Below are 267,505 nucleotides of genomic sequence, written 5' to 3'. Positions count from 1 at the left end.
TTCTGTCATCAATTTCTGGAAATTGATGACTAGGCCCAGTGAGAGGAAAGTCCTTGTAGTGATGTCTATCATGTGAGGACATCTGCCTTTGAGACCCCTTTCAGGAGGCAGTCGTCCAGATATGGAAAAATGAACATGCCCTGTCAGTGTAGGTAAGCTGATACTACCACAAGCATTTTGGTGAAGACTCTGGGTGCTGAAGAAAGACCGAATGGGAGGGCCCTGTATTGGAAGTGCTCCATGCCCACTTTGAAGCGAAGAAAGCGCCTGTGTGCCGGGTGGATTGTTATATGGAAATACGCATCTTGTAAGTTGAGGGCTGCAAACCAATCTCCATTGTCCAGTGCAGTGACTACGGAGGCAACTGTAGTCATCTTGAAGCGCTGTTTGCGCAAGTACCAGTTGACAGCCCGTAAGTCCAGGATTGGCCTCCAGCCTCCTGTTTTTTCCTCTGTCAGAAAGTATCAGGAGTAGAACCTTTTCCCTTGGAATTCTTCCGAGACTCTCTCCACTGCCCCTATAAATGTGAGGTGGTCTACCTCTTGCTTCAACCTTGTCTCATGAGACGGGTCCCTGGGAAGGGACTGGGTAGGAAGTTTTGGTGGTGTTAGGGATCGGAAGAGCATGGTGTATCCCTTGTCTATAATTTCCAGCACCCATTTGTCTGTCATGATGGTTTGCCATTGAGGATAAAACGGTTTGAGTCGGTGGTGGAACATATGCTGTGATTGGCAGTGAGGGATGGTCTTGGTACTGCAGTCCTCGACATGACCATCAAACTTGCTGTCTTGGGGCTTGCCACAATGGTGTATGCCCTTGTTGGGGACGCCACCTGGATGCCCTATGCTGCTGTTGGTGGCGCCCCTGATTGCAACCTCACTGATACTGCAAGCGCTGGGGTTGGTAAGCATAATGCCTTTGTTGAGGGTAGAAATTCTTTCTCCTGCACGGAGGGGTGTACATCCCCAGTGTTCTGAGTGTGGTCCTCGAATCCTTACTGGAATGTAGGACCGAATCAGTTGAGTCAGCGAATAGTTTTTCCTTATCAAATGGGAGATCTACGATTTTCGTTTGCAGATCTTTGGGGATGCTGACGTCTGGAGCCACAACTCTCTACGCATCACCACTGCTGTAGCTGTGGAGTGTGCCACTGTATCCACTATGTCCAGGGCGATCTGGACTCCTGTTTGTGAAGCTGCATAGCCCTCCTGGACTATTGCTTTCAAGACCGGTTTCTTATCATCCAGGAGGAAGTCCATAAGGGAGGTAAGTCTAGTGTAGTTGTCGAAGTTATGATTTGACAAGTGGGCAGCGTAGTTAGCCATTCGCAGTAATAACGTGGAGGAGGAATAAACCTTCCTCCCAAATAAGTCTAGTTTCCTTGCATCCTTGTCGGACCCCACAGATTTGTACTGTGGTGCCTTAGATCTGTGTTGTGAGGATTCGACTACTAGTGAATTTGGTTGGGGGTGGTTAAACAGAAATTCCATACCTTTGGATGGTACAAAGTACTTCTTATCTGCCCTTTTGTTTGTAGGTGGAATGGAGGCAGGGTTCTGCCATTCATGGCTGCTTCCATAATGGCTTCGTCTCGTGGGATGGCTATCTTAGATAATGCGGGGGGTCTTAGGTTTTTCAGGAGTTTGTGATGTTTCTCCTGCACTTCCGCAATGTGTATGTCCTGAGTGTGTGCCACTCTCCTGAAAAGCTCTTGGAACTGTTTGAGGTCACCTGGGGGAGAGATATCCCCATGGACAACCGCCTCATCTGGGAAGGATGAAGAGGTGTTACTGTGATAAACCTCCTCTGGTTTCTCGGACACCTTATGCACCCTTTCCCTTGAGGATTCTAGGTGGAGGTCCAACGACTCTGGACCCGTCCCCACTGGAGAGGCCTGTGTTCTTTTTGAAGGGAGAGGAAGGATGTAGGCATGCACTGAAGGTTGAGGCGGGGATCTGCCACTCGATCTTGAGCCCCAGTGCCGATAATGTTCACCATGATATGAGCAGCCATAACAGCAGGGGCAGGGTCCTGGTGATGGAGAACTAGGTCATGACCGGTGTCTATGTGTATAGTGCCGAGAGGAGCGTGATCACCTTGATGATGTTGAAATAGGCGTGGATGGTCTATAGAAGTGCTCATGTGGTTCCGTTATGGAGACCGGTGAAGGATGTCTGAGCCAGGGAGATGGTGGTTGAAGAAATGGAGAGGGAGGTCTCAGGAAAGCTGTTGGTGTTGCAGCCTGCTCTGGCCTACCCATCTCAGGAGGAGAGCTAGGAGACAGTGGTACCCCAAGAATGTCAGGGGATGGACTATGGTGCCGGGTCTTGGAACTTGCCTTGCCCCGCCTGTACATTTGAAAGGCGGGTGCCATCATCTCCAGTTCTGGGGACCTCAGTGCGGTTGTTGGTGCCGTGCCCGGTGCCGCTGCACGCGGTTCCATGTGAGTAGGTACCTCTGGCACCGTCAAGTCCCATGCCGGGGACTACGGTTCCAGCACTGTCAGTGCTGCAAGGCTCGGTGCCGTAGCCTCCAGTGTCTGCCATGTCAGCGCCTGCAGGATTCTCGGTGCTGACTGTTTACTGGTTGGGGCCTCAGGCACTGCTCCACATTGTGCGACCTTTCTGCTGCTTTGAGCAGCCAGCAGTTCACGGCCTTGTGCCTTGCTCGTTCTGCCTACAGGTATCACCAGCAAGGATTGAGCCAAGACTGGTATTCTTGTGGTATAGTCTGTGATTGTGGGTGAGAATCCTCAGAAGGTTGGGAGGTTGTCTGTAGAAGAGAACAGGCCTGTCACCTAGGGCCTTCTGGAGTGTGGCATCCTGATTAAGGAAAGGTTGTAGGTCTTTAACAATGCATTGCAGTAGTTTGAGTTGGGGGCTGTAGGCAATGACCAATGGTGTTCTATTATTGGCTTTTTGGGCCTATCTTGGAGTAGCTGGTCTCTGGGTATTCATCTGGCCCTGTCGACTTGTTTTTTTATTTCTCCTCGTGGGTTAATTCAGGTTTATGAATATTTGGTAGAGATTTTGTAGTTTTTGGTCTCTGTCAGTAGGATCAGAGCAAATGCAATTGTACCTAAGGGCTTATCCTACTGACAGAGAGAGCATAGTAGTCTACTGGCTAGAGCACGCTCTTGGTATACCCAGGCGCCACTCCCTGCTCCACTAATTGTATAAGTATTCCACACAAAGGGGAATAGGTTTAACAAGAGACTGACAGTGACCCCTCCTGCCCACTCCAGAATACCCAATAATGCTTAACACATTCACTTGGGAGTTAAGACACCCTAGTTCAACTGTCTGGTTCTAACCAGGCAGAGTCAGAATATGAACCTGGGTCTCCCAACCTCTTGGGTGACTATCACTGGGTGATATTGTACTGCCATCCTGCCTTCCCACTGCTGACCCACCCCCAGGTCCTACCTCCTAGGCAGGCTATTAGGAAGCCTTAGAGCACATCTAGGCTATATCTCTACTACAGAGATCTTTCAAAAGAAGCCCTTCTGGAAAAAATAAAATAAGAAGAAAGGTTCTTTCAAAGATGGGATTTACATTCAAAAGAACCATGTCTACACAGCTTTTCTTTGTTTGAAAGAAACTCTTTTGAAAGAATATGCAAATGAGGTGTCAGATATGTAAATCTATACCTTATTTGCATTTTGGATTTCCTTCATTTGCACCACTCTTTCAAAAGAGGAATACTAATATAGATGTAGACAAGGACTTTCAAAAAACAGCAAAAGCCACAGTCCTAAAACAAAGAAGGAGATGCCTTTCTGATTTGCCTCGGGGAGCTGTTAAATTGATCTTTAATGTTCAAATCTTCCCTGCAATAATTTACTGCTGCACACACAGCAGCCATCGGATGTAGTCAGTTTGTCAGTTAAATCCATTCAGGTACCTAGCCACTAACTGGCAGAACCAAGAGTAATAACAAACTCCATTTGGCATAATAAGATAGTGAGACTTCCAAGCAGAAGAAGTAGCCTTGCTAAAGCATGGACAAAAAGGTGAAAAACTAATAAAGAAATCTTAGCAAAACAATACTAGCTAAACACAAATTCTCCAAAACTAAAGAAAAAACTGTGGGATCTAGCACAGTGTAGATAATTAATTGTGAAGGTTACTGATTTGTCATATCAAATATTTGGAAATGTCATGTGTGTTTGGCCCCCAAACTTCTCTCAAGTGATGGCAGAAATTCTCAGGTTTCACAGACGCATCATATTGCTACCAAACCACAGAATCAGGCCTTTAAATGTTTATTTTTTCACTACGTGATTTTGTTTCCATATTACTATATGTTGTGTACCTAGCCACTGTCTCTTAACGAATACTGTAACTCTGTGTGTAGCCACATATATAGTCTTTGTAGATCTAAAGAGATTATTAAAGCTGTCTTACTGTCAGCTTTACTTTTCCCCTTAATCTTCTTGTGCTGTACAGCTCTATTATTCTTGTGTTTCTGTCTAGATCAGTGGTGGGCAATTTGTGGACCACAGGTGGCCCATTGGGTTTCTATTTGTGGCCTGTAAGACATTTTGTTTACCACTGCCCATGTGCAGGGTTGCCAGATTTCACTGGTTTATAGCCACATGGTAGGTAGTTTATTTTTTTTTCCCTACCAGTATTACTAAAGTGACCCTCCCATAAAGCAAGGGCATCTGACATGAGGTATAGGCTGATTGCACACAACAATCACCATGGGCTTTGGAAGCTTATTAATGAAGTGCTGCAGTGCACATGCAGCACTTCATTAAGCAAATTCCCCCCTGCAGCAACTTCGAAGTGTTAAACTTGGAGGTGCCAGCTCAAGTCTAGCTGCGGCTCACCTGCTGGTATATCGAAGTGCTCAAGGTGCTTTGAAGTCCCTTTACTCCTCAAAAATTTTGGCCTCTTCAATGTTTATTGACATTTAATAATAGCTGTTGTCCTGAGCATATTGCTGAAGATGCTCAGTACGTTGCATAATTAGGTCCCATTAGACAACCATTTAATCTTAGTGGCTGTTCTCTCAAAGGGGCAGATTTGGCTACTCTTACCTTAAGTAGTACCTTATTTCATGAGTAGTTCATTGAAGTCACTGGGATTGTTCTATAAAGTAAGATATTTATGAACTGCAGTAACAGTGGCAAAATATGGCCCAAAGTTCGTACTGTTACTATTTTTTCTTGTTCATCATCATCATCATCATCATCATCTAAAAATCCCACAATGACAAAAGTTATGGACGTACAAAACAAATCAAACATGAAAATCAAGTGATTCACAAAAGGCAAAACATTCAGCTTTACTATGCAACTTTCAACTGAGTAAGCAAATGTAGTATTTACAACAGGGTCTGGCAAATAGGTTCTATTCACTACACTTCCACTGACTTGCCCTGTCTTTGGCAAATCACTTGCTCTCTCCATGCTTTGATTTTCCCCCATCTTTAAAACAGGAATGACAATTAATCTTTGTAAAACATCTTGAGATCAGCAAATGAAAACTACACTATAAATGTAAAATATCATGCTCCAATAATTATATTTGTTTCCAATGTTAAATTACAAAAACCTGCTCATTCAAGTGTTTGCTAATGGAATATACAGCATATACCTCCATATTCCTTTTATAGCCAAAATTCTGATAAACAATATTGGAGACTTGAAGAGTGCAGGGAAAGCAGAATCAAAGCAGACTGCAAGCAAATCTGGTGTCAAAACTACACAGTATATCAGATGAAAAGGTGCAATATCTTCACATTAAAAAGCTGTATTATTGTAAAGGTACATCTATATGACCAAAAGTAAAATATCTTGGGTAAAATCTGCACTGTGAAGCCTGCATGCTTTGGCACATTGTTTACAAGAGAACACAGAAAAACTAATTATTTAAAATCTTTTTAACTATAAAGAGTAAATCTTCAAAGCAGTCCATGGGAGCCTTGCACACAAATCTCATTATATTCAAAGCTGCTTAAAAACTCTAGCCTTCAGAGTCAAAATACCACAATACATTCTGAAGTATGATTTTGGAGACCTACAAATACTTCTAACAATTACTTAAGTTTTTAAAAGGGGGAAAAAATAGAAGGATTTAGACAGCTTTGGGAGGAAAGAATTACTGAGCGTTATATTTTAAGAAGGAGGTAACTGAAAACAATTCAGGGGGGTACAGTAGGATGTGGGTGTGGTTAAGGAAGCTGGGAGATTAGCTGGAGTGAAGGCTGGTAAAACTAACAATGTAAGAGAGCCAGAATCTAGTATCAATCAAAGGTAGCTGCTTTGGCTTTATTGGTGTGACTCAATCTACACTAGCTGAGCTCAAGATGGTTAAGTCTGAACAGCTAAAAACAGAAAGTGGAGAAGGCTTATTAAAAAAATAGAAAAGATACTGTTCAGTGTTTCATGTGCCAAAAGTACTTGCATTTTTGATCCTGAAACTCTATATCAACAGTACTAAGCAGTTGCACATATTCAGTTCTCAGGGCTCTTGGAGAATTCGGTGAGTTAATAGTAACGGGAGCTAGAAATAGTTTGCTATGAAGGCTGGCTTATCAAAGGCACAAATTAATTGTCACAAGAATTGTGCAGTACTTGAAAGACAGATGATGGTTACTGAATGAAGATTTCCAAAGAAATGGACTGCGGTATGAATGTTAATACAGTAATTTACTCATGAAAAAAAATCAGTGAGGGAAGATCCTGCAAATCAAGAGATAGTTCTCCACTTACTCAGGCTAAATTCTTCTTAATAAATGGCATGGTTGCTCTTTTATTCACCACTCCTGGCTTTTGACAATGTATTAGTTTTAAATATACTTATTTTCAAACATAATATTTTAAATATGCAGGTGTTGAGCATTTATTGATAGCATTTCCTGTCTTTATAATCACATATATGGAATTAAGTACTATGTAAAATTATTTGCAACTAATTTACAATTCTAATATTATTCAGTTAAATAAGTTATTGGCTGAAGCTATTTAAAAGTTCTGACAATTTGTGTTGTATAAAAATGCAACAACAATCTTTGATATATGACTAGGAGAACCTGAGATTTCAAGGACATACATTTCAAAACTAAGGGTGGAGTGAAAAAATTAAAACCTTCGTTAGCTAGTCTTTAAAACCAATACATTGTCAAAAGCTAGGAGTGATGGATAAAAGAGCAACCATACCATTTATTATGAAGCATTTAGCCTAAGTGGAGAACTCTCTCTGGATTTGCAGGATCTTCCCTCACTGATTTTTTTCATGAGTAAATTACTGTATTAACATTCATACCTCAGTCAATTTCTTTGGAAATCTTCATTCAGTAACCATCATTCATCTTTCAAGGTTAGCTAGCTTGTTTTTGCATTCTGTATGGAATAGGTTTTTAGTAAATGTTAAAAACAGGTATTTTCTGTTCTTCCTAGGTTAAAAATGTGGTATATCTTTAAACAGAGTACTTCAGTGACTTGTGTATGTACAGTACTTCACATGACTGAGTTGATAAATCAAAGATTGAGAGAAAGTTTGTTACAATTGTACTTTTGGACACTATCTAGAGAGCTGCTTTGTGGAGACATGGCACTGTTCAGAGCAAAACCTATTTCTGCTGCTTTTAGTGTTATGATTTCAAGAATATATATGGACTGTGGTAATTGATTATTGATACTATCTTCCTAGTCCAAGCCCATTCTAAAACATGCTGGGTCACTTTTAATTTGGGGACAATGCTTACTTTTTTGCATCTCTACTAATCTTTTGTGTATCCACTGTTTTAAAGCAGCTGTAGAAAGTTGTGTGCTTGATTCAGGCACATCTCAAAACACAACAGATCAAAGCGGGTCTCTGCCCACGAAAGTTTATGCTCCAAAATGCCTGTTAGTCTATAAGGTACCACAGGACTTCTTGTTGTTTCAGATCAGCTTAGTCCCTAACACAGAACATTTACATAATTCTAGTAAATGGACACAGAAAACTATTGGGTAGATTCTCAGACACAGATGGGATTTCGGCTCCCAATGCCAATTGATTCTCAACAGGAATTAGATGACTAAATATCCCATGTATATTTGGAAATATACCATCTTCTGAACTATATTTTTGATTATACACTTTATCCTGTATACCAGTTCTATTTATTTAAAAAAAAAATTTCACCTTCTAAACAGAAACACCTTTATGATTTATCCAAACGCTATGCTTGAGCAGGCGTCATGTTCTATCCCCACCTCCCTTGGACTATTTCCAGGGATTATATGTCCTGCCCTGAACGAGGGTGGAGAACGTATGACCCACAGACTGGATCCTGCGTCTGGCTTAATTTGATCCACCCTGCAGCAAGTCTCTGTGCTGCAGTTTGGAAGTCCTGAGCCCCACCCCACACTGGGAGGCTGATGCACCAACAATGGCTTGTTCTGTTGTGGGGCGGGAAGGGGGAGAAATGGGAGGAGCTCAGAGCATGAGTGCAAGTGAGAGGTGGGGTTTTTGTTTGGTTTGGGTTTGTTTGTTTATTCACGTATGGCTTCTGTGTGGCCTCACCTGATTTTTTCGGTGGATCAGCGGGCCTGGCTGAAAAAGGTTGCCACCCTGGTTTTAAATTGTCCATTACCCCATAAACTCACTATCCACAGTTATGCATCACCTGTGATGTAATCCATCCTAATAACACATGAGGTAAAATCATGACTCCATTAAAAATCAATGGAAAAATTCCCATTGACTTGAGTGGGTCAGGATTTTACACTTCATAGCAAGTGGGTTGTGTGGGATTTAAAGCAGCTGTATTCCTATCACATACGCCAAAGCTGCAACAAGCAGACCAAATCTTTCAGATTCCAGTCAGCATGCATTTTCAAGTGCTCTCAGTGATCTTAACCATGATCAAGAAACCTTGGACTTTGTTCCAAGCCTGTAAATTCTTCAGCTAACCGCTGAAAGTTTTTCAGATGCTAAACACTTCATTGTTCAGTTCTGATCCTCCAAACAGAACATGGGCATGCTCTGTCTTCAGGAAACAGATGCGAACTCCCTTTCTGTCAGCTGTCTTAGCATAAAAGGTGACTTGTGAGTTACTCTCCACATTCAGACACGACGGACTACCTACAGTAAATAATTTGGCTGTGATACCTATTTTAGAGTACATCTTAGTGACACAGAACCACACCCATCTAACTCAGCCCTCTGTGATAATCCCGACCTCACCAGAACCACCATCGCCAAAGACCATTATCTGCTTCAAGCTAAAAACTGTGTACTGAAAATCTTCCCAACATTGTCCCAACTTTACTTAAGTTGAAGTAACTCTACCTATTGTGCAGAGGTTATGCATGGGGAAGTCACATTCACCCCTCTCAGCATTGCCACTCCCCACTCACCTATCAGTGCAGTGCTGCTTCCAGTAAGTACAGGAGTAAGCCTACCTCTCACCTACAGCAGTGCAACCCAAGAGCAGTGTGAGCTTCCTAGTCTCCTAGGGGAGGGGGTGGCAAACAGCAAAGTTATGTGGCTGGTGCCCCTCCACCCCCACCCATGGAAGTTTGTACACCAGTCACCTCTGTTATTGTGAGTAGTAATAAAACCCTCAGTGGATCCACAGGAAAGCAAATTAGCACAGTTTTACACAATTCAATGGGGACTACATTACTGTATCCCATATATCTCTGTGGGAGAAGTTTATATACAATTCACAATATAGCCATTTATAAAGCTGCCACTAAGTCAGTTCTAAGAGGTTGTCATCAGAGCTGTATTCCCAGCCTACATGAGGCCCATGCAGAACTGCTCAAGCAATATTAAATGTGTGGTGATCTCGACAGTGCCATGTCTCTTTTTGTCAGCTTGAATGCTTTTAGAAGAGCAAGATGGGAGCAGGCCACAGTGGAAATAAAGGCATGAGGATACAGCCACAAGGCCTGGGCACTAATCAGAAAACTGTGCTGTTCAGAAGCCGCCAGCACACCACCATTATTTATTCTCTCCAAACAATGTTTCTACCCACCTAATAAATGTCACAAAGGCAGACTAGGACAAAAAGTTTGAAGGACAGCTGAAGAAGAAATGGAGCAATATAAAAAGTGCATACCTGAAACCAAAGATCTCTAGCTTTTCACTGCAGATGAAACAGAAAGGTCAGGCAAAACAAAAGAAAACAGGTAAAGCCTGTGGACTTGATAAAACTACTCATGAATTCCTGAAGAACCTTGAAATAACTAGAAGAAAAAGATTAGCTATTTTTAACTAGCTATCCAGGGAAATAAAATAAGCTGTATGACTGAGGCATGAAGGAACCACTTGATGTGGAATACCTAAAATCTGGCAGAGTCAAAATAATATGCTTGCCAAAACCTGAGAGAGATCATGAACTTGCAATAATTTGCCTCCCCATCACTCTGCTAAACTGAACGTATTACTTACGTGAAAGGCTTATCCTTCAGAGCCGCAACACTGATGGTGACCAGAGTCTAGAACATCAAGCAGATTTCAGCCAAACCACAGTATCTCTGATCAAATACTGCCAAGTCAGCATCTACACTGAAAATGACCTCCATGCCTAGGCAGAACACAGGTCTGCTGTTTCTATATCTTACTGCTGCACATGACATTGTCCAACATACAGACCCACATACAACAATTCCACCAAGGTGGGTTATCCTGCTGCATAGTGGTTACTAAGAAACCATGCTCACAGTTTCTGAGTAACTGTATTTATATTTCTCTTATGTGGTCCTGGTCCCTTGAGGACACATGCTTAAAGGTTTCCAGCTCTCAGCTATCACTCCTCTTGCTGAAAGACCTATGTCTTAGTCCTTGCTCACTGGGCTCTTTGAGGCTGTGATATCCCCAGCACACCAGACTGACTATGTGGATGTCTACACTGCATGTTTGTTTTGGCATCATGCAGCGTACATTCCCGCTTAACCCCTGTTCTCCTATGAATAGCATCAATGAAGCAGAGCTTCGGCAAGTAAAAACATGCCTCAATGTTTCCAGATGCTTCCGTCTATATCACACAAAGGCCAGCAAACAGCTCAACATCCTTCTCAATGGACACAGGCTAGATTGCACCCAAAGCTGTGTATCTAGATGTCACACAGGAATGCATCTTGATTTTCAAGGAGCATCGTACCAAGACCTGGCTGAAAATAAAAGACAAGAATCAACATGATTAACAAATGAGTAGTCTCTATCTGGGAAGTCTGTGTGCAGACACTGTGGATATGCCAACATAAGCCCAGATTTAGTAGAACTCAGGTTAACGCACCCCAGGTTTTTTGTCTTAGGGCTTGAGTGTCCATGCTCATTTGTAAACCGAGCTTGTTGAACCTTGGGTCCCAACCTGTGTTTCCAGCATCTACTTTGCATTATACGTATCCTGAGTTACAGAGAGAAAGAAGGAAACATATGGGGCAAGTAACTGAAGGAGGAGCTGTCAAACTGGCTGAAACTAATCCCCAGATAATTACAGGAGACTCCCCAGCCATGAGTAGTGCTAATTTGTCACAAAGACAGACTAATACGTTCGACTTGCCTGTTCGTTTAGTCATAATCACATTATATACATACATACCCATACACACGCCTTATCATAAAGGGGGAGCTGTGAAACTTATTGGGGTTCTGTCAGGACCAAAAATTTCATTCCAGAAGCATTTCTGTCCTGTTGCTAGGAGATCCTCCCTTAAGTGAAGAGGAGGCTGAGTGAGAAAACAAAAGCAGCAGCCTCAGATTTTCCCAAAGAGGGAACCTCTGATTGGTTCTTTACCCACACAGATCAGATTCCCCACCTTGAAACAACCTGAACCAATGTTCCCTGTAAGATGAGCACTTGGCTGGCCACTCAGGAGAAATTCAGGTGCCATCCAGCTCAGTAGCAGAGCACCCACAGCAATCCACTGTGGTCAGCCTATGTTTCTATCGGTGGCACACGTGCACATTCCTCAGTGCACATAAAATTTATTCTGCCCATGGATGGAAAAGTTAGAGGGAACTCTGGTACTCATCACCAACCATACACCCCACAACAAAAATAATAACCCAGGATCCCTGCAAGAAAGCCCATTGCCATCTCTGCCCGCCCATCTACCCTAGTGACACCATCATGTGATCTAACCACATCAATGGTTTGTTCACCTGTATATCTACTAATGTACTATATACCATCATATGCCAGCAATGTACCTCTGCCATATACGTTAGACAAACCGGATTGTCTCTGCACAACAGAATATATGGATATAAATCAGACATCAAGAACGGTAACATTCAAAAAAATCAGTGGGAGAACATTTAAACCTCCCTGGACACACAGTTACAGACCTGTAAGTTGCCATTCTCAAGCAAAAAAAAAAAAAAATCTTCAAAACTAAACTGCAATGTGAAACTGCTGAGCTGGAATTCATATGCAAATTTGACACCATCAGAATGGGTCTGAATAGGTACCAGGAATGGCTCTCTCATTACAATAAATAATTTTCCCCACTTTCTCACCACCTTATCCACATCCACCCCGGTTACATCAGAGCAAATTCAATGCTCCCATTTCTGTAGACCAACCATCTGTTTCCTTCCACTTCATCATGCTCTGATGAAGCGAGTTGCACTTCACATAAGCTTATGCCACAATACAATTTTTAGTTCTTTAAGGTGCCACAGGATTCCTTGTTGCCTTTTTTTTTTGTATTAAAGATTGAAGTAGCTCAGCTGATGGAGAGACTGCAGAGGAGACAGCTTTCTCTCGGTGACAGAAGATTAAGGTTAAGGAAAATGACAGCATCCTGTGGCTCCTGAAAAGGAAGCTCTGAGATAAGATTTCTCAAAAAGAAGAAGACCACAGTGAAGACTTATTTAAATAGATCTGGGAATGCTTCCAATATGAGGGAAGAGATTTGAATTTTGTGTGGGTCAGAGGGATTAGCTAAAGAAGACCTGGAGCCAGAGGTGAAGGAGCCAAGGATCTCTGTGAAATTATGGCTAAATGGAAAGAGGCTCCTCCTAAGCTATTGTGTGCCCCATTCCCCTTCAGCACTTCAGAGGTGCCAGATAGATTACATATGGCTGGTCTGAAGAGTTATATTAACACTACACAGAATAAAGAAAAGAATGTTCCCTTAGATAAATATCTCTGCTGCCTGCCCAAAATGAATGTAGGTGTTCCTGTAGGTCAGGCTGACACAGGTAAACCAGCAATCTTCTGGAATTTTCTGGGATTAAAGACACAGCCCAGCTATACTTAGGGAGAGTATCTGAGCTGGCCTAAATATTGGGAGAGAGAGAGCTTCTTTCTCCTTCTTTCTAATCAACTCTGACACCCAAATCTCAGTCCTGTGAGTCAGAAGAAAGGGGACTTTTGGGTGTAAGTCTGAGAGAAAGGCAATTTATTAAACTCCTGCTTGTTTGCTGGCCTAAAAATAAGACAAAAAAACTCATTTAAGTTGAATTTTATTTTGATATATTTTATTAGATGATACAGAACCAACCAATGTTGCTACCTGGTTTGGCTGTGAATCTCACAGTGGTTCAGAACGCATCTCCACGGGAGGCTGTTTAATATTATGCAAGTTTTCTGTGGCCCCCAGTTTGCTGTTAGTCCTCTTCTTTACTACCAGGGGCCTAACTATCAAGCAAAAATGTTTCTTCCAATTCTGTGTCTATGGTCTACAAACAATTAGACATTTTCTGTTATGTTGTTGAAAAAGTTGAAATTAAAAACAGTAAAGGAATTGGTTTTGCCCCCCAGGTTATACTGTGGAAGTTCCCATTTAACAGCCTTTTGAGTATTCAGGACAGAACTACAAATGAATGTCTAATTCCTATTGTTCTTACATGAAGTCATGCTAATGTAAGTAACTTCCTTCCTAGTTTTTTTTTTTTTAAACAAATAGATGAAAAATTAAACTGACTTCAAGAGCAAGGATTATATGAAGTGGGAAAAATTCATTAAGCTATAGCTTAATGTTTGCTAAACTTCCCGTAAATCCCCTTTTTCTAAAGGAAGATCCCTCAGTTGTTTGGTAAACTCAATAAAGCAAAATACTTAAGCTATACCAGGCTGTATTTATATTAGTACAATAAAAAGATTTGCTCCTCTCCTCGTGCCTGTACATGGGCATTTCTGGGGGAAAAAAATTAGGTTTGGCCCCACTGTGAAAACTACTTCTGTAAGAAGTCTCAAAGTTATAAGTAAAGGTATGCACCACAACTAAGCTTTGAGAGATTGTGCCATCATCAATATTACTGACTTCATGAGCTCACACACTGTCTGGCCCCTGCCCCAAAAATCATGAGATTAAAAAACTTTATTTGCCTGGTATGTTTTGTGCCTTTAAGATTCATGTTTTCAGTTGTTCTCCCAGATTCATGAAGGCTGCAAAGAGAGTTAGCTTTTGGAAAAACAAATACAAAATTTGTTGTAAAGTGGTGAGAGCTGGGATCATTTTGTGTCCTCAAAACATTTTTAATTCTTATCTGGACAACTTTTTTTTCTGTTCAAACTTCAGAATAGTTAAAAAGGGGAGGTTTTAAGCACTTTACAGATTTGGTACTTTAATAAGTAAAAATCTTATACATCGAAGGCTATGTCTACAGTAGGGAAAGTAAGTCTACTGCAGATATGCAATTCTAGCTATGGCAATTGTGTAGCTAGAATCGATGTATCTGCAAACAACTTACCTGGCCATCCTCACTGAAGAAGGTTGAGGGGAGAGTTTCTCCTGCTGACCTCCCTTACTCCTCACAATATGCAAGGAGTATGGGCGTCAACTGCCACCCTCTGACAGGCATAGCCTAAATCTGATAGCAGAGAGCCTGATCATGTAAGATGCTGTGATCTCTCAGCTGCTGCTGCTTGGAGTTACATAGTTGCATCTCCCATTGAAGTGCTGCACCTCTGAAGTGCTGTCATAGTATAACCTGAGTGAAAATCTAATCAGATTTCTGATGTGAAATCATACTAATGGGAATAACGACATCTTCCACCTTTTAAGCATTCTTTTCATGTAGTTGCAGAACAAGAGTGGAAGGCACTCGTATCCAGTAGCAGGTACTCAGATACATTCTGGAACCAACACAGATATACAGATGTTAAGACATTGTCTAGGAGCATATTTTAAGGACTAGTATGTATTTATGTAAAGCTTCTGATTTTTAATAATAAATGTCACATTATATGGGTTGGGGGAGGATTCCTGTTTTGCTTCCATCAAATATATTTGGCATTAAAAATAATCATCCTACTCCCATATGTTTCATTTTACTTCGAGAAAAAAACTCTTACTTTTTTCCAAAGCAGTATTGAGAAATTTTAAAAAGATATAAACTAGCAATGTACTTGACTATATATTTTTAATATTGCATTTGTTTTGCAAATTGCTCACCTCTGGGTTACCAAAACATGCATAATTTTAACTGTTTTATACCACTACCGGGGCTTAAATTCAGGAAAACATTCTTGTTCAGGACAACCCATAGTGAATAGAACAGAAACTGACATGCTTAAGTGCTTTCCTGAATCAACCATGAAACAACTGAACAGCAGGGAATTTTTGTATCCAGAACGTGTGGTGTGATTGCAACGATTTAGAATGCATGCCAAGCCAGAGAGGTTAAAAGGTATGCAACATCAGCATTGGATTCAGTTTCCCCACCAGAACATAACTGAACAAGTAGTTTAGCTATGAAAGCTAAAACAAAGAAGTTGAAAGATAGTTTTATCAGCTGGTGTAGATCCAGAACTTGTTAAAAAAGAAACAAAATTATTTTTTAAATTCCAATTAAATCTGTCAAGATTTTCACATTCCTAGAGTGTTTGCAACCCAGTAATTACTGATAATTGGTTTGACAAGTTTTACTATTCATTAGCCTATCAGCAACTTATCAGTTATATCATGGCAACAAATGTTTTAACTTTTTTCCTTTAAAATCCATTGTTATCTAAAACTAAATGAATTAATTAATTTTAGGCAACATTTTGGCTTGGATCTATTCATAAACTCAACGACAACACATTGGGATTATATACTGGTTTTCAAGGACATTACCTTTTTGTGAACCTCTGTCCTGGCAGATTTTTCAAACAGCAGGAAATGTCCTGGATTTTTTGCAAATCAAGTGCTGTGGCTCAGAAAGACCCCGATTGGTCTGCTTCATGACTGATTCCACTCCCGCACTCTCAGCTGGTTGGGTCATCCCTCACCACTAACAGATTCCCTACCTCCCTCTTCCCCCCTCCCACAAGGCCTGGGCTCCCAGGCTTGGGGAGCGGGTTTGTATATCCTAAAGATCATACTATATTATAAAGCATGGCACTACATAGTGTATTCCACTCACTCCTTGTTGCAAAAGAGTGAAATATAAAGTTGTTAGCGGTGATGCTGCAGAATGGAAATTATGATTTAAGCATGGCAGGAGTATGTTGGGCTAAATTTCATGACAAGTGTTAGTGAAACACATTTTATAGAATGACAAATGAAGCAAGATTATATGTCAAGAACATTCATATAAGTAGCAAAATACTCTTGGTAGGAGTTGCAATGCCAATCCCATTGATTAGAATGAGAGAATAGTAAATGAGAATTGTTAGTGTCCGCTACAGACTATTAAACCCATAAGACAGCAAAGGTAAGAATAAGTGCTTTCAAATTAGATAACATATCAAGACCTGATATTGCCAAGGTATCTTCCAGAAAACCACCTCCCATTCAAAATAATAAAAAATTAAATGCCTTTTTATTAAACTCCTTTTTATTATTATTTTTACAGACACAGACATTTTTCCACCTGTTCTTCATCATTCCATATGCCAACATGAAGTCTGCTGAATTATTCCAAACCATGAATTGCTTTATTAATCTGGAATGCCTCTGCAAAACTCAAGAACCTAGCATGTACTGCTACAAGGAACTCTCAGCACATTTCTCAAAGAAAAATGACGTGTAAGAAGGACTCTCTGCACAGCAAGAATTGTGAAACAAAGGTAGGCCTGATAACATGAGACTTTCTGAACTCAAGCCATTTACACTACAGAAAGTCCAAGAAGCACTGCAGAGAAACCAAGTCTCAACTTTGAACAATCTATTCTTCCCTTCACCAGCAAAAGGGAATGGAGCACAACTGAGATTATGAATCCTTAGGGGAATTCACCACTCTCCCAAAAGCAAATTGTAATCTGGCCAATATTTAAGAAACTGCTCCTTGATACAGCCACTCTCTCCACCTATTGCTCTAGCAGCTAACTTGGCAATCTTGTGTAATTGAGAAATTAACTATAGGTTTGCTCCACTTCTATATCAATTTAGCAAGGTCCTGGAATCCTCTGTGGTGTTAGTGGTACCGACAGCTCTCCTCTAGGACAGGTAAATCTTCTATATTCACTGGTAGATCTGGAGTGTAGTGATGTAGTATATGTACAACTTTGAAGAGGTGTCTCACAGACAATAATTAAAATTGCAAATAGTTCTCATCACAGAAATAGCTTTATTCCCAGACTCTAGTCAATGGAAAACTGACAGCAACACATAATAAAACTCACTAAGGTGAACTAAGGTTACCAAAAAAGACAAATTGTTTTCATGGTTGATGACTGATTTGTAATCAGATTCAAAACATAATCATAGGCAGGCATAATGAATTACATACCACTGGGAATAGGAGATACATATATATTTGTTTCTCTCTTCCCCATTTGTAAAATGAGGATAACCACATTACCCTTCTACATAGGAGATTTAATTCATACAGAATACTTTGAACTCCTCAGTTAGAAATTGCTATTGAAGTGTAAATTATGTTATTTCAACAAAAGATATGAGCATTGACATCAGCGTTAAAATGTAACTAGACAAACTTTCAGTTCACTTACTAAAGTGCTAAATGATTAATCTTATTTCAGGAAACAAAATAATGAAGAATGAACATTAATCAGTATGTGATAGTTAAATAAATAAAATTGTTGATATTTGCCAACTTTTCTTTTTAAAAGACATCAATGTCAAGGCTGAAGCCCAAGTACCTCACATATTGAAATAAGAGACTAAAATTTCAAAAAATCCTAGGCATATTGTGCTCAAGGTAAATTATTCTGATGAATTCTTACAATTTACTGCTGTTTTGAAGTAATGTGCTTGGGAGGTGATCACTTGTTTTTGACCTGCACTGAATTGAAAGTGTAGCTTTAACAAAATTAAGGAAACAAACAAAAACCCAAAACAGGCCTAAACTACTAGGAGATTATGCAAGTCCTGATACAACAATAAGCACTGGCCAACCATGAAAAGCTGTAAATTAACAAACAAACAAAAACAACCCACCAATCCCTCTGAAAAGGGGAACAGAATTTGGTACTTTTGAAATTTTGTACTGGAAATCTTCTATTGCACCTTATGTCACATCTTAGTAGTAGACTCAGTCTTTTTTTTATGGTCATAAAACTTCAATTACAGCTTCTTTAAGTACTTGTGGTAATGTAAATGAAAACTGTTTTACTGCAGGGGAAGTATTTATTCAGGACAAGAGTTAACAAGTGTTTCCAAATATTAGTTTGTCAGATGCTAGCAAAATTCACGTGACTAATTTTCTAGAAACCCTGGTGTAGATACCATCGCTCAAATGAGTATAAAGAGGGTAACAGAGTGGCTTAAAGGATTGGTAATAGGATACTTCACCTTCAGGTCACAGTAGGTCAAGGGCTCACGTCCAGCACAGGAGAGTAATGACTAAAACTAATACCATCTGACAGCTCTTTGGAAACCTCCGTGAAATGCGTTTGTGGTCTTAATGCAATGCTAGTAGACATGTATCCATGCTCAAAAGAGAAAATAAAGATGTCTGGCAGCTTCTTACAAATGTTTGCATAGGGATACCTCTTCCTAGTGAAGCCACATTCAGTATGTTAACAAGCAAGTTAGTTTCCTAACTAAACTCACATGGACCCATGCTCCCTGTAGACCAAGTGATTGGACAGCTGCCCAGGAGAGATTCGGTGCCACCCAGCTGATTAGCAGAGTACCCACAGTAAACAGCACGTGTTTCTATTGGCTTTGCACATCTGCACGTGGATGGAAAAAAAAGTAGAGGAAACACTGACTAGGACTCTTATCTGAACAAGGACAGTGGAAATAAGCCCTTGATATTTGTGCAATATATGGAGATGGGCAAATCACTATTTCTAACTTTTAATATTGTCACGACTTTTTTCCACCTGTGAAGCTATCCTTTGACAATATGGAAAAAATACAATTAAAAATACCTGAAATCACTTCTAAGCTCATTACTATTCAGAGTCCAAAGAGACCCAATCAAGATAAAGACCCTATTTTATTGGGCACTAATAAACAGTAGTTGATGTTCCTTGGCCCAAAGAGCTTACACTTCAAATAAACAAAACAGAAGCAAAAAGAACTGAAGTGAAATGCAGTAGGTCAGTAGCAATGCAAGACAGAACCCAGGGCTCTTGACTCCTACACTACTCACCCAGTCCACTGGGCCACACTACTTTGTCACAGCCTAATGAAGCCATGATTTCTTTGTGAAGAAAAAAAGCATCATTTTACCTGCCAAATTGGTGACATTAGGACTACGGCTCTCAGGCAATTTGTAGGCTAGCTAATCAAGTGCAGGGCCTGAAAAATCTATTTGCCTGGGGCAGGCATGAAAATTTCCCTGATAAATGTGGAGACCACATTCATATGTTATTGCAGAATTTAAACTTTCATTAAAAACCAATTGTTTCTAACAATGGCCTTGAAAATGTGAAATTACATTGCATTGTCTTCCTCAGTCTGCTCACAGACAGCTCCGATGATTCTCATACTGAGCAAGCAGCAACAGAATGAGATTACAAGACTCTACTATGACAGCGCCCGGTGGTTTCCCCCCCACGACGTGGTGGCCAACTGACGTGTGGGCGAGCCGGGGCCAGAACCCAGGGTCCTCGAGGAAGGGGGAGTCCCACCACCCACCGGCAGGAGGAGTAACGCAGTCACTAAAGGGCAATGGAACTCCACCTAAGGTCCACCCACCTCCTAGCAGGCAGGCACCCAATCAGGGAGAGAAGGAACCAACACAGGTATAAAAGGGAACCAATAACAAATTTATTAACAAACAAAACACAATAACAACATAAACATATAAACTAGTTCAACAGCTCTATTTTTGACTACACTCTGACTTACAAAAATGGATGCGTGATCCATCCTGGGACCTGTGGTGGTATATTTATTTCTCTGCAAAGGAAAACGGATTAATTAAAAGGGAAGAAATGGAAAGAGGGAAGGGAGACCTGGGCCGGGGCGCTACTCCCGGCCCAAATGGGTAGTGGCGGAGGCAACCGGGTCTTTTTGCCCTTGAATAACCTCCAAACCCCACCCTTTTTCCCGGGACCTTTAGCCCACTCGGGATGAATAAAAATAGACAGGGAAAGGGAGAGGAAAGGGATTATAGGTATTTCCTTATGGAAGTTTTCATAACCTTGTTAGAACTTCTCTTTGTTTACTATTTAAGTTATTAATACCTTAAATTGATATATCTATATATATATATAGCTCTCTCTATATATATAGCTCTGGTCCCAATGCTGCAGGGGTCTTGATTGCAGTCGTCTTAGGACAAGCATCCAGTCCGGGAAGGCGAGGCAGAATGACCCCGAATGGGCTGAGAGCCCTGGATTTATAGGGAGTTTACATGATTATTCAGAAGGTAATTTCCATATTCATGATTTGTGTTATGGTTTTCAATCAGGTCCTCTCTCTCAGCCGAAGTTTCTGGAAGCTGGCAGAAGCCTGCTCCCTTCGGCCAATCAGAGGGCTCTGTCTGGATCCTAGCTTCATGGATTCAAGTTACCGGGAGAGCTAACTGCCCCAAAATGGCCATAGGTTGGGCCACAAAATGGCAGCCTATAAGCTTTTAGTTTGTCCATGTCCCTGTATAGATTTTACCTCAGCCAGAGGCTTGTTTCCCCTGACACATGGGGGCGATTATGTCCTAGAGATAAAAATCCCTGACATACTATAGTTTTACAATCACATTGTGGGCAAAGGTATGACAATTCTTTCTTTCTTTGGTTTCTCCTTCAGAAACTTATGAGTTCCAATAAAGGGAGGCAGCAGAGCTGGTCACAGGAGAGGAGGTCCCAAAAAATGGAGGCTGGGGGAAGAGACAGCAGAGGAGACTTATTTTTATTTTTAGCATTAGTCACCATCTGGCTCTGAAAGGCAAAGAAATATATCCTTTTTTCAATCCGCCCAAGAGCTAGAACAGGGATCACCAACCCAAGAGTGGCATACAAGCAGATTTTCATTAGCACATGAGATGGGAGCTCAGCCACGTCCCTCCTCCCCACATGCAGCAGGGAGCTTGCTCAAGGCCATAATGCCTGTGGATTAGCGAAAGACCAGCTAATTCTACCAACTACCATCTAAACGGTGAAGTTCTACATCTTAATTATTAAGCAAGCTGTTGTAAGTAGGACTATTAGTGACTTTAAAAAGCATCACCAGCACTCAGACTGTACAAAGCTCAAAAGGTCAAATTTCATCTTTTAGCCTCAGAAATGTTGATGACCACTGAGCTAAAACTACACATTTACAATAAACTCATTGGTGGGGAAAGAAGGGGTGGGAGAATCTCCACTCCTGTCTTTTATACATCTCTCTGATTAGTAGGCGTATGGTAAATATCTCAAATTCTAAATACAGTTCTTACTGGAAAAAAAAACAACACACAACGTTAAGCACCTGTGCAAGTGACTGCCAGATTGGAATCTCAGCATTAAACTTGTTTAGTTTTTTTGCATCAAGCTTATTAGAATGGGGAAAATGTTAATACCAATAATAGTGCTACCCTAGTTTTGTGCATTCACAAGAAGTCAGTTTCCAACTGTGCAAAGTATTATTTACTTTAAAAAAAAAATCTTCCAAGGGAAATCCTATTCATATGCAATAGCCTGTTCTACAGTAACTTATAACTGAAAGGCAATGTTCAGGATTGTTGGATCTAGGAGATTTCTGCAGTGTGAACAGGAATTTAAAAAAGAAGTCAGTAAACTGGTTATGACCAAATTAAGAAAAGCCTAGAACTGTTAAAACTCTGCCATGAAGCCTGTTGGGGTTCCATGCCAGTCCCAAGTCTGGACAAAGGAGGAGGGTTGACCAGATGGGTAACCATGCACTGACCATGAAACAACAGTAAGAATGAAATCTGATGCCAGCATGACTAAAAATGATCAAAAATGCTAGCTCGGATGTTGCCCAGTTAAACAAAGTCCGTTACACCAAATCAAGCAATTGGGGTTGGGTTGATAAGCTGGCTACCGAAAGAAAATTATGACAAACACATATGCTGTCAATTGGAATATAGAACGTCCAAACACTATGTGCAACTGGAAAATAAGAGCTGCTTTGGAAAGAGATGGAGAGATACCAACATAGCATACTTGGACTGGTGAAGATGCCTTGGACAGCACTGGGAGAGATTAGCAGTTGCAAAGTCATTTGGTCAGGGAACGAAATGAAGCATGAGGCAGGAGTCAGATTCCTTCTTTGCAAAAGAGCTAGAGGAGCATTATTAGGATACAAACCAGTGAGCGCAAGAGTGATGGCAGTGAGATTTGAAGCAAAACCATTCAATGTCTCGGTCACGCAGGTATGTGCACCCACCTCAGAGAGAACGAAGGAAGAGGAGATTGAGCTAGTCTATAAATACTTGACAAAGACACTGGAGGAGATACCGAAGAGAGACGTGTTGATCATCAGAGGAGATTGGAATGGGAAGGTTGGAACAGATAAAGGTTGGGAGAGAGTCATGGGGAGGTTTGGATATGGAGAAAGAAATGAACGAGGTGAGAAACTACTAGAGTTTGCTATGTAGCACAAGGTGATCTGCAACACAGGATTCCAACAAAAAGACTGTAGGAAGTAGACATGGCAATGGAATGACAGGAAGTCCAAGAACATGATAGATGTGATTTTGATAAGACGACGGGCAACATCAGTACAACAGTGCCGAACTTTCCAAGGAGCAGGATATAGACTCGGACCACAGTCTAGTGATCACAAACATCAAGGCAAAACTCAAGAAAAAGTGTGAGACACAGTTTAAGGAGAGAAGAGACGTGGCAAGGCTAGGCGAGGAAAAAACAGGGAATGCGTACAGAGGAGCGCTCGAAGAGAGGGTTAGGAATGTAGCCACAGAGAAAGACCTAGATAAGAGAGTCGAAAGGATGGACACAGTGATAAAAGAGGCAATTGAGGAGACTGTTCCAGAAGGAGAGAAAATACATAAGAAGTGGATTACACAGGAGACACTGAAGCGGTCCAAGAGATGAGAGCGCTGAAGACCAGAAGCAATGTTTCCAAGACAGCTGAAAAGCAATATAGATGAAATGCAATGAGGTAAGGAAAACAGCCAGAAAGGATAAGGCAAAATGGTTAGAGGAGCAGTGTGAAGATAGAGAGAGGTATTACGGCAAACGTAAGACCATAGAGGGGTATAAAATGATTAGGAATATTAATAGGAAGTGGCAGCTGAAGCAGATGGCGATCAAAGGTGAGAACGAAGAGGTGCTCATGAACAAGAAGACTGCACAGCGATGGATGAGATATTGCACAGATCTATACAAAGCACAGTTGGATCAGAGTGTCTCAGAGACACTGATCGAAGACCTGAAAGAGATATCTCCACTGAGCATTGAGAGCCAGACTGATATTTTGAAGGAGGAAGTAGAAAGAGCAGTGAAACAATTAAAGAACAACAAGAGCCCTGGAAATGATAAAAATCACAGGAGAGTTGATTAAATATGGGACAAAGTATGATTCAGGAAATACACCAACTATGTAATATAGCATGGAAAAAAGGGAAGGCATCTAAAGAATGGACAAGATCCATGCTAGTGACAATACACAAGAAATGACGTGCATTGGAGTGCAAGAACTACAGAACAATTGCCCTAATGAGTCATCTAGGCAAGGTGCGGCTGCTGATACCAATGGAGAGACTAAGATTGCAGAAAGAAGAACATCTAGCGGACGACCAAGCAGGGCTCAGGAAAGATAAAAGTACCATACAGCAGATAGTGGCATTAATATTGATAGCAGAGAAAGCTCAAGGAAAGAACAACAACTTACACACTTGCTTCGTCGATTTTCAGGTGGTATTTGACAGTATAGATCAGAAAGTGACTTGGACGGTATTGGAGCTGTACAGAGTGGATAGCAGACTGGTATGGTTGTTGAAGAATATCAATGACAATGCAAAGGCAGCAGCGAGAACTTGTGGGGCGTTGGGAAGTTGATTTAGAACAACTAGAGGTATGAGATAAGGAGATCCAATATTGCCAGGCATCTTCTTCACGCACCTAGAGAGAGCAATGAACAAGATCCTAGAAGAGGTAGACCAGATACCTGTGCTGGGAAAAGAATTAAGAACTTTAGGTTTGCAGATGATATCGTTATCATTGAGGAAGATGAGGAGAAGCTAGCTAAAATGGTGTGGGTGCTAACTGAGGAAAGAAAGCAGTACAGACCGATTATGAACATTGATAAAACAAAAGCCATGGTATTTGGAGATAAGGAAATAGGAAGGAAAATCAGCGTAGATGGGATTGAACTAGAGAATGTAGAGAAATTCACATATCTGCGGAGCAACGTAACATGATCTAGACTGTACGAAGGAAATAGTGACTAGAATAGCGAAAGCAAAAGTGAGTTTGAAGGCAATGGGTAAGACCTTGAAGAGCAAAGCGATTAGCTTAGAACCCGTTAAATACAACATATGACATACTACTGTAAAGTGGGTGCATAACTGGTCAGATAACCATTCTCAGAGAATAGTTATCAATGGTTCACAGTTGTATTAGAAGGGCATAACAAGTGACGTGCCACAGAGACCAGTTCTGGGATCAGTTCTCTTCAATATCTTCATCAACAATTTAGATACTGGCATACAGAATATGCTCCTAAAGTTTGTGGATGATACTAAGATGGGAGGGCTTGCCAGTACTTTGGAGGATAAGTTTATCGTTAAAAATGATTATATATTCAAAACTGGAGAAATTGTCTGCGATAAATAAGATGAAATTCAATAAGGACAAATGTGAAGTACTCCACTTAGAAAAGAATAATTACTTTCACACATACAAAATGGAAAGTGATTGTTTACAAAGAACCATGACTTTCACGCATACAAAATACGAAGTGGTTGCTCACAAAGCAGTGCTGCAGAAAGGGATCTAGAGATCATAGTGGACCACAAGCTAAATATGAGTCAACAGCGTGACACTTGCAGAAAAAGCAAACATTGTTGTGGGATGCATGAACATGCGTGTTGTAAGCAAGACACAAGAAGTAATTCCTCCTTCTATTCTGTGTTGATTAGGCCTCAACTGGAGTACTGTCCCCAGTTCTAGTCATCACATTTCTGGAAAGACATGGACTGTCTCCAAATATGGTTAAAGGTCTTAGAAGACATGACCAATAAGGGGAGACTGAAATAATTAGGTTTGTTTAATTTGGAAAAGAGAAGACTGCAAGGAGACATGACAATAGTTTTCTTGTACCTAGAAGGGTGTTAGAAGAAGAAGGGAGTAGAATTATTTTCCGTAACCTTTGATAATAGGATAAGAAGCAGTTCCTGCAAGGGAGGTTTCGGTTGGCCATTAGGGAAAAGCTTCCTGTCGGGGTGATTAAGTTGTGGAATAAATTGCCTAAAGAAGATATGGAATCTCCATAATCGCAGATATTTAATAGCAGGTTAGATTAGCATCTATCAGTGATGCTCAATAGTGATTGGTCCTTCCCTGAGTGCAGAGGAATGGACTTAATGACTTCTTGTGGTCCCTTCCAATTCTAGCATTCTATAATGCTGTGAAATGTACCTACGAGGTATTCTCTCTTTTCAATATTTAAGTAATAAGATTTGATAGAGGGCCACACTTACGCTAAATCATTTTTAAGGCCCAACAATCTTGGCTCCATTCTTTGGGAGTTTTCACCTGTGATGAGGCAGGTGCACACATCAGATTTTGCAACCATCAAATTAACAGCATAAAGGAAAAATGAAGTGAAAGTAGGACTGTATGATAGAGATCCGGGACAATCACTAGCCAAGTCTGATAGGAGAGTAGTCTTTAAACAACTACAAGCAGTTATAAACCTTAACCCTCTTGGACTCTGTGTCTTTCCAAGGCAAGGGAAAGACAAACTCGGAACTGGTCCCTCCTTCCATCTCACCAAGCCAGAAGCTGCAGCTTGGTATTTGCACGCCTTGTCCCAGTTTCACTTGTGCAAATCCACCTCTTGACGAAAGCGGACGAGCAGGCAACCCACAGTCAATATGAAAAACCCTCCGAGCTATAAATCAGCCACGTGGAGCTGTCGTTGCTGCTGCACTGACTTCCTGCTTCGGATCATTTGAGCTGCTGGGCGCAGCTCAGCAGGGAAAAGAGGAGCCAAGCAGCAGGGGAGCGCGGGGAGGGGGCGGTGGGGAGTTTGCGCCTGCAGCACAGTGACGGGCTGAGCTGGGGGGCAGCAGCCGCCGAAGGAGGAACGGCAGCAGAGCAGCAGCCAAGCAGCGGGAGAGAGCGGAGAGGACCAGCCGCGACAAGGCGGCTGGAAGGAGCGGGGGGTGCACCAGCAGGCTTGGGCAGGGAGCCGGAGGGGCGGCAGCCGCGGGGTGGAGCCGAGCCGACTCCGGGCTGGGGAGGGGATAGCTCCGGAGGCGGCGACCCGGGGAACAGGAAGCGGTGTCAGGGTGTAGGGCTGGGGGTCGGAGGGGGAGGATGCGGCTGAAGCTGGGCTTTCTGCTGCGCGCCGTGCTGCTGGCGGGCAGCTTCCTGGGGCTGCTGCTGCTCTGGTCCTCGCTGGCCCCCCGCGCCGAGGAGCCGAGCCCTCAGGGCAGGATGCGGGTGAGTGACCGCTCCGGAGGGGCGGGGGAGGGGTCTCCCGGCCCGCCCACCCGCGGGCGGACAGGCGGCTGCTCCCGGCAGGTCCCCTTCTCCGGGCGGGGGGCGGCGGTCGGTGCCCAGGCTGCGGCCTGTGGCGCTTGCAGGCCCGAGCGGACAGCGCGGAGCTGCGGCCCCGGACTGAGGCTGCTGCGGCCGGACTGGGCAGCCGGGCTCCCCCCGGCGCGGCAGCTGTGCCCCGCCGTCCCCGCGGGTGGGGCGGGCACGCCAGGTCTCGGGCCTCGCTGGGCGCCCGGCGGCCCCGGGCCTGCCCTGACCCTGCGGCGCGGAGGTGAGGGAGTCCCGCCCCGCCCCGCGCAGGAGGCCCGCGGCCGAGACCCTAACGGGGGCCAGTGCAGCGGAGCCCTAGGAGGTGCAGTCTGCGGGGGGGGGAAGGGTAGCTCTCCCTGGCCTCTGGGCGGGGGCTTGCAGCGCCCGCTGCAACGTCTGAGGCAACGGGGGGGGGGGGTGTGTGTGCATCGCGGGGAGAAGCCGGGACGGAACTACAGCCGCTCGGGCTGTAGCCTGCACTCACCGGCTTCATTAGGGTAACACTGAGCTCCCCCCGCGGGGGAAGGGCCACGCAGTCACTCGCCTGCCTTCTTGGCAGGAGCCGCCCAGGTGCACGGGGCTGCCGCTCGTTAATTGGCTGCAAATTAGTCACGGCTGAGGCAGGAACAAGGCCCCTCCTTACCGTGCTGGTTCCGGACCCCGGGCTCGGCATAGGCTTCCTCTGCAGCGAGCAACACCTTGAACTCCTCGTTGTCAATCACCTGATACACGTCTCGGCCTCAGGGTCCTTCTGTTAGGCTGTGTGTACGCGGCAGGCGCTGTCTCGTTTTACTGCCTATCCCCAGATAAGCTGCCGTGCCTCTTGGCTCCCTGCTTCTCAGTTAGAGATATTGTTTGCAGTAAAGGGTACTCTGATTTCCACACCCCTCATCGCAGGAGCAGCACGGGATGCCGTCAAAGACATCGCTTTGTCCAGTTTGGATTGTCCCGTAGACATAGCTTGAGGCCTGGTCTGCACTAGGGATCAAAGTCGATACCAGATACGCAATTCTAGCCATGCCATTTGTGTAGCCAGAATGGAGGTGTCAGGATCAACTTTCTTCCTGGTATAGATAAGGGATCTTTGAGCTCAGGCTGAGGTCCCTTACTCTACACATCAGCCTGGAGGAGCAGGGTCGAGGGCAGAGCCCAGAGAGAGTGATTTTGCTGAATCTTCACGTGGGACAAAACTGATCCCTGGGAGATTGATTGTAGCTCACTGACCACCCCTTAAGTGTAGACATATCCCTAGAGGCCTTGCACCTCTGGATTCACTCCCTGCAAAATTGCACATATTGATCCTAGCCATTTTTAATAAAAGCTAACAATGACACCATTTTTGCCTAGGCTCGCCCTAATGATCTAATTCCAAGCTGGGTGGTTAAAGGAAAATTTTGTCACATTTAAGATAATTAATATCTCAGTTTAAACTGTGTAAGGTGTCCAGATATCCCATAATGCTTACATTTTACCGTTTATTAAAAATCAGTATATACATTTTCTTTTCCCCATTTTCACAAACTTTTTTCATTCCCCTCTGATGTGGTAGCTCTCATCTTAGCAGATCCCACTGTGCTCCACCTATTACAGACAGATGAGCATTTGTGATGGAAGCAGATCTGGTAGGGAGAATAACATGAAAAGCTCTTCGTGCTGGTGTGATATTAGTGGTTGGTGTGGGGCGGGGGGGGTGGCAGAACAGATTTGTTCAAGGCTGTAAGTCCCCACTGTGTCAAAGTAGTATGGCCTTTGATATCTAAAACTACTGACAGCTATTCTAACAAGAGGAGTAGTTGTGTTTATATGTAGCTTCACTAATAACAAGCAGTCCTGTACCACCTTGAAGACTAACACATTTATTTATTAGGTAATAAGCTTTCATGAGTAAGATGAAATCTGAGGAAGTGGGTCTTTCCCATGAAAGCTCATTACCTAATAAATAAATGTGTCTTTAAGGTGCTACAGAACTGCTTATTTGCTATTCTAACAGAATTTTGTTCTTAAAATATTTCTAATAGCATATAAAATTCCTATACTTCAAGAGGGCTGAGATGCACATTTGCATAATTTCTTACTGCATATGTTCGTACTACATTAACTGCAATTGAAAATAAACTGACAGACCCTTGACTTGATTTGCAGTAGGTATTTCTGTTTAGATTATATCTTGTAAGTGCAACTCAACATGCCGAGGTTCAAAAGCTAAGTTTAAAGTAATCTTGGAGATGTTACTTTATCCCACAAAAGCAATCAAGGACATATCATAGTTTAAAAATCTTGAGTTGACATTCTGGCTTTTGCTCATGCTGTGTCTGACATTTATAGCTGAACAGTTTGTATGATCACCAAGAGAAAGTTTAGTTGGTATAATTCTTGTGTAAATTAGTGGTCTCTTTCAAGAGATCATGTTGCTATCTTTTGAAACCCATACAGTTTGTTGGATCTTGGCAGATGTGGGTGAGATGACTAATGGCTCCTCTTGAGTTCTCACAGTTTATTAGAAAAGGAGGTCTTTAAAATTTATCTGCCTTTCTAGAAACCTGTTTTGTGCTGTACAATAAACCCATATTTAAAATAGTCAGAATTTTTACTTGAATATGCATTTTCTAAATTCTGTGACATTTCCATTTAAATTCACCAAAATTAATTTTATTTTTATTACCTGTGAAAGTTGTTAGTTTCCAGGGACTCAAACTAAAGTCTTCTAATAGAATAAGCAAATCATGGGTAATAGTTATTGAGAGGTAGTACAGAGTATATCTTCACAGCAAATTAAAATCTACAGCTGGCCTCTGTCCATTGACTTGGGCTTGTGTGCTTCAGGCTGCAGAACTGTTTCAATGGAGCCTGAACTTTGGGATCCCTTCTCTTTCAGAGGATCCTAGAGCTTGGGCTGAAGCCTGAGCACAGATGTCTACCCAGCAATGGAACAGCACTGCAGGCCAAGTCCAAGTCATCTGGCACAGGCCAGCTGCAAGTGTCTAATTGCTGTGTAGACATACCTGCAGTCTGCTATGTAGAGGCAGCTTCTACTAGTCACCATTGAGGTGCACTCTTGATGTGGAGTGCCTTGCGCTTCCTCATGTGTATGCATTGATTGAGAAAAGGACTGCAGAGTTATGAACCTTCCACTTTTCACAAGCACTGACTTCTCTCAGCTAAAAATTGCTTCTGAGGTGAAACCTTGTGGTCAACTCTCTGCCTCAAGTGAAAGCATATCCACCTTGTCTCCGTAATCTATCTTTGATTGGACCAGCTTTTCTTAGTGAAAGAAAGAAGGTTTTGAACTTAGAGGAGAGTTCTGGGCTATGTCTACATTATGAGAAATTCAAATTTATAAAATCCAGCATTACAAAATAGATATTAATACATTTTAATTTGACCATCCTCACCTCCCCAGTGTTCCTCACAAAGTCAACTTTTTGCCGCCACACTCAGTTAGCAAACATCAACTGTTGCAGTAGTGCATTGTGGGAACCTATTCCACAGTTCCCTGATCCCCATAGCATTCTGGGTATTTTCACTGGCATTTGACATCATCTTCCCCCATGGCATTGCCTTCATTCCCCTCCCTTGTTAAGCAAACATGCATTTTTCCAGGTGGAGGGAAGGAAAACTTAGTGCATCACAAAGATTGCCAAATGTAGAGAAATCTTTACTGAATTGATTTTTAAAACTATCTGTAACTGACTGATGAAAGATTTTATAAAAATCATCAGGTGTCTTTTCAACTGGCCCCCCCACCGACTGCTCCCCCGTCCCTTGATTACATCTGATCCCTGAAAATAATACAGGGACAATGAAAAGCATGAAGAAAGTGTAGATAGTAAAGATTTGGAAAAAGAGAATTGCTGAGGGGAGGGCTTTTGGGCTTCCAGTTCACTATACAGCTTCTGTGTATAGTCTGTATTCTCAGCTGGCCCTTCACCCACTCTTCCCTGCATGAAGGGGTCCAAAGTTAGAGGATAGAAAAGGCTAGGAAAAAAGAGTTTTGTCTTACCCCTTCACTATACTGACACTGCCAACACAAGGGATGGAGCTCACCAAATTTTATTGCCATTGTGGGGTGTTTGGTATTTGGGAGGTTGAATGGCCAGTTGACATGGTCCCCAAAAATCTTTTTTGGATGTAGGGTGTGGGCTTGAGGGCCACTTGGATCATTTCCCCCCTGCCAGCCCCACAATTCATAGCTTGCCCCAGGCAACAGCTAGCTCCCCAGGTCCTTGTTGGAGCGGGAGGCATGGAGGATTTTCAGTGGAGGGCCAGTTGAAGTAGTCCCTCTGGGCAGCTGCAAGCACCTGCAATTTGTATTTGCAGGGGGAGACTCCCTCTACCCCAGATGGCTTCAGGCCCCTGCAATTCGTAGCCACTGGAGGAGACTTCACACCGACAACAGAATAGCCCCAAAAATCTTAGCCTCTGGGGGAGACTTCCCTCCTGGTGGCAGCTAGCCCCCTGGCTCCTTGTTGGGGTGTGGGCATGGAGGTATTTCAGTGGGGGGACAGTTGAAAGTAGTCCCTGTGGCTGGCTGCAAGCCCCTGAAAATCTTAGGCACCAGGGGACTCTTCTAGCCCCCCTGGCAGCAGAAATGCCCCAAAAATATTTTTGTTGGGGGGCTAGTTGAAGCAGTCCTCCCCAGATGGTTACAAGCCCCCGAAAATGTTAGCTGCTGGGGGAAACTTCCCCTTGGACAGCTTCAAGCCCCTGAAAATGTTTTCGTCCCCTTGGAGCCCTAACTGTGCACAAATGAGGACATGGTGCTGCTGCCTGGTAGCATGGTCAGCACCAAATGGCAGGTACATCCCTTTATTGGGTTTGGGGCTAGCTATGTGATGTGGCTGAGCACGGGAAGGAGCACGACTATGTGGCATCTGCAAGGGGGCATGCACAAATGTAAACCGCTGAGAAGTTTCTCTGCCTCTTATGGAAGCACAACCCCCACAACAGCTTTGCTGTCATGTGGCGTGGTGGAGCAGCGGCTGGCGCTGGGCAGCACAGAAAAAAAATACCAAGAGTAGACACAGAACCACAGACTCCATGCTGGGGCTATTTGTAATGGGTAGATGTGCTCACAGCACTAATAGCAAAGAAAGCCGTTTCTCAGACCCTTATGCAAACATAACCCCACAGGCTTCTTGGTCCTGATTTGACGTTCACGATCTTCCTGTTATCTAATTCCTGGGCACCTGAAGAGCGGCAAACAGAGTGGAGCACTGAGGGGTGTTGTGGGTTACACACGGGACACCTCTGGAGGCTTATAAATTCGATTTTTAAGATGTGGCGCTTCCACACTGGCCTTTATTCTAACTTTTAAATTTGAACTTGATGCTACACCCAGCAGGTACCAATAATATTATGAAATCGATATTAGTGCTCCCTAAATCAAGCTAATGGTATTTACAGTGAAGACAGTCACACGATAATATCGTGCTAACTGCCTTAAATTTGAATTTATCTCATAGTTTAGACAGAGCCCTGTTGTGGGAAATGTATTCAGCATCACAGCTACATACGAGGAGGAACAAATAGTTCAACATAACTAGTTGATCTATATTTTAAGGGCCGTTCAAAGTGAAGGGGTCCATTAACATCTATACAGTCTAGGAGAGGTGTCAGGGGCTTGGTGTGTTTAGATTGCTGTAATAAGTCAGACATGAATGATTACTGCCATCTATAAAGCTCTGAAAACAAGAGTTTATAAACTTTGAAATGCTGCCAGACCCTTAACTTTAGTGCAAGCAGCTTCTCATTTGCTGCATGTGTCTTTCTTGAAACCCTGGCTCCATTCACAATTGCTGCTTGGCTCAAGGAGTTAGAGCTATCTCAGGTAACATAAGAAGACAGATTTGGAAACCATGTCCAGCTGAGGTATGTGTTTTAAACTAACAAGAGCAGTTCTGAAGTGTGTGAGTCTGGGGAAGAGGTTACCCAGGCTTGCTGACAGTTGCCCTGAGGCCTGGCCTTTCAAAGGGGTCTGGAGTTCTTGCTGCTGCTGCTACAGCTCTGGGCCACTTTGAAATGTTGTGGCTGCTATATAGCTCTGAGAGAAGGGAGTGCTCTCTGTTCCGCAGTCTGAGCAGCATTAAGGTCTGACTGCCCTAGCCCTCTCTCCCCTTAGGTTCTGCCCTTGACAGCACCCTTTCCAGGTCACAGAGTTGAGCCTACCTTGCCCCAGGGCCCATGGTGGCTGTCTGCCTTGTTGAGATTACAGATAGATGATATATGCAGGTTGAAGTACTCAGTTTTAATTTCCATTATATGCATTTAATTATACATTTTGGAAAACTGTACTTTATTTCTAATGACGACTTAGATTTGTTTCTCTGCGTTAAAGACACTAAGAAAAAAATCTAATCAGAGTGACTAGGTCTTAATTTATGAGTCAAGGGAATTGATTATTTTGTTCACAGTCACATTATGTATCTTGCAGTTTGTTTCCTGTATACATTAAAAAAAAAAAGCTCCATGAAGCTAAAGTAGAGCCAACATCAATAGCAGTAAGTGGGATTTCAGCTCTGTATTAGTGTATGTGTGTGCTCCATGTTCCAGGATGTGGAGAATGATTTGTGCTTTGTCTATACAGTACTTCTAAAATTAAAGTGCAGCCACAGCAGTGCTTTAATGTGCAAGTGTGGCCATGGCAAGAGGAAAGTGTAAACCACCTCCATGAGGGTAGTAACTAACAGCACCTGGAGTATGGCTGCCAGTGCTGGGAGCCTGCTTGCACAGGCTCTTTACAGTGCTATAACTTTCTCTGAGCCAGAAAGTTGCAGTACAGTAAAGTAGGCTTAAATAGCATGGTTAGTGAATCGTGACAAAGAACAAATTTGGCATTGGTTAAGGAGAGGTTTTTTTATTTGTACCTCTAAAGGCGTCCTTTTAAAAAAAATGCTAATGTTAGAAACAGTGGTAATGCTGCAAATCTTTCTGAGCATGATTTATCATTAAATATGGTAAGTCATTGGTCTATGGAACAGCTGATAGACTTTTAATGTGAATACATGTCATGTCCTGCATTTTGAATGTAAACATCAGGAAGCAATTTGTGCACTGATTGCTGAACTGAAAGTTCAAGACAGTGAAAATGATTGCATTCAGGTTGTAAGTTTAACTGAATGGAAGTTCATAAATAGTTCTTATTTGCTCAAAATATGCATCTCAGAAGATATTACAATAGCCTTTCAAAGGAATTATATGAATTGTGCAACAGCAGAAACACTAAAAGGGAGAGACAGGAAGAAAAACTTGGTCAAAGCATATAGAGGATTGTCAGTTTAAAAAAGCAGTCAACATTTGAAATTATTTGCTTCTAGAAATAATGGATGAAATTACATTACAAACATTCAAGGAAAAGAAATAATTGCTTTTCTTACCACTAGTATTTGGTGTATGGGGGGTTAAATGGGGCTGAAATCTTAACTAAGGCAAATTTCTCGTTTTTATACTTTGAAAACTGGAATTTACAAATGGGTATGTTACACAAGCCTCTAGGGCATATCAGTATAATAGCAGACATACTGAAATGTGATTGACAAGCTTGGAGGGAAGGCAAGACTTTTTCCTAGGGTATGTCAGCAGAGAGATTTACAAAGAAAAAGTGAAAGCTAAATATAAAAATAGAACAAAGTAATAGTTCGGGACAAGGAAGAGGAAGGAGAACAAAAGTCCACCAGTGACGGAATAGTGTTGACGTCTAAAATGGGAGAAGTCACTAGGGACTGAATTAAGGAATGTGAGAAGTGATAGAATGTAACTAAAAGAAGTAAAATGTTAAGTTAAATATCAGGAAGGTCAGATTATGACACTGGAATAATCTCCCAAGGAAGGTGTGGGGTGCTCTTATTTCTTCATGGGTTTAAAAACTAGTCTTGACAAAGCACTAGAAAATGTGGTGAGCTGAACAATCTTAGACAGGTAGTATGGTGGACTAGAAAAATCTACTCTCCAGGTCTTATTTTTCTGTGGTTGTTAGTGTTTGGGTTTGGAGCACTAATCAAGGATAATTTGTTTGGATAAAGAAAATGACATTATCCATCAAAACATTATTTTACAAATAGTTAACAATTCTTAACTCGTCACATCCTCTCTGTTTTAATGAACAGTGGTCAAACGACAGTCTAACCAGTTCAGAAGCTAGCATGCTTTTGACTAGCAGGTCTCAAACTACACTGCTGCAGATTTTTTTTCCCCTGAGGCTAAACAGAGGTTTGTGTTAGATATTTGTTGTAGCAACATATTATGAGAAAGTTTTATCCCCACCCAAAAAATTGCTCACGTATTTGTGTCGTGCAAAGCACATATTTAACAACTGCATTGCACACATTCTGTTTCTAATGATTGCTTTTGGTGGGTATTTATGGACTATCCATGTCTGAATTATGTTCCTAAATAGTGCAGCAAGGAATTTTGTAATTTAACTACTTTTCTGAAATGGCTTTGTCTGCAGTATGCTCAATGATATTGATAAGATTATATTTCTGTCACTATGTATCATTCTACACATTCTGCTTCTTGTATAGAACTCCAGCCTTATTGTTTGAATAGAAAAAAAATCTAGAACAGATTTGTTGAATGTATGTCTCAAACCATACAATCTAAAAATAGACTAGAATTTAATACTTTGCTGCCAAGACTAAATAATGCACTTGCCCACTCAGCATTAGAAACACGTAGGCACAGCAGGGAATAAAATTCCAATAAACCACATAGGCTTTCAAGAAACAAGTGTTTGGAGCACTTTTCAAGGTGCAGTCCAGATCCACGAGGGGCTATTTTAACCGCTTCACTGCAACTTCAGGTGCCTCACATTGCTTTGCTGAGGTAGGTTTCATTTGGATTACTCAAAAACAGCCATGAAGCAAGCAGGTGACATTCTGAGTACTATTTGTGCGTAGCTGTGCCTGAGAGGCTACATGTTAATCACACTCTGGCTTCCACCAGCTTTAGTTACCAGTGTGATCCCTTGTACACTCCTGACGCAAGATTCCCCCCAAAATGTATGTTCTGCACTCTTGAGCCCTCTCTCCTGGACATTCATATATATTCGGTTCATTGCTCCTCAAAAGGGATTTGAATACAACAGTTTGTTACCACAGATGAAGTTAGGAAAGCAGTTCAATTTAAAGACACTAATGTATTGGTTTAAGTGAAGAATTAAAACGAGTGTGTTTAAATACAAAGAGGGTGTTTAGAGAAGTACAAACACAAGACATTAAATAGTCACACGAGAAATAAAAATTAAATGCTTTCTAGTGCTAAAATTTAACAAACTAGATTTGGTTGAAGTAAAATTCGTAGCTCATATTCCATGCAACAGGGCAGATGAAGTTTCAGATCAGGATCTTTTCCCAAGTTCATACAAGTTGTTTTGTCTTAGATGAAAATGAAAGAGATGAATAGGGAGAGAGAACTTGTGGTGTTTTTGCCTCTTACTTTTTAGTTCTGTCTCTCTTTTGAAATGTGTTTATCTATCCCTAAATAAAGTTTGTTCTCACTGTGAAGTTGGAATCATGGAGTCTTGTGAGGAAAAGAGGTTTGCTAAGAGGCAGATCCATTTGTTCCTGCCCTCTTCCTCCTCTTCTTCTCCTTTCCCCCCTTTTGTCAAAGAATGGCCACTTGATAGGTGGTTACCCATTTACATTGACCCATTTACTTTACCTGGCTAGAGAGATCAGCTTGTCCTTTGTCTTTGAGAAACGTGGTCTACCCATTCCCCAGACGTGTTTGGTAAACATGCTTGCAGTTATTTATTTCTGCTTATATTTATAATTTTTCCTATAACATTACTACATGCATTTGAACAATATTTTTGATTATTGAGTTCTTAGTTTGCAGGTACGCCCTCATAAGGCATATTTTGTACAAAGAGTATTACAATAGTGTGTACATACGAATATGGTATTGCACAGTGTCACAGACCCCTTCAGCTTTGTATGTCTTCCACTCTTTACTCTCTGAACCAGCAGCCTGAAATGGGATGGTGAATTACAATGAAAATATTATAATGCCATTATACAAATGGTACACTCTTATGTGGAATACTGTGTTCATTTCTTCTTGCTCTCAGAAATGATTACTGAAATAGGTTTCAAAAACAGATGGAAAATGGTTAGTAGCATGAAGAAAAGGTGGGAGGAAAAATGAGGTTGTGTGTTTTAGAGAGGATGTGAATTAGAGGTGACATAAAGTACATGAAATAACAGCATAGAAGAGACAGAGATCGGGAGCTTGTTTCCCTCCCATAGTGAAGATGAAGGGGACATTCAAAGAGAATAAAAGGGAGCAAATTCAGAACTGAGAAAAGGAAACAATTTTTCAGATAATTTGCCTGTGGGATTTTCTTCTAAAAGATGTCATTGTGGCAAAAAGCTTCTCAGAATTAAAAAGGACATTTGTATTATTGTCACACCTAGAACACTCATTCAGGATCAAGGCATTGTTGTGCTAGGAGCTCAGGAAGACCAGAAAAGACAGTCTTTGTTCTGAAAAGTTTACAGGCATACAGTCTAAAATAAACATAATCAGAAATGTCTAGGCAAAATAAATATGTTCTCTCAGTTCACAGGGCATATTAAAAAAATGTCTCTTGTCATGGATAAGAAGAATAACCTGGACTCAGAATTTAAAAGCCATAAGTTTGGGTATGGATGTAAACATTTATGCTCAAGCCACTGTTACACTAATGAGCGGTTAGGAAGAAACTTTTCCCCTGGAGAACAGTCCTGTAGCACCTTAAAGACTAACAATATTATTTGTTGGGTGGTGACCTTTCATGGGACAAACTGACTTCTTCAGATCTGGAGAATCCTGATAACTGAGCCAAAGATAATTTAAAAGAAAGATTTAAAAAAATAAATAAAAATAAAAACTGAATAATCAGGTAGATAGGATGGGGGGAAGGGGAAGGAAAAAAGTTTCCGCAAGTGTCTATTAAGTTAAATTGGGTTGCCTGGAGTCACTGCGAATGTCAAAGGTGGGGAAATCGTCCTTGTAATGTGTAAGGCAATTGATATCTTTGAGTCTGAGATGACAAGTATCAAACTTGAAAGTAAAGTCCAATTCAGATGTCTCCCTTTGTAATCTGGTGTTAAAATCTCTTTGTTTTAGAATGCACACCATTAGGTGTTGAATGCTGTATTCTGCTAAATTGAAATGCTGGCTTGCCGGTTTACGTGCATTCAGATTCCTAATGTCTGATTTGTGTCCATTCATTATTTGGCAAAGTGATTGTCCAATTTGTCTAATATACATGGTGGCGGGGCATTGCTGGCGCATGATAGCATATAACACATTAGTGGAAGTTTAGGAATATGAACCCCTGATTGTGTAACTGATGCGATTAGGTCCAGCGATGGTGTGTCTAGTATAAATATGTGGACAGCGTTGGCAATGGGGTTTGTTGCAAGGAAATGTTCCAGGATTAGTATTTCTATGGTATGTCATGTGTTTGCTAGTGAGAATTTTCCTGAGATTGGGGCCGTCTATAAGAAAGAACAGGTCTGTCACCTATGGCCTGTGAGAGTGAAGCATGATGTTCCAGTATAGGTTGTAGATTGTCGATTATGCGCTGGAGGGGTTTGGGTTGTTGGCTGTAGGTGGTGACAAGTGGTGCTCCGTTCTTAACTTTCTTGGGCCTATCTGGAAGCAGCTGGTTTCTGGGTATTCTGGGTATTTGTCTGGCCCTGTCAATCAGTTTCTTTACTTCTCTTGGTGGGTAATTAAGCTTTACGAATGCCTGATAGAGCTTTTGGTCTGTGTCATCAGGACTGGAGCAGATGTGGTTGTATCTTAGGGCTTGACTATAAGGCTACGTTTACACTTAGTAAAAATTTCAAAATGGCCATGCTAATGAGGCACTGAACTGCATATTCAGCGCCTCATTAGCATGCTGGCAGCTGCAGCACTTCGAAAGTGGTGCAGTTCGCTGCCACTCAGCTTGTCTCTACTGGGGTCCTTTTTGAAAGGACCCCACCAACATGGAAATCCCCTTATTCCTATGACCTCATTTAGATGTTGGTGGGGTCCTTTCAAAAAGGACCCCAGTGTAGACAAGCCAGGCGGCCGCGAACTGCAGCACTTCCAGCATGCTAATGAGGGGCTGAATATGCATTTCAGCATCTCATTAGTATTCTTCGATTTGGCCATTAGCATGGTCATTTTGAAGTTCTTACTAAGTGTAAACACAGCCTAAATGATGAATAGTGTGGTGTGTCCTGGATGGAGGTTGGAGGCATATAGGTAAGAGTAGCTGTCAGTGGGTTTCCAGTGTAGAAGGGATTTGATCATCGGTGATTTCTGCTGTGGTGTCCAGGAAATGGATCTCTTGTGTGGAATGGTCAAGGCTGAGATTGGTGGTGGGGCGCAGGTTGTTGAAATCCCTGTGGAATTCTTCAAGGGTCTCTTTATCATGTCCAAATGATAAAGATATCATTGATGTAGCATAAGTGAAGGAGACAGGAGCTGAGCAAATGTTGTTTTAAGTCAGCCAGAAAAAAAGGTTAGCATTCTTTGGGGTCTTGTGTGTGCCCGTAGCATTGCTGCTGATCTGGAAGTATGAATTTTCCCCAAAAAGGAAATAGTTGTGGGTGAGGACAGAGTTACATAGCTGTGTGAAAGGCAGATCTGGACTCACTTTAAAATCAAGCTCAACCCAAACCCAAGCCAAGAACAACCAACTCAAAAGGATCTTTTTTTTTTTTTCCCCAGAACTGACCCTAATGCTTACCTGCCTGTGTAATCTGTGCCAGCACCACTGCCTTGCTTTGGGGTGTGGCCTTGGTGGGGGCTTAACTGTGCCCACAATCCATCTCTGGCTGTCTCCTGCCTGTGGTGATAGCAGGATGGCAATGGCTACATGCCTCACTCCAGTGTGTGATACGGAGTGAGAGGTGTTGCAGTGTGTCATCACACTCAGTCTTCATCACAAATCAGTAGAACCCTGCGCGGATAGAAATTTCTATCTGCAGATACAGATGTCCATGGATAGATATTGGGACCACAGAGCAGCAGGGCTCTACTCCCAGGAGCCACTGCAGCTAATGGAGAGGAGCATTACCCCATCATTCCCTGGCAGCTCCTCCAAGCAGTGTGGCTGCACCACTCTCAGTCTTGCCTCCAGCCGGGACCATTCCTGCTCTGGGTTTTGTGTTCTGGCTTGAATGCATTGCTTCCCAGCCAACCCCCATTCCCCATCGCCCCTGGCCCTCAGTGTCTCCCCAGATCCACTGTCCCGGGCTTAATTTGTCCCCATATTTGCCAGAGCAGAGTAAGTCTGTTGTGAACAGTGATATTTGTGTTTGTTAATACTGTATCACTTTTCAAAACAAACTTACAATAAATACATTTCAGTGATTTGGATGTGTACTTGTGCATATTCATTTGTTTTTCCTGACTTAGCAGCTAACAGCAAGAGTTGGCAACTGTATGACTAAAGCCACCAAATAATTTGTCCTTAAAACTCTTGGTGTAAAGGGAAGTTTAAAAGGGGGGAAAAGTGTCAAGCTTAACCTACAGTAATAGATCAGGGGAGGAGCTCAGTTGTAATGTGGTGGTAGTGCTGTTGTTGTTGTTGTCATCCAAAATAAAAAGGTTACAATTCTGAAAATATGTGCCTGCTTATTGGACAATACATATGATTATGTCTTTTCACTGGAGTGGATGGTTGGCTCTGGGGATTAGGGAAAATCACAGCTCTGTTTTGTGCAACTCTTTGGGAAAATTATGAGTTACTATTGCAATGCTCTTTTTTTGGATAAAGTCTCTTAAAACTGCTTATAATTATTTTGTACTAAGCATTTATTGCTTGTTACAGAAAATGTTTGTGATCCTAAACTTGAAATAGAATCAGTTTAAAAATTATTTAAAAGTAGTTTGTAATAATGTACTTGTCCACACATCCCTCTGCCAGTCTGAGTTTTCAATTCTGTTGTTCTGTGTAAGGCCAACCTTCTCACAGATTTTTGAATCTCCATTTTTTGGGAGTTCAGTCAGAGACACCCTAGACATTTTCAAAGAGGCCTAAGACTTGCCATTCCTAATGAGGGATTAAAGAAGAAAATCTGTTTTCAGTTACTTTGTACAGATTACACCAGGGGTCACTAACCTCTGGATTAGGCACCAGGAGTGGCATATGAGCAGATTTTCACTGGCATGTGAAGGGGGAGCTCAGCCCCGCCCCTTGAGCCTCAGGCAGCTGGGAGCTTGTTCAAAGCAGTGTTGTCTGTGAATTAACAAAAGACAAGCTATTGCTACCAACCACCACTTAAGTGGTAAAGCTCTACATCTTAATTCATTTATTAATGAAGCTGTTGTAAGTAGGACTGTTAGTGACTTTAAAAAGTACTACCAAGCACTTGGGCTGTACATAGAGGTCAAAAGGTTAAATTTCAGCACTCCACTTCAGGGAGGTTGCTGACCCCTGGTTTATAGTGTGCTGTTTATGGTCTTTTTTTACTGGTTCCCTGTACGCTCACATGAAATCTGATCCATTGTCCATTGAATGGGATGGCTTGTAGGTCAGATCCTCGGACCCTAAAGCTCCAGGCAGGCATTCAGATTGATTACTTGTCTGCGGGAACACTGGGCCCACAGCAGCCAGTCCTGGCTGGGCATGCCAGTTAACCAAATATGACATTTATCTCAGTATTGGATTATTGGGCTTTTGCTGTATTCACTACTTTTGCATGTCTTAAGCAAAGATGGACTGCCTATACATAAGAAACTTTGAGGTTACTATACCCAGAGTGCCGCCAAACATGGAAAGTAAATGTCACAATTTTTTCTCAAATCTTAGGTACAGTAATTTCTGGTGTTTGCTTGTTATAATAAGTTAAATATTTTTTCTCCCTCCTTCTCATAACAAACTTTCAAGTACTTGAAAGTTATGTCCCTCTGTCTTCTTTTTTCTAGATTAAACACACCCAATTCTTGGATATCCCTGATGAGTCATAATTTCTAGACTTTTAATCCTTTTTGTTTCTCTGCTCTGGACTTCTCCAATTTGTCCAAATCTTTCTGTTATAGAAGTCTGCCAACAGGAGCCAGATTACTCTTCACTATTACTACATTAATAGCTGCAGCCTATTGTGTGTACAAAAGGAGATCAGGTACTTTACTGTTCTGTGAAAGCAAACAATCAATCTGAAGAAAAGCTTCTGGACTAATAGGTTATTTTTAATCACCTTCACCCTTTCCTTCACTATTATAGAATACAAGCATCTGCCATGAGTGATTAGTTTAAAAATCTAAACATACTGCTTAAAGGTCTCTGCCTCCTCTCTGTTGGTTTTCCATAATCAAAGTGTGAATTAAAGATGACTAATGTGAAGGCTTGTCTTTATTTAGAAGTGTGTCTAATGCTTTAAGATACTAGGGTATGGGGAGAATTTATGTTTTTTGTTTATTGAAGCTATTTTGATAGAGATTACCCTCTCAGGCTATGTCTACACTAAGAGAAATCTTCGAAATAGCCATGCTAATGGTGCTATCTGCTGATAGCAATAAAGGGATTTCGGAGTTGGCGGGGTCTTTTCAGAAAGGACCCCCATCTGGGCGAGCCACGCAGCAGCGAAAAGCGGCAATTTCAAAGAGCCACAGCTGGCAGCATGTTAATGAAGTACTGAATATGCATTTCAGCGCCTCATTAGTAATCTTCAACATGGCCATTTGCATGGCCATGTTGAAGATTTGGGCTCGTGTAGACGTAGCCATAAAGTAAGCAATTGCCAGCATGGTTATCAAATATGAGCAGAGCTTCATCAGGTCCTTTCAACCTGTTTTGTATATGGGTTGGTGTCTCTCTTTCCCTCCTCCTGCCCCCAATTCTCTGACTAATATAGGTTTAGTAGAGGATTTTAAACTCATAAAGATCTGAAAACATTCTAAGCAGAGGCTAAGCCACTGCACATTAATTCAAAATTTGTAGGTCAGGGTTTATCAGTTTGTTGTAGCTTTCCTTAGCTAAGCAATAGAAATAATAATCCCACATCCTGAAATAGATGTTTTTTATAACAGTACAGCTGTTGGTGTGGGGGTAGCATATAAAAGTAAACTTTTCAGGTCAGCTCCCAATACTTTCATATGTAGGGTGGGTAATTGTTCTTTTTTTTCCCCCAAGCTGGTTTCTTCCTACCTGGGATTCAGCAAATGTAGAATTGTCTTTTGAATATGGATTGTGTGTATAGACATGATTTTGCTGAGTCCTAAGCAAAATTATTTTGTTCTAGAAAAGAGAGTTCTTATGTTCTCTGAGCTTGTACAAGTCTCCCTGGAAATAGGTTGATGCCTCCAAAAGCTAATCCAGGGAAACCTGCTGGGATTTTTACCAGATCTCTGGTCTCTCTCTGATCATCTTTCACATGGAAGGAATCTGATATCATATTGAAGACTCTTCCATTCCATGTGCTCACACGCTGACTGCTGGAATAAAGGAAAAACTATTTTTGTTCCCCTCAACATAGATAGTTATTACATGGATGGTTAGGGTTGTCTCCACTTAATATACCTTTCTAACTGTTTCTGAGTTATCCAGCCTGGTCAATAGCTCCTGTGGCACTGTGCATAGCTTTCCAAACTACAGCAGAGTGAAACTAACCTGACAGCTTGGTGGTTTCACTGCTGCCCACAGGCATATAAATAGCTGCAGTTACCGCTGCTGCTTGGAAAAGCCATAAGCACCAGCAAAAGTACTGGAGCTGCCTGATGACCTTTGAAGAGAGAGCACACCAGTTTACTGTTTATATTTGGAAAGTTTTCTTTGATATTCAAAAGGACTCAAAAACTTTTAAATAAAGTGTAAGGTAATAGCAATTTTAAAAAACAAAACGTATTTAATGTGTGTGGTTACGTGTACACCATAGAGATCTTTTGAAAGAAGCCCTGCCAGAAGATCTCTTCCGAAAGAAAGCGTCCACATAGCTCCCGCTCTTTCGAAAAACAGGCCAGGGACTGAAAAATCCAGCGCCATGGGGACTTCTCTTTTGAAAGACAGGCCCTGTGGAGCATCTTCACATGTGTTCTTTTGAAAGAAAACGTTCTTCCTGATGGGAGTAAAAGAGTGTTTTCAAAAGGAGTGCCACATTCTTTCAAGTTACTTTCAAAAGAATGCTTTTTGTGTATATGCTCTGCGGGATCTTTCAAAAGAGTCCCCTTCTTTTGAAAAATCTTTCAAAAGAACTTGCTAGTGTACATGCAGCTTGTGTGTTTTGGGCACTAGGACACTTTTGTCTACTGAAAATTGCCATTATTTAGCAAGAACTATTGTGATTTATTCAGTATAAAATGAAACAGGATTTTTTTTTTTTTTTAAATCATGGCTTTAAACACAGTATTCTGGGGTGATGTTAGTAAGACAAGAAGGAATTCATGTTACGAGAAATTAAAGAATATATTGATGGACTATATGGAAACAGTTTTCTAAGGAACTGAACGTTTTAGCTTTTCATATTTTAAAAATCAGTATTCTGGAAGGAAAATGATGCTTGTCTTCACTAGATGACCCTTATCACTGAGGTGATGTTTCAGCTCAGCCTGTAACACCAGGGATAACAGAAAATTGAAAAATAAAACTGAATCCTGTCTTTTTCAGGTTTGTGATGCTTGGCGATATTTCAGTTTGAGATACACAAGTTGGGTCTGTGTTTACTGAACTAAAATCATCAGAAATCATATTTTACTTTAATATGTAAATTGAATATGGAAAAGCTACTGGGAATAATAAAAGCCTTTAAAAGCTGCTGGGAAGATGGTGTAATGAATAATACATGTTCTATTAATCCTGTTGTGAAGGGATAACAAGAAGGGGTGATTGAGTTATATTTTTGGTTTGTTTTTTATTGTTTTTTTTTCAGGGTGAAAAAGGTGGTGTTTTCAGCCTCTTTCACTCTTGAAATACGTCATTCTACACTTATATTTAAATTGAAGTTGAAAATATTCAGATTAGACCTCAAAATTAAATTCTTCAGAGTGTGTGTTTGAGAGAATGTGAAATGCCACATATGTGGTGGTGATAGCCTTGTGATGAATTGCATTTATCACGTACCTTTCACTGCTTCACCTGCTCTCAGCCTCTCTATCCATGTCCCACCAGGATTATTCTAACATTCCAACCCTGTGAGAAAGTTCAAACAGATGCTGCTTTTTTAATGATTCTGATCAAAACTTTTTCCTATTTCTCCTAAATATGGAAAATCTCTTCTGAAAAGTACATTGATTCCTGGCTGAGGCTGGGCCAATGATTGATTTTAAAAAAAACAAAAACAAAAAAAAATCCTGTATTTTTCTGACAAGATAGATACAGAAACCTTGTACCATTATAAGGGTTGATGCTCAGCTTCACAACTGAGCATACAAAACTTAATTTCTTTCCTGCAGGTCCCCAGTTATTGGAGTTCAAAGTCTTGATGTTATATAGAAAAAGTGTTTAATGATGTACTTAAAATATTGATTCCTTCTAAGCCATGGACAGCCATAGTCATGGTTACATGGGAGTTTCTGTTAGGGGAAATTAAATATATTCAAAAATTAAAATTTGTTTTCTGTAGATACTGTATGCATATATTTATACAAACAAACAAACACATTCACAAAACTTTTGATGGTGCTGGGGAATATAAAGTTTTTTGATGCCTATGAATGCATAGGTGTGAATTTGCCATTTGATTGATTTCAGCCATCGCAAATTTGTGCCACTAAAACTTTTATTCCATTATAACTCATTTATTTTATGCAGTACTTAATTATAATTTTGTTAAAGAATTCTTTGCTGATATTTGTTGAAAGAAATTAAGTAAAATAATCACTTTCTCACCTGCTCAACTATTGATCTTTTTTTTTCTCTGAAGTTAAATACTTGAGGAGTAATCTCAGTACAGAATGAAAAAAACTGTAATGATGCAGACTGCTACTTTTTTTTATATTCGTTTACGAAATCTATTAGCCCAAAGATTGAAAAGCAATATATTTTATTTTTGTCTAAAGCTGTTGAATTTTTCTTCATATGTTTAGAAATTAAACAAAAAAGCTCAACTTTATGTACTGGGAAACCGGTAAGACAGAATTTACAGCCTTAAATACTGCACACAGGAGATCCAAGTGGTACTTGATTAATCTGTGTTGCAGCAAAGGAAGAATGATTTGACAGGTTTTGATAAGTTGATAATAATTATAGGAATTTAGTTTGCACAGAAACATCTGTATTACAGTATTAGGTTACTTTTTCAAAATAGGTCACCACTGTGAATGGTTGTGAGAAATGACAAAGAACTTTGACTGTTGTCCTGAATCTTACTGAATTGCTGTGTCAGCGCTGCTGTATGTGGCCGGTTTGGGGGCACCCAGCACCATGGACCCCAGGCCCCGCCCCTTCTGCCCTTGGCCTCACCTTTTCTGGAGCATCAAGCTGGGTTCATCTCCAACTTTGCCCCGTGGCCTGTGGCACTTGTCAGCACCACTGCTCGCACCACTGCTCGCACCTCTCATCAACTCCCAGTGAAGAGGAGATGGGCACAGCCAGCAGCAGTAGAGAGGGCAGCCAGGGATGGGGCTGGCTGCAGAACGTGATGCAGAGCCCCCGGCATGGTGGGGGTGGCAGCTGGGGGTGCCTAGAAGTCCCTTTCAGATTCTCCGTCCATCTCCTCATCCTCCCATTATTAAACCTGCATTTACAATTAAATTCTATGCATATATACACTACTTTTCTTTGCAAATATGCAGTATTTAAGCTACATTATGGGTTAAATAGGCTTTGATGGGCTAGCCTGGGACTCTAACTACCATTACAAACATTGTGTGAGAAAATGTTTCGATTTCCAATCAATCAACTTTTAGAACACAATCCATTTGTAAACTGGGGACTTCCTCTGTGTGTGTGTGTGTGTGTGTGTGTGTGTGTGTGTGTGAGAGAGAGAGAGAGAGAGAGAGAGTGAGTACTGTGGTAGCACTTGGGACCATTGGCCAACTGCTGTACAAAAATATGTGAAGAGACCTCTCTGGCCTGGAGAGCTTGCACTAAGAGATGGTATGTGAGATGTGAAGGATAGGGAGAGAAGGACACAATACAATGCAGTTTTCCTTTTAATTTTTTCCATTCATGGGCAGAATAAATTTTGATGTGCACCAAAGCATGGGTGGATGTGCACCACCAGTAAAAGCCCATAATGCCAATTGTGGATGGCTGTGGGCACTCTGCTAATCATCTGGGCAACATTTAAATCTCTCCTAGCCAGCTGCCCAACTGCTCAGCTTACACAAACAATGGCTACAAGTATACGGTAAGGTCTTCGAGTATGTGAGCTCAGAGTAGGTGATCCCACTTGTATGCATCTGACCCCGATTCCTATAGTAAACCCTGTAGAGTGATTTCAATTGCGCTTAACTCGCTCCCCCTGCCCTGGCTCAACCCCACTGGCTCTGCACAGCTGGGGCTCAGCCCCTCCCCCCCAGCTTCACTCACCACCCGCACATAGCTCCTGCTCACCCCCCACCCCTGCCTCTGGCACTAGCTCACCACCCCTCAGGTGCAACTCCGACTCAACCTCCCTGGTCCCCGTTCAACACCCCCTGCCGGCTCACCACCCACGCACAGCTCTGGTTCAACTGCCGCCACCACCTCTGGCTCTGGCTCACCACCCATCGCACGTGGCTCTGGTTCGCCCTCCACCCCCGGCCCTGGTTTAAACCCCCCGCATGTGGCTCCAATTCAGACTCCTCACATCTGGCTCCGTTTCCACACTCCTGCCCTGGTTTAAATCCCCTGCGCATGGCTCTGGTTCAGCTCCCCCAAACCCCCATGCACAGCCCCAGTTCAACCCCCCCCACCCCCAGTTCAATCCCCCTGCTGTCTCACTACCCGTGCCTGGCTCTGGCTCCAGTTCAACCTCCACCGCATCCTGGCTCACCGCCCAAGAAGGGCTCTGACTCACCACCTTGCACACAGCTCCAGCTTAACTCCACCCCTCTCTGCCCTGCAGCCCTAACGCACCCCAGCCTTATCCTCCCCACCCACCTCCCGAGGCTCCAACCCACTGACAGGCTTAACCCTCCCCAACTGCACCCCCACCCTAGGACCTACCTTTCTGCTGCTTCCCCAGCTGCAGAACATGTGTTCTGCCGGGGAAAAAGACGGACTGCCACTTACACAAAATCCCGGTTATGCGAGGGTGCATGGAATGGACCCCTCACGTAATCTGAGACCTTACTATATACAATTTTTTACTTTACAACTTTTTGCCCTAAAAATTACATTGTATACACTATACTGCTTTGGCTCAAAAGCCAGCTAATTGTCTGATTTTAAAAATATGTGTAATAGGCATTATGGCAGAAGTGGGCCATAAGAAAACTGGCTGTATGACTTTTTGGATCCTTTCAGAAAGCGACTTAATTGGATTTTAACCAAACCGTGAACCTTAGTTATCCAAGGGCAGCGTTTTGAACTTTAAAGATTTCGTTCTTAACAAACATTTTTCAAAGAGTAAACTATTAGTAAGATTACGTGTATTAAGAGAAGAAATTGTTGCCATGCTTGGGGGTAGAATTTGTATTTCCTACCATTAAACCTGTTGCTGAGAGCACTCAGTCTCATTCATTCCTTGAAGCTAAATTCTTGCATCTCCCTGTGTTCACTGAGGGAGGTGACGGGAGCATTTGCCCCGTCAAACTCCCTTGACAACAGCGAGGAGTACAGGGGTCAACTGCTGGCCCCAAACCAATCAATTTGCACATCTCTATCAGAAGCAAGAAATCAAACTCAGAAAGATCTACCCTGATCAGGTCGATCTTTCAATCTTTACAGAGAGTAGAAATGCCTTCAGTAACTTCTTGAGGTGACAAAGTGAATATCTATAAATACTCAGGTGACTGTCCCGGATTTGGTTTGCGTTCTGTAGTAAATCCATTGAAACAGTCTTCTGATTGTTGTAAGGTTTTTGTTGTCCAAAGCCAAGTTTCTCAAAATTTATTTCACTGCACTTCCATAATTTTAATGATGGTAAAGTCTTGAAATGAACCATAAGCATATGCATGGCAGCACTACATAAAAACCAAGAGTGGTGCATTTTAATTTATCTTCAGAAATGCCAGCAGGGTCCTTAAGTCTCCGAATAGTAATAAACATGGAAAAAGGCTCATCTAAAGAATATTGAAACATGTAAGGTGTAATTACACTTCCTTCCAGAAACCTGTTTGAGACCACTCTCAATGGATCCAATTAGTATATTCTTGCTACTAATTCCTCGCTCTAATTTCTCGTAGCTGGGGTACATAAAGCAGATGTATGATTTCAAGTAGCTTTGTATGTTTCAGATGATTGTGGAACTTTAGTTTCCTCCACTTTCCTCCAGTTATTTTTATCGATGGGAGGGCCAGAGCAGCTGCACCAGCTTCTCATGCAATTAAAAAGATTAGATTGGCTGACAGGAGAGTTTATTTCATCCTGAAAACTTCATGAGGTTTTTCTCAGAGAGATGCAGATGGATACTAGGATTTCAAGTGTTAGAATTTATTTTTGTGGGTTTTTTTGTTTATTTTCAATTGTATCTGACTTGTAGTTCCCTGTGTGGTTCCCTGCCACTCAGACATCTGTTAGTTTTTGACCTTTTACACCTCCAAAACTTAGCATGTATTTCAAACATTAACACTCTGTAGAAGAAATTTTCAGAGGATAATGCTGTTTTCTCAGTTTTCAAACTGCATGCATTCTTTCTCTAGTCCACATAAGGCCCTGATAAAGGTGTGGACAAAAGAGATAAAGTCCCACCCAAACAGCTTTACATAGAACTTGTATTTATGCAGCAGAACAACCAGTTTCCTGCCAAACCGGGGACTCGGAGACAGCTACCCATGCCTCCCTCTGCACCCCACTTTAAAAAAAAAAAAAAAAGGGAGGCATTTTCCCACTGCTGGCTCTTGCCAACAGATTTAAAAAAACAAAAAAGGTGGGATAGTTGGGACAAGGCTTAAAAAAAGGGACTGCCCCCTGCCGCCTCCCCCCCCCGCCCGCAAAAGCAGGATGTATTGTTCCCTGCTTTCTGATTAATTTTCATTGTCTGAACTCAGTCCATTTTCCTGTTTGTCAAAGATGGCTACCTACCCCACCCCACGTCATTTCATCCACATTTTTTTTTAATGTCAACCACATTTGTCCAGGTTATTGCACAGTTAAGACTAACACTTGAAAGTGTTTCTTGGTACCTCTGTGGTAGTTGCTGTATGAACTAACAAATACCTCTGCCTTCAGTTTGGCTTGTCAGTTTGACATAACTTGACATCATCTAAACTGAGAGCATTTTTATGACATTTTCTTCCAAGCATTTGTGTTTTCAAACGTTATGTTTAGTAGCTCTGTAAAGCTGAAAAATCATAGTGCGGAAGCAAGGAGAAAATCAATTCTGAAGGTCTTCTGTTGAGAGTATTGATCTGTGACAGTGTGTTGCGAGGGAGGAGTTCAGCACCAAGTTTTGTTTTTCTCCTGATCAGCTCAACTGTGTCGAAGTGCTCCATGGGCTGTCTGCCTTGATGCTTCAGGAAGCATCCAGGAATCTACTGACCATCCATTTTCCCAGATAAGGGTTAGATCTTCCCAGTAAATGGCCTTTTCCCTCCATCTCTCACTATTTGTAAAGTGACAAAATGAAAACTCTGAGGCATTCTTAATAAAAACATAATTAACAAAGCTAGAAAACACAGTCTAACCTTTTCAAAACAAAAAGCAGTCAAATAGCACTTTAAAGACTAGCAAAATAGTTTATTAGGTGAGCTTTTGTGGGACAGACCCACTTCTTCAGACCATAGCTAGACCAGAACAGACTCAATATTTAAGACACAGAGAACCAAAAACTGTAAGCAAGGAGGACAAATCAGAAAAAGATAATCAAGGTGAGCAAGTCAGAGAGTGGAGGGGTGGGGGGGAAGGTCAAGAATTAGACTGAGCCAAGAATGCAGACGAGCCCCTATAGTGACTCAGAAAGTTCCCATCACGATTTAAACCATGTGTTAATGTGCCGAATTTGAATATAAAAGTCAGCTCGTCCACTTCTCTTTCCAAAACGGTGCGATAATGTCTCTTCAGTAACACACATACCTTGAGGTCATTGACAGAATGCCCCATTTCATTAAAAAGTTGACTAACTGGTTTGTGCATCTGTAGTGTTTTGATGTCTGTTTTGTGCCTGTTGACCCTTTGTCTAAGGGAGTTAGAAGTCTGTCCAATATACAAAACATCCGGGCATTGTTGGCACATGATGGCATATATGATGTTAGTAGAGGAGCATGAGAAGGTGCCCGTGATTCTGTGAGTAACCTGGTTAGGTCCAGTGATGGTATTTCCAGAGAAGATATGTGGACAAAGCTGGCAGCGGGCTTTGTTGCAGGGAAAGGTTCCAGGACTGGTGTTCCTGGGGCGTAGACTGTGGCTGTTAGTGAGGATCCTTGTGAGGTTGGGAGGTTGTCTGTAGGAGAGAACAGGCATGTCACCCAGGGCCTTCTGGAGTGTAGCATCCTGATTAAGAATAGGTTGTAGGTCTTTAATAATTCGTTGCAGTGGTCTGAGTTGGGGGCTGTAGGTGATGACCAGTGGTGTTCTGTTCTTGGCTTTTTTGGGCCGATCTTGGAGTAGCTGGTCTCTGGGTATTCGTCTGGCCCTGTCAATTTCAATTTGTTTTTTTACTTCTCCTGGTGGGTAATTCAGGTTTATGAATATTTGGTAAAGTTCTTGTAGTCTTTGGTCTCTGTCAGTTGGATCAGAGCAAATGCGATTGTACCTAAGAAGAGCTTGACTGTAAACAATGGATCTCGTCACGTGTGCAGGATGGAAACTAGAAGGGTGTAGATAAGTATAGCGATCCGTAGGTTTTCGGTACAGTGTGGTACTGATCAGGCCATCCTTGATTAGTACTGTAGTGTCCAGGAAATGTATCTCTTGCATGTTGTAATCGAGGCATAAGTTGATGGTGGGATGTAGATTGTTAAAGTCTCTGTGGAATTCTTCTAGAGCCTCTGTACCATGGGTCCAAATCATGAAGATGTCATCAATGTATCTTAAGTAGAGGAGTGGTAATAGGGGACGAGAGCTGAGGAATCGTTGTTCCGGGTCAGCCATAAATATATTAGCATATTGTGGGGCCATGCGGGTGCCCATAGCAGTTCCACTAATCTGGAGGCATAAATTATCCCCAAAACGGAAATGATTGCGTGTGAGAACAAAGTTACAGAGATCAGACACCAGATTGGCTGTGGTGGCATCAGGGATGGTGTTCCTGATTGCTTGTAATCTGTCTTTATGTGGAATATTAGTGTACAGAGCCTCTACATCCATTGTGGCAAGGATGGCGTTATCAGGAACTTTTCCAATGTTTTGTAATTTCCTCAGGAAGTTGGTGGTATCTCAGATATGGCTGGGAGCGTTGGTGGCATAGGGTTTGAGGTGGGAGTCCACGTAACTGGATAGTCCGGTGGTAAGGGTGCCAGTACCTGAAATGATAGGGCGTCCAGGGTTTCCAGGTTTGTGGATTTTGGGAAGTAAATAGAATAATCCAGGCTGCGGCTCAGATGGTGTATCTGAGTTAATGAGGTCCCGAGTAGCAGCAGGGAGTTCCTTCAGTAGTTGTAATTTCCTTTGGAATTCCAAAGCGCGATCAGCGGAGAGAGGTCTGTAAAATGTGGTGTTGGAGAGTTGTCTGGCTGCCTCCTGTTCATAGTCTGACTTATTCAGGATGACAACAGCACCCCCTTTGTCAGCGGGTTTGATTATGATGTCGTGGTTATTTTTGAGACTCTGGACAGCATAGCATTCAGCATAGTTGAGATTGTGTCTCATTTGGCATTGTTTGTGTATAATGTCAGACTGAGCACGGTTGCGGAAGCACTGTACGTAGAAGTGTGGACTTTCACTACGACCCTCAGGGGGGAGTCCACATAGAGTTCTTCTTCTTTTGTTGTTGGTAGAGGGGGTCGAGAGAGTCAGACTGTTGTTCATAGGTGTGTTGGAAAAATTCCTTTAGATGGAGGCGGCAAAAGAAGGCTTCAAGGTCCCCACAGAATTGTATTAAGTTTGTGGGGGAAGTAGGGCAGAAGGAAAGACCCTGGGATAAGAGAGACTCCTCTGCTGGGCTGAGTTGGTAGTTTGAAGGGTTAACAATGTTGTTGGTAGAGCTACTGTTATTGTGGTTGAAGTATCCTGAGGAATGAGGTAATGAAGAAAATTTATTCTCTTTTCTTTTTTGTAGAAAGAGGAACTGGTACTGGTAAAGCCTTGTACTGTGGGGTCTTGTGTGGATGCCTGTTCGTTGATGATAATTTCAAGTTCAGAGAGTTCACTTTTGATCATCTTTTGTTTATTGTAAAGGATTTTGATCAAGTGATTCCTCAGTTTCTTAGAAAGTGTGTTGCATAGATGTTCACTGTAGTCAGTGTAGTATGTTGATTGTAATGGATTTTTCACTGCCAGTCCCTTGGGTATAATGTCCATTTTCTTGCATTTGGAGAGAAAGATGATGTCTGTCTGGATCTGGGCGAGTTTTTTCATGTAGTTGATGGATCTCCATTCCAAACAGCTAAATGTAGTGCCTTGCATGTTGAATACCAACAGAGAGGAAGCCGTGCTAGTCTATACACTATCAAAACAAAAAGCAGTCAAGTAGCACTTTAAAGACTAGCAAAATAGTTTATTAGGTGAGCTTTTATGGGACAGACCCACTTCTTCAGAACTTGATTGTCTTTTTCTGATTTGTCCTCCTTGCTTGCTGTTTTTGGTTCTCTGTGTCTTTAATATTGAGTCTGTTCTGGTCTGGCTATGGTCTGAAGAAGTGGGTCTGTCCCACGAAAGCTCACCTTTTGAGAGAGAGAGAGAGAGAGAGAGAGAGAGGTTATGCTATAAAATCATTCCCCACCCCAACCCCATTTTAAGAGAATGTAAACTTACCTGGCATTAAAATTAGTTTGTCATATCCCACATTTTGATAAATATATGGAGTCTTCATGTCTCCAGGTTGTGCTTTTCAGATGTTCATTTGCCCAGCCGTGATAATGGACAAGATTTATTTCCTAGCAGAGCATGTTTACATGTTTCAGTCCTGTGTGTGCCCCAATGATAGCAGCCTTAACAGGCTCACAGCAATTCTAGCTCTTCAGTCTGATCTGTATTGGAAGGTTATACTGATATGCTTCTTTCAGTTAAGGGAATGATTCTGTTTTATTTACTGGAACAGGTGTACCACTACAATTTCTAGGCCGTGTCTACACTTCCAAAAAACTTCGAAAGGGCATGCTAATGGCCAAATTGAATAATTCTAATGAGGAGCTGAAATGACTATTCAGTGCCTCATTAGCGTGCCACTGAAGTGCCGCGATTCACTCGCCTGCAGCTTGTCTACACAGGGGTCCTTTTTGAAAGGACCCTGGCAACATTGAAATCCCCTTATTCCTATCAGCTGATTTCGATCAGGGATTTCAGTGTTGGCAGGGTCCTTTCAAAAAGGACCCCCCGGTGTAGACGAGCCATGGGTGAGCAAACCATGGCACTTTGGAAGTGCTGTGGCTGGCGGCATGCTAATGAGGTGCTGAATATTCATTTCAGCGCCTTATTAGTATTCTTCAATTTGGCCATTAGCATGGCCATTTTGAAGTTTTTGTAAGTGTAGATGTAGCCCTAGTGACATACTTCACTTATATCTGTAAAAAGATGTCAGTAGAACTTATTCTCCTTCCCAGGCAGGAATGAACTGTGCTTGTAAAAGCACTTTAATATCTATATGACTGCATGTGTTCCAAGTGGTGAGTGAGTGTTTGTATAGTTTGGTTAAATTGGTGCAACTCTGATGGTCCTATATTCTTTTTTCCTCCTTTCCCCATTTCGCATTTCATCTTTTTTCCTGAGTGATGGCATTTAAAACCAGGTTATTATGGGACTGTAACATTTTGTCAAATGCTGTTGTGACGGAGGTAGGAGGAAAATCACAGAAATGCCTGGGCAGGTTGATGTTGCCTTCCTGTTAAATTATACTCAACACTGGCTCTCTCTTATGTTGTACTAGTCTGATTTAAACATGCCATTCAACTTGTCTTGTGGCACAAAAATCTAGAAAATAAGAAATTTGTGACTTTTACTGTGGCATACAAAATTAGTTGTTCCTGATTTAGGCAGAGCAATCTTATTCAGAACTTGCTTTGCAAGTGTGGTGCTTTCAAGAATTGACAGTTTGAACAGGTGGTAGTTGGCTGGTGTTAGGCATGAGTCACTTCAGTCTTATGGTTACCAATCGTTAGAGGGTTTTCCACAGTTGAAGCATTATGAATACGTTCTACTTACAAAGAAACTGAAGGCATGTCTACGGTACAAAATTAAATTGACTTGATTTGCATCTGCATACAGCTGCTACAGTAATTGCCTCGTTTGTGTCTGCACTTTGCTCTTTGTGTCAGAGGGGCATGTCTGCACCAGAAGTGCTTGCATTAGTTGAACTCTAGATGGAAGGGGGTTGGCGGGGGGCATTGTGGGACAGCTTCTGAAAGCCAAGAACAGGCTGTAAGGAATGCAGTGCCTGTGCTGATGCCGTCTTGACCGAACTTTGTCATCACTAACTCTATGCACCCTGTGGAGGTGACGTTATTAAGCTGGTGTAGCAGGCAATTTACATTGGCAGGAGCAAAATTGTAGTGTAGATGCTTATTTAGGTCGAAAGAACTGTCTTCCATCAACCTAGCTTTGTAATATCAGACAGGGATAAGGTTGCAAATTAATTTAGATGCTCTTTTGGCAGTGAGGGGGAGACAAGTGAGGAGGCATGATGATAGGGCATTTAATTCTCTTGCTTCACTGGTAATTGGACTGGATTGTTAAGTACCTCTCCACATGGCTTGTTCTCCCTCTGAGCATGGAAGACAGTTCAAGCTGCATGTTTGATTGTAAGGTAGGGGTGGGCAGTAAGTGGCTCATGGACCAGATACATTTCACCGGAGTTAGCACTTGCTGGATGTCAGATGCTTTATTTACCTGCACAAATACAGGTATGTCTGCTTGCAGCACCTGTTGGCCAGAGATTCCCATTCCCGGACAATGGGAGCTGCGGCAAATGGTGTCTCAAACTGGGGCTGTGGGGATCTTCAGTTTATGGCCAGTGGGAGCTGCAAGCAGCTGTACCTGCAAACCTGTAGGTAGATAAAGTGTCTGGTGACCCGCCAGGGGTTAACCCAGACAAACTGAATCCAGCCTCTGGGCTGCTTATTACCCACTCCTGCCCTACAGTCTGCTAAGGGAAGTATCTTCCAGTCCTGAGCACATAAGGTTCAGTAAAGTAATCGAAGACCTGAATCCATAGCTTCCTGGTTGTAGCTCAGCTGAAGTATATTTTATTTGAATTCTACTTAAATGTTGATTATCTTTAAACTTAAGTCTTGTACATCCTTAGAAAATGTATTCACTACTCTGAGTGTATGCTTGAGGTTTGCGGGGGGTGTCCTTCCTACATAAAAATAAGCTAAACGCCTGTAGCACAAAACTTACCCTGCAGTCCTCCATAGTATTCAGATATATAACAGCTTGCATACTGTTGTTCGAAAAGCATTGCTTAGAAAGCCAGAGTGAGTCTACTTGTTTGTCTTACACAGAAATTTAAATTGTACTTTGCTATATGATATTGCAGCCCTATAAGTCCCAAGATATTAGACAAGATTGGTGAGGTAATATTTTTATTGGATCAACTTCTGTTGGTAAGAGAGAGAAACTTCTGAGTTTACGTACAGCTCTTCTTCAGGTCTGTGCTATGATTAAATAAACATGCTTTTTAAATACTGCAAGCTGGTGGCTTTGCAACAGAGCACTGAAGAAGTGGGTCTTACCCGCAAAAGCTCATTACCCCATAAATGAACGTGTTGATTTTTGTGAAGCTACAGATAAAAAGTGATATAGATTATATGACCATAATACCAATTTTTTTTCTTGTATTTCTTTTATTTTTGTGACCTGTTGAATTTTATTCCTTTGTTAGTCAGCTATAGTGATTCTTATTACATGGCATGACATTGATAACTGCTGCTGTTAATACTGAGAAGAGCACTTTAGTCTTGACTCAGAATAGCGTCTGTGAAGCCAAAGTGAGCATGTGTGCCGAAGGGAACTATGGAGTAACTTAACTGGATGGTTTCCCAAGTTGCTGATACTTTTCATATGACAGAGGCAGATACTGGCAGGAGAGGGAGCGGGGTCTTCACTTCCATCCTTAACTGAAGATAAGTATTTTTCTAATTGCAAACTATAATGGCCGCAGCTCTAGAAATCCAGAAATCTTACTTGCCTGAGTCTACCAAATAAGCCCCAGCTGGAACTCTTAATTTAAAAAGCTGCTTACAGGACTCCAGAAGTCTGCCATCTGCATTGCTATAATTCTGGTTTCTTTGGTTCAGGTTCTGGCTTTCTGGTCCTTCCAGCTGTTCGTCATGTACTTTTAGATGGTCAGCAAGCCAGACTATCCAGCCCAGGGGTCGACAAACTGCAGGTCCGGAGCTGCATGCGGCTCTTTAAGTAGTCATTTGCGGCTCCAGATGCTGCTGCCACCAAAACAGTAGAACTAAATGTAATTGGTTTAATGGTCAGCAGAACTGCAGAAGGGATCTGGCCATTAAACCAACTGAATTTGGTTCCATTATTTCAGTGGAGATAGGGTAGGAAGCTGCAGAGAGCCCCTCACTTGCCTCTCTACCTGAGCAGCCACACTCCTTTGGTGGGCATGGCTTTGCTCACCCCCATCAAAGGAACATATCCATGCCAGCCTTCCTTCCCCTGGGCAAACATAGCCACCTGGTGTAGGCTTCCTAGCCAGCACCACAGATGGGTTAGTCAGGGGCTGGTTTTGGGCTGAGGTGGATTAATTCTGAGGATGTGGGGGCAGGTTTGAGGCTGAAAGGCGTTAAGACTGGGTATGGGGGCGGTTCGCTGGGTTAACTACTCAAGGGCCTTCAGAAGGGCGAGATGAAGATCAGACAGCTGGCAGAGAAGCAAGCCGGTGGAAAGGACAGCAAGGACTTGCCAGACACCCACTACATATGCAGCAGGCTGTCCATGGTGATTGCAGTACTATTTGTATATGGAAGTAGCTTCTGACCAAGTTGATTGCACTGGCCTATATAAAGTAGACTAGACTAATTAGATACTTTACGTTGAAACAGTAACAGGAAGCCAATTTACAGTTTGTTGGTTATTGTAACACGTCCAGAGACGCCCAGCCCCTTGGCCTAGGGCGGGCGGCAGCAAAAAGGGGTTAGAGCACCAGCCCGTACTCGGTTCAGGTGGTCAGCGGCTCACCGCTACAACACCATATGGGCCCCAGCCCTCAACCTAGGGCGGGGCTGCAGTTCACGGGTGATAGGACAGTTCTAGGCCCGGCCCTCAGTTCAGGGTAGGGCAGCAGTCCTCAAGTGCTAGCACAGTTCTGGGCCCAGCCCTCAGTTTGGGGCGGGGCAGAAACGCAAGGTTTAAACACAAGCCCAGCCCCCAGTTTGGGGCGGGGCAGCAATACAAGGTGCAACCACAGGCCCAGCCCTCAGTTTGGGCGGGGCAGCAACCCAAGGGTTTAAACACAGGCCCAGCCCTCCGTTTGGGGCGGGGCAACAACCCAAGGGTTTAAGTGCAGGCCCAGCACAGGCTGGCCCTGTCAAGGAAGGAGGGGGGTAGGGGGTCGCAGGCCCTCCCACTCCACTGCGACCCAGCCCGGGGCCCTGGGGGTCGCTCACACGCAACCCCGGCAGTGGGGATCCAGACCACAACACACTGCCATTGGTTCGTGAGCGTCGTTCCCCGGGCCACTTCCTACCTCACCCTCTGCTGGCGGAAGGTCCCAGTCCATCTGGTCGAGGGGTCCCCCTAGGTCGGTCTCCTCCGGGTCATCCACCTTCGGGGGCTTCGGCCAGTCGTCCATAACAATGTCGTTAGGGTAGTCGGGCGGCGGTAATGCAGGAGACGCAAGGCGATCCTGGGTCTGGGTGCTGTAAGGGTCCGTCGGGACTCTGGGGCAGCCCGCTCCTGGGGCCTCTTCCAAGGTGGGGGGTCTCCGCCGGCGGGAAGGTCCTGGTAGGTCTGGGAAGTCCAGGTAGTCCCCTTGGGGCATATGGACCCGGGATTGCTTGGAGCCTCTGGGGGCCTGCTCCTCTGGCCTGGCCGGGCGGCCGCAGGCCCTCTCCCTTTGGTGCCGAGGAGCTCGTGCAGGCACGTCCTCCCTGCCCGGAGGCCCAGGCCCAAATGGGTCCTGAGTCCCGCCTTTGGCTCTTCTAGCCCTTGGCCCCGCCCTCTGAGGGGCGGGCCTCTGGTCTCCTGGCTCCAGCTCCGCCCACCAGGGCCTCTGTATAGTCTCCCCTGCCTCCGGGTCTGCAGGAGGTCATACTGACTCACTACAGTTTTATATATATATCTGTGAGACTGAGGCCGGATCCATTCTATCGCCTAAAACTGTATTATTGTAAACCATGTGGAACACATTTGTAGGTGGACATGAGGCATGTTGCAACTAGTTTAGGAGGAACAAAAGATACTTTTGCACATTTCTGTAGAGCTATGTCTCTTGGTTCCACAATGGCAAATGCTTCATAACTAATTGTTTATAATTCTTTTAATTTAATGTAGAATTCGTGGGTTTGTTTTCTGATCATGTTCTGCTCTCTTACAACAGGAATCTCATTTATCTCCAACAGCAAAAGTTCTTGGGAAGAAATCAGTATTCACTGATTAATATTTTTAATTGCCATGTTTATTTTTGTATTTGTGAAGCATTTGTGAAGCATTTTTCCCCACAAAGGGATGATTAAAACATTCCTTAAGAACACACAAACATATGATTGAAACGTTCTTATGATCATAATGAATGGGTGTTATGCTAACGTTTCTCATTTTGGATAAGCATGGGGAGGTTTTCCTTTATGACTTAGGAGACTTTTAGATTCTGCTAAAACTCTGTCACTTATCATACTGATGTTTAATCCAGTGATCTGCAATCATACAAATTATCCACTTTCACCTTATCTAAGGATCTTATATTTTGTTTTATTTCTCTGAATTTAATAGGTGTTTACAATGAAATCTATCCCCAAATATCCTTATTTCGATATTCACAATGTTTAAGGTTCCACTGCGGTTTTTCCAAACTACATAATATAGCTCTGTACTAGTGAATAAAGACCAGAAAATAAAACTTAGAGAGACTGGTGTAATGTAACTCTGCAGACAGGCAAAAATTCAAAATGAGAACATGCTGCATGAATAATGAAATGTAAATATGTTAATAAAGAAGAAAATTGGTAAAATTTTTGAGGGTAGAACAATTTCCTAATGGGAACTTGGCTAAGAAATTAAGTTTAAAACAAAGTGCCTTTTGTAAGTATGACCACAGGCTATCATAGGTTTATTTTTAAGTATGTTAACTTACTTTATCCATTACTTTAGTCATCTGTTCTGGAAACAGAGTAAATCTCTGACCATTTCCTTAAATTAATCAAAATGCTAGACCTGACACTTTGCCTACCCAGTTTTTTAGATAATATGGTACTTTGTTCATGCAAAAAAAAAAGGAGCTTGACTATGTGGCATAGGCAAGCATAGGAAAACAAAACTTTGAATGTGTTAAATGCATGCTGAAGTGTGTGTTGATGTGTCCTGACTCATCAAGCTGTTATCGTGTAGTCAGGGATCTGCGTTCTGTGACTCTGGAGCTGTATACATCTCTTTAAGGAGTCATTTGCGGCTCCGGATGCTGCTGCCGCTGACTCCTCTGAGGCTTTCTACTGCGCTTCCCCCAATAAGAGACCCCCACCCCTCCGCACAAGACCTGGCCACAGAGCTCACCTCAGGTGGGCTCCCTGCTCCGCTAGCAGATTGCCAACCCAAGGACATGAGAGAAGTCTGGTGGGTACGCGCACCCAAGCTGCATGCATCTCTTTGAGCAATAAAATGCTTGGAACTGCTGGAGCGCTGTGTGCTGCTGTGCGCACATGTTCCTCCCCAGCACTTCAAGGGAGAAGCACGTGGCAGCAGTGACTGTGGTGGTGGCGGCAGCGATGACAGCGAGTTGCCGGCATTAGATAACAGCGGAGGGGAGGGAGCTGGGGGTGCCTGGCTCTGAGGAGGGGAGGAGGGCTTTGGTTAAAGTGGAGGGGGAGCTGATGGCGCCTGGCTCTGGGGGAGGGGGCATTGGGTTAAAGCTGGGGGCCTGGGAGTACTTATAATTTTTTTTAAAAGGTGTACTTGAGGGAAAAAAAAATTGACAAACACTGGTGTGGAGGGTTGATGCGATCATTTCTTCTTCCTGCTTCATTTGCTCCCAGGGTTTAAAGTAAATTAAAATTTCTAACTGGTACAAATCATTATGTGTGCACTGGTCTTAAAATAGAGGTTATGTTAGGCATTATTTATTAAGGACTGTCTCATATTCACATGCATCTTGTAACTGAATTTGCAAAAATGGCTTTTCTCGATATTTTGGTTGCACAGCCTTGTCCGAGGTGATTTCTACTGGCTCCTGTTTGTGACACCCCTAAAACTTAAACAAGCAGTGAGGTTTTTAAACATTGTAGTTGAAGAAGGAGAAGTGTGTGTTGGTCTTCGACAAGCTACTGTTTGCTTGTTTCATGCTTGGCTGTACTGTTACACCTCTCCATATGTGTCTTGTTCTATATATGGACTACAAGCTCAAGCAACATGTGTACAGTAAACCCTCCAGTTGCAAGAGGATTGCTTTCTTCCAACCCTTGCATAACTCAGATTTTCACGCAAGTCAAAGGCAGACAGGAACTGGGCTGCCACCTGGTTCCCAGCTCCCCTGGGCTTGGAGGAGCCAGGAAGCTAACCAGGACACCAGCCTGGGCTAGTTTCCTGGCTCCAGCCAGTGGAGGGGAGCCAGGAACCAGGGACAGCCTGGCTCCCAGCTCCCCTCCACTCCTTGGAGCCAGGAAACTGACCAAATCTGCTGCTCTGGTCAGTTTCCTAGCCCTGTAAGCGGAGGGAAGCTGGGAGTCTGGTTCCCAGCTCCCCACTGCTCTGGGAACCAAAAAACCACTCTGGTCAGGGACGGTAGCCAAGAATCAGGCTGCCAGCCCTGACAGGAGCAGTTTCCCCACTTCTGTCAGGGAAGGCAGCATTACTTGTGGCTCCTGTTCTTGTTGGGGTGTCAATTGCATTAACCCAAGACGCATAACTTGGTTGCAGGTATCTTAAGGGTTTACTGTACTGTCCTTTCATGCTCTGGGTTGGTGAAGCCTCAGCAGAGAATTAAGGGATTAGTGGCTGACAAAGATGGTACTTTTTGTTTTTCCTTGGTAAACTCCCTTGCTCCTCACTCTCTAAATCAGAAATAGATTCCACTGTACTAAGCTACAAAAAGCAGAGGCACCTCCAAAGATTTCACCAAGAAAAAAACCGAGTGTCTGCTAGATATGCCTCCAAGTCTGTCTTAACCAATTTGAGATAAATGACTGTGTGTTATTGGTGAATCTATTTTTATTCATTGTAAATTTGTATATTTGGATTTTGAGTATGGTGATTTCTTCCTCTCAATTTTCTCTTTCATTTTCAATTAACTTTGATTTATTTTCAATATTAAACTTTTCCTGTCTTGTTAAAGCCTTTTTGTTTAAGATCAAATTAGAACTTCAGCCATTGTTTCAGAATTCTCAAGAGAGTCTATATTCCCAGACTGATTTACGTAATCTGCTTGCTTAGTTAACATTTCAATTTGTGATATCATTTATTTGCAGCCATCATATAAAGCTGCATGCCATTGGGTGAAATTTTCAGCCTTGTGAAAGTCACTTTTTTTTTTTTTTTATTTTTTTAACCATGGATGATTATAAATGTACTTGCAAAAGTCGTCTGATAGTGAGTTAAACCACTTGTGATTGGCACAGGTTACTGTGGAATATAGGCAGCTCTGTATTGCATCTCAGGTCTCCTTTCCAATTAGGATATTGCACTGTTGTTTTTCCTAATTTTGAGTGAAAACAGTCTCCTTTTGTAGGGAAAAGTGTGATGGAGAAAAACTAAGTTTTATAAAAACCTCCTCAGTTTCAAATAGCTGGCATCTAGATGCATATTCCCTTTAGGATGGACGTAAGGAAAACCGCAGCCAAGAAGTGAGGGGCTTGCATTCGTCTGGAGCCAGAGGATTATCAGGAAATCCAGACTCAAAACTGTACACTTCTTTGGAGCATGTGATCTAACATTTTGGCTGTGCTTCTCTTTGACCACAACTCTGAGCTACTCTTCATCTGAGTGACTGTTGGATATGGAGATCTTGCAACACTTAACAATTGCTTTTGCTATTCACAGAAACTGTTCTAGTTTTTACCTGCTCTTATCAGTTCTGTGCAGTAGGGACAGAGGGTGCTGAAGAGGGGGAGCTTACAATACAGATTCCTCTCCATTTCAAGGCTTTTTCTTCAATTTGCTCTCCTTTGAAATTGAAGAGAAAAGAGGGTGTCTCTTAGTCTGAGACTTTCTTGTAGCTGTGCCTTCCAAGTTTGGGATGATCCTTTTTTAAAATGTTCTTGTGACTTTGATAGCACATTGCTCATTGGTTCAGGCAAGTTAGATTCTTTCATAAGATTAATTCAACTTTTTTTTTTTTTGGGTGTCATTCACTAAGAAATGAAAAGCGCTAGAGATTCCTAAGTTACATGCATTTCAAATGTCTTGTGTGATGGTGGTGGTGTTGCTCTTTTGGACTCATGCATAGCTGTTGCGTCAGGGAAGGCCTATAACTGCCTGATTTGGACTAGACATTAGATAACATTCTCTCTTTTTATATGAAGAAACATAAATACTTCCAGAAGTGTACTTGCTACATTGCAATCAGCCTGTATTAAATTGTACTCACTCCATGTATGCCCTCCTGTTCCATATTTTTTTCATGTGTGCATAAATCCTTGGAGAAAATGTTTTTTAAATAAAGTTGGATTTAAGTTATGCCTATTTACATTCTAAATAGTGTTTCCCCAATGCTACAAAAATATGTAGAATATTAGAAACAGCATCAAGGAAATGCATTACAACAGTATGTCTCACAAAAAATGCACCAATTACAATATGACTAAATAAAATGCAAGGTATGAAACAGACCACTACCACCTTGAGCTGAGTGTGCTCTCTCCTATGTATAGAAAAGTAGCTTTTTCTTGTCTACTGTAAATTCTAAATCAGTAACTCCTGTGTACTAACCCAGTGGCAGGGGTAATAGGGGTTAAGCTGGTGATGGGGAGGTGAGTTTGGAACTGATAGGGGTTATGGGGCTTAACTTGGGGGTTGCCACACAAGTGCAATAAAATATGGGGTCGTGGTTGAAAAAAGGTTGCACACCACTGTGCTAACCAAATACAGCTTTGTATGAGGGCCCTGATTCGTGAAAACATGTAAGCATGTGCTTACATCTCAAAGGCAGTGGGACTTAAGTGTGTGTGCTAAGCACATATTTCTTATTGTATTATGACCTAAATATTTGCATAGCCTACTGTACAAATGCTTTATAAACTACTAGATGACCTTTCAGTTTACAATGTAACAATTTTGCAACATACTGTTGTGGTATAACTTACCACAAAGGACTTTGATATTTTCTTGTGTAGAATACTACACAAGGTTCCTGATACAGTCTACCTAAAATTAGTGTACTTACTTGTGTATATCTCTGTAAAACAATTTCTTTTTCAATACCCCAAAGTGTGCACTCATATGCACACTATCTCTTGGTGTTTGGTAGTGTACCTTATTCATATCCCATTCAATCAACCATACTGCACTGACACCTGGAGGTTCATTTCAGCATCTGCATAACAAAATAAATTTTACCACTTAAATCCACACACTGTAAGGAAGAATTATGTCTGAAGCTGTGGATGTAATAATTGAATAACTTATAACTCAGATCATTCATAGTTTATACAAGCATTAAAATACCCTGGCTCAAGGGACTCTTGATCAAAATTTCTAGTTTGTTTACCAGATATGTTGGCTTAAATGGTTTCATGAGTGTTCTAGGAAATATTAAATTTTACAGTTATTCCTGGTGTCTACACAAATATCAAGAAATCTTTGCAATAGATCCTAAATAATAGCTTTTGTGTGATTTTTTTTTTTTTTTTTAAAGATATACTCAGCATTAGTTTAGCTGTACTCCCATTAAATTCAGTGGGAACAGATTTAGGTCAATCTTTGTTTCTAGGGTGAACATTGAGTCCCTTTTAAAAGATGCTTGATTTGTTAATCCTTGTTAAATAACAGCGTGTTCTTTACCAGACTGTTTTAGAAATGGGAGAAATTCAGCTAGAGAGAATAAGTGGGATTTGCAGAAGTGCCTGAGAGAATTAGGAGCAGACCCGTCAAACACGAAAGGGGTAAAGGGTGCAACTGCCTGGGAGCCTGACCATTCAAAAGAGTGTGGGACTCCTGGTGGCCACCCCTGCTACCACAGTAGCAGTGGCACCTGGAGCCCTGGCTCTTTTCAGTTGTTGCTGGAGTACCACAGAGCACACTGTGGGGAGTGCTGGTGGGAGATGGTGAGGACGCTGTGGTCCAGGTGGCACTGATAACTGACTGCCCCAGTCCTGGCCCTTTTGGAGGCCCCATCACTTCCAAGGCTGTGGGCTCTGCTGATTAGGGGTACTAGCCCTGTTAGAAATCCCCAGTGACTATCTTTCCAAGCATGTGGCTGTTGACAGGAGAACATGGAGTCTAATCTCTGAACAGTATTTGCTTGCTATCATTATTTAATTGCTACTTCAGTACTGAGTATCAGCATTTAAGGTTTAGGGTTAAAAAGTTGAGTTCTGTATTTATAATTACTTGTAATGGTTTCCAGCTGTGTGTGTGTGTTTTTTTTTTTTTTAAATGAACATATAGGAGGACAAAGAAGCAAAGAATCCCATGCCAGACAAAGGAAACCATGGACTAGCTCCAGGAAATGAGAAATTCAAACCTGTGGTACCCTGGCCTCATGTTGAAGGTGTGGAAGTGGACTTAGAATCCATTCGAAGAAAAAATAAGGCCAAAAGTGAACTAGAACATCATGTTGGTGATAACAATCAGCAAAACATCATGCAGAGGCAATATGTCACGTTTAAGCCTCAGGCATTTATATACCATGATCCTGTTTTACAACCTGGAACCCTGGGTAATTTTGAACCCAAAGAACCTGAGCCTCATGGAGTTACCGGTGGCCCTGGAGAGGAGGGAAAGCCATATGTATTAGGACCAGACTACAAAGAATCCATTCAAGCGAGCATTAAAGAGTTTGGGTTTAATATGGTGGCAAGTGACATGATCTCACTAGATCGGAGCATTAATGACTTGCGTCAAGAAGAGTAAGTAGACTTCTTGATTTTTGTGTTTCGTTTGTTGTTGTTGAAGGGTTGGGTAAAGTTTTTTACAAGAATTTTAACTGCATCTTTAAAACTGCAGTATAGATGAAGCCAAACAAGAGATCTTGAGTTAGCAGTCTGCCTGTTACATCATACCGAACATTTCCCTGTATTCTGTTTTACTTATTCTTTTATTGAATGTTAATCTTGATTGATTTTCCCTTTGAAGTAGTCCATTCTAAAGCCTAATCACTTTAAGATGTTTTGGCTCAGCCACTTCTTTAATTATCTTTTTTTTTTAATTTTTAATCACTCAAGTTTTTTTATTATTGTCTTTTTATGTCTATTTTTTGTCTTTTAAAGTTTACATGGAGGATTGCAACACTTTCTCTCCACATCATTCCCCAAGCCGTCTAAAAAGTGCTCTGTACAATAGAAAACCAAAACTAAGAAATATGTTCTTCCCCTTGAAGTATGTCCTGTAACTTTTGATTATCTTGTCTACATCCAGAAGTATTTATTTGCCATAGAGCTGTTTAGAACTCAAAGCTGATACCAGCATAATCCTCCTAATGACTTGGCTTCTTGCATATTGTAGTGAAAGAAACAGCACTAGGTATCTAATTTCTTTGGTTTAGTATGTGAGGGTTTTGGAGTATATTTTGATGGGGCCTTGGAGTTCTTAATTTCTTCCAGTTACTTTACTGTTTCTAGCAGTTTAAGAAGTCTGGATTATGTTCAGTCTTAACATTTTCGTTATTAAATGTGTGTTAAGAAAAGGTTCTCTGAGTTCAGTATATCAGTCACTGATGAATTATTTGCCACTATTATAAGGTGTGGGTTTTTTTTTGTTTGCGATGTAAAATAAGATATTTATCTACTCATTCACTTGTCACCCCAAGCTGTGCAGCTGTACCAACCACAGGACCTGAAGCCAAGCTGTGGATTGTATATCTCCAGCTATGGCATGTGAACCCTTACTTGAGTGATTGGTTACTGTAGCACCACCATTGTATTTTCTGATGAGTGTTTTCTGCTCCATGAGCTGGGGCACAATCAGCCATCTGCCAGCCTGGCTCACACATTTACATTTTCTGTAGTTTGAATTTCTTGCCAGCTGCACGCTTGTTCTATGAACAGCATAGATACTACAGCATTTTTCCTTCTTATTGTCTGGTGAGACCTACAGACTTATTACAATGGGTACTTCTGCCTGCTTGCAGGCTGGGGATGATTCGCGGCAATTTCTTCTGCCTCCATAGTGGTTGGCAGCTCAGCCAGACCTTCTTACTGCGTAGCTTTTCTAAGGAAACTTCCTAAGATCAGCTGAATAATATGTTTAATTCCCAGACATGTCCCAGGGCTGATTTTGATTTATGCGGAGATTGACCCATCTGCTTCACTTCACCTGAGGTGTCTGCAGCAGCTTCTACCCTGCAGGCTCCAGGGCAAGAGCTACACCAAGAACAGCCAGAGACAGAAGGAAGGCTGTGTATCTCCTCACTCTCCTGCACCCCATGCCATTAAGTTCCTTGCTGGGGAACTTGGCTGGCTTTGTAGGCAGAGTATATTTTCCCTTCACAGCCTTGTCTGGGTATGGTCATCTTAGGCTCACCTCTCTGGGTGGTAAAGGAGCCAGGAAGACTGGAAAAAAATGGCAACAGAGTAAGCAGCTCTGATCTCATGTGAGGTGAGTGAAGCCAGAAGGGCAGTGCACTTCAGTCCCAGTAAGCCCCACCAGTATTCACACCTCTGACTGTAGAGATTGGCTGGCACCCATCCACACTTCCCCTTTCCTATCACTTCTGTATCCTAAATCCCCTTGAATTGGGGATGGAGATGCTGGGTCCCACGCAGATGCCACCAACTCTTGAGTACCATAAAGGGCATTGGTTCAGCACTCCCTCCTCTGTGGCCAACTTCACTCCTCCCTCAGAAGTGGGATTATGGGGACAAAATCCCAAAAGGAGAAATAAAATGAGAAATAAAATCAGTGCTGGATTCTGCTGCTCACTTCACAGTGCAGCATTGTTTATCAGTGTAGAAAAGACAGGCTGTTGATGTACTGATTCTTCTAGGTATGCAATCCGACAAAGGCAGCTTTTCCTTCTAAGGGGAGGGAGCCCAACAGCCAAAATCAGAGTTTGAGAATCAAATAGTAAAATATATTTTAAAATATGAAAAAGGAAAGAATCGAACCTTTTTTTCAGGCAAGAGAATATTGAATATTGTGCAACTTAGACAAGCTATAGCTAGCTATCCCTCCTCTTGGGCCCTGTAATAGAAGGGTATGGGTTTCCTACTACATCCGTCACATGGGGAAAATATCAGGCTTGTATTCACACTGTTCTGCCTCCTATGCTGCAAGCAGACTTAAATATTCACCATCACAGAATTTCAGGTGAGCATGGGTTTTTTTTCCTAATACCTGTGTTAAGCAAACCCTTGTTTCGTCTTTCTTCACATGGTTGATTTTCTGTATGATGGTAGATGTTTCTAAAGCTACTTAGTATTCATTTATGTCTTGTGCAAAGCAAATGGATGAATTTTCTAGCATAAGGGCACATATTTTAATGTGCCTTAATTCCCAAGAAACAATTGAAATTGGAGTTGCATATTCTAGTTCAGGGTTCTCAGACTTCACTGCACCATGCTCCCCTTCTGACAACAAAAATTACTACACAACCCAAAGAGTGGGGGTAAGAAGAGGGAAGAGAAACAAAGCCTGAAACCTACCACTCCAGGTGGCGGGACAAAGTTGAAGACTTGGGCTTCAGCCCCAAAGCAGGGGGTCTGTAACCTGAATCCTGCCACCTAGGGCTGAGCACTTAGGCTTTGGCATTGAATGTGGGTCCCAGCAAGTCTAAGCCAGCCCTGGCAAGCTCATTAAAATGGGGTCCTGACCCACAATTTGAAATTACTTCTGTAGTTTTATTTCAAATTAGGCACACAATCCTACATTTAAAAACATGACTGGGCTTACAGAATCAAACACTTGGAAGTGAGGATGTACCGAAATTAAGATTGCCTGGTCTCAAGAGGGCATCCATCATTACTCAGTGGGGATGGCACATGCACAGGCTTGTCAGCATAGGTGCTGAAAGATGGTGAAGCATGGTCAGTGAGGGTGGATTTTCACAGATTAAAGCAGCAAAAATCTAACACAACTAAAAACTACTGAGTGGGTGTGAGCTGCAAATTATTTTCCAGAGGCTTATAACTTGGTCAGAAATAGGTGGCTTTTCACCCATGACAGCCTCAGGCTGACACAATGATTACATCCCCTGTGAAATTTCAAGTTTGTTCCTAAGCATTGGAGTGCTAGATTTCTTGAGAGAAATTTATCAGACTTGTTTAATACGGGCAAAGCAAAGTATTTCCCCCAGTCTCATTCTCTGAAATGGCTGAACCATTTTGGCTGAAATTTTCCAAAAATAAAATTTGAGAGAGAAATTTACCCAGCGTATAAAATTCCAGCAGAAACTGACAAAGTCTGTGAAACTTAAAAGCAGCTGACCACAGAATCTGATAATGGAAAGTGTCACGCAAATTTACCAATACATGGTGCTAACAGTCTTGCTTAATAAAACTGCACAGTCAAATGTATCCAAGACCACAACAGGACTTTGACGTTTCATGATGTTAAGAAAGCTGTGTGTACACTAATTATAAGATCAAGGGTACTGCTTGCAACATTTACTTTTGAGATTGTCAGTGAGATAAAAATATTCTCCTGTTACAAAGACAGACAGAGTAGTCTAAATCGGTCTATTTTTTAGTAGAGAGGATGCCAGTTCTAATACAGATACTCATTTTACATTGTTGCTTGTTTTAAATTTCACACCAAATATATTCTCTTTGGGTGTACTATGAATAAATAATGTTTGGAAACTCCCTGTCTGTCCTATTTACTTTTTTTTTTTTTTTTTTTTTAAATCTTATGTTGGAGTCCTCCTGAGGCTAGAGATGTTCATTCTGATGAATAGATTATATCTCAAGATAGTAAACTGGGATGATTAACTATGTTGGCCCAAGAAAAGGCTGAGTGTTCAAAATATTGTTTTTCTATTTATATAGCCCATAGAAATCTTGGTTACAAATCAGGTGGTTTTGTTAGGATTTTATTCCTCCCGCTCCCTCTATTTACCTATATATGACTGATCAGTTATAGGAAGGGAACTGCGTAGTTTGATGACTGGCTGAGTAAAGTATGTGTGAATGTTTGTAATATTAGGTGATGAATTAAACTAGTCACTGCTACATCATAATAGATCCAGTGCTTGTGTGTATAAGATGCACAACAACAATATCTCTGTCAGCTGCTGAGTAAGCTCTGCACTTCTTAAGATCTAACTTTTGGTCAGCAAGTTATCATTTTAAAACTACAAACTGAACTTTTGGAGGGTGAAGAGTTTTTTTTCTCATTATTCCCAGAGTGGTGTTCTCCTTGTCCTGTGATATTTTAGAAGGCTTACTTTCTTCAAGAATGTGATGATTTGCTTAATTACATTGTACTAATTACACACATAATACTCCTTTAATTAAATAAGCTTTGAATAATTACAGTTGGTGCCTCTGTCCTTAGAAACCAAGCATTAGGGACTTGCTTTCATTACATATGAAGCCTAGGGAAAAATCAGTTTTTGTAATATAGAGCACTGTAATAGTTCCATGAACTATCAAAAAAGTTTTATTATACAAACAGCTCTTTGTGTTTTATTGAGACTTAAGTTTATGAGGATCAAGTGAATTATAGCAATCCAACTTGGAAAAAGGCTATACTCTTGACCACGTCCTCAAACTTTGTGGTTGGCAAGAATCCAAAATAGGGGAAAATATAGCTATTTAAAAATATAATGGGCACCGTATTGACCGATCTCCATGTGATCAAACCTCCAGGGTCTTGTGTATAACGAGGCAAATGTGTAAGAATTTTGCTGTACCAGTGCCACTATCAGTAGAAGAGCGTATATAAGGCCAGTACACTTGAACACCATGTGCTGCTGCCGTTAGACATTTTCCCACTGTAGATACATTCTATGTGTGGGTTATTTCTCTGCTGAGGGAAAGATACTGGCATAGGCATAGGTATTTGCAAGTGAATTTGTACAAGTACTTCTAAAGCAGGGAGACTGAGCTGCAAATGGGAACATTAGGGGTGCGTCTACACTAGCCAGCTACTTCGAAGTAGCCAGCACAACGTCGACATAGCATGCGTTGCATCTACACGCGCCATGTGCTATTTTGACGTTGAAATTGCTATTCTCATCCAAAGCTGGGAATAGTGCCATACTTCGACGTTCAGCGTCGAAGTAGGGCGTGTGTAGATGATACATGTCCCACTACTTCGAAATAGTGGGGTCCTCCATGGCAGCCATCAGCTGAGGGGTTGAGAGATGCTCTGTCCAGCCCCTGCGGGGCTCTATGGTCACTGCATGCAGCAGCCCTTAGCCCAGGGCTTCTGGCTGCTGCTGCTGCAGCTGGCGGTCCATGCTGCATGCTCTGGGTCTGCAACCGGTTGTCGGCTCTGTGGATCTCATGCTGTGCAGGGCAAGTGTGTCTGGGAGCGGCCCTTTAAGGGAGTGGCTTGGGGCTTTGCTGGCCCCTTATTTCAATGGGGAGCACTTGTGTGTGTGGACGCTCCACATTTCCTTCCGGGGTGGCTCCTTTCAATATTCCCTGTCACTACTTCGACGTGGAATGTCGACAGCACCAGCCCTGGAGGACGTATAGACAATACACGTCGAAGTAGCCTATTTTGATGTCCTTACTTCGAAATAGGCTACTTCAACGTAGTATGCTAGTGTAGATGTAGCCTAGGTTCCCAAAAAATCACGTGAATAGCACAGCACTTTCAGAGCTCTGTATACAAGTTCTGCATCAGCCCTTATAGCTTTTGTCCATCTTCCCAGTCCTCCCCTGTCCACTCTCATCATATACTTTCTTTTGTTCTAAATGCTTTTGGCCAATGGATTATTACTCACCCATCTTCACTAGCACAAAAAGAAATCTAGTACAGGTTAAAATTCCCAAATACTGCCTTTTCTTGTCTGACAGCATCCATTATCTGGATGAAGACAAGCTGCAGCCATGGCTGTGAGAAAAGCCACAGGCGAGGGCTGCACACAAATCTATGATCCTGGGAAGCTGCTGCAAGGGCCGGGCAGGAAACTGCAGCCCAGGGAGGCTGGGGTGGGGTGAGTGGGGCCAGAAGCCAGCCAGGGAGAGAGGGAGTCGGGAAGTCTTGGCAGCGGTGGGGCGGGGAGTCCAGGACTAGGGGCTGAGGCATGTCGCAGGAGGGGAGGCAGAATTTACCACTTCAGGGCTGACAGAATTCCTGGTCTGGGACCGTTCATGTCCCGCAGGTGCCGGACCAGAGAGGATGAACCTGTACCTACATTGACTTTATATTTTCAGTATAATTGCCTCAGCAGGCTTGACATAAGAGAAAATACCATGTTAGAGCACAAGTTAGCATTGGTGTAGACAAAGACTCTCATGGCTAAGAAAATCAAATCAGCATTGAATAAAATGTATTAACATAGCCTCCTAACCTCAGATGATCAACTATATAAGGTAAATGAAGGTTAACAATTAACAATGCGTAATAGCAAAGTAACCATGGTTGAAATACATTGCTTCGTATAGGTCATAAGGAACTTCTTTCTCAAATGTTTTTCTCAGTTTTCTAGAAGACCAGGCTAATAAGGTGACAGCTTATATAATTAAGGCATTTTTCATTCAAAATCAACATTACCTCTCTTCCAGATAAGCAAACCAAACTAGCATGTAGCACTTTAAAGACTAACGAAATAACTTATTAGGTGATGAGCCTTCATGGAGCAGACCAGCTTCTTCAGATCAACAGCATTTCCAGTACAGACTGACAGTCATGTAGCACAGAGGTCCAAAAAACTGAAATAAAAACTGACAAATCAGATACATGGAATCAAGAGGGAGCAAGGGAGAGGTATGAATAATCTTGTCTGAGATCCTTATGAATACCAGAGAAAGGGAAACAGTTCTTTTAATGTGTGAGATAATTGCTATTTAACACTCGATTTAACAGAATGACCCGCTCCTTCGGCCTATCTTGAAGTAGCTGGTTTCTGAGTATTCGTCTGGCCCTGTCAATTTGTTTTTGAGACCAAAAACTTTCAGATCTCTCCCAAGCATTCATAAAAATTAATTACCCACTGTGAGAGGTGAAAAAACAAATTGGCAAGGCCAGACAAATACCCAGAAACCAGCTACTTCAAAATAGGCCCAAGAAGGTCAATAACAGAACGCCACTTGTCATTACCAATAGCCCCCAGCTCAAACCTTTGCAGCGCATCATCAGAAACCTACAACTTACACTAGAACATGATGCTACACTGCGGAATGCTCTAGGTAAGACACCTATTCTCTCCTATAGGCAACCTCCTAACCTAATGAAAATCTCACGAGCAAGCACAGGTCATACCACAGTAATACTAGAAATTTTCCTTGCAACAAACCCCATTGCCAGCTTTGTCCACATATTTATTCTGGAGATACCATCCCTGGACCTAACTACATTAATTACAACATTGGGGCTTGTTCTTCTGTACCTCAACCAATGTTAGATATGCTATCATGGGCCAGCAATTCCTCTCTACTATGTACTTTGGACAAACTGGGCAAACACTTTGCCAAAGAATGAATAGGCACAGAGCAGACATTAGGAATCTTAATAGACATGAACCCATGAGTGAGCTTTTCAGTGGCGTGGGCCATTCTGTTAAAGACCTGAGAATATGCATTCTTCAACAGGGATACTTTAACAGCAGATTACAAAGGGAGATGTGTGGACTGGAGTTCATGCTCAAATTTGATACATTAACATTTGGTTTCAATAGAGATATCAATTATCTTAAGCATCACAAGGACTGTTTACCTTTCTTTGGTATTCGTAATCATCTCAGGCAAGACTATCAGTATCTCTTTCCTTTGCTCCCCCTTGAGTTCCATGTATCTGATTTGTCAGTTTTTATTTCATTTTTTTTGGATGTCTCTGCTATATAACTGTCCAGTCTGTACTGGAAATGCTGTTGCTCTGAAGAAGTGGGTCTCTCCCACAAAAGCTCATCACCTAAGAAATTATTTTGTTAGTCTTTAAAGTGTTACATGACTCCTGGTTTGTTTTGTTGGAATACAGACTAACATGGTTACTTCTTCTTCGAGTGTCCCCGTGGGTGCTCCACATTAGGTGTCGGGCTCACCCAGCGCCGCAGATCGGATCTTCCAAGCAGTTTCTGCCGGACCGTGCATGTGCCGGTGCGCGCCGCTCCCTTGCGCACTCCTGGCCACGTGCGCGATCCGGTCCCTGCCAGTTCCTCTTAACCGCCGTCGGCTGCAGACGGAATCCGACTAGTCTATGGCCAAGTTAGCGTATTCAATGGTTTTAGCTGTTTTCTTTAAAGTTTTCAAGTTCTTAGTCTATTGTTAAGTTAGCCAGTTGTTACTTTCAAAAAAAAACCAAACAAACAAAAAAAAACCAAGAAACAACAAGCGGGACGGAATTCAGTCCAGTCCTAGTAACAAGCGGAGCACCGGAGGCCAGGAGCCTAGGGCCGTTAGCCCTCCTGCTGCAGCAGGCTATCCGAGAGGGGGAAAACAGCACAGAGAATGTGCTAAGTACCCCATTAACAACTAAAAGACTCACCAACAATGTCCTCTTCAGGATTCAAGAAATGTGAGTCTTGCCAAGAGGCAATGCCAGCATCTGATGGGCACAGTCACTGTATAAGGTGCCTTGGGCAGTCCCATGTCACGCAGAAATGCTCCTTCTGTGCAAAATTAACAGCCAGAGCAAGGAAGGACAGGGAGATGCGGCTTAAAATGCGGCTATTCGACAAGGCCCTCCAGCCAGACGTGCTGGAGCGGCCGCAGCAGGAGGGACCCTCCGGGGCCCATAAAAGGAAAGCCGCCTCCCTCACCCCATCAGCGCAAAAACGGAGGAAAGTCTCCCCAACCCGATCCCTGCCAGCAGCAACAGCGAGTGGGACGGGAGGAGCTCACAGCCCCCAGCCGCAGCAGCAGCTGATTGGCAGCGGCACGGAGAGCCACGTGGAGGCGGCTCAGCCTCCGATGATCAAACAGCCGCCCCGCACCGCAGGCAGGGCGGCAGCTAAACAAGCGCCGGTACCGGTGGCACCGCAGGCAGCGGCACCGACCCCCGGGGAACCGGCGGTGCAGAGCGCGCAGGCACGCAGCCTGCAGGCACCGGAGGACACCGCCCGTGCGGCACCGCCCATGAGCGTGCCCAGCGCAGCGCGGACGGGGCCAGGATCCCCTGCACGTCAGGGGGCGGAGCCACTCCCTCAAGGGAGGGGGAAGGCTGCACAGAAAACAAGGCACCGCAGCCCCTCTCCAGACAGGGCTGCAGAGTTGCTTTCTCTCAGCCCTCCGCTCATGCTGCAGACTCCAGCTAGAAGGCAGGGGTCCCCCCTAGCCTACCCGGAGCCCCCGTCTCCATGTTTACAACCAGCCTCGCCCTGGCTGGGACCACCTTCACCCTTCTTGGGGTTTGAGCCACTGGAGTACTATCACAAATCGCTCTCTCCAGTGTCCCAGGTCTCTCGACGATCTCGCTCCCCCAGATGCAGGGGGTATGCACCAAGGGAGTGGTCCAGGTCACCTTCCCAAGAACAGTACCCATGCTGCCATGGTCGTCCCTATCACGCGGGGCATAGACACCACCAGCAGTCTACCAGGGAAAGATCCCCACAGACGGTCACGTATCCCCGGGGGCAATCACGAACAGGAACAGAGACTCAAGCATCTCAGGGGGAACCGGTTATGGAACCCCGAGATTTTCCCTTGCAAGCTTCCAGCGAGCGGATGCACCATCACCAACAGGAACCGGAAGGGTCCAGAGAGGCGTATGCTAGTGGTTCCTCGCTCTCCTCCCTGGACGAGGCTACGGCCCCGTGGGACGTCCATCCTCTGGACAATCTCAAACAGTTTCAAGAGCTGTTTAAAAGGGTGGCCTTCACGCAAGGCATCCAGACAGCAGAGGTGCAAGAGAAACACCATAAGCTCCTCAAAAATCTGAGACCTCCGGCCTCCTCCAAAATAGCAATACCACTTGACGAAGCAATCTTGGAGTCCGCCACTATGATATGGCAGACCCCTGCGGCTATTCCGCCTGTCCACAAGAGAGCGGATAAGAAATACTTCGTGCCGGCGAAGGGCATGGAGTTCCTATTCAGCCACCCACAACCAAATTCCTTGGTGGTAGAGTCGTCGCAACAAAGATCAAAGACATCTCAATTCAAGACAGGGGGAACAGACAAAGATGCCAAGAAGCTAGAGCTGTTCGGCAGAAAGGTCTACTCCTCCTCCACACTACTGTTGCAAATGGCAAATTACGCAGCGCATCTAGCGACCCACAATTTCGACAACTACACTAGGTTAACCTCCCTCATGGACTCGCTTCCAGAGGACAAGAAACCGGTGCTCAAGGCCATCGTGCACGAAGGCTATGCGGCCTCGAGGACGGGAGTTCAGATCGCCGTGGATGTTAGCAGCACGCTCCACAGCCACGGCAGTGGTGATGCGAAGGGAGTCCTGGCTCCAGACTTCGGGTATACCGAGGGATCTGCAGGCAAAGATCGTCGATCTTCCCTTCGACTCGCAGAAGCTGTTTGCCGAATCAACTGACTCGGTCCTTCATTCCAGTAAAGATTCAAGAGCCACACTTAGGACCCTGGGGATTTACACCCCTCCATACAGAAAGAAAAAGTACTACCCTCAACAAAGACGGTACCAGTACCAGCAACAGCGTCCCCACTACCACAGGGGTTACGAGCAAGGGCGACATCAACAGCACCAGCAGTACAGAACTCCCAGGCGACGTTCCCAACAGAGCCGTGCGTCCTCGGGGCAGGGCCAAAGGCCACAAGTTTGACGCACAGATCCAGGGCTGCGCCATCACTACCATCACACAAGGTCATCCGAAGCGGTTATTCCACCATCGCCTCCGACCATTCTACGACCAGTGGCAAAGGATCACCACAGACAAATGGGTGCTGGAGATCATAGCCACGGGGTACGCCATCCCCTTCCAGTCGCTCCCACCGCCACGACCTCCACCCAGGCCCCACCTCCAGGAGGCCTCCCACGTAGCAAGGCTCAAGCAGGAGGTAGACCATCTCATGCTCATAGGGGCAGTGGAAAGAGTGCCGGAGCAACTGCAAGGGAAAGGGTTCTACTCGAGGTACTTCCTCATGGAGAAAAAGACAGGAGGCTGGAGGCCCATCTTAGATCTTCGAGGCCTCAACCGGTACCTGCGCAAGCAATGCTTTCGGATGATCACAATCGCCTCCATCCTTACGGCACTAGACGATGGAGATTGGTTCGCAGCCCTCGACTTACAAGACGCGTATTTTCACATAACTATCCATCCGGCTCACTGACGATTCCTCCGGTTCATGGTAGGCAAAGAACATTTTCAATACAAGGTCCTACCGTTTGGCCTCTCCTCGGCCCCCAGAGTCTTCACCAAGACCTTGGCAGTGGTGTCAGCCTACCTGCACAGACAGGGGGTATTTATGTTCCTGTATCTGGACAACTGCCTACTCAAAGGGGCCTCGAAGGAGGAGGTACTACGCATGATACGTGTCACAGCAGGCATGTTCTCTTCGCTCGGCCTGGTTATCAATCTGGCAAAATCAAAGATAGACCCCACACAGGACATAGAGTTCATAGGGGCACGCATAAATTCTATTACAGCGAGAGTGTATCTACCAGAGACACGCTTTCGGGCCATCGGCTCCCTCGTGCAAGTCATCACCTTCAGCCCTACGGTGCCAGTTCTGACGTGCTTACAGCTGCTGGGCCACATGGCAGCAGCGACGTTCGTAGTACAGAACGCCAGGTTAGACATGCGCAGCATGCAGCACTGGCTGGCGAGCGTATACAAACCAGCAGCACACACCGTTCACAGGGTGGTGTCGCCCACAACAGAGGTACGCAAATCCCTGCAATGGTGGGTAAACCCCAAGAACTTGATAACAGGGGTACCCTTCCACCAGCCACAAATATCGGTTTTTCTTACTACAGATGCCTCCCTCATAGGGTGGGGAGCACACATGGGCGAAGAGGTGACGCAAGGGCTGTGGTCCTCCACGGAGCAGTCACTGCACATAAATATACTGGAGCTCAGAGCAGTGTTCAACGCCTGCAGACGTTTTCGAGACCATATACAAGGCAAAGTAGTAGGGATCAGTACAGACAATACCTCCACTATGTTTTATATAAATCGGCAAGGAGGAGCTCGGTCCCGTGCCTTATGTGCGGAAGCAGTCCGGTTATGGAACTGGTGCATCGCCAACAATATAACCTTGAAAGCCTCGTACTTACCAGGCGCTCACAATGTGAAGGCAGACCAGCTGAGCAGGCGTTTCGCACTCACGCACGAGTGGCAGATCCGTCCTGATCTGCTAAGACCGATTTTTCACGCATGGGGTTTTCCCCAGATAGACCTGTTTGCTACTCAACACAACAAGAAGTGCCCACGATTCTGCTCCAGGGCAGGACTCGGACGGGGGTCCCTGGGGGACGCATTCGCGATCTCCTGAAGGGGCCCCCTGCTTTACGCTTTTCCTCCCACAGTGCTGATCCACAAAGTCTTGCAGAAAGCCAGGAGGGAAGGAGCCCGAACGATCCTGATAGTCCCAATGTGGGATCAACAGCAATGGTTCCCCCTACTCCTGCGCATGTCAGACCGTCCACCGATGCCCCTTCCGGTGGTGCCGGATCTGCTCACGCAAGCCCAGGGGTCCATAGTGCATCCGCACCCCCAAGGCCTGCGACTACAAGCGTGGTTAATCCATGGCTCAGCTCCCTAGAGAGCACATGTATGGAGGAAGTGCAAAAAGTCCTAGAAAGTAGCAGGAGGACTTCCACCAGGAAGACCTACAAGCAGAAATGGACTTGCTTCACGGCATGGTGTTCTACCAAACAGCTAGCCCCCCTTTCGGTGCTTATACCTGTAATATTAGAGTATTTACTGGACCTCAAGAGAGGAGGACTCTCACTATCCTCGTTAAAGGTCCACCTTGCCGCCATTTCGGCGTTCAGACACGAAGAGGAAGGGCACACGGTGTTCGCCCATCCCATGGTTACCAGGTTCCTCAAAGGGCTGGTAAACCTATACCCCCCTCGGAAACTGCTTCCACCTTCGTGGAACTGGGACCTGGTGCTTAATGCGCTAACGGGACCACCGTTCGAACCTTTGGCCACGGTTTCCCTCCGCCTCCTTACGATAAAGACGACCTTTCTTCTCGCAATCACGTCAGCTCGCAGGGTGAGTGAGCTTGTGGCAGTTATGGCAACGCCACCCTGCACTGTTTTTTCCAAGGAGGCGGTAACCATACGGCTGCATCCAGCCTTTGTTCCTAAAGTTTCTTCTGAGTTTCATATTAACGAACCTATTGTTTTACCCTCGTTTTATCCAAAGCCTCATAACTCTAACAAAGAGGTGCGCCTACACTTCCTGGACGCGAGGAGGGCACTAGCCTTCGATATAGACAGGACCAAGTCCTTCCGGAAAACGGATAGACTCCTAGTCTCTCTCGCTCCCAAATCGAAAGGAGAAGGTCTCTCTTCGCAGAGAATCTCGAAGCACATCGTATCCTGCATAAAAATGTGCTACGAACTCAAAAAGACTCCTTTACTGGCCACGCCCAGGGCTCATTCCACTAGGGCGGTGGCGGCATCAACAGCCTTTTTCAAGGGCGTTGCGCTAAAAGACATTTGCAGAGCAGCGACCTGGTCATCCTATGACACCTTCGCCAAACGTTACGCCCTTCACAGGGTATTCCAAGAGGATACCTGTCTCTCGACAGCGGTCCTCTCGGGGACGAGCTGCACATAATCTGATTACCCACCTCCTATCTTGGGTTACTTCTGGGTAGTCACCTTATGTGGAGCACCCACGGGGACGCTCGAAGAAGAAAGAAAGGTTACTCACCGTAGTAACGGTGGTTCTTCGAGATGTGTCCCCGTGGGTGCTCCACTACCCGCCCATCCTCCCCGCTTCGGATCTCTGTCTAGTGTTTTGAAGGAGCATCCGAGGCGGTTGGTCAAGGAACTGGCGGGGACCGGATCGCGCACGTGGCCAGGAGCGCGCAAGGGAGCGGCGCGCACCAGCGCATGTGCGGTCCGGCAGAAACTGCTTGGAAGATCCGATCTGAGGTGCCGGGCGAGCCCGACACCTAATGTGGAGCACCCACGGGGACACATCTCGAAGAACCACCATTACTACGGTGAGTAACCTTTCTTTCTCTGTTACTATCCAGATAAGCAATCAACAGAGTTTCAAAACAGCAAGTTGCCAGGGCTCTCCTTACCACATTATTGTTCAAAATATCCAAATATTTCCAATAACTGTGAATATTCTTAAAAAAAGAAAGCCAAGAAGACATACTTTTTGCACGGCTAAGTACCCTAGCTAGTTGTTTGTAATGTTTTGCTTTAAACTTGTGCTATGTCAATGTTACAATTAAAATCTATTTGGCTAGGGTCGATCTGGGGTTCGATTTTGTGTGCCTGGTAGAGCCACGCAGCATCAAACTATCTGGGGTGGGCCATTAACTCAATATTGCAAAGAGTAAGGCAGGTAGATAGGCGAGTTTCTCCTGTTTGCCTCCCTCTAGCTGTGTCTACACTTGCCCTGAACTTCGAAGGGGGCATAGTAATGGGAAATTACTAATGAATATGCAGCACTTCATTAGGCTAACTAGGGAGTAAAGGCACTTCGAAGTAGTGCAGGCACTTCATAAGTGCCCACGGCTACACGCATGCTGGCACTTCAAAGTTTGACGCTTCATAGTTACCACGGGGGAGAATTAGCCTTATGAAGTGCTGCATATTCACCGCAGCACTTCATTGCTTATCTCCCATCACCCTGATTAACTTTCCCCTTTCGAAGCGGGGGGCAAGTGTAGACAAACCCAACATGTTCCAGGTAGACTAGCAAAGAAAGCCTAAAAACAAAATGACCAGCAGCATGTTAGTTTCACTGTTAGGTCAGTGTGATTAAAATATTTCTGCTCCTTCACAAAGCAGATATGATCAGTACCACTTTATCTTGTCCCTTCCTTTCCCCCACCCCAGAAGGATTGCTCTTCCGGTGGGGCGAGGTGGGATATCTGTAATTTCATAAGAAATTTAAATTGCTACTGTTGTGCCCCAATCATCTTGTATTGTCTTAGTGTGAGCTTCGTACTTGGAATGTGACAGGTGCTGTGTATAAACAAATTCTAATTTTTTCTTTTGTGGGGGGGTTTTGGTGTTTTATTTTTTTTGTCTTGCCGGTCATGATTATTAAGTTGGAACTATTTTGAACAGTTTAAACTGTAGGGAAAACGTGCTCTGTGCTTTTACTTGGAATTAATTTGTACCTGATATTTATTTAGTCCACCACTGGATGTCACCACTGTTCCATATAAATGCAGTCAGGGAAAAGGTTCATCTAGTGTTGAGTGAGGAAGGAGGAAGAATCTATTTGGTGCTTAATTGAAAATTGTCTACTCTGATATGTCTCAGAAAAACTATCACATTACAGCTCATGCTGGAGATTCATAGGAGAAGCCTGAAACTATTAGATGAACACATCTTTTCAAATGCCCGGTTGGCAAATGCAGAATTGTGCGAATAGACTGATTATTATATCTGGAGTTATTTTAGCCAATCAGGAAGCCTGATTAGTTGTAGCTTAATTAAGGAATAATGATTGGGCACCCTTGGGACCTCACCAGTGCTGAGCAGTAGAATTTGCTGGACTCATTACCCGGACATCGGCTAACACCATGTGAGTCAATATTGTCTGGAAGCATTACCAACATTTGCACTGCTTACTCCACTTCTAGAAGGCATTTGGGAGGTAAATTACAGCTAAATAACAGCACAGAACACTCAGAAGCAGGGCTGGTGGCTGTAAAGAATCTATTTAGTACTTAATTTAAAATTGTCTACTTTAAGGCTTCTCAGAAAAATATATTGATATATTGATCATTGTAGTCTCTGAGGGCCACACATGAGTTTATTGATGATGAGTCACCACACCGATTATCCAGGAAGATAGATCAGGTCTATGGCAATGGTAATAAGATCTTACTAAGCATATAGATGCTGTCATATTATAGCTTATAAACAGCTAGAGTCAGAAATGACTTCAATCTATACATGCAATGTCTTCTAACTGTTAGATCTGCTGGGATTAGGTTGGATTTGTGGAATTTAAAAAAGTTGAGAGAAGGAGCGGACAGGGAGCTGCAGACAGGGGATTTTAAGAAGGAGAGCAAGTGATCCTGCCACGGCAGAAGCTACCAGGTGAGAGCACTGGCTTTTGGGGTGAGTGAGTGTGCTTAACTGTTTGAATCTGTTTGAATTTGAACTGCCATTTTGATTTCAGGTGGGTCAGTTTCAGTTTCAGTTTCAGTGGCAGCTGGGACTGCCTGCCTGACCTTTGTTCCCTTGATTGGCCTTCCCCTGTGTGACTCACAGGGGGAGGGTCTGACCCAGGCCAGGAGGCTTTAAAAGCCAGAGGTAAGGGTGACCAGGGGAGCAAAGCAGACAGGGAGCTGCAGACAGGGGAGTTTAAGAGGGAGTTTGACAGAGGGAGGCCTACGATGGTTAGGAAGACCCGCAACACCTGTGCCACCACTACTGATGTCTCTTCCACCTGTGCCTGTAGCCAGACAGACTGCCTGACCATGGATGCCTCTACCCAGATCCTGGTGTGGCTTTGCAGGGACTGTAGCTTGCAATTCCCACTCACTGATCTCCGGGCTGGGGGGACCATCCAGTGTGAAAGGTGCTTGCTGGTAGAATCTCTCAGGTGACAGGTGGAGGGGCTACAGGAGGAGGTGTCCAGGTTGAGGAGTATCTGACTCCATGAGCAGTTCCTGGATAGTATTCATGTGGAAACAGCTGAGCTAACTGTCCCAGTACACAGGACAGCTGATAAACCACTGGTGGTGGAGGAGATAGATCAGGGTGGACACGGGCAGCTTGTTACTTCTGGCAGTAGGCAGTGTTCCACCCCTGCTCAGAACCCTCCCACTGTCGTACAAGGAAACCGTTACACTGTACTTGATACAGGAGACAAAGAATCTCCCCGTACAGCACAGGAGAAGCCTCGTGCCTCCAAGGCTAGGAAGTCTGCTGCCACCACTGCGAGGAGGAAACGTAGAGTAGTGGTGGTCAGGGACTCTCTTCTGAGGGGGACGGAGGCGCCCATCTGTTGCCCTGACATTTCATCTCGAGAGGTATGCTGCCTGCCTGGGGCCTGTATCTGAGACATTACAGAGGCGTTGTCGAGGATTATCAGGCCCTCTGACTACTATCCCATGCTTCTCATCCATGTGGGCACTAATGATACTGTGAGGTATGATGCTGAGCAGGTCAAGAGTGACTTCAGGCTCTCGGGGCATGGGTGAAGGAGTTTGGGGCGCAGGTGGTATTCTCCTCAATCCTGCCTGTCAGTGGTAGGGGCCCAGACAGAGACAGGTGCATCCTAGAGGTGAATGCCTGGCTTCGAAGATGGTGTCACCAGGAAGGCTTTGGCTTCCTGGCGACGGGATGCTATTCCAGGAAGGACTGTTGGGCAGAGATGGTGTTCACCTTTTGAGGAGGGGAAAGACCGTATTTGGACACAGACTAGCTAACCTAGTGAGGAGGGCTTTAAACTAGGTTCGACAGGGGCAGGGGAGCAAAGCCCACAGGTAAGTGGAGAACATGGAAACCTGGGTGATGGGTCAGAAATGGGAGGCAGCATGGGCAACAATGTCAGAGTAAAAAGAGAGTCAGGGCAAAACAGGGAGGCAAAATCAAATCGATATCTTAGATGCCTATATACAAATGCAAGAAGTATGGGTAATAAGCAGGAAGAACTGGAAGTGCTAATAAATACATATAATTATGACATCATTGGCATCACAGAAACTTGGTGGGATAATACACGATTGGAATGTTGGTTGTGAAGGGTACAGCCTGCTTAGGAAGGATAGATAGGGAAGAAAGGGGGGAGGTGTTTCTTTATATATTAAAAATGTACACACTTGGACTGAGGTGGAGATTGATGTAGGAGATGGACGTGTTGAGAGTTTCTGGGTTAGACTAAGAGGGGTAAAAAACAAGGGTGATGTCCTGCTAGGCATCTACTACAGGACACCTAGACAGGTGGATGAGGCTTTTTTTAAACAACTAAAAAGTCAAGCAGGGCCCCAGATTTGGTGGTGATGGGGGACTTCAACTATCCAGATACATGTTGGGAAACTAATACAGCGGGGCACAGACTATCCAGTAAGTTCTTGGATTGTATTGGAGACAATTTTTTATTCCAAAAGGTTGAAAAAGCTACTGGGGGGAAGCTGTTTTAGATTTGATTTTAACAAATAGGGAGGAATTGGTAGAGAACTTGAAGGTGGAAGGCAGCTTGGGTGAAAGTGATCATGAAATCACAGAGTTCACAATCCTAAGGAAGGGTAGAACAGAAAACAGCAAAATAGAGATAATTGATTTCAGGAGGGCAGATTTTGGTAAACTCAAGCCATGTCTACACGTGCACGCTACTTCGAAGTAGCAGCACTAACTTCGAAATAGCGCCCGTCATGGCTACACGTGTTGGGCACTATTTCGATGTTAACATCGACGTTGGGCGGCGAGATGTCGAAGCCGCTAACCCCATGAGGGGATGGGAATAGCGCCCTACTTCGAAGTTGAACGTTGAAGTAGGGCACGTGTAGACGATCCGCGTCCTGCAACATCGAAATAGCGGGGTCCGCCATGGTGGCCATCAGCTGAGGGATTGAGAGACGCGCTCTCTCCAGCCCCTGCGGGGCTCTATGGTCACCGTGTGCAGCAGCCCTTAGCCCAGGGCTTCTGGCTGCTGCTGCGGCAGCTGGGGATCCATGCTGCATGCACAGGGTCTGCAACCAGTTGTCGGCTCTGTGGATCTTGTGTTGTTTAGTGCAACTGTGTCTGGGAGGGGCCCTTTAAGGGAGCGGCTTGCTGTTGAGTCTGCCCTGTGACCCTGTCTGCAGCTGTGCCTGGCACCCTTATTTCGATGTGTGCTACTTTGGTGTGTAAGACGTTCCCTCGCAGCGCCTATTTCGATGTGGTGCTGCCCAACATCGAAGTTGAACGTCGACGTTGCCAGCCCTGGAGGACATGTAGACGTTGTTCATCGAAATAGACTATTTTGATGTCGCTACATCGAAATAAGCTACTTTGAAGTAGGCTTCATGTGTACACGTAGCCTCAGAGGGCTGGTAGGTAAGGTCCCATGGGAAGCAAAACTGAGGGGAAAAACAGCTGAGGAGAGTTGGCAGTTTTTCAAAGGGACATTATTAAGGGCCCAAAAGCAAGCTGTCCCACTGCGTAGGAAAGATAGAAAATATGGAAAAAGACCGCCTTGGCTTAACCAGGAGATCTTGCATGATCTCAAAATAAAAAAGGAATTGTATAAAAAATGGAAACAAGGAAAAATTGCAAAGGATGAATATAGGCGAACAACACAAGAATGCAGGAGAAAGATTAGAAAGGCTAAGGCACAAAATGAGCTCAAACTAGCTACAGGCATAAAGGGAAACAAGAAGGCTTTTTATACATATATTAGAAACAAGAGGAAGACCAGGGACAGGGTAAGGCCATTGCTCGGTGAGAAGGGAGAAGCAGTACCAGGGAACTTGGAAATGGCAGAGATGCTTAGTGACTTCTTTGTTTCAGTCTTCACTGACAAGTGTGATGAAGGAATGCCCAACATAGTGAATGCTTGTGGGAAAGGGGTAGGGTTAGATGTTGAAATAAAAAAAGAACAGGTTAAAAATCAGCAATCAGATTTCTTAAGAATTTGATTTACTATTAGACTTTTTTTCCTCTTGAAGACTGTACAGACAAACAGAAAGGAAGAAAGTCAGAACATTTGTTTTTTAGCTTCAAACAAGGCTGTCACTCCCATTTTGGGGTGACAGCTTTTTAGGAGCAGGAATCGGTCTTTAAACCTTATTAATTATCAGTACTTTTCCCTATTTGAAGAACACCAGTTACATGACAACTGTGCTTACACTTTGTAAACACAAAAGTTTGTGGTACAGTCTTGATCAGATACCTCCATCTCTCATAAGGCAAATGTACAGGTATTTTTCATGACCTTTAAAATGAATTTTTAAATGGATTTCAGCTGCAATTATGTTTTTAGGACATAACACAGAATGCATAATAATTGTGTCATATGAATGCTTCCAAATAAGCACAACTAAAACTCCAAACTTGATCCATGTGTATATGTGTATATATATAAAACAGAACGCAGCTCAGAATCTAAACTTGCCTTCAGCAAATATGAAAGAGAAAAATCTTATTTCTGATATATAACTTTACAAGGACACAATAACTAAGCATTCAGCCTGAATGCTGTCGTACATATATATCCAACAGTTCATACCGTAGTGGTGGGACACCACATAGGTTTTTGTGATGCCGACTTTGGGTGAAAAACCAGTGGTCTGAAGGTGCAATTAATTGAAAGTCTTTCCACAGATACTTGCAGATACTTTGCTGTTAGTCAGATGTGATTCTTTTTGTTCGTTCAATTTCCTGCCATAATAATAGCAAGACTGAGGAAAAGCATGCAGTCTTTCTGCATTCTTACAGAGTTCTTCTTGTTTCAAAAGTGGTATTTCAGGCTCATTTGTGAAAGTAGAGGCATCATCAGGGACAATTTTAAAGATTTTGCAGTCAAATTATGAACTGGTTTCTGGAATATAGCCATGAGATTTCAACTTTTGCTTTGGTGATATATAGAATAGCTCTGAATCACACTTCTTTCTTACAACAGTTGAGTTAATTTTCAACTTGGCTATAGGTTAGCAGTAGGCTCTCCCAATTCCGTAGTTGGACTTCTGGTGCTGATATCACCAGGTAGGTTGTGAAAGCTCTCCACTGGAGGTTTTCAAAGAGAGGCTTCATAGCCATCTGTCTTGGGTGGCTTAGACCAAAGAAATGCTGCATCTTGGCAGACGGCTATATCAGTTGACACATGCAGTCCCTTCTAACCATATGATTCTGTGGTAGCTGGAAAAGGAGGGCTAGGATCAATTTGTGGGTAGCATACGTGTACGGACGAATTACAAATAGTAATAGGGTTAGAGGAGCCAGAAATCAGGATCAGGCACCAACTTGCAGGAGGATGTCAAATAGCACAGTCAGGTTCAATACCAAGGAGTCAGGATCAGGGACTGAGTTACAAACAGAAGGCAAGTAACAAACCTGGGCAAACCAGAAGCAGAAGCTAGAGTCTAGGTGGTGCACAATGAGGCAAGTTGTGGAGTGGAAGCAAGTGGATGCTTTGTGTCATTGCTCACACAGCTCACCATGGCTTCCTGATTTATACACCAGCATGAGACAATTAGTGGGCATTGTTTTGTGGGGGAGAGAGGGGGAGGTCATCACTCAGGTCCTGTTGGGTTGTGCATTTTGCAACGTCAAACTTCATGTGGTTCCTCAGCAGAAGTCCAGCTTACGCTTCCAGCATGGATGCAGACAGTAAGCCCACAACCCCTGCAATCTCTAACAGGGACTGAGCAGTAAAGTGATAAAATTTGCCCTTGACCCAACCTACCAAGATTGCTCGTGCCTAAAGCAGGCTAAGCAAATTCAGAGGGATCTAATACAATTAGGAAAATGGGTAGCACAATGGCAAATGAAATACACTGCTGAGAAATATGACATGTATTGGAAGGTCTATTTTGAACTGCTTATACATGTTGCTGGTTTCTGATGACTTGTCTATACCATGCACAGCAAGCTAGAGTGTGATTCTATAGCACTCTGACTGGCTATGTGGCTTCTATTACTGCACACTAAAAGTTCTGTAGTACCTTTTGATGTAATGCAACACCCTATCTCTCGTATGATCTAGTACAAATAGGAAAGCTTTAGAGACATGGACAGTCTGAAAAGATTGGAAATGTTTAGTTTGAGAGGACATAAGGCATAAAAAATAATAAAGGGCAAAGTTGTGGTAAATCCTGTTTTTTCTTTTGTCTTCTATGTTTAACAAAGGGGATGTTCAGTGAAGTTAAAAGACCGTGCATTGCAAGCCGATAAAAGAAAATACTTTCACACAGCATTCCACATCTGGGACTCATTGCCACAAGATGTTAGCGCCCCAAAGCTTAGTAGGATTTTCAAAATAGTTAAGCCTTTTATATGGATAATGAGAACATCCACTGTCACATTAGATGGGCTATAAACCCACATGCTGCCGAAAATTGGGAATTGGACAGTTTTTTCTGAAGTAATATAAATATGTCCACTAGAGGGTTCTTTGCATTTTGCACCACCTTGCGTGACCTGTGTCAGAAGTATGGATACCTGATGGGTATATTGTTGTCATTTGTGTGGTCCTGGCTGAAGTGCCCTTCATCTATGAGGGAATGGCAACAATTTGAAGGTTATTTGGAATTCTGAGTATTATTGTTTATTACTCTCACACCTGGTAGCAACATCATAGTAGTAGGTAGTCCATCGTGTCTGACGATGACGTCTTGAGCTTGTACAGGCTCATCGGTTGTGGACTCATATGTAGCTGAGGAGTCCAGGCTTTGAATGGCATGGGCGTTCACAGTGGGGGCAAGGGAATTGTCCTGGCTCTGTCAGTGCGGCTGCTGCTGTTGTATTTTTCCTCTCACGAGCATCAGTGAGGCATACACGTCGCTGCTCTTCAAAGTTGTCATACGTGTGTCGTACGAGAGCATGCCAGCCTGTTCGGTCTTTTGCATGCTGCTCTAGTCGATCTGGTTTTAAACCAGGATGAGCAGTGTTGGCCTTCATGCAATCTTTATACCTCTTGTGAGGCCTACCTTGATTCCTTTGCCCTGGGACAGTTCACCGTAGAGGAGTTGCTTAGGGGGTCTTGACTCCTCCATTCGTATGACGTGCCCTGTCCAGCGAAGCTGGGCTTTCGGAATCATGGCTTCAGTGCTCATGGTTCCTGCTTTGTCCAGGACTTCCAGGTTCGTAACTCTGTCCTGCCACTGAATGTGCAGTATTGACCTCAGGCTGCACGTGTAAGCGCTCCAGCAGTTTCATGTGTTTTATGTACAAGGTCCAGGTTTCACAGCCATACAGGAGACTGGTCGAGACTACAGCCTGGTACACTTTCAGTTTCGTGGACTGTCAGAGATTGTGCTGATTCAACACTCGCGCTCTCAGACGTCCTAGTGCCCGGCTGGCCTGGCAGATTCTGGCATTGATTTCTTTGTCAAGGGAAAATACAGACCTGATGGGTCACTTCTCGACCTTCATCCTCTGAATGCTAAAACCAAGATGCTTGAGAGGCTCATCCTTGAAGCCCTTTTTGCTGATGACTTGTGTGCACTTATGGCACACAAGGAATCTGATCTCCAGCTCATTGTCAACAAGTTTGCTGATGCCACTCGCCTCTTTGGTTTGACCATCAGCCTAGGAAAGACCGAGGTACTGTTTTAACCTGCTCCAGGATCTGCTGTTCTCCCTGCTTCAATTTGTATTGAAGGAACAGAGTTAAAAACAGTAGAGGAGTTCAAGTACCTTGGCAGTGTGATAGCCAATGATGGCTCCCTTGACAAATAAATCAATGCCAGAACATCATAGATATTTCTAAACTGGCTACCAGTTCGTGGGTTTTTCCCTAAAAGCATGAAATTTCATACTGCCCATTTTTATGCTCTTTGAATTTTCTTTATTGGCAGTCTGAGCTTCATTGTTGACTTAACTCTTTTTGTATCTACAGTAATATGACAAAAGGATGTATCCTTTGCAGATTGGATGCAATATGTGGTGCTTACTTGACGGGGGGATGTTAAGGAGGACATGGGGATTGATGTAGGAATAGTTTTAACTTTCATTCATTGTAGTTGGAAAAATGTATGTAGTACTGAATGCCAATTAATATAATCTTTGCTCTTGTAAAGATAAAATCTCCGTAAGCAGCTATGCTTTTCTGTCAGATTTTATATAGAGCAGAAAGTTTTATATGCAGCAGTGGCTAATGAGCATACGTGTGCAGCTTTTGTAATCTGTCACTTACGAATTGTGTGCTTAAAAATGCGTTCTATATGAAAGGACTGATAAACCAGGGCTTTGGAACACAGGAGGACACTGGCCAGATAATGATCATGACAGTGATTTGCAGGTTTTGTATCCTAAAAGCGTGACACAAATTAAAACATTTTACAGGTTATTGTTTTTACTTGTCAGAATGTGGTTTACAGGACCATTACAAACTGGTTGCTGCTGTTTATAAATCAGTGATATCAATGTGTTTATGTAGGAAGTCAAACATCATCGTGGTCTGCCCTGATCTCTCCTGACACAGTTGAAGCAACAGTAATGCTATATTTTGTTTTTGATCTCTTGTTTATCAGTAATTTGAAGCAGAGACATTTAAGTAAAACTTCATTCACATACACTGAGAGATACACCAGTAACTTTACAGTGATAAAATGAAATCTTTTACAGGTGCAAATATTGGCATTATGATGAGAACCTGCTCACCTCCAGTATTGTCATTGTCTTCCATAATGAAGGATGGTCCACACTGATGAGGACAATTCACAGTGTGATAAAAAGGACACCAAGGAAATATTTGGCAGAAATTGTGATGATTGATGATTTCAGTAATAAAGGTAATTCAGATGTTAATGCTAAATCTGTAGGAATGGAGGGTGTTTAAGTTTTTAAATTTAGCTTCTTGGACTTATTATTCTGTAATATGGATTGGACTTGAGTGTACAAGAAAAGTAAGATGGTATTCATAGTCATTTTCATGTTGCAGCAAAACACAAGCTGCATCTCAATGGATAGTAATGAAAAGGGAAACATTGGTCTGTATGCATACCAGGGTGACGTGGGGGTATGAGCAGTCATGTGCCCCCAAATGCTGTGGGTGGGAGAGGCAAGGGGCCAGCCAGCAGCTGGCAGAGGGACTAGAGGTGGGATCTGGCACCCACACTAGGGACCCGCACCCTCCTTTACCCATCACGCACCAACTTTAGCAGGGAAAGTGCAGCAACATGGCCCCAGCTCTGCTCCTCTGACTGAGTTGCTCAGGGGAGGGGATGGAATCACCCCTGCACTCACCAGTGGAAAGTTAGGGCCACAATGCTCTGCTTCTCCCACTGCTGCCAGTGAGTACAGGGGAGGGAAGGGTAGACCCCTGCTGCTGGTGCCATCGCCTCCGTTCCCAGGGCCACCTTGGCTGGGAGAGGAGGTGGCACTAGGCAGAGCAAGGACAGTGGAGAAGCTGGCGGAGGGTGGCATGGGTCAGAGGGAAATTCTCCTCACCCTTACCTGGTCTGGGGGTGGGGCCACATGACCAGCACCCCTATCTCTGCCCCCAAGTCTCCCTTCACTGGTCACTCGTATGTATACATTTCTGTTCTATGCATAGAATTTGTGGCAGGTTTTCACCACAGCTTGATTTTCACATTATTGTGGAGATCTGAATTAATTTTCACATTTTGTCATTAATTATTTTTAAAAAGATAATGCACTTAGAGGTAAGTAGAAATAGTGCCCGGCAATATGCCTTATCAGTAACTGTCAAACAGGTGAACATGAAATACTTACCTAATCTGGGCTATGTCTACACTATAAGCATCTGTCTACAGAAGTTACTGTCAGAAGAGGCGTTCCGACAAAACTTCTGTTGACACGTCGTATCTACTCATAAAAGCAGATCGATCTTTTGACCTGCTCTGTTGACAAAAGGTACCTCTGGAGCATCTACACAGCTTTTTGTTGACAGTTTCTGTCAACAAAATGCGTTTTGTCCTTAGGTGCTACGAGTTTTATCAACAAAACTCCAGTTTTGTCTATAAAACTCTCTAGTGTGGACATAGCCCTTGTGTTTTCACGGTTTCTCTTTCAATCGGGGCAGTAGTATTAAATTTGAAAGAAGTGTCTTTTATCTTGCCCTCACCAGGGAATCCTGCCTTAATTCTGAATACAGTCAAAACTGGACTAAAACTGTGCAGTAAATCATATTCATTTTTTCATTCTCAATGTTTTTTCGAGCCACCCATGATTCTTCAAAATACAGTACTGTCTTTATCAGTGCTTATATTTCCTTGAAAGGAAAACTAGAAATTTTTACCCACACATTTTTCCATGAAATATTTTCTTTATTTCATGTTGGCATATAGGCTCTAGCTGCATATCATCAAAGCTTCCAGGCGTTTGTAGTCTTTCCTGCCCAGGCTTGTCATCCCTGTTCGTTCTTGCCTTTCCTTAAAGGTGAACCAAGATGAGAATGTATATCTGCGTGTGTACATATGTAAGATTTCTCTGACTATTTTCCTAGTATTGGTGCCTTCAGGTCTAATGCTCAGTGGCAAAGTAAAGTGAAGCTTACTGAGAAGAGCAAAGGGTGGCAATTGAGATGTAAATGAGGTAATGAATAATATGAAGATCAGTCTGATGTCTGTTCTAAATTTAAAACTGGTCAAAGAAAACACTTCGTTTTGTGCTATGCAGGATTAATCTGCAGGACTCAATGCCACAAGAAGTTGTGGTGGTGGTAAAATTCCTAGTAAGAGTCTGAAAAAGATTAAACACTTTTGTGAATAAAAATATTTGTTTCATAGAAAGGGTATTTGTGATTCTGGCACTGGACTTGAATTTAGGAGCACTGGGTTCAGTTATGGGCTCTACGTTTTCCTGTCTGACTTCAGGCAAATTTAATCTTTTTGTACCTCAGTTCATCATCTGAAAATGGAGAAAACAATGCTTCCCTACCTCATGGGGTCATGCAGCTAAATCTAGAAATAGAGAGCAGGGAGGACAGCTTTCAGGTGCTAAAGTGGTGAGGGGCAAAATAAGTACTCAGGGAATTAGAATGAATTTTTCTGTATAGTCAAGTTTTATTGCATGCATGATTAACATGGGATCTTTGCATGTTCCTCTGAAGCAACTGATACTATCTGTGAGAGTCAAGATTACCTTTATTCAGCTTTTAGTATGGCAGTTCCTATGCATAGCTAGTATTGCCAAAGTCTGATACAAGAGCATTTCCATGCAGTCCATCCCTTTTATTGATTAAAAAAAAATGGACAAAGCATGTCTGATCACGGGAGAGTATAAGCTGCTCCTGGAGTCTGGGATCTGCTGTCCTGTACTCTTCTTTTCCTCTTTGAATAGTTGCATTTGAAGATATGGAGGGTATCTGGCTGTGTGGGGACCCAGCGCAGAAGTGGTTTTTCTTTTGTATTATTAAACAATATGGCACACAATAGACTTAGCTTCTACCTACCCCAGTCTCACGGGTACACTGGAAAAGAATGAATCCTGGAAATTAATTTGATGTTTTGCATGTACAGTATTATTCAAATGATGAATAAACATGGCTTTTTAACAGCCTCCATGAGTTAAGAAAATATTAAGCCCAGAACTGCACTGGAGCCAGGACTGACCCCTGCCATGGGACTTCCCTGGATATGCCCTCCCGGTTTGACAGCAAATAATTGATAATTAATGTTGTAGTATAGTCTTTCAACCAGCTGTGCATCCACTTTATGGTAATATCATCTAGCCCAAGTTCTCTAGCTTGCTTACAAGAATGCCATGTAGGCATGTGTCAGAAGGCTTATTAAAATCAGGATGTATCACAAATACTGCTTCCCGTATTCATTTGGCCAGAATGGGCCGCTCTTTTCCTGTTGACTCATAATGGAATGACACCATCGGAACAGCTAGTTTAGATTTGTGTGTAAATGTTTCCCTAAAGAATAAGGTTTATAATAATTTAGTCAGCAGCTATATACTAGATTTTTCAGCAGTCATCACAGCTGTGTTCACATATAATTTAAGGACTTGCTGAGCCAGTTAAATGAAGGCTAACATCATTGTAAAATCAGATGGCCTATTTAAATACCACAAACTTCTGATAAAATGACTTCACAGTGCTATTCGTGCTGTGTGAAGTATGACTGAGCACTTTATGTAGCTGATTTTCATACACTGTCTGGCATAATAGAAATAGTCCTGCAAAATATATTCAGTGTATAGTAGGGGTGGCCAAATTGTGGCTTGCAAGCTCACAGAGTCTCCCACCCTCACCTCCCAGACCTGTTCTCCGCACTGGATGAGTGAGAGGGAAAGAGTTCAAGGCCTGTGCCTTGCAGTGGTGGGTGGTGAGTTAGGTGCTTCTCTCCAGTAGTGATGGGGTCTCAGGGCTTTAGCCTCAAGGGATGTTCCTGCTGGGGCTCAGAGTTTGAGCACAAACAAGGCTGAAGACCCAAACCCCATAAAGAGCCTCCAATGGGGCTGAAGCCCTGTTTGCTGATGGTCAGGTGAGATGCCACTATGCCCTTGTATTAGTATGAGATTTCAACTGCCAGGGCAGAGCTCACTAGTGACTAGGCTGAGAGCCGCTGAAAAGCAACTAGGTTCTTTGTTTTGTGTTTGGTTTGCACAGTAACAGGAGGAGTCAGGTTACCACTTAATCAATTACTTTGTTTATTTATCTAACAAGTTAAGATCTTACTGTTACAATGTTGCTTTATTTGTTTACCTAGCGAGTTAAGATCTTGTGGTTACAATTGTTACAAGGTTTATACTTTGATTACAAATAGTTAGCATACACTCTAATTCATAGATCTATACTTGTTAAATGCGCGCAAAAAGAAATGAAAAGTAAAATGCCTAGCAGGCCTTATTTTTACCCCTGCATTACCAACGTGGCTTGGCCAGTTTCCTCTCAATCCCTTGGGAAGAAGTCCTTTGTCCCTTTTTTCCAGGAGTCGGGCGTCCCCGGGGACCTGGGGAGACCCCCACCCTCCTGTCCGGCAGGAAAGATGATTGGAGCTCAAATAGGGGGTCTGCTGGACACCTCTTTTATACCCATTGGGTCACGTAGGCTTCTTCCTCGGTTTAATTGAATTAAACTGTCTGATACTGGTTCTCACAGTGAGTTCAAGGGTGTAGTTCACACCTGTGAGGTAGACAATTGAGGGCATTTGTGTCTTAATGGGCTGGAGATTTTTCCTCGTGTCTGGGACCCTGTGGGCGAATCAACTGATGGTAATTAGCCAAGGGCAGTCCTAGGCCCGGCTGTTAATTAGCCCATTGTTCTTAGCTTTGCTCCTGAGCTTCAAAGACCATGGCTAAGATAAGCCCATCTGCGCTCTTGGGCATTCCAGGGCTGGGCTGTGCCTTTTAACCCTTTCGTGCTCTGAAGCACCTAGGTAAGGCAAGATGGAGTAGAGCAAAAGGGGGGGTTCTGTCTGGCTACAAGCCCCAAGACCTAGCAAGTGTTCCCCAGCTCCTTAACGTCTGAAGATCATTATATATACATCTCCCAAAGTCAGTCAGTTTGCTCACCACTGGTATACAAGTATCTAAGATTATAAGAGAAAATGTTAATTTTATTAACCGAGAAACAGTATGACAATATAATTAGCATTGTTGTATAAAATCTGCAGCATCTTAATTACAGGTTGAACATCTTTAGTCTGGCACCCTCAGGACCTGACTGGTGCCAAATGAGAGAATTTGCCAAACTACAGGAAGTCAATATTGTCTATTGTCTAGTATTGTCTATTAGAATGTATTGGGTGTGCCTACATTAGGAACTAACTTCGAAGTTAACTTTGAAGTCAGGCACTACATCAAAGTAGCCAGCACAGAGTTTACACACATTTTCCCTTACTTCGAAGTTAACTTTGAACTAGGGAGCCCAACTTCAAAGTCCTTACTCCATTCCCAGGAATGGAGTAATGTCCTACATCAAAGTTTAACTTCAAAGTAGTGTGTGTGTGTAGATGCTCTACTTCAAAGTTGCTTACTTTGAAGTAAGCAACTTCAAAGTTATTTTTGTAGTGTAGACACAGTCATTTAGGAGTAAATTAGAGCTAAATAAGAGCAGAGCACACTGATAGCCAGGTGGCACTAAACTAGCTTTATCAGCCCACAGAAGACTTGGCCACACCCATGACAAGTGGACATCCAGCTAACTAAAATAATGCCAGACTACAGGTTTTGCTGGACTAGAGAGATTCAGCCTGTACAGTTTCTTATTCTTACAAGTCACTTCATTTCTCTGTGCCTTATTTTCCCAGTCTGTGAAAAGAAGATGGCAGTATTATTAATTTTGTGAAGCACTTTGAGGTCTACAGCTGAAAATCATTATATAGAACTAGGTGGTATAATATTTCCTAATTCTCTTCAGAGTGTTTAACTCCTGAAGTCTGGGAATATTTTTTTACAACTTTAACATAGTGAGGTTTTGATGGCATCCCCTGTATTTTTTAGGGATGGGAGGAAACCAACTAACCAAAACATAATCTGACACCATTTGGCGAGATACCAGCAAAGCGTCATTTCCCAAGCATCTTATGAAGCCCATCTCTGTGAACCTGAGGAGCTGGAGAGCTCCTGCTTTAAGGCTGGCAGAGTGAGACTCCTCACAAAGTGCATGGGAGCTATTACACATTATATAAGCTTCTGAAGCCAGCACTTCTGACAGGCCCTGTCTTCAGCTCTTCAATATTTAGTAAACTGCACCTTATAAATCTGTCAGATGCATGTACAACTCTGCCATTCTTAGCTGCATGCGTCACACATGCCATCGTTGTTAGTGATTTCCTGCCTGTGCATACAGTACCATTTTCAGAGGCTCAGTTGAATCAAATTTTGTTTTGGGTTGAATTGAGAACAATAGCTAAAGATATTAACATTCAAATTTACTCCTTTTCCCGATGTGGAACTTGTTAAATGCAGGTATCAGACAATGTTGACTGAAAAACTTGAGTTTCAGCTGGGGTGGTTTGTGCCACATTAGTTCTGATTCCTCACCTGAGAGCACAGGGAATAGCTTAAGGTTAAGGTGATGATCTCGCTGTTGGCAGTGCTCCTAAATGCCAGGCCATTAAGGGTACCCATTAGTGAATAATTTTATTTATGAATAGTGTTATTCCCCTCTAGTTACCAGGGAGAAATGGCACGGCATCTGCCATGTTGTTTTCATATTTTCAAAACAATTCATCATTTACAATACTCGGTTGGAAGTAGTTTGCTTGTTGAATGGCACTGTTCTGTCTCTGATTGCACTCTTTCCTGTGCACAGTGCCTTTTAGTGGTAGAGCATTTCCGGACTAGGGATTTTTTTGTTTGTTTGTTTTATCAAAAACACATGAGAACAGCAGTGACACAAGTTCTTAAATTCATCACAGTTCTGATACCTTAAATGGAAATGCATTCATTAGTAGGTTGTTAAAATACAAAAATTAATTGGTTAATTATTCCAAAAGCAATGTCTGCTTGATGGCATTGTTTGCAGGTATAAAATATTTCTTTTCCCTTGTTTCTTACAGGGATAGTTTTTGTCCTTTTCTTTTTTTTAACCAAAAATCAGGCATAGAGGGGGGACAGATGGTGTTTCATATTGCTGCAGGAGCCTTATATTTTTTATATTTCTTGGATCCCTCTGTTTTAACTGAACACTATAAAGCTGCATTAACATTGTGTTTTACACATAGGCCTTGATTCAACAAAATGCTATGAAGTCAGAGAGTCTGCTTGTGCTTAAAGTTAGACTAATGCTTAAATACCTTGCCAGACTGAGGCCTTAGTGTACTTTGTAAAGAAAAGGGACCAGATCTTCAGATGTTATAAATTGGCATAGCTCTGTTTGAACCAAAGGAGTTATGCTGACTTGAATCAGCTAAGGGCTCCTGAGCTCAACTTGTTGTTAGTTCTCAGTTAGCAAAGGCTTTCTCTACACTGGCCACTTTTTTAAAAAAATCTTTGTTTTACTGCTACTGGTGCAGCTCCACCGGAGGTAGCAACAGAGAGAGAGCTAGTATAGGCTGGGAACCATTGTTTTTACCAATGTCTAACCCTGCTCAAAGCACATCCAGATGAAACAATGGTACAAATATCAGTTAATGTTGGTGCTTTGACTGTGTTTGTGCTCCTGTTGATGACACCAGTGGACCTGCATCACTGGTAGCAAAAAAGGGAGAGTTTACAGTGGTAGGAAACCCTGTGATAACTTGGGAATTTAAGAAACACTGGCATCAGTAATCAATCAAGGAAGCAAAATCTGAACAGATGAGAGACAAAGGAATATTTAATCAGGCTGTTTTATAATCTTTTATGGATGCTTGGGCTTGAATATTTTGATTAAGGGGATCTTCCTTAAGCATTGAGTTCACTATGTATCCCCTGCATTGACAGCCCTCAGTATTTGAAAATATGTAGGTGGTTCTTCAGCAAAGTCTACAGAAGCCAAGCTACCCAGTCCTGATATTTCTAAAGCTTTTTTTAAAAAAATAAAATCTTAATGTTTTAAAATGCTTATTTTAAAACAAGCATATCTTTACTTTAAACCTACTTTCATATTTTTAAAAAACAGACTATGTCAACTGGGTGGACAAAATTCAGCACTGGGCCAGTGGCAGATTTACTAGATACAAGATGTTAAATTCTGTAGTCTTGCAGCCCTGCAAAGCTAGACCTTGGATCTTTCTAATATTGGAAAGTAGGAAATTCACAGCTTCCCAATGGGAACAACCACTCACTTCTAGCCCTGGAAGGAATTGAGATAATGGACTTTAAAGACCTGAAATACTTACCATTGGAAAAAATATCATAATTAGTGTCTGAGATTTTTATAATTCACACTGGGCTCTGTATAGGTGAATTTATAATAATGAAATCACCTGTCTTTGTAGCCAGAATATGTTAGAAAAATATCAGTTTTAAAGAATGTTCATAGAGAGCTAAGTCTTCTGATAATTTAGGAAAAATATATATAATGATATGGTATAAAGTTTTTATTGACATTTTTGTGTGGTGACTTCATAACTTTCTTGTGGTTATGAATTCACACTGAACTTATTTTTAAAAGTTCTATCCTACATCTATTGTGTATCATCTATATAAAGCATGAGACTTACCTCATATATGTTTATATGTAATAAGTTATCTTTTTTGTAAGTGTGGTAGCTCTACCCAGCAAAGTTATTTTGAAATAACTATCCTAGCATCTACGCAATGCAACTGTTATTTTGAAATAATTTTGAAATAGTGGTTGGCTTATTTTGAAATTGGTAAACCTCTTTCTATGAGGAATAACGCCTCTTACGAATAGCTGTTTTGAAATAGGTGCCGTTAAGACAACGGTTGTGGCCACACTACCCCTCCCTTTCAGAAGGGGCATGTTCATGAAGTATATTGGAAGATTTTAATGAGGCACTGATATGAATTTGCAGCATCTCATTAGCATAATGGCAGCCACACACGATTTGAAAGTGCCACTTTTGAAACGCACACCGCCCATGTAGCCAGGGGCCTTTGAAAGGACCTTCTAATTTCGAAAACCCCTTCTTCATATTTGGTTTTAGGAAGAAGGGGCTTTTAAAATCAGGGGGTCCTTTCAAAACGCCCCCAGCTACGTTGGTGATGTGCATTTCAAAAGCAGTGCTTTCGAATCGCACGCAGCCACCATTATGCTAATGAGGTGCTGCATATTCATACCAGTGTCTCATTAGCATCTACATTAACATGTCCCTTCTGAAAGGGAGGGGTAGTGGGGTCACATCCTGGGAGTAGAGCCTGTTTCAAAATAAGCCATAATGCATCCAACAGCTCTGTTTTGAAATAAGGTCTATGTGTATAGATGCTGTACTTCAAAATAGCTAAGTGCTAGTAGCTAATTTTTACATTTTTGTGTGCAGCAACATTATTTCTAAATGCTTCGTTTTTTGTTTCATTTTTAATGGAGACTTCAATGGTATTTAGGTGTCTTAGGAAAACAACAGATTCAAAAATATTTCTGGTTTGTTTGTTTTGTTTTGTTTTGTTTTGAGGTACAATTCCTGAAGTAAATTTGGATCCATTTTGGATACTTAAAGAGACGTTTTTAGTTCAATTATTAATGTACAACCTGATTACTTACATTTTAAAGTTGGTTTGTGAGAAGTGAGATAAAATTAATAATTTATTAGACTAAATAAATTGGTGCAAACTAGTGTATGGATGCTTGTTTTGTTTTGAGTGACTTGTTTTGGTGTTGGTTAAACCTGTTTTTAATTCACTTGCGCTACATTGAAATATGTCAGTCTTAAATTTAAAAATAAAAACACAATGGGGTTTGCATTGGCTTAACAAAAGCTGTTTCAATTAACCCCTTTATTTAAATCAATAAATAAATAGAGCAAAAACTTACCTGGCTGGGTGCATGTTCAGACTCTTCTGGATTGACTGATTTGTGCAAAGTTGTTCTGCAAGGATAATTGTGTTGTAGGGATATGATTTCCAAACCAGAATATATTTGCACCTCATTTTTTGCCATATTGTAACCAAGAGCAATTTAAATTCTGGCCTCTCCCATCCCTGCTACCCAGCCTGTCTCCTACCATCTTTCCTGAACCTTTCTGTCTGCTTCAGAGGTTTTTCTGCCTACCACCAGTAATTTTAGATCACTTTGTATGTTTTTTAACATAATCAACTGATAGACCATAGTCCAGCCCCCTCAGTCGTCATCCTTCAGGAGCTCTTTTTTATTGCCTTGCTTTAGCTGTTCTGGTCTCAGAGTATGGGAGAGAGACAAGGGTAGGTGAGCTAATTTCTCATGTTGAACTAACTCCTGTTTAGTAGAAGGTACAATCTTTTAAGCCACACAGAGCAGTTGAAGCAGATTGTTCAATCAGAGGTAACACATGTTGACCGCGTCTACACGTGCACGCTACTTCGAAGTAGCAGCGCCAACTTTGAAATAGCGCCCGTCACAGCTACACGTGTTGGGCGCTATTTCGAAGTTGAAACCGACGTTAGGCGGCGAGACGTCAAAGTCGCTAACCCCATGAGGGGATGGGAATAGCACCCTACTTCGAAGTTGAACGTCGAAGTAGGGCACGTGTAGACGATCCACGTCCCGCAACATCGAAATAGCGGGGTCCGCCATGGCAGCCATCAGCTGAGGGGTTGAGAGACGCTCTCTCTCCAGCCCCTGCGGGGCTCTATGGTCACCGTGTGCAGCAGCCCTTAGCCCAGGGCTTCTGGCTGCTGCTGCTGCAGCTGGGGATCCATGCTGCATGCACAGGGTCTGCAACCAGTTGTCGGCTCTGTGGATCTTGTGTTGTTTAGTGCAACTGTGTCTGGGAGGGGCCCTTTAAGGGAGCGGCTTGCTGTTGACTCCGCCCTGTGACCCTGTCTGCAGATGTTCCTGGCAATCTTATTTCGATGTGTGCTACTGTGGCGTGTAGACGTTCCCTCGCAGCGCCTATTTCGATGTGGTGCTGCCCAACTTCGAAGTTGAACGTCGATGTTGCCAGCCCTGGAGGACGTGTAGACGTTATTCATCGGATGTCGCTACATTGAAATAAGCTATTTCGATGTAGCGTGCACGTGTAGACGTAGCCGTTGGAGGCAATCACTTGAAATGAAATGAACAATTGGTTACGTAGTTGTGCATAAAGGATTTGAAGTGGGCTATTAAGGATAGCAGGCAGTGTGATATATTGCAGATTGCAGTGAACCATAAAACCAATATTCCTGGAAGTCCAGGGATTTTTGTGTCCAGCAGAATTCTACATGTAAGTTTCCATGCTTGCTTTTCCAGAGTGTTGTGCAGACTTCCTTTTTAACTGCATCATAGGAAGGGCCATCTGAATACTCTGGGAGAACGTGCTTCAGTACAGGAAAAAGAAACAACTCTTATTTTCACCAAACTCATCAGAATCAACTCCGCACAATCACTATGATCTTTAATAAACTCTTACTGAAAAGTGATAAAGGTGTATCATCAAAAGACCAAAACCACTATATCACCTGTACGTCAACACTTTCCCAGTGTGATCACTCCGTCTTTGATATTTCAGTACTTATCCTCAAGGGAATCCTGCCAACATCTTCAAAAGAGGAGTTTGAGAACTCAAATTCATAACTCTGCTACACATCAGAAGCCATGGACTTTACAGGGATGCTGGTTTTATAGCTCATCACAACAATCTGTAGTACATTGCATTGCCTGCTCTCCTTAATTGGCTATTTCAAGCCCTTTATGCATAACACTCTAGCCCTATTTCATTTTCAATTGGCTGCCTGTAATATAATACCTTTTCTACTTGAGAATCTTTCCCAACTTGTAGTTAGCACTGCTTCCTTCCCGAGATCTGAAGAAGAGCTTGGTTTAGCTCAAGAGCATTTGTACCTTCCACCAACAGTTGCTCCAGTAAAAGAAATGACCTCACCTACCTTCTCTCCTTTTACTGAATACAGCTAACACTCGAAGGACATATTCATTGAGGAGGTTAATGGGAAGCATTGACTGACCCTGAGATGGAGGAGGTTGAAAGGAACTGGATGGGGAGAGGCAGGAGGGAAATCCAGTCTGGCAGAATTTTGCCTCTGTTTCCTGCAGCTTGTGGTGACAAAAACGCATAACTTGACAAAGACATCATACAGATTGCCAAAAATAATTTTATATCAAGTTGAAGTCATGGGGTACAGTAGGGAAGTGTCATAGACCATGGTCTCTGCTTAAAGAGGATTCAGAATCTACTTTTGCAGTCTCTTAATGTAGTGTAGTTGTTTATGTGCGAAAGCTGGAATTCCTGATATGAAATCAGAGAACTTCATAACTAGCTTTTATCACAAATCTTGTGTTTGAGACCTTTTTAACTAAACATATAGATTTCTTTAGTAGATCTGGTCAGTTTTATTTAGTGTACATTAAAAGTCTAAAGTTAAATATTATAATGCGGAAAAATTCTTTTTTTATTATTATTTGATAGCACATTTAAAAGAAAGACTAGACAAGTACATAAAGCAGTGGAATGGCCTTGTAAAGGTATTTCGAAATGAGAGGAGAGAAGGCTTAATTCAAGCTAGAAGCATTGGAGCCCAGAAGGCTAAACTTGGACAGGTAGAAAATGTTTGATAAATAAAATCATTTGTATTTTCTTTTAATTTAAATAGCTATTTTAAACACCTTAAAATTGTTTTGTTATGAATATTATTGAAATTCTTAAAACTTCAGTGAGGTATTACACAATAGTGTGATAAAACACTTGTGTGAATTTGTGTCAAAATTTATGATACATGATAATTAAATCTATGTGATTTGTGTACAGAAATCTCAAATATTATATCTCTCACTGCTTTTTTTTGTTTTTGTTTTTAAAGGTGTTGATTTACCTTGATGCCCATTGTGAGGTGGCAGTTAACTGGTATGCACCACTTGTAGCTCCTATAGCTAAGGACAGGTAACGCTATACTGTTTATCTATAACTCAGAAAGCCTTCTACGAAGAAAAATAGTCACAGTAACAATCTTCATGTTTTGAACCATGTTCAGTGTGTGGTTCATGTTACAACAATCGCATCATCTCCCAGAGTGGAAGATATTGTCATGTAACAAGTGAAATAGTTGTGCAAATGAATTTCTAATTTAGTTTATTTTAATGGCAGTACTGGAATGTGGATTGCATTTAAGAATCCAGTCTGTTGCAATGACTTTCTTATATGACCCCTGTTGTGGAAATGTCCTACTACAGATGAATGAGCAGATTGCTTAAACAAGACTATTGCTAACACCAACCAAAAAATGTGTTTATAGTGAAAACTGAGGAACGAGAAAGAGCTCACCTTTGATTTAGTGGGAATTTTTGGATTACTAAAACCCTATGTCTACATCTACACTAGAAGCATCTGTCTATGGAAGTTACTGTTGGAAGAGGTGTTCTGACAAAACTTCTGTCAACAGATCACTTCTACACACAAAAGCAGATTGATCTTTTGACCCACTCTGTCAACAAAAGGGCCCCCTGGAGCATCTACATGGCTTCTTTGTCAACAGTTTCTGTAGACAAATGCATTTTGTGTGTAGATGCTCTGCGAGAGTTGTCAACGAAATCCCAATTTTATCTACAAAACTCTCTGGTGTAAACATAGCCTGTGTTTTTAAGGTTGCAATAATTTGTTCTTTGTTTCTCTTAAATACAAAATTAGAGAATTGTTTCAAACAAATATTCACTTTTGGAATGTGCTTGCCTTGTCTGCAAGCCCAGATGTTTATAGTTTATTTGTGCAGCTCAGATGTAATAGTTTATTTGTGCGACTCCATTTGAGCTATAGAGCGGGTATGGATCTCAGCTAGCTCTGATCCTTTGAACAACCCGGCTGTTGCAGTTGCTCTGTGCTGTTTGTGTGTGTTGTTGGGTTGGCTTATTCAATAGCTGGGGGAGGGATGCTGGAGTGTGGCATACCTTTATTTTAAAGCTGTTGGCTCCCTCAGCCTCTTGTACCTCTCGACACCTAACCACAAATATGTCCAAGTCTTTAAAAATGTCAAGAAACAAGTCCTGCAGGGCCACTGCATGTACAGTTTAATGCTCCTTTACCTGAGCAATGAAAGACAGAGAAGGCAAGTTCAGGAGAACTTTGAAGAAACAATCTGAACAATACCTGGGGGGGGTGTTTGTGCTGAAGGCCACAGTAATGAGGGAAGCTGCTAGTGCGCAAGCTATGAAATTGAAATTTGCAGAGTTAGATGAAAGAGCTTGTTTTTCAGTCTCCTGGTTAGAGGTAAAATATTATTCTGACATTTTCCCTTGTTTTCCTTTTTTCCTCCTTATATGTAGTATTTGCCTCTAAAAGATGGAAGTATATAGGAAAACTTAAGCTTTCAATTCAGTCAATGAATCAGGGGATCATCTTGTGGAGAAAAAACAAGAGAATGTTTATCTTCATTGCATATGTGTGTCTGGTAGATCACAACAAAGTGTATTTTCAAAAACAAACATAGACTCTCCTAATGTTTGGCCGTTATGTTTAATAACCACTGCTGAGACATGTAATCCAAAAGCAGCTAAGTGTGGTTTGGTTTGGTGTTTCCCTGAAAGAATGGCTTTATAGGACAACAACACAAGCAAATGGTGCCTGCATGGGGGAGCAGACGGAGGGGGAGGTTTTGGGGAAGGAAGAGTAGGGAGGGCCAGCCAGAGGGGCAGGGAGGAACCTTATAGGGACCCCCCATTTCACAATTAAAATTTTGGCTGGGGCATAGGTGGGTGTGCTCCTGAGTGCTATCACAAGTCATCTATGGGCCACACTATAAACAGCAGCAATTATGGGAAAATTGTAAGAGCTTGTACTATCCTTTTACCCTCTTGGGTCTTCCATTTTTTTCCCCTCATTGCCCCAGGTGTTATTTTACCTGAAAGCTAATGTTAGGATTGGTGCGTCTCATCTGTCACCTGTTCTCACAGATTCTGAGGCCAGAAGAGACAGTTGCGATCATCACAGACCTCCTGTATAACACAACCTATAGAACTTCCTGATAATAATTCATACATTAGGTGTTTTAGAAATGCCAGTGACAGAGAATCCACCGTAACCCTTGATAAATTGTTCCAGTCATAAATTTTTAACTGTGAGAATCATTGACACCTTTTTTCCTGTCTGAATTTGGCTTGTGACCCTTGGATTGTGTAATTTAATGCCTGGCATCACCGTGTGGACTGCTGAAGTATACATATTCTTTCTCCGTTACCTTTCTGAGACAATACATATTTACATTTGACCTTTCATTTAAGTTACAGTTCAATAAAAACATAGACGTTAAAGGTAAGTGTAGAAGAATAGACAGCATATCTTTCTTAAATTATATTTTGCTCTCTTCTTCCCCTTCCAAAATGTTTCAGAACTACATGTACTGTGCCTCTAATAGATTACATAGATGGGAATGATTATTCCATTGAGCCTCAGCAAGGTGGGGATGAAGATGGTTTTGCCAGAGGGGCCTGGGACTGGAGTTTGCTGTGGAAACGAATTCCGTTAAGCCACAAGGAAAAGGCCAAAAGAAAGCATAAAACTGAGCCTTATCGGTAAAGCGTGCTGTTTTTATTCTGTGAATTGTTTTGAATGCTATCTAAATCATCTCATTTTTCCCCCTCTTTTCCTATGAACTACGATTTGTGTAAATGTGACATATGGGTCCTTCTACCTAACCACATCCTCACTGCCGCCATCCACAACCCTGCAGAACCACATGCACTGTGCCGCTCATAGATGTCATAGATGGCAACACTTATGCTATTGTACCCCAAGGGGGTGGTGACGAAGATGGGTTTGCTAGAGGAGCATGGGATTGGAGTATGCTATGGAAGAGGGTGCCTTTGACCAAGCGAGAGAAGGAGTTGAGAAAGACAAAAACTGAGCCGTATCGGTAATCACTAAATGACTTACCCTTTTCTCTTCTTAAGGAGATACTGATCTACTAATTATGTGAACCTATTTTTAATATTCTAACAAGTAAAGAAGTTTTGTACAAAAAAAAAATCTTACTATTACTGATTATTTTGGTCAAACACTGCTAATGTAGGTTCACTAACTCCTTGTGCCTGTCTATTTCTGTTATTATATACTTAACACTCCAAGCAAAATATAGGATGTATTTCAAAATAATAATTTTCATCTGGAGAAACTAAAAGCAAAATTTATGGAACTGTTAATGGGGGGCCCTTTTCAGGTATAGGTCTGGGAACAGTAATTGCTTATTTAACTATTTGCTCCATAATAAGCTTGCAACAGATGTTCAAAAAATCATAATGCCAAGATGTTTTCTCTATGGATGCATGTGTACAACTTCTTGTTAACAGGTTAATAAATGTGCATCTGACACACATAATTTGTGTCAGATTGTTTCCATTTGCTTTATGGAAGGTCACATCTGATAAGATTCAAAGTAGTGCACTTGTGTTTAGGAAGATAACCTGCTAACTCTAAGTTAGCCTTTTTTAGGTGAAGCACATCATGAGAATTCCAGTCTGTCTTGTGGCAGGGCTGTAATGAATTACATGTATTCCATCCTATTTTTTTTGCTTCATGAGTGGAACATTTTCTATCAAAACTACATGCAAAATTGCTTAAAAGTTAGCATTACTGAACTTCTTTTGAAACTTGGGAGGCTGTGGTTCTGCTCTGTATTTTCCCTTATGCTTCTGTAATCTTGTAACCGATTACTCTGGACTGCTTTTTTGTTCTATTTGAAAGCGCATTCATATATTTTGAAATGGTGTTTGTATCATTTTTTATTAGTGATTTAAACAAACCAGCAGGAACTGGTGTTATACTTCATTCAGCCGCGCACCTTATGATTCTTCTTTGCAAAAATGGCAAAACACGTTCAAGGAAATTACAAAGCTTTGGTCTGTTCAGTACTTTATGTAATATACACAATGTCTTTTCACAGAGAAGAAAGCTGTCCACATTGGAATTTTGCCATCACTAAACTAGTTAGTGCTAAGCTGTCTTAAAAGCTGTCCACATCTCTTTAATATCCTTAAACTGTTTTCAGAACAGATCTGAGGGTGAAATTTTTTAAAAAAATCAGGTGTCAAATGCAGTAGTATAATTATTGTTTATTTCTTTCTGAAACAATATCCCATTATATTCTGACTATACACACATTTTACTGCAGTAATATGAAACCAAGTGAAATCAGCTGAACAGTTTGCTGAAAATAATAGTGTAGACAGAATGAATTGGTTCTTAAACATAAAATAAAAAAAACCCTTAGTGCTCATCATTTCAGACCTTGTAAAATAAACTGCTGAGTTTGTGTGGATTTTACTGTATTCTTTAACATGCTTGGCAGTAGGTCAGAGGCCAAGAGTGGAAAGTCAGCATTTCAGGGCTGTGCTCTCTTAGTTTTGGGGTGCTGGAAAAAAAATCAAAAATGGAAAAAAAAAACCCAGGATGTTCTACATACACCACATGTACACACTCAGCATTCTGTAGCTCCTTGGTTTCTGAAAAAGGATCCATATTACACAGAAATTATGGAGAACAATAGGATGTCAAAAACAACTGCATTAAGCAGTATAGACAGAGGGAACAAGTGGAAAGAGCCCACCCTAGCTGTGATGAGAAATTTTCAGTTACAGATCCATGGTCTTTGTTGCTTTTGCTGGCCTACGTCTGTGTACCCTCATCGCTCTTGGGTTGCTCAGAGAATATGTACTAATTTGACAGCTTTGTTTTAATACTAAATTGTCCTCTTCCATTCATTTTTGAGCAGGATGGGATCATATTACCATTACTAAAAAAGGATACCATTAAGTTAACGATTTTACTTTTAATGTTATTATTGACACCTTCATGAAACAAAGCAAATTTAAAATCTGTTCACATTTTGTGTTACTAGTTGTTTGGATTTTACTTAGCTCAGCAAGGGTAGACTGTTTCTGCCATACATCATGTTGATGACTAGGAAGCACTGTAGTCCTGTTGCCTTATCTGTTGTTTTGTTTTGTTTTTTCAGTAAGTTGCCTGTCTCACAAAGTTTAGGTGAGCTTAATTCATTAATTTTTCTATGGTGCTTCATGATCCTCTGGTGAAAAGCACAGCTCAAGTCCAATAAAAATAGACTTGCTAGTTTGACTTGTTCACATGCTAGCACGTTGCTAAAGAATTTTGATGGCAGCTATTGCAATGTAATGTTTAAATCAGAACTTGAACATCTTTTCATTTAACAGTTTTTAATGTTATCAAAATCTTGGCATATGTAGAATGTTTTACATGACTGTTTTCTCAACCAAAACTTAAATTTGAAGCCTGTACACTGCCTGTCTTGAAAATTTCATGGAGAATAATTCCAAATATTTTATCCTCTGTGCCTGGCCCTCCTGCTGGTTTCACATTAATTTTAAAGCTGTATAACTAGAATATTGTACAATGGAATTTCAATGTGGCAGCTTTTTGGAAAACAGTTTGTGTACTATAGAGTCTAGTCTACATCACATGCTGTCATATGTATCAAGAGATGAATAGATCTTTGTCTCTTCATCACCACGGTGGTTCTTGTCACGGCAATAAATGGCATGTAATTTTAGATGCCTGAAAAACGTGGTGTGATACTCTATGTAATTCAGAATTATAGTGAGTGACTTATTTAAAACTAAAACGTGTCAAAATCAGAGAATCAGTGTAGACTTATCAGGAAGCTGAGTAATTTCTGAATGGATTGCCATCAGTCTCAATCTTCTACGGGCATTAATAGGAAATTGCTTCTTATATGAAGAGTAACCTTTTTTCCAGAGGACTGTCATGTTCTATTGGTGAAAGGAGTTACTTTGTTGGTTCTTTCTCTTAGGTCTCCTGCAATGGCTGGTGGATTATTTGCCATAGAACGTGACTACTTCTTTGAACTGGGTCTCTATGATCCCGGTCTTCAAATCTGGGGTGGTGAAAACTTTGAAATTTCTTACAAGGTAACAGCAGAATTGTTCAGCGTTTTAGAATGAAAAAATAACTTAGTTCTGGAAGTACTTATACTTTCTATATTTTCAAAGGAAAGAAAACACTGTAGAGCAGTTGTATTTATTACATAGGTGTAAGTATAGTACAAAGTGTTCTTTTTTTAATAAATAAATTTGTGGAAGCTAAGCTCCCATATCCCTCAGAACAGGTACATGTACAATGCGTGGACATGACTTTTAAGAATGCTCTCAAGAAAACTAACCTGTTGATGCTTTCCCCTTACCCCTCCAATCTTCTGGGTGAAGAATGACCCTATTGTTGTTCAAAATTATGGAAAATTATTTTAAAAATTAAAATGTTTCACAAAACACGGGCTAAAAAACAGAAAAATCTGAGCTAAGTTACTCATGATCAGCAAATCCAAGGCACAGGATTTTGTTTTGATTGTTAGATATGTGTATACTCTTCCATTTAGAAGGAAAATTTAAGATCATTTGTTTCTTTTGTCCTTTAGGTGATAGAAAAACAGAACAAAGAGCCCATAACACGAACATATGTTTTTGATGGAATTTCTGATCTCACATTCTTTATAATAACCCTTTAATGTGGGGTTGAATTTTATTAGAGTAACTGAGCACTTTTGTAATCATATTAGTGTGGCAATCAGGCCTCTCTTAATGAACCTCAGTCCTCATTTCCAACACCTTTTGTTTGCAGTCCTGCGTCTTGCTTGAGCAAGAACAGGTGTGGGGTCTAGACACTGAGTAATGTTATGCATAGTGGTTTTTTTAATGATGATGGAGTAATTACATAGACCTTTAATGAACATTTTAATGTGTGGGTGAAAACCAAATTTGAACACAACTCTTCAGAAGAACTGAAAGCCATGTTAACTAAAGTTATGCGTGAGTTAGCAAATATCATAGCATTATGGAATATCAGAATTTGTAAAGGAAACCTCTTTAGGTAAACGTTCTAAACAAAACTGCTAAAAGAAAACCAATAAGATAACAAGGGCATAGTGAAGAAAGTAAAAGATTTCTAATAATACAATCTGTTATAAATAGTCCGAAATCATACAGTCCTAATCTGGAATTAGAAGAGATTTGGGGCAGTCCTAGTGTTTTAATAGGTTCAGGTCAGATGCAACAGTTCAAAGCACCCTTTAATTATAAACATTTAAAATCAGCATTATTTAAACTACATGTAAGCTCTTTCTTTTTTCCTATATTTAATGACTGACACCAAAGTGGTATGTGTTATTGTGTCAGGCTTTTTCACTTTGGTATTTTTCACCTCTTGTTTTTTAAGTTGAATTTATATGCATATTATCAACTTTTCCATCACTCTTTTCTTGAACTTTTAGATCTGGCAATGTGGAGGGAAGTTGTTGTTTGTTCCTTGTTCGCGTGTTGGACATATCTATCGTCTCCAAGGTTGGCAAGGAAATCCACCCCCGGTGTACGTTGGGTCCTCTCCTACATTGAAGGTAAAGCTTTACTTACAACTACAGGGTGGTTTGAACTTCAATAATAATGCTTGTACATATCCTGCCTTTCTTTTTTATTACAAGTCTTCGAATATATGTCTCTTTGGGAGTGCTCTGCTGTAGCGTAAGCATGTACCCGTGCACTTTTGACTGGAGAATGCAAAGCAGTGTCTGCAGGCTTGTGCCCGCACAGAGCAGACTCTTGTGCCTTCAAACAAGAGCATATAAGAAGGCATAACCCTGCTGTCACTCAATTCCTTCTCAGCTTCTAGAGGCTTGAAAGAACGTGGTTGGGTGTCCCAAGTTTCAGCCTCTCTTTATATTCTATTTTTATCCTTATGGTTTTTTTTCTTTATTAATTTTTCCATTTAATTTTTACACAGTTCTTTAGAAGGGGGCTTAACTCCTTACAAACCTCAGTGCATTATACCTAAGACTCCCAAGCTTAAGCCCTGCCATACCTGACACATGTCTTTTCCCAGTAGTGATGATCATTTGAGAGTCCCCACGGCCTCGGAGACATCCATGTCTCATTGAAGTGCAAGGTTTGTATAGGATTTAAAGGTGGTCCTTGGAAAGAAGCGTGGGTAAACTGATATTCCTGCTAATGGAAGGTCCATTAGCCCAGACACGACTGCTCTTGCCACCACAGAATTTTGGCCTCCACATCTCAGGCTGCTCCCTCAGTGGTCATGCCCCTTCGAACCTGAGGATTTCTCAGAAGCTTCTTTCTCTTTCTAGAGAGCCTAACAAGAGGAGTGTGTTACCCTGTAAATCCTTCTCTGCAACAGGTACAGCTGAGCTTCTATCAGAGCCTGGTACCAAGCCACCAGTACCCCACAAGAAGCACTTTTTGGCTGAAGCTTCTAACAGATAGCACAGATAGCAATCTACCTCAGTAGCAGTTGACACTTCCTGGTACGAAAATATTCATGGCCCTCTTGAGCACAAATGGTACCATCACCTCCCTTATATCAGGGGTCTGAAGTTGGAGCATCATCAACACCGTGTTCATGTCTCACCAATGCCAGGCCCCAAAATTGGACACCATCTTGTGGATACCGTAGCCTCCCAGACTTTTTTGTCCCTGGTGAACCTGTTTGTGGCAGAGATTGCAGTCTTCACTAATGTGATCATCTATCATGGCCCCATCCCCAGTACTGCTCAGATGGCTTGAAATCTAGTTTTACCTCCATATTTTTGGAACACTGTCTTTGAGGGCCCAAGCTCTTCAGTCAGACATGGACTCTTCCAGCCACACTCTGAGGAACTCGAGAACTATCTTGTGGTCACTGGAAATTTATGCTCATGCAACTGAAAGATGATTTAGCAGGTCTCAAATGTCAGCAATATAAGACTGTGTTCCAGTGCGTCCTGCAACAAGTTTTTCCCAGAACTTCAGACTTTCCAAGGAGGAGGTAAAGGCCTCGAAACAGAGAACTCTCCCTTTCTACAGCAATGTCATCTGAACCTCCCTTTTAAGAAAACATTTTGACATCTTAGTCTAGGGTCTCAACCATCTACCTTCCATTTCTTCTCTGTCAGGCCATAAATTATCTTAGAAAGATGGATTTGGAGGAGACCAACATGAAATAGTATCTCACAGTCTAGAATGGTTTATGACCCTGAGTGTCTACGTCAGGGCATACTGTCAAAAGTGCCACAGATGCCCTAAACTGGGGGTGTGACCTAAAATTAGATTTCAGCAAACCGATAACATACATGAAGTCCTGAACCACAGTTTCACCATAAAGTAACAGATAGTCCCCTTGGACTCTCCAGTCTATCTTGCCACACAGGTAAGCTGGACTTAGTGGTAAATGATTCGTTACGCTAAAAATCACAACATATTCGGTTTGCTCCTGAACAACTGCAGGGTGACAGATGTAGTAATCTGTCAGCAGGGGTAACTGGTGAGGAAGGACACTGGGGGCATTGGCCACATGACCGCCCCTCCTCACATGACTTCTCCCTGTGCCACCTCTTGCACGCGGGGAGGACTGGGACAACTCCCACTCCGCCCAGGTCATGCCTCTGCTCCACTGTTTCTCTACCTCTTCCCCCAGCACCTCTGCCAGCGACACCGCTCAGGGGACTGGCAGGAGTCTAGCAACAGCAGCAGGGTTGGCCCCTCATGCATTCACCAGCAGCAATGGGGCCTGGGGAAGAGGAGTGACACAACACAGCCCACTTTGCTCCCCTAGCTGGCACCAATTTAGAGAATTGACTTCAGTAGAGCCATTTCCTAACTGCCATAGCCTATTTTTCTAAAGAGAGATTCTCCACCCTGTCCATTCTAATCTCAGTAATTCAAAACAGCTCATAAACAACTGCAAAAACTTGCTGTAAGTTGTTGGTGATATGTCAGTCTCCATGTCTCTAGTGCCTCATGCAAGACTGCACCTCAGGTGCCTTCAGATATAGCTACAGTCATGGTACACACTTTTCAAATGTATCAGAGTACCTCAAAGTTCTGGACTCAGGTAGGGGAAGGACCTTCTGACGGTCTGCTTGGAAACCCCATTCTCACATCAATCACCCTCAAAGATCCTCGCAACAGATACTTCTGACATAGAACGCTCACTTCCAAGGGGCCACAGGCAGGGCAAGTGACCTGCACAAGAGGTCACGCTCCCCATCAACATTCTGGAACTGACAGCAGTTGGTTCCACTTACCAATACTTCCTTCATCCCATACAGGGTCATGCCATTGATGTAATGCTGGACAAAAGGGCAACACTATACTATCGACTGATAGTCTGAAACCAGGTGTCAGTCCTTATGCTCAGATTCTTTAAGGCTGTAGAACACGTGCATTTCCCATCAGATAGAGATTCCACCCCCCACCCACCCCTCCGGCTTTCTTCTAGGCCTCCAGAACACAGTTGCAGACTTCCTGAGCTGGCATTTCCTTCAGGATCATTAACAGGAGCTCAATCATTCTGTCTTCTGACAGACAGACTTAGGGCTTCACAAAAGCTGACATCTTTGCCACCATAAATGACAAAAACTACCACCTTTTCTGCTCAGAGGAAGGATACAGCTGCCACTCATTGAGAGATTCCATTGTAACTCCATGGCCCCGTCCCCTCCTATGTGCTTGTCTACCTCTACCACAAATCATCAAGCCCTTACTCAAACTATGTAAATAAAGAGCATTACCCTGATACATTTCTGGCCAAGACAAGTGGTATTAAAACTTCCTTCACCTCCGTTAGAGTGCCTCTCTGTCTTCCTTTCAAAAAAGATTTCCTGATGCAGAACTCTGGGATCTTGATCCATCACAACCCTTCCTCCTTGAACCTGAGGGCATGATTCCCGGATGGTTCTTGAGCCTGGAACTAATCTCTTCAGATGAGATCCAGTCAGTCTCCTACCAAGCAGGAAACATAGTACTGGCAAAACTTTCTTTCAGAAGTTGAAAAGCTTCTGCTCCTGGTGTTCCAATTCACTCTTCCCAAGCCTCAGAGGTTCCATTCTCCAGAAGTTTGGACTGCCTGTTGGAATTAAGACAAAGTCTGTTACTGTGCCAGTCAGTGTGAATTTGGCCACTGTAACAAATGTACACTTGTCTGTTGAAGACTTATTATTCTTTGTCCGCTCTACTACAGCTAGATTCCTCTCCCACGGAATCTCTCACCCCCGTGGGACTTCAGTTTGGTTCAAAGTATCTTTAGGAGACCTCCATTTGAAACAATGGTGAGCTGGTTCCTTCCTCCACATCTTTAAGACTTTTTTCCTCACAGCCGTCACTTCAGGCAGATTAATCAGAAAGCTCAGTGCACTTATGCCTGACTATATAGCACCTTTCATCAAACTAAGGGTACACTACATCCCCCTCTTTGTCTCCTCCCACATTAAAAAGAGATTCACTTGGCTTGTGTTTTACGCAAAACCTCAGACCTCCAGAGAAGCAGACCAGCCAACTTAGACTAAATGTCAGAAGGAATCTTGTCTTGTACCTTGATAGGATTAAGACTGTCCTAAACTATGTGTATCATTTGTAGAAGATACGAAGGCCAACCTGTTTCCACTCAAAGACCTATGGGTTTTGGGTTGCATCTCTACCTGCTATGAATCTGCTTGAATTCAGCTTGCTCCCTCATCGAATGACACCATGTTCCACTGGAGCTCAGTTGACATCTGCATTCTGCTAAAGGATATTTCCATAATAGAAATGTGTAGTATCGAAACTTGGTATTTCATTTGTATGTTTGCCGAGCATTACATCATTTTATATGATTCCAGGGTGACTCAGTCCTCTGAACCATTTTGGAGTTGCTTTTTCAGCTCTGACTTTGTTGCTGAGTTACTGCTTGGGAGTCTTCTATGGTGAACATATACTTAAAAGGGGAAAGGTTACTTTTTTAATGGTAACATGAATCATTAGAGATGTTTTGTTCCTGTGGGTGCTCCATGTAAGTGTCTTCCTTCCTCTCAGCTCTGGAGGTTCTACCTCAGAGTCAGGAGGGAACTGAAGTGGCTGTAGAACCATGCTTCCTTATGTGCCGGGGTGGCCAAACTTACTGACCATCGGAGCCACATATGAAAATTTTCAGAATTTTGAGAGTCCAGGAACATCTGCTGTGGCTATGACGCTTCAGCCCTGCAGGAGGCTCCTGAAACCTGGGATCTGAACCTCTGCTAGCAGAAGCCCCGTGAACAATTGGGCAGGAGCCCTGAGATCTGAATTCCCCCTGAGCAGAAGGCCCTACCCCAAGCTCCTTGCCCCTAATCTGGGGTAGGTGGAAAATGAGGGGGAGCTCTGTGAGCCATTCTTTAATGGTGAAAGAGCCACATGTGGCTTGTGAATCACAGTTTGTCCATAACTATTACATGTTCTTGTCTGGACAGCACAGATGCTGCTATGAGCAGGTCTGTGCCCACAGGCATGGCTTTGCATTCTCTGGTCAAGAGGGCACAGGTGCAGGTACATCATATAGTAGAACATCGACAGGGACAAAATATTTCAGAGAACTCAAATTACTGTAAGTTACTATATATGCCTCATTTAAAGAACTCTAATTTTTCTTTAAAAATAGTCAGTCTACCTTTTATACCAGTTGCCTTAGACTGATACATCTGATTGAAGCACTTGTTATTTATGTAAGCATTCTTCATTGGGGCTCATTTTCTCCCTATTTAGTAAAATATACATTGCTACTAGCCTTGTCAATACCATATGCTATGCTCTTGGGCTATAATAAAAACAATGTTCTATTCTAATTTAAAATGCCATTCTGTTCTGAAAGTGACAATGTGAAACTGGCATCTTCTTACCAAACAGTTCTGCATTCTTGTATATGTAGTCATATCTACTTACGTGAATGACAAGAGTATAATTTGAACTGCGTATTTTTAACGTTACCTGTACCATGCTGAAAGAACCAGGGGTGCCTGATGCATTCAGACACTACCGTGATGAGGTCCGTGCATGAATCTGGGTAAAACTTTTGCAAGACCCCTCACATAGCAGTTAAAGATTATTGTAATGTATATCTCTCTATCTAAAAATCTTATAATTCCTGTTACTACTGCTGAATGAATGCAAACATGAGAAAGGAGGTAGAATCTCTCTGGTGTACCAACTGAATTGTTTAAGGGCTGGTCCACACTTAAAACTTCGTGTTGAAAAATTTATGCTCCTAAGAGACATCATTAAGTCAGCATATGCTGCAGTATAGACGCCACTAAGTCAGTAGAAGACTTCTTCTGCCACCCTAACTAATGCCAAAAACTGGGTTAATACAGTGACTGAAAAAATCTTTATTTGCTTTAGCAAATGTGTGCACTACAGCCCTGCAAGTGACACAGATGTGCTGCAGTATTATCTGTTGTGTAACCAAGATGAAGATCTACATCAGTTACACTTGAGGAACCCATATGGGGGTTATTAGATGTCACTCTGATTTAACACTAAGAAGCATAGAGGATGAAAATAAACTCCAGATGGCACACCACATTTTGTAGAGCATTACAGTCAAATGAACAGCACTGTTTTCATTCTACTCATAACTTAGGCATCTTTTTCTTCAAAAAGAGAATTCCCTAGACTTAGTTAAAATTACAGACTTCACTAAGCTTACTTAATTATGCTAAAAATATATAACAAGTTGCTTTTTGTGCTGTATCTTCTGTTAAAGATGGCAAGTTCCAAGTGCTGTGTAACACGTATTAACATGTTTAAAAGGAATTAAATCTGTGGAATTAAATTCTTTGTACAGCCAATGTCTTGTATATATTTTTAAATAGTGATGTGTTTTCCCCTCACAGAACTATGTCAGAGTTGTGGAAGTGTGGTGGGATGAGTACAAAGATTACTTCTATGCCAGCCGTCCAGAGACAAAAGCACTACCATATGGGGATATATCTGAGCTGAAAAAGTTCCGGGAAGATCACAACTGCAAAAGTTTCAAATGGTTTATGGAAGAAATAGCCTATGATATAACTTCACATTATCCCTTACCACCTAAAAACGTGGACTGGGGAGAGGTATGTATAGACAAAACTAGCCCACACAATAGTTTTTTTTAAGTTGGGAGCCCACAATGAAGCTACTGTAACGTTTTGTACCAAATAAATGGTTTAATATTTAAGAAGAAAACAAATAATTATTTTGGTTACTGTTTTTAGATGTGGAAAAAGAGGGAGATATGTGTATTACTTGTTTTTACAAGTATCAGATGCACCTCTGTTTGATACTATCCTGCCTGTCTGTCAAGAACTAAACCCAAAGAGGCTGTTAAATGGCTTGCAAACAAAATAAAACAATGGCAAAGATAAAGCTTCTTAGGGGAACAAAGATGCTGTAAATGACGATCTGAAATGGAGTTCCAAAGGGCAGGATCCATAGTCTACACAGACTGAAGGATGCCTAGAGGGGAACAATGAGTGGAGCTATTAATTGGGGGAATACCTCTGCCTGGCTCCCACCTGGTTGGCAGGTTTTACTCTTCCCAAGTCTAAAAGCTTAAGCTAATAGAGGATCCAAACCTTCCAGATGCTGACTTAGAGAAGGGGAGGAGGGGATGAGTGTGTTGTCAGCAGCTGTGGCTAAATGAGTCTGTAGCAGATAGACATGCAGAACTGAAGCGGGCAGGCTGGCTGGCTCTCCCAATCTGGAGATGGTAATAAACTGGGTCTAACAGAGCAATGGATGAGTAATCTTAGGCAAAGAAATGTATGAATGCAACATTTAGTTGTTCTAACCCATTTTTATGTGGTGTTCCTTTAGGCAAATAAATACAACTTTATTTTGAATAAGCTATTTTTGAGTCACTTTAGCTGCTGGTCACACCTCTCTGAAAATAAAGGGTTTACATGTGCTAAACCCACTGCAGCCTGTCAGGTTATCCCATTTGTTACACACGGAGGCTGCAGTCCAGATCCAGACTAAAAAGTGACAAAATCACAGGGTTCAACCAAGTGGAGAGGAAGGCAGCAAAGACATGTACTGTAAGGCACAATTTACCCAGTAACCATGGCATTAAATAGCAAATTTGGATAACACTTGACAGACAGGTATGAAAATACTGCATTTCTAGAGTAAGGACAGGGGATTAAATGCAATGGTAAGTAACCAAGCCATAATGGTTGAACATGTGTTCCTTATTAGTGCTACATTTTTGTTGAGAATTCTTGTCTGTGTGTACTCTTCTTCATTGATGTTTATGATCCTGCCTGAGTCCTCCTTTCAGAGTAAGAGTGTATCTTCAGAAGAAACATAGAATCACAATATGGTATACGTAAAGAAGGCACATCTGGAGAAGATTAGTCAAGATATTTGTTTTTGAATGTACCTTTGAAGACTGTTAAAATTAGTGGGACATCGCAGATTCAGCATTCTCATTTAGCTGCAAGAAAAGTGACTAGGCAAGATTTAAATTCAGTGTGTGATTGTAGGATTTGAATGCTCTCTCATAGCTGGGTCTTTTACGTGCTGGTTTGCAGGATTCCCTGTTCAGACAGAGAAATGCCTTGGCTTATGGAAAGTAGTCTTGGGTACGGGGAAGGGGTGGAAGGAGGTACCTGTGTTAATCTGTAGCTTAACAAATAACAACCACTTCTTCTTCGAGTGCTCCCCGTGGGTGCTCCACAATAGGTGTCGGGCTCGCCTGGCGCTGCAGATTGGAAATCTTCCAGCAGTTTCTCCTGGATCGCGCATGCACCGGTGTGCGCCGCCCCCCTGCGCGCCCCTGGCCGCGTGCACAATCCGGTCCCCGCCAGCTCCTTCTCAACCGCCATCGGCTGCAGACGGAATCCACTCAGGCTAAGGCCAGAGTCAGATTACTTAGTGGTTTTGTTCCACGTGCAATTTGTTGTTTTTGGTTATTTAAAAAAAAAAAAAAAAGAGAGAGAGAGAAGGCAAAGACAAAGAGAATATCAGCAAAAAAAAAAAAAGGGGGGGGGGGGGAAAAAGAGAGGAGCGGAGAAGAGAAGAGCGGACGTGAAGGCCATTTAGGTTGCCCGCTGCCGCAGGCTGGTGATCACTATTTGGGGTGGAAAGGCACGGATTAAGTGCTAAATACCCTATTAACAATAAAGGACTCGCCGCAATGGCCTCTTCAGGTTTTAAAAAGCGTGAGTTCTTCTTCGAGTGTCCCCGTGGGTGCTCCACATTAGGTGTCGGGCTCGCCCGGCGCCGCAGATCGGATCTTCCAAGCAGTTTCTGCCGGACCGCGCATGCGCCGGTGCGCGCCGCTCCCCCGCGCGCTCCCGGCCATGTGCGCGATCCGGTCCCCGCCAGTTCCTCTTAACCGCCGTCGGCTGCAGACGGAATCCAACTAGGCTAAGGCCAAGTAGTGTATTCAATGGCTTTATCTGTTTTTTCTTAAAGTTTTTTCAGGCACTTAGGCTACTATAAGCTAGCCGTTTGTTATTTTGTAAAAAAAAAAAAAAAAAAAAACAAACAACAACGAACAAGCTAGGAGAGGGACAGCTCAGCCAGTCCCAGTAACAAGCGCCGGAGGCCAGGAGCTAGGGCTATCAGCCCTCCGGCTAAGGCAGACCATCGGACGGGGAAAACGGCACAAAGAAGGTGCTAAGTACCCACTTAAAAACACAAAGACTCACCAACAATGTCCTCTTCAGGCTTTAAAAAAAAAAAAAAAAAAATGCTGCTTCTTGACAAGGCCCTCCAGCCAGAAGTGCCGGAGCGGCCGCAGCAGGAGGGACCCTCCGGGGCCCTTAAAAGGAAAGCTGCCTCCCTCACCCCATCAGCAACAGCGAGCGGGACGGGAGGAGCAAGCAGCCCCCAGCCGCAGCAACAGCTGATCGGCGGCGGCACGGAGAGCCACGTGGAAGCGGCTCAGCCTCCGATACTCAGCCAGCCGCCCCGCACCGCAGGCAGGGCGGCGGCTAAGCAAACGCCGGTACTGGCGGCACCGCAGGCAGCGGCACCGACCCCTGGGGAACCGGCGGTGCAGAGCGCGCAGGCACGTAGCCTGCCGGCACTGGAGGACACCGCACGTGCGGCACCGCCCTCGAGCGTGCCGAGCTCGGTGCAGACGGGGCCGGAATGCCCTGTATGCCCCCCAGCCCGATCCCTGCCGGCAGCAACAGCGAGCGGGACGGGAGGAGCGAGCAGCCCCCAGCCGCAGCAACAGCTGATCGGCGGCGGCACGGAGAGCCACGTGGAAGCGGCTCAGCCTCCGATAATCAGCCAGCCGCCCCGCACCGCAGGCAGGGCGGCGGCTAAACAAGCGCTGGTACCAGCGGCACCGCAGGCAGCGGCACCGACCCCTGGGGAACCGGCGGTGCAGAGCGCGCAGGCACGTAGCCTGCCGGCACTGGAGGACACCGCACGTGCGGCACCGCCCTTGAGCGTGCCGAGCTCGGTGCGGACGCCGGAATGCCCTGTATGCCCCCCAGCCCGATCCCTGCCGGCAGCAACAACGAGCGGGACGGGAGGAGCGAGCAGCCCCCAGCCGCAGCAACAGCTGATCGGCGGCGGCACGGAGAGCCACATGCAAGCGGCTCACCCTTCGATAATCAGCCAGCCGCCCCGCACCGCAGGCAGGGCGGCGGCTAAACAAGCGCCGGTACCACCTACCCCCGGAAAACCGGCGGTGCAGAGCGCGCAGGCACGCAGCCTGCCGGCACCGAAGGACACCGCACATGCGGCACCGACTTCGAGTGTGCCGAGCTCGGTGCGGACGTGGCCGGGATCCCCTGTATGTCAGGGGCGGAGTTACCTCCTCAAGGGAGGGGGAAGACTGCACACAAGAGGAGGCATTGCAGCCCCTCTCCGCACAGGGCTGTGTAGTTGCTTTCTCACAGCCCTCCGCTATGTTGCAGACTCCAACTAGAAGGCAGGGGTCCCCCCCCTCCTTGGCCTACCCAGAGCCCCCTTCTCCATTTCTGCAACCAGCCTCACCCTGGCTGGGACCACCTCCACCCTTCCTGGGATTTGAACCGCTGGACTATTAGGCAAAGTCGCTCTCTCCAGGGTCTCGACGGTCTCCCTCCCCCAGACGCAAAGGGTATGCACCAAGGGAGTGGTCTAGGTCACCTTCCCAAGACCAGTGCTTATACTGCCGTGGTCGCCCCTACCACGCAGGGCATAGACACCATCGGCAATCTACTAGGGAAAGATCCCTACGAACGATCTCGTACCCCCAAGGGCAATTGTGACCGGGGACAGAGACTTAAGCATCTCAGGGGGGACTGGTTATGGAACCCCGAGATTTTTCCTCGCACACCTCTAGTGAGAGGGTGTACCATCATCAGCAGGAACCGGAAGGGTCCAGAAAGACGTACCCCAGCGGTTCCTCGCTTTCCTCCCCGGATGAGGCTACGGCCCCGGGGGGCGTCCATCCTCCGGACGATCTCAAACAGTTCCAAGAGCTGTTTTACGAGGGTGGCCTTCACGCAAGGCTTCCAGACAGCAAAGGTGCAAGAGCAACACCATAAGCTCCTCAAAAATCTGAGACCTCCGGCCTCCTCCAAAATAGCAATACCGCTGATGACGCAATCTTGGAGCCTGCCACTATGATATGGCAGACTCCTGCGACTATTCCGCCTGTCCACAAAAGAGCGAAAAAAAAAAAAAAAAAAAATACTTCGTGCCCACGAAGGGCATGGAGTTCCTGTTCAGCCACCCACAACCAAATTCTTTGGTGGCGGAGTCGTCGCAACGTGGGGGAATAAACAAACATGCCAAAAAGCTAGAGCTGTTGGGCAGAAAGGTCTACTCCTTCTCCACGCTACTGTTGCCAATGGCAAATTACGCAGCGCATCTAGCGAACCATAATTTCAACAACCACATTAGGTTGACCTCCCTCATGGACTCGCTTCCAGAGGGCACGAAACCAGTGCTCAAGGCCATCATCCGACCATTTTATAACCAGTGGCAAAGGATCACCACAGACACATGGGTGCTGGAGATCATAGCCACGGGGTACGCCATCCCCTCCCAGTTGCTCCCACCGCCATGACCTCCACCCGGGGCCCCACCTCCAGGAGACCTCCCATGTAGCGAGGCTCAAGCAGGAGGTAGACCATCTCATGCTCGTAGGGGCAGTGGAAAGAGTGCCGGAGCAACTGCAAGGGAGAGGGTTCTACTCGAGGTACTTCCTCACGGGGAGGTCCATCTTAGATTTTCGAGGCCTCACCGGTACCTGCGCAAGCAACGTTTTCAGATGATCACAAACGCCTCCATCCTTACGGCACTAGACGATGGAGATTGGTTCGCAGCCCTCGACTTACAAGGTCCTACCGTTTGGGCTCTCCTCAGCCCCCAGAGTCTTCACCAAGACCTTGGCAGTGGTGTCAGCCTACCTGCACAGACAGGGGGTATTTATATTCCAGTATCTGAATGACTGCCTACTCAAAGGGGCCTCAAAGGAGGAGGTACTACGCATAATATGTGTCACAGCAGGCACGTTCTCTTCGCTCGGCCTGCTTATCAATCTGACAAAATCAAAGACAGACCCCACACAGGACATAGAGTTCGTAGGGGCACGCATAAATTCTATTACAGCGAGGGCGTATCTACCAGAGACTCGCTTTCGGGCCATCGGCTCCCTCGCGCAAGGCTTCACCTTCAGCCCTATGGTGCCGGTTCTGACGTGCTTACAGCCGCTGGGCCACATGGCAGCAGCAACGTTTCGTACAACAGAACGCCAGGTTACACATGCGCAGCATGCAGCATTGGCTGGCGAGCGTATACAAACCGGCAGCACACACTGTTCACAGGATGGCGTCGCCCACAACGGAGGTGCGCAAATCCCTGCAATGGTGGGTAAACCCAGAGAACCTGCTAACAAGGGTACCCTTCCACCTACCACACGTATTGGTTTTTTCTTACTACAGATGCCCCCCTCATAGGGTGGGGAGCACACATGGGCGAAGAGGTGACGCAAGGGCTGTGGTCCTCTATGGAGCAGTCACTGCACACAAATATACTGGAGCTCAAAGCAGTGTTCAACGCCTGCAGACACTTTCGAGACCAACTGAAAGGCAAGGTAGTCGGGATCAGTACAGACGATACCTCCACCATGTTTTATATAAATCGGCAAGGAGGAGCTCGGTCCCGTGCCTTATGTGTAGAAGCAGTCCGGTTGTGGAACTGCTGCATCGCCAACAATGTAACCTTGAAAGCCTCGTACTTACCAGGCGCTCGCAATGTGAAGGCAGACCAGCTGAGCAGGCGTTTCGCACTCACGCACGAGTGGCAGATCCGTCCCGATCTGCTGCAACCGATTTTTCCACGCATGGGGTTTTTCCCCAGATAGACCCTGTTTGCTACTCAGCACAACAAGAAGTGCCCACAATTCTGCTCCAGGGCAGGACTGGGACGGGGGTCCCTGAGGGATGCCTTCGCGATCTCATGGAGGGGCCCCCTGCTTTACGCTTTCCCTCCCACAGTGCTCATCCACAAAGTGTTGCAGAAAGCCAGGAGGGAAGGAACCTGAATGATCCCGATAGTCCCAACGTGGGATCGACAGCAATGGTTCCCCCTATTCCTGCGCATGTCGGACCGGCCACTGAGGTCCCCTCCGGTGGCGCGGGATCTGCTCACGCAAGCCCAGGGGTCCATAGGGCATCCGCACCCCCAAAGCCTGCGACTACAAACGTGGTTAATCCATGGCTCAGCTCCCTAGAGAGCACATGTACGGAGGAAGTGCAGCAAGTCCTAGAAAGTAGCAGGTGGACTTCCACCAGGAAGACCTTCAAGCAGAAATGGACTCGCTTTACGGCATGGTGTTCTACCAAACAGCTAGCCCCCTTTCGGTGCCTATGGCTGTGATATTAGAGTATTTACTGGACCTCAAGAGAGGAGGACTCTCGCTATCCTCGTTTCAGGTCCACCTGGCCGCCATTTTGGTGTTCAGACACGAAGAGGAAGGGCACACGGTGTTCGCCCATCCCATGGTTACCAGGTTCTTCAAAGGGCTGGTAAGCCTATACCCCCCTCAGAAACCGCTTCCACCTCTGTGGAACTCGGACCTGGTGCTTAATGCGAAAAGGGGACCACCGTTTGAGCCTTTGGCCACGGTTTCCCTCCGCCTCCTTATGATGAAGACGACCTTTCTTCTCGCAATCACGTCAGCTCGCAGGGTGAGCGAGCTTGAGGCAGTTATGGCAACGCCGCCCTGCGCTGTTTTTCCAAGGAGGCGGTAACCATACGGCTGCATCCAGCCTTTGTTCCTAAAGTTTCTTTCTGAGTTTCATACTAACGAACCTATTGTTTACCCTTGTTTATCCAAAGCCTCATAACTCTAACAAAGAGGTGCGCCTACACCTCCTGGACATGAGCAGGCGCTAGCTTTCTATATGGACAGGACCAAGTCCTTCCGGAGAACGGATAGGCTCCTAGTCTCTATCGCTCCCAAATCAAAAGGAGAATGTCTCTCTTCGCAGAGAATCTCTAAGCACATCGTATCTTGCATAAAAATGTGCTACAAACTCAAAAAGACTCCTTTACTGGCCACGCCCAGGGCTCATTCCACTAGGGCGGTGGCAGCATCAACAGTCTTTTTTCAAGGGCGTTGCGCTAAAAGACATTTGCAGAGTGGCGACCTGGTCATCCTGTGACACCTTCGCCAAACATTACGCCCTTCACAGGGTATTCCAAGAGGATACCCGTCTCTTGGCAGCGGTCCTCTCGGGGACAAGCTGCACATAATCCGATTACCCACCTCCTATCTTGGGTTACTGCTGGGTAGTCACCTAATGTGGAGCACCCACGGGGACACTCGAAGAAGAAAGAAAGGTTACTCACCGTAGTAACGGTGGTTCTTCGAGATGTGTCCCCGTGGGTGCTCCACTACCCGCCCATCCTCCCCGCTCCGGATCTCTGTTTAGTGTTTTGCAGGAGCATCCGAGGCGGTTGGTCAAGGAACTGGCGGGGACCGGATCGCGCACATGGCCGGGAGCGCGCGGGGGAGCGGCGCGCACCGGCGCATGCGCGGTCCGGCAGAAACTGCTTGGAAGATCCGATCTGCGGCGCCGGGCGAGCCCGACACCTAATGTGGAGCACCCACGGGGACACATCTCGAAGAACCACCGTTACTACGGTGAGTAACCTTTCTTCATGCTGTGAAGCTATGCTGGCCTCCGTGGAGCATAGTGAAGGCATCCGACGCCTGGGGGAATTACAGCTTACCCAGACGCGTTCTCACTGTGCTAGGCTCACAGCCAGGGCCAGGAAGGACAGAGCGATGAGGCGTAAAATGCTCTCTGACCCCCTCAGTGCAGAAACGGAGGAAACTCTCCCTGGCTCGATCCTTGCTGTGCATTTGCAACGAGCAGGACGAGCGGAGCACACAGCCACCAGCCGCATACTCGAGCAAGCGGCAGCGCACGTGGCAGAGGCCGAGCCTCCAGTAAAACAACAGCCAGCATGCGCGGCGCCTAGAGTGTGAGCCAGGCAAGCGCCGGAACCGGCGGCACAGACCCCCACGGCACCAGCGGTGCAGGGCTGCCAGGCACGGAGCCTGCAGGCACTGGAGGGGGATACCCATGCAGCACCGCAGCTGACGGTGCCGAGCACGGCGCTGACAGCGGGGCCGAGATCCCCAGCACGGGAGGGGGCGGTGCCGGCCCCGCAGCAGAGGGGCAAGGCAACATCAAAAACCCGGCACCACAGTCCATCTCTGGACAGGGCTGTGCTGCTGTTAGCACCAAGCCCTCCCCCTGAGATTCACACGCCGCACCGAAGGCCTGTCTCTCCACCGGCCCATCTGAAAAAAAAAACCCTCCTTCTCCGTTCCTCCAACCAATGTCACCATGGCTTGGGCCACCTTCACCATTTCTGGGATTGGATCCCCTGGCGTACTATCACAAGCCAGTTTCACCTCTATCTGTGTCGTCGCGGAGGTCTCGCTCTCCCAGACATCGGGGGTACACACCCTGCGAGTGGTCCAGGTCTCCATCCCCGGACCTTTGCCCATGCTGCCATGGCAAACCACAGGCCTACACCCAGGGGCAGGTCCCCCGACCGGCCGCTCAATACTCCTGCGGGCACTCCCGATCGGGGACGGAAACACAGTTGTCTCAAAGGGAGTTAATTTTAGAACCCCGAGACTTTCCTTCACAATCCTCCGGCGAGCAAGTGTATCATCGACCACAGGAACCCGAGGGTTCGAGGGAGGTTTACCTTAGTGGTTCCTCCTCATCCTCCCCAGATGAGGCCATGGCCCCCGGGGATGTCTCTCCCCCCGATGCCCTTAAACACTTTCAGGAGCCGTTTAGAAGGGTGGCTTTCACGCAAGACATTCAAATGGCAGAGGGGCAGGAGAAACATCACAAACTCCTGAAAAATTTGAGACCTCCGGCTTCATCCAAAATTGCTATTCCTCTGGACGAGGCCATTCTGGAGTCAGCCACTACTATATGGCAGACTCCGGCCTCTGTTCCGTCTGCGAACAAGAGCGCGGATAACAAATACTTCGTCCTGACTAAGGGCATGGAGTTCCTCTTCAGTCACCCACAACCAAATTCTTTGGTGGTCGGGTCGTCCCATCAGAGGTCAAAGGCTTCTCAGTACAAATCGGGGGATCGGACACAGATGCTAAGAAGCTAGAGCTGTTTGGCAGGAAGGTATATTCCTCTCCTATGGGCCTCTCTATTGAGAATGGCAAATTATGGGCACACCTAGCTAACCATAATTTTGATAATTACTCCGGGCTTACTCCCCTCATGGATTCACTCCCGGAAGACAAAAAGCCGGTGTTAAAGGCGATTGTTCAAGAGGGCTACGTAGCATCGCAGACGGGAGTCCAGATTGCCCTGGACATGGCGGACACGGCGGCACGTTCAACGGCTACAGCAGTGGTCATGCATAGAGAATCCTGGCCCTAGACGTCGGGTATATCGAGGGACCTACAGGCGAAGATCGTGGACCTTCCCTTTGATACACAAAAGCTGTTTTGCAGACTCAACCGACTCGGTCCCTCACTCCAGTAAGGACTCAAGAGCTACACTTAGAACCTCGGGCATTTATACTCCCCCATACAGGAGGGAAAAATTTTATCCTCAGCAAAGACGCTACGTTTACAACCACAGCGTGCTTAATATCAACGGGGCTACGGCCACGGGCGCTATCAATAGCGGCAACAGTACAGAACCCTAGGCGATGTTCTCAACAAAGCCGTACGCCCTCGGGTCAGGCCTCAAAGGCAACAAGTTTGATGGGTATGTCGGGGGCTGCACTATCTATACCCTCGCTCAATGCCACTCTCATCTCATGTTCCATCATCGCCTCAGACCATTCCACTCCCAATGGCAAAAGATCACCACAGACACATGGGTGCTGGAGATCATAGCCACGGTTACGCGATCCCCTCCCACCAGGCCTCACCTCAGGGGCGCTACCACGAGGTGAGGCTCAAGCAGAAGGTGACTCACCTTATGTTCACAAGGGCGGTGGAAAGAGTGCCGGAATAATTCCAGGGGAAGGTTTTTATTCATGCTACTTCCTATCGGAGAAGAAAACAGGAGACTGGAGGCCCATCTTAGATCTTCGGGGCCTCAACCGTTACTTGCACAAGCAACGTTATCAGATGATCACAGTTGCCTTGATACTCACGGCACTGGACGATGGAGACTGGGTTGCAGCACTCGACTTACGAGATGCTTACTTTCATACAACAATCCACCCGGCACACAGACGCTTCCTCCGCTTCACAGTCGGCCAGGAGCGCTTCCAGCACAGGGTTCTTCCGTTTGGCCTCTCCTCGGCCCCCAGAGTCTTTACCAAAACCCTGGCAGTGGTGTCAGCCTACCTGCACAGACAGGGGGTGTTTATTTCTCCCATATCTGGGCGACTGCCTGCTAAAAGGGACCTCGAAGGCAGAGGTCTCACGCATGATACGCGTCACAGCAGACACGTTTCTTCGCTGGGCCTAGTCATCAACCTCGCAAAGTCAAAGTCCGAAACCACACAACGTATAGAGTTCATAGGGGCACGCATAAACTCTATCACAGCAAGGGTGTACGTACCCAACGCCCACTTCCGCGCAATCAGTTCGCTGATGCAAGTCAATACATACAGCCCCACGGTGCCGATCTTACCTTGCCTACAGCTGCTGGGCCATATGGTGGCAGCGACGTTTGTGGTACAGAATGCCAGGTTGCACATGTCAAGCCTGTAGCATTGGCTGGCGAGCGTTTACAAACCGCCATCCCGCACTGTCCACAGGGTGGTGTCGCCCACAACAGAGGTGCACAGATCCCTGGCGTGGTGGGAAAACCCCGAGAATCTGCTAGTGGGGGTGCCTTTTCACCAACCACAAATTTCTATTTTTCTTACTACCGACGCCTCCCACATGGGATGGGGAGCGTACATCGGCGACAAGGTAGCGCAAGGGCTATGGTCCCCTGCGGAACAGACACTGCACATATCCATACTGGAGCTCAGAGCAGTGTTCAACGCCTGCAAACATTTTCGAGATTACCTACATGGCAAAGTAGCCAGGATTCAATACTGACAATACCTCCACTATGTTCTACATCAATCGATAAGGAGGAGCACGATCCCATGCCCTATGTGCGGAAGCACTCCGATTGTGGAATCGGTGCATCGCCAACAACATAACGTTGAAAGCCTCGTACTTGCCGGGCGCTCACAACGTGAATGCAGATCAGCTGAGCAGGCGCTTCACAATCACGCACGAATGGCAGATCCGCTCCGATCTGCTACAGCGCATTTTTCGTACATGGGGGTTCCCCAAGATTGATCTGTTTGCCACCCAGTACAACAAAAAAAAAAAAAAAATGTGTCCCCAGCACTGCTCCAGGGCAGGAGTGGGGCGGGGGTCCCTGGGGGACGCATTCATGTTTTCATGGAAGGGCTCCCTACTTTACGCGTTTCCCCTGCAGCGCTTATCCGCAAGGTCTTGCACAAAGCCAGAAGGAAGAGAGCTCGCATGATACTCATAGTCCCGCTTGGGATCGGCAGCCATGGTTTCCCTTGCTTCTGCACATGTCGGACCGCCCACCGCTCCCTCTACCGGTGGCGCCGGCCTTACTCCCGCGGGCTCAAGGGTCCATAGTGCACCCGCACCCTTAAGGTCTACACCCACAAGCATGGCTAATCCATGGCTCAGCTCCTTAAAGAGCACATGTACAGAGGGAGCACAAGAAGTCCTGGAATGTAGCCGAAGGACCTCCACCAGGAGGACTTACAAGCACAAATGGACTCGTTTGCTTGGCGGAACACCAGGCTGTGAGTTAGCTCCCCTTGACGTTCCTATACCTGTAATACTGGAATACTTATTGGACCTCAAGAGAGGCGGGCTTTCTCTATCCTCGCTAAAGGTCCACCTCGCTGCTATATCAGCCTTTTCGGCATACAGAGGAAGGGCCCACGGTATTCGCCCATCCTATCATTACCAGGTTCTTGAAGGGGTTGGTAAAGCTGTACCCCCCCTCGGAAACCGCTTCCACCATCGTGGAATTTGGACTTGGTGCTCAGCACACTATCGGGTCCACCTTTTCAACCATTAGCCACAGTTCCCATACGTCTCCTTACAATAAAAACAACCTTCCTCCTTGCAACTACGTCAGCCCGCAGGGTGAGTAAGCTCACGGCAGTGATGGCAACACCGCACTGCACAGTATTCTCAAAGGAGGCAGTAACCTTAAGGCTGCACCCAGCCTTTGTTCCAGAAGTCTCTCCGGAGTCCAATCTTAATGAGCCAATAGTTTTACCCTCGTTTTTACCCGAAGCCTCACAGCTCCGGCAAGGGGGCACGCCTGCATCTCCTAGATGTGAGGAGGGCGTTGGCCTTCTACACAGACAGAACTAAGTCCTTTTGGAAAACGGACAGGCTTCTAGTCTCTCTCGCTCCTGGGTCAAAAGGAGAAGGTCTCTCTTCCCGGAGAATCTCAAAGCACATTGTGTCCTGTATAACAATGTGCTTCGAACTTCGAAAGACTCCTTTGCTGGCCCCGCCCAGGGCTCACTCCACCAGGGCGGTGGCGGCGTCAACAGCCTTCTTCAAGGGCATTGCGTTAACAGACATCTGTAGAGCGGCGACCTGGTCATCCTATGACACCTTCACCAAGCATTATGCCCTGCCTTGGGTATTCTGAGAGGATACCTGTCTGTTGACAGCAGTCCTCTCGGGGGCAAGCTGCACATAAACTGATTACCCACCTCCTTACTTGGGTTACTGCTGGGTAGTCACCTATTGTGGAGCACCCACGGGGACCACTCGAAGAAGGAAGAGAAGTTACTCACCTGTAGTAACGATGGTTCTTCGAGGTGTGTCCCCATGGGTGCTCCACCACCCGCCCATCCTCCCCGCTTCGGATCTCTGTCTAGTGTTTTTCAGGAGCATCCGAGGCGGTTCGTCAAGGAACTGGCAGGGACCGGATCGCGCACGCGGCTGGGGGTGTGCAGGGGGGTGGCGCGCGCCAGCGCATGTGCAATCCAGGAGAAACTGCTGGGAGATTTCCGATCTGCGGCGCCGGGCGAGCCCGACACCTATTGTGGAGCACCCACGGGGACACACCTCAAAGAACCATCGTTACTACAGGTGAGTAACTTCTCTTTATGGCACCTTTAGAAATTAACAAATTACCTCACGCGCACACACACACACACACACACACACACACACACACACAAAACTTGGATTCTGTTTTTCCTCTCCATTTTGCATCTGGAGGAGTGGGTTTTACCCATAGAAGCTTGTGACCTAATAAATTTGTTAGTCTCTAAGGTTTCACACAACTGCTTGGCTTATGGACATAATTTATTCGTCCCCCAGAAACCTTACCTGGTTTCCCCCATGAGTATACTGAACTCACTTCTGCAGAACGTGGAGGCAGAGAGAGAGCCTGGCCTGCCAAGCATTCCTGCTGCACCTGTGCAGCAAGTGCATATGGATACTGACCAACAATACAACAGCAATCCTTTACATCAACAGACAGGTTGGTGCTCACTCCTCTCCCCTCTGGCAGGAAGCCCTCAGTCTCTGGGACTTTTGCATGCAGCAAGCTGTACTACCTCAGGCCTCGTACCTTCCAGGCATTCAGAACAGCCTCCCGGATCGCCTCTGTCACTCTTTTCAGTCATGCAATTGGTCCCTCAGCATGGATGTGACCTTCATCATTTTCCCCCATTGGGGTCATCTCCAGGTGGACCATTTCACAACCTGTCGCTACAGGAAGTGTGTCCACTTCTGTTTGTTCCGGAGACACAGTCAGGAATCCCTAGAAGGTGCTTTGAAACGGTCCTAGATAGAGCAGCTCCTCTATGCCTTTGGTCTCTTCCCACTTCTGCACAGGGTCCTTCTCAAGATTCGTCAGGATAGGGCATCAGTCAGAGGCGTAGCCCCAGCATGGCCCAGAGAGCAGTGGTTCAGCATGCTATTGTCCCTGAGGGCACACCAGCGATGCTCTGCTTGAGACCAGACCTGAACCACAGCACCTGAACCTCAAGTCACTTCACCTGACAGCCTGGAAGCTCAGTGGCTAAACCGCTTCAAGCTTCAGTGTCCAGACTCAGTTTAGAGACATTCTGCTTGGCAGCCATAAGCCTTCTGCTAGAGCCACTTATATCGCTTAGTGGAAACATTTTTCCTTGTGATGCCTCCAGAAAGACACAACCCTTAATCAAGCCACTGTGGCTCTCCTGCTATACTGCCTCTTGCAACTCAAATACTAAGGGCTGGCAATGGCATCCATCAAATTTCACCTGCCTGTGATCTCCATCTTTCACCCGGGAGTAGGAGCACAATCCTTATTTGGAGACCCTGTGGTGGGATGTTTCGTCAGGGCCTTGGACAGGCTCTAGCTACAGGTGCACAATCCCATTCTCTCCCACCTCATGGCTTCCCCGTTTGAACTGTTGGCTCCCTGCTTACTGTTCTACCCATCAAACAGGATAGCTTTCCTTGTCACTGTCACTTCAGCCAGACGTGTTGGAGCTGCAAATTCGTACTTCTGACACTTGTGCACAGTGTTCTATAATGACAAGGTGCAGTTGCATTCCCACCTCACTTTTCTTCCAAAGGTGGTGTTGACGTTTCATGTGAATCAAGATATTTTTCCCCCATTGTTCTTTCCTAAGTCACATGCCAGCTATTGGGATCAGGCATTACACTCACTGGACATGTGACAGGCCTTAGCCTTCTATGTAGAGTGGACTTGACCATTCTGTAAGTCGCCACAGATTTTCATCACAATTGTGTAACATATGAAGGGCCCCCTTGATCACATCTCAATGCCTTTTTTCTTGAATCTGCTACGACTTAGTTTCTGGCCCTGCTGCTCACAGCAGCATTCCACAAGGGTCCAGGCCTCCTCGGTAACTTACCTGGGCCAACTTACCATATCCAGGACATCTGCAGGGTGATATGGTCCTTTTATAGTGCATTAGGCTATTACCCAACACGTGTGGGACAACACTGCATTTGGCAGTGGTTCTGCAGTCTGGCACTGGATGAGATCTGATCCCTCTTCCACTCACACTGCTGGTAGTAAGTCACATATTGGAATGTGTGCACAGGAGCAAGCACTCACAGAAGAAAAAATGGTTATTTACCATTGCAACTGTTTTTCTTTGAGCTTCACCCACCCTCCTCTCTGTCAGAGGAACTGAGCAGGGCTTGAGTCAGCTGAGGAATACATGCAGGGGGGCGAGGAGGATGCTACAGCTTATCTGACAGGTTCCACTAGGGAAGAGCTTTCCCGCGACCATACATATTGGAATGCACAAGAGCAACACATCTTGAAAAGCAATGGTTACAAAGGTAACCGTTTTTTCTATGTGTATGAAGGATCTGCTTTTGTGACTTCAGCAAAGCAGTAGCGGAATACATAGTTTTGCAGTGCACAAAAGGCATACTGGCAATCTTTAAGGGTCTATTATGAGGCCGTTAGAACTGGTACCAAGTGCATGTGAGAAGGGATACGTCTGGAAGCCAGGAGAAGCAAGAACATCTCTAACAAGACAGGAGCTAACACAAAGCAGTAAATTAATGGATCAGCTTTAGAACTGTTGCAGAGTCAATTTATAGTGCGGGCGGGGGAGGGGTGGAAATGTGTCAGCATCTAGCTCCTGACTGAGCAGTGTAAGGCTCTGTTAGTGCCTGGGGAAAAGAAGGCAGTCAGGAACTCCTGAGACAGCATCCTTGAAAAACTGACTGATGCCAGCATCCTCTGGAACTTGGATGAAGTGACAGGAAAGCTTGACAAAATGTGACACCAGTCAGAATGCTCTGTGCTTGGGCTTCTCTGAAATATTTTTGGTCTCTCTTAATGCATAGCCAGCCGTCATCCCACACTGTGTGGATTGTAATGTTCCTTTGTTGCACTTCAAATAACATTGCCTGCCTCCAATGAATTTTGGATGTCCAAAGCTGTTTTTGACTCTGCTGCTTGGTATGTGGTTCTTTCCAGTCCTGTTTTTCTCATTTTTAAAGGTTTCCTTCACTATGTTGGTCGTCATCATCATCATCTATAGCCGTGGGTTCAGTGCCCGTTGGTGTCTGATGCCTCTCTCACTATTTCCTTCCATCTTTCCCTGTCCAGTGTGGAGTGTCTTAGTTCTTGTAGACTAACTTCACACCAATCTACTATATAATCTACCCATTCTCTGTGGGGTCTGCCTCTCCTGTTCGAACCATCCATTATGATGGCTAATCTTTATTGTAGGCTACTGGACAGTCCACTCAAACCAGGAAAGTGTGATCTGATTGAGGTGTTCTTCTCAGGGCTTCACTGTTGTTTTATTCCACATAACATAAAATCAACGTGGTTCATTGGTCATCCCTTTCCCCATAACCTGGGATCAGGGCTATCCATTGCAGGGGTGCAGAGCCTGGGATAGCCCCACTCCACACACACCCTCTTCCTGCCCCTGGTCACACTGTCTCATCCCCTGTCCTCATTGCACCCTTTCCCCCAAACCCCTCCCATCCCTGCTGCACCCCAGCAACATGACCCAGGGGATTAGCAGGGGCCTGGCGCTGGGCAGTAGGGGTCGACCTGCACACACTATGGCGGCAGGAAGGAGATTGACCTTGTCCAATCTCTCGGCCCCCGTGCTCTCCCAAGAATGGCTCCCAGCCATTTTGGGGGAGCAGAGCAGGCTGGGGACAGGTTCTTCTCCTTCCCACAGCTCCTGCCACCACTGGTGAGTGTGAGGGTGGTCCCAACCCCTGCTGTCAGCCCCAGGCCACCTCAGGAATCCCCCAGAATGCTGTAGGCTCTGCAGGGCCCCCCCCAAAGCATAGAGCCTAGAGCAGCCACATGAAACAAACATCCTGTGGACAGGATGGCTGTACCTGGGGTGTTCTGTAGGGATTTGTTGGTTCCCTACAGGTTCCCATTCTACCAGCTACTGTCTTACATTCTACCAGTGCCTGGTCCCTCTCGGTGTTAAATTACTTAAGATACCTCTGACTCTCCTTCAGCCTTCAAGATCTTGGCAGCTCTGTGACCCAGCTGAGACATTTACTTGCTTTTTTTAATCGCAAAATGTGTTATTCTTTGCTAATATGACTCAGATCAGCTACCTCCCAGCTATCACAGATGAAAAGCTGGGCCCATATCCTCTAAAAGTGTTTTTGGGGCCATCCATCTTCATGACAGTTAACTAGTCTAAACGTGTATGACAGACTCTTACACATCACTCAGTTACCTCTGCATTTAGCTCAGTCACTAAAGCAGGGGTCTAAAACCTATGGCTCTGGAGCCTACAATTCTTTATGGTTTTCTTTGTGGTTCCCAACACTATAGTTGCAAAGTTTAAAAAAAGAAAAGAAAAAAATCTCCTGATTGTTTTTGATAAACTGTGAATGTCAAAAAGCCCAAAAATGAACAACTCATATCTAAATAGCAAACAATATGTGATCTCAAAATGTTGAATGACTCACCATAGCATCCTCCAGAGAGAGGTTTGGGAGTGAAAGTCAGAAAGACAGTGGTACAAACGCATGTAAAGTGTGAGGAAATAGAAGATGTAAAAAGTTTTTGAACATCCTGCAGTAAATGTTTATCGCATTACCAATCATTGTGTGTGCGCTGTTCTTAAAATAGGGGGTTACAAAAAGTTTGGTTTGACATTATTTATTAAAGACCATCTTGTATTCAAATGCATCGCGGCTCCTGAAGTATTGAATTTTTTACCGAATTGAAGAAAATGGCTCTTCTTGATATTTTGGTTGCTGACCCCTGAACTAAAACATACTTTCCTGACTGGCATCCAGTCTTGATTCTGAAAATAGCAAAAGAGAGTCATTTTTTCCCAAAGGTTAATAGTCACTCTCACTGCTTTTTTTTCCACTTCATTGTCCATTTGTATACGTTCTCGTTTGCTTTTCTCTGCTACATTAGTCATTTAGTACTGCAACCAATATTTTCCCCCCACTGTTAGTACTTACGCACAGCATCAGATAAGCTTAGTTTTCTTTTATTGTGCTCTTTAAGTCTCTCAGTGTATAAGTATTTTCTTCATGCCCCAAATCATTTTTGCGGTTCTTTTCTGTACCCTCTACTTTCATTTTTAAAACGTGAACACAGAACTCTGCAGTGTTGAAGCTTTAACATTATAATTTGCTGGCATTTGGTCAAGCTCTATTTCATTTTGTCTAAACAAACCCACCGTTCTGATTCCTCGTATCCTCTCCTAGGTGGGAAACCTGATCAACCCTAATTACAAACACCTCTTGCACTCCACTGAGGAAGATATAAAACAGTGGTTCTTGGGCTGTGGGGCTAGGACCCCAAAATGGGTTGCAGCCCCCTTTTAGTTGGGTTCTTAGGGTTTGCATAGACTTAGGTCCTCAGCTTTGTATGATAGGGCTTAGGTTGAAGGCCCCGTGGTCAGCTCTGGAGGTTCCAGGAGGGTATGGGTGCAGAGAACAGAGGATCAGTGAGGCTGAGGCCTCAGTTCTCCTCCTTCCCTCCTTGCAATGAAGTAGTAATTTTTGTTGTCGGAAGGGAGTCGCAGTGAAATGAAGTTTGAGAACCCCTGATCTAAAGAATTGAAGATTTGGCGTATTCACAAGTGTATTTAAGTCTGTCGTCTCACAGTAACTCTTGAATTAATGTGGCCAGTTGGGATCATAGAACTTTCTCCTGTGAATTTAACAACCTTATCTCATTTGATTCAAATGTCTTAAAGTCTTGCTTCAAATATCTGTTTATACTAGTCATGAGGAGGACAACAAATAGGAAATCCCTTAACTTCTTTGCACTAGAAATCCTATTTTCCCCATGTCTAAACTAAAGTGCAAAACCTCTTTTCCTCCCCACAGATCAGAGGCTTTGAAACTGCTTACTGCATAGATAGCATGGGCCACACTAATGGTGGCTTTGTTGAACTTGGACCATGCCATAGAATGGGAGGCAATCAGGTAAGTATTCTTGAGGCAAGAAGTTGAAGAGAAAGTTGGTGCAATGAGTAATCATAAAACTTTTTCTCTGATAAAGTTGTCCCTAAAACTACTGTGTTCACCAAAAAGTAGATAAAATGGTGAAAAAAGTTGAGTGGCCTGTGCCAGCTTTTATGGGTGGAAACTTGGGATTTGTCAGCACTTAGAAAATATTCCCCTCAGCTACTGTGGTGTCTTACTTCTCAGAATTGTGATGGTTATAGGTGTGCAATGCATTGATGCACTAAATGGCTTTCCACGAACAGAGACAGGGAATCAAACAATTTGTAAGTGAAGTTGAATTAAATTGACTTAATAGGCTTAGTAGGTAAGCCTAATAGATAATTGTAGTAAGACTATTGCATAGTTTGTCCCAAGTCATCACAATTTTGTCATCTCACCACCACAGGGACAAATGCACAGCCTACTTCAGGCAGTCATGTAGCATAATCTTCTTGAATTGGATACTTTTAAATTTTGAAAATCTCTGTAAATTCAAAAATGGCTCAAAGCAAAATGGTAAGACAAGGTTAAAAAAATTCTCTTCTCTTCTTGTTTGTATGTAAAATGACTAAATCCTATGCAGTCAGGCTTTGTCAGTAGTGCTGTTACATACATAGTGATAGCTGTATTAGAAATCTTGTACTATAGTTAAAAATGCAGTGCAGTAGCCCATGAAAATACATTTATAATATACAGTACTCTAAAAGCCTGTGCAAAAAAATTTTTTTTTCAGTCCTAAAAATCTTACCTTAATAAAATGCCAGTCTAAGAAGTAGCAAAAATTATGTTTGTATTTCGATTTGGTAGTTCCACCTCTGGCCCAATGCTGTGTAGTTCTTAAATTTGTTATTACCTTGATTTGAAAATACTAGTGAGGAAATAAATCCACTGGTTACTGGCCCTTTTTAGATCGTGATTATATAGCCTTCAAACCACGGCTTGATTTATCCAGCTTTTCTGAGGAGCATCTTGAATAAAACCTTTTGCACTTATCCCCTTTTTTCTTAATTTGCTAGTCCTGTATATTTAGTTTTCTGATCTTTAGAAATAAGGTCACTTCATATGCTAAGACTCCGAAAGTGAAAAGTATCACTGTATCACCTACAATGAATCAGCCCTATTCAAGCAAAGGTAGGTGGAATAATCATTTAAAAAAAAAGTCCAAAGAATTTAAATTGTTTTAAGATTGCTTCTAAAATTTCAGTTACCTTATGAAGTTCACCCCCTCTGTTTACTATAATAAAAAGATGTCTTAATAATTTTCTTTTAGCTTTTCCGAATAAATGAAGCTAATCAACTTATGCAGTATGACCAGTGTTTGACTAAAGGACCTGATGGATCAAAAGTTATGATTACTCACTGTAATCTGAATGAATACAAGGAATGGCAATACTTCAAGGTATGTGGCAGCATATGGTTCAAGGGTAGGCAATTTGTTAGACTTCTTTTATCCCTTGTATTGTTAGTTGTTTTTTTTTTAATATTGTGAATACATCTGGAAGTAAACTAGATTCACTGAACTTGGTGTGGCAGAATGTAAATTTCCTGGACCAGGCTTTCTCCTTGCTTTATGAGAGGAATTCAGTCTGAGATAAAATGGATTTTCTTGCTATTACCTGCCTTCTCCTAGAGTTTTCTCTGCCGGAAGGCAGTTTTAAATTCTAACAGGATAGCTGCTGCCAAGGAGGAGGGAGCAGGGCCATCCTTATCAATACACAAAACACACAGCTGCATAAGGCACCATGAAATCTGGGGCACCAAATTGGCCCAGATTCCATGGTGCTCAAGGCAGCTGTGTGCTGCATAAGGGGCAGTGCTGGCTCTGGCAGCAAACCCCATTTGCCAGTTGGTCCCCTTCTGGGCTGCACCATCAGGGCCATCCATAGGTGGGTGCAGGGACTGGGACGCCCACCCCCACTCCACTCCTATCCCCAACCCCCATCACCTGAATGACACAGACTCTGGGATTAGAGGGGACCTGGTGCTGACAACTTGGGGTCAGGCCTGTCCCTGCACTCACTGGCAATGATGGGACACAGAGTCACCTAGCACCAGCCTGCTCCACTCTGCTGGCTCCTAGACACTCCTATGCCATTTCCTGCCACTGGTGAGTGGAGTGGGACTGTTCCACCACTTGCCCTGAGCAATGTGGCTGGGAGCCAGCAGAGTGGGCTGAGGCTGAGTGGCTCAGCTTCCTGATGCCGACAGTCAGTGTATGGGTAGTTCCAGCCTCTTCTACCTCTCTGCCCTGCTCCTCCCCTTGGAGCTCTAAACTTTCTACCCCACCCAGCATCTATCTCTCGCAGTGCAACTCCCCCCGCCTCCACCCCAGAGTGGCTGTCTCCCAGCCACAGAGTTGGGGTCCTTCCCTCTCCACCTCCAGTGAGGGGGAGGGCTGCATAAGGCACCAGAACTTGTAGGAACAGCTCTGGGAGAGAGGAAAAAATGTGCTCTTTAACTTCTGAGGATAGAAGCAGAAGTGGTGGGTTTATATTGCAGCAAGGGTAGTTTAGATTGGAGATTAGGAAAAACTTGCAGTCGGGATAGTTAAACACTGGGACAAATTGCATAGAGAAGCTGTAAAATGTTTGGCCTTGGAAATTTTTTAAATACATGTCAAGGATGGTCTAGATCAGTTCTCTAATTTCATTGCACTGTTACCCTCTTCCGACAACAAATATTTACTGCATGGCACCAGGAGGTGGGAGCCTAAGCCCACCCAAACCCCATTATGTCAGATGGAGGGGGAGGAGAGCAAAGCCAGAGGACTTCAGCCCAAAGTAGGAGGCCTGCAACCTGCGCCCCACCACACTGAGCAGCGCAGCTTGGGCTTTGGCCCTTGCCAGAGGGGCTTGGCCTTTGGCTGTAATCCTGGGCCCCAGCAAGTTTTAAGTCAGCCCTGGTGACCCCATTAAAACGGGGTCTCACAGTTTGAGAACCACTGATGTAGAGTAATATTTAGTCCTGCCACGAGTGCAGGAGACTGAAGTAAATGACCTCTTACAGTCCTTTCCAATGCTATAATTCCATGGGTAGATGCTGATCACTTTTGCTCACAGCATCTTCCCTGCTAATGCACTGCTCACCAAGAGAGTCCTCCACCACGTGTGTACTGCCAAAAGCTGGCATAGATCCTAGGGTGAATTTAGCAGATTGAATATAATTTGTAGTTTGATTGCCTGGCAAATCTCTGCAGAAATAGCAGTCCATTTAAATTACATTTGTCATCAGTGCTGAGCATGGTGAGTGGAAGTACGGCAACACTAGTACTATTTCTGCTAAATTTAATGAAGTACATGTGGTGTTCTTTGTTGTCTTCTGCATTTGGTTTTGTTCTTATAAGTTAGCTACCTGTTGACTCCTGTTTTCCAGATAAATGTGAGGTGTAGCTGTGTAATGCTATTGTGAAAGCTTTAATTTTTCAAAGTATTTACTTCGTAGCTTGTAATAGCTATCAAGTAAATATGTATTTTGGTGTGGGTATTAACATTGGAAACTTTTTTATCATACTCCTCTATTATGGTTAATGGTTATCATGGTTATACTGTTGTTCCAATAAAACGAGATAGAGTACACTTAGAGGAAAATCTGTCCTTTAAATATGTGCATGTTCATGCCTGGATTGTGTATTTGAGGGCATAATGGATTCGAAGAGGGTTGAATGCTGGGTTGATATTACCCAGTTGTTTTCTCAGTTTACCATCTAGCTTGTTATGTAATTATTTATTCACTAATTAGTGTGTTTGTATCTGGATTACATTTACCTGCAGCAGACAGATTATTTGTTAAGCATTATGTGTTGAAAGTCCATTTGCCTTCCACTGACATGTTAAGTTTTTCTGGTATTTGCATGCACCTGTGAAGTCCTGAATAACCAAAAGTGATTTAAAAAGCTGGGAAAATGGGATTTTTAAATTCCAGGAATTAAGATAAAAATCAATACATTGTTTTGGAGTCTACTTTCTTTTGTAGTGTGTATGTGCAACTGGTTTGCTGTTTGGCAATTCTGATGTGACCCAGTGTGTTGCTTGCCATTTCATTAGGCTTTGTTTTTACACAACTGAATCCCTTTCCACAGTAGGTGTACAGTTCTTTGCATCAATGCTTCTATTACTAGAAACTAAAAGAAAGTATGCCCAGTAGGGACAGTGCACCGTGTAGACCAAAACATTTCAAAGAAATATGAAAAAAAGAGCATCAAAGGTGGGTAAGCAAACAAATGCTGAAAACTTGGTGCACTTGTGAGGCAGATTTTCAGTGTTTAATTATCCTGCAACACATTTTTAAAATGTATTCTCACTGAGGGCGTTAATGGGAACAGAAGGATAGCAATTATTAATACAAGAAACATGATACCCCACTGCAGTTGTGAACTGCAACATTTTCAGGTGTGTGTTTCTCTGCCAGTCATTCAGACATCCTTGAAAAAGTATGGCCAGATGTGATCAGAATACACTCATCCTTAAACGAGTATTTTATTTAGTAGTACTCACTTAAACAAGGGACACATTTGAACGAGGGACACCATATGACACCCTACAGGTGAGCTCCCCCCGCCAATGCGACCCTTACCCTCCTCCCTGCAGCTCCAACCCCTGTAGTCTGAATGCCCCCTGCCACCAGCCTCACCGCCCCAACCTGCTGCAGCTAGACCCCCTGCCAGCCCCACAGCCTGACCCCACCCCACCCCACCCCACCGGCCCAGCAGCCCCACACCGCAGCAGCCTGATGCCCCTGCCAGCTCCACGGCCAGACCCCCACCCCCAGCCCTAAACTCTGGCAGACAGACTCCCTTACCATCCCTGCTGCCTAAACCCCCTGGTGCCTGTACCCTCTGCAGCCTGACCCCGCTGCCATCTGTAACTGCTGCAGCCCTGCTGCCTGATCCCCCTAATGCCCCTGCTGCTTGTAACCCCCATGGCCAGACCCCTCCACCACCTGTAAGCCCTGCTGCCTGAGCCTCCACCCCCCGCCTATAAGCCCTGTGGCCAGACTCTCCCGCCACCTGTACCTGCCACAGCCCCGCAGTCTGACTCACCCCCGTCAGCCCCAAACCACTGCATCCTGAACCCCGCCTCCACCCAACCTGCCACCAGATTTTAACCCTCTCTCCTGCTCACAGCCCCAAACTACTCCCAGCCTTTAATCTTCCCCAACCCAAGTTCACTTACCTTTCTAAAGCAGCACCACCTGCTGCCACTCCTTCCCCAAGTTAGGAGCACTAGGAACCTATCAGAGACTTTTACATGTCATTTAGGAAGAATTTAGTGTCCCTCTTAAGAGTTTCTGCCTACGAGCAGAAAGTTGGGAACCAATTGTGCTTGTATAGCAAGGGATGGGTACGTCTACACTAGCCCCAAACTTTGAAATAGCCACGCAAATGGCCATTTCGAAGTTTACTAATGAAGCGCTGAAATGCATATTCAGCGCTTCATTAGCATGCGGGTGGCTGCGGCACTTCGAAATTGACGCACCTCACCGCCGCACGTCTCATCCCGACGGGGCTCCTGAGCTCATGGGAATAAGGGGACTTCGAAGTAGGCGGGGTCCTTTCGAAAAGGAGCCCTGTCGGGACGAGACGCACGGCGGCGAGGCATGTCAATTTCAAAGTGCCGCAGCCGCCCGCATGCTAATGAAGCGCTGAATATGCATTTCAGCGCTTCATTAGTAAACTTCGAAATGGCCATTTGCGTGGCTATTTTGAAGTTTGGGGCTAGTGTAGACACGGCCGATGAGTGTATTCCCTTTGCCTTTTGCTGACTTTTTTGATTTGGGGGGCTGGGGCTACCTCATAACCCCACTTCTCCCTGCTACCATTGGAAAAAAGGAAACATGGGAGAAGAACTGGAGCAAATCATCGCAATCATGCCAAATATTTGCATTTCTATGGATGTTGGCATTATGGTTAAAACGTTAAGTGAAGCACAAACAGCACAATCAGATGGTAATACTAAGCAGTGAATGTCTTGATTTCAAGCATTTATGTTCAATAAAAAATGTGTATCCCAGGTTTTTTAGATCAAACGCTGAAAACATAGTTTTGAATCAGTTATGCGGAGGTAGCCTGTTTCCTGAGGAATATGTGTGGCTTTTTAAAGTGGACTAAGTGCATTTATTTCCCTTTTTGTAATGTAACATTTCAAGATATCAAAATATAGGTCTTAAAAAGTGATAAAATATTTATGTAAAATGAGACTTCCACAGGAACCCTGGATAATTTGTTTTTAAACAGCTATGTGTATTATATGGAGAAAATGTAAGTATATTTCTGATTGTTTGTTTTGTTTTCCAGAATCTGCATCGATTTACCCACATTCCTTCAGGGAAGTGCTTAGATCGCTCTGAAGTCCTACATCAAGTCTTTATCACTGAGTGTGACTCCAATAAAGCAACACAAAGATGGGAAATGAACAACATTCTTAGTGTATAGACAAGACAAACAAAAACCTGGCCTACTGAAACATTAATTTGTATAGGACTGAAAGTAACCTGAAAACTGCTGCAACTATTAACTTTGTACAGCTGTGAGCCTGAAATCTCCTGACTTGGATGAAGGACTTAGAACTGTGATACTACAATAACATTATCATCTGCAGTTAATGTTTACAAAACTGCTTTTACCTTAAACTTTGTAGATGTTTACATCTTTTTGTTTTAAGAAGTTGGGGATTTAATGTGCTCTTAGCTGTGTTTCATAGGAACAAAGTTAAAGGCACCGTGGTCTTCTTTGGGATTTCACTCAGGGGTCTGAAGGCAGTTTTTTTACACACACTTGAAAAGGTTGGAGTAACCAGACTTTCATATAACATGGTGATTATCAACCTGTTTGTATATTTTGTTTTAATTTTACATCCTACCAAGCACTGCCACGGGTTATTAGCCAGAGTGGCCTTCTCTCAGTCATGCTGCTTTTTTGGAAAAATAGATTTCAGCATACTTAGTGCCTCTTTCATTTTTCTGTATATTTTACAAGAATAGCATTTGATGGAATATGTATGGTTATGTGCAAATGTCATCTTGTTGGGGATTAACTGTACTACCCCTATAATTATCACACACAAGTTTGTGTTGCCAATGTGACTGCTGTATTTACTACACATTGTTATGGCAAATAAGGTACAGGCCACTTCAGAAGTGCTATAGGGATCCCAAAAATATTACAAAATGTCTCTTTTAAAGCTAGGAGCTGCATTTTCACTGAAAGTTTAAGTATGCTGAACCAGTTGCGCCCTGAGTAGCATTTAGATGCATGTGGTGTATTAGGCTTTGTCTATCCTAGCTTTTTTTGTCATTCAGAGTGGTGGGGGATAAACAATGACATGTTTCAACAACAAAAGCACCAGTGTGGACAGCACTATGTCACCAGGAGAACATCTCCTGCCAGTATAGCTACAACCATTCATTGGAGGTGGTTTAATTATTCTGACAGGAGAGGAGGTATATAAGAGACCTTACAAAGCAATGCAGCTACAATGGTACAGGTGTCCTGCTGTAAGATCCAAAGGATAAACAGTTTTAGACAGCATGAAAGCAATTAAACATTTATATTTTTGCAATATTTAAAAAAAAAAACCTGAAGGCACTACGTGATGCGTCTGAAGAGAGCATTCTGGATTACAGCTAAGAACTTACAAAGCACTAGCTTCTTTGTTGTATCATGCCTTACAAATCTCTATTTTAAAGCTAAAGCTACACAATGTATGAAATTAAGAATGATCCAGTATTTTGTGGCATTGTTAATATAAACTGAATTCACCTGGAGGTGAACTAAAACTTTTAAGTAAAAAGAAAAAAAAAATCCAACGGAGGAACACTGGCAACTAGTCTTAAATCCATGTTCATAACTATTAAGAGTTGATGACATCATGAGTGCCTTGACTTAATAGTGAGCCCTTTGCACAGCACAGGCTCAAACCCTGAAAAGTACATGTTTTAGAACCAAATTCTGCCCTCAAATGCCAATTAGCATTGCATGTGACTTCCACCAAAGTTATGCATCATATCTAAAGGTGGAGTGTGACCTTCATAAAGCTATCTATACATGTTTTAGCACTGATTTAGGATCTTTTCTGGCTTCTTTAGACTTCTCAGCTGTCCTCTTAAAAGGTGTGAAAAATCAAATTACAAAATAAAGCAGGAAGAAAGTGGTAAAAGGTGAATAAGGGGATAGGTAACTACTGTATGTGTGTATGAAAACTGACTCCATTTTTTTGTGTTGGGTAGCTTAATCATGTTACTATGCATTGGTGAAAGAAAGGTGGCGTATAAATAGTGCAGGTGTGTATTTTAAATGGGTATTTTGTGCAATTCATTAAACGATACTGTATGTGCATATGAATCTGTATCGGAAACTGCAGACTGTACAACACATGAGAACATCAGAAGCTGTGGCTGTAATGACTTTTCCTATTGTAGCCTGCTTTGGGGGAAAAATATCCCATATCTTGCTTTGTAAATTGATGATATCACTATGCATTTCTACATATTTTATAAATTTGATTTATGCAGATTTTGATACACTGTATGTTTCTGTAAAAATTGTATAATTCTTGAAGTTTTATTAGGGATAAATTTGGGAAGCCTAATGTGCATCTTAATTCTGGGTTGTTTTCTAGGTGAGGAAAATAAAATATTTTAACTTGTGGGTTTGCTAATATTTCTGCTGATAAACTATTATAAGGACCTTTCCCCAAATCTAAACTGACTAAAACATTTTCAACTGTTGTATATTTAAGTATTTAAAAGTAGAAGATGCTTTTTATTCAGGTGCCCGTTGTTCCTGAAGTCAATTCCAGGTCTTCTAGCTGCTACTGTATAGTGTAGCGAGGCATTAGATTTCCCAATAGTGAGCTGAGTAGACAAGTAGAAAGGGATACCAATTTAAAAACTGCTCCTTCTTGCTGCCTCTCTAAGGCCATGTTTAGCCTGCAGACATCTGTTGTCAGTTTTGTCAATAGGGCATGGATGCAGACTACAGTGCTCTTGGGAGAGATCTACCAATTGGGAACGTTCTGTCGACATCTCTGACACCTCACTCCATAAGGAAGAAGGAATGTCTTGACAGAGGGAGTTTTTACATTTGGCCATGCACAGACAGGTGAAATGCTGGAAAGCATCTCCTGCCACAACACTCAGAAAAGATAAGCAAATGCACAGTAAAATCTGCACATCCCTTGCTGCAGTTCTTGGCAAGCTAGACACAGCCTTTGACATCACCTTATTTTTCCAAGTTGGAAGACTGTGACTCTTAACCTCACAAAATACTTGCTCTGGCCCCTGAAGGCCACTGAAACAGTTCTGTAGGAGTCCCGACATCAACAGCCTTGAGTTCAAACTTCCTCTTTTCCTAGGAAGCCCCTGAAACCAGTAATTTATTGTACCAGCTGGCAGTAGGCTTCATTGGGACTAGTAGCCTCTGATATCAGATTGCTCCTTACACCAACCTACTTACAGGTAGACTTCGCACCCCTGAAATGTAAAACAAGTTCCAGAATCAACCCATTCCAACTCATTCTTTTCCCCAGTTCTAGTCACATTCCTGCAACTGCTGCCTATCTTTTCTATGGCTGTCTTCAGAACAAAGAACAGCAGCAGCTGAACTTCTGAAATACAAAAGCCTCAATTCCTATACCAATGTGGGTCTGAAATATAAACATACTACACAACACCTGTGTGACCCTTTGAAAGACAAAAAACCATGTGCAGCTTAATACAGTAATACAAAAGGAACACTTACAGTTCGGTTTTTTCTCAAGACTTTGCTATGTCAACCACTTTCATGCTCATCCAACTTCAAATTTAGACCACTCACCCCATCCTGAACTTGAAACTGTTTTACAAGACTATGGTCCTAGTTATACTAGCAAATTTTGTCAACAAAACTCCAGTTTTGAATAATACATTGATTCAATAAGCTTCCATACCATCACATTTGGAAAAAAATTCACTTTTGTAAAGGGATCAGATCATCACACCTAAGCACCTGCATAGATAGAATTAAATTAGGCAAGTGAAAATATAGTGATGAGTGAAAGGATTTTACATCACCTACAGAAAAAAACTTGGAAGACAAAGCTGGTATGTTTTCTTTACACCATCTGGGGCCTGCATCACCAACACAACTTCTAGCTTGCAAAAGTCACTATTAATGCTAGTTAACATTATTGTGAAAGGAGAACTATTTCAGAGTTTTTAAAGCAAGTAACACTACAAGAACATTAACGCGCCCAAAAAAAAAAAATTCATCTTTAGAAAAGCCCAGCTTTCAGAAACAAAGTATTTTCCCAACATCCGTTCAGGGATTTTACTTTGCTAATGCTGGTAAGTGATAATAGAATCAGAATGGGGTACCCACTTTCAAACAATTCTTTTAAGGGGAATACATAAGAACCTAAATTCCAGTCCTTCCAGCATCTCAGAAGTTCCCAGAAATGCTATTTAGAGTTGGGACACCATTATTTTAATGCATTCTAAGTTAGACCATCCTGACAACACAAGCTTAGAAGAAAGTTTGAAGTGTTAAATTATAAATATCTAAATGTATCTATTTATTGCTTTATGATCTGAAAAGAGTATTATAGAAGCTCCAAGGCAGTAACAGCAAAAACACAGTAATGTACATCATTTTATTACAAAATTGTTAAAAAAGTAATACAATGCAATATTCTACAAAATATAAGGTCAGCTATTATGCTACTTCCTATGACTTGCTTTGCTAAAAACATCAGACTATCCATCACTGAATTTCAAAAGAAACCATTAAATATGCAAACACATTCCACAACATCCGTTGTTTTGAAGAACCTAACTGTAGCGGCCTTTTGCTACTACTTACATTAAAAAATATAGGTCTCCCTACAAAGAATCACATTACCTATACACAATTCTGTACAGTTTTTTTATACTGAAGCTAACAATGAGCTGCACTTGAGTTCACATTCTTAGCAAAATATTGGACTTTGAGCACAAATCTTTACAGCAGGACATCCATTTACTCTTCATCTTCCTCTTCTTCCTCCTCATCTTCCTCCTCCTCTTCTTCATCTTCATCTTCCTCCTCTTCAGGTTCCGCCTTCTTCTTAGAACCTGTGGGCCTACCAGGACCTTTCTTTCCTGCATCACTCTTGCCCTTGGCACGGTATGCTGCAATATCCTGAAAGAGTGATGCCATTAAGTTTCAAGTAGTCATTTAGATCCCCTTAAATCCCAATACTATTGCTAATTTAACAATTGCTTGCATTATACTGAACTGCACAAGTTAAGACACTGGATCAGCCTGGCACTTACAACTCACCCCCTAAGGAATCCCTAGCCCAGATTGCAGGGACTTTCAACCTTCCCGAATTGCATGTCCTCTATTTTAAGATGGAATTTTGATATGGAACAGACTGAGGACTACTACAGTATCCAGTCTGAATATTTATACATTTATATGTTCCCTCCTACTGTCAGGTCTTGCATAGCCCATCTACATAGAAACTGAATATTCTTCAGTTTCCTATTGAGCCAGTGAGTGTTTTGTTTTGTGAAAAGCACAGGAGTTTACCTCTGCTATTTCATTCATAACCGCTCAAACTTTGGACTTCGTATATAATCTTAGAAGTTTTCATTGTACCTTTTCATATTTCTCCTTTAGTTTTGCTGCCTTCTGTTCAAACGGCTGTTTATCTTTGGCTGACTGCTCAGACCACATTTCACCTAGTTTTTTTGCAGTATCCCCAATAGACAAGCCAGGATGCTCACTTTTGATCTTTGGACGATGTTCAGAGCAGAAGAGAAAGAATGCAGACCTGACCAGAGGAAAAACAAAAGATAAAGGAGTCCTACTGACCAAAACTGAAAATACACTTTCCATCCCAAGATGAAGACACTTACGGGGGCCTTTTTGGAGCATTGGGATCCTTTTTCTTTCCCTTCTTCTCGCCTTTAGGAGGAATATAATTTTTCATCTCTCTGTCATAACGAGCCTTATCTCCTTTCGCCAGATCTTCAAACTTTGATTTTTCTTTTGCAGACATGGTCTGCAGACACATTGCAAAAAGAAGCATTAAATCAGCTAACAGGCCTGCTGACTCATTAACGGCTAAGCAGCAGCTGCACCCGGCAATCTTTTTCTTTCCCACAAACCCCCGTGAAACAGGCTGGGGAAGCGGTGGGGGAGGGGAGTTACGCTTCCCAGACACGAGACCCCGTGCCGGCCAATCTGCAGCGAGCCAACAAGGAAGCCCCGCCTGCCCCGCGGTGTTGCCTGGCCGGTGGGCGGGCCCCGACCCTCTCTCACCTTCCATCTCTCCGAGCACTTCCGGGAGAACTCGGCGAAGTTAACCGAGGAGTCCGGGTGTTTCTTCTTGTGCTCCTCGCGGCAGGTCTGCACGAAGTACGCGTACGAGGACATCTTGCCCCGCGGCTTGTTGGGGTCGCCTTTGCCCATGGCGGGAGCGGGTCACGGGGCCCTTGGGGAGGAGACGCGCAGTGAGGCAGGGACGGAGACCACTCCCGCCTAGCCCCTAGCGGCGGGTTCCCGCCTCGCCACCTCCTGGCACGCCCGGCCCCTCCCCCTCCCGAGACGCTCAGCGGCCTCCGACTCTTGAGTAAACTTCCACGGGGCGGGGCGGGGCGCCCCACCGGGACAATAGGCGCCTCCGCCTCATCCCACCCCCGCTGCCCCCTCCGGCGAAGCCCCCCGCCCGCTCTCTCCCCGCTTTATCGCGCGCGCCCGACTCGGGCTGCGCCCCAATCCGCAGCCGCTGCCCTGCCAACCCGGAGCATTGAGACGGTCCTCCGCAAACCAGCCCCCCACACACCACAAACTGGCCGAGCACCTACTGCGCCCTGCAACCGCCGCTGTCCCCGCACCCCTAGCCCGGCTGGTTCGGTCCTGTCCCGACCCCCGCTGGCCCCGTCACCGGCGCGGACGCTCCTCGGGGCAGGGTGCAGCTGAGGGGCCCTTGCCTGGTGGTGTGAGAGGCGGTGGCGGCGGGCGCTAGCGCTGGGATCTGTTCCGTCTGCCACAGCCAAATGGTTTCTCTCCGACGCACTTACAGTCTCTTGTTTTCCACAGTCCTACCCGGCACAGCAACTTGACCCACAGCACCGTCGGACCCGCCTACAGTGATCTCCCATTGGCTACCTTACCCGTTCGAACCGCACAAGGTCACGCCCAGAGGCCCGTGCATACAATGGATTGGTTCCTAGCACTCTTTACGTCATCCCTAGAGCAGCTCACAAGTTCGGTCGAGCCTCAGGGGTTCGTTGGCTCCCGTACTCGTTGGAACCGGTTAGGGAGAGGACGGGGGCGGGAATAAGAACTACAGCGCCGATTGGAGGAGAGTGGTAGTTTAAAAAACCGCGGGGATGTCTACGATTGGCTGCAATAGGATCCCTGGGGTGTGATTGGACGGAGCGGAGAGGGCTAGCGTGGTTTAAAACTACAAAGGGAGGGGTTGGGGGCGGGAGATGTTGTAATGAGAAAAACAAGAGGAGATGGTTGTGAAAGGTGCGGGCGGTGGGCAGGGCTGGGAGGCTGAACGGAGAGGCGGCTCTGACTGGAGGCGGCGTCGGCACTGGCACTACTAGGTGTAGAAGTGCTGTAGCAAGCCTGTTGCTTACAGCCTGCAAGTAGGATAAAAACAACTGGCAGTGAGCACGCACTGTGCTCGAGTGGCCATAGTCCGAGCTCGGGGGAGGCGTGGAGCCTGGTGCAGCTAGTGGAACTACGAGTCCCAATATGCCTTGTGCTAGCTAAGGCGGTAGATGAGCGTAAGGGGGAGCAGAGCATGCTGGGAGCTGTAGGCCTCTGATACCACTGAACACATTTGTACGGCGGCTTTGTGAAAAAGCGTTCGCGTTCTCTCAGGTGGTCGGGGCTTCCTACCCCGACCCCGCGCTCGGAGGCGCGAGAAACGGGCTTTGCCTTTTTGACCTTATAAAACCGAAGGCCCCTGGCCTCCCTGATGTTTCTCTTTGAGGCGCCTGCCTTGTTTCCTGGCGTTAAATGAGAAGCTCTTGTCTCAGTGAGCGGGCCCTGCTGTCCCCTCAGCATGTCGCTCTGCGCCAGGGAGCGGTGGGGGGATTTCAGTGGCACGCCCTCCCAGGGGGAGGGAAGATGAGATTGAAGAGTGGTGCTAGGGGCTGGGGGAGGGTGCAACTGGCGGGGAGGATCTGGGGATCCAGGACGCGCTGGCCCGAGGTCTGCCTGGGCTCGAGGAGCTGCAAGGCTGTTTGTTAAGCATGAGCCGTTTCATTCGGCTACCCACCAAAGTGCCCCTTGAAATGCAAACAGCCCCATCCTGAGAGTGAGAGTGCTTGTAAACACCGCCCTTAAACTGTTTCCGAGACCCAGCCCTCATCTCTCCAGCGTGGGCGTGGGAGCAGGCAGCAGGGCCAGAGGTGGCTATGTTGTGCTGATCCAGCTAACAACTGGTAGTAAATAGCAAAACTACGTTTTAACTTTCGCTTGTATGCAGCCTCCTCAAACCGTCAAAACAAGACCCCTTCCGTTATCTTCATTGCTAAGTGAAGCTGAAATGGGGACGCGTTTAGCTTTGTTCTGTGGTATAGGTTTGCTGACATAGTTACCAGATCCGGGGGAGGGTGCAGTTCCTGCTTTGGGTCCAGAGTAAGAGTTAACAGGTCTTGTTGGGTGGTAAAGATGTTTAAAACCCCGCTCCCCAGCTGTCCCCCAGTAACTGGTATTAATACCCAGGAGCTCTGGATCCCTAATTTTGGGTTCTCTGAGCTATATGGACTTGACTCTTTACAGTGATTGCACCATCAGCTCGTCAATAAAAAGTAGCATCAGTGATGTTCCTGCATGCTGCTGTCAAGTTTTGCTTTATGAAATGTTTTTTTTACTGTGCTTTCCTATTTCTTCTGTGACAACTGTATTTCTTCGTGGAACCTGAGCTTAGAACTTGAAAAGCTAGGAATTTGTAACCAGCCTAATTCTTCTCATTTGCAGCAAGCCTCCTTTCTCAGTAAGTAAGAGAGCTTTTGCAAGCCCTTCCTATTTTACAGTGCAGCATGTTTCAGTGAAGAATTTGAAGTCTTACTTTTTTTTTTTGTTTAAATTGTCATTCTCATAGAAAGTGTCCCAGTCTAAAACAGCAGTTCAGTCTATGATTGAAGAGGCTGGTAGGTTTCCTGTTTTGTTTTTGGCACAAGCATAAAAGGAGCCAATTTCAAGGAAAAGAGTTGCATCTGTTTTTTTTTTCTTCCCTGTGGAGAGACCCAGTTAAAAGCCTACTCACCACATTCTTTAATAGTAAATCTGCTCTTTGTACAAACTGTTTACTTTTACAGTTAATGTTTATTAGAGTAATACATTGCACCGGGGATGAACTTGGCCTTCAGATGAGGTGCTAAAACTTGTACTTGCTCTTACTACTTTATCCTTTTCCCCTGTAAATCTTAATTTCTCTTGATATTAGTTCAATATGTTTTGTTGTCACTAAGGCCGGCTCTGTGCTGCAAAGTAGGGTTGATGTAAACTATCTTGCATCAACCTGGTAACCAGCAGTCATGTTTCACATTAAAGACTAACAAAATAATTTATTAGGTAATGAGTTTGTGTGGGACATATCCACTTCTTCAGATCAATAGCATTTCTGGTACAGACTGACAGTTTAATAGCACAGAGGTCTCTTGAAGTAGTTGGTTTCTGGGTATTTGTCTGGCCCTGTCAATTTGTTCTTCAAGATAGGCCCAAGAAGGTCAATAACAGAACACCACTTGTTGTTACCTAAGCCCCCAGATCAAACCCCTGCAACCACATCATCAGAAACCTACAGTCTATATTAAAACATGATGAGACACTCCAGAAGGCCCTAGGTGAGAGGCGTGTTCTCTCCTATAGACAATCTCCTCTCCTAATGAAAATTCTCACTAGCAACCACAGGCCATACTACAGTCCTGGAACTCTTCTTTGCAACAAACCCCATTGCCGTCTTTGTTCACATATTTATTTTGGAGATGCCATCACTGGACCTAGCCCCATTAATTACAAGATTGGGACTCATTCTCTTGTACCTCAACCAATGTTATATATGCTATCATATGTGCCAGCAGTGCACATATGCATTGGACAAACTGGGCAAACACTCTGCCAAAGAATGAATGGGCACAGAGCAAACATTAGGAATTTCAATACACACCAATCTGTCAATGAGCATTTCAATGGAGTGGACTATTCTCTTGGAGATCTGAGAATATGCATCCTACAGCAAAGAGACTTTAACAGCATATTACAAGGGGAGATGTGTGAACTAGAGTTCATGCTCAAATTCAATACATTAACACTTGGTCTCTATAGAGAGAGCAATTATCTCATGCATTAAAAGGGCTGTTTTTTGCCTTTCTTTGGTATTCATAATGATCTTAGGCAAGATTATTAGTATCTCTCCCCCTCACCTCCCTGCTCCTTCAGTTCCATGTATCTGATTTGTCAGTTTTCATTTCATTTTTTGGACCTCTATGCTGTATAACTGTCAATCTGTATTAGAAATGCTATTGATCTGAAGGAGTGGGTCTGTCCCATGAAAGCTCATCATCTAATCAATTATTCTGTTCGTCTTTAAAGTGCTACGTGACTGCTGGTTTGTCTTTGCATCAACCTAGTTGTGTTCATGTCTACAGTTTGGTCTGGTACACAATACAGAATTTATGGTGATGTAAAGCATCTTATGTCAACATAATAATGTCCATGTTTTCTCCACAGTATTTCTCCCACCAGTATAGCTAAATCAACGTATGATAAGGCAGACCCTGAACTACTTACGTTGATGCAACAGGCCTCCGGGAGCTTTTCTCACAATGCCCACAGTGATCTCTCTGGTCATCATTTGGAACACCTACGGTGCAGTGCAGTCATTCTGCTGTAGAGCTCCAGATATTCCCTTTTACGAAGACCTGTGTGCTTTCCTCTTCAAATGTACCAACTGCTATCATCTGAGCATGTTATACCTTACCTTTTCCTTGTGCTTTGAACATTGCAACCCCTTCCCAAGGTACCCTGCACTAGAGTTTCACGGTAGGACAGCTACACACAGTGTGCTGATCTGTGCTGATCTAAGTGCTTCTACTTGGATATGTTCTGCCAACACATGTGTAGTATGTATATGCACAAGTTCAACTTAATTACTGTAGTGGGATTATGTTGACTTAAGTCAACTTAATTTTGTGCTGCAGACATGCGCATAGACTTGTTTCCTACCAATGTAAGTGTCCTGTTACAGTGGAGCAGTACTACTGCTTTCCCCAGTGGTATTCCTGTATTGAGGTTAACACAGTGCACAGGGAGACTGTTAATTTTATTGACCCTGATTGTCTCTTGTTACCTGATGCTGACTACTAGGGTGGGGTGGGTTAAGATGAGTGGAAGACCCCCACCTCTTTAGAGCTCTGAATTTTTGAAATTCCCTTCATTGTCCTGCTTTGAGAATTACTGCATGTGGTCAGCATTGTTATGTCCAACTGCCCAGCTAACCATGATGGCTATATATTTCAGATTCACTCCTGTCTGGAGTAGACAGGAGATTCTGAATCTCTTGGGACTGAAAGGAGAAGAGGCTGTACAGGCACAGTTGTGGAACAGCTATAGAAATATGTCGATTTGCATTCCTATATAATCTAGTTATAGAAGGCGCATGACAGGTGTCAGTAATGCACTGACGCATGAAACAGAAGGAACTGCAACAGATATGCTAAATGAGGGGGGCAACAGTCAATCCAGTGCTAAGCTGCAAGCCTGTTGCTTTTTAAAAAAAAAGCTGCATGCCATACTTGGAGACCCTCTGCCGCCCTATAGATCTCTGAAAGTCTTTGAGGAGCTTGAAACATAGAGCTTGGCTATGACAAATGAGAGAGGAGAAACATGCCTTTAGGAGTCCCTTTGTGTTGTGATCTAAGACCTGTCTGAGACTGCACTGCAATCCAATCACTCCTGGAAGCTGAGAACAGGCAAGCCCAATGGCAGGGAAAGAAACCTCAGGTAAACATGTATGTTCTTGTTACACAAATGGTGTAATAGGATCCTATTGTACTGATGGTGCCCACAATGTGGCAGGACACATCTACTGATTCATTAATTTACTTGTACAAGAAGTAGTAGTGGTACACCAGCACTCAACATAGTATTTCAGTTGCTAGTTCACTAGTCCCAAATACATGGGAAAATATAACTTCTCTACTCCTGCTTGATGTTCCCTTATTTACGCATCCAAGGATCTCATTAGGCCTTTTGACCATAGCGTCACACTAACTAACTTGAAGGGAATTAACTGCTATAGGGGAACAAAAAGCAGATATGGGAAACCTAGGCTAGTGAGTGAGCCACATGAGTGGTTCTCCATCTCCATGGCCTTAAGATTGTTATAAACAAGACCATCTTCTGGGATAGGATAGTTTTGCCTAACTGCACATGCATGCCTAGAATTTGTGGTATGGGCCAATTGAACTGTAGCAGCACATTGATTGGATGCAGAGGGAGTGCAGGGCTCTGACGATTGTTTTGTGCATCCAGCATGCACCTGATTTTGTGTGCCCCGTTCTACATGCATTTTGCTTAATTCATATCTGTGTGGGAAGGTGAAATTACACAGATGGAAACCAGCGCAACGTAGCAATGCTGTGTATGGGCACCAGTAAATAAAATGTCTTGCGGGCCACTCAGAAATCCAATGGACCACATCTGGCCCATGTGCTGCAGGTTGCCTGCTACTGCCCCACTGAGTTAGGTAGGAAGCCATATGGAGAAGTTGGTTTATGGGCTGAGAGGTCTTGATAAAACTTTCATGGAAGTACTCTGTGATCCTCTCCTGGAGGCTTCCAAGGATGGTAGCCCTTATTTCTTTCCATGGTAAGGCAGTTTCATATGCCATTTGGCAATAACTTTAACAGGCATCATTCCAGTAAACAAGCTAGCAGCCTATTAGCCATAGTGGCTCTGAGGTGGTAGTAGCAGCTGTGTCTGCTCTGCCTTTGCTACCCCCAGGAGTGAGATACCAGTTAAAATCACCAGCAGCTGTGGACAGTGGGGCTAATATTCACTGCTGTTGTCATATACTCAGTTTCATGCAACTGAGCAAGTACATCCTCATTTCCCTTGCATCTGGCAGGCCTTACTCAGCAGGAGTGCTGTGCACAAGTACTCCAAACCACAAGTGTCAATAAGCTTGTCTTGTTTAAAACTTTTAGGGAACAAAGGGAAGAAATTCTGAACCCTAACTTTCACTATGTCGTGTGACAGTACTAATGATGGCACTTCTATGTGTTTTATCTGTAGCTAGCCACCATTGCAGGAAAGAGACCAGGCATGAAAAGGAGGAGATGCACGAAGACATAATGATGCTGAAGATGCTCTTATCGGCCTACAAATTTAACACACATTTGCCTCTTTGTATTTTAGCACTTCTCTACATCCCTTCCCATCACATTTCATGTGATGTCAAGGACCGCATCCCCACACTATCTTCATTTTCTCCTGATGTGGAATAATGACAACTTGACATATGCACTGACCTTGAGAGCCACGGTGGCTGTTGTGTTGCCTAAATAGATGTTTCCCATTAAGTTCTGTTCCATGAATTTATTAACTTTAATATATTTCTCTTAAATGTTTTTGCAGTAGGTTTGTTAAAATTAGAATTTTGAGAAAATTCATATTTATTAATTTCCAAAATGTGTTGCAGAATACATAGCACTCCTGAAAGCACTCACTTGCCTTTTACTGTATAGTGACACCTCACAAGATCACTAATATAAACACCACAACATCAATAGTGCATTGATGATAGTATATTCACAGATGTACACCAAGCATATGCAATTCCCAACAGATCCCAAAACATCAAGACCAGGTAGAGCACAGTCCACCACAGCACATTAGTGTGGCTCACCTGTTGCTGTTTTTTAAGGTCTCAGCAGCATAACCGTGCATTGACCTCTTCTAATTACCCTTGGGTCTGGCTGTGGAGATGTCCATCTCATTTTAAGTGTATGCCTGTCCAGGTACACAGTTGTCAGTCAGTGTTTTCTGCTTTGGTGGTACCTGTAGAGCCGGTTCTGGTGCCCTGTACAGGGGCGTGCTCATGCAGTGTTAAATCAGGTGCTGCCAGCCTTCTGCCCTCTCAATTTTTTCCCAGCAACTCCCAACAGAGGTAGAATGGTGGGTAATGGAAAGGACATAAGTAACACCTCTTGAAGAACAAGAATTATGAAAAGGTAGGTAGCTGGTTTTTCTTTGAATGCTTGCTCACAGCCGTGCCAAGAGGTGCTGCAGGCTCTGTAGCAGGGTGGGAGGAGGGCCTGGCTCCACACTCCAGAAGGTGTGGGGCCTTGGGCATTTGGCCCTCAGCACTAGCCAGACTGTGGTGCTGCCCCACCCCTCCTGCTGCACACAGCAGTGCTGTTAAAACATTTCAAAGGGGCCCAGAGCCCCAGTTGCCACTGTTACTTTGGCAGCAGCAGCAGCTGGAGCAACAGGTCCCTTTGAAATGTTGGCTCTGGGGGCAACTGCTCCTTTTGCCCCCCACCAATTGGCAGGCCTGCTTGTTCTTATTGACTCCAATATAGGTAATTCACAAGCAGGATCTATGGAATATCCAGTCACAACCAGTCCACAGCCCAACGCTGGTGCCCTACACCCTGTGATGGGAACAGCCACTATGGGGTATGGCTGTAGGGTAGGGGTTGCTGTTTCTTCAGTGGCACAGGTAGCAAACACTGGCTATGTCTACACTAGAGATTTTTGTAGACAAAACTTGGGGAGCATCTATGTACAAAATGCATTTTGTTGACAAACTCAACAGAAAAAGCTGTGTAGGTGCTCCAGGGGGCCCTTTTGTCAACAGATTTGGTCAAAAGATCGATCTGCTTTATACATAGATGCGATCTGTCAACAGAAGTTTTGTTGGAACATCTCATCCAATGCTAACTTCTGGAGACATGCTTATAGTGTAGACGTAGCCAGTGTCTATGCCAAGAGCACAGGACCAGCCTCTCTATCAGGATCTGTCATCTGCAAATTAATTAGGTGTGCTGGAATAATTTAGAGTAAACTACAGAAAAGAGGGAGAAATAGGGGGTAACCTAATGCAGATATTACAAATAAAACCAGTGATAGTGACTGAGACAAATAGCCACAGAGACGTAGTTCTGTTAGTCTGTATCGGCACAAAACAAAACAGCACTTTAGCAAATTAATTTAGGTGATGAGCTTTTGTGGAGCAGACACACTTACTCAGAATTTTCCACCTTTGAAGAAGTGGGTCTTTCCCACGAAATGTTGATCACTTAATAAATTGTATTAGTCTTTCAAGTGCTTCAGGGCTATTTTTTTTGTTTTGAGAGAAATAGGGGTTAAAGCCTGGAGTTGCCTAAATCCATGGCTTTAGTCATTCAAAATGTCAAGGAAACCACTAATTACTAGTGACCTTTATTCTGTAGAATTTGGCAGTGGTGATAGTGGAGGTGCCCAGGACCCTCTACCCTCAGCTGATTTAGGTCCTTTAAAGGGGAGAACCACTGGGCAGTCTCATGATGTTTCAGTCCTGGACTAGTGATCAAAGAGGAGTTGTAGATTGGTGATGGTATGAGCAAGTCTGATGGTAAGGAGGGTAATCTTCCACTGCAGGTATTGCTGGATGGTCTCTTGTCCTCAGGTGGTACAAATGGATGTATCTGTACACTGCTACCATTACGGCAGAGAACCCTGAGGCTAAGGCAACACAGTCCTTATAAAGCCCCAAAGGTGAGAGAAGTCTGAGGAGAACAGAACCCTTTTGGCCATTTGGTGGGACAGTCTGGGTCAAGCCAGTCTTTGAGCCATGAGTGCCAGAGGGAATTCAACATGGGCTCCTTGGTCAAGAGTCACAGACTCCATCTGAGTTGCCCAATCAGTAATTTAAGCATCCTAACATTTGTCATACATAACAGAACATACACAGTAAACCCTCGAAATGTGATTTCAAGTTGTGCTTAACTTGAGTTCAGCACAATTCAAAATCTGGTTCCCCTAAGCCCTGGCTCGAGCCCCACGGTGCCCTGGGTTCTACTGACCCACATGTGGGTCCAGCTCACCACCACCACCCTGGGTCAGCCCCACCTCACCCTGGTTCAAACCCGCTTCTGCCACAGTTCAACCACCCTGGCTCTGGTTCCACCCCCGACTCCCCAGCCCCCGTGCAGAGCTCTGGCTCAACTCTACCTCCTGAAGCCCTAACCTCACCCCCCAGGCTTAACCTCCACCACCCTGGCCCCAACCCACTACCATGCTTATCCCTCCCCAACTGTCCTCAATCCCAGGATTTACGTTTCAAAAGGAGCTCCAGGTTCTCCCACTGCTTTCCCCGCTGCAGAACATGTTCCACTGGGGAAAAAGCCTCCCCCCACCCTCATGAAATTTGAGTTGTGGGAGGATGTGTGGGAATGCAACCCTCACATAACTGAAGGGACTACTGTATAACAAAACACCCTAACATTGCCAACTCTCCCAAAGCAGAAGAATTTGCTGCCATGCTGTCTGGTCCAGGAGAGTTGGAAATCCTGCAGGAGGTTAGATAAGGAGGCTCACCCGCAGGCTCAGGGCAGTTGGTACAAGGCCTGGGTGGAGGTGGGTGATGCGAGTGTAGGCCAGAGGTTGAAGGGGAAACCACTGCTTTTCTTCAGTCACTGGTTGCACAACTGCCCCCAGCTCTGCCTGAATACTCTGACCTGCACTCACACCATTTGCCACTGCCCGATGTGCAGGAATTGGGTACATCCTGCATTGGTGGGTAGGTATGGGCTGGCCAGGGGATGGCTGGGGTTTGCTGGAGCCCTGCTGCTTAGGCTGCAGGGTAAGTAGGTGGGACAATGTTCAAGGGATGTGGGGTGCCAGACCCTAAACGTATGGTACACCACACAGGTTCACTGCTGAAGAAGCAGAGTTTCTTTCTGGGCATGCAGCCAGCCATCTTGTGGCGGGGAGGGGGCTAGGGGGCTGGTTGGTTAGCCACTAGCCACCACCTTGCAGGGAAATTTACTGGAAGAACAATTGAGATGGTAAATAGGGCAAGACCTGATTTTTAGTCTTGTGTTTGTACAGCAGCTACCTTAACTAGATCCAAGACTAGTGCTCTTAGGTGCTAAATAAATCCAAAAAATAAGCCAGTCTCATTTTCTTTGTAAACACTCTTGGAAACTAGGTTGTCTTTTTTCAGTTCAATATGTATATGTTTGGGAATAGCTCACCCTAACAAAAAAAACTAAATCCCAAAAGCATCCATATGGAGAATTCACCATCTAGTTCTGCCAGTAGAATTCCCTGTATGGACAAGATCTTGGTACAGGGCTAAAGTGAAGCTGAAGGACTAAGTAGCATACTCCTTGATGGATATTTTTGTTTGCTTGGAAATGTCATGGGCAGGAGTGAATAGGAAGATTGTGGGAGATCGGGACTGTGGTACATTGAATGATCTGTGTGAAAACTTGGGAACACCTACCCATTTTATACATGTACCATTTGCCACTGACCACAGGCCTCATCTAGACTAGGAATAAACATAATATCTGAAGTCAATTGAAAACTGCAGACTAAAGAGTTTAAAACTTTGCCCATGTTATCACCTACCAGCCTGCCTATGCTGTAAGTTTGACCTGCTAAAATTAAGCTAAAGATATTCAACTGGCTGTATGGGTGGCATTTTCAACTTAGTTAAGATGGCTTAATTGTGCTAACTCAGTTGAAAAAAAAACCTTTTTTCTAGTCTATAAAATGCTATGAGACCATATTTATGCTACAAACTTTGGCCACTGCAAGTTATGTCAGCATAAATCCTCTACAGTTAACATACTGCTTGTATGTGTGCACATTTGGTCCTTGTGTTGGTGTTGTGTGTGGTCACTAGGATTGCTTCTGTCCATGCACAGAAGAATGCACCCTGGCTAGGTAACTATTTTCTCTGTCCTGCAAGCCTCATTTTTCTTCCCAAGTCCTACTGTTCACACCAGCTCATCTAATCAGGTTCTCCACCCCACACATCCACGTCTGAACACTACTCTTGATCAGTACTTGATAGTGTTTAAAAAGTGGGGGAAAAACAAGGAGTCACACAAATTCCTATGTAACAGATTTAAGATAGTTCTAGTGCAGTGGTTCTCAACCTGTTTATCACTGTAGGCTGTGTATACACAACGTTATGTGGGCCACAGGCTGAGAACTGAAGTAGCCAGACCCACACCCCGAAACACATGGCCGGGCAGCCAGACCCCAGATTCCCACCATGCAGGGCCAGGCAGCTGGACACACTCCTCCGTGCAGGGTCAGGTGGCCAGCAAGCGGTACCTCAGTCCTGCCAGGCAGTGCTTGGGACACACTCCCTGTGTAGGGTTAGGTGGCCAGCAGGAGGTAACCCCCCTGAAACCCCACTGCACAGGTCTGTAGAGTTTCACCTAAAACTTGGGGCTTCTGCAGGCCCATCGGCAGTGAGTTATATGGGCCATGGTGCCCTGGGCCAGGCTGCAGCAAAACTTGCTGCCTGTTGCCCCTTGCATCCCACAGTCCTCCTGCCACCCCATGTGTTCCTCCCATGCATCCCCTGGCCCCACCAGCTGCCTGCAGGCAACTTAAACGCTCTGGGGGGCCCCTGCCCCACCACTGGGAGCACAGTGCAGCTGAAGTACTTGCTCCCCATTGCTGCTGGCATGTGCATCTCTGTGGCAGTGGATGGGAGGGTGTCTCTGTGCGCTGCTTCAGCTGCACAGCATAGAGATTCCATCCCAGAGCCCAAATCCCCCCCACCCCTTCTTATCCGCCAATCAGCTGTTCCAACCCAGTCTGTGCCCAGCACCCAAACTCCTTACCAGAGCCCACCCCTCACCTATCTAATCTCCCCTCCAGTTCCTTAGTCAGTTGGTGGCAGCAGGGGGTGGGGAGTGGGTCAAGTGGGGGAAAGCATGTGGGCTGTGGGCATTCTGGGCACCACCAAAATTTCTCCAAACCTGCCACCAACACTTGGCTTCAGCACCCTGGCTAAACTCAGTTCCAGCGCTACTGCGTCCTCCTCCACCCACACACTAACCTGCTTAGGGCTCCTTCCTTCCTCTCTCTTGCACTCTCTTCCCCCCCCCCCCCCCGCCACCGCCACTCCCAGCCAGCCCTGCCCCCTGCCCGACCACCCCTGGCAAAATTGGAATATTTTTTAGCACACAGCTGGGTTGCAATTCTGTTAATTGGGCTACATGTGACCCACAGCTGCAGGTTGAGAACCACTGCTCTAGTGTATTTCCTTAGCAGCATAATCACTAAAAATTATAAAATCACCAGTTAGGCCACAATAGCATCCAAAACAACCTCAGGTCACCTCAACAACCATCCAAACATCCTCAATAGGAGGCATGGGTACTAACTCTGAGCACAAACTTTCTCATGTACATGTACACTCTCTCATGTACAAATATCACAGAGCAGGGTGAAATGCTGGCCCTGTGGGAGTAAATGTGACATTTACTTCAGTGGGACCAGCATATTACCCACACACTCTGCCATTATGCATTTACCAATTTAATGTAGCTATAGTTAGAGTTAACATTGTACATTTGAGTGTGATTGTGATTAATTCAGTGTGTATTGCAGTTGGTTATCCTTAAATTGAAAAATATTGCCTTAACTTGATTTTTGTTGATTGAATTGAAAGGTAATACATTTGAGAGAAAATTGAACTCTAACAACTATTTTTGTGTGGTAGATAAAAATTCAAGATTTGGAAGGTATTGAGAGCTGTCTCTCACTATTTCAGATATCACCTTATCAGAGTCTGATTTAAAAATTCCACAACAGAAAAGAAGCACCCTTATACAATCTTGACCTGTTTCATACCAGTAACTATGATATTCATTATGTCTGGGGCATAATTGTTTAAAAAAAATAGAGCTACCTTAACAGTTGACTCACTGAATTAAAAAAATAAATCATTTACTGTACCTTTGAGACTCCATGTACTTTCTCTGTATTTGAGTTTGATAAAATTAGATAATATAGTACAGCTGCCCATACATTTTAAAAACTCCCAATGTTAACAATTTTTTGTCAAACTTTTGAAGGAAGGAGGTTAAAATGTGAAAACTATTCTAGGCTTTGACCCACTCTATAAAAAAGAGTACCTCTCCACTTGTAAGGTATTATTCTGAAAAAAACAAAATAAATGTTCTCTCCTCTCAAAAAATTCGCATTACGCAAAGCCTGTATAACCAGTTAAACAGCTCTCATTATTGCCCTATCATAGTTGTCACACTACAAGCTCTAAAGTTCAGTGAGTTGTTTTGACTTTGTGCTGTGTACCAAATATGTGACATAAAGACAACCTATCCTAGAACTGTTAAGGACAGCTGCAGAGCAGAGTGAAATTGAAGTGGTCATATGACAGGAAATAAATACAACAAATCTATCTTAGTACTAACACGGATAATATTAGGAACACCAGCTGTTCTTGGTCACAATGATTATTCTACCTATATTTAACTGAACTTTTTCAAATTTCATTCAACAAGAAAATAGTTTTGCTAGTTACACCATATTTACAATTTTTCTTGATTTTTCTCTGTTGGGTCTGAATCTCATTTATTCTAATGGTGCTCTTTATTATTATAACACAAAACTTTTATATAATGCTTTTCATCTGTGCATATCAGAGTGCTTCACTGAGAAGGTCAGGATTATTATCATCACCATTTTGCAAATGGGGAACTGAGGCAGAGAGAAGCAGTGTGACTTGACCAGGTTTGTGCAGCAGGAAAATGGCAGATCCAGCAATAAGTCCCAGGTCTCCAGAATCATATTCCAGCACGCTATCCACTAGAACAGACTGTGGCTCCCACTCCACAGACTTTCCTTAAGTTCTATTATTCCCTCCCTGATTACAGGAGATGGTACGTTACTTTCAACATGAAAGATGCCTCATCGATCGCACTCAGGTGAGTTCCCACCCCCAAGATGGGACCCAGGTAAGGGATAGAGGGTTAAGAAACCACTAACATGTCCTGCAGCTGAGAACTCTCTCTGGTTCAGATTCCATTTTCAGATGGCATTAGTAGGTAAGGAATAGGTAGACGATGTGAGCTCTCCAACAATGGATTGGCTTGGTCTCCCTGCCTCTGTTGTCATGGTTGCATGTTTGTTCTAGGATAAGAGGGACAACAGTTGGTAACACACACCTTGTCTTTCGGGTACACTAACCCTTCCACGTGATGCTGATGTGCTCCTCTGAGTAGCTCCAAACTCTGACACTCAGAAGGGCATCCCTTTGCAACTGATGAAGCGGTGTTTAAATAGCCAGTTGTTAATGGCCAGAACTCAGGTCCCACGTCTGTCTGATTTCCCACCAAAAGATCAAAAGGTCAGGACAGTGTCCTCAGCGGAGGAAGGAGAAGTGCAGCCAAGATGGAAGCCCAGGTTTTCCACTTTCAAGATGGATTACCCATATTGTCAAGCACTGGAATTAATTTTTCCCCTACAGGTGGAGGCTCACATCTACCTTCACAGGAGCATTTTTCAGAGGTTGGGAATTCTCAATATGCAAAAGTCCATTCTGGTTCCAGACAGAGGAGAGACTTTATAGGGACGGTTATCAATTCCATGTCAGCAAGAACTCTCTATTGAACTTGAATCCGAGCCAAAGTCGGAATTATCCAGTTTCTGGTGTACTTTTCCAAAACCACAGGTAGGACCTGCCTGAGCCTTCTGAGACACATGGCCGTGTTCCAAACATGTACACATGCCAGGCTGAGAATGAAGCTGCTCCAGACATGGCTCTCATCCTACCATCCAGGCTGAAACAGCTTGGACCTGGTTCTGACATTCCTCAGGAGGTTCTACTGCTGGTATGGTGGATGAACCCATTGACCATATGTGCAGGTGTCCCTTTCCAGGCCCCTAGCTGGAGTGACGCCAGTCACAGACACATTGGATCTCAGCTGGGTGGGGCACACTTAGGGGATTTGCAGACCTATGGCAGGTGGTCAAGAAATGAGTTGCATCTTCACATCAAGGAGCTCAGAGGAGATAATTTGGCCTGTTAGCGCTTTCATACCACTATGAAAAATCACAGTGTGACAGTCATGACATAATATCACTGCCATGTTTTACATCAACAGGCAGGGTAGAGCAGTTGTGTTGGGAGGAGCACCTCATCTGGGAAATTCTACATAGCCTGCTCTGTACACCTGGAAACTTCTTATCTCCCAGGAGTCAGAAATGTCAGATGGACCATCTCTGTATTTGTTTCTCACCCACGAATAGTGAGAGCTGACATTCTCCAATCCATCTTCCCTCATTGGGAAGTTCCCCAAGTTGGTTATTTGCAATGGAGAGCAACAAGAAGTGCCTGCCTTTTTTTTAACTTCAGAGGTCAGGGTCCAGCATCCCTAGTGGACATGTTCAGGCTGTTCTGGAAAAACCAGTTTATGTACATATTACCTCCATTCCCTCTGACCCACTAAGTTATTCTCAAGATCCACAGGGATGGGGATCCTGTGGCACCAGCTTGGCCATGTCAGTGGACTTTACCCATAGAGCTTCCCCTTTACCCTGACTGGATCATGCAGGAAATGGGCACCTTCTACACTCAGACCAGTCCCTGCACCTCATGGCATGGAAGTCCCATGGCTGAGTACCTTGGAGCACCAAAGCTCTGCCCAGATCCAGCAGATGATTTGAAGGAAGTTGGAAACTGTCCACTAAGGCCACTTACCTTGCTAAGTAGAAAAGGTTCTCCTGCTGGTGCGTGGAGCACCAGGTAACTCCAACTCAGGCCTCTATTCCCCTTATCCTGAATTATCTGGTTCACTTAAAACAGCGAGGATTAGATCTGTCTTCCATCATAGTCTACCTAGCAGCCATTTAAGCATTTCACCCCAGAGAAGGTGCCCAGCAATCAATCTGGCTATGTCTAGACAAAAGGATTTTTGTCAGCGCTAAGATTCCATGGCACCGTTAGGTAAAGTATAATATATGAGTGGACTTCCAAAGAATGATCATTTCAGGACCTAAAGGGGTCTGAAAAGGTTAGGCTCCAATTGTTTAAAAGGATATTCTGGCAGGTTAAAAAAAGACGTTACTGACCTTCGTGCAGCAATGATGATTCTTTGAAGAGGGATGATATAACCCAAATACACTATTTCCAGCACCCAGCTGTCCATTGTTACTCAGGACCATTGATAGAGGTGTGATCGCAGGTGGTGATGGAGCAACTTTGGGGAAGGAGATGCAACTATTGCATAGATGCAGCTTTCAATGACACCATCAAACTTGCTGTCTCACTTGTTGTTGCTGTTGGCCACGAGGCTGGTTGTTCCTGTGCCTTGGTGGTCTCTGAGGAGGTCTGGATTGGCCATAATGCCTCGGTTGCTACTGCCTTTGAAACAGTTGGAAGTACGATCTTTAATACAAGCCGAACCGTCTGTGTTTAAATGGCAGTGTGTACATACCCAGAGTTTTGAGGGTTCCACAGAGTGGTCAGTAGTACAGGAGTCCTTGTTGGAGTGTAGCACTGTATCCGTAGATTTGACCAAAAGTTTTTGCTTGTCAAAGGGCAAGTCCTCCACTTTGCCCTGGAGTTCCTTGGGGATGTACAAAGTTTGAAGCCAAGGAACCCTCCTCATAACTATATCTGTGGCTGTAGATCAATACACTGTATCAGCCATGTCAAGGGCAATCTGGACATTGGTCCTGCAAACAGTATCGCCTTCCTGGACAATAGCTTTTAGCTATGGCTCCTTTGAGTAAGATAAGGACTCCATCAAGGATGTTAGCTTGGAATAATTATCAAAGTTGTGCTTGGACAAATGCACCACATAATTGGCCATTAGTAGCAGTAGTGTGGAAGAGGAATAAATCTTTCAACTGAAAAGGTCAGGACTCTTAGAGTCCTTGTCAGTGGACTTGTATTGTGGCACTTTAGCTCTCTGCTGAGAATACTCCACCACCTGCGAGTTTAGCTGGTGGGGGCGGGGGGGAATGAACAAGTACTTCATACCTGTGGAAGGGACAAAGTATTTCTCATCCGCCTTTTTGTTGGTAGCAGGAGCAGAGGCTGGCATTTGCCATATGTTGTCAGCTGCTTCCACAATAGCTTCACCCAAGGGGATGGCAATCTTTGAGGAAACCAGGGGCCTCAAGTTCTTTAACAGCCCTTGTGTCTTCTCTCGGATTTCCACCGGTTTAACACCTTGTGTACTGGCCATTCTGAGGAAGAAGTCCTGAAACTCCCTGAGATCTTCAGGGGAGATGTATCACCAGGAAGAACAGCCTCATCAGGTGAAGATGAAGAAAGATCATTTGGTGAAGGTGGCCTAGGAGGGGCATCAGTGTCAGAAAAGCAAGCCTCCTCCTCCCCTGACTGACGGAGAGGAGATAGAGGCTGAGGCTCCGATGGTGAAGGAGCTACTGGAGATGGGCTGGGAGACCAGGATCCCATGGAGTGTCTTTCTGGTGACTCCCATCACTCGTGCATGTCCTGTTCTCGACGACAACTTGTCTTATAGTCCCAGGATCTAGCACAACAAGGATGGTGATGATGCCTCGCAGGTGAGTAGCATCGATATGGAGAATGGTTCCTATAACCATGCCTGTGTGAGGAATAAGACTGTAAGCACCTAGACGAAGGAGGTGGTGATATGGAGGAACGGCTACTCCCATACCACTGTGATTTGACCTCATACAAAGAAGGAGACTATAGCTTTAAAAATGGTGAAGGTGCCCTTGATCTGTGGTAAAGTGACGAGGGACATAGGAACAGTGATGGAATCGTATACCGTCTTGGAGATAGCTGCGAGGTAATGAAGACAGGTGGTGACAACAAGCAGTGCAGTGAAGGCTCAGAAGTGCACCTTTCCTTTGATTTAGACTTAGCTTTTGTGTGCTTAGAGTCTTTATCTGTTGCTTTAGTCAGTTCCGTAGTAGACTGCAGGATAGCTGGTGCCAGTACAGTTGGTGCCAATGATTCACAGCCAGGTGCCAGTACAAATTGTACCGTGAGAGTTGGTGCCAGCATCGGTGCTGCATGAGCTGGAGCCTTGGTGCCAGGGCCATCGGTGCCCAATGTTGAGGTATGGGGACCATGCCGGTGCTGTCTTTGGATGGTCCAGAACCAATCTACCACCCAGTTCTGTTTTGTGTGCCAGTGCCATTGGCAGAACTGCTGTCTTGGTCTTGACTTTTTTAGATGTGCCAGAGACCATTTCAGAAGTGCTCTAAGCCTCACACATTGTTCCTCTGGGTAGACTAGGCAACCATCTAGTTGAGGAGGCTTTTGGTCATTTTGTGCACTGCAGCTTCAGGTGAAGGTGTGCTGCGCTGTGCTACCTGTCTTGGGAAGGCTCAGCACTTTCAAGGTAAGAAGGCTGGAGGGCCTTGTCGAACAGAATCATACACAGCCACACTTCCTTGTCCCTCTGGGACAATGTGGTAAGCTTTGAACTATATGGGCACTTCTGTGGAACATGCCCTTCTACCAAATACCCAATACATTTGGAGCGGCCATCTGAGGCAGGCATTGCCTCACGGCAAGTGTAGTATTTCTTAAAACTGGCTGTTCTGGGCATGGTTATCACAGTTTCTTTTAAATTGCAAATTAAGGTCACTTAAACAAGAATGAGTCGGTTTGCTCCACGGGAGTTGTCAATGAGGCTTAAGTGGTAATAGCTGTTAACTTGGATAACAAACAACTTGAAAACTTCAACTGTAAAACTTTAAACTTTAACTATTAAGAGGCTCTATCTCAGGTAATGAACTAGGAGGAAGGAGAAGGAAGAAGGTGAACAACAGTCAATGTTGAGGCAAAGGTAGAAACTCCATCTGCAGCCACTGGTGGTTGAGAGAAACTGGCTGAGTCTGGACTGTGCACGTGATAGAAAGGGCACAAAATGGTGCGTTGGAACCCACACATGCCCAGTCTTGCTGAAAACAGCTATTAAGAGCTCCAAGCTGTGGCGCCAGGGCAAGCCTGACACTTAAGGTAGAGCACCCACCAGGACACTTTAAGAAAAATAATATATTTTTACAAAAACAAATTTCCATGCCTGTGATACTAATGATCTCAGGGCTCTGTCCTGCAACTCACTGTGCCCCTGAAGAATAACATTAAACTCAGAGGGGTATAGTGCAGGTGCTACAGTTTACTTGTGAGCAATGAATTGTCCAATCAGGATCGTCAAGTTGAGACTCGTTTTTATTCAGTTTCTGTGCATAAATTTTGTTGTCAATTTTAAAAATATTTGCACAAGAGCTTTTTAATTTATATGAAAATATTACTATTGATTTCAAGGATTGCAAAAAATTTTAATTCTACAACTTTTATAAAATCTTGGACCTACTTGTATCTAACAAAGTCTCTCTAGAGACGCTGTACTAAACTTTGAAATGATTGAAAACCAAAGCTCTGATCCTGCAGTGAGCTCCAGATTTATTTAATTAGTATTCGTGTATTCACAGTACCAGACAATAGTGTTCTTAGTGGCCAACTGGAGCTTTTGGAAACCACAGATGAATTTGGCTAACAAGCACTCCTCGATAGTATGTATCGTTTTATCTACATCATAGCTGCCTCTTGGATTGTCTCCAAGATGCCAACAATACTGGTTAGCTGCACAAAGTCCTTGTCCAGTCCGAAATCAGTTAAGGAAGTGCCTAGTGTGGCTGGTTGAAGCTGGAAAGTGAGCAGTAGGCTCTATGCTGAAGAACTGATTTGGTAGTCTTCCAACCATAGGCACTCTGCTGTCATGTTCTTTCATGGCAACTTCAATCACCACTGATATTGCAATGAAACTTGTGTAGCTGGAGGGCTGAAAGGTCCTTGAAAATACCTTCACCCACAGCTTGCCAGTAGCTGTCTCCCTTGATTGAGCCTCTCCATGTTCATGGAGCAAATGAGTTCAATACCATGGCATATTACAGTCTAAAATGCACAAATATGCTATTAGTATTCCAAAATTTGCTGAGGAGGATTCCTGAAACCCACACTTATGCTTATTTACTTTTGCTTGCTATCCTATAAAGTCCTGCTTTCCCCGCTCCTCCCCCGCCTTAATGAGGAAGTTACGGTACTGTAGCCAAACACAATTCCCCCCGTTCTACTCCATCTTGCCTCTTTAGGCGCTTTAAAGCACAAAGGGCCAAAGAAACAGCCCAGTCTGAGAGCACAGATGTGCTAATCTCAAGCACAGTCTTTGATGCCTCAGAGCACAGACAGACTGCCTCATCATGACCCTGAATGCACTGAAACCAGACAAGGAAAGACAAACAGGCTAGCAGACGACCAGGGCCTCAGGCTGCCCTTGGCTAGTACCGGTGATTGATACGCCTACACACCGTCCCAGGAGAGGAATCTCCTGCCCATAAGAAAAGAGTCTAAATTATCTCCACCTCACAGGTGTGAATTAAGCCTTTGAAATTCCCTGAGAGAACTAGTGTCATGAGACAATCTAACACAATTGGCATCTTTAAAGATAAAGAAGAGTGTATGTGACCCAAGGGGTATAAAGTAGGGTCCAGCAGCCCCTCTAATTGAGCTCCAATTACCTCTACCTGCTGGTCAGGAAGGTCTTTGCCTCCCGAAGTCCCAGAGGACACCCTCCTCGTACTACTTCTTCCCAAGAGATTGAGTGAGAGACACTGGTGACGCCATGTTGAGTAATGCAGGGGTGAGAATAAGACCTGCTATGTGTCTTTGTTTTGCTTTTGCATGCATTTAATAATAGATCTATGAATTAAAAGTACTTTTCTGTTATATGCTAGCTATTTGTAATCTAAGAACATAACATATACGCCTTGTAACCATAAAGTTAAGTTCTTCTAATCAAATAATTAGTAACTATTTAAATTTTAACCTGACTCTTCCTGTTACTGTGCAAACCAAACACAAATAAAAAGAACCCAGCCGGTTTTCAGCTGCTTTAGCATGGTCGTTGGTGAGGCGTACTGAGAGCTGAGCGCTGAGTCATGCCACCTCCATGGGGCAGACTCTTGGGGCACCCCTCAGCCTCCCTGGCTACCTGCTGTGAAGGGACTTCTCTGTCCTAGCAGTCAAAGACTCGGGTGAAGGAGGCTCTCAGTACAACCTTTGGGGCACCCGTCAGCCTCCCTGGCTGCCCGCTGTGCAGGGACTTTGTCCTAGCAGTTAAAGACTCAGGTGGTAAAACCATGGGGCACCTGTCAGCCACCCCTGGCTGCCTGCTGTGAAGAGACTGTCTGTCCTAGCAGTTAAAGACTCGAATGAAATAAGGGTACATGTGATACCTCACCCCCGGCAATCGGCTAACAGGTACTCAAAGTGCTTTACAAATGTAATCTTTGTTACCCCCATTGGCTTGACCAAGTTTACACAGTGGCAGAGTATAGAATAAAGCCCAGGTCTCTTCCCTCCCAGCCTTATACTATAGAGTCACTAGACCATATCGTCCTTCTTTTTATTAACTCTTTGACATATCCATTCTATATAACTGACATGGCTATATGCCAAATTGAATTTTGATTACTGTATAATTATTACAAAAGTTTAAAATTCCAGTCTAGGTGGGATATTTGCCATATTCTGTAATGCCAAGTTATAAAATCTCATAAAAATCCCATCTGCACTACAGATTGGAACTATTATAATCAGGTTTCCTGACTCAGAATTGTAGTGTACACAGAACCTCTCTTCTCAAAACACCCTCTGATTTCTCAATCCCTCTGCTTGTTTTGATCCAGTAACCATTAAGTATGCTGTACTTAATACAACTGAACGAATTTTTCAGTGACTAAACTTGTGCTTCTTTGACTATGGTCAATATTATTGTGAAAGTCTTCTTTAATAAAATATAGACACCTCATTTTTGCAGGACTTTTCAAATGAAAAACAGTATCTGAGGCATTTATTGAGGAGAAAACTCATTATCATGGATTGTGGAAACATGACAAAACACAGTAGGTAAAAGTTTGGCTCATCACTCTATCCCTCAACCCCAGGAAAACTGAACTGTTAGATGTTTATATATTAATTAACCTTTTCTTGTATAGTTTTGATACTAGATTTGTTCTGAACATGTGCTTTCACTCTTAAGCTGTGGCTACACGTGCACGCTACTTCGAAGTAGCGGCACTAACTTCGAAATAGCGCCCGTTGCGGCTACATGCGTCGGGCGCTATTTCGAAGTTAACTTCGACGTTAGGCGGCGAGACGTCAAAGTCGCTAACCCCATGAGGGGATAGGAATAGCGCCCTACTTCGACGTTCAACGTCGAAGTAGGGACCGTGTAGACGATCCGCGTCTCGCAACGTCAAAATTGCTGGGTCCTCCATGGCGGCCATCAGCTGGGGGGTTGAGAGACGCTCTCTCCAGCCCCTCAGCTCACTGGTGGCCGCGTGGAGCGGCCCCTTAAAGGTCCCCTCCCCCTCCCTGCCTCTGCAGGAAGCTGAGGGAACGTGCAGGCTGCAGCCTGTACACGCGGCCAGCCTGCACCACCCTCAGCCCCTGAGAGCTGCGATGGCCGCCTGGCAGCCCCCCCAGGGGACCCCCCCCAAGGGGAGCCAGGGCAGCCAGCCCAGCCAGAGGGCCAGCCAGGCTGGGAAGCGGCAGTGGGGCCCCTCCTGGACGGAGGCCGAGCTGCAGGACCTGCTGGGGCTCTGGAGCGAGGAGGAGGTGCTCCAGGTAATGGGGAGCAAGAGGCGGAACGCGGATGTGTTCGCTCGGCTGGCCGACGGCCTGGTTGCCCGGGGTCACCCTGCCCGCACTCCTGACCACGTTAGGAGTAAGGTGAAGGAGCTGCGGCAGGGTTACGCCCGGGCCCGGGATGCGGCCAGCCGATCTGGGGCCGCCCCTGTCACTTGCCCCTTTTACAGGGAGCTCAGGGACATCCTGGGCTCCCGGCACACCTCCTCCCCTCCGGCCACCCTTGACACCTCGGCTGACGAGCCCCAGCAGGCCCTGCAGCCGGAGTCTGCCCCGGAGGCAAGCCCCGCACCCCGGGGGCCCCCCCCAGAGGCCATCCGCGGGACATCGCGGCAGGAGGAGGAGGAGGAGGAGGAGGAGGGGGGCTCCTCCTCCGCAGAATCCAGCCTGCAGATCCTCCTCCTGCCATCCCGGAGCAGCAGCAGGGCCTCCGACCCCCGGGGATCTCCGGACTGTGGGAGCGGACCGACAGGTAGGTACCCCTCTCTGGTGGACACCCCTGGGCTTGAGGGGCGGGGGTAAGAAATATGTGGCCAGGGCCCCCCACATGCTCACATGGCCATGGCCCCAAGGACACCAGGGCCATGGCCCTCACAGCACTGCAGCCATCAGCCTGTGCCCCCCTCACCCCGCATGACAGTGCCATGCCCCATCCCCGGGCTGGGGGGGGGGGCGGAACCTCGAGGGGCCCCCGGGAGGAGGGGGTGAGACACCCCGCAGCAGCAGCATGTGATGGAGTGGGGGGCGTGCCAAAGGGAGACTCAGGCTACATATGAGCCACAAGAGCCGAAGAGCTCCCAGGGCCAAAGGAGGATCCTGGCGCTACAGCTGGCAGGTGACACCTCTGCCCTGAACAAACAGGAGGGAGGAGCCGAGCTGGCTTGGAACTGGGGGGGTGAGGGCGGGGGCCACAGGTAGAGGCTAGGGGAAGGGAGAGCTGGTAGGCAGCCAGCCTGAGGAGGGGGAAAGCTGCATCCCAGAGGGGCCCCCCTTGGGGTCTTCTCCCCACGACGGGTTGGAAGGACTGTCTCTTCCGACAGCTGGTGCTGTCACTCCTGCCAGAAACTGGCCATCTGTTGCCTAAGAAACCTCTCCTGCTCTCAGACCCTGCGGGCTGAAGTGAGAGTCCCTCCCACCAGGGGACGGGGTGCAGGGCAGGGGGACCCCTGAACCCCATCCATCACAGCAGCATCTCCCGGCGACGGGGATGGGGAACCTGCAGCACAGGGCTGGGGGGACAAAGGCCACGGCTCGGGGCCCACACTAACGCCTGTCTCCATTCTTCTTCCCCGCTTCCTCTCCTGTGTCCTGCACCTGCACCATCAGAAGGACCGGAAGAGAGCGCCGGCGAGGCGTCAGTCGTCCCGGAGAGCCCGCCGGGACCATCGCTCCAGGGCAGCCCCTCGGCCGAGGACCGACCGGCCCCACGGCGGGCTAGACGGCGGACCCCGCGCCTCCAACCGCCGCCGGCGACGGACCCTCAGCTGCTGGCCATCCTCCATCGGCAGCTGGAGGTCGCGGAGCAGCACCTCCAGCTGCAGGAGTGGGCGCTGGCCTGGCGCCAGGAGGCATGGGGGGCCTATATGCAGACATTTAACCGCCTGGTGGACTACCTGGCCCCCCATGCCGTGCCGGCCGACCCATCGCCCGCCCTGCCCGCTCCTGCAGCCCCACCACCAGCTGCTCCGCCCGTCGCCGGCCTGTCCGCCGTCGCCCCACCACCCACCCGCGAGGGCCAGAGCGCCGAGGGACCCCTGGAGCCACCTGACACTCGCCGGCCCCCATACCTTCCGGTCCAGCCCACTCCCACCCAGCCACAGACCAGGCTGCGAGCGCGGCGGGGCTCCCGGCCGGCCACGCCCAGTGCCGGGCTATAGGGGCGAGGGGCCCGGGACGTGGCCCCCCCCCCTTGTTTATAGTTGGACCCTGTTTTTTTGGTCCCCCCGTTTGCCCCGTCCCCCCCATCTAAATAGTTCTCCCCGTTCTCCTCCCTGGTTTTCTTTTTATTATTTATGGCACACAGTTGTTTCTTTGGATTGTTTTATTTTTGTACATATTGCTTTTGTTGAACGTTTGTACCTAGTTTTCTGTTTGTGGTTCACATATTTCTTTACATCCAAAAAAAAAAAAGGTTCGGAAAGAAAAAAAAATATTTACGTTCAGCCACAAGTGCGTGCTGTCATTTGTCCAGGACAAGTGGGGGGGGGGCGGTGGGGTGCTCCATGGTGTGGGCGTTGGGGCAGGAGTGTGGGGGAGGAAGGGGCGGGCAGTAGGGGGCCTGGGCAGAGTTCACCCCGCGGCCTGTTCGTCGAAGTGGGCCCGCAGGGCCTCCCGGACCCGGGTCCCCTTGGGGTCCACCTGCCGACTGGGGGCAGCAGGTGTCTGGACGTGTGCCCAGCCCTGCAGAAAGGTCTCCCCATTGCTCTCGACCAAATTGTGCAGGGCGCAGCAGGCAACCACAATCTGGGGGATGTTGTTGGGGCCCGCATCCAGGCGGGTCAGGAGACATCTCCAGCGTCCCTTCAGGCGGCCAAATGAGCGCTCCACCACCTGGCGCGCACTGTTCAGGCGCTTGTTGAAGCGCTCCTGGCTAGCGGAGAGATGGCCCGTGTAGGGGTGCATGAGCCACGGCCGGAGGGGTAGGCCGCATCTGTGATGACGCAGAAGGGCATGGTGGTGTCCCCCAGAGGGATCTCCCGCTGGGGAATGTAGGTCCCCGCCTCCAGCCGGCGGCACAGGCCCGAGTTCCGGAAAACCCGGGCGTCGTGGGTGCTGCCAGGCCAGCCCACGTAAATGTCCTGGAAACGTCCCCAGCTGTCCACCAAGGCCTGCAGGACGACAGAATGGTAGCCCTTGCGATTGAGGTATCATCCGCCACTGTGATGCGGGGCGCGGATGGGGATGTGAGTCCCATCCAGAGCCCCGAAGCAGTTGGGGAAGCCCAGGGTGGCAAAGGCGGCGATGGTGGCATCTGGGTCCCCCAGCCTCACGAGCCTGTGCAGGAGCATGGCGTTGATGGCACGCACAACCTGCAGAGAAAGCACATGGGACAGCCCCAATGAGGGGTGAGCAGGGTGTGCGTGGCCCTGCTCTGGCCCCCCTGCCCTGCCCTGCCCTCCCCCCCGTGGGTTCGCTTACCTCCATGAAGACAGCCCCGACGGTGGCCTTGCCGACACCAAACTGCTGGCCCACAGATCGGTAGCTGTCCGGAGTGGCCAGCTTCCAGACAGCGATGCCGACCCGTTTCTGCACTGTGAGGGCACGCCACATGGCAGTGTCCTGGTGACTGAGTGCGGGGGTGAGCCACTGGCACAGCTCCAGGAATGTCTGCCGGGTCATCCTGAAGTTCCTGAGCCAGTGGTCGTCATCCCACTCCCCAAGCACCAGCCGCTCCCACCAGTCGGTGCTGGTGGGGTAGCTCCACAGCCGCCGGCGTGTGAGGCGGGGGGTGGAGCGGGGTGCTGCAGGGGTAGGGGTTGAGCCCTGCTGCCCTGGGGGCATCTCCTCCCCTGGGGCAAGGAGGTGCTCAGCTGCCTCCCACATGGCATGGGTCAGGGCAAGCCCTGCTCCTGCCGGGAGGGCTGGGTGGACCTCTAGCTGCTGCTGCTGCTGCTGCTGGGGGTCCATGACTGCGGCGCCCGGGGTCTGTGTGCCTATGGCTCCTCAGACCGCGTGCTGTGCAGGCTGAGTGTGTCTGGGAGGGGCCCTTTAAGGGAGCGACTAGCTGTTGCCCCGGAAGCGCTAGTCCGCCCTGTGACCCGTGTGCAGCTGTGCCTGGCAGCCCTATTTCGATGTGTGCTACTTTGGCGTGTAGATGTTCCCTCGCTGTGCCTATTTCGATGTTGGGCTGCGCAACGTCGAAGTTGAACATCGACGTTGCCGGCCCTGGAGGACGTGTAGACGCTATTCATCGAAATAGCCTATTTCGATGTCGCAACATCGAAATAGACTACTTCGATGTAGGCTTCACGTGTAGACGTAACCTTAGTGCTCATCACATTCATTTTAATTGTTCTTCCTTTTGAAGTCAGTTTTGAATTTATATCCTATCCACCATGCTTGACAATACACTGAGCAGAAATATTTAATTTAATTGGAAGTTATGGAAGCTAGGCATTGATAGAGAAAACTGTTATTCCAACAGAAGTGGTCCTACTGATAGCAAAGAAGATGTAAGAAAATTGCAGGCTAATAAATGAACTAAGTTTGTTGTTGTGAAAGTCTTCTTTAATAAAAATTCTTTATAAAAAAAGTTTAATTATAAAAACTACATCAACCATTATATTCCTCTTACTGCATGATGTTATCTAACCACTTTCCAAATTAATTAAAATTACATACAAGCTATCAGTAACAAAGAGCTAGGACCAATTAATCTGAGTCACCACTAGGCACCCTCTCAGAGATCCAGGGGGTCCAAGCCACTTTCAACTTTTGAAGCCCCTAACCATGATAAAAATAAAAAATAATGACACATGAAAACAACATAAGGCACCAAAAAATTGAATATTTTTCATTTAATAAATGCTCTTCTACTCTTTTTGTGGACAAACTCCACTAATTATTAAGGAAAACAATCTAGGTTTCATGCAACGTCACAGTTGATACTAAGCATGTAAGCACGGTGAGCCCATTCCAACAGTCTTGTCCCATACGTAAACAGTGAGCTACATGCTTCTGAATAGACTAAAGTTCAGTTTGAGCCTATGCAGTGAGACTCAGAGATTCAAGCTCACTTAAAGCCTTTCTCACTGAATTCAAATACTATGCAGCTGGTTGAACAGCATCAATTGGTGCAGAACATCTAGTACTTTCGGATAGCCCATGCGGTGAAACAGGAAGCTGTTGCTTCAGAACTTCCCACCTTGTGGACTGCTACCAAAGAGACTGTACATTTACTGGACAGTTCCAAAATAAGTAATTGCCTCCTTGCACGATTCAACACTTACAAAGTTTTGTGTGTGTTTTCCACAACTGGAGAAAATAGAATTTGAATTATGTTCAAGCAGAACTGCATGTATACCTTTACACTTCCCACCATATTAGCTCCATTATCATAGGCTTAAAACCTTCTACAATAGCTAGTACTGGAGCAGCAATTTCTATTCCAGTTTTTCTCCTGAAATCAAACAAAATAAATCCTTCTTCAACTGAAAGTGTTGATCCGTTTACAATCTTAACGCATCAAATAACCAAGACTCTATGCCTTGTGAGAACAACCTGTGTGGCATCAACATTGATTGAAAAACACCATTTTGAATCTCATCAAAAATTGTTTGTACAAATGATCCAGGTAGAATAAACTAATTTTGTATGTGTATGGAGAGATACTGGACTTGCATGTGCTTTTGACTCTTGCAATTCTCGAACACGTTTAACATGCTCTGATAAAAGTGGGTAATATTTGCTGAGGAGCTACACTATACCTAGAAAGTCTCAATTTGCACAACCACCAATAGGTTGACTGGAACCCCAAAAATGCCAATCCTCACTCAGAAAAAGTATGACATTCAGAATATGCTTAATAAATTTTCCCAATTTATTAGTTTCTGTAGAGAGTTCAGTCAAGAGTAAATTCTCAACTGCACTTTCTGCTGATGCTGCCCTACCAGCTGATTTCCACATAATGTAGTTTTCTTTGTGTTATGCTGAATTCTCATTTGATGTATTCAGTCTTCCAACTTCGTCCAACTTCTGTTGATGTCCCATCCTGCTTAATGAGAGAGAACTAATGCATGTACAGCACTTTTGTTCTAAATGAAGCAGCGTGCACAGTACAGAGACTATTCTTCCATACTCCAGTGTAACAAGTCTTGTGTGCAGGTATCACCATTTGGAAGTTTTTGGCAGCAGATGAATACAGAAAGCATGATTATCAGCATCGTATGAAATGTTACTTGGAATTAAAAAAAAACAACCTAATTTGAAGATTGCATTTGAGCAGCATTGCTTTCGTCAGTAATTCCAACTTCAGAATCAAACCTGTACTGCTCAAAAACTGCTCTTGCTGCATAAGAGCTACATCTTCCTGTTGTTTCTTGATCATACCCAGGATCTTCTGCATCTGTTCTGTTGGCCCATCTACTTCTTGACTAGTGCCCTCCTGTTCCAGTACCGACATTGAAATATCACCTGTTTTCACTATCTGTAGCACTGTTTCTTGGTTAGGGTGTGTTTTCAAGTGGTTTGAGAAATAATTATTGACTCTGAGTTCCTACCTGCTGCTTCACTTTCTCGTTATTTTTGCCATCTCTGGCTTATACCACTTTCAAATCTCATCTTCAAAGTGAGCTATCTGAAACATGTAATAAAAATAATAATAGAATACCTCTCAAAAGAGTTATCCACATAAATTCGTTCATTTCAGTTCTTTTCAATTCTAAATAACAAACCACTCATCTCATAAAAATAACCAGTGGATTTCAAGATTACAGAATACTGCTTCATGTTTTATTTTGCTATTTATTTTGCCTATTATAATAAACTGGTTTGATTGCATGGGCAAAAAACAGCAAAGCTTGAATCAACAAATGGAAAACAAGATGGATGATCATTTAAGAAAAAATAGACATGATATGAATATTTGTCTTTTTCTAAACATAGTAAAATGAATTAAGGAGCTCACAGCTGATACATAAGTAATGAAAATGAGTCAAACAAAAGTGGAGAAAGGTGGAAAGGAGGACCAAGCATTCTAGAAAAAGTAAATCACAGTGTTAAAAAATACAATGCAAGCTAACTATAAAATATCTTTCATTGCTGAAACATGTAGCTAACCATATCGGAAATGTTCTGCTATAAATAAGTAGCATATCCACACTTGAAATGTTCAAGTGTAAATAAGGAGCCTATTTACACCTAAAATATTCTAAATTAGATGTAAGGAATGTGGCAGCAGAAGCTCAATACTGCTGAAGGATTTTGGGGAATGATTTTAGAAATCATTTGCATGAATATGCAAAGGTGTGCATACGTAATGCCTTGTAAATGAAGCCTGATGAGTAGCAGGTGAAGCAATGAAGTTTCATCTATTGTAAACAACATATTGCTGTAAAGTCACAATTTATACTATCACCCAGTTTAAGAATTGTGGAGTCTCACCAGTGCATGAAGTTGTGATGGTGGTGCAGGGCAGTCATCACTGCTGTGTAAGATATGAATTGCACAGGGCTTTCACCATCTAAGCAGAGTGATGTTGAAGGTGGGAGGGACAGTGGTTGGACCAGGCAGCTGGGAGCCTTTCTGCCATACAGCTGTAAGACTGGTTTGACTAGTTCTCCCCTGCACTGTTCAAAGATAGAGCTAAAGCTGAGGCTATAGTTACTCTGTGAGAATCCACATTGGTGGATACTGAGATGCTGTGGCTAGGCCCAGAGCTGAATGCTAGTGAGAGCTGAAATCACTGGTAGCTAAAGCCAAAGAGAGCTGGACTCACCACATTTTGCCTATAGTGAAACCCACAAGACAGAAAGCAAATGGCTGCCAGAGCACAGCAGACACGCAGATGGCAGAAGCGAGCAGCAGGCAGCTGGTTAAAAGCAGTAGGCAGCCAGCAGGGCAGCTGGCAGGAATGGGCAGCTGGCAGGGGTAAGTGGAACGCTGGACCAGCACAAAGGTGGCATTGCGTCAGACTCAATGAGGGAATGCATCAAGGTGATGTGTCAGGGCCTGCACTGACTAGAGAGTTGTAAGTGGGGCACTTCAAGGGGGGTATGGAGAAAATTTGGGTGTGTGGACTTGATCCTTACAGTATTGGACTGGTGAGCCTGAGAGGCAAAGGACCATTTGAGCTGGGACAGTTACTTTAGGGTTGGTTGTGAACTCTGAGTGTAGTATTTTCCCAAGCTTATGCCATGACTTTTCTGCCTCTTTCAGTAAAAGTGTCTTTTCTACGTTCAGACTGTGCTTATGACTGGGGAAGCATTACCTCTCCAAGGCACCCAGGGATGTGTGAATTTCCCAGGCTATTGGGTTGGGGCTCGAGCCTGTTCTATGTGAGATAGATGAAAAGGAACCCCTAGATGTTGCTGCCAACTCTTTCAGGAAGAAGGGTTACATAAATACGTAGTTTTTCCACACCTAAAATAGTCTGCTGTAGATAAATAGCTCATCTAAACTTGAAATCTACTGTGAACATGCATACAAATGCTGAATGGTACAAAAACGCTGAAAAAATGTAAAAGAAAGGAATGTTAATTAAGTACACAAAATTAAACAGGTTATGATCCTGTCAAAACTCAAGCATACAAGGCACAGGTTGTGCCTCCCTGGTCCAGCACCCTCAGGATTTTAGTGGTCCTGGACAAGGAATTTTGCAGGAGCAGAAGTTAATGTCCCTGATCACCCCCTGCTGGCCCTCCAGCTGTGGTTCCCCAGCTTTCTGGCCTCAGTTCACCACCACAGACAGTCCTCCAGCTCCAGTGCTCTGGCTCCACATAGGGCTGCCAAGAGACGCCAACGCTCCAGCTCTGGTGCCCCAAGTGAGGCTGCTGGGACACACTGGTGCTCTGGTTCCAGTCCTCTTTGGAGGGCTGCTGGGGGATGCCACAGTCTGCCGGGCTTTGCTGCCCTCCTGTGGGGCTGCCAGCTGATTGCCCCCCTGCCTCAGCTCTCTGGTCCAGGATCATCCCTCATCCAGGACGAGGGATGTTGCAGACTATAGCATACTGTTTTTTAAAGTTCAAGGGTGTGGGGCACTGTTCCAAGATTTTTTCATCCATGAGTGAGTTTTGTTTTGTGCACCAATACTGCGGTTATGTGTGCTTGTTGAAATGACAATGCACACATTGGTTATGAAAAGAGGAGTTTTTAAACAGGTGTTCACACACAAACACAGGGGAAAGGAAAGCTTCATCTCTCTCTCTCTCTCACACACACACACACACGTAAGCCCAGTCAGCCACCCCTTCCCCCGCCCCCAGAGCAGTGGCAAGCCCGTCCAGATATACACACACTCCCAGAGGGAGGGGAGAACTCAGCTCCCCCCCCACACCCAATAACAGAAGCGGTCAGGAGACAAAACTGCCCACAAGCCAGCTAGGATTGCCTGACCCCTTTCAACTGCCTGCATGGAGTAGTTCACTGGGGCAGCATTGTGCCTCTCTGCCTCCTTGGAAGGGGGCCTGAAGGCTGACTGCTCTCCGCCCCACCCCTTCCACCCTCCGGGGGCGTGGACTTAGGCTTCTTCACACCTTGCCCTGCATAGCGATCAGCCCGACTGCGCCCCCACGAAACGACAGCTCTGATACAAACAAGGTCCAAACCTTATCAAATACCAAAAAGAAGTCCGAGCCCTACTCTGAGACTGAAGCCAAGGTCAAACGGCCCTCCCGCCCCCACCCCCGACAGGCGCTGGACCCAGGCAACATCGGAGCCTAAATAATGAGTTTAGAGCTGTCAACCTGCTCTCGTTTGCAGTTACCCCTGCACCGTCTTTGTACGGCCCAGCCCGCCGGCTGCATCGCAGGGCACGGCAGGGCAGGTTCTCCAGGCCAGAGAGCTGTGGCAATCAACCAATCAATCAAGGAGAGACCGGGTGATCGGCGCGGGGAGAAACACCCGTTCTCAGGCGCCTGCCAGGCTTTGCCTGGGTGAGATGTGGGCGCTCGGACAGGACAGGACTGGAGAGAAACGCACTCGCCCACGAAAGCCGAGGTGCTGCACCACGCTCCCAACTGCTCACCCGGCTCGCGGGCGAGCTTCCGGGAGACAAAGGCCCGCCTGCCTCGGCTGTGGCTACCTACGGGCCGCGTCACTCCTGCCACCTTCCACTCTGCCCCAGCGCCGCCGCGCAAACATGGCCGAGGAGCCAGGGAAAGGCCCGGGCTCGGGAAGGGGAAGAGACAAGGACAAAGCGCCTAGCAGCAGCTCCGCCCGGCGCGTCAGCGCGGACAAGGGGCACAGGCCGGGCCGGCCGCGGCGCCGGGCTCAGGGGGCACCCGCGCGAATTGGCGGGGGAGGGCACGAGCGGCTCCGCTTCAGCTGCTTCCCAACAGGCGCCTTTCAAATCCCAACGGCTGCTCGACTAGCGTTTAGCTTAAGGACCTAAGGAGCGAGGCCTAGCGCAGCGCGCAGGCGCCTGCTCGGGCTCCGCCCCCTGCTCGGGGAACTCCTCAGCAGGGAGCCGAGAAGCGCCAGGTCAGTGACTGAGAGCGCAGTCACCGCCCTTGCCCCGCCCTCATCACACCCGGACGGGAGGGGCCAGCCCACCGACGTTTACAGCGGCCCTCGCGCGGTGCACGTCGGGGGCTGTAGTTTTCTAGCCGTCCCCGCCCTTCCCCACGCCACCAAGATAGAAACTACATCTCCCATGGGCCCCCGGAGGCGGGAGGCCGCATGCGCATTGCGCAGCCGAGTTGCGGCTCCTTGCTCGCTGCTGTTGTTACATAGGAAACAGCTGAAAAGTCTCCACATGACAGAGGGGGAAGAAGGAAGCGGGGTGACCCGGGGGACTTTTGCAGAGTGAGGCGCTTGGCCGCAGCCCCGCAACGGCTTAGGGGCCCGCGTGGAGGAGGGGGGAGCGGCGATCGCGCTGTGCCCCTCGAAGGAGCCCTTGTGTGCCCTTGGGGGAGGGGCTGTGCCCCTGTCGCGGGGGCTGTCTGCCGAGCCGGAGGTGACCCTCGGGCGGGCGGATCGTGCCCCCTGCCGGGCACGCTGCCTCTCTCGGGCCGGCTGCGCATGGGGCAGGTTTAAATCCCTCCCTTGCAGCCGAGCGCACAGACAGCGGGGAAGTTTGATTGAGCTCGGGCGGCAGGGACGGATCCTGCTCTGCCGGACAAAGGGGCGGCGCAGGCGGGTGAGGAGCCCGGGCGGACCGGTGGCTTTTCCTGCCGGGGTAGGGTCGGTGCTGGGGCAATGAACGGGTTCACCCCCGAGGAGGTGACCCAGCGAGGTGGGGAGGCCGCTGCAGCCACCACCGTCGTCGCTGCTGTTGTGGCCAACGCAGCCGCCACCGTGGAGGTGCCGGCGCCGGGATTAGGTCCCGGCGCTGCCGCAGGTGCCACCGCCGGCTCCGCGGGGCCCGCTGGCGCTGCCGGCCCAGGGGCCGGGCAGCTGTGCTGCTTGCGAGAGGAAGGCGAGAGGTGTAGCCGGGCCGCCGGCAACGCCAGCTTCAGCAAGAGGATCCAGAAGAGCATCTCGCAGAAGAAGGTGAAGATCGAGCTGGACAAGAGCGTAAGTGACCAGGGGAGCCCCCTGCCCGAGCCCGCCGCCGCTGTGCACCTCTGGGGCAGAGGGAGGGTGTCCCGTTGCGAGCGCATGGGGCAGGCCGGGCCGTTCGGGAGTGAGTCCCCTCGCCCTGCAGTGCGCTCGCAGTATGGTAGGCGGGCAGAGCTACTCTAGCGGGGCCACCGGCCCGAGCGCCCCCAAACCAAACAGCCCAGCGGGGTTGAGCCCCCTCCGCCGCAGACGGAGGGAGCCGGGAAGCGCCTTGGGTGGGGGGGGTCCCGTTGTCCCTATTCACGGGACAACGTGTAAGGCGCCCCGTTGCAGCGCTCCTTGCCCGGCGCCCTGCACAGTCCCTCGCTCGCGCCCTACTCTGGCCTCGAGTCACCCACATAAAGGCTTAAACTCCTTCCCCCCCCCCCCCCCCGGGAGTTTGTGACTAGAGGCAGCAGCCGCTGGGTTGAAGGGCTTGGGTTTGCCCTTGCTACGCTCGGCTGGAAGAGAGAAGCTTCTGCTCAGTGTGGTGGCGGGGTGGGGTGGGGGAGTCCTGGTCTTTCTTCCTCTTCTCTTCTGCTCCCTCCGGAAAAATCGGGGTGGCGGTCCGGAGAGAGGCTGTTTGGCGGCTGCGCCCCCCACCCCACCGCGAGAGGAAAGCTGGAGCCTGCGCGTCTCTCCCCTCTTCTCCCCGCGCCCTTGAGCCGGGACTCGACGCGTGTTTGTGTGGCCGATCCAGGGCAGCGGACTTGGCCGCTCCGCCGCCTGTTGTAACGCTGCGCGTCTCTCTCTCTCTGCCACCGTGTCTTCCGCTTGGCAGCCATCAGGCTCTTCCCAGCCCCCCTCTGTACGAGAATGGCCACAAGGAAGCGTGTGCCGCTGTGTGCAGGCAGCACGGGCCCCTTTCTCCCTTCCCCGCTCGGCTGAGACATGACCGCCCCTTGGTAGCTGCTGCATTTCGGAGGGCCGTGGTAGGCTGCAGAGCAAATGTCTGCCGCCGGCCTCCTTCCCCGAGCAGTGCTTCCTTCTTCAGCCGAGCGGCGCGCAAGTATTTGCAGAGGCGATTTATTTTTACTTCACACAGCCGAAGTGTTAGGAGATGCTGGCACAAAGAGGGGCTGCTGAGGGGCTTATTGCCGCTACCACCCTCCAGAGATTGTGGAAAGTCCTGTTGTTGGGGCGGGGGGGAATGGGTGCTGATTTATGTTTGTGCGTCTGTTGGGGGTTGTGAGCTTTCTCTCTGACTCATGCTTCATGGGAAAGCGCTTGTGAAGTAAACTTAAAGCCTGCTGTAAATGGGCAAAGAAAAGTCTGCATTCCAAAGGAAAAGTTCAGGCCTCCGATTCCTCCTTTTATTTGTGTAAGGAAATTGCGTTTACGCCTTTAAGTTGTTTTTATCATCCCGGATTTAACTTTTTACATGAGGGTTTCTCAGTTTCTTCCCTCCCTCCCCCCAAATCTGTGCACCCACAGTTCCTGTTGACGTTAGTGGGAGCTACTACTGATGCACTCTATGTGCACGTATGCATTTCCCCTGTAGAAGAATTTCATAGATTTGTAAAGGTATGTAGTACCTAGCTACTGACCCTTCATCTCAACATGAGCTATATGTATATGTTTAAAATAGAGAGAGAGAGAGAGAGGGAGTGTTTACAATGAGTTGAAGTATAACCAAGGAAGAGAGTTGTGAAGTGAAATTTTCCTTTTATTGTCCATTTGAAAGAACTGCAAAGTTATTTTCATATCCCATTTCCTGCATTCTGATGAGTAACATAAGAGAGCTGTACTTGGCACTCTGCAGCCTTTTCAGCACCAACTTTAAACTGGCTCACTGCAGCAATGAAGTGATACAATGGGTCTTGGTGGGTTCTGGTAGAAGCAGCTTTTTTAAACTCATATTTTATGTTTCTTGAGGGATCTATTACTGCAGTGTAATTTGCATTATCGTATATTTCCTGCATATTACACTGGTGTGGATTTGTGTTTAAAACATGCATTGCTACTTTTTTAGGCAAGACATCTCTATATTTGTGACTTCCACAAAAACTTAATTCAGAGTGTGCGAAACAGAAGAAAGAGAAAAGGCAGTGATGATGATGGTGACTCACCAGTGCAAGACATCGACACTCCAGAGGTAGCCAAATAATTGTCCTGGGAATTGTCATGTAAAACTTGTACTTAATTACTACCTGTGTCTGTGTTAATGCAGTTTTTTCCAATCTTGATTTGCTCAAGGAGTAGAACAGAGCTCATTTGTCACTCAAATATGTACATAATATTTAAATATTTTATATTGTAATATACAATATTAATAGCATATAATTTAAATAATAAATATTTTATTTTATCTTACACATGCAATTTTTCCCAGAAAGGAAAGTTGGAATTGTACTAACTTTGATACAGATTTCTCATTCATCACATTTCCTCCATAGATTTACAGTGTAGGAGCCATGTGCTTAGCCATCAGGTATCTGAAACATTTTTGACTATGAATTAGCAATTAGAGGCATACTTAATTCCCTTGATTCTTAGTATTTCGTAGGTCAGGAGTGTAAATACTTCAGCACCTCAGTTGTCTCCTAGTTCCTCTCTTTTGCCGCAAGGGTTACAGAGAAATTCTTTCAATTCCTCGTGGTATTAACATTACATAAATAATGTATTAGCTATTCTAGTAGGGTATAGTCAGTGCTTTTTTTTTTTTCTCGGAAACAAAGGTGGCGGAACTCAAGCCCAAATCCTTCCCTCCCCTAACTGCCCCCAGGAGGCTTAACTGCCCCCCCTCCCCCATGAAGGGCCTAAACTGACCCCATACAACTTAATCACCCCTGTGCAGGACCCATCTAGGGTTGCTAGATTCTCAGAATGCTTTTAAGGGACAATGCCCTTCATCTCCCTCAGCCCCCAACCCCCTCAGCTCCCCTTTGGCTCTAACCCGATCCCCCTTCCCAAGAGCCAGGTATCCCCAGGGCTCTGCTGTAACCCAATCCCTCTTCCCTCTTCCAAAGGCAGGCACCCCCAGCCTCACACTCTAACCCAATGCCCTTCCTCCCTCTCCCCCAGAGCCAGGTGCCCCCAGCCCCCTGCTGTAACCACATCCTCCTTCCCTCCTCCAGAGCCAGGTACCCCCAGGCCCTAATATAACCAAATCCTCCTTCCGGCCTCCAGAGCCAGTCACCCCCAGGCCTGCCACACTAACCCCATCCCCTCTCTGATCCCCCAGAGCTAGGCACCCCCAGCTCTCCTCCGCTCTAAAAACATGCCCTCCCTCAGAGCTAGGCACCTTCAGCACAAACTGAATGCGGCAACTTACCAAAGCTGCCACCACCTCCACCTCAGGAGCCATGCAAGCCAACACCCGCCGGAGCCACACCACATGTGAGCCACATTGGCAAGTGCTGCACTGAGATAAATGGCGGCGATGTCAACAGTGTGGGCCAGATAAAAAGCCCACAGGCTGTACAGCCCTACCCTAGTCCCACATCATGCAGGACTCTGGACCCAGACCCATGGTGGGGACTCCGGGGGGGGGGCGGTCCCTCCGGCCCTGCAGGAGGTCTGGGGGCCTCAACTCTACAGCATACAGGGCTCTGGCCCTGGCCCTGTGACACAGCAGAGTCTGGGGGCTCTGCCCCCATGCTGCACAAGGCTCCAACCTTAGCCCTGCAGGGCTCTGGCCCCAGCTCCTCTGAAGGGGGCTTCCGGCCCTGTGGGAGTTCCTGGGGCCTCACTCCCATACTGTACAGGGCTCTGGACCTGGCCCTGTGACACAGCAGAGGCTAAGGGCTCTGCCCCCATGCTGCACAAGGCTCTGGCCTCGGCCCTGCAGGACTCTGGCCCCAGCAACTCTGAAGGGGGCCTCTGGCCCCAGGGGAGGTCCGGTGGGGCCTTGGTCCCACATGATACAGGACTCCGGGCCCACCCTAGCCCCCTCTTTCATGCCCCCAGCTCTGGCCCCAGGCCAACCACACACCTGAGTTAGGCCGGGGCTGGCAGCAGCGGGCGGCTCAGAGCTACATTTTAAAAGTAGTAGCAGTGGCGGAAAAATGGTGGCAGAATGCTGTTCGGTGGCAGAACGCTGGAAAAAAAGCCCTGGGTATAGTGGACTCAAAAGACATAGTTCAGTAACGGTGGTTCTTTAGCTCTTCTATCCGATTTTGTTGGGGCTGCATTGCCATTGCAGGAGATGGCAGATAGATGTAGGAAGTCGGATGTTAAAAGTGGTTCATCTTGACCTCCCATATTCTTCATTTCACAGGGCATTACCTGGGAAAGTGCATTCAGTCAGAGTCTGTGATGCCTGTGAGACTTTTTCCAAAAAGCACCCAAAAGCATTTTAATACTCTGCACTAGAACTTGCTCCTTCAAATATTGTTGGCAATCCATATGTATATGCTGCACATAAACACTTGCAGGTGGCCTGTGTCAGCTGACTGAAACAGGACTGTGTAATTGCAGTTTACGCTCAGGGCAAGGTCCCAGATCCCAGGCCCCCACCACAGTTAAACAGCCCTTTAGCGTGAGCTGCCCAAGCCCACCTCAGCTCAGATGGTTTAGCCACAGGTGTCTAATAGCAGTGCAGGCGTAGGCAAAGCGTCTCCATGCAGTTGTATGACCATTAAATTTCCCATAGTGCAAAAATCTTAGACTGGAAGAGGGCAACTTCCTTTGGATGGCTCTGATGGTGGTGATGTGAAAGGTCTTAAAATAGTCATTTTTGCTGAGCCCTGATTTCTTTTTCTGGTAAGATCCATTATGCGGATGATGGAAATTTTTTTATCTAAAATTGCCTTTCCAGCCACGCTCTGCACCACACAGATGACTTCACCCTGCTTTTGGAATCATAGTTTCTGAGTATGTCAGTTCTATTTTCTTTTCTGTGGGCTCTGCTGTTTTTGGTGCAACTGATCTTTTGCTGTGGCTTTTTCTGGACCAAAAAGAGCAAATCCCTTTCCAGACTGCTGCAGCTGTACTTTCAAAGGAAGGAACGCGTTAGAAGAACTTAATTTGTCAATAGTGACACCATCAGACTTTCTTACTCAGGTTTTCCTCTATGTGAGATTATGCATCTTACGTGTACATTGCTGTATATTCTTCTACTTGTTGCATCAGTTGCCTCTTTATCAAGGTCCACTTTGAAGAAGATCCTCCAAGGATCCCTTGGCCTCCATCTGAGTCCCCAGGATCAGTAATTCTTTGAAGGACTTCTGCATATTCCCATTGATGGAAAAGGATCCCCAGCATTGCTAGCTTCTGGAGTCACAGGAAAGCTTCATCTGCCCTTCCACTCCCTGGAGAAAAGGCTTCTCAAAACAAACTCTGGTTTGGGGAATGGGACTCCCTTAGATACATCAGATAAAACCCAGGGGCATCTGATTCTGGAAAGATGTTGCAATCAAGTCTTCCTAGCAAGTCTTCTTGCTCAAGCCATCTTCTCAGGGAGATTGCTGTTACTTAAACTATGCCTAGATTAAAGAGATCTGTCGACAAAAGATATGCAAATTGTGCAACATATTTGCATATCTCATTCTGACAGTTCTGTTGGGAGAGGCTTTCCCGACGTTTGCCCCACCTACATGGGGCTTAATGTCAGGAAAACCCCCTCTGCCGACACATCCCTTCTTCCTCATGGAATGTGGCTGACCAGGATGTCAGCAGAAGGCTCATGGAGTGACAATCTTCTGTCGGGAGACCTCAGACTCCCGACAAAAGCCAGCAATCTAGACATATCCTCAGTCTCCTTCAGTGGGGCTCTGTGATGACAAAGTCAGGAAAGAAGAAAAAGAGTGTGTTAAATTTTTAACCTGTTTGTTCTCCAGATAGTACCATCCGAATAGGCCTTCTGGGAACAGAAGAACTGAGGGAGCATCTCAGTGAGGTGTGTGTATTTATATCTGTGACCTATGACCAGTAGAACTGAAGATGGTGCTAACTTCAAATGGAAAATAGTTCTTTGGGATTCTGGCTATGTACATAATTATTACATTGTGCTTGTGTAGAAGCAGTATAGTCAGAGATTGCAAGCAGCTTTTCTTTTCTGCCTCTCCAAACCAAAGAAACGTGTAGCATGCTCCTATTGAACAGATATTATGGCACAGATGTACTATTTCTTGTACATGGTCTCTTTAAAGCTTTGAGTATAAGACAATCCTATGAACACATTCCTTTGCTCTTCTACTAATAATTGACCAGTATTATGTCTTTCGTGGTTATAATAAAGTCCAGCTATGAAAAAAACTGGAACTGAGCTGAGTCCACAAATTGGTACCAAATATGACTCTTCCCATGTAAGGGAGCAGTGTCCATTCAGCACAGAAATAAGCCTTAAATCTACTTTTAAGTATCTCTGGGGAAGTGGAGGGAAGCTGAGTTCAAAACATTATATGCTAAATGCCTACTAAAGACTGTCAGGGTCAATGGGATGACATTTAGTTTTTGCTTCTATCCTCAACTTAGTTTCCATATTTGTTTAGTAGTTCATTTTTTTTAAATCATAATTCCATTAGCGTTAATAACAAATTAATCTTCTTTTAAAGCCCAACTAAAGATACATGTTACCTTTAATTATATTCTTTTTCTTTTCTAGGTTGACTTATATCAGTTACAAGTAAACACACTTCGAAGGTACAAAAGACACTTCAAGTTACAGACCAGACCAGGGCTTAACAAAGCACAGCTTGTTGAAGTATGTAGGAATGTCTGTTCAGTAGCAGACAATGTCATTTATTATTATTTGTGACTCTGGCAAATGTGATCTTTACCAATAAATTAGCATAAATAACATTCTTATGTTTGGTCAACTATAAAAGTTGCCAATATTCTCCATAGTTAATTACCTGTGCATTATAATCAGATTCTGTCCTGCTCCACAAACTCTTGTCTTTGCATAAAAAGGTATATGTGAATTGGAAATTATTTCTGAAAATAAAATTGTTATTTATCTAATTTCCTTCTATGATCAAGTACTTCTGTTACCAACTCCTGAACCAAAAGCACTGTTAAGAAAGAAAATCAAAAGTAAAAGATCAAGTTAGAGGAAGGAGGTCAGGTTTAGAAGTACATATTCTGAAAGAATCCTGAAGTAGTTTACAGAATCACAATGCTTACTATTAAGACACATTTAGTTTAAGACAAACAGCGGGCCTAAATCTACACTCAACTACATCTCTACAAAACTATAGGTTTCAATGGTGATACACCCATGCAGCTAAAGGCAGAATTAAATCTGTTGTTTTGTTTTAGTATAGTTTTAAATCATAATTAATAGAAATATGGGTACAAGTTATAGTAATTTAATGTGAGATTTGAGCATCTAATTTCATGTAGCATCTTGTAAGTGTGGAAGTGTGGAAAAACAGAGCCACAAAAATATAGAAATATCTAAGTACAACAGAAAGCTAGCATGTTTGCAAATTTTGGACCTCAAAAATTATAATTTGCTTGTTTAAAAATCAGTATTCTAGCCAAAAGAAATATTTTAAAATGTTGCACAGCTTTGACTTTAAAAAATGGGCTCTACTTTGCATTGGAGACGCAGAGATCTGGAATGTTCAAATCCCTGTTCTGAAAACTGATGGTCTTTGGTAAAATGCTATCAATATCTTCATTATGTTGTGTCTAGTTTTATGCAGTATTGTGGTGAATTGTGTTTGTTTATAGGCATTTTATAGATCTCTCCACTAATCAGTATAGAATAAACCAAAATCTTTAATATATGCAGAAGGTCTCAAGGCTGATCTGTAAAAGAACAGTCTGTTGCCATCATTTTTGCAACTGCAAGTATGAGTTTAAAATCAGTACTGTGTATTTTCTTTGTTTACAACTTCATGCAAAGTATGAGCACTCATTAAATTGGAAGAAATGTCTTGAAAGAAGCCACAAGTGGCTTTTTCAAAATAAAAATGGAAACTTAAGAGTCTGTTGATTTAGTTACATGTTATAAAATGCTTTATACAGGAAGTATAAAACTGCCAGCTACTAAAACCTCTCACTAATCTACAACCAAATTGTACTGTTCCCTATTGACAGATTTCTGAGTAGAACATTGTGGGCCAAAAATAACATTTGTTGCTTCTCCAGTAGCAATGAAGTGCCAGATTCAATATTTTAGCACCACCTTCTTCCCAGGGATGCAACCTGTGACTTGCCCATATGATCACTGTCCCCACAGTGGGCAGTATGTGTTTTTACTGATGGTGCACATCCATACATGCCTTGGTGCACATAAAATTTATTCTGCCCATGGATGGAAAAAATTAGAGCGAATACTACATAAGATCACTTGTTATAACAAATTGGGTTCTTGGGAATGATGCTAGGAAATTTCTGAGAATGTTCATCGTGTCCCCAGATGTCCTATTGCACTATAGATGTTTTACTCAGTCAGCATTAAACTCTTAAGTCCACACTACAGTGCTATGTTGACAGACAGTACCTTTGGAAGAGATCTTCCAGGAAAACTTCTGTTGACGGATCACACCCACACACAAAAGCGGCTCAAAAGAGCAATCCACTCTTTTGACAGAGTCCAGCCAGACTGCCTGGCCATTCTCTTGGTAGAAAGGCCAACCGGAAGCTCAGCAAACAGGGTTGCCTGGTGAACTGGAAGCCCTGTCTGTCAACAGAGGGCCCCCTGGAGCATCTTTTTTGTCGACAAACTGTCAACGAAGGCGTTATTCCTCATTGCAGAGAGGCAGAACGCCGTCGGCGGAAGTGCAGAGTTTTGTCAACAGATTGTCACCAAAACGCATTTTCTGTACAGACGCTCAATGAGTTTTGTTGTCAAAACCCCTGTTTTGCTTACAAACCTTTCCAGTGTAGATGTAGCCTAAAGGTACAATCACTTAAAAAAATCTCCCCTCTCTAAAAGGTTAACTTACTATTTTCACAGATAACTAAGATTACTGTAACTAAAAGATTAGGAGGGATTTTTTTGTTTACTTTATGCCTTTGACTAAACTTTGTACAGTCATTTCCTCCTGCTTCTCTCCAGCCTGCATGGACATTTTGTACAGCAACGGGAGGAAAGTGATATTATAAATCCACAGTAAGGGGCAGGGAGAATAGTTTAAGATTCTATTCCTTCTCCTTACTTAGATACATCTTGAATTCTTATATTGATAAAGGGTTAAAAAACACAGTGAAGCAATGTAGGAGTCTTTTTGAAAAATAATGACCAATTTAAATACTCATGACCAGAATTAAGCTTCACCCTTGCTGACTGATATGTTATTATACCTCTTCTTCTTTATGACCAAGTCAAAAACTCATTAACCTCTCCAAAAATTGTCAGTCACAAGGACCTTCCAATGTAATAATGATCCAGGACTTCTAATTTCAACTATTATATTTTACACTCAAATAGGCTGGGTCTACATGTGCCCCTTCCTTTCGAAAGGGGCATGTTAATGAGCGGGTTCAAAATATGCTAATGAGGCGCTGCAATGAATACGGAGCGCCTCATTAGCACAATGGCGGCTGCGGCGATTCGAAAGTGCGGCTTTTTGAATCGTGCGCCACCTGTGGGGACGGGACCTTCCAAAAGGACCCCCCCATCTTCGAAAGCCCTTCTTCCGATCACCAGATAGTATCTGAGATACTGTATAAACTTCCTAATACTTTTCATGGACTCTTACTTCTCCTGAAAGGTCAGCTCTGTATATGTGAGAGAGCCCTTGATTTTACTGGATTGGATGCATCTACTTCAGAGTACTGAAATGATTCATTCCCTAATCCTTGTGTGATTCAGACCATTGGATAGAGGCAAATGTCTTCACTCCTACTAGTGCTGATTTGTTCGATCAAATCTTTAAGAAAAAAAAAATAGATGTCAACTCTGGTCATTATGAATTTCATTTTCATTATCTAGGAAATGTGAACTTGTTGATTTGCATGTAACTAAATGGCTTTCACTTTTCTCAAATTTTCTCTTTTTATAGATAATTGGTTGCCATTTTAGGACTATTCCAGTGAATGAGAAGGATACCTTAACATATTTCATCTACTCAGTGAAGAATGACAAGAACAAATCAGATCTAAAGATGGACAGTGGTGTTCATTAGGATAGAAAAAATTGGACTAACACTAAAGTTACAGATCTAAAGACTGTTTTTTGACATGCAGAAGCTTTCTTTGTAACTTTTTTCAGGGAACTTGTCTCTGATTTTATTTTTCATGGTCTTGCTGACTCCCTGAAAAACAACCTCCTGTAAATGAGATTTCCTCAGCAAAAGTATTTTAAATAAATATTATTGATATTGTTGCTCAAGGGTGTATGTGTGTTTGTTTATAACTTATTTAGTAAGTTCTTTGTGTTTAATAATCCTTGGGGATTTCCACATATATATCTCAAACTATTAAAAATGCTGTATGCTTTCAATTATAGAAGTGTGCCAAGGATTAGTGAATGAAATGTTTTGAAATCATCACATTACAACATGGTTTCATATAGTATAAAAATTATTGAGAAAACTCTATAAATGTAGTTGCTCTGAAGTAAAGGGCCGTAGTAAGATTGTGCTTGGCTTCTTGATTAGCATTACACTGGTAGTTATTTGTTCATTCGTAAGTATAAAGAGAGTCCTGGTTTGCAAAGATCTTGAGAGTTTATTGGACATCTCCAGTTTTCCCACCTTTGGAATATGCACTGCTCAGCTTAAGGACCATCATTTTCTGATATATAAAAGTAATGGCAGCTATTAAGAGCTCAAATATCTACATGAAGATGGAAAGACTAGAACCAGTTATAATGAAACACTATTGTTTCTTTGAACCATTATTCTCTGTTGATCTACATATACTTATAAGTAGAAATTGTGTTGGTGAATGGCAGAACTTGTGTTTTGATATTGTTGAATAAACATGCATCATGTTCAGGTGAAGTTTGCATTAACTCAGAGCTGGAAGATACATAAAGGTAAATGATTTAAGGAATTATTACCTTTACATATAGCACTTGTATCTAAATGTAAACTTAACTAAAATATTTATGACATTCAGGGGTTGCCATGATACTGTATTTCCACTGAACCCTTACCACAGCAGTGAAGTTCTGGATGAGGTGCAGTTTTCTGCTTTGTCTTTAGAGGTGAGGAGGAACAAGGTGGGATGTCATCTTAGAACATAAAACTGCAGCATCTCTATGCTCACCAAGGCATGTTTGATATAAAACTAATCATTACTACTGGATCTCAGAGGCACTACCTTCACTTCAGGAAAAGTAGGTGAAAGCAATATTATCATTGTTTACCCTGTCCCATAGATGTGGTGGTTTAGCAAGTTCTTGCTGTCTTCAAAAAATTGATTTTCTCCCTGTGTGGTTTTCTGTTTTTTTTTTTCTGACCAGTAACCCTTCATTGATGAAAACAATCCCCATGCACAAACTATCTGTTTTCCCAGTATTACAAGTGACTGAATTTATTTTGCATTTTGCAATGTGTCAGTGCTGTAGACCCAAACACAGCTATTAGACTTAATTCAGTACTTCTCATGGACCTTCTCTTAGAATTTGTGCACAGTAATGTTTGTAAAGTGTGTGCTTTGAAAACTACAGAGTGAATGTAAGTCTAAGGATTACCTTCAGTGGCATGTTCCTACTTAAGTTAAATTCAGTAAGGTAAGATGAGAGATGCCCAAAATATGGGCGTACTTAAGCTTCTGTTACTACATCTTAATGATTTTACTCACAGCAGGGCTTGAAATATTCTCTTGGGTACATGATAGGTATGAGTGGAAGCTTTCCTTGGAGCAAGAGTGAAGCAAATACCAAAGTTGTGACAGAGACTACACTTCCAGTCTCAAGCTTCTATTCTTAAAGAAACAAAACATTGTTTCCGGCCCTTAGTACTGTGGCAGTTATACCCTCCTACATTAGAAAGGGGATGCTGTCCCATCTCCTTAAAACTGCAGCTTGCATAGCCTTCCCCAACCACCCCCAGAAGAAAAGTGATGAATGTCACACAACTGGTCAATTTTACAGCCCACATGCAGAATGCTGTCTGAAGATGTGAAGGTGGCAATTATGTCAGTTTTGCTGTTACTGCTTTGGAAAGTTACAAGCAGAAGAGGCAAATGTAGTACAATATAAGCAGAACTTGAAAGAAGAGAACTAGTCTCTGCACACCTGGATGACAGATGGCAGGACAGGGCCTTCAAGCTTTCCGGACATCCATAGATTTCAGCCGGTCTTACTTGTACTTTCTGAGATTCTTAACAGTTTGTTATCTCTGGAGTTGGCTCAGGGCTTCTCTTTTTTTTTGCATAGTTTGATCAGGCTGTGTGGAAAGCCAGTGAACGTGGGGCAGATAAACTATGAAACATTCTAGAAAATTGCATCTGTCCTGCAGCTGGTTGTTGTGGAAGTATTTGGTGAATGTCACTTACTATGCTTAACTGATTATTTGAATACACGTTTATTATCACTTGCATGTAGTCCAGCAAACACTCTGGTCAATTAATGACAAGATTACCAACAGAATACAATAATGCAACAATTACAGATGGCAAAGATTCTAAATATATTTTCAGATTTTGTGTATGATATGAAGTTGTCATGTAAATGAAGTAAAGCTGTCTATTTGGCATTAGCTATTTTTAATGCTGTGTAATTTACATAAAATGACTCCTGCAGAAAGTGTCATTGAAAAAGAATATCACAAGATATATTAAATTCCAATATTTTGCACTAGAAATTTTTACACTTGTACATCTGAATAACTTCGGTAGCTCTAGCAATTATCATACGTTAATGAAACATTTAATACTTATTGCAAACACCTTTCATTGAAATAGCATAGGTGTACTGGCTTAGAAGGCTCTTCTGTATGGCAATTCTGCCTTTTGTTAAGGGGCAATATTAAATACAAAAGTAGCATTTTAAGTTACTACTTAGATGTTCTATAGCTCAAATGAGGCCTTATTCAAAGCTCATTGTCTTCAAAAGGTTTTGGATCGGGCTCATCCCAGTAGCTGTTCTATTTTACTGAATGTATACATTTTAGCAGCGGTGTACTAAACACAAAAAGTGCAAACATGAGTATAAAGAAAGAGAAGGACTCCTTATGGGTACCAGTATTTTGTGACTTTAGAGTCCAATTGTGTTTCCCTGGAAGCTAATGGGAATCTTGATACTGACGTTTAAGAGGTTTAACAAGCTTTTTTAGACCAAAACAATCAAATATAGATGCAAAAAGTTACGTTCCTAAAACCTTATTTATGCACCTAAATAAATGACCCAGTCTTCCAAAGTGCTAAATGCACAGCAGCTCCCATTGGTTTCAGTGCTACATTTTGTTAAAGTATTGAAGCTTTACTGGTATGAAACTCCAGTATAGTGAACTACTACTAAGGGCCTCAGTGTGTATATAACAGGGTATGAGGAGGTCTATAGAGTCTTTATACAAACTGAAAATCTTAACCCTAAATCTTTGAGGGATGGAATGACAACACCAGAGCTTTTATATGACTCTGGGTTGGCTGATCAACACCATGTATTAAGGAGGTTCCATTGTACCCCTCTTAAACCCTAATGATGTAGCTACCAAGTTACAAAGGAGAGCTTTGCCATTACATCTTCAAGCCATGGTTTCATCTATATATAGAAAGAGAAACATACTCCTTGATACAGAAAGGCTCTGTACTCTAGTGCTCTAGAAAGGAATAGATTCTCCATGGCAACATGGTTAATCTCCTGTTCTGAAGTCCTATGCGTCTTCTTGCTGGTACACATGCTGCACATCATTGATTGCGGCAAGGAATCACAAAAGAGATCTTCGGTCCAAAGAAAATACCTCTGAAAGAAATTACCAGGTGTTTAATTTGTAAGGGTATTATAAATTATCAGAACTTCTAAAATGAAGCCCATCTACAACTGTTTTGCTGGGCTTTTGTATTGTTTCATTTTTTTACAAAAAAATATCCGCATGAGCTTCAGTCCATCACTAGAAACTAGACTTCTGATTGATACAAATCCTAGCTCTGCTGAAATCACTAGCAAAACTCCCAGGCCCTTCAGTAGGTCTAGGATTTCACCACAGTGGTATAATTTCAGTTTCATTGAGATAAATTCTAAAAAAAAAATGCATAGGAAATCAGGTGCACATATGCAGTTAAGTGAGGCTTTTTTACTGACCTCCAAGGTGTGATATTCAGAGATACCTTTTGTACTGTATTCTAGTGAAAATATTCTTTATTTGAGATTTTAAAACTTACTTTGAGTTAGCAAACAAATACTGTGTCTTACATAGGTATCTGCAGTGATTTCCAGAGGGAATGAGAAATACAGAAAGTTGTTCTTATTTACTGATGAAAGTTTCTTGTAAACCATGCCCCCTAGTTTAAAAGGAGACAGCAGGTTGTCAGCAGAGTGATTTTCAAAGAGAGGTCCTTGACTTTGGAATTTAATTTCTGTATGGCCTAGGTTTACCACAGCCTATATTGTTAACCCCTCATGCACACTGGAAAGCTCTACTTCAGGATGTTTCAGGAAAAGGTGAATAGAGATATCCAGATAATCAATGCTAGGATCATCCACATTACTATGGCATTGTAAGGACAGGCTAATATGATTTTATTCTTTGTAAGTTTTAATTACCTTAGAGCACTTGGAGCAAAAACGTGCCCTTTGCTATGCTAGCCCACACTATCATATAGTGAAATGTAATGAACATTTGTTAAATCCATATAAATATGTAAAATTCTGTATAAGAGAAAGTTGCCTTACTTTGGGCAGCAGAGTAATTCGCTAAAATTGCAGTAACAGATCATCTCACAGTTTTGCCCTCCCCAGAAGTGGTCTTGAAGATTCCCATCACTGCGTCGAAGACTGGCCACACCTTCTGGAATGCTGTGACAGTTGTGATCTTTTAGCACTTTCTTGTAACAAGAAAGGCGACTGAAAGGCATTGTATTAATGCCAAGCAGCATGCTCAGCAAAACAAGAGCTGATAGAATCTTCATTTCCATCATTGCAAAACTTGATTTTGACGGGCGTGCTAAGGAGAAAAGGGACATGTTAGATATGTATTGGTGCTGAATTGTGCGGGTTGCTTAACTTATTTCTCTAGCTTTCATCCAAGTTATCCTAAGGGCTTTTGGAAGTTGGATTGTGTGCTGGAGAGGTAATTTCATCTGTATTCTACCCATTTCTCTCACACATGGTAGAAACTGCACACTAACCTGACGTGTTAAATGTACTGGGGAATTTTGGTGACAGGCTGTGTGTGCACTACCTCCCTACTAAGTAGGGTGTTGGGAGTCTATTAATGAAGTGCTGCACGGCATATGCAGCACTTCAGCTACGTCTACACGTGCATGCTACATCGAAATAGCTTATTTCGATGTAGCGACATCGAAATAAGCTATTTCAATGAATAACGTCTACAAGTCCTCCAGGGCTGGTGCCGTCGACGTTGGGCAGCACTACATCGAAGTAGGCGCTGCGGGGGAGCGTCTACACTCCAAAGCGGCACACATCGAAATAAGGGTGCCAGGCAGAGCTGCAGACAGGGTCACAGGGCGGACTCAACAGGAAGCCGCTCCCTTAAAGGGCCCCTCCCAGACACACTTGCACTAAACAGCACAAGATCCACAGAGCCGACAGCTGGTTGCAGACCCTGTGCATGCAGCATGGATCTCCAGCTGCAGCAGCAGCAGCCAGAAGCCCTGGGCTAAGGGCTGCTGCACACGGTGACCATAGAGCCCCACAGGGGCTGGAGAGAGCGTCTCTCAACCCCTCAGCTGATGGCCGCCATGGCGGACCCCGCTATTTCGATGTTGCGGGACGCAGATCGGCTACACGTGCCCTACTTTGACATTCAACGTCGAAGTAGGGCACTATTCCCATCTCCTCATGAGGCTAGCGACTTCGACATCTTGCCGCCTTATGTCGATTTCAACTTTGAAATAGCGCTCGCCACGTGTAGACGTGGCAGGTGCTATTTCGAAGTTGGCACAGCTACTTCGAAGTAGCCGGCACGTGTAGACGTGGCTTTCATGAAGCAAATTCCACCCCCCGCCCCTCCATGACAACTTCAAAGTTTTTTAAACTTCAAAGTGCCAGCTCATGTCTAGCCGCAGCTCAACTGCTGGTACTTCGAAGTGCCCGGTGTACGTTGAAGTCCCTTTACTGCTCAAATATGCATATGCAGCACTTCCTTAATAAACTCCCAACATCCTACTTACCACCCTCCCTTCGAAGTAGGGAGGTAGTGCAGAAAAGCCCTTAGTTCAATTGCAGATTTCTGGACATGACTGGTTTTACTCTTAGGGAAAGGGAAGAGGCAAGTAGAGCAGAGAAAGTTCAGGCTTCTCAGTGCACCTCTGTCCTGACTTTCAACACTAGGTGTCCTATACCAGGGGGAGGTAGCTTGCTGGTTTAGAGCATTAGCCTGCTAAATGCAAAGGGGTGAGTTCAACCCTTCAGGGGGCTATTTAGAGATCCAGGGCAAACAGATTTAAAAAAAAAAACAAAAAAAACCAGGCAGGGTGCTTGGTCCTGCCCTGAGTGCAAGGCACTGGACTCCATGACTTCTCAATGTCCTGCACTGTTCTCTGAAAATAGGTATACTTCCCCATTTTTTTTCCCAACTCCAGCACTTCCACTGAATAGAGATTACTCAACATATTACACAGAGGTATTCAGGGAAGAGCATCCAACTCGCATTCATTTGTAAATTAGGCCAGGAACTGAGCCCTGAACCTAGTTCTTAGCAGCAGAATATCAAAGGGCTGAAAAACAATGTTTACATTTCTTAAAGATTCCAGTCTCTCTTTAGATTTAAAAAGTGTCTCTACACTGATAATCAACCCAGGAAACTGCATTCTCTCATGCAACATATATGATTCTTGTATATATTCATATTTATCCCTGCTTTACAGTCAAATATTATTTTGTTGTTTTTTGGTCTCAACACTGTAGACCCAACTCAGCTAAGAGACTATGAAATGGATTCTAGTCTTTCTTACATAACTGGAGAACTGAATAGCATAGCCTGAAGACAATGGGACAAACGGGGTATAAGCTGATTGCTAGAAAATTTATAATGTATGATGCTAGACTACCAAGGAAAACCCATTTTGACTCTCAGATCACAGGTTGGGGTTTCAGGATTGATAGCTGGGGGAAAAACATTTTTTCAAACAAGCACATTCAACATGGAAATCACTCATATGTTATCCTGTAGTGCCATTTTGTACAGTCACTTTTCAGAGAAGGTCCACATGTTAAAATAAAAAACATTGCCAAACACACCTACTCCTTTACTGCATTCTTAATTCAATTAATTTCCATACAGTTACATCACTCTTTCCACCTTGCTGCTCCTTTACACTTTTTGACAAATTATGTACACAAAGCACACACAATATAACTGCCTAAGAAAATCAGTTTCTGGAGATTTTAGCCCATTTCAAATATATATATATCAAGTATAGGGTTAAAATTGACACTACTCATCCTGGGCACTTCATTAGCCCAGTCTATTACACACACCTCCATGCTTATGCAAATATAAAACTTGACAACCAAAATTTTTGTACTTAATATATTTTATTAGGGGCACACATAGCTATACCACAAGCAAAACTTTTATTTTTGTTACAGAAATAAAATTCAATGAGCTATTTTTCTGGTTTGCGTGAGATTGTGAATGCACATGTATCCTAAAGAGTAGCCCGCTTAATTTTCTTTTAATTTATAAAATCTGTTTATTAGACCTCAGGGACCAGCTGTAATATTTAAAAGCTAGTACTATTTTTATTAATTCTAGCCAATGTGCCACATAATAATCTATTCCTCTTTCTTTACAATAATATAAACATCGATCCAAAGTTTGGATTTTGTACTCAAGTATGTTGCATGCTTGTGGCAATAGTTTCTATTCTCAATCACTTTCCTCAGCCCTAAAGAGTACATAAATGATTCTGCTCAAATGAGTTTACAGTCTAAGGAGAATAGGTTTGGACACATTCTATCTTGGTTAACAAGAATGGCAGTTTCAAAGTAGGACAAGTTTTTCATTGACTATATAAAATGTAAATGTTTCACAGAAGAAAAAGTTGTTAAAAGTGGTGATATTGCATGGCATTAGACTTAAAAAAGTGGGCCCTGCTTTTGACAGGTGATCTCTGTTTTCGCAGACCCAGGGTAAATAGTTGTGCTGCATTTTGTATCTGTTATAAATTGCAGGCACAAATATTAGACCTTGAACTATTTGTATCTAAGGCTGCATCTATACTACGAGATAAATTTGAATTAAGGCAGTTAGCTCGATGTTACCACCTGACTGTCTTTACTATAAATATCGTTAGCTCAGTTTAGGGAGCACTAACATTGATATCATAATATTGTCTGAACCTGCTGGGTGTAACGTCAAGTTTGAATATAAAAGTTCAATTAAAGGCCAGGGTGGAAGTACCACATCTTAAAATCAAATTTATGAGCCTCCAGAGGTGTCCCGTATGTAACCCGCAGTGCCCCTCAGTGCTCGGCTCTGGCTGCTGCTCTCCAGGTGCGCGGGAATTAGGTAACAGGAAGACTCAGAATTTCAAATTGGGAGCCGGAAGCCTGTGGCTGTGGGCTTATGTTTGTATGAGAAGCTGAGAGATGTCTATCTTTGTTATTAGCGCTATGACTGCATCTACCCATTACAAACAGCCCCAGCATGGAGTTCATGGTTCTACCTCTACGCTTAGTATTTTTTTCTGTGCTGCCTAGTGCCAGCTGCTACCCTGCCGCACCACGTGGCAGCAAAGCTGTTGTGGGATTGTGCTTTCATAAGAGAATGAGAAACTTCTTCTCAGCAGTTTACATTTGTGCTCTCTCTCCCGCCCTCCCCACCCCTCCAACAGGTGCCACGCAGTCAGGTTCTTTCCCGTGCACAGCCACGTCACGTGGGTAGCCCCAGACCCAATAAAAGGATGTGCCTGCTGTTTGGTGCTGACCATGGTGCCAGGCAGCACCATGTCCTGGCTTGTGCATGGTTAGGGCTCCAAGGACAGGAAAGATTTTCAGGGGCTTGCAGCTGCCGGAGCAGAAGTCTCCTCCAATGACTAAGATTCTGGGGGACTTGCAGCCATATGGGGGCACTGCTTCAACTGGCCCCCCGCCACAAATATTTTTGGGGCATTGCTGCTGCTGGGGAGAAGTGTCCTCCAGCAGCTAAGATTTTTGGGGGCTTGCAGCCACCCAGGGCAACTACTTCAACTGCTCCCCCCATTGAAACCGTACCATGCCCCATGCCCCAACAAGGACCCGGGGGCTAGCTACTACTGGGGGCAGTGGCTATGAATTGTGGGGCCTGGCTGCCACCTGGGGGGGCCAGTTCAAGTGGCCCTCAAGCCACAGAACCCACATCCCACAGCCAAAAATATTTTTGGTGACCATGTCAACTGGCCATTCAAACTCCCAAATACCAAATCCCCCACAATGGCAATGAAACCTGGCAAGCCCCATCCCTCATTTTGGCAACATCTGTGTAGTGAAGAGGGAAGACAAATCTCTTTTTTCCTAGCCTTTTCTATCCTCTTTCTTCAAACTTTGGACCCCTTCATGCAGGGAAGAGAGGATGAAGGGCCAGTGGAGAATACAGACTGTGCACAGAAGCTGTAAAATGGACTGGGAAGCCAAATATTTTCCCCTCAGCAGCTCTCATTTAAAAAAACTTTACTATCAACTCTTTCTTCATGCTTTTCATTGTCCCTATATTATTTTCAGGGATCAGATGCAGTCAAGGGAGCAGGGGAGACAGTCAGTGAAGAGCCAGTTAAGAAGACACACACCTGCTGATTTTTATAAAATACTTGATAGTTAAGTTACATCTACAGTTTTAAAAAGCCATTCAGTTATGGAAGAAAGAGACTTCTGTTAATGTGGCAATCTTTTCCTTCCTTCTGCCTGGAAAAATGGATGGTTGCTTACCATGGGAGGGGAATGAGGAAAATGCCAAGTGGGAAGATGATGTCCAATACCAGCAAAAATACCCAGAATGCTATGGGGATGAGCAAAGAGTGGGATAGGTTCCACAATGCACTGCTGCAACAATCAATGTTTGCTGATTGAATGTGGCACCAATAAGTCGACTTTGTGAGGAGAACGTGGGGAGGTGAGGATAGTCAAATTCAAATTTATAAAATCCAGCATTACAAAATCAATATTAATAAATTTGATTTTATCTCACAGTGTAGACATAGCCTAAGTCAGGTAAATAAATTTGCCATCCGCTGTACCCATATTTTATTCTGAACACACAAAGGTCAGGGAAGAATTACTTGGGAAGAAAACAATTGTAGACCAAAACCTGAGTGAAAATTAGCCCTTCATAGCAGCGCGCAACTCAAAAGTAATTAATTTGGTAGATCCGTTAAGAGTGTGACTGCCTTTTGAACAAAATCTGTATGCTTCATCCTAATTTTTGTCAGACTCTGTCTCTAGACTGCTGAAGATAGCAGGTTCTAAAGGCTGTGGGATCAACTGAGAATGCCCTGTTGTTGGCTTGTTGGCTCCTGCTTCCAAGAATGGGTATCAAGAGTGATTTACTGGATCTCAGCTGCCACAGGACACTGGCAAGAGGTCTCAGGTAAATCAGTCTCAGTTCTTGTAAAATTTCAAAGGTATATACATCTTGAATAACACCCAAGACCGAACTGCTGCTTGTTCAGAATATTAAGCAGAAGTGCTCTGTATGCAGAAGCCCCTGCATCAGCTAATGGTCTACAAAACCATTCCTTAAATGGATTACAATAATGCATTAAAGTGAAGTCTAATGTGGATAATTCCATAACAGTCAGGAAAGGTCATAATCTCCCCTGGTCAACTCTGGACTAGAAGCCACTGGCACAGGATGACAATTTTATTTATGTTATAACCTCTCTAGCATGCTAATATTCAAAAATGTAGCCATTGTCTCTCTCTGAGGCATGTCCTCTATGAATGCTGTTTCTGTTTTCATAGATATTAGTGCATATAAAACTCTTAATCAAAAAGCTTCCTTCAAAAGGTTTGCCAGGGAGGAGACATTGTCTAATTTCAGATGGAAGACTGACAAGGGGAGTGTCCAAAGTCATGGAGGATAGTCTCTACTCTATGGAGATAAGGGAAGAGATGGAAGTGGCTTGGCAGCATTTCTATACAGTGTAGCATATAGAGTACCCTGGGACTCACAACGACTGCTATAAGCTCTTTCCTTTTGCTGTAAAATTAGTGTCTGTGAGGTATTGAAGGCAGAAAGTTGCAAAGTTGATGAAGAGCTAGTGGGTGTCGCGGCGGGTGTCTGTGCATTTTGCAAAATATGGATAGTCAAGTTTTCTCTGCCATTACCAGGGTGGATAAAATTGCGGTGACACCGATCCAGCCAGTGAAATTTGATGAACAAATGTTGCATAGATAAGTAGAAGAATAGTTGCTAGCATCCTTTCTTTCTGTGATAGGCCTATTTCCTGCTACGTTAAAATGTCAATCACACCATGCTCCAACAGGTGCAATCCTAAGACTATTCAGACTCAAGTTGCAACAGGTGGAGCATCTCAGAAGAATCTGGAGAAAACTGCCTCCATTTGTACAGGTCCTTTTTGATAAAATGCTTCCTTGGTGGCATTTGATATGACATTGGTGGAAGAAGTTGAGACGAGGAAACAATTTCAGTTGTTTCAATTAGGTTTTTTTATGAGCATAAAAAAGACATTTTGCAGGGAAGCACCCTGATGAGTGAGGAATCATTGCAAAAGTTTGCAGTGAAGTTCCTAATTTTTTGTTTTGCCAGGCGATTTGGCACTGCATGTTCTTTGGAATGGTTAGCTCCACAGTGAGATTTTCTTTTTAAAAAACTTCTCTGCCTCAATGGCCAAAACAAACAGAGCTATGTTTTTTGAGGCTATTAATACTTCTGTAAGTCCCAAGCAAGCAGCTGCTGTCAGTAATGATCACTAGTGGTATAGGTAGGCAATAGAAAAAAAGGAAAGTGTGAGTGAATGAAATTAAAAATGTACTTCAATTTCTCTTCCTTTAAATCAGTTCCTCAGACTCTCATATTTGGAAACAAGTGTGTAAGCTGTATATCAACTGAACTTTAAATGTACACATATTTGTAGTTAGGTGTCAAGCATTTTACAGCATTTGTAGCTGCTTGATCTTAAAAATGAAAAATAGTTCACTGTAAGTGGTTCTCAGCCTTCTTAGGGTCCTTTGCAGTCATGCAGGATGTATGTCCTACGTTAACAGACCAAGCAATTAAGTTCAAAGTGCAATAATAGTTTTATTACCATGCAACTAATGCATTTAGATATACCATATTCACAGTGGGTGTATAGATCAAGAGTTAAGCAACTCTGTTATCAACATCATTCTAAATACAAAATTCCCTTCACATCTGTCATCTCTCTTCCCCAGTACAGCAAGTTCCCTAATACAAAAAATACCTTGATAAGTATGAGCTGATGCTATTTACTGTTCAGGTTAGCAACTAGTTAGATGCAGCCATAAGAAACCATTAAGCCACTTCTGCAGAATCGTGGTATCACTTGGTATATGCTATACATGTGAGTTTTAGAGTTAAATAACTTCGCAGAAGCATTTCTCCAAACTAAAACCAAACCAAACCCGGACTTCTTTTGCCTGAACAGTCAGTATATTGTGAACTGCGGTAAGGACAGCGGCTACTCCACTGAGGATGAATTCAGTGAATTACCTCTTTGTAAAACCCATCAATGCCATGCTTCTATCCAGGAATTGGGTTGTCAGTAAGACCCATTTAGTTTCCCTAAAGACAACCACTCTTTGTGAAAACACTTCTCTTCATATCCACCAGTTTTTATAATAATGGTGAATGACTTACTACGAACTGTAGTAGCATCCCAATTTGATACAGGAGAATAACACGTTAAAATGTATTATTTTTTTATTTTAGCTCAATAAATTAAAAGGGATCTGTCTCTTCACATCTTTCCTGTAAAACTTAACTTGCTCATAGTGAATGTCAACCTTCTCAGAGTACCTCCTACGCATGCCATTCATCACATGTAATTTGTCTAGCTTTGCATCCTGTAACTAGCACAAAGGGAACAAATAAATGAGGATAATTGCTGCAGCAGGACATACCTTTCTCTTTTGCGTCGCTCACTCTCACTTTCTTGGCAGCTGTGTCTTTTTTTAAATGTGCAAGTTGAGAGCTGGAGCTAGAGAAGAAGAGGAGAGGGAGGGCTGAAGGGAGGCGCTCTACAAATACCCCTTTGTCTGCTCTGGCTCCCATCTGGGAGTGACAGTCTCTTTCATCCAGCCAGGGCTGGGGGTGGGCTTCGAGAACTACCTCTCTCCGCTAACCCCAACCCCAACAAGAAAGACATGAACAGCTCCTTTCTGGAAGGAAACAACTAGTCCATACAGGATTGAAAAAGAGGAAGTCTCCTCCGGGAGTCAAATACCTTCAGGAGAAAAAATACTCCTAGGAAGATTTTTTCCTCTTCTCTGTGATGGTGAAGTATGATTGGAAAAGCATGGAGTGGGGAGTGAACCTGCTAGAATCATCTGGATTGGTAGGGGAGTATAGTCTGGTGACCAAAAGCATTGTCTTATCACGTTTTCTAGGTGTCTTTTCTCTTGTTTCTCCCACTGCATCATAAAAATTCTCTCCGGGAGCAATTTCATGAACCGCACTGATGAGGCCAGAAGACCCGGCAATGGAAACCTGTGTAGAGTTCACATAAAATAGCTGAGGCCAGTCTTTGACTGCAGAGTCCTGTTTGTTCTTCTGAAATTGCACTGAGAAATGTGGTAATTATTGTAACTGGATTTCTGGTAATAGAATGCCACTCTATTGTACAGTATAGAGTTTGTTACTGGCAAAACGTTTACAATAGACCTCTCCCCAACCTACATGATTTCGACTTAGACGTTTCTTGCAATAGCATGAATCGAAAGCATGAGTGGTGAGGAGCCAGGAACCTGGCTCCTGGTTCCCCTCTACTTGCGGGAGCTAGGAAGCTGACTGGCACTGCTGCACCTGGCTCTGGGTTCCCTGTTGCTCATGGGATCCGGGAGACAGGTGCAGCCAGGACCGGGGGACCTGAAGGCAGCAAGGCACCTCCCATACCCAGCCCAAACGTAAGTGAAATCTGTGCCGTCAACAGAAAAAAAGCCAATTAGATGCTCTGGGGCATCGCTGAGCAGCAGCTGCCGCGGAAGAAGGAGGCATGACAGTGGGAACGGGCGCTGGTGCAGGCCTCGGACCATTGGCTGAGCCGGGTGGACCACCTCCTGGACATCCTGGAGGCCTGGGTGGCCTGGGCTGCTGCGCCTGTGGCCCCTGACACCCCTTTCTCCCCGCTGTCATTGCTCCTCTCCTGCCCCTGTCTCTCCCACCCCGCTATCCCCCAACCCTATGCCCCAAGTGTTGCTGCAGGCCCTGTGATGGGCACTGAACATGGCCAGTGTCCCTGACCTCCCTGCCTCCCAAGGCTTCCTTGCTCCCCCATGTCCTCCCTGCATCACTATTTACATGGGGGCCTTGCTTGAGTTTTGGCTTGAAAGCAGCTGAGCCTTGGTGGTTGTTAGTAAATGACAGTAGACCGCGGATACAGTTTTTCTTAAACTTTTACCGTGTATATCATCGGTGCTACTATTTGCATACTTGTCCCTGCCCTCCACCTTTTGTCTCTGTCATTCCATGCTGGTTGTAATCTCACAGGCTGTTCTGTCTGGGAGTTCAGGAAATTCTTTAGTGCATCTTCCCTAGTGTTCGGTTTGTTGTCACTCATGTTCAGTTTCTTCTGCCACCTTTTCTGCTCCTGATGAATCAAAAGTGAATTTGCTATAGTACCAGGAAGCCAGTTTGCAGGACAGGGGGCACAATAGTGAACTGCTGCCCTTCTGTTAGTGTATTTCTCCAGTCCAGTAACATCATCCCTGGGTCTTTATGAGCCCTGGGAGCCGTTTGGCAATCTCAGCAGTTGTTGGTGCTTTCTGATTAAATCAGTTGTGATGGAGTTTTGAAAAAGGACTGTTCAGTGCACAAGAAACACTTAAAGTACTGGAGGCTGGCAAAGTGCCCTTTTATTCAGCGACAGCACACTCCTGATTATCTAAATAGCACGCAGGACAGGATTTTATTTGGATCAGTGGGAGTTTGGATAATCAAGACGGCAGGAGCCATTCAGCAGCTAAGTGGCTTCCTCTGCTCCAGGGTGCTCCGCCTCCTCACAACCCTGGTGGGCCGTGGGCTGTGGGAGAGCCTCTGCTTTGCTCCAGTCACTCATTCCCATGACAGTTATGGTGCCAAGGGCTCCCTGTGCTATAGCAGAGCCAGCAACACCAAATCCCTGCATGCACCAGGGAAAAGAACATGCTGTACTTGGGATGAGACAGAATCCTGTCTAATCCTTTTCCTTAGCAAAGGACCCACTACAGTACTAATGTCCGGCTGAGGGATACAACGATTAACACAAACTTTCCTGAAAGCGCCACAGAACCTGATTGTTCTCGTAGCGGCCATTGATTTAGGGGGTCTGTGCTGACATGCAAATTCCCTGCCTTATAGATTATCCCATACAGGAGAACCTCAATGATATGAATGCCAGAGTTATGGATTGATCAGTCAACCAGACACCCTGTGAAATCAAAAGTAACCAGTCAGGCAGCAGCAGAGAGAAAAGAAAAAAAAAGACCCCCCCCACTGTACTGTGCCTGATATGTAGGCATATCTGGGCTGCCTAGTCCTACATCACCCCATATGTGGAACACCCACTTACAGACACAATAAGAGGTGAAGCTATTGAGGCTAAGCCAGCCAGAGCCAGCTGAACAGGTGCAGCATTGCAGTATTCAAGCCTTTTACCTCTTCCCCTACCTCTGTGCTGGGATGGGGGTTTGCTGTTTTCATCCCTGTCCTCCAGCTGGGAGTGGGATATACTGTTCGCTCATACAAACACACACACCCCTCCCTCCCACCACCAGGAGGAGGATGAACTTGAAATCCAAACCAGGAAAAGAAGCTGCATGTTGGACCGGGATACCGAACTATGCTTTGTTAAGAGTCATGAAGATTTCAGAGTTACAAACAACCTCTTCTAGGGTGTCTGTAACTCTGCGGTTCTGGTGGTCTCACAGCTACAGCCAAAGTCCAACCCTGTAACAGGGCAAATGCCACAGCATGTACACTTTTATTTTCACTACAGAGACACACAAATTGTTTGTGATCTGGCAGAATGATAAAAGGCTTCCTATGCTATTCAAAAATAGCAGGCTTTCGTCCTCTAGCTTGTTTAAAGCTTTACTTGAAATTGCTCACATGGGTTTAGCCTTTTATGTGAAGTGATCGGAGACTCAAGTCATGAAACGCTCAGAGGGGGAGTTGGAGCAGAATAAGAAAGGACATTGCAAGCCTAGGAAATAGCCCCAGCAGACTGCAAGCGGCAAAATCACCTGCAACGTTGCAGCCAGGTGTGAGGAGGCACCCCAGAGGTGAGGCCACATGCTTACACCAATAGTCCCAATTATCAAGTAGCTGGACTGATTTCCCCCAATGGATGATGACCAGACTATATTAATTAGACTCAGACTTTGGATTCTCTTGGATTTTGAGTCAGCTAAGTCTGGGCAAATACACTGTCATTATTTCTAATTCTGGGTCTCTAATTCACTGTCCCAGGTGAACTCTGTCTGAGCCCCTTCCTTGGCAGGAAACTCTAGTCTAGGAGTACTGGCCTGAAACCAGTGCTTAAAGCTCCCAAGACTCCCCAGTAACTTATGGATGCTTCTCCAGAGATGCCCCTTTGTGCTTGCTGTGAATTAAAATTTAATTATATGGGGAAATGTGGCAGTCAGGCCTGCCAACAGCAGGGGTGGGAGTGGGGAGGAAGGTACGATTTTCTTTGGGTCTGGCCTCTGACCCCTTCCCCAGGCTTCCATAATTTCCTTTCCTGTCTCTGCCCCAGCCCCGCACCACAGCGAGAGAGGTTAGAACAGGATGGAAGCAGTCTCAGTCTCGAGATAACTTTTGCCAAACTGCTTCTGGAACAAATCAGACCCTGAAAAGTTCTGGAGTCTGGGATTCACCAGGGGAGCATGAACTCCCATGGATTTGGCTGGCTCACTTCAAGCAGGCTTCCCTCTTTCTGTAGCCCTTCCCCACTGTACTTCATCTCCTCCTTCCACGAGGCAGGAGCACCTGCTGCTGCTCTCCCTGCAGCTGGCAATGCCCTGCTGGACCCCTCAAGTCTCTCCAGAGCTCAACCACACCCAACACTTTCTGTGCTTACACAGGCTCAGATCTGGCTCTGCATGGTTGCTATGTGAGCACACCAGGGCCCCCACATGGCTGTACCTCTGTCACAAGGGACAGTTGGAGTCCCCCTTTGGGGAGGTGAGCCCTTGGCCCCACCCCTTCTTCCTGCACTCTCACCCTGCAGCTGGAACCCTGATACCCTCCGCCCCCTACTCAGCAGGGAGCTGTAAAGTCCTTCCTCCCACCAGGGAAGCCCCCAGTGCTCCTCCTCTGCTTTGGCCAGAAGAACCCCAGGTTGGCAGACCCCCACCCCTGTCCTGGAGGAGCTCCAGGCATGATGCAGCTACAGCCTCCCCTCCCACAACCCAAACTGGTCTGGGGAGAACTGTCTGTTCAAAGAGGCTTTTGTAACTGCCCACTAGCCGACTCAAACCTGGGATTTCTGAAGCTTATTGAAGGCATCTCGACAGCTTGAGCTAAAGGCCAACTGGCTCACAGCTTAGGCTATAGAGGACACTTATTCTTTCTCTATGAAGCGGTCCAGGTGCCACTGCATGGGGCAGTTAACCACACAGAGGTTACCATGCAGGTTCGAGGGTGTCTGAAGCAGGGGTATGTGCTCCCTAGTTTGCTGGGTTCCGCATTGAGCTCTCTGGACACAAACTGTTTCCTCAGCCACTACAGTACCTGCCAACAGCATAATAAAGGAAACAAAACAAAACAAAACAAAAAAACCTTCTCTGCAAGAGCTTGCAATGGGGACGGCCAAGGCAGCACCCATTTGGACAGAGCCTCTCTGGGCTATTATATCCGCCACCCAGGGCTTCTGCTCTCAACAAAAATAACTCTTCACCATGCTGGTAGCTGATTCCATCACTTCACACTGACTCAACAGACATTTTAGGCTTCAGAGTGAAACAGAGCGACAACTGGGGAGTCTCGTTATTCAGACGACTGTTGAAACTCTTTGCAGATGTTTTTTCAGTGGTAGCAAAGGGCCTTTGAAGCTTAGTCCAAAGGTTTGTGATCTGTTTAGATATCATTACCTCCCAGGAGACAGTGGTCAAACTTGGTGCAGGCTAAAACAATGGCTAGTCAGTCCCACTCTGTTTGACTGCAATTTAGCTTTGTTGGCAGGAGTATCCTAGAGATTAACTGTGCATTTTAGGCTGCCCATTTTGTGATAACTCTGCTTAGTTATTAGTGCTTCCACATCACAGTATTCTACCCAGGGAGGGTGAGCCATTAACGTCTGTGTTTGTTGGAAAACATTTTGCTATTGAATTTCCTGACACCATTTAGCTTCTTCCCTAGTCAATTTGCTAAAGGGCTCACTAACCCATTAGAGGTGGAGCAGGTATTTGGAGAGAAAATTAACATATCCCCCAAAGTGTTACATATCTTGCAAACTTTGTGGACCAGGCACGTCCAAGACTGTTCACACTGGGTCTGGTTTTAAGCCTGCTGTTGTTAGGTGTCTGATTTACTGCACAAATGGCCGGCACAGTCTCATTTTTTTTCTTACTCAGAGTGGGTGGGTGAGGGTCTGTAGCCTGTAATGTTCATGAGGTCAGACTGGATGATCACGGGGGTCTCTTCTGGCTTTGAACTCTGAGTTTCTGAGATTCACTTGATATGTTCTACTGCAAATTCTAAAATTTCATCTGCAATCAGCCCCTGCAAATCCCTCTAACACTTCCTGTGATGATCTTGCAGTGGAAAAATCCTGAATAGCATTTGTAGTCATATACATCAGCCAAAAAGACTCCAGAAAGTCATCAAATACCTGCTTTCTTCAGCAGCAGGTTTACCTACCAGAAACCATCCTTGATAGCTAACACTGACAAAAACCCTGTACCTTTGTGAACGTTGGCAGATTCTCTTCAACTGTAGGTAAAGCATGATGAGATTATTTCAGAGCTTGTTGTGGTGGAAGGTGTCTGCTGTGATTTTTCTTTTTAAATTGCTAGCAATTGCTGATCAGTTGTATTAATTTCTTTGACTCCTATCTCCACAATGCTGTCAGCCTGGATTTAAGTTCTTCCTCAAAAGGAATTGTTGCTCTGCTTGATGTTCGTTTTATCAATGTCACTTCAGGGTTAACTTCCAAGTAATATTCTCCAGGAAGACCTGGTATATGTGCTATCCTTCTCTTATATAAAACTAGTTTTGCAATAACATTTGCAGTAGAGCTCACAGACTTACTCCTACTGGTGAAATGGAACTGGTTTTACCAGTGGTAGAAAACATTTGAAAATGTTCCTTGCTATGAACGGAGAGCCAACTTTTCCTGCTTGTGCTGAGGCACTAGGAACACCGAAAGCTTCGCAACCAGCATGTGGGATTTTTGGAGGCCTGCTGTACGTTCTGGTCTGTCACTGTTAGCAAAGCCACAGAGTACAACACTCAAAAGGGGCACAAGTCTGTACTAATCCCATCTGTGGATATATGGGAAAGGTGATGTTAATTGAACTCTAGGCCCCTGGCTTTGTAAGAAACATGCAAAAAAAGTAATCAAGTAACAAAGTGCATAGCTGAACTTCAAATTGCATCTAACTGCTGACAGGTTGGTAACTTGCCAAATGAAATTATACGCTTCATAATTAAATTACCCAGCACGAGATGGATTCTGTTTAAGACAGGTCTATGTATTCTAGGTAATTTAATTGAAACTTTCTTCCATAATTGAATGCACTCAGACAGCTTTAATTAAAGTATAAAACTTATACTTTTAGTAATATCATTTGAAAATCATCTCAACCTTTTTTTTGTATGTGAACTGTGTAGCAGAAGTAATTCAGGGACAGGAAGTAGTTAACATAGCCAACAAAATGTTTATATATAGAAGTTTACTTTGTTTTAGATACTTGTAATACACTGAATGTAATTAAAATCTGGGCTTAAACCGCATAATGGTGGCACAAAAGTGTTGGTATTGTAAGTACATAGTCTACCATTTGTTATACCCAATCAAGTCCATATATTTTTCCTTCATCCCTGAATCATTATATATCTCCTTTAGAAAAATACAAGTTTATTTATAAATTAAAAAAAGAAAACTCAAGGAATACAGCAATATTCTCTAGACTGTAACAGAATTATTTGAGTGATTTATTTAAATCTGAAAAAAATATGCAGTTATAACATTTTCTATGTAAACATGGACATATCAGAGCTCACATGGCATACAAGAACTTGATTTTACAAACTCACATGTTAATAATCTTAATGTGAATAGTCCTTTTTTTCAGTGGGCCTACTTAAATGAGCTACATTTTATAGAATTATGCCTAAAGCCATGAGTCAATCATGGTGGACACAGATTCCATGATTTTATGTAACCTAATGTCAGGACCATAGAACTGGAAAGCACCTTGAAAGGTCATCAAATCCAGTCCCCTGCACTCATGGCCAGCTCAAGCACCATCTAGACCATCCCTAACAGGTATTTGTCTAACCTGCTCTTAAAAAACTCCAGTGATGGTTATTCCACAACCTCTGTAGGCAATTCATCCAGTGCCTAGGCACCCTGACAGTTCAGAAGTTTTTCCTATTGTCCACCATAAACCTCATTTACTGCAATTTAAGCCTGTTTGCATTTGTCCTATCCTCAGAGGTTAAGGAGAACAATTTTCTCCTTCCTCCTTTTAAGAACCTATTATGTACTTAAAAGCTGTTGTCATGTCCCCTTTCAGTCTTCTCTTTTCCAGACTAAACAAACCTGGTTCGTTCAATTTTCCCTCATCGCTCATGTTATCTAGTAATAATTTTTGTTGCTCTTCTCTAGACCATCTCCAATTTTTCCACATCTTTCCTGAAATGAGGTGCCCAGAACTGGACATAATACTCCAGTTGAGACCTAATTGGTGCAGAATAGAGTGTACTTCTGTGACTTCAGTCCCAGGCAGTGGGACTCAGGCTTCTGTGATTTACTGCTCATTGCCCGTGTCCTGTCTGTGACTTTTACTAAAAATAAAATACCCAAGCTGTAATCTTAGCCTTAATCATGCTCTTTATCAATATGTTGCCATTTAGATCCTTATACATTTGGGTTGCCTCCTGGGGATACTGGTAGGAGTAAGAAGAGTAGAAATTGGCTCTGAACAAGAGTGAATCATAGCAGGCCACATGAAGACCAGATTAATGAATGGTTCTGCATTAAGCAATCTTTTTCAAGAAATTTCACTCCCCAGTTTTTGTCTCACTCCTAAACTGGAGAAAGAAAACCTGCTATATACGTGACATTAGCTGAGTCCTCAAGTTCTGCCATATAGGACAAAGGAATTCAGGACCACAGTCTCAGCCTTTGTTATGACAGAAAGTTAGGGTTCTCTAAAAGATTGTTGTGCACGTGGCATTTTACCACACGAAGGCCTTGATTGCCAACATGAACCAGAAGATATTCTGTACCATCAAAGCTGTGCAAACTGCAAGGGCTGGTAGAACTTGAGCACTGCCAAACTTGCTCCACTGAATTCTAGTTACAACACTGAATCAAAAATCATTGTCATTTAAATAGCCAGATTGCACTGGAAAATGCTTTTGCCTGCAGAATGCTGACATCAGTATTAAAGCATATACTTCATTTTCCTTAGTAAACATCTTTAAATAAAATTTCTTTCCCCATATATATTGTTTTTCATTATTCTTCTCAACAGTTCTTTCCATTTGCTACATCCTGATCTATGTGCAGCATTTGTAACTGGTATAACTGTTTCAGTTTAGGGAGTGATTATTTTAAGATTGAAATAGATGTACTAGTGGAGATGCAGCTATACAAATATAAAGATATTTGAACCTGTATAGCTATGGGAATAAGCTAACTGTACCCCCACTAGGGCTGCATGGACACTTGCGTTCCTCTTTTGAAAGAGGAATGCAAATGAGGGAAATCAAAAATGCAAATGATGCACTGATTTGCATATCTTGTACTTCATTTGCATAATCTCTTTCCAGAAGAGATTCTTTTGAAAGAAAAAAAAGCAGTGTAGATGGGGCTCTTTCAAAAATAAGCCTCATCTTCAAACGAACCCTTCTTCCTGAAACAAAATGGGGGCATGAAGGTTTCTCAAAACTCTAAAAGGTGGCATGATGCTGAAAAGTTTGGGAACCATTGCCCTAACGCAAAGTAGATGCAAAAAATGACCAAATTAGCATGGTAGTGCTTCGTACCAGCTCTGTTGTTAACATTGGGTTCATCAAGCTAAATGCACACAGAGCTTGTTAGAAACTTGGAAAGGGAGTTTGTTTGCTTTTCAGATATAAAATTTGTAACTCCTTTGTGTGGCTGTTTTAAAGAGATACTCCAGTTAAAGCAGTGCAATATCGAGTTCTCCATGCTTTTGAAAGCTCTGGAATGTATAAACCGGGAAAATGGATATGTTTTTCTTCCAGAATCAGCCACTTTCTGTTATTTGGATATATGATCTCCCTCTGGCGGCCAGTTTATATTAACAGGCTTCACTTTGAGATTAGTGGTTATTTGCAGTAGTATAGGAGTTCATACGTTCATGATAGTGTGCTTCCTCAGTTTTACAAATATTTAATATTTGTTTTACATTGGCATGATATGGGAAAACAAACCCTCCTCACTTTTTTCCAAAAGAAAACAAACCCGAATTGATGCTCTATGTGATATAATAGCATGTATTAAAATAGCCAAATTAAAAAATAAAGAATCAGAGAACTTGATTCCCCTCCTAGGATTCCAGACATTCATATCTAGAAGTGATGTGGGTGGAGGACCTTAATTGTGTCTTTTTTAACTTGATCATTTAAATGGCTAAATGGGCTTTTGTTTAAAAAAAAATCCCCAACCTATTTTTCTCAGTTACAGCAGTGTGCATTTAGAGTAACTTTAATCAGTGGAGGAGCTTGACTTTGCAATATGACCCCACCAATTTATGTCTGACTTTTTCTAATTCGTGTTGTTTTTGTAATTGCTGAATCAGGTGAAAACATTACAGAGAGATGCTTCCATTGTATAAGTTTAAATATTTTCAATGTATCTGGCTACTAGGCTTAGTTGTAGACTCTTTAAAATTATAAATAATCATCTATCCCTGTCTTTTGTAGGCAGTTAATTGCTGTCTTGTTAGTTCATTTCTGACCTATGAGCTATGAGGAGTGGAGAAACTCAGGCCTTGCCTGAAAGCTCCAGACCTCTGTCTGTAATCCTCATCTATACAGGAACAATGGATGTGACCCTGTTTTATCTCATATGTTCTATTATGCACACACAAATGTACAAGAAGGAGATGCTGATAGCACTTTATCCACAATGGCTACTACAAGCTCTGTGTATGCGATCCAACAAAGTCAGAAGTGAAAAGATATACCTATCTCATAAGCTGGAAGGTACCTTCAGAGGCCATTGAGTTCAGTTCCCTGCCCTCTCAGCAGGACTAAGCACATCCCTGACAATTTTTTTTCAGCCTGTTTACCCTGGGCCCCAGCTCAAGAATTGAGCTTACAACCCTGGGTTTAAGCAAGCCAAAGCTCAAACCACTGAGCTATCTGTCCCCTGTCTGGTTCTGTCAGCTGTCCATCTGCTGTGGATGTTGGCATAGTGTCGGGCAGTCATGCCGTCAGCCCTCCCTGAAATACGCTTGGGTTCCCTGTGCTGTGCATCCTCTGTGGACATTGGTGAAGCGGTGGGCATCTGTGCTATCAGCCCTATCTGCCCCCCCTCCCCCACCCCCCGCCGGGTTCTATCAGCCACACGTCCAGACCGTTATATTTGCAGGCTTGAGCACGGCAGATTTCAAGTTCTGAGTCAATCAAAAATTATCACAGCATTTAGTGCTTTATTTTTGCCCAAAATGTCATGGGCGTGTGAGCTCATGTCTGGGCTGTGTGTGCAATGGCATGCATTTTTCAAAAGTGCTCGGTGTTGGCCTCGCTTTTCTCCCGCGGACATCAATGGGAGCTTTACCTTTCACTTTGATAGGTGAACCTAAGAGCTTAGGAAAATCTTGCCCTAAAACTCTGTAATCTTGTAGTACCAGTTTATTGGAGCTATTGGCCACACTTCATTACTTATTTACGCGGTGTACACCAGTATTGTTTTTGCGAACGGTTATTAAAAAGGTTACCCTGGGACATCAGCTGTGGATTCCAACACAAACAGGTGCAGTTGTGGTTTCGTCTGTATGAAGTATCTTCGTATAAATACAGACTTCTGCATTTCGCTAAAACTCCGCAGACTCTCATTTCACCTTTTTATATTGTAAGATCAGTTACAGTCAAACTCCCTTTACTGCTTTCTCCAGGCAGCAATGGCAATAGCTTGATTTTAACTTGTTATCTGGTGCCACCTGGTGTCTGAAAGAAATGGCTGGCCACTAGTACCAGAGAAAAAAATGTGTGGGCACAGGGACTGTTCTAATATCTTCAAAAGCAACTTAAGCTATATCACAATATGATGCAGAAAAGTACTTTAATCTACAGGGGTGCTGTATTTTGCAGATGGAAAGTGGTACTAAGAGAAAATTACTGAGGCTAGTTATCTAATACATTCAGAGAGACCAATGCTGCTTGTAGAAAAAATCCTTGTATTTACTGAAATTCATGGGATAACCAATAGAGGTCATTAACAACTTCCTTAAATACTGCATCTTGTCTACTAGTAAAACTTAATTTAAATAATGTCATCGAGGATTAAAATGCCTCACTTAATTGTCACTTTTATAGTCATGGTTACTATATTTTTCTTTAAATTTATGTCGCTGCATGTATATCAGCTCTTCATATTTAGAGGTATAATCCTGCTGGCAATGAATTCTGGGCTTTACTGGTTGATGTTAATGTGAGACACTGAACAAAAAATACTAAAATGTTAGATATAGTTCTGTGACAAGCACAGGTTTCATGAACACAAACCACAAAGTTGATCCATGTAGCATGTTAATTTCTCCCTCCACACAGCTCTGTTATAACAAAGACAGCTAAATGCTTCTTACCTTGTGATGAAGGTGCTGCTCAACTGACTCCATAGGCTGTGGCCACACTAGCCCCTTCTTTTGGAGGGGCTATGTTAATAAGGTGCTTTGGGACATGCTAATGAGGCACTGCCATGAATATGCAGCACCTCATTAGCATAATGGCAGCTGTGTGCTGGCTTTGAAACGCATGCCGTCCGTGTGGCCAAGGGACTTTCGAAATGACCCTGATTTCGAAGGCCCCTTCTTCCCATCTGGATTTGGGAGTAAGGCGCTTTCGAAATCAGGGGTCCATTTCGAAAGGCTCCTGGCTACACGGGCAGTGTGCAGTTTGAAACTGGCAGTTTCGAAGCGTGTGTGACTGCCATTATGCTAATGAGACACTGCATATTCATAAGATTGCCTTATTAGCATATCCCGAAGTGCCACGTTACTATAGCCGCTCCGAAAGGATGGGCTAGTGTGGCCATAGCCATAGAGTTCCCTTTTAAACACTCTAAGGCTGTGTCTAGACTAGCCCACAGCTTCAGAGGGGGCATGGTAATTAGGGTGTTGGGAGATGACTAATGAAGTGCTGAGGTGCATATGCAGCACTTCATTAGACTATCTCCCCTGCAGCAACTTCAAAAGTTGGGTACTTTGAAGTAAAGGGACTTCGAAGTAGTGCAGGCGCTTCCAAGTACCGTGGCTGGTCCGCGGCTACACGCAAGCTGGCACTTCGAAGTTGCTGCGGGGGAGATTTCTCCTAATGAAGTGCTGCCCATGCACCACTGCACTTCATTAGTAATCTCCCAACTAATTACCATGCCCCCTTCGAAGTTGGAGGCTAGTCTAGACGCAGCCTGAGAGTCACAAAAAAGTCAGCTATCCTTTCATACACATGTGCTGCTCTTATTAAATTAAATTTCTGATCAAGTTATTTACCCAGGACAGGAGTAATTCACTGTGGCGTGAAACCTAGGATATGAGATGCTAACAAACAAAAAGGTTAGTGTTGGGTCAGTGCAGGTAGATCTGTGCACATTTTAGACCTTCCCTTTACAAAAAGGGTCATGTTGTAAAATCTACTTTTTGCCAAGCGTGGTGAAAGCGTAAGTGTTATGTGTGCAACATTATAGCTCTATATCTCAGATTCGTGCAGGACGCACCAGACGTATCTGCTATAAAACTTCTAATTTATATCACGATAGCATTTGCTACTAGTCAGTTGAAGGCTATAGCTGCCACGGTTTTCTGCAGCAGAAATACACCTTCCAGGCAAAAGTGGAGTGTGTGCGGAGAAAGAACATCACACTAATAGACACAACTCTCTAGCAGCATTGCATCCAGCTATATTTTCTCTGATTTGGTTTGTACCATATCTAATTTGCCCTCTCTTGCTTTGCATTATAAACTGTATGAGGCTATGTCTACACTATGAGATAAATTCCATTTTTAACCTCATTCTTATGAATTCAAATGTAAGTGACCACAAACCTTCTTGAAAGTCAACCCATCATTTTTCTGTGTCAAGCTTCCGCGTCCCCATTGCCCTATGCAAGTTCAACAGTGTGAGCAGTGCATTGTGGGATCCTATCCCACAGTGCCTGAGCCTTGGTTGCTTGTGGGTGTTTCATGTTAAAATCCCAGAATGCAAAGCACTGTCCCAGAATTCAGAGCACCCAGTGACAGAATTCAGCCTTCCCCAAAACCCGCCCGGGTGCCCTGTGCCAAGCATCCTTTGTGGATGTTGGCGTAGCAGTGGGCAGGTGTGTTATCAGCCCTGTCCACCCTCACCCGGTTCTGTCAGACGTGCATCTGCTGCGGACATTGCCGTAGTGGTGGGCAGCTGTGCCTTCAGCCCTCTCCCAAACCCGCCCAGGTCCCTGTTCCACGTATGTTCTGCAGACACTGGCATAGCGGTGGGCAGCTGTGCTATCAGCCCTGTCCATTCCTGCCTGGTTCCATCAGCCACGCGTCTGGACCTTTATATTTGCATGCCTGGGTGCTGCAGAATTCAAATTCAAAATCTAATTCAATCAAAAATTCACGCGCTTCCTGTGACCTTCCTGTGCACCTGGATGCAGAGAAGTGGAGCAGGGAGGCTCACTGCATAGCTTTGTGAGATACATATGGGACACTTCTGGAGGCTAATAAATTTGAATTAAAGACATGGCACTTTCACACTAGCCTGTATTTTAAATTTTAAATTCAAAATTGACACTATACCCATTTCATAATATTAACATTTTGTTATCGGTATTAGGGCTCACTAATTCGAGCTCATGGTATTTACAGGGAAGGCAGTGACATTTTAATGCGAGCTACCTCTTTTAAATTCGATTTTATCTCATAGTATTGACACAGCCTGAGTTTTAGTGTGTTGATAAAAATGATTGGATTTAATAATAAACAGTTATAATGTCCAATGATTCCTGGTATGTTATTCATGGAATTATGTTTATGGATGCTTGTAGATCCCAGGCTTGGCTTTTGTATCTTTAAATAAATGCTAATAAGAAAAAAAACTTCTCTGAATATATATTATTAGGCATGAAATAACTTAGCATTACTCTAGATCTGCTAAATACTTTTTAATTGTGCTTCTCATGAGTACAGTGTTTGCTGAATGTAACTTTAAGCCATACCAACATGGCTGTGTCTACACTTGCATTTCTCTTTCGAAGGTGATATGCAAATGAGGGAAATAAAAATGCAAATGAGGTGCATATTTGCATATCTGGCACCTCATTTGCATATTCTTATATCGAAAGGGCTTCTTTCAAAAGAAGAAAACCAGTGTAGATGCTGCTCTTTTGAAAGTAAACCCAGCTTTAAAGAATCCTTCTTCCCTGGGATGGGATGCGTGTGTGGGAGGCCCTCCAGGAGGCCTTTGCCCAGGGGCCCCCATGACCTGGCCTGGCTCACTTGACACAACAACCCACCCCCTGCCGTTCTCACCCCTGCCCCACCAGCTCCCCCTCTCACCATCCCCACCCAAAGCAGGACACATATCACCGTTAAATATATGCAACTGCTATTTTTTTGAAAACAAAGAACATGTGACTGTTTACAGGGGGTGAACTATTTACATGGGGAGGCGGGGGGGCCTCGCTCCTCAGTCAGAGTGGCTGGTCGGGAGCCATGATGGCCCCTGAAGCCGCGACCGCCTTGGGTCCAGGGACCACAGCGGGGCTGGGATGGGGCTGCTGGAACGGGGAGGTAGGGCCGGACTAGGTATCTAGGGGCTCGGACTTGTGGGGAGGAGGCGGGGAGCCACAGATGGGCAGGGCTCATCCAGTCACAGCCAGCGCGCCAGCTCCTGCCGCTCGGCCAGGGTCATGTCGGCTGGGAGCAGAGCTGCAAGGGCGGGGGGAAGCAGAAGGGGTGCGGGGGTTGGGCTGGGGAGGAGGCAGGAGCTGAGGAAGAGGGTGTGGTGGGGAAGAGGGGGAGTCTGGGTTGGAGGGGCAGGGAAGATGAGGAAGCTGCGGCGGAGTGAGGGCCATGACAAAGGAGGGGACTGGGTGGGGGGCTAGGGCAGTGGTGGGGTGCTGCGGGAAAGGCCATCTGTGGGGCGGGTGGCTGGGCCAGGAGGTTGCTGATGGCCTGGGTCAGGATGTCGATATACCCGGCCACCCGGTACCAGGCCACCCGCTCCATGGAGAGCCATTCCCACAGCAAGCGGTTCTGCTCCTGCCATGCAGCCATGCGGGCTGCCACCAGATCATCTCTCCAGCTGCAGTGGTGGCTCCACCCACCACAGCGCCCGGTTCAGGGAGGTGTCACCCCCTCGCCCTCCTCTGCTGCTGTGGGGCTCCCAGGCACATTCAGGGGACTGGGGTGGCTGGCAGATGCCGAGGCTGTGAGGACATAGGGTGGTGCCCTGTCAGTCATGGTCCAGGCACCGTGGGCCAGCGGCCTTGTCCCCACCACCATCCCACCCTGCTTGTGGTGAGAGGCTCTGGGGCGGCCTGTCTTCTGTGGGGTCTGTCAATGCAGGGCCATTAGAGTGGCTGCCCCAGCCCTCCTGGGCTTCTGGCCCTCAGGGCAGCCCATGGCCTCATGCGGCCACCCCCCTCTCCTGCAGCTATGACGGCCATTCTCGGGTCCCTGGCCTGTGGCTGTGTGCCCAGGCCCATGCCAGCTGTGCCGGGGTCTGCGCCCCCACGCATGCCCAGTGGACCCCACACCCGGTCCTACATGGGGGTTCCTTGGGTGGTTCAGGGGAGGCCTGGGTGGAGGTAGCCCAGCTAGAGCCCTCAGAGGGCTCGGCCATGTACAGCAGTCCCTCGCTCCCCCTGTCGCTGTCCCCGGTGCCAGAAGGTACTTTGGGGCCTGCAGTAGGGGGGGCCATCGAGGGTCATGTCTGGGGCTCCTCGTCCTGCCCCTCCGGCTCCGCTATGTCCAGGGTCTCCTTGGGTGGTGCAGCCTCCCTGGGCCCCAGGAGCTGGTGGAGCTCTCTGAAGTAGGGGCAGGTGGCCTGTGCTGCCCCTAGCTGCCTGGCTGAGTCCCTTGCCTGGGCATATCCCTGCTCCAGCTCCTTCACTTTGGAGTGGACCTGTTCAGAGGTCTGGAGGGAGTGGCCCCTTGCAGTGAGGTTGCTGGTGAGGCGGGCAAAGGCGTACGCATTTCTCTTCTGCCCCTTCATCCTGAGCAGGACGTCCTCCTCCCCCCAGATAGCCAGCAGGTCCTGGACTTTGGCTTCCAGCCAGAGGGCCCCCCTCCTCTTTGGGGGCTGCCAGAGCCATGGGAGCCCTGACGCCCAGACCCCTTGGCTCCATGAGGATCCTGGGGATCTTGGCTGATAGCCATCGGTCTGGCCACGGAGAGGTGCTGCTTTCTGGGGGTGCTAGGGAGTGTCGTCTGGCCACCTCATGCTCGTACATCTGCCAGCACATTCTCAGCTTCCTGCATGGGGTTTCTGTGTCCCTGTAGCTTTAAGGCACCTGTAGCTGACAGCCATAGAGCTCTGGTTGCTGGTGGGAGGGGATGGCTCTGTGGAGGACTTTTCATTTCTAAATGGCAGCCAGGGAGCAGCTACACACATTTTGTTTTGAAATTAACATCAAAATGAGGTGTTATTCCCAACACGGGAGGGGAATAACGGTTTCAAAATGAGCACCTTTTAATTTCAAAATTAATTTTGAAACGAGCAATTTCTGTGTAGTCGCTCTCCTGCTCGTTTTGAAATTGCCCCTCATTTCGAAATAGTTTTCGAAATGAGCAGCTAGTGTGGCCACAGCCTTTGTGTTTCAGCACAACATTAATATTTGATTCTAATGCAACTGTGTTCCATTAGTTACTTGAGGTGCGTGTTAAAAACTGAGCAGAGCCTGCTCTGCAGTATCCTAATATGATTATGTTATGCATCCTTTTTTTCATTGATTCACATTTTAAGCCAATAAAATCTGTAACTTGCTGAAAAAAGACAAATGGCAGCTTTAAAAATTCAGAGGACAAACATTACTAACTCTATGATGCATATGTTCCAAAAGCTTATAGTATTGTCTGGATAAATTACTGAAAATTGTGGGAAAGAAGATTTTTTAAAACAGTAAAATATTTATACATAATTATAATAGCCACAACTCTCTAGCGGCATTGCATCCAACCATATTTTCTCTGATTTCGTTTGTACCAGCCACCATAAGGAAGGGGTGGGGTCTGAAGCCCTCCCCTGAGCTCTCATGTGTAGGCAAAGGCAGGGGCAATGAATGGGGAGGAAGGGTTATGTGCACCCCAAACACAACAGGGAAGGGCAAATGGCCAACAGCCAGCAGGGCCAGAGTGTCTCCTTTTCTGGCCGCACTGCCTGGGTGCTGCATTCTCCCTGGCAATCCTCAACCATGCTTCCTGGTTGTGTGGGATGCTGCCCTGCATGATGCAGCAACAGAAAGACAGAGTCCCCGCCAACCTCATTGCCAGGTAATGGATGGGCAGTGCAGTGGCATGCTCCTGAGTCCCAGGCAGCTCCTGGCCACACTGTTGGGGGCACTGCTTGCTGCCTGGTGCTGCGCAGCCGGACAGACACCCCAAGTACTATGGGAGGCGGAGGGCATGTGTGCCCCAGGATGGGGTGGCACGAGGAGGAGTCATACGGGAGAAGGGAAGTCATGTGACCAGTGTTCCCCTGGTGTACCTCCTCACAAGCAGCCAGTAGGCAGCAGAGAGGTCTGTAAGGTGCTCAGTGGCAATGCAAAGCAGGGTTTCTTTCCCTGGGATTGTCAGCTGTGAGTTGGAATGTGAACGCCATCTGTGGGTTCAGTGAGGGGTAGGAGACAGTATGGCCCTTAAATTGCATCCTGTGTGCCAGGGTGAAGAGCCTGTAAACGGAGGTGAAGGGATTATAAAATCCAGGAGCTGTGATGGTCTTTCTGTGCAGCCGGCTGGTTACTCGAGGGTATGGCAAGAGCAGGTAACTTCTGTTCAGTACTGCTGGGCTAAGGCTAACTTTTGCTTTAGCAAAGAGAAGGTATTAGACCGTCCTAAAGTGGACAAGAACCTTATTCCCTGAGCGGTCTGCAAAGGCAGAGTGTTATTGTGGTTGTGGGTGTATTGGGACATTGCTCAAAAAGGGCCGAGTCAAGGCTCTGCTGATGTGTACCTTATTTCTTTATGTTCTGGGTTTCACGGGCGTAAGTTTGAAACATCTTACTCCTTCATTGCTGGGGTCTGAAAGAGGACTGAGTTTCGCTCAACTCAGCGTTCTGGAAGAGCATCAGAGCCCACGGGGGAACATCAGCTCTGTGCTAACGGAGATTTTCATCATTTCCTGATTTTTTAAAAATATTTTTGTATGAGTTAGTGGCCATTTAAGAAGTTGTAGTTATCCTGCTGGTTGACAGCTGAGGTGTGATTAACCGAAGGAAAAGGATGCTGTGAGGTAACTCAGTGGTCCTGCTGCCTCTTATACACTTTGGTATAGTGGAATACATTAGCCCGGGGTGGCTCTCAAGCTGCATGTGGCTTTTTGAGCCATTAAACGCAGCTCTTCCTCAGAGCCACGTGCTGGGAGTACCGTCTGCCACTCTGCGCACGCACCCCAGTGCTTGTTGGGAGAAGCATGTGGTGGCAGCAGTGGCAGAGGCCATGGTTGGGGGGGCGGCAGCAGCTCTGGTGAGTTGCCAGCGTCAAGTTAGAGCTGGGGGGGGAGGTGGGGACTGGGGAGGGGTGGGGAACTTGTTTATAGTGGAGAGCTGGGGATGCCTGGCTCTGGAGGAGGGGGAGGGGACTGGGTTAGAGTGGGGAAACTGGGGGTACCTGGTTCTGGGAGAGGAGAGGACATTGAGGTATGTATTATCTATCTAAAGATAGCTGAGATAAGATATATATATATATATATATATATATATATACACATACATATATATATCTATATATATATATCTATATATATATCTATATATATATCTATATATATATATATATAATACATGCCTCTTCACACTCTCTCTGTAGCTCTTTGTCCCTGACTGGCTGGCCACCCCTGTGTTAGCTTATAAACTTACTGCTCCTTGCTGTCTGGTGCCCTCTTGCTGCAGACAATCATCACAGGCAGCAGCTTCCCATAGGAAGTGTGCAAGTCTCCAGAATGTTATGGAGCCTGAGTTGTGTCATGTGCCCCCATTACAACCCTGTGTGCACCCTCCTTGCCCACTGTTGTAGTCAGGCTTCCCCAGTCATGCCCTGTCACATGCACTCTGCCCCCATTCAAGGTGGCCTTTGACCCCACTACTCCAGTCAGCACTCCTACCCCACGGGGCGGGGGCGGGATGTATGTAACTTAACTTTTATTTCCTGGTTTTCAGGGGTCTCAGTTTGCATTATCATAAGATCCTGGCACAGACAGTGTGGGGGAAGAGAGAAGAGCCACACAAGGCAGGTGGGCTTGGATCTCCCCACCTCCTGGCACATGCCTGGCACTGGAGAATGTTGGTCTGTCACAGCCTCTAGAATCCCTCTGCACTCTCCCCATGTCCTTTCTCCCTATGTCCCATCCCTTTCACATCCTTAGTCCCTGCACCTGCCCCAACCCTTACCACTTCTCTACCACCCATCCCCCTTCTTGCAGCCAAACCCTTGTCCTCTCTCTCCCTATTCCCCACCTCCTAATCCCATCTAATTTCCCTGCCCTCCATAACCCAAGGCTTGTGCAGCAATCATTTGTATGTATAATTGATTTTCTTTTCAGAAATACTTTGCCTAAGCGCCTTCGGAATTTTCTGCTGTACTTGGATTTCATTTCCCAAAATTAACCTCTCCTTTCATACAGGTAGATAGTAGCAACATCCCTCTGATCTTCCTCACATTTCTGCCAAAGGTACGGTTCAGGTTTGCAATGCTTCAGTGTAACTCAGGTTTAATGGCCATAGCATGCCCCTTTGAACCACCAAGGTCATGGGAAACCAGATGGGCCAGAAACTGGTTTACCTAGTCTTTCTATTTATGTGATTTACACTTGGTTCAGTGCTTGAATTTTTTTGGTGTATTCTAATGTAAAAGGTCTAACTCTTCCTTTCATAACAATTTCAGTATTGCTTTTCCTAAGGGGTTGGGTGTGCCTCCTGCCAGCTGAACTAAACATTAAACTATTGCGATCAGTTGGAGGAGCATCAGAGCTATGCTTTGAGTCCTGTGTGTGCAAAACAGTCTCTGATAAAATTTGCCTGCAGCATTGTTGTAGGTCCATGCATATTAGAGATACATGGTGGGTGAGGTCATATCTTTTATTGAATCAGCTATTATTGGGGAGAGAGACAAGCTTTTGAGCTTATGCAGAGCTGAAGAAGGCCTCTGTGTAAGTTCAAAAGTTGTCTCAAGAGCAATGTTCCCTCTAATCTTTTCTACCAGGTGCAGAATACTTTTTATGTGCATGTGTGAACATGCACCATCAGTAGAATAAAAAAAACTAGCTGTGGGCGCTCTGCTTATCAGCTGGGCAGCATATGAATCTCTCCTGACTGGCCGCACCAGGGCACAATTTACAGGGACCACTGCTCCCTTGTAGAATCTGTGAGTTTTATGAAATCATGTTTTTGTTTTTTCTGAGAGCTGTGTCACACAAGCCCTATCTTTCACTCTTACAAGGCATAGCAAATGTCAAGCTAATCTTAGTAAGTGTGAGGATTTCAGAGCCCTTAGAAGAGTTATCCTAGAGTCCCACATGCTAGCCAGTAGCCACTAGCCACGTGCGGCTATTTGGCCAGTTGAATGTAGCTAGTTGGCTTGAATAATAAATGTATGTTCAGAGTAATGTGGCAAGTTTGCTATAGCAGAAGCTGCTTTTGCGGCTACTGCTTCAGAAATGGTTGGATGCTTCCACCATAGAGAAAGGAACTAACTACAGCAGAACAGATGCAATTCAGTAACATTGTGGGGTTTTATATGCATTTCATGTTGGTCCAACTCTGCTCCTGCTAAAATTCATTGTGGTTGAACTCCCATTCAGGCCCACAACCGGGGGGAGGAAGCAGGGAGGAGGGAAGGAAAGGGACAGTTGTCTCAGGGCCTGGTGTTTCCATGGGGCACGGAGCTCCGGCCACCACCACTGCTACTTCAGCAGCTGTGGCAGTAAGAGTTCTGGGCCCCTTTAAACTGCCACAGCAGTGCAGCTCTGCTGCTCTGCACAGCTATGAGGAAGAGGCGAGGCCCACCATCATGACCTGAGCAGCGCTAAGGGCTGACTGTCCTAGGCCATGCCCCTTCCACCCTTGGCTCCGCCCCTTCTAGTGGCATGGAACCAGGCCCATGGTGGGTGTCGGTCCTGCTGCTCCCATTTATTTCAATGGGAGCAGAGATAGACCAGTACTGAGCAATTGTCAACATCCCACCCACAGACCCCAGTACAACAAAGACTCATACACACGTCTAACTTTGTACACTGTGAATACTCCCACTGAAATCAATGGAACTACTCGTGCTTAAAGTTAAATATGAACTTAAAATGCTTTGCAGGGCTGGGGCGACAGGACCTAAATTTTGCCCTCTTTTAAGCTCAGAGAACCTCAGTGAAATCAATGCACTTGCATGTCTGTAACTGAGGACAGTATTTGTCCCATGGCCTTTTACTTCTCTTACACATAGCTCAGTCCAAACTATTTGAAGGGGGAGCGAATCCATGATCCCTTTATCTCAAGTTGTGCATATATAAATATCTACAAGATACACAGCAAACCATGGTAAACATGGCTATTGTAATGACTCATTAGCAATCTGTCATAACAACATCTGCTGGCATATTTTCTCAAGATTTTATTATTGTTATTGGGTAACAGACACTGCAAAGATTGTCTGCACATGTTAGACTGAACTTTAAATATGAATTTGCCCAGTACTAGTGGCTGACTGTGCCCCACCACTTTTAGAATGCAGTTAAAGTGCCTGAGTGTTTAATAGTTGTACTTACTTGCCAATATGAAAAGCACGCTTAGAAAAATGAGTTCTTAACAATGTCCGTAATTGCCAGTTTGAGCATTAAACTTTACCTTGGGTCCTTTTTCTCTTTTGCCAAAAGACTATTAAATACAGATTAAGAGGGTTTTGCTAGCATTAGCTTTTGGATTCACAAGGCATCGCTGTTCAGCTATACTGAATGTTTTATCTGAGCTGGATTCAACAGCAGGGCATTTAAAAAAAATTCATTGGCAACTGACTTTGAAAGCTTTAAACCGTAATCGGATTATTCACTTCCTGTTGAAAGTAAAGGACACAGTCTTCTGCTTGTCTTGCAGTTCATTGGATCTCTTCCTATTTCCTTTAATAGCGAGGTACTGTTGAACTGCTATATTCTGAGAGTTGTATCCTTTTGTGCTGCCAGGTCTCAAGTTCCCTCATACTCTTTGGGTTAGACTTATTACTGGAATGATTCATGGAACATTTTAATAGTTGAGAGTATTCACTTCTGAGCTCATCCTGTATTTTCTCCCTGCGTCATTGTCCAAGATTGATGTCCACAGAGAAGAGAACTTTAAAAGGCCATTGACTTTGGCTGTAGCCTGCTAAAAGCTCATTTAACACATGACACTGGTAAAAATGAAAAGCATACTTATTGCTATGCTGCGTATAGTTTCTTAATCTATTTTATGATAGAAATCTTGACCAGTCACTGAATTTATGGCTGATTTACCCCAATAAGCAGAAATTCTCATGCATTTAGTCTTTGTTTTGACTTTGTTTTGAGCTTGAAAAGGTAGCAAGAGAATGTTACGTAGCTGAGAGGTTGTTACGTTGGAAAACATATCGAAGAAAAAGTTTAAATGCAAAGAATGCCCCCATGAAATGTGAAATGACCATTGGGTGAGAACATATCCTAACTTTACATTTCTCCAGGGATGTATGCATAAGGTAAGTGCTTATAGTTGCATTTAGTTTTTATACCTTTATTAGATGGAAATTAGTTTCTCTCTCTCTCTCTGTCTCTCTCTCTCTGTCTCTCTCTCTCTCTCCCCCTACCCCCCTGCTCCTCTCTCCTGGGCTGAGGCAGGCCCAAGTAAACCTAGATTGTCCCTGATAGGCATTTGTCTAATTAATTCTTAAAAATCTCCATTGAAGGGAATTTCTCAACCTCTTTTGGAAGTCTATTGCAGAGATTAACTACTTTATTCCTATAGGTTCCCCAATATTTAATCTATGTTACTTTTGCTGAAGACCAATTATGCATTATCAATTACCAAATCAATTATGCATTGTCCTATCTTCCGTGGATGTGGAGACTACCATTCTCTTTAAAACAGCCTGTAACCTGTTAGAAGACTCTCGCATCCCATATCCTTTTTCTTTTCCAAAAACTAAACATACCCAGGATTTTTTTTTAAAGTTTTATAGGCACATCTTCTAACCCTCTTGCTCTGCTCTGAGCTCCCTGTGTTTGTTCTTATCTTACATTCAGCGGGGCCAACAGCCATCCTAGGGGCAAGGTGGAAGGTACGGGCGGGGCCAAAGGTGGAAGGGGCAGAGTTTAGGACGGTCAGCTCTGCCCCTCTTCCACACTCCCTCAGAGTTTACAAGGAGCTCTGACTGCCACCACTGCTTCTTCAGCAGCAGCAGCAGCTGGCACTCGGGGCCACTTTGCAATAATGGGCTCTGGGGTGGCTGCCCCTTTTGTCCTCCTCTCCCTGACCTGTTGGAAGGCCTGCTTATATCGGACACACCAGTTGAGGCCTTACATAAGAACATAAGAACGGCCATACTGGGTCACACCAAAGGTCCATCTAGCCCAGTGTCCTGTCTGCCAACAGTGGCCAGTGCCAGGTGCCCCAGAGGAGCTGAACTGAAGACAATCATCAAGCGATTTGTCTCCTGCCATCTGTCTCCAGCCTTCGACTAAAGGCTAGGAGCACCATACTTTACCGTTGGCTAATAGCCATTTATGGACCTAACCTCCAAAAATTTATCAAGCTCTATTTTAAACTCTGTTAGAGTGCTGGCCTTCACAGCCTCCTCCGGCAAGGAGTTCCACAGGTTGACTGCGCTGTGTGAAGAAAAATTTTCTTATTAGTTTTTAACCTACTACCCATTAATTTCATTTGGTGTCCTCTAGTTCTTATATTATGGGAACAAGTAAATAACTTTTCTGTATTCACTTTCTCCACACCATTCATGATTTTATATACCTCTATCATATTGCCCCTCAATCTCCTCTTTTCTAGACTGAAAAGTCGCAGTCTCTCTAGCCTCTCCTCATATGAGACCCTTTCCAAACCCTTAATCATTTTAGTTGCCCTTTTCTGAACTTTTTCTAACACCAGTGTACTGCTTACCCCTTTCTCTAGATCATTGATGAACAAGTTGAACAGGATTGGTCCCAGGACTGACCCTTGGGGAACACCACTAGTTACCCCCCTCCATTATGAAAATTTACCATTTATTCCAACCCTTTGTTTCCTGTCTTTTAACCAGTTTCCAATCCATGAAAGGATTTTTCCTCCTATCCCATGACCACCTAGTTTACATAAGAGCCTTTGGTGAAGGACCTTGTCAAAGGCTTTCTGGAAATCTAAGCATATTATGTCCACTGGAACTCCCTGTCTGCATGTTTGTTAACCCCTTCAAAGAACTCTAATAGATTAGTAAGACACAACTTCCCTCTACAGCATGGGTGTCCAACCTTTTGGCTTGCCTGGGCCGCATTGAGTGAAGAGGAATTGTCTTGAGCCGCACATAAAATATATAATATAGTTAATGTATATAAATCACATAATAATGTTAAAAGTTTACGATCTTGTGGGGCCGCATTACTAGCTGTCCAGGGCCTCATGCGGCCCACGGGCCACGGGTTGAACACGCCTGCTCTACAGAAACCATGCTGACTTTTGCCCAACAAATCATGTTCTTCTACATGTCTGACAATTTTATTCTTTACTATTGTTTCTGCTAATTTGCCCGGTACTGACGTTAGACTTACCAGTCTGTAGTTGCCAGGGTCTCCTCTAGAGCCCTTTTTAAATATTGGCGTTATATTAGCTGTCTTCCAGTCATTGGGTACTGAAGCTGTTTTAAAGGATAGGTTACAAACCACCATTAATAGCTCTGCAATTTCACCTTTGAGTTCTTTCAGAACCCTTGGGTGAATGCCATCTGGTCCTGGAGACTTGTTACTGTTTGGCTTATCAATGAGTTCCAAAACCTCTTCTACTGACATCTGGGACAGTTCCACAGATTTGTCACCTACAAAGGACGGCTCAGATTTGGGAACCTCTGTAATATCCTCAGCCGTGAAGACTGAAACAAAGAAATCATTTAGTTTCTCTGCAATGGCATCATCTTCCTTGATTGCTCCTTTTATATCTCTATCGTTCAGGGGTCCCACTGCTTTTTTAGTGGGCTTCCTGCTTCTAATGTACTTAAAAAAACATTTTACTATTGTTTTTTGAATTTATGGCTAACTGTTCCTCAAAATCTTTTTTGGCTTTTCTTATTACATTTTTACATTTAATTTGGCAGTGTTTATGTTCCTTTCTATTTTCCTCACTAGGATTTGACTTCCACTTTTTAAAGGATGCCTTTTTATCTCTCACTGCCTCTTTTACTTGGTTGTTAAGCCACGGTGGCTCTTTTTAGGTCTCTTACTGTGTTTTTTAATTTGGGGTATACATTTAAGTTGGGCCTCTAATATGGTGTCCTTGAAAAGTTTCCACGCAGCCTGCAGGGATTTTGCTTTAGTTACCCTACCTTTTAATTTCTGTTTAACTAACCTCCTCATTTTTGTATAATTCCCCATTTTGAAATTAAATGCCAGAGTGTTGGACTGCTGCGGTGTTCTTCCCAACACAGGAATATTAAACGTTATTATATTATGGTCACTATTTCCAAGCGGTCCTGTAACAGTTACTTCTTGGACCAGCTCCTGGTTCCAGTCAGTACTAGATCAAGAATTGACTCTCCCCTTGTGGGTTCCTGTACCAGCTGCTCCAAGAAGCAGTCATTTAAGGCATTGAGAAATTTTCTCTCTGAATCCCGTCCTGAGGTGACATGTACCCAGTCAATATGGGGATAATTGAAATCCCCTATTATTACTGAATTTTTTATTTTGATAGCCTCTCTAATCTCCCTTAACATCTCAGCATCACTATCACTGTCCTGGTTAGGTGGTCGATAATATATTCCTAGTGCCGTAGTCCTATTAGAGGAAGGAATTGCTATCCATAATGATTCTGTGGAACAATTTACCGGTGTTGAGGAGACTGGAACAATTGTTCCTTTTAATTGGACTTTTTTGCAACTGCATCACGTTTTCGGCTTATACTCCATTTATTAGCCACTATTACCCCTGGAGCCTTTATTGCAGTACTAGAAAATTGTTCCCATTTTCTATTTTTGCATTCATTTTTCCCCCTATGTGAAATGCATTGTACGTGTCTTTACTGAATGTCACCTTGTTGCCTTCAGACCAGTGCTCCAGTTTATCAAGGTCCTTTTGAATGCCAGTCCTGTCCTTTACTAGGCTCAGGACAGATCCCCATGAGACCCCACTGCAGATGACCTCCCAGTCTGACAGTGAACCACTGATCACTAGTCTGACTATGGCTTGTCCAATCACTTTTGCACCCACATTACAGTAATTTGATCTCGCTATATTTCCATAGTTATTAGAATGTCTTATTAGTTGATGTTGTTAGCTCATTGCAAAGGGGGGGCAAAGGCCCACTCTGATGTCACTCAGGCCCACTTTACACTACAATTTTAGGTTGGTGTAGGGCAGCTTACCCTGAGCTGGTTTTGTCAGCATCTACACTATAGCCTGGCTCCCGCTGATGTAAGTGGCCTAAACGGACATAAACTCCCTCTCCACGAGAGGAGTAGGGCTTATGCAGCTGTAGTTAGAGCAATGCCGTGTTCGTGTAGACATTGTGGGTTACTTATATTGGCTGCTGGCTGTCATTCAATTTCAGGGCTCCCTGTGAAATTGACAAGAGAGCCTTCATAGTAGGGTAGGGGACTCCAACTAGAGCTGAAGGCTGCCTGGTCTGCCATTCTTAGTCAGCCTGCATCCCAAGCTCCTGGGTCCCCACTCGGAGCTGAGCTGATGCCCAGGTTCACGCCCAGGCTCCCCATGAGGAGACCTGCTTCCCCTGAGGTTCCAGCTTTCCATGCCAAGCTGTGCTGCCACCCAGTCTCCCCACAGCTGCAAATGAAGTCTTGTAGTGTGGGCACAAAACACTGTAGTCATTCTGGCGGTGGCTGTAAGTCACTTGCTGGATTCATGGAGAATAGAACAGAGTGGGATAGTTTAAAAGGTAAAAATATTTTTTGTACAGAGAAGAAAAAATATGCTGCCACTGACTCACCCAAACTTCTTAAATTGGGGTCTTAAGGCCTTTTTTGGTCACATGTTCTTGACTCAGATGGTGAGGCGGGAAGCAGTGGCTCATCCCGTCCGTAGGCTCTCACAGCTCTTTGCCACCAAAACAGAGAACGAAAACAAGTTCTCCAATTCAGCCAAGCAATCGGTTACCCTTTAACATCTGGGCCCTGTTTTCTGTGAAATTAACTGTTTTGATACACTTAAATGAGCAGGTAACATATTCAACCAGGAACACCTCTCATTTCTGAGGCTTGTTTTTTCTGAACAGCTTAATCTGTTTTTAAATAAATAGTCCTCACTTCCAGTTTCTCAAACTCACCCTCCGACAATGTTAGCTGTCCTTTATTTTTCAGCTTTGCTATTCCCACTTTCCAGTGAAATCTATCATCTTTGAGAGAGTTATTTGCTTTTCTGGACTGAAATTAATGCCACCCACTCTGTTAAAGTCAGATCCCAGCTTCTTGACTTACCTATTGTTCTGTCCCTTTCTTGGCCCGCTCTTTCAGTGCAGCACTGTATCTCCAGCTGGGAGGGCAGGGAAATGACTCCCTCTGGAGCAGTTTATCAGGGTAATAAATGTTATGTGTTTTACTAGGATGCCATCAACATACACCATCGTTGCTGAAGCAAAACAATTGCTCCTTTTATTCATAGACTATATAGGCCCTGTGTAGGGTAAGTGTGTGTCCAGCAGAGTTCAGTATCTTGAAGGCACTTGAAGCTCTGGTGTACCATAAGGATCACAGATTATATGTCTCAATTTTTTTAAATTACTGCACTCCCTTGAGCATTCTAATGGCTTCACTCATGCAGGCTTCCCCAAAGTCAATGCCAGACTTGCACCTTAAGCTTGCTTCCATTCTCTTTCTGGAGCTTCTCGTTCTTTGCTCCACTTTATCCTACTAAGCACACAGAACTCCGTTGATTTCTAGGTTCCCCAGTCGCTTGGTTTCACCGGTGCCCAGTAGAGGCAGACCTATCAAGTAAACTGAAGACATTCATAGCTCTGTAATGCGGTTGGGATGGATTCCTATTCACAGACCAATAGCAAGACAGAAGAGGCAGATGTTCTATGTGTGAACACTTGTTCTCACTACATATTTCTTATACTATTGCTTTTTTAATCTACCAGGAAAGCATACTTCAGTAGCAACTGCATGTGTTTGAATAAAAATTTATTGATCAGAACTACATATGGTAATATTGAAATATGTAAGCTGTATTCATTGAATGCTAAAGAAAACTGTTCACAACAAAAAACAAACCTGTCATTGTCTTTAAACCCCTGTCTCTCAAACACTGGGCTGCTCATAATCATGTGCTTCATTTGCACATGTCATTACCACAACAGTCTGCACAAATCTTCTATTTGAACATGGTAGGAAAGGTTTTGTATACCTGAGTGTACACAAGTCCCAGACTTCTGACTTTTTCAAAATCTATTCCCAAAATATAGCTCACCACTTTTTTTTTTGTCTGTACCTGTTAGGCAGGATGGTCCTTGTTGTTCTCAGTCTCTGAGATATGCTTTAGGAGTTTAAACATTGATCATTTTCTCATGTCCGATAGATGCTTATTTTATTAATTACAAAATAAAATAAATGCAGTAATATCAAGTGTGTTTCACAGATGCTGTCACATAACCCTTTTTAGATTTTAAAGAATGAAATGGTACGAAATACAAAATAGATTTTATTTTCACGGAATCACAGAATCACAGGGCTGGAAGGGACCTCAGGAGGTCATCTAGTCCAGCCCCCCTGCTTCAAGCTGGATCAACCCCCACTAAGTCATCCCAGCCAGGACCTTGTCCAGCTGGGACTTAAAAACCTCAAGGGATGGAGAATCCACCACCTCTCTAGGTAACACATTCCAATGCTTCACCACCCACCTGGTGAAATAGTTTTTCCTAATATCTAACGTACACCTCTCCCTCTTCAACTTCAGACCATTACTACTTGTTCTGCCATCTGACACCACTGAGAACAGTTTCTCACCCTCCTTTTTAGAGCTGCCCTTCAGGAAGTTGAAGGCTGCTATTAAATCACCTCTAAGTCTTCTCTTCTGTAAACTAAACAAGCCCAAATCCCTCAGCCTGTCCTCATAGGTATTGGGCTCCAGACCCTTAATCATTTTTGTTGCCCTTCGCTGAACCTGCTCCAGCAAATCCACATCCTTTTTATACTGGGGGGCCCAAAACTGGACACAATATTCCAGATGTGGCCTCACCAGTGCCGAATAAAGAGGAATAACTACTTCTCTAGATCTGCTCAAAATGCTCCTCCTAATGCACCCTAGTATGCCATTAGCCTTCTTGGCTACAAGGGCACACTGTTTGCTCATATCCAGCCTTTCATCCACCATAACCCCTAGGTCCCTTTCCATCGTACTTCTGCTGAGCCAGTCAGTCCCCAACCTGTAACAATGCTTGGGATTCTTCCACCCCAGGTGGAGGACTCTACATTTCTCCTTATTGAACCACATCAGATTTCTTTTGGCCCTGTCCTCCAATTTATCCAGGTCCCTCTGGATTCTCTCTACCCTCCAATGAATCGACCTCTCCCGCTAGTTTTGTGTCATCTGCAAACTTGCTGAGGGTGCAATCCAGGTCATTAATAAAGATGTTGAATAACACCGGCCCCAGAACCAAGCCTTGCAGCACTCCGCTTGAAACAGACCGCCATCCAGATATTGAGCCATTGACCATTACACGTTGGGCCCTACCATCAAGCCAGCAGTTATTTTGACCACCAGTAGAGATAGACACTTACTGTTTACATTATATTAATGAAGCGTGTATTTGGGAAAGAAGTAATTAAGAATTAAAGAACCTGAAAATTAAGAGGTTTTTTGGTCAATTAATATATCATCTTTTTCTCCTGGATGATGTATGAGCCATTCCAGATATCCTGCTCCCCAAAAGCAGGTATGGCTATGGCTTCTTTGCTAGGGTTGTCTCCATGGCCAGAGCTCCTGGCCAGATGGCTACATTTGTTAGCTGGCTGGCCAGCCAGCTGAGAAGCAGCACTCTTGAACAAGGGGAGCTTCATGAAGTTGGATCATTCTGTCTTCCAACAGACACGGAGACTTTATTTCCACTGGCTGTAGCTTCCCCTCCAGCTATGTTCTTCCCCAGCTATATCTGGTCTCTGTGACTCTGTACTGCAGCCAACAAGGCTCCTCTAGTTAGTCTGCTAACTCAGCTCCAGACATTGCAATAAACCCTCGAGTTCATCAGGGTTGTAAGGGCAACACCTGTAAGGTGGAAGTAGTGATGTAGATGAGCCCCCAGAGTCCCCCGTCTGCCCCCTGAATACCTCTCCCCCATTCAATTTACCCCCATGTGCCCTCCCCCTTTGGGGCACCCCTTGTTTCCCCCGCATGCCCTCCTGGGGTCCTCTCCCTGAGAGTCCCTCCCCATTTGGAGCATCCCCCCTCAGTGTCCCCTTCCTAGTACCCCTCACCTCGTCCTTTGTCCTCCGTCAGGTTGGGGGGCCCTGTTAGTTGCAGGAACAAAAAGTGAATTCCGACACAAAAAGTTTGATCACCCTGTTCTAAGGAAAGTTTTCACTGCTTGGTTTGGCCCATCGAGCATTGACTGCACAGGGCTTTTAACTGGTGGTTGGTATCTGTGATGCTGGTAGCTCAGGTGCCAACCAGCAGTGCTGGCAGTCATCTCAGGCCCTGGAGCAAGGTGGGAGGGGCACCCAGCTCCGTGCCATGGAAGGGACGGGGCCAAGGCAGTCAGCTTTGAGTGCCACCGGCACCATGGCATTGGCCCCACCCCACTTCTTCACAGCCACATGCTGCCCGAGCAGCTCCAGGCCCTATGAAATGCCAGACCCGTAATCAACTGCCCTCTTTGCCCCCTCCCCTGTCAGCGGGCCTGGTGTTGGCTCCCTCCTAGGCCTCACTGACCACGGACAAATGCATAGCTAGAAATAAATCTGGCTCACCTCCATGCTAATGTTATTAAAATAGGTGCTGGATTTTTAAAAACTGTGCTTGGATTTTATGAAATGCTTATAGACAGCCACATGTGTTAATTTCACTTAACAGCTATACTCGTTTTATGAAGTATTTGCATTCTAGACCTCTAACTGTGTAACTCACCAAGGGGAAAGAAACATTAATTAATGCAAAATGCTGTCTTCCTAACTAAGGTGTTAGGTCCTGCACACATAAAAGCTCATTAAAACCAAATGAGTCATTGTGAGATGACAAGCCTTGTTTATTGCTCTCCCTACACCCATGAAAAGAGGTGCACAAAGGTTACCCCACCAGCTTACACTCAGGGAAAAGGGAATGAAATCCCTGGCAAAAAGGAACTGCTGCTCTGTGCTGCTAGGACTTGGCGATGGCAAGGTTTCTAAGTATAAGCAAGAAAACTCAAGCTGCTTAATCTGGGTTATCCCTTGAGGACACACAGCTGGAATGTTACAGCAGCTTTTGCCACTTTTTAAAACAAAGCCTACACCTCATTTGTATGTGTGTATTTGCTTTTTTTTTAACCTTGTAAATACATCAGAACCCCATTATCCAACCCACCATTATTTGGCTCTCTGTGGCTGTGTCTACGCTAGCCCTCTTCTTCAAAGAGGGCATGGTAATCAGCCCTAGCAGGGAATAATAATGAGGTGCTGCGTTGCATATGCAGCACCTCATTAGGCTAATTCTCGCCGCAGGCATTTCGAAGTTGATAACTTTGAAGTGCTGGCAAGCCGTGTAACCGCAGGCACTTCAAAGTATCTGCGCAACTTTGAAGTGCCTTTACTCCCAAAATTTTATTCATTGCAGCACCTCATTATTATTCCCCACCCGGGCTCATTACCATGCTCCCTTGGAAGAAGTGGGCTAGTGTAGACACAGCCTGTGTTAACCAAATAACCTGCCGGCACAGGTCCAGAAGGGAACAATCTCTCCTGTGACCTCTAGATGGCATTGCAGCATTGACTTTCCCATTCTCCCGTTTATTTGGCTATTTGATGACTCCAGTCCCAGTTAGACTGGATAAACAAGGTTTGGCTGTGACGCTTATTTCTTTTTCTTAGGTAAAAAAGTCTTAGTTAATTTATTATAGGACTGGCTACAAGAATTGTGTTTATTGTAGGATCTGAGGTGTAGCTATCCTGTGATAAGGGATTAGTCCTTTGGGACTGAGAGTAAGCTAAATATTGTTTAACAACCTGAACCCCACCATCAATCTCAGCCTTGACGATTCCACATGAGAGATCCATTTCCTGGACACTACAGTACAAATCATTGATGGCCGGATCAATACCACTGTCTACGAGAAACCCACTAACTGCTACACATATCTGAATGCCTCCAGCTTCTATCCAGCACACACCACATTGTTTATAGGCAAGCCCTTGGAAGCAGTTGCATCTGCTCCAATCCTACTGACAGAGACCAAAAACTTCAAGATCTCTACCAAGAATTTGTAAAATTTAATTACCCACCGGGAGAAGTAAAACAAAAAACAGATTGACAGGGCCAGGTGATTATCCAGAAACCAGCTACTTCAAGATAGGCCCAAGAAGGTCCATAACAGAACACCACTTGTGACTACCTATAGCCTCCATCTCAAACCCCTCCAGCGCATTATCAACAACCTACACTGGAACATAATGCTACACTCTGAGACGCTCTGGGTGAGAGGCCTGTTCTTGCCTACAGACCACCACCTAACCTCAGGAAAATTCTCACCAACCACCACAGGTCACACTGATGAAATACTAATCCTGGAACTTTTCCCTGCAACAAACCCCACTGCCAACTTTGTCCACATATTTATTCTGGGGACACCATCACTGGACCTAACCACATCAGTAACAGGAGCTCATGCTCCTGTACCTCAACCAATGTTATATGTGCCACCATGTGGTAGCAGTGCCCCTCTGCTATGTGTATCGTACAGACTGGACAATCACTTCGCCAAAGAATGAATGGGCACAAAGCAGGCATTAGGAATCTGAATACACGTCAGTGAGCATTTCAGTGGAGTGGGCCATTCTGTTAAAGACCTGAGAATATGCATCTTAAAACAAAGAGACTTTAATACCGGATTACAAAGGGAAATGTCTGAACTAGAGGTTATGCCCAAATTTGATACTTTGCAACTTGGCCGGAATAGAGATACCAATTACTTTATGTATTACAAAGACAACTTCCCCATCTTTGATATTGATAGTGATCTCAGACAAGTCACTTAATAGACACTTACAGTAAGCAATTTTCTCCCTCTTCCTCCCCACCCTTAGCCCTCCTTCTGTTCTATGTACCTGATTTATCAGTTTTTACTTCAATTCTTTTTGTTTGTATCTCTGTGTTACATAATCATCATGCCAATTCACTTTTAGCACTATTTCCAGTACAGCACTCTCGCTAAAGCTGAAGAAGTGGGTCTGCCCTGTGGAAGCTTATCACCTAATAAATTATTTTGTTAACCTTTAAAGTGCTAAATGGCTGGTTTTTTGTTTTGGTGATATTAATAGAGTTGAAAATAATGCTAATATTTCATCATGTTGGTAGGGTACCTTACAGTTTGTTTTGGATAGCTCTTATAAAATTTTTTGTAACAATCAAAATAAATAACTCAACATTAAAAAATGGGTTAGCCAGTCCCTGTGCATTGCTTTCTCAGTGTATTGCCTACAGTTACAAGTTACTACATAAGTCTTACTAAGCAAGCACATTTATTTTTAAGGTAAAAGCATTACAGAGCAAACCTATAGATTTAAATTAGTTTTTGTGTGTGTGCTAGAAGCTTTCGCAAAGTTACCTGTCAGTCTCAAGGTGACATAATATGGCATGTTTTACCAACTCTTCTGCAAGGGGCAAATACTCCTTGGACTGAACTCATTTGCTAGATAAGAAAGGCCCTCAGTCAGTTTAAACCAATCTTTAAAGACATTTCTTTGACTGTTGGCTCTGGAAGATCCAGATTGAATTGCTTTAGCCAGAGTTAGGCTGCAATTGGAGAGAGGCAATCTCTGTCTCCCATCTTGGACACCTATAAAATAAAGGGTTATGTTAGTGAAACCAAGCAGTAGTTTCCTGTGGTTTGGCTTGTGAGTAACTCTAATTAGTTCTAAGATACTGGGTATTATTTGGCTTCTGATTTGGATGATCAGGTTGTCAGACCTAAGAAGCAGTCTTGAGAATATGCAGGAGCTCCAGTAGTTACCTGATTTTATTTGACTCACTGCTTCCTCTGGGCAAAGGAGCGACTGGCTTCCCTGTGCTGAAAAGACTTTTCACATCCATTTGCTGAATAACCTCATCTGGTCAATAAAGTAGTTACCTTTCTGCCATCACTTCTTAGACCTGTGTCCTTCTTTCATGTCACACTCAACCCATTATTTTATCCCCCAAATTTAAAAATGAGACTCCAACAAAATGAAGTATTAATTCTGCCCTCCATTTGCCTGGATATGCTATCTGCACCTCTAAACTCTGTGCTGTAAAATATGACCATGCTTGGGCAAAATAATGGAATTCAAACAATAAATGTAATGACGAGCTCATATCTCGAGAAAACATTTAAAATGAGTGTCATGCTTCTATGAATACACTTGGGATTTGATTTAATAGTTCTTGCAAAGGTTAATACAGGAGAAATTACTGCTTCCCAATGCAATCCTCCATTTTTATTGGCTCTTATACAGAAAAAGGCAGCCAGCTGATAACATATTCAGTGGATTTTCCTTCCATCCATCCCCAAATATGCATCAAGCAAATGCATAAAGTTTTTTTAAACAGGAAAAATTATTGTTTTAAAACATTTTACATTTTTATCTGATGGTTAGTTGTGAGCAGATGTAGAATGCATTACGCTACTTTATATATTCATCTATATTATATATGATAGTAAAGTAACCAGTATTTCATTCGGTTTACAACTTTCTCTCTGGTGCCCAGATTCTTCAAAGACTTCTTTTAACTTCATATACTTCAGTGGGACTACTCACCAACTATGTTGTTAAGCGTGCACGTAAGTCTTTGCAGAATCAGGACCTTAAGCAACATTTTCAAATTATTCTTTCGGTCTCTGAGGTACATCAGCCTTATTAGCAGCCAATAAAGTAAGCAAAGAAATCCTCAGCAATTGAAACAACATCAGATTACTTACTTTCATTCACTATGTCTACACGTGCAGCCAACATCGAAATAGCTTATTTCGATGTTGCGACATCGAAATAGTCTATTTCGATGAATAACGTCTACACGTCCTCCAGGGCCAGCAACGTCGATGTTCAACTTCGACGTTGCTCAGCCCAACATCGAAATAGGCGCAGCGAGGGAACGTCTACACGCCAAAGTAGCACACATCGAAATAAGGGAGCCAGGCACAGCTGCAGACAGGGTCACGGGGCGGACTCAACAGCAAGTCGCTCCCTTAAAGGGCCCCTCCCAGACACACTTTCATTAAACAGTGCAAGATACACAGAGCCAACAACTAGTTGCAGACCCTGTATATGCAGCACGGACCCCCAGCTGCAGCAGCAGCAGCCAGAAGCCCTGGGCTAAGGGCTGCTGCCCACGGTGACCACAGAGCCCCGCAAGGGCTGGAGAGAGAGTATCTCTCAACCCCCCAGCTGATGGCCGCCATGGAGGACCCCGCTATTTCGATGTTGCGGGACGCGGATCGTCTACACGTCCCTACTTCGATGTTGAACGTCGAAGTAGGGCGCTATTCCCATCCCCTCATGGGGTTAGCGACTTCGACGTCTCGCCGCCTAACGTCGATTTCAACTTCGAAATAGCGCCCAACACGTGTAGACGTGACGGGCGCTATTTCGAAGTTACTGCCGCTACTTCGAAGTAGCGTGCACGTGTAGACGCAGCTACTAATTGCCATTCTGTTTAAAAATAATTACTCCTATAATTTAAATATGAAAAAGCATAGCATATTTCTATAAGGAAATATATTATATATAACTTCCTTGTTATTTAATGGATGTGAAAAAAGCTACTAATTCATATTAAAGTCAGTATTCTTCATTTTGCCATCTTAACTGTATACATTTCAAAGAAAAAAAATATTTACTTATAGAATACTTAAAACTTCCATGTGTGCCAGACTAACTTCCAAGACCACCATGCTATATAGCTACTGCGAGTGAAGTTTCAGTCCATGCCTGTTTCATTAAATGCAGAAGTGGCTTGAGGACAATTATCACTTCTTTCCTTTAGAAGAACAGTTGGCAGATACTTGGACTACATCTACACTATTGGGATTTTTCAAAAAAGCTGTGCCTGTTTTGAAAAAAACCTGTGGTGCTTCTGACAAAATGAGTTATTTTTTATATGAAATTCAAAGAATGCAGCACTCTTTCTCGCAGCCCTTGTCCACTCCCAGATGAGGAAGAGAGCCTTTTCTGAAAAATCATCCAGAAAAAAAAGTACATATGTAGACACTCCAGGAGCCCTTTTTTCGAAAGAGGAGTCCTCCACGGCACCAGCCAGCTGGAGCTCGGAGACACCCTGGCCAGCAGTATTGAAGCCTATGCTCCCTGTGTCCAGCCACCTTAAAGGTGGACGGAGACCCAGAGACCCCATGGCAGGAAGCTGAGAGCATGGAGACAGCAAGGAGCCCAGTTGAGCAGCACCACGCCCTCACAGCCACCCTCTGCAGCACCCATTTGCACAATGGATGACAGCCAGCCACCCTGTAACCCACAGGAGCCCCCCTCAAGGAGCTGGCTGAGGGGGTCACAGGAGCCCGCCCAGGCCATTAAATGGAGGTCCCCCTTCATGGACAGAGCCCAAGCTGAGGGACCTCCTGGGCCACTGGCATGAGGAGGATGTCTTGTGGGAGACAACCTGGAGGAGACGGAATGCCCCCACCTATGGCCAGCTCACCACCAGTCTAGAGGCCCAGGGTCACCCCACCCAGACCCTGGAGCAGGTGCACTCCAAGGTCAAAGAGCTGCGTTAGGGGTACGCCTGGGTGAGGGATGTGAGCAGGCACTCAGGGGCAGGACCGTCCACATGCTTCTTCTATGAAGAGCTCCACAGCCTCCTCACAGGTGAGAACAGCATTTTGAGCAGATCTAGAGAAGTTATTATTCCCTTCTATTCAGCACTGGTGAGGCCTCGTCTGAAATACTGTGTCCATTTCTGACCCTTCCCTCTCCCCCTGTCCCGTACAGAAAGGATGTGGATAGATTGGAATGGGTCCAGGAGATGGATGGTAACGAAAATGAATATGGGGCTGGAGCACATGTCCTATGAAGAGAAGCTGAGGGACTTGGGCTTGTTTAGTTTGCAGAAGAGAAGAGTGAAGGCCGATTTGATAGCAGCCTTCAACTTCCTGAAAGGGGGCTCTAAAGACGATAGAGAAAGACTGTTCTCAGTGGTGACAGATGGCAGAACAAGGACCAATGGTCTGAAGTTACAGAGGGAGAGGTCTAGGCTGGATATTAGGAAAAACTACTTCACCAGAAAGGGTGGTGGAGCACTGGAATGATTTATCTAGCGAGGTGGTGGAATCTCCATCCCCAGACGTTTTTAAGTCCAAGCTTGACAAAGTCCTAGCTGGGATGATTTAGTTTGGGTTGATCCTGCTTTAGGCAGGGGGCTGGACTTGATGACCTCCTGAGGTCCCTTCCAGCCTTAGGAGTCTGTGATTCTATGAGTCTAACAGCTCCCGCTCCCAACCCCTCTCGACACAGCACCAGAGGAGTCTCCTGCATTGACTGAGAAGGAGTCAGGGATCAGGCTGGGACCGTGCAGTACCTGGAGCCAGAGCCACCCTTGGACTCTGAGTTCAGCGAGGGGACCCTGGTGATTGCTGTGCCCTCAGGATCCTTGAGCCATGTGACATCACTTAGGGCATCCCTGGACCTCTTCAAGGGACCCTCTGATAAGTACCCAGCACATTGCACACCACAGGCCATGGGGGGCACCCCCCCCTGCCACAGCTGAAAGCAGGTCAGCCATGTGGCTGCTGGTCCCAGCCCAGACACACCCTGGAAGGCTGTGGCGCTTGTTTTACAGACATGCCTTTAGGTGACAGTCAGCACCTGCCTCCATAGATAGCTCTGCGAGCCACACATGCAGGGAGGAGGCTGGAGGGGCCCTGGACTGTGCCCGGCAGGGACATGCAGGGACCCTTCAGTGGCCAGGATCGCCAGGGCCACAGGGCTGTTGGACAGGGGAGCCTGCTGCCTGCAGGGAGTCGGGGGCATGGCCCTCAGGGCTGGTGCATGGGACTTACCTACTATCTCTCTCTCTGCTTTTCCATCCTTACAGCTGTGCTGTCCAAGGGCCAGCTGAGCCCCACCTCACCTCCAGGGCCAGCCAGCCCCATCCAGCTCATTGGGCTGGGAAGCCCAGGATCAGTGGTGAAGAGGGCTGAGGTACCTCCATCACTGGTGCCTGGGTGACCCCTCACCCAGAGGGCCTGTAGACATGCCACAGATGATGCCTCTGTCTACACGGCCACCTTCCACCTCCAGAGGGACTTGGTAGAGCTGCTGCTGCAAGCAGAGGAGGCAGACCTGGCATGGTGGTGAGAGGCTTGCACTGAGCTCATGGCCCATCTCAGGACAATCACTGGGGTTCTGAGGGAGCAGCCGTCCCAGCCTCCCACCCCCGCCACACCTGCCACTGCCCCCCTCGCCTCTGTTGCTCCTGCCACTGCCCTGTTGCCTTGCTCCTGCCTGAATTCCACGCAGGCCTTCATTCTGGTCTTCACCTGGTGGTTCATAGCCATGGTGGGCACTGCCATGCCAGACCCCCCACCCTCCAGTTTCTCCGGCCCCCGGTATTTAAAGATTGCACAGTCCCCTGCCAGCCACAATGATATTCACAACAAGCCAGTCTCCTGTACATTGTCCAGAGCATTTAGAAAGAAAGCAGTGCATTGCTTAAATTTATTCTTAAGGTAAAAGCATTTAGATCACAAGCTGCAGACATTCAGAAACAGATGCCTGAGGTCCATCCTTCACATCAAATGGCAAGACTGGGTCACAAACAAGGAGCTCTGGGACAGAGCAGGACAAAAACATTTGACATTGAAATCAAGTGACAAAAGTGGGGATGGCCGTGCCACACTCTCAGAAAACCATCATCCACCATAGTCCGTCGAGCTCTCACATGGAACCCACGAGGAAAACACAAAAGAGGAAGACCTCGTACTATGCGGAGAAGATTGACTGAGATTGAAAGATGCCAACTGAAGTTTTGTCCCGAGACAGAAGTGAAAGGGAGGACACTTGTAGAACACCTGTGTTCCACGTGGAGTACAAGGGTTTAAGATAAAATATTACAGAGAAAACCTATATACAGGGGAACTGACAGACTCACCGGGCCCCAGAACAAGGGGAGTTGTGGCTGCACACTCCCAGCAGGGGCAGGGCCTCTGGCAGAATGGGTGGGGTTGGAGCATCCAGCCCCTGAGCACTGCTCAGAGTGTGCTGTGACCCCACCACCCCTGCAGCCCTCAGAACCATTCAGAGTGCACAGCTTAGTGTTTCAGATGCAATTTAAAGGGTCCAGGGCTCCAGTGCTTCCACTCCTGTGGTAGCAGTGGATGGGAGCCCTGGGTCCTTTTGCGTCACTTGGCCCCAGTACAACTGCCCCTTTTGCCCCTCCCAGCTGGTGGGCTTGCCAATATAGTAATTTTCTTCTGCATGCATGCTAATAGCATCCCCAAAATTACTCATTAACCTCACAAGAACACAACAGATGAAAGTTTTGGAAACCCTTCTGGGAGGGCGGGGGCCCCAGTCAACATAAGGTCCTGTCCATTTGCTAGCTCAGAAAGAAGGCCCAGCCATTAGAGCCATTTCTCTAACTGTTTGCTCTGGAAAATCCAGTCTGAATCTCTACATGCAAGTCTCTGGAGGTGTTTAAATATGCCTGATTCATTTAATCACCTGCCCCACCCTCCCCACACATGGATTTTGTTTCCTGGAGGGGATCTGTAGTAACCCTCCCCCTTGGAGGAGCATACAATCTTAGCCCACTGCGATTCATAAACTATGAATAAGATTAATACAATATCATTCCCAAAGATATTACATCTAGTTTGGTTGCAATTTCCGTTACAATAAGAATTCTTCAACTTCCACTCCTGTCAGTAGAAGTTGGGGCTGCTTAGCACCCAGCAGAAGATATTTTTCGCCTCACAGAGCTGTGTCTTCAAAGTAAAATTCACTGAGGACAAAGGTAAGAGCTTCTGTATTTTGCAAACCCTGTGTTGGGGCTGTGAAGGAGTTACAAGTAGAGTTGTCTCTGATGAGGCCTCCATGCTCTCTGTGCACCCTGGAATGGATCTCCAAGCCAGCTTTCCAAATTAAAAGACGAGAATGGACCTTTAGGACAGTGGCTCTGAACCAGGGGTACATGTACCCCTGGAGATTCACAGAGGTCTTCCAGAGAATACATTAACTCAGTTTTTCTCAACCTTTTTTATGAACAGATGATCAAAAAGCCAAACATTGGATTTATTTTATTTTTATCCTTTTTGCACAATCATAAGTATGATGGCAAGTTTATTGCCTATAGGCACTTTTAGTTAAGCTGTTTAAACAAATGTGGGCAATGGTAGAAAAAAATTGTGTGTCTGAAAGTTGTAGGTACTGGGGTACTTATAATTATTTTTTTGTTTTTAAAAAGGGGTATACTTTATAAAAAAAAAAAAGGCTGCGAAACGCTGCTTTAGGATAATCTAGCCTGAACTCATGCACAACACAAGTAGTATAGATCCTTAGGGCTGCTAAGCCTTCAGCCTTTGCACAGTCTTTCTGGGAATATACCACTTTAGCTCAAAGCCTTATACACTTCCACTTTCTGAAAGGGAGAGTCCCATGGCTCCCACTCTTTTGTGACTCGGTCTCTGGCTTCAGCACCTCTGTAGTTTCTTCAGGTGAGTCCAAAAGGGCTTGAACCCTCTGCAGGAGACATAACCCTCCTGGGAACCACACAACAGCAGATGTTTGCATTCAGGGACCAGGTTTTTCAAAACAAGCCTGAATTTATGAACCAATTGGAGTACGGTCATTTAGGATCTTTACATTAGAATGCAAAAGCAACCCCCACCTATTCTTTCCTAATTTTTCAGTAAAGCAGGTCCCTCTTTGCCCTGGCCTGGGAGGTAGATTATGCTGTAGGCAAACTTCCCTACTTTGCCTGTCAGTCCTTGAGCCCATCTCTCTTCCATTGCACTGGTCATAGAATCAGAGAATCCTAGGGCTGGAAGGGACCTCAGAAGGTCATCAAGTCCAGCCCCCTGCCTAAAACAGGATCAACCCAAACTAAATCATCCCAGTCAGGACATTGTTAGGCCGGGACTTGAAAACTTCTAGGGATGGAGTTTCCACCACCTCTCTTGGTAACGCATTCCAGTGCTTCACCACTCTCCCTGTGAAATAGCTTTTCCTAATATCCAACCTACACCCCTCCCTCTGTAACTTCAGACCGTTGCTCCTTGGTCTGCCATCCATCACTACTGAGATCGGCCTCTCTCCATCCTCTTTTGAGCCCTGCTTCAGGAAATTGAAGGCTGCTATCAAATTAACTGGCCAACTGAGTTCTTATTAGCCCATCCTGACTGCTCAGTTCTTTGCTCCTTTTTGAAATCAGTCTGGTTCCATATGTTCCCCTTCCATTGGCTGCCAGGTGTTAAAGAGTTAACATCCAGCTGTTGGTCTTCCATTGTATTTCCATAGGAATGTCATTCATACACCGACATTCATACTAACCCAATGTGACCAACACTGATCTTGTACTGCACAGCCCCCTCCCTGCTGATCGCAAAGGGGAAATTAACTACTTCACACGCAGTGGATAACAATAAAGTGAGCAGGGAAAATGAGTTACACACTTTTTCATAAAAATAATACAGAAATTTCTCACCTTCTGCACCACAGGCCATAGACTGTCATCAGTAATTTCTGTATCAAGCCCATAGTTAGAACATCTTTAAATTAAGATCAGGTGCCTTCGCAAAAGGTTTTAAGAAGGAGGTAGTACAACATATCCTTTGGTGGTTGCTCCAGTAGTTAATTACCCTCATGTGTATGCCTTATTCCTTGTCTGAATGGCCTTCTCACCAGGAACAAAAGGTGCGTTCTTAGCTAACGCTAACTAACTCAGGCCATGTCTACACTACAAAAATAACTTTGACATTGCTTACTTTGAAGTACAACTTTGAAGTAAGAGACTTAGAAGATGAACGTCTACACACACCTTACTTTGAAGTTACACTTCAACGTAGGGCACTACTCCGTTCCCAGAATGGAGTAAGGACTTCAAAGTTGGTCTCCCTTCAAAGTTACCTTTGAAGTAAGGGGAAATGTGTGTAGACTCTCTGTAGGCTACTTTGAAGTAATGCCTAACTTCGGAGTTAACTTTGAAGTTAGTTCCTAGTGTAGACACACCCTTAGAGTAAAAACTTATGGAAGACGTGGCAGTTTATAATTTTCACATGAATTATCTAGTCAAGTTAATATCTAGGCACTCCATAAAGTCAAGTGAGGACAAGCCTTTGTTTACTACATTAAATTGGTGGGGGGAAAGGTCATGGGATTTATTCTTATATGAGTTGTGTTGCCCCAAAACTTGGTACAAGGGGCAGAAAGAAGCTGCATATATTAGTTCAGCCCATAAAATTGCCAGGCTACATTGCCCTGGCCTATACTAATGGTTGGATTTTAGTTTTAGGAGTCTAAAGGGAAATAAAACTATCTGTTCAGCAGCAAAACAAAGCACAACAAAAGAATAAAAACAAACAGCTCTGTAACGGAATGAAAATAACAAGTAAAGGTTGGCCCTTCCAGGTTTGGCACCCTCAGGACTTGACCAGTCCAGAACCACAGAGTTTGCTGGACAAGGGGAGGTCGGTGCTGGCCCCTCTGCTGCTGGCCTTCAGTCTCTCCTTTGGTCACCAGGTTCCCCTGCTGGGTGTTGGCCCCTGCTTCTAGCCCCAGCAGCACTCCCAGCCACCAGCCCCCCTGCTGCTGGCCAGCTCTGCTTCCAGCCCTGACCTCTCTGCTCCCAGACTCAGTTTCTGCTCCCAGCTGCCAGGGATTTTGGGTCTAGCAACATTCATATTCCTTCCAGACCACAGATGTTGCCAGACCAGAGAGTCCTGGATTAGAGACTATACTCTGTACTGCATAAATAAAGGACAATAATGAAAACAAGCTCCTTATCTCCTAAACCCTGGCCCTCATAGCATATGCATGATTCCTCATACATGATGTATCCTTTCAACACAGTCGTCGGTGTCCCCAGAGAGTAGTTATCAATGGTTTACAGCCATGCTGGAAGGGTATAATAAGTGGGTTCCCACAGGGATCAATTCTGGGTCTGTTTCTTTTCAATACCTTCATGAATGAGTTAGGTAATGGTAGATAATTTAGATAAAAGACACTTATGAAGTCTGTGGATGATACCAACCTGGAAGAGTTTGAAAGTGTTTTGGAGGATAGCATTAACATTTAAAATGATCTAGACAAATTGGAGAAATGGTCTGAGGTAAATAGGATGAAATTCAATAATGACAAGCCCAAAGCACTCCACTTAGGAAGGAATGATCAGACACACATACAAAATGGACAATGGCTGTCTACCACAAGCTAAATATTAGTCAACTGGGTAACATTGCTGCAAAAAAAGCAAAGATCATACTGCAAGAGAGCTGTAAGCAAGACATCAGAAGTAATTGTTCTGCTTTACTCTGTGCTGATTCCACATCAATTGAAATATTGTGGTTAGTTCTGGGTACCACATTTCAGGAAAGAGCTGAACAAACAGGAGAAGGTCCAGAGAAGAGAAACAAATATGATTAAAGATTTAGAAAATGTGACTTATAAGGGAAGATTGAAAGAAATGGGGTTCATTAGTCTGGAAAAGAGAAGGACAAGAGGGGACATGATAACAGGTGCTTATAAGGAGGATGGAGAAAACTTGTTCTTACTAACCTCTGAAGATAGGACAAGAAGCAAAGGGCTTAGACTGCAGCAAAGGAGGTTTAGGTTGCACATTAGGAAAAACTTCCTGTTAGTGTGGTTAAACGCTGCAATAAATAACTTAGGGAGGCTGTGGAATTTCCACCACTAGAGATTTTTAAGGGCTTGTTAGATAAACACGTGTTAGGGATCAACATGGCTGGCAGCCAGTGCAAGCCCCAGGGCAAGGTGGGAGGGGGGGCCAGGTGCTGTGTCCCTGGAAGGAGCGGGGCAAAAGGCAGAAGGGGCATGGCCTAGGGCACTCAGCCCTTAGCACGGTTCAGATCATGGTGCTGCTCCTCTTCCCCCCTCAGAGCCATGCAGAGGGGCAGAGCAGAACTGCCACAGCCTTTCAAAGGAGCTCCGGCTGACACCGCAGCAGTGGTGGTGGCTGGAGCTCTGGGCCCCTGTGAAATGTCAGGCCCTGGTGGGTCTGTCAGAGATAGGGTTACCATGTCTCAACTTTCAAAAAAGAGACATTCCTGACTGTATCAATTATAATATATATAGCACATTAATACCGTGTGAGTTGATAGATACAGCTACAGATACACTCCCCCTCAAATATGGTAACCCTAGTCAGAGACGGTCTAGATTGGGGTCAGCAACCCCTGGCATGGATTCCAAGAGTGGCATGTGAGCTGACTTTCATTGGCACATGAGGTGGGAGCTCAGCCCTGCCCCTCCCCCATGCAGCTGGGAGCTTGCTGAAAGCTATGCCGCCTGTGGATAAATAAAATACCAGTTAATGCTACCAACCGCCACCTAAACAATACAGCTCTGCATCTTAGTTTATTTATGAATGAAGCTGTTATAGATGGAACTATGAGTGACTTTAAAAGATATCACTGGCACTCGGACTGTACATCGAGGCCAAAAGGTCAAAGTTTGGCAGTCTACCTCAGAAAGGCCGCTGACCCCTAGTCTAGATGATGCTTGGTCCTGCCATGAGTGTAGGGGACTGGAATCAATGAACTCTCAAGGTCCCTTCCAGTCCTGTGGCTCTCTGAGCACATAAACTCACATATACCATACGAGGGAGTTGTCCGGGATTGTCAGACAAGCGAAAAATTCCACAGACTTAAGTCAGTTGCAGGAAGTGTGAACATAATACAGTGGTACACCTGAATTGGATGTGGTGTGAATTTTAATTAGTGAACATAAAGCATTTTGAACATGCAAAGTACTATAATATTTTATTTTAAGCATGGAAAATATAAAACAAAAGAATGTTAAAGGGCAGAAAATATGTCTTAGCATTGTGTCAAGAAGCTGCAAATTGTAGTTAGCAGACAAGCTAATGTCAGCTAGATATGCAGAATGACGTGAATAAGTAACTGAACAAAGAGGTGAGTAGAAAAAAGAAATTTCACTTCCGAAGCTTATGCTTGGTACAGAGTAAACAGGAGGAGGCAGCAGCAGAAACTGGGAGGTGCTAATAGAGACTTCAGTGGAATTACTCACATACATGAAGTTTGCTGATTTGTATCAGGGGGCAGCTGTGTTAATCTGTAATCTGCAAAAACAAAAAAGAGCTGTGCCACAAGACTACTGTTACTGATCTGAGACATTTCTTGATTTGTCAGTGAGTACGTCAATATCTCTGCTATGCACATGTAACATACAATGTTCCTGTTACAGTTAGCTTCTCAAAAGAGAGGTCACGAACGCAAGGTAGGAAAAATGACAACTATTCAACAGATTTTTCGTGTAGATTTGAGAAGGTGGCAGGAAGTTGGTTAGAAGCTGGAAATATGTAATGTGGTTCTTTAAAGCAGACTCTGATGTCATGGTTATTTTCAAGATAGCTTCAAAAAGGTTGTGACTCTTATGCACAGGACACTTTCATCATAATGACAGGAGAGAGAGGGACTAGGCAGAAATCATTTGGGCGGCAATATTTTAAGCAATTGAAAGAGTATGCTTGTATTTTGATCGATGGGTCTCTTCAGGTTGCTTTCAGAATGTTTAGGAGAAGTCTGCTAACAACAAAACTTTTTAAAACATTTGGAATGCTGACAAAAATGAACATATTTGAAGAGCTGTAACTGTTATATTACAAAGAGTATGCATTTCTTATTTTATTTTATTCACATTTATAAATGTATAGCGATGTCATTCACGTCCTAGACACATTAATTTCTTGTTTTTTCCCCTTTAACTCTCTTAATTGGAAGAAAGTCTGTTACACTTGATTTATGGATTCTTCAGTACTGCCAGGAATCATTTTTAATGTACACAGCTGCTCTGCAGTAGTTTAACTTGGCAGATAGCATTAAACCATTGAATTGTGTCATTTATTTGTATATGCACACAATAAGTTCCTTGTGCAGGTTCTTCAGAAATACTTGCAACATAGATTTGGAAATGTGGCCTAAAAATAACCTAACCTTATGATTTATTGTTTTGGTGCTTGTCTCCAAAGAGCATAACTAATATGAGGAATGAGATATCATGGGACATCATAGATAAGGCACTAGAATAGAAGCCATCCATAAGGGAACTGTACAGCAAGTCTGGAATAGAGACGTTCCCAGGGTGAGAACAAAATACATAATGGGAATAGAGCTCTACTGCTGATGTTTGGGAATGCTGGAGCAGTCCATTATTTCATTGCTAGACCAGGGAGCATATGACATTGCATAATGAGAAAGAGCAGCAGCCCGTGACTGAAGCATCATAGGTTCTGATGGAATATAAGTCAGGGTAATTTAGGGGGTCACTCTGTCCACAGAATCATAAAAATAATGCCTATTGTTTGGAAAATATGAGCAAGGAGAGTAATCTGAATTTTGCATACTTCCATTATAGTTGATTCTGGACAACTTAGAGTCAAATTGTCTCTCCATTTTTAAGGATGGAACCTGGAACTGTATTTTTAAATCAGCACTTTGTGATTTGAATAGAGTCCTGAATGATGCTATGCAAAAAGCGTATTATTTCAGTTACAGCTCTGAAAATACCTTTCAAAGACCACAGTACTCATCTGTTTGATTCATGCCACTTAATGGATTGGAAAGTTAGAGAACTTCCCCTATTTCTACTCTGACTACAAAATAGAATAAGAATGGCCTAGTGGGATTTGTAGTTTCAATTACATTTTCAGCAAGAATTCCTAACAGGGAGTCTTTAAATACTGATTGATAGACATCATCTCTTGATGATCATAGCAGAACTCCTTACGTTGCTGATTGCAAGCACAGACATTCTGCAAAGCTAATCTTATACTCTTCTAGTGTGCTAAAGAACTCTGCCTTACCTCTTATTCCCCCCACGCCAATCAAATCTCATCTGTATGACAAGAACAATGTCCAAGCAAACTTGAACCATAAAGTAAAATCAGATGCATGGCTATCGAAGAAATGTGTTTCTTTAAACAAAGGGTATAAAAGGAAAAAAGTTTAAAACAATTCTAAGAAACAATTGAATTGTCTCAAAAAAGAGGTCTGCTAGATTTATACAAATGCTAGATACCCAAGTCCTGTGTCCATTCATGATCATCCAAATCCTGCTTGCCTTACTCACACGGAACTTCCATTTGGCCCAGAAGAAGTACAGCAGATGGATAATGAGTGGTAGGTATTGCAAATTTCAACAAACTGCTGTACCATTTGCTCACAACCTACACTGAAATTCAGTCTCCTTAAGAACATAAGAACATAAGAATGGCCATACTGGGTCAGACCAAAGGTCCATCCAGCCCAGTATCCCGTCTGCCGACAGTGGCCAATGCCAGGTGCCCCAGAGAAGGAGAACAGAAGACAATGATCAAGTGATTTATCTCCTGCCATCCATCTCCTGCCCTTGTACTGAAGGCTAGGGCACCATACTTTATCCCTGGCTAATAGCCATTTATGGACCTAACCTGCAAAAATTTATCGAGCTCTTTTTTAAACCCTAATAGAGTCCTGGCCTTCACAGCCTCCTCCGACAAGGAGTTCCACAGGTTGACTGTGCGCTGTGTGAAGAAAAATTTCCTTTTATTAGTTTTGAACCTACTACCCATCAATTTCATTTGATGTCCCCTAGTTCTTGTATTATGGGAAAAGGTAAATAATTTTTCTATGTTCACTTTCTCCACACCATTCATGATTTTATATACCTCTATCATATCACCCCTCAATCGCCTCTTTTCCAGACTGAAAAGTCCCAGTCTCTCTAGCCTCTCCTCATATGGGACCCATTCCAAACCCCTAATCATCTTAGTCGCCCTTTTCTGAACCTTTTCTAATGCCAATATATCTTTTTTGAGGTGAGAAGACCACATCTGCACGCAGTACTCAAGATGTGGGTGTACCGTAGTTTTATATAGGGGAAGTATGATATCTTTTGTCTTATTATCTATCCCTTTTTTAAGAATTGTCCAGTCAATCTTTGACTATTGAACTGCCAATGGGGAGACCATTTAATGCCAAACATTCTGGTGCATAAAATTCTCAGTACTGCAGAACTGGTAACAAATATATACTGGAGTAGTTGCACAACCTTGTTTCTTAAACTATCTTTCTACAGGTTGGACCACTCTTATCTGGCACCCTCGGAACCTGACCTGTGCCAATAGAGAGAATTTGCTGGACCATGGAAGGGCAATATTGTCTAGCAACATTACCAACACTTCCACTGCTTACTGGGCTCTTAGAAAACATTTAGGGGTAAATTACAGCTAAATAGCAGCACAGAACACTGAGAGCCAGGACTGGTAGCTGTAAACAAACTTTATGGGACCACAGGAAACTTGGCCATACCATGATAAATGACCATCTGGCTAACTAAAATTATGCCAGATTACAGATGTTGCTGAATGAGAGAGTTCTGGATTTGAGAGGTTCAACCTGTACTCAGGTGCAGTAACAGACTCTTTTGAGATTCATATTGTGCATTTGAGATTAGAAGCTGCTTTTGCTAAAGATGAGAGCAACAAACCAAAAATCACAGTTAATTTAAACAACAGAGTCCACTAGACGTGCCTTGGTAGTGGACTTGCTCATCTTCCGGTAAATATTTTATTATTTTTTCTGGAGTTAGATATGATAATCATTGATTTGAAGATCTTATTCAATATTTTTTAAAAGAAGCACTTTCTATGACTACCTTGAGCTTACTGATTGAAAATAGATCTTAAAATTCAGAAGTGTCTGGGAAATTTTGGAAGTGGGCATATTCTATGCACATTATGTCACCACTACATAGATTATATAGAATGGGCAATATTATACTGGGAGCTGCAACTGTATCTCTTATTTCTTTCAATAGCTGATGAAATCTTTATGACTTATCTAGAACACAATATTTTTAAACAAACTTATTACTCAGCCAGCTGTGCAGATGCAACATATATTACATTTATCTATTCATAAATAAAAATGATGTCTAGCAGACTCTGGAGTTATTCAACAACCAGTTCTGAGAGATCACCTTTAAAGCAAAAGACAGGTAAGGTCAGTTTCTGGAATGCCAGGTTTACAGCACAGTAATGAATGATTCACTTGAAGATATGTGGTTTCTGAATAATGTACTTATTCAGAACTACAGATTCCCTGCTCCTGTAAGAAAAAAGTAGTAGAAAAACTGGTCAGCAAATAATAATAATAATAATAATAATAATAATAATACAGTGTGGCTGTGTCCGCACTAGCCCCCTTCTCACCTCATTAGGCTAATACTCACCACGGCAACTTTGAAGTTAGCAACTTCGAAGTGCCAACAAACCGTGTAGCTGCAGGCACTTTGAAGTACCTGCACAACTTCAAGTGCCCTTACTCCCAAAATTTGCTAACTTCAGAGTTGCCGTGGTGAGAGTTAGCCTAATGAGGTGCTGCATATTCATTGCAGCACCTCATCATTATTCCCTGAATGGGCTGATTACCATGCCCCCTTCAAAGAAGGGGGCAAGTGTAGACACAGCCTGTATTTTATACCTATGACATAAATCATTGCAGATTGATTCTGCAAAACCACAGGAAATTGCCACGTAGATGCCTTTTGGATATCTATGAATGCCCATGTGACAGATATGGCAATTTTCTGAGATATCCTCTGCAAGCTCATTGTGTTCATTTTATGAATTAAGGTAGGCTGGGATCATATGTAACTTCCCTACAGGGCAGGTGGGACAGATGTAATGCCTGGGAAGCATAAATCGTAGAACACTAGAACTGGAAGGGACCTTGAGAGGTCACTGAGTCCAGTATCCTGCTCTCACGGCAGGACCAAGCACCATCTAAGACCATCCCTGATAGGTGTCTATCTAACTTGCTCTTAAATATCTCCATTGATGGAGATTCCACAACCTCCTTGGCAATTTATTCTGGCGTTTAACCACCTGACAGTTAGGAAGATTTTCCTAATGTCCAACCTAAACTGTCCTTGCTATAATTCAAGTCCATTGCTCCTTGTCGTAGAAACGAAAAAGACTGTATTGGATTGTGCTAGATAAACAGAGATATATTGGGTCTATAATTTTAAATGGATTTAGTGAGGAATCCTTGGGGAATGGGAAATATAAAGTTCACATCTCTGGTTATGCAAAAATTCATCTTTTTGAAGATACACCCTGAGGAGGTGGACATTGTTTGCAGATTGCCTATTACCGAAGTCCAAGATCAAAGACTGGAGCTGTATAAAGAAAAGCTCTTTTCCCTTTGCCTTCGTTCGGATTCAATCAGCATTTCAAATGTTTTGAACAGTTTTTTTATGAGCAGACTATTCAGCCTGCCATTGAAGTTCTTCCTGCTATATTGAAAAACCAAAAAACCAAAAAACCTAAGTGGATAAACTTAGAGCCCCAGGGAAAACTCAGTTGTGGGTTTTGAAGAAGTAAAACCTACCAGAACTATAGCCTGTATTTGGTGACATCTGAGGAACTTTTTAGAATGTGCATAGGAAAGGCAGCAGGTTTGCAGAAATTTTGGTGGTGCCCAGAATGCCCAGAGCCCAAAACTCTCTCCAGTCCACACCCCCCTAACTCCACCTGCCTAAGGCTCTGCTAGAGAGTTTGGGTGTGGGTACTGGGTGGAGCAGCCCCAGGGATATGAAGCTTGTGGTGCCTACGGGGCCAGAAAGGAGGACTCCCACCAATCTTCTCTCTGATGGCAGCAGTGAGTTCTGGTGCCACCTTTTGCCCTGCCTCCCCTTTCCCCAGCATCACACCCACCCAGCATGACAATTGCTGCTCCCAGGGTCTTGGTCTGGTCCATGTAGTTGCCTCCTCTTGGTGGTTTTAAGAATGGGACAGTCCCCCCAAGTTCGCTGCAGGGCCCAGGGCAACTTGAGGGATTACCTGGGTGGAGGGCCTGGCAAATGACAGAAGCCAGGGTAGCCCCCCTGCCCACATCATGGTGGCTGGAGCTGTGGGAAGTGGAACAACGCAGCAGCTTGCTCTGCTCCACCACCATCGCGCAGCCTAGTTGTTCCACTTCACTGGGGTGGTGGGAAGCAGAGTGTCCTGGCCCTAGCCCCAGCCTGCTCTGCTCTGCTCCGCTCCCCTGACCAATGCAGAGCTTGAGGAAGCCAGCTGGGGTCAGGTTCCTTCCGCTGCAGTGAAAGAATGACCCAACCGGGAAATGGTGGCAGATTGGAGCCGGCTGTTGGGTCACTCCACTTCCCACAGCTCCTGTTGCTGTGGTGAGTGTGTGGTGTGAGGGGGCCTCAGCCCTGCTGCCACACCATGTAAAAACCCTGCAGGTAATCCCCCTCGCTTGCAGTGCTCAGAGGAAGAGCCTATGGGGAACGGATGCAATACGGCTGGGATGGGCAGAGCAGGGACAAAAAGAGACACAGTGAAGGCAGAGGAGAGGTGGAACTTGTTGGAAGGGCTAGAGTGGGGGTAAGGCCAAAAGGGGATTGCCCAGGCACCCATATTTGGGGTATGGGGGGTTGTCATGTGTTCCCCCCAGGGATGGTCCTGCCTACAATGCTAAGTCTCTAACACACTTTTGAAAATCTGTCATTAGTCTTCAATCTTTCTACAGTAAATTCTTGAAAAGCGCAGTTTCGAGTTAAGTGCAACTCAAAATCCCGCTCTCCCCCCCAGCCCTTGCTCAACGCCCCCCAGCCCACGTGGCCCCGGTTCAACCTCCTCCCCCAGCCCCATTCACCCCCTACTCCCTGCCCAGCTCTGGGTCTGGCTCACCACCCCTCATGTGCTGCTCTGCCTCAACTCCCCCCCTCTCTCAGCCCCAGTTCAAACCCCCTGTGGCCCAGCTCACCACCAGAACATGGCTCTGGCTCACCACCCCCATATGTTGCTGTAGCTCAGCTGCATCCTCCCCTTGTGGCTCCTGCTCAGCTCCACCCCTCACTCCCCTGCAGCCCTAACCAACCCAAGGCTTAACCCTCCCCAGGGCTTTTCCTTCAAAAGGAGCTGCAGGTGCTCCTGCTGCTTTCCTGGCCACAGAACATGTGTTCTGCCACCGAAAAAAGCCACCCGCCGACCTTTGTGAAATTCGAGTGTCGCGAAGGTGTGTGGGAATGGAACCCTCACGTAAATCAAGGCACTACTGTATTTTTCATGAGCATGAAACTTGTTTTGAATACAAAATATGACCATTAGAGCAGAAAACATGCTAATTTTGCTGCAATTATCACTTGCAGTGAGCGAGTGAATATCTCTTATTTGTTCCAGAAAAGATTTTTGGCAATTTGCATTGTGTGTGTCAGTGAAAATGGCAATTTTTTTATCTTGACAGAGTTATTAAAATGTAATAATTTATGATGAGACTTGCTGGTGTGATAGGTCAGAGAAACCAGCTGATAACTCAGGCAAGTTCTACTGCTCAGACATATTAGCCTGCCAACTACAGGTGTGAACCTGCCAGCCATCAGCTTGGAATAGATCACTTACTCATATGTTAAGAAGGGAAAAGATTGTGAATGAAAACAATTCAGAATTTAAATCTAAGTAAAGGTAAGTTGGTGTGTTTGTGTGCAATTCTTTTGTGGATGGAATAGTATCTGCTCAACTGAAGGACTGTCTTACCCTTTCAAGACTGGTCTGCAAAGTGAATGTAAGTAAAGTTGTGCAAAATGTTCACAGTGAAAGAAGGCAAAATTCATCTGATTTTATCTGATCACTGTCGCTCAAGATTGCTGATTGCTGGGGATGAATGTATGGTTCAAATTAGAAACATGCTTCTCCCCTGTCTAAAAACCCCGTTGTGTGACATAAAAAAATATTCATGAAGGAAACTTAAAATCCAGTGGGATTTGTTCCTTTACGGCATGTGCTACTTTCTATAACCTTAGTTTCATAATTATTTATTTCCTATGCAAATATTTTCAGCAGTTTTGTGGGACACAAACTTTGCATGGAATTTTAAGTACCATTGGGACAAAAATGAATGAGTCTTTTTCTAGATTAAAGTACATGTGAAAGTTATGGTTAGAAGCTCATCAATTTTGCATGGCTTTTATGAGCCCTAAATAGAAGGCCTATGTTAATCATGATGTATGAAAAATTTCCTTTAGCTCAAGCGGTAGGGGCCTGTGTTTTAGGAGCAGAAAGTTGTGAGTATTGTTTCCCTGACTATACTGGGTCAACTGCTGCTCTTAAATACACTAGTGTAACTCTTTAGGACCTCCATTGATTTAATGTATTTAAACCAGTGTAATGAAGAGCAAAAACTGCCCAGCATGCAGAGCCCTTTGGAATGAAATATTATTATTAATTATTAATATTATTGTTATCATTAAATAGTTATTCAATAATTACAGTGGGGTCACGCTGCGGGTGTCCATCAATTAGGGCCCTCATTGTGCTAGGCACTGTGCAAACGTAAGTGACAATTCATGTCCCAAAGAGTATTCACATTAAAAGGAGAGCACAGAATAGCCACAGTGATATTAAAAGCCAGAGGTGAATGGCTTCATGCACACTTTGAATGTTGTCTAAGCAACCTAAGAGAGTCACCTGGAGATAGAAGGACTCTTATTTTTAAAGATCCCTTATTAAATTTCCACCTAATTTCACTTACAGGGTACAGTTAGTACAAATAATATCTTGCCTATATATAGCAGTGTCTCCCAAAGCACTTTACATATGTTAAGTGATTAAAACGTCTCCCTTAGATGCAAGCATTACTACACCTATTTTACAGATGGGTAAACTGAGTCACAGGGAGACAACCTAAGGTTGCCCAACCAGTAAATGGTACAGCTCATCAGCTGACACACAAACTCCAGCTCTAGCCTTCAGATAATACTATATCGCCAAAACAGGAATTGGCATTAAGACACTCAAACACATGACTCCCAGTCATGATCTGAGTCATAGAGTACAAGGCCAAAGTGAACCATTGTGTCTGTCTAGTCTAGTCTCCAGTGTAACGCAAGCCATCGAACTTCCCCAAAATAATTCCTAGATCATTTTTTTTTAAAAAAGCTTCAATATTAATTTTAAAATTGCCAGCGATGGAGAATCCACCATGATGTTTGATAAATTATCCTAATGAGTAATTACCCTCATTGTTAAAAATTTGCACCTTATTTCCAGCTTGAATTCGCCTTTATTTAAATTCCAGCCATTGGATCATTTTATATATTTCACTGCTAGACAAAAGAGTCCATTATCAAATCCTTGTTCTCTTTGTACAGACTGATAAAAGTTCAATTTTGCATTAGTATTGTTAGAGTAAAGGGTTTTTGTAACAGTATATGGTGGATGGAATAAGCTAGATGCACCCTCCTGTTGCTGCTTCCACATATGCTACCTTCTCATTAGCATAATGGCAGCCATGCAAATTTCAAAGTGCAGACCTCGAATTGCAGATTGATGGTGCAGATGGGGGCAATTTCAAAATAAGTGCCCCATGTTGACACTCCCATACTCCCATCTAGTTCTGTAAGGCTACGTCTACACTAGCCAAAAACTTCGAAATTGCCATGCAACTGGCCATTTCGAAGTTTACTAATGAAGCACTGAAATACATATTCAGCACCTCATTAGCATGTGGGCGGTCGCGGCACTTCGAAATTGATGCAGCACTCCGCCGTACAGCTCGTCCAGACGGGGCTCCTTTTCGAAAGGACCCTGACTACTTCAAAGTCCCCTTATTCCCATCTGCTCATAGGAATAAGGGGACTTCGAAGTATGGCCATTTTGAAGTTTGTGGCTAGTGTAGACACGGCCTAAGAGTAAGGCAATGACGTAGCAGGGTGCTTATTTCGAAGCTGTCCCCGACTTCACTGTCAATCTGTAATTAAAGTCTGCACTTAGAAATTGATGTGGCCACCGTTATGCTAATGCAGTGGAGAATGTACACATTAGCGCCTCTTTAGCATGCTTCCAATTGCCTCATTACCATGCCCCCTCCTCGGAGGTGGCATGTGTAGAAGCAGCCTGTATGACCTTTCTGATTCAATGAATTTTTAGTGACTTTAGTTTTACCTGAAAGTTGCAATGTGGAGGCAGAGGTCTTCTTAAATAGTCTCTTACAAAACATATGCCTATTGGTTACTGCTCTATTTGTCCCCAGTTCTTCATTAAGCTCTACATGGGCAGACTCTTGTACATCCTGGGACCAACCCTGAAGGCAACAGAACTTTGCATTTGTGTTCATCTGCATGGAGCTCAGTGCAGCTTCGTAGTATTCAAGTTTTATTGTTAACAGGCCCACTGACAGGGAACTCCTAGCCCCTTTGGAGTGCCAGTAGTGCTACTCTGCTGCCCTGCATAGCTGTGTGGGGGACCAGTGCTGTATTCCCAGCTATACTAAGGGCAACAGCCTCTGGCCACACCCCTTATGCCCTAAGCCCTGCCTGTTGGAGCTAAGCCTCCCTCCCACTTTGCTGCTGGGCCTGCCGTGGTCACCATCCCCATTGATTATCAGGAATGTTCTATAAAAACATAAGGTTTTCCCTATGACACTTAACTCTTTTTATCACATAATAGCCGTGTCTACACGTGCACGCTACTTTGAAGTAGCGGCACTAACTTCGAAATAGCGCCCGTCACGGCTGCACACGTCGGGCGCTATTTCGAAGTTAACTTCGACGTTAGGCGGCGAGACGTCGAAGTCGCTAACCCCATGAGGGGATAGGAATAGCGCCCTACTTCGACGTTCAACGTCAAAGTAGGGACCGTGTAGTCATTGCGCATCCCGCAACTTCGAAATAGCGGGGTCCGCCATGGCGGCCATCAGCTGAGGGGTTGAGAGACGCTCTCTCTCGAGCCCCTGCGGGGCTCTATGGTCACCATGGGCAGCAGCCCTTAGCCCAGGGCTTCTGGCTGCTGCTGCGGCAGCTGGGGATCCATGCTGCAGGCACAGGGTCTGCAACCAGTTGTAGGCTCTGTGTATCTTGTGTTGTTTAGTGCAACTGTGTCTGGGAGGGGCCCTTTAAGGGAGCGGCTTGCTGTTGAGTCCGCCCTGTGACCCTGTCTGCAGCTGTTCCTGGCACCCTTATTTCGATGTGTGCTACTTTGGTGTGTAGACGTTCCCTCGCAGCGCCTATTTCGATGTGGTGCTGCGCAACGTCGAAGTTGAACATCAACGTTGCCAGCCCTGGAGGACATGTAGACGTTACTCATCGAAATAGCCTATTTCGATGTTGCTACATCGAAATAAGCTATTTCGATGTAGGCTTCACGTGTAGACGTAGCCAATAACTGCAGGATCTCAGGCTTTTCTCCTGTCTCACGACTCCTGTTGTATCTGAGCAGAGGGAAAAAGCTAACCACCATTGAGTTCTCCAGAAAAATCTCTGCTACCGCAGCAACTAGTGGCAGTTGTTATGTCATATTCATGGTGTTAAGGCAAGATTACCACACAGTAAAAAACCATAAACTTGGAACCTGCTGTTTCAGTTTTGTTTAGGGTGCCAAAAGTATTTTGATCCTAACTCAAGCAGCTCAGAAGAAAGTTTGTAACTTTTATTAGCTCATATGTTAGATTTCTTTGTCCACAGTACAACACCAGCATGCCGGCTATGCTTTTTTTGGACACTTCCATGGGTCTGGCAAAACTATTTAATGTGGCTTTTAATAGTCACAAGTGCTTAGCAAATCAATTGTAGGAATAAAACATGACCTTCTCTTCCAAAAAAGTGCCTGTTTTAATATAAAATTTAAAAACCAAAACAGCTTAGTGGAAGTGCATTTAACACAACTTAAATTTTGAATTTACCTTTTTGATATGTTAGTGCTTGTTATTATCCAGGAATCATATAAGTCTATTCTTTCTTTTTCAGATTTGTATTCCTGTAAACTCCTATAAAAATTAAATTCACCAGCCAGTGATCTGTTCTATTTTCTTCATAAGCAGACTAATTCTTAAACTTTTGAATACAAATGGAAAGTAGCTAAGATAAAGGTGTTCAAACATTAGCGGCAATTGTTACCATTATACCAACTCTCATGATTTTATCATGAGTGTCATAATGTTTGGTAACAGAGAGGAAGCTATGCTAGTCTATACACTATCAAAACAAAAAGCAGTCCTACTTGTCTGCTTTTTGTTTTAATAATATTTGGTGTTTTTCTTAAGCCGTGTCCCTTAAGTACATGAGGCTGCAACTTGGCCCCCATTTCATTTTATAAAAGGACCTTTCCAGACTTCAAAATTACAGATAAAAGTTTTAAAATGTGCCGTCTAAAGGGTTAGATCCCAGAGAACAAATAAAAAGAACATATTTTTTTAAAATTCAGTTATTTCAAACCAGTGTTGTGATTTGGGGTGCTTACCTCCTGATTTTTGAATACTTGAAGTTGGTAACATTGTGATAGCCATCACTGGTGTGTTAACAATGAAACAAATACACTTGAGATTTAGGAGTAGGTATTATAAGGAACATTAAATACTTTCAAGCATAACATTCAGAAAGAAAGAGCATTTCTGCATAGCTCCAAGCTATTCAGAATGAACTACCAACAAGTCAGAACCAGGGGAGGTATAGAGAAAGATTACACAGGGATCAGACTTGAAAGGAGACAGATACCCCAAAACAACTAGACTTTCACTGCAATTACCTTTTCTGTGTTCCTATATCGTATTTTCTTTCTCTTGACATAGCTACAAGTGCACCGGATTACATATCGGGCTGCTTCTGTTCTTTTCCAGATTCCAGGGTGAGCACAATGTTATGTGCCTGTCTTCCAAGACCCTCTCTGACAATGTGACTGTGTGGTTGGTTCTGTCTCCTGAATGACCGTCTTCTTTCACCCGCAATGCAGTAATAATTTTTCTCAGAGACCTCTCTACATTTTGTAATATGAACTGCAGAAAATCTTGATCTTCATGCAATAACCTTTTTAAACACCACACCTCTAAACCTCTACTTCACCATACTGTATAGTTCAATGAAGCCAAGTTGGCCTTTAAGATCAAATCTTGCAATTGATGAATAATTGGCTTAATTTTTTCTTCAGATATGTCTGGATTTGTTATCTATTGAAATATTTTTGTGTCATGGACTGGGACCAATGCAGAATTTAAAAAATTAATGGTATTTCAAAATAATCCATCTACTATTTCTACTCTTGCCAGTGACAATCTAGCCTACTGCATTTTGATTCCAATATATTTTAAGGTATTTATCTTGGAAACGTGGATGCTAGCTGATCCCAAATGAAATACCTATCGTTACTTTAATGCAGCACTATAAAATCTCAGAATGATTTTAAATACTGTGGTTCAAACCACAGACCCAAAAGTCTTTCCAATGAACTCAGTGGCAGAACTCCCATCTGGCCTGATCCTCCTCTGTCTCGTACCTTGTGTTGTCATCTACACCCATGCCAAGGGAATCCTAAATAGTGTAAAATGATTTGGTACCACTTTACTCCGGTATAAATGCTATGTAGTATGAAGGTCAGGGAATATCAAGCCTCTTGGATTCCACAGAAGGAGAATCAGGACCTAAAACTTGAGGATAAATTTGCCTGCACTTGTGCTCCTGCACATAACCTAGTGCACTGCCCACTGAAGTTACTCGAAAACCAATGGAATTGTGTGAGAGTAACTGAGGGCAGAATTTGGGCCTTAGTGATTTGTCTTAGTGCAATAAAACTTGCTTAATATGAATTAACGTGAGTGGAATAGGAAACGATCAACACAGAAAGTCGAATATTGTAATAAAATAAATGCTGTTTGAGGGTCAAATCAAACCCAGCCACTGCACGTGAACACAAAGGGTGGAGGGGAAAAGTAGTTGGGAGAGGATGCAATCCATGTTCCCTCTCATTTTTCCTTCCATCTGTGGATTTTTCCATCCTGTGAGGAATAAGTTTTTGAGGTACACGGAGGTGGGTGTGAATGTGTGCCACCAGGAGAAAAAAAACCTAGCTGTGGGTGCTTGCTGGGCTGCACTGGAATCTCTCCTGAGTGGCTGCACAAGCGTACAGCTAACAGGGAATGCTGGCTGCTACGCTCTTATTTTCATGTTCCATCACAGCAACCAAATACAGTCGTAGTCCTTGTACTCTCCTGAGAGCAAGGACCGAATGGCTAGCGTAGAGTGTTGTTACCCTCCTGACAGAAGGGCAAAAAGTGGGGCTGGGCATGTCCTTAGCTGTGCCTTCTCTTGCAAATTGCTAAGAAAAGCTGATTTACTTGGACTGTGGTAAGAAGCTTCAGATGCATTCTAAAGAAGGTGGCCCAAGTCGCCATATTTCCTTTGTGCTCCACAGAGCTGAGAGAAGCATTGTTCTGCTCTCTCTGGGGTAACCTGATCATTTTTTTTGTCCAAAGCATGAATGATAGGAGCTACAGATGCTCTGAAACAGAGCATCTGCCAGCCATACTGGCTGGGTCTCATTCCTAGCAAGTGTCCACTATCTATGGCCCCTGACATATGGGGAGGTTGCAGCTGTTTTGCACTGCTGCAATGTCCTCTTCATGGATTATCTATCACTGTAGCATGGCATCTGGGGTAAGACTGCCAGAAGCCAACAAAAATCA

At 44.5% G+C, this 267,505-nt stretch overlaps 4 protein-coding genes and 1 long non-coding RNA gene across 8 annotated transcripts; 2 read left to right on the top strand and 3 right to left on the bottom strand.

The window, feature by feature from the left end:
- Nucleotides 1-26,739: 26,739 nt before the first annotated feature.
- Nucleotides 26,740-145,524, top strand: GALNT7 (polypeptide N-acetylgalactosaminyltransferase 7). Of its 3 annotated transcripts, XM_074993021.1 has the most exons (13): nucleotides 26,740-26,871; nucleotides 65,822-66,282; nucleotides 90,817-90,983; nucleotides 103,095-103,225; nucleotides 103,486-103,565; nucleotides 106,004-106,186; nucleotides 106,345-106,527; nucleotides 109,456-109,573; nucleotides 110,929-111,051; nucleotides 117,325-117,543; nucleotides 136,767-136,865; nucleotides 138,157-138,285; nucleotides 143,179-145,524. In XM_074993021.1, the coding sequence occupies exons 1-13, from the start codon at nucleotides 26,746-26,748 to the stop codon at nucleotides 143,314-143,316; spliced, it is 2,157 nt and encodes a 718-aa protein (XP_074849122.1). In that variant the 5' UTR covers nucleotides 26,740-26,745; the 3' UTR covers nucleotides 143,317-145,524. The 3 variants fall into 3 exon arrangements, with proteins under 3 accessions (XP_074849122.1, XP_074849119.1, XP_074849120.1); XM_074993018.1 differs by lacking the exon at nucleotides 106,004-106,186; XM_074993019.1 differs by lacking the exon at nucleotides 106,345-106,527.
- A 1,972-nt stretch (nucleotides 145,525-147,496) lies between these two features.
- On the bottom strand, nucleotides 147,497-149,993 carry HMGB2 (high mobility group box 2). Of its 2 annotated transcripts, none has more exons than XM_074993016.1 (5): nucleotides 149,838-149,993; nucleotides 149,167-149,338; nucleotides 148,761-148,906; nucleotides 148,501-148,675; nucleotides 147,497-148,038 (listed from the first exon to the last, which is right to left on the bottom strand). In XM_074993016.1, the coding sequence occupies exons 2-5, from the start codon at nucleotides 149,314-149,316 to the stop codon at nucleotides 147,877-147,879; spliced, it is 633 nt and encodes a 210-aa protein (XP_074849117.1). In that variant the 5' UTR covers nucleotides 149,317-149,338; nucleotides 149,838-149,993; the 3' UTR covers nucleotides 147,497-147,876. The 2 variants fall into 2 exon arrangements, with proteins under 2 accessions (XP_074849117.1, XP_074849118.1); XM_074993017.1 differs by lacking the exon at nucleotides 149,838-149,993 and adding an exon at nucleotides 149,712-149,728.
- Nucleotides 149,994-177,556: 27,563 nt separating this feature from the next.
- LOC142012065 (uncharacterized) lies at nucleotides 177,557-182,299 on the bottom strand. Its single transcript, XR_012645253.1, has 3 exons — nucleotides 182,247-182,299; nucleotides 179,666-179,850; nucleotides 177,557-178,859 (listed from the first exon to the last, which is right to left on the bottom strand). It is a non-coding gene; the product is annotated as an uncharacterized LOC142012065 (long non-coding RNA).
- A 615-nt stretch (nucleotides 182,300-182,914) lies between these two features.
- SAP30 (Sin3A associated protein 30) lies at nucleotides 182,915-194,040 on the top strand. The gene is made up of 4 exons (XM_074993014.1): nucleotides 182,915-183,736; nucleotides 185,733-185,855; nucleotides 190,308-190,406; nucleotides 193,660-194,040. The coding sequence occupies exons 1-4, from the start codon at nucleotides 183,419-183,421 to the stop codon at nucleotides 193,780-193,782; spliced, it is 663 nt and encodes a 220-aa protein (XP_074849115.1). The 5' UTR covers nucleotides 182,915-183,418; the 3' UTR covers nucleotides 193,783-194,040.
- A 2,049-nt stretch (nucleotides 194,041-196,089) lies between these two features.
- Nucleotides 196,090-206,856, bottom strand: SCRG1 (stimulator of chondrogenesis 1). Its single transcript, XM_074993015.1, has 3 exons — nucleotides 206,811-206,856; nucleotides 198,441-198,711; nucleotides 196,090-197,510 (listed from the first exon to the last, which is right to left on the bottom strand). The coding sequence occupies exons 2-3, from the start codon at nucleotides 198,683-198,685 to the stop codon at nucleotides 197,456-197,458; spliced, it is 300 nt and encodes a 99-aa protein (XP_074849116.1). The 5' UTR covers nucleotides 198,686-198,711; nucleotides 206,811-206,856; the 3' UTR covers nucleotides 196,090-197,455.
- Nucleotides 206,857-267,505: the final 60,649 nt, after the last annotated feature.

This window comes from Carettochelys insculpta, chromosome 4 (genome assembly GCF_033958435.1).
Source record: "Carettochelys insculpta isolate YL-2023 chromosome 4, ASM3395843v1, whole genome shotgun sequence".
NCBI lineage: Eukaryota > Metazoa > Chordata > Testudines > Carettochelyidae > Carettochelys > Carettochelys insculpta.
This window is presented reverse-complemented; position numbering and strand designations above follow the sequence as displayed.

Bases quoted from the DNA above. Each gene is read 5' to 3' on its own strand.
- GALNT7 (XM_074993021.1), top strand. From the start codon at position 26,746: ATGCGGCTGAAGCTGGGCTTTCTGCTGCGCGCCGTGCTGCTGGCGGGC. The intron at 90,984-103,094 runs GTAATTCAGATG...ATTATTTGATAG, and splicing joins TGATGATTTCAGTAATAAAG to CACATTTAAAAGAAAGACTA. The intron at 136,866-138,156 runs GTAAGTATTCTT...ATTTTCTTTTAG, and splicing joins ATAGAATGGGAGGCAATCAG to CTTTTCCGAATAAATGAAGC.
- SCRG1 (XM_074993015.1), bottom strand. From the start codon at position 198,685: ATGATGGAAATGAAGATTCTATCAGCTCTTGTTTTGCTGAGCATGCTG. The intron at 197,511-198,440 runs GTAAGGCAACTT...AATTTCTTTCAG, and splicing joins GAATTACTCTGCTGCCCAAA to AGGTATTTTCTTTGGACCGA.
- HMGB2 (XM_074993016.1), bottom strand. From the start codon at position 149,316: ATGGGCAAAGGCGACCCCAACAAGCCGCGGGGCAAGATGTCCTCGTAC. The intron at 148,907-149,166 runs GTGAGAGAGGGT...ATGTGTCTGCAG, and splicing joins AGTGCTCGGAGAGATGGAAG to ACCATGTCTGCAAAAGAAAA. The intron at 148,039-148,500 runs GTACAATGAAAA...TCACTCTTTCAG, and splicing joins TAAAGGAGAAATATGAAAAG to GATATTGCAGCATACCGTGC.
- SAP30 (XM_074993014.1), top strand. From the start codon at position 183,419: ATGAACGGGTTCACCCCCGAGGAGGTGACCCAGCGAGGTGGGGAGGCC. The intron at 183,737-185,732 runs GTAAGTGACCAG...CTACTTTTTTAG, and splicing joins AGATCGAGCTGGACAAGAGC to GCAAGACATCTCTATATTTG. The intron at 190,407-193,659 runs GTATGTAGGAAT...CTCTTTTTATAG, and splicing joins ACAAAGCACAGCTTGTTGAA to ATAATTGGTTGCCATTTTAG.